Source organism: Cupressus sempervirens, chromosome 11 (genome assembly GCF_028749045.1).
Source record: "Cupressus sempervirens isolate cs-2001-9-10 chromosome 11, ASM2874904v1, whole genome shotgun sequence".
Lineage (NCBI taxonomy): Eukaryota > Viridiplantae > Streptophyta > Pinopsida > Cupressales > Cupressaceae > Cupressus > Cupressus sempervirens.
In genome coordinates this window covers 9,783,362-10,071,719 of record NC_143128.1, presented here as the reverse complement: position 1 = coordinate 10,071,719, position 288,358 = coordinate 9,783,362, and the positions used below count along the sequence as shown (strand labels likewise).

The 288,358-nt window shown below is 33.3% G+C and overlaps 4 protein-coding genes and 2 pseudogenes across 4 annotated transcripts; 3 read left to right on the top strand and 3 right to left on the bottom strand.

Moving 5' to 3' along the window:
• The first annotated feature begins 23,884 nt into the window (after nt 1-23,884).
• On the top strand, nt 23,885-27,416 carry LOC149527977 (uncharacterized). The gene is made up of 7 exons (XM_089807961.1): nt 23,885-24,005; nt 24,279-24,409; nt 25,967-26,149; nt 26,422-26,609; nt 26,692-26,851; nt 26,950-27,087; nt 27,223-27,416. Exons 1-7 carry the CDS (start codon nt 23,885-23,887, stop codon nt 27,358-27,360), a joined length of 1,059 nt encoding a protein of 352 aa, XP_089664087.1. The 3' UTR covers nt 27,361-27,416.
• Nucleotides 27,417-58,324: 30,908 nt separating this feature from the next.
• On the bottom strand, nt 58,325-191,515 carry LOC149527976 (mitochondrial carnitine/acylcarnitine carrier-like protein; annotated as a pseudogene).
• Nucleotides 191,516-194,416: 2,901 nt separating this feature from the next.
• Nucleotides 194,417-195,461, top strand: LOC149527975 (uncharacterized). Its single transcript, XM_089807960.1, has 4 exons — nt 194,417-194,617; nt 194,703-194,772; nt 194,860-194,928; nt 195,007-195,461. Exons 1-4 carry the CDS (start codon nt 194,417-194,419, stop codon nt 195,459-195,461), a joined length of 795 nt encoding a protein of 264 aa, XP_089664086.1.
• A 3,093-nt stretch (nt 195,462-198,554) lies between these two features.
• LOC149527974 (sugar transport protein 7 pseudogene) lies at nt 198,555-199,500 on the bottom strand (annotated as a pseudogene).
• A 240-nt stretch (nt 199,501-199,740) lies between these two features.
• On the bottom strand, nt 199,741-200,242 carry LOC149527973 (protein SMALL AUXIN UP-REGULATED RNA 51-like). The gene is made up of 2 exons (XM_089807959.1): nt 200,060-200,242; nt 199,741-200,004 (listed from the first exon to the last, which is right to left on the bottom strand). The coding sequence occupies exons 1-2, from the start codon at nt 200,240-200,242 to the stop codon at nt 199,741-199,743; spliced, it is 447 nt and encodes a 148-aa protein (XP_089664085.1).
• Nucleotides 200,243-240,875: 40,633 nt separating this feature from the next.
• On the top strand, nt 240,876-242,815 carry LOC149527972 (lachrymatory-factor synthase-like). Its single transcript, XM_089811233.1, has 2 exons — nt 240,876-240,989; nt 242,570-242,815. Exons 1-2 carry the CDS (start codon nt 240,876-240,878, stop codon nt 242,813-242,815), a joined length of 360 nt encoding a protein of 119 aa, XP_089667359.1.
• The last annotated feature ends 45,543 nt before the right edge of the window (nt 242,816-288,358 follow it).

The window sequence follows — 288,358 nt, the reverse complement described above, 5'->3', positions numbered from 1 at the left end:
AAAGTTTACTAAACAACATGCAACAAAAGAAATCAAGCCAAAATATAGGATTCGATATAAACTATATACATATAACAGTGTTGTAACAGTAACGAGTCTTAAAGATACTTAAGTACTTAACTTCAAAAAATGTAAAGGTCTTAAAGATATGTAAGTTTAAAGTAATATAAATCATATTAAGCTTTAGACTAATATAATTTTTATACCTCTACAAGAGGTGATCAAGAAACTAAAATAGGAAAGAAAACTAAGCTTTTTTAATATATTCCATTTTTTGGTAGGTTGGGCAAGCTCCCCATGCCAATCTATGACATCTCTAGACTCTTGTTCATGATCCTTCTCATTTCTATTGGAGTTCACATCCTTGATCTTTTTGTTGATATGAGATTGTTTTGAAGTGAAGAACTTGTAATAGAACAACCATTATTTTGTCATTGATGTCAAACCTGCTACTTGTTGATAAGACAACTTCCTAGTTGATTTGAGTATTATCATTTGTTTGATTGATGGAGAGGTTTTGATCAAATAAGGTAATAAGAGCGCCTAGAGGAAAGGCTGAGTTATGGTATGAAAAAGAAGTACAAAGATCAATTAAGATAGTGATGATATAGTGTATTGTTTATCTACTTAAGGCTACAAAGGTTGGATATATTGATTAAGTTTAGAAGAACAAATAAGAAGAATTGAGTTTTCCAAGCTTGACCGAGTTGATAGTAGGTGCCGAGAAAAGTTATTGAAAGTCGAGCAGAAAATTAGTTGGAGCCAAGTAAAGTGAAGATTCAGTAAATGCCGAGTAAACTTAGTGTAATCCAAGTAAAGTTTAGTTAATTTCGAGCACTAGTAAACTTTAGTGTTTTTCAAGTTATCTAGATGAAAATGAGTGGAAGAATAGTATGGAAGTTGAGTAATAGCATATTGATTCTCAGTGCTAGTATTCATGGTAAACTGTAGATTTGATGAATCTAAGATGACTATTTTGTTTTCTTGAATTGTGTGAAGTGTATGGAAGATAATTATGATGAATTGGTGGCATATAATTCAAGGTAAACCATTTTGAGATGAATTCAAAGAGGATTGAAGAAGAAGGTTCTAGAGGAACCAAATGAAAAAGTGGGTAGATTCATTGAATCCTACCTAATCCTACCTAACCCTAAAATGGACAATTGAGGTGAAATGACAAAAGATCTTAAATTTCTATTTATAGTGAGAGTTGGTCAGAAGGAAGGTTGTCATGTGTGAGAACCTAAGGAAGACAAGGAGACTAAGGTATTTGCTTCATTAAATGGTTGAACAGAAGAGACTGCTATTGGAAAGAAAAGCAAGAAGGCTTAAGAGTATGAATGCTTGAAGGGTAAAGAAGCTATTAGAGTTGAAGTGTGTGAAAGCCAAGCAGAATGGAGGACTAAAATAGAGATCTATAATCTACAAGTGAGTTTTAATTTGTTATCAAATCAATCCTTATTGTTACTTTCTAATCATTGTATCGGTGTAGGGAAAATCCTTTCGATTAAGGTTGACCTAACAGTCATTTGTAAATTCTTTAACTAGGTGAAATTCCAAGTGAATGATCTAAAGTCCTCTAACAAGGCTCACTCCTAATAGGGTGATTGAAATTCTTTAACCAGATCACATTTAACAGTGTGTATTGTAACCTTTAACAAGGTTGGCCTTTCACAGGGCATCATTGTTAGAGTAAATAATTAATTTACTAATTGTTTATTCTATTTACTTAAGCTTACTTAGGTTAATGCATTTCATTTATTAGTTGTAGTCTAGGAGTTTTTTATAAGTTGTTGACAATATGGGAGTTTGTTCTCTCCTAAGTCATACTTATCCTCTCACATTGTTCGAGAACTTTCCACCTAATGTGGACGTATGCTTAGTTGTCACACTTATCTCCTAGCATCTTCTAGCTTGTTCTAAGAGATTTCTTGAGGCTTTTATAAGTGGTCTCTCCCTCATTTTATTTTCACATCACATTCTTGCATATTGTAAATACATATTTTATTGTGTTTGCATACTTGTTGTCTCTCATGTCCATTTAGGGTTTTTCCCTAGCTCTTCGCTCTTCTCTCCTTGGCTTCCCTTTGACAAGTTTTCGCATGTAGGTGATCTTAGGCATCTTCGGAGTTGGATTTCATCAACTCCAACAATCACTTCAGAAGAGTGAGAATTAGTAGCATGTTACTAGTGGTTTTTCCAAAATTGGGTTTTCGCGTAAAATCCATGTGTCAAATGTGTTATTGAATCTATTATGTTTCATGTTTACATTTCTGCAAAGATGTTTTGACCTAGGATAGTAACCTATAAAGTTTAAGCATTGTATGATCTAATGGACACATGCATATAAGATTTTATTGATATGGTTTCACTAAGCTATGAAAAGTTTTATTTGTACATTTGGACCTTGGATAATTGATTCAACCCCCCCCCCCAGTTATTCTAAAAAATTCCAACAATTCTATAGTCTACTCTTACTAGTGACCACCCCCAAAACCATTATTTCTATTATTTGCCTCTCTGTACTACAAATAGATTCAACAAAAACCCCCAACTCTAGTTTAGTGATAGTATATTTGTACATTTCAATAGAAAAAGTACAAAGGTATGTCACCTTTAAGGTTGGCTTATTAGAATAGTTGAATTTGATCATTTCTATCTAAAAATTATTTTTTTTCAAGCATATGATCTAGGTAAATTCATTCTAGCTAAGTTATATATAGTCTCACACTTTGTTAGAAGTTGTAATCTTTCCTTGGTATATTTACAAACCAAGGTTAGACCTCCTTTCTTTTGTTATAATATATTAGGATATAAGCCAAGGTATCCTAATATATTTCTTTTTTGTCATTTTTCCACTACATCTTATTTTGTCATCTAGTGGAATATGTGAGGACAAATATTTATTGTAATTTGTAATTTAGATTATTCCTCCTTAAGAGGAATCTCACACTTGGCCTCACACACTTATGAATGGTGGCATTCGTAGACATGGGAGTTACATTCTAACTCCTCTCTCTCATCTCTATTTAAGAGATGACCCTCTTCTCTCTTTTCTAATGAGGTTTCTTCCTCTTCTTAATTATTGTATGAGAAATTGCTCTCTTGCTCTCTCTTTCTTTCCTCTTAGGATTTTCATGCCTCATTCATAATATCACAAGGGGTTTTATTTGCTTTCCCCTTTCCAAATATCATGTCTCATGGTGTTGGATCTTGAAGCTTTCTCTCTCCTATCTTATGGTAATATCTTTTCATGCATTAACTCACTTAGATTCTTTCTTGGTTTTGCTTATTTACATATTTCTTTTTCCATTTCTAACATGGTATCAGAGCTCTTTAATCTTTGTTTTTGAGTGTTTGCATGAAGGTACAATTTGAAGGAGACTCTTGAGAGAAGAAGTTTGTGTGGTTGTTTTCTCATTCTAATATCTTGTGTGTGTAGGTTTTATTTTTTTTAAACTAACCCTCTTTGGAAGGCTTGCCGCCAAAGGGTTTTCCTATCTTTTTCAAATTCATATCTTAGTCTACTCATATTTTAAAATATTTTAAATCCATTTCATTTTTTGAATTTAATTTTTTTTTAATATAATCTATACCTCACTTGAATTTCAAATATATCTATTGTAAAAAAAATTGATATTTCCTTAATATATGAGATTCTAATTTTTCTTGATATCTTTGTTTTCCATAGTGGAAACTTCCCTCTCGACTTGATTTGTAGAGATAGTTTTGCAAAAAAAAAAAAATTGTCTTCCGTTTTTTTTTCTTGTAAGCAAAGGATCAATTTACAACACAGTAACACTGAAATAATAGCACAACTTTTCAAGGCCATGCCTAAGAATCATGCCTAAGCTAAAGTGGAAAAAGGCTACATTAATTTTACACAATTTAGAGCACCACAACAGTTGGATAATGCATCCATGTCTTAGGTCAAATGTTCTCTTAGGTCATGGGCATCAAAAACACCAACCACTGGCAATGCTCTTGCCGACTTCATTGGGGCTATTTTCTTCCATGACCCATTGAAAGGACTGTAAGCTAAGACAACTTTATGAGTCTTAAACTTGGTTTTGTCCATTCCATTGGAGGCCGAACATCCACCAATAACATAGATGGAAGTGCCTGCACAAGCAACTGAAAACGTGAACCTACCGCTGCCATTAATCCTTTTTTTGGAATCTGTCAGCTACAGTAGCAATCGAAATCTTCTTCCTCTAGCTGACTGTGGACCCCTGTCCAGAGTGGCAGGTCATTGCCGTCCCATCTTGGGGCTATTCACATGATTGAGGGCTTGGCTAGATCGAGGTCAAGATCCGATGATTTCCAGTTCAAGTGTGGTAACATCATTCCTAACTCTTTTACTCTGATCGTCATTCCGTCCGGGGCTAAGAATCGGCTTCAGCATTAAACTCATGGTTGTCCTCAACGAAAAACACATGAATAGCTCGCTTCCGATGCAGTGCCTGTCCGACGCCGTTGAATCCCTAAAAACCCTAGTTTTTTTTTCGCAGGTCCAAGCAAAAGAAAACCAAAAGGAGATTAGATTCTTCCGAGCTTCATGACAGCACAATGAACAGGTGTCGATTGTGTGTTCCATAGCGGAAGTCTTTATTATTCAAGGAAAATATCTCTGCTTACCTATATTCCAGGAATACGAGATACACCTATAGGCTCCATTAATTGAATCAATTAAGGATTTTAATTAAATGGGTTGTTTACGAGTGAGTTGGAAATGAAACCAGTTGCACATGGATGGGTGGGTAATGTTTTGCAAGATTCTTTCTTTTTTTTAGCTCTTGACAGAGGCATCATTTATTTTTTATCATTGCCTTTTGTCAACCTATTTTTGACATTTTATCATTAATTTTCAGTTAGCTCAAACACAAGTGCAATATTTTATTTTAAATCTCTCTTACTCGGTTTTAAGTTTAAAAAAAAGGGAAAAATTTAAGGAGGATTTTTCTTTTTGAGAAGTTTTCTTAGAATTAAATATTAAAACTAATCAAAGTTTTATTTTTATTTTTAACATAAAAAGTTAAGATTTTTTAAATATTCTCATTTATAATAATCTAGGAGGATTCTTGTCTTTATTGGTGGGCCCATCCTTTCTATCTTCTCACTTGTGTTCACCTTGCATGGAGATTTTAATTGATATCTAATAATTTATGCTTATTGCTCTTCCAAATACTCCTTATTTATCTCAAATTATTTAAGTTTATGAGTATCTTACACTATTGCCTTCATTATTTAATTATTTGAGTTAATTGATCTATCTGCACATGGTTGCAGTTTTATGCTTCTATAGCATCATTCCATGCCCATGTTGGCACTTTATGGTTTTATACCATTAATTTATATGATTTTTTTTGTAAGTTGCATTAGGAGCCAATTTATCAAGGTTAACTATGGTGGATCCGACAGTTTTAAACTGACTCGTAGTTGCCTTATCTGGCCCATGGAGTATCCCTCCAACCTATAATTGGTGTGCACTTACTTCAATGGAGTTTCCCTCCATTTGTTCCATTTTGTTCCTCAATGCGAGGATGATATTTTATGGGGATTTCCCATTTCAATCTCTTTATCTCCTTGGTGTATGCTCATAGTTTTGATTTAGTCATGGTATTACTTCGTACACTTTGCTCATTTTTGAGTGTATAGGTGACGAGGCTGCCATACCTTGGAGTACTCCTATATTGGAGACTTTATTTGAGAAATTTCTTTTGACCGATGTTGATCTTTTTCCTTGTGGCAATGATGTTACTTGTCCATGATGGATTTCTTATTTGAAGGCAATATGTTGTTACTCCTCATAAACCCTTCCTTTGGTCCACTTCAGCTATAATTATTGGAAAAACTATAACTTGAATTATTTGGTGCTTGAGGCACATGTTCTACTTATTTATTTTTGTCTCTCTTATATTTCTTTGATAAATATACAATGAGATAATGTTCTACATTCTTTATTGCCTAGATCATGGGTCATGTAGGTGATAGAGTCATGAACCATTCACCTATAGTGGGATGACTCATTAATGGACTGTCTATATCCATGTGATTGATGCAATGTTGATGCAGGTTTCATTAGTTGGCCTTGTCTGTGGTCATTTGTGCATTAGTATGTTCCTTTCATGAGAGATTTATTGCATAAATATTGGTCATTTTGACCCATATTATGATCATTTTGAGCTTATGACTTATTTTAGATATCATGTTAACTCCATTGCACGTTGGTGAACACATTCATTTTTTCTCATCTCTCTTAGTTCCTCCTTGATTAAATTATTATAACTTCATTTTTTTTACTAACTTGTCCATTCAATGTAATTCTACTTGTGGATAGTTGTCTTGTTTTTTGTTCTCTATTTTTTTTCTGGTGATCCATCAAGGAACCTTCTCAATTTTTCACATATGAAGACGTGTCTATGCTTCCACTTGATCACAATCAAAGGACTCATGTACTTCTCTTGGATATGCAAATGTACCATATGGCTTGAAGACAATCAAATTACTTCATATTGAAGATTAAGTTGCAGATTTTTTTAAATTATGGGTTTAATACCCTTGATATAATCACCCCAAGTAAAGATTAAAGGGGGTGTTAGAAGTTGTAATCTTTCCTTGGTATATTTATAAACCAAGGTTAGAGCTCTTTTCTTTTGTTATAATATATTAGGATATAAGCCAAGGTATCCTAATATATTTCTTTTTTGTCCTTTTTTCACTACATCTTATTTTGTCATCTAGTGGAATATGTGAGGACAAATATTTATTGTAATTTGTAATTTAGATTATTCCTCCTTAAGAGGAATCTCACACTTGGCCTCACACACTTATGAATGGTGGCATTCATAGACATGGGAGTTAAATTCTAACTCCTCTCTCTCATCTCTATTTAAGAGATGACCCTCTACTCTCTTTTCTAATGAGGTTTCTTCCTCTTCTTAATTATTGTATGAGAAATTCCTCTCTTGCTCTCTCTTTCTTTCTTCTTAGGCTTTTCATGCCTCATTCATAATATAACAAGGGGTTTTCTTTGCTTTCCCCTTTCCAAATATCTTGTCTCATGGTGTTGGATCTTGAAGCTTTCTCTCTCCTATCTTATGGTAATATCTTTTCATGCATTAACTCACTTAGATTCTTTCCTGGTTTTGCTTATTTACATATTTCTTTTTCCATTTCTAACACACTTTTCCAATTGGAAATGTCTATTGAATACATGTTTTATACTAGTTTGTGTCCAAGTAGTAAAGAAGTAAATTTCTTTAAGAAAATTGACATTTCAATAAATCTTACTCTTTTTAATGATTTTTTTTAATAGCATATAAGCACCATTCTATAGAGTTCAAAGTTAAGAATATTCTCATATAAGGTTTATAGTATTTTACTTAGATATAGTATGTTGTAATTAAAAAATGCTACACGTACATATTTTAAAACTCGAGAAGATGTTGCTTTTGAGAAAGAAAAAAATAGTAAATCTTATCAAAAATAAATAAAAGAATATGACTTTCTATGAATAGAGGAGAGAGTCCTCTTCTAAATTGCATAATTTTTCTTTTGGTTTGAATATATTTGTTTTGAAAAATGTGGTGGGAGATGAAAACTATTGATTTTAGGTGAGTTGCAATTTGAATTATTATAAAAGAGAAATATATGTCAAAAGATATTGTTTATTTTTCATTGATCTAGCTATATATGTCATCTATAACATAATCTAGGATCAAAGGGAAAAAGGTTTTTCTCCATATAGTTTTGTGGTGGGAACTAGACCACTCATTTTCAACATTTTTCAGCATCTAAAAAATAACCCTTAAAAATTAGGATAATATATGAATTATTGTTCCAAATAATTATTAAAAATAATAATCCTAAACTTTACCCATTTGTACACATTTTATTAATTTGTTTGATTTTCAAATTCTAAATAATAATATTAGTTTAATGTCATTTAAGCTAAATAGTTATACTTTTTTTAGTCTTTTCCTTTATAAAATGGTGACATGGGTTTGTGTTAAATCCAAGGATTCCATTTTTATTTGGAGAGCATCAACTCTAGTTGAAAGATTACTTTCAAGCTCCATAACCCTATTGAGGAGGGAATCCCTTTCCATGTTTTTGTCCCACTCTTCTACATTATGACCTTTGTCATCTTCATTTTTTTCATTATCTTGAATAGGATCAGTTTGGTTCTTAATAATTGCCTCCTATTCAACTATTTACATGTCCTCATCTTTCCCATCATAGCTGACACTATCTTCCTCCTTATGGTATGATCCTTTGTGTCCTCATCGTCAGTCTCCTTTGCTACTTCAGCCTCTGCCTCAAGGAATTTTTATTCCTCCAAACCCATAGAGGTGTCCTTATCACCTTTCTATTGATTTTGTGCTTTTATCCTTTAGATTATTTGTATCTTCTTTCCATTGAAGTAGCCTCTTATTGTCCTATTTTTCCAAAAGTAATTTTTTCTTTACTCTCTTCATCCCCCATGTCATTTTTGTCAACATCAATGATGTCTTTATCAGTCCTCCTCTTTTAAGGGGTGGTGCCTTGGCTTATTTGGGAAAAATTCTTCCCTTTTGAAGGGATTTTGAGCAGAAGATCTTCTTCAAGGGGATTTTTAGGGTTACTAGATGGTAGAGACTAGTCAGCACTGGATTTTTTCCAGTCCTAGGGTTAGGTTTTTCTTTGCTAGGGCTCGCAATAGGGGACAATTTTATTTCCTTAATTCTTATAGATGAGCTGGTCCCAACTCACTTGTTCCCATGGATCAAGGTCCTACTAAAAGTTGGGTGATGAGAAAACACATGTTGGTCTAAAATAAAAATTAATCCCTAATGAAGAGGAGTGTTATCTCCATTTTCTATGCTACCCTTCAAGGAGGGAACCTGAAAGAAAAGAACATGTGTTTTCTCTTCATGGCATAGGAAGTTAAATAAACATAAGTGATAAGCATGGTAAGGGTCAAACCTATCTTTGCAAATAAAATATTTCATAATGTAAAGGAAGATAATAGCAAAAGGAGGAGGGAAAGAAAGTATGTCATACCCATTTGTCACATTTATGCATTTTGCCTTCTCATTATTGCCAAAGAATTTTGTCATATAGTTGTTGTACTTGCCCTAGTTTTTCCTTTTGACTTGATGATCTTCACATCTCAAACCATTGGCCTCCACAATTAGCTCTAGCATAACTGTAAACTCAAGGCTATCAATAGTCACCATGCCCTTATGCCAAGAGTTGGAAAACCTTGAAGAAAGTTCTTCATTGAAGCCCCCCATGGCCTCAGTGAAACTGGTTAGCTCCACATTCTAAAAATATTTCAATATCTATTGATTTTGTTTCAATTCCCTATTGTCCCTTTGTTCAACTTTTTACAATGGCCCTCCCATAATTTTAACTTTACCCAACTCCTAGAGCACTTCCTAAATAGCTTGATTATCTTCCACAATAATGGCATTTTGAGAAACTCCAGAACTTTGTATACTTTCCATAGATGGATTTATTTTTCTACATATAGAGAATGGAAAAATTTTGAGAATGGTGAAGTCTCTCAATTATTTTAGCCTAAAAAACTCATGATTGAAATAATGTTGTAATAAAGCCTTTTTTGTTAATTAAAGTTCCTCAATTTTAGTAGATCTAGTATGACTCTCACTAGCATTTTTGGCACATTTGGAAAGTAATGAATAACCGGAAATGTTTCATAATTCTTCATACTTTTTTCCTTCCTTATATCTATGAAATCCTCCTCATATCTTCTCATTAAAAGAAAAGCTAGAGAAAGCTTTAATGATGTCATTAAATTCGAAGTTTTGAATGTTGATATTGGCGACCAAAATAACTTTAGGTATTATAGTACAATTAAAATTGCTTCTCCTCTTTCTAGTAATAACTTTCTCAAATTTAGATCATTTATGTTCCCTATCAATATTTGAAACTTTAGTCATAGTGATGTCCTTTTGAATTTTAAAGTTACTTTGAGCCAAAAGAAATAATATTTTAGTGATATTTAGAATGAAGTAATAAGAACTCACTTCTTTGATTGGCACCTTAAACATTTCCATTTTTATCATTAATTATAATAATTTTGAGTTGTTTTTGGAAATTAACTATAGTAATCAGTCTTCTTTCTAGGCAACCCAAACCTTAGTTACCAAGAAAGTCTATAGTATTATTCCCTTCTCTTTGAGTACATTTGATCTTGACTTCAATAAATATAGATAACCTACATTTGTAGTCTTCCATCAGACTGAGAATTCTCCAAAGACTTTTAGCTCTATTAGAGAGGATATCAACTATGAATTTTGGGTCATCTTCCAAAATGAATTTTTTATTCCTTAGCTCCCAAAGGGACTTGATACCCTATCACATTGCCAACCCTTCAACATAGATATTAGAATTGATGCCAATATCTTTTGCAAAACCTTGAAACATTTCTCCTGTTGAGATCTAATTGAAAATATCATTGTTGAAAGAGATTATTGAAAGAAGGAGATTGTTGAAGAAGACTATGTGTTTCAATCATTGTTTTGTCATGATGTCAAACCTTCTTTTTTCTGGTAAGACAACTACTTATAAGATTCAAGTACTATTACTTAGTTGATTGATGAAGAGGATTTGATCAATAAGATGTAACAAAAGAACCTAGAGGAAAGGTTGAGCTATGATTATGTAATGAAGTACAAGGATCAGTTAAGATGGTGATGACATTATGTATTGATAATCTACTTAAGGTTACAAATGTTGGCTACACTAAGAAATTTTAGAAGAACAAGTTACACAAAGTTTTTCTACCAACATTGATTGCATGGATAGTAGGTGTCGAGCAAAGGTAGTGCAAGCCAAGTAGAAAGTTAGTTGGAGCCGAGTGAAAGAAAATTCTAGTGGATGTCGAGCATTAGTAAACTTTAGTTGATGTTGAATGATTTTATAAGTTGATGCCGAGTAACACAGTATGTGTCAAGCATCAACAGGTTGATAATGTTGAGTTACTGCATTATTGTAAAGATCAAAGATTCACTAAATCTAAGAAAACAAATTTGTTTTCTTGAATTTTGTGAACAAGGTGGAAGGTAAGGATGATGAGCTGGTGGCATAGAATTTGAGGTAAACCATTTTTAGGAAAATTCAAATTGGATTCTAGGAGAAGTTTCTAGAAGAGATATGAGATATCCTACTGAATCCATATGAACCCTAATTTGGACAATGGAGAATGAGCAAAAAAATCTGAATTTCTTATTTATAGGAATGTTTGGTCATGAAGCAAAGTTGTGATGTGTGAAAACCTAAGGAAGAGAAGGAGGTAAGGGTTTTTCTTCATCAATTAACATAAAAGAAGAGTCTTCAATGGCGTGTTAAGAAAGAAGGCTTAAGGAGATGAATGTGTGAAGGGTGAACAAGCTATCAGAATTGAGGACTAAATAGAGATCTGTAATCTACAAGAGAAGTTGTAAGTTCAAAGCTCTACTATTACTCTCTAGCAATTGTATCAGTCTAGGGTAAATCCTTTGGATTAAGGTTGACCTAATAGTCATTTATAAATTCTGTAACTAGGTGGCATTCGAAGTGAATAGCCTAATGTCCTCTAACAAGGCCCACTTCTAATAGGGTGATTGAAATCCTTTAAAAGGGTCACATTTAATAGTGTGTATTGTAACCTTTAATAGGGTATCACTTTAGAAGAGTGAAAAATAGTAGCATGTTACTAGTGGTTTTTCCCAAATTAGGTTTCCACATAAATCATTGTGTCAAGTGTGTTGATGAATCTGCTATTTTTTATGCTTTACATTTTTGCAAGTTGATTTGACAGTAACCTACAAGCTTTTAAGTGAATGCATAATCTTATGGATGCATGCATGAGTATAAATGCTTTATGGGTTCACTAAGTTGTGAAAAGTTTTATTTATACATCTAGACCTTGGATAACTGGTTCACCCCCCACCCCCAAGTTATTCTAAAGTATTCCAAAATTCTCCTATGTTATTCCTAACCAAACCTCCTATATTGGTTATGTCTAGGTTACCTTTTGAGAATCCATCCACATTACATTTCCACCAATTTAGGTATTGATTTCCTTCATATATTCAACCAAATTAGATTAGCGAGGTTCCGATTGATATGCCAATTTTGTTTAATTTTGGTTTCACAAAGGGAGGGGAAATTAGTGCATTTGGGGAAAGAAGCAGCATTGACACTATCTCTAACCAAACTCTTAAACCATGTGAAAAAATCAATAGAAAATTTACTCTCCTCCCTAAATTTTCTATTATTCCTTTCTTTCCACAGTTTCCAAGCAATCATAGTGAGGATTTAAAGCCAAATATTTGGCATAGTAGGATGTGAAAAAGGAGAGTAGGACGAAGTGAAAAACAAATCCCTAATGAATTTAGGCATAACCCATTTGGATTGAAGAGATTGAAACAAAACACTCTATAGGTCAAAGGAAAAGGAGAAGTTCAAAAAAGGTGGTCTATATTTTCTTCTTCATTTTCACATAAAATGGATCTATTGGGTAGGTATAACCCCCATTAGAGAGGTTGTCAAGGGTGAGAATTTTTTCATGGATCACAACCCACTAGAAGTTGTTGATTTTAGGGAGATATTAGGAATCTAGTTAAGATTCCACTTAGGGTCCCTTTCCTCATGTAAAATTTGGGAGTGGTAGGTCAAATTTTAATAGAGGAGCCATTACCAGAATATCTCAAAATGCATATATCTTCAAAGGTGGAAATGAAGAGCTGGGGACTCAAAAGTAGGATAGTCAATTCATCAACTTCCAATTTACTAACATTAGATACTATCCTCATTTCCTCATGTCACTCCCAAAGATTTATTAGTTCCATCCAACTAGTTCTTCCCTCTTCCTAGATCAAATAGTCTCCAACTTTCTCTCCTAAAGTTCTTTTTAAATAGTCTCGCATCGGGCTATTAATAAAGACATCCTTTAACTATCTATATTTTTCCACATCTCTGACCAAAAAATGGAATTGGTACCATTACCTATGATTTTTCTACTTCCCTTTCTTAGGATATTTTTAGTTTTGTTTGTATCTTTCTAGAGGAAGGAAAAAATAGTAACATTGTTTTTCTCCAAGATAGAACCAAGTAGGGGATTAGGGCATGTACATGGCCTACAATATTTTATCCCATTATTTGTTTCTCATTAGTAAACTAGCAATGTATCTTAGAAATGAGGGCTCTATTCATTTCCTTGAGTTATTATTATGACACCACCTTGAGATAGGGGTTTACAAACCATTTCCCATTTACCCAAAGACATTTTTCTTTTGTCCTCAGTACCAATACACAAAAAAAAAAAAATTGTATTTATTTCAAGGATTTAGAAACTTTGATTGGCAAAACTTCCATAGACATAAAGTAAGCGGGGATGCTTTGGAGGAAGACCTTAAGGAGTTGAAGTTTTCTCCCTTGATTGAGTAGTTTTCCTTTTCGAATAGAAAGTTTTTTTCTAGAATCTCTCAACAATATTGTTCCAAAAGGGTAAGGAAGGATTATTAGGACCAAAATGGAGACCAAGGTAGATGCCTAGAGTAGAGGATATGTGACAATTTAGGATACTCGATATCTCAGCTTGCAAAACAATATTGGTATTAAAAGAAATAGCTTGTAACTTTTTTTAAGATTAATTTTCTATCCTGAAACAGTAGCATAATCATTTAGAAGAGTCTTCCACCTTTTAGTTTCCCTCTTCTAGGCTACCCCAAACATGACAGTGTCATCCACAAATTGTTGGTAAGTAGAGGAGAGAAGGGTAGGAACATCTTTAATATATTTGAGAGCTTGTCCATCATTGAGTGTGGAAAGACTCCTACCAAAAACCTCAACCAAAAATAAAAAGGTAGGTAGATAAGGGGTCCCCTTGTCTTAAGCCTATACCCACAGAAAAGAACCCAATAGGAGCCTCATTGACCAAAACAACATGCTTTTTGGTTTTTGTTAGAAATATTAATCTTTCCTTGGATGTATTTAATTTTGGATATTTCAAGGATCCATACATGTATCTTGTCCTCTTGTACACATGTGGGGGACATGTCATTTACTTTTCCTCTAGTCCACATGTGAGGACAACTCATTATATAATTCATTTTATAAAGGAAATTAGTTTGTCCTCCTTAAGATGATCTTGACACTCTACACACACTTATTATGAATGTGGCATTCATATAAATTGGGGGGCAACTCCTTTCTTGTCTCCATAAAAGAGATGTTTTTCATTCTTCTTTACACATCACATTGATGTTATTGTAATGAGCCATTTTGCTCTCTCTCTCTCTCTCTCTCTCTCTCTCTCTCTCTCTCTCTCTCTCTCTCTCGGATTTTTCCTTCATTTGTAATAATCAAAATGGGTTTTCTTTGCTTTCCCCATTTAAATCCTCTATCTCCTTATTGCTCCACTTTAGTGTATGCTCTTGGAAGTTGTTTATTTCATGGTAACATTTCTTATCACTCAACTAACTTGGATTGATTTCATTTTCATTTCTCTCATTTTCTTTTCTTACATGGCATCAAAGCTTGGTTACTAATCCTTTTTTTGAGTTTTAGTGTTGAAGATTGTCATTCATTGGAGCTCGCCTTATTTGGAGACATTTTTTTTAGAGAATACATTTTTTGTGGCTTTAGCTCATTCTAACTCTTTGTGTGTGCAAATTTTATTGTTTTATCTATTACTTTATACCTAACCCCCTTTGGAAGGCTTTCTACTAGAGGTTTATCTTCTTTCATTTTTTTTCCCTATTTTTTTCGAAGGCTAGCCACAAAAACAAGAGGAACTTAGATCTATTATGGTAGGTGTTTTGTCATAAAATATCTTCTTGTTATTATACTAACAATTGCTATTGCAGGTTTCAAAATATTACTCTATTACTAACCTCTAACCTTACAGATTACCAGTTCATATCTATAAAATATCTTTATCAAATTTTCTTATCTACTTTCGAAAGAGTTAATATGCTTATACTATTTAGAGTATAATTCAAATCTTCAAAAGTCTAGCTTTGTGTGTTCGTTAAAAATAAGAATAGAGACTTGACCTTAAAGGTTTGTAATAGACTAATATCAACTCTTTGTAAGTATGTAACATATCTCTATTAAAAAAAAATTACTTTCTTGACCAAAATCAATTTTAATTCAAACTTTAAAATAATATATGTTGTATCCTTTATTTCTTCTTTGTGCCTTTGTTCGAGGATTTTGTTTTTGTTTGAGCTTTTCTTACTCTATTAGACCACTCTTTGTAATATCCTAATCCTAGAGCTTGAAAATAAATATAATTATTATCAATTGACTAAATGATTGAATATTACAATTATTAATTAAATAAATTATTATTATCAAGATATAAAATATCATTTATAAAAATTAAAAATAAAAATAAACAAGAATAATGCATAGCTATAAGTAGCCTATTTAATGATTATCAATCCGCCATTGATATATAAAATCTATTTATTATACATAATCATTTATAAGTTTGTAAATGAATTATATAGTAATCCAAAATTACTTGGACAAGGTTGGTCCATTCAACAAATAATGTCCTAGGGGTCACGACCCATTTACTTAGGTATACATATCCCTTCATCGGTGGGGGGAATAGATATAAATGGTCATACCCATGCATATGAAACACACCAAATATAGTCAAAGCATATTTACCTTCTCCTTGAAAATATAATCCATAGATTTGTCAATGTGTCCTGCATGGATTCCACGATGGAAGAAAAAGACTAGTTTATGTTATATGGACTAATCTGGCATAAATAAAAAGAATATTAATATCAACATGAATGGAAAACTATGGATAATTAAATCATACAAAAGATCACTATTGGTCAACACTATGCCATAAAGTCCACGCATATCTGAGCCCATGCATAACTATGCTAGCAATATATTATGTGAAACTATTCACATACTAGGTGGGCCAGTGGATTCCATGACATAACAAGCAAAGCCTTGATCAAACATAGTATAAACATTGGGCATCAACGATATGATAAGGAACATAACCCAAGGAATTCCTTCGATTTGACCCTAAACATACCCATGCTGACATACCTTATGAGTATGATGATGTAAGCCAATGAAGATATAAAGATCTTTATCATATACATTATAATTGAGTAGATACTAGATATATGAATATATCATTTTAGGGTTAATGTTCAATATCAATCTCATTAATGATTTTTAAGGTATTTCTTAACATCATTATAAATGACTATTAAATATATTCTTATATGATATTATAAGAATAACACTTTTATCTTTCAATCATAAATACAAAGAAATAAATATCATTTGATAAACTAATGCTTATTATGAACATTACAACTTGATATAACGAGATCAAGCATAATGGACCCGATCAAGAGCTATTACACTATTCTCCCATTCTCGGCTCTACTTCAACATATTTTTGTTTGATACCTCTATTTACTCTATCATTCTTGAGATCTTTTCTCTCTCCATCTCTTTGTGTTCCATTATCTTCTATTTGAAAGATGTTTATGGCATATATTTTGTTGTGCATTCTCTAGTTGTTGTGCATTCTCCTATCGTGTACTCCTCTTGTCATTGTGAATTCTCTTTCCTACACATCCCAATCTTCATATGTTAATTCATAAACTTTGTATGTTCTATCTTAGGTGTTCATATGTTAATTCATATCCACTTTTCTAGTTTTTCTTTGTAATGTCCATTATCTTCCTTAATAGTGGTCATTCTTCCATCATAATAATCTCTTGATTAATTTTTCCTTTCTTCTTGCACTAACTATAATTAGATTCCATTCTTTGCATTACTTTAATCACTCCATTATTTCGTCCAATCTAATTTTAGTTTTTCAAACCTCCTCCACTTTTATATTCTCCTTTTGACGTTATCCTGCTTGGTTCTCTTCTTTTCCTATTAACATTTATGAGATCATATTCTTTTTATATAACTTGACTTTCTTTAAGCCAAGGTCATTTATTTCATAATTAGCCAAGGTTTTTTAGAAACATAGATTCATTTTATAAAACTTTTAAATATTAATATTTATAAAGGCAAGTTTTTTTATTTTTCAACATTTTAAACTTATTTTAATTTGTTTTTCATAATTTGAAAATAAAGCCTTCTTTTTTACAAATTATAATAAAATCTTTAATTTTGTTTAATAATAATAATTCAATACAAATTTGACAGTCATTGTAAAAGGAAAAATGCTTATATGAGATCAAATATATTTAAATAGAATTAATTTTATAATTTCTTTATCAAATTTTGAATTTTTTTAAAGCTTTAATTGATTATAGAATTTTTTTACTTATATACATTTATGTAATGGGAGTTTTTCTATTCAATTATATTAATCTTTAATTGTTCTTTTAATTAAAGGGAGATTAGCTTGTTTCTTTGATCATGTCAATTTTAATTCTAGAAATTAAACTTAATAGTTCTAATTATCATTCATGGAAACCACATATTTCCTTTATTTTCCATTTTAAACACATGTTAGATGTTACAACCGATGCTTTTGTTGAGCCTGTTGCAACCACCACCCAAGGTTAAAAAGATGCTTGGAAAACTAAAAGCAAAGAAGTTTTAGGTTTGATTGGCATTTCAATTATTCCTGATTCATATGTTTTAATTGTAAATTGTTCTAAATCTCATGAAGCATGGACAATTTTGTAAACTACTTATGATAGTGTGGATGAATCCCACAAAATACAATTGCAGGATCAACTTGAAGATCTCATATATACGGACTTCAAATCTATGGATGAGTTTATTTTAAAATTTAATGCTCTTAACAGTCATTTGATTGATTTAAGTGTTCAATTAGCTAATATTCTAAAGCAAGAGCATCCTTGATTCCACTGCTATCCTCCATGTTTTCAGTTTTCTTATTTTTTGTCAAATTGAAATGTCTTGCATTGTTGAGTTCTCAATGGTTGTCAAGCATTTAGTGGATGCCAAGTTTCGTGGTTAATGTCAAGTTCTCAGTTGCTACCGAGTGTCTTTGGTTGTCAAGTGTTCTTTGGTTGCCGAGTCATCCTATGGATTTCGAGTTCATGTAGTTGCCGAGTTTGTTTGGATGTTTGCATGTCAAGTGTTAGTATTTTGTGTAATCTTTGTTTTTTGAGTTATTTTTGTATGGTTTCCTATTGAGGCCAACCTTTGCATTTAATTTATTGTTAGATATTTGCTATGAGCCAACTTGTGGCTTAGCCTAGGATTTAATATGAGATTTTACTTAGTTGTATTTGCAATAGGTCAACTTGTCGTCATGCATGTATTTAAGAGACTTTGGTTAGAGTCTTAAGGGGTAACTTAGAGAGAGAGAGAGAGAGAGAGAGAGAGAGAGAGAGAGAGAGAGAGAGAGAGAGAGAGAGAGAGAGAGAGGAAGAAGAAGAAGCAAAATGTGAAGTTTGATCATCAAAGATTGTAAATAAATTGATATGTGGTTGTAACCTAGATTGCCTGATAGATGGGCATGTAATTGATCTTTGGATGAATATATGAATGAAGGCTTTTATTTCTTCTGTCTCCCATGTTGTTTGTATTCATCATTATTTTCACTTTGTTGACTCTATGTAGGTGGTGTGAATAGTTGGATGAGCCTTTGGCCCTAGTTGTTCATCCCTCCATATGTTAGGTGGTATCAGAGCAGAGGCTTGTCCTTGTGGAGATTGGATTGTGTAGAATCCTAAGTGAATTTTTTTGTGGGGTAGAAGATCTGAGGATTTGACCTACAACTTGCAGAGGGTTACAATCTTGTAGGAACCTAATTTAAAAATGATTCAAGGTAGAGGAAATATTGATAATGTAATATTGGCCACATTGAGATAAATTGTAGCCAGATTAGATATTGTAGAGATCACTCAAAGGAGAGGAGCACATCTTGATGATGTAAATAATGATGAAGTAGTAGCACCAAACCCTAATCTAAAACCTGAAGAAGATCAAGATGAGGCAAGGTTGTTGAGAGAATTGTCTAGGGAAAATTCAAAGCATGTTGTAGAAGTTGTTCCCTATGATGGAAAATTGGATACCAATGTTGTGTTAGATTGGATCTATGAAAAGGGAAGCTCTTTGACTATGTAAACACTCCTGATAATAGGATAGTGAAGATTGTAGTTACAAGATTGAAAGGACATGCCTCACTGTGGTGGGAGCATTTGCAAACTGATAAAAAAAGGAGAGGAAAGGAAAAGATCAAGACTTGGACAAAGATGGTGAACAAGGCGAAGAAAAAATTCCTTTCTATTGATTACCAAGTTAGCTTGTTGAGAAAGATGCAAATTTTGAGACAAACAGACATAACTGTGAAGGAGTATACTGAGGAATTCTATAGATTGGACATCAGATCTGGACATGTGGATGATAATGTTGAGAAAATTGCAATGTAGATAAATGGATTGAGATCTCGGATTCAAGATGAGATAAGTTTTGTGAAATTGGAAAGTGTGGAGGAAGCATATCAATATGCTTTGAAAGTTGAGGAGATCTTGACAAAGCAGCATGAGCAAAGACAAAGAGGTAGAGGTGGTAAATTTTAGATAGGCTAAGTTAGATCTTATGGAGAAGGTGGCAGATCTAATAGTTTTGTACAAGATAAAGGAAATCTGAATGGCATAATGATGATAAAGGCAAGACTAAATGGAAAGGTGGTCATTCTTACCGAGAAGGTACTGGTTCTTACTGAGGAAGAGGTAATTCTTATTCTAGAGGTAGTTTTCATGGTAATTGTTTTAGATGTGGTAAAGAAGGGCATAGATCCTTTGAATGTAGATCCTCTGAAGTGGACAAGGTAATATAAATTTTGTGATTCAAGGAGGTAGCGAGGGTTCACCAAGTGCACCTGAGGCTAGAGAAAATATAATGGTGAGAAGAACCTTATGTAATAATGGAAGTGATGAGGAACTTGTCCTTAGGAGAAGTCTTTTCAAAACTAGATGTAAGTTGGTTGGAAAATGTTGTAAGGTAATCATTGACAGTGAAATTCCTAAAAAGTTGGCATCAGAAGAGCTGGTTACAAAGTTGCAGTTCCAGAGGCTGAAGCATCCTAAACCCTATCATGTGTCATGGATCAAGGATGAGCATAAGATATTGGTAAGTGAGCAATGTATTGTGAAGTTCAAGATTGGACATTATTTTGATGAAGTTTTGTGCGATATTATGCCTATGGATTATTGTCATATTTTGTTGGGTAGACCTTGGCAATATGATAGATATGCTATACATGATGGAAGATTAAATCAATATACCCTTTAGGTGAATGGGAAAAAGAAAATATTGTTGCCTTTGATTGAAAGTCCAAATGAGGTTAATTGTACTACTGTGAGAATTTGCATGGTTAATGGGAAACAATTTATAAATGAAATGAAGAAGAACCAAGTATGTTTTGCTATAATTCCTAGAAAGCCAAGTTGTGCCAGTAGCAACCAAGTGACAAAAAACAATGGTGGCCAAGTAGCAAAAACTGACAGAAGTCGAGTACCAGTAGAAATTGAAAATTTGCTAAATGAATACAAGGATATTGTTGTAGAAGATATACCTGATGGTTTATCTAAAATGAGAAGTATAAGTCATTGTATGGATCTGATTCCTAGAGCTAGTTTTTTGAACAAAGCACCATATAGATTGACACCTATAGAGAATGAAGAACTTAACAAAAAAGTGCATGAGTTTTTGTAGAAAGGTTTGATCAAAGAAAGCTTGAGTCTATGTGTTGTACCTATTGTATTAGCACCTAAGAAGAATGGAGAATGGAGAACGTGTACTGATTCTAGAGCTACTAACAAGATCACAGTGAAATATAGGTTTCCTATGTTGAGGATGGATGATATAATGGATTGTTTGAGTGGAGCAAAGTATTTTACCAAGATTGATTTGAAGAGTGGCTATATCATATCAGAAGTAGAGAAGGTGATGAGTGGAAGACTGCTTCCAAGACAAAAGATGGTTTGTATGAATGGTTGGTTATGTCTTTTGGTTTGACTAATACACCTAGTACTTTCATGAGATTAATGAATGAAGGCCTAAAAAGATTCTTTGGTAAGTTTGTGATTTTTTATTTCGGTGATATTCTGATATTTAGTAAGACTAAGGAAAAACATATTGAGCATGTTAGACAAGTATTGTAGAGATTGAAAGAGGAGAAGTTGATGATTAATCTAAAGAAGTGTTATTTTATGCAAGAAGAGATTGTATATTTAAGATTTGTGATTTTAGTTGATGGTTTGAAGATGGATCCTGAGAAGGTTAAAGAAATTTTGGAATGGCCTATACCTCAGAATGCGGGTGAGGTAAGATCGTTTCATGGTTTGGATAATTTTTACCGAAAGTTTATAAGGAATTTTAGTTCTATTTGTAATGATATGACTGAGACAATGAGAGGAAATAAAAAGGAATTCAAGTGGGTGCATGGAGCTGATAATTGGATGCAAGGAGATGGAGCTAGTGTGGAGGCTCCATCTGAGGATAATGCTCATCAAACTAGACGTCTCGCTGAAACAAGACATCTCTAGAATCAAGATCAAACATGTATGCCTTCACATACTCATAATAGCCAACAAAGATGAGTGGTTGGCTCTTCCTCTCCATGGCTTTCCATCGAGCATCTGGAATAAATGCCCTAGCCTCACTACAAAAAATACGAAATGTAGAAACAATGAGCTTGACATGAGTCTAAGCCTAATCAGAAGTCAAATATCTCAATGCCTTGTGAGGCATCCAATTTTCAATATAGTTGGCACAATTACTAGCCTTAGCCCAAAATGAAGAACTCATAGCTCGAGAGTGTATCATACAATTGGCCATCTCTCGTAATGTCCTATTCTTTCTTTCTGCAATCCCATTTTGCTAAGGGATATGGGGAACTCTGAACTGATGTTGTAAGCCATGCTCAGTTCAAAAATCTTTGAAAGACTAATTCACATATTCCCTGCCATTGTCAGTGCGTATACGCCTGACAAAAAATTGGACTGCTTCTCCATAAATGTCTTAAAGATTTGGAATGAATCAAAGACATCAGACATGTACTTCAAAAAGTACATCCATGTGTGTCTCAAGAAGTCATCTATGAAGCTAAGAACATATCGAGAAACTAAAAAGAATGGAGTGGGGAATGACATAAGATCATTATGTATCAACTCCAATGGTGCCTTAGCATGTGTGGATCTACCTGCTAGAAATGGATCTCTATGATGTTTTCCAAGTGCACAACCTTGACAAACACCATCACTACAAGAGATCTGAGGTAGCCTAATCACTAGCTCTTGTGTACTCATCTATTGTAGATATCTACAGTTGACATGCCCAAAACACTCATGCCAAAGCTTGCTCATAGTGTTTGCATGAGCAATAAGTGAAACACATGTAGAATTAGAGCTCTCAAAGCCATCAAATTGATATAAGTGAGATTGAAGATCAACACTCCCAGTAGCAATAGCGAAGTTAGGATCATGGAGGTCTTGAATAACCACATCATGTGGTGAGAACTTGACTGTCTTACCAAAGCCAGAATGATGAATCTAAAAGACAGAGAGGAGGTTCGTAGAAATGGCCGAAACCAAGAAAACATTTTTTAGTGAAGCACCCTCTAAAGAGATAGTTCTTGAATTTGAAACTAAAAGCTGTAAAGAGTCACCATCTGCATATTGTGTAGTAACACTTTGAGCAAGGGAGGTAACCAAATCAGGTGAGTGTGTCATATGGTGGGAAGCACCTGAATCAAGAATCTAAGTAGTTGTAGAAGACAATTCTTATACAGAAAGAGCATGTCCTTTCCCTGAAGGAGGAGGTGGTGGCTTCGGAGAAGCAATACTATGTTTTTGCATGGCCTTCTCTAAAGCCTCAAGACATTTCCAACACTTGGAAACTGGATGTCCTTCCTTGCCACAAAAACTACAAGGATCACCTAAATACTTCTTAGTCTTAGAGGAAGAACCACCTAACTTAGAAGATTTACCCTTCATAGTGGGTTTCCAAGCATCTAATTTAGGACTAGGCTTGGAGGAACTCTCACTGCCTGTTGAATCTATCTTGGGCTTTGGCTTCTGCTTTGGCTTCCCTGTAGATGTCTAAGCAACTAATGGTTGTGTCCTTGAACCTATGATAGTATCCAACTGTGTAAGCATTGACTGCTCTCTAGTTAATCGATCACAAAAAACCTCAAAAGTTGTCATGGTAAATCTAGGACCCAAAGCATCCATAGTGGAATGGAAGATAGAAAAGAAAATTTGAAAGTTTCATTGAAGCTTTGATAGAATCAAATAGATGCACTCCTTATCCATTTTTTCTTTTCCGCATCCCTATAACAAAGTTCTCTACTATTTGAACCTCATGAGAAAGTCCTCGATAGAGGGGAAAAACATATGGTACAAGTGAAGTAAGCTATGCCTCAATCTGAAGTTTTTTGAACTCGTTGATGGTACCAAACAAGTCCTTGAACTTGTCCCACATTTCTTGAGGAGTGGAACACTCATAAGATGAAATGTAAGCTATCTAAAACACTTAAAGGAATCAGACTCATGGCTTCATCCATCTTATTCATGTGCTATAAAGTTTGATATTGACTTTCAAATATTGGTTGTACTATATCTAAACAAGACAAGAAACCCTTTGAAAGGAGAAAACGTTGCATAGTAGATTTTCATGTGTGATAGCTATGTGGGTTTAGAAGTATTAGACAAGAAGAGGTCTCGACCAATGTTTTGAAGTTTTATGATATACTGATATTGTAACAGAAAATAATGGAAAAACACCCCCCATAATGCAAAAAACTGAATCCCAACTTGCAGAAGGAAAGTGTATACAAGAATAGAGAAAAAAGAACTCAGTTGAGTATCACTAGTACTTGGTAATAAATACTGGTGAAATGACAGAGCATTTGGGAAGTGCTTGGGAAGAGCTTTCAAATGCTTCTTTTGGATTGAAAAATGGAACAAAAATGAGCAAGTTACGTCCCCTGAAAGATAGAAGACATCATCTGACTTTGAGTGAAAAAATAGGAACTAAACTAGAAAAAACTCCAAAAAATACCTTCACCATCATGTTTGTCTCTAAATCAGCTTTTCAATGCTTCTTTTGGATCCAAAAAATGCCTCTGTATGCTCAAGTTAGAGAAAAAAACCAAAAGGGCTTTTGTAGCAAAGAAAAAAATTCAAACAACCTCAAAAATTGAAAAAGGGCTAAAAATTAAGGCTCCACACCCCCCCATATTACTGCAGACTAGGTGGGGGAGGTAGAGGTGGCCTTGTGGCGATGCACAGTTGGAGGAGATGCAGGGGGTGGCAGGCTAGGCCATGATGACAAGATCCTGCGAAGGCGTTGTGTAGTTACGGCGACTGCATGTGGTGAAGCCGATCGCCAGGTTATGATAACCTCAGCGGTGTTTGTCACTGTTTTTCAAATTTTGTTAAAAAATGCAAGTGGATAAAGGGAAATCTTAAGAAGGGAGTAAAGGTATTTTAATAAATGAAATTACATTAATGCTTTACTCTTAACATTAATATGATTTACAATAATGAGATTGTAATATCAACTATAATAGAAAAATCAACAATATATATCTACATATCAATCCTACTATTTGGCTAAGAAGAATAGAGAATTACCAAGGAGGGGCTTGTATAAATGCAATCTAATGGATCTTATCCCAATAGAGTTTAAGGGTTAGCATTCTGTAAATTTTTGTGTAATGGACATACAAACTTTGAAAATCCATGGAGGGTGTTTAGGCAACTTGGATAATGTCTAAATCCTAATAATTATAACATTTGATAGTTGAAATGACTATTATGAATTGATACCATTGAAATGACTATTATGAATATTACAGTTGATTTAAAGGTATCAATCATGACCGACCCGGAAAGGGGACATTATATAGTTTTGTTAATATTTTATTATATGTTAATTTTATGTATATTATATTATATATAAATTTGATATTTATAAATTATAACATTGATTTTCTTTTATAATTTCATCATCATATTTTATAAAATTTACAAATATTATTGTAAATTAAAATATGTATATTAGGCTTAATGTTTTATATGTTTTTGTATGACTGAACGCAAAACAAACCCAACCCCAAGAAAGCATTTTGTTTGAATGTGCAAACCCAACCCTTGAACCGAAACCTGAGCCCGAACCAGGGTGGGCAGCTTAGAATGAAAGTATTGTTCCATTCTAGTACATGTTGGTTTCTCATGTATACATTTGAAACTTTTAAGATTGATCCTTTTGGGGGGAATATGAGTATAATTGGTATGACAGAGAACTAAAGTGAATATTTACATGTCCATGTTTTCTGAAAGTATTGTTCCATTCTAGTACATGTTGGTTTCTCATGTATACATTTGAAACTTTTAAGATTGATCCTTTTGGGGGAATATGAGTATAATTGGTATGACAGAGAACTAAAGTGAATATTTACATGTCCATGTTTTCTTCTTTGTTTGATATTCTTAGATTCTCATAGCCTAACTTGATTTGCAAATAATATGCATTATCACATATGGTGGTTTGATAAATTGATCCACAGGAAATCAGAAATTTGCACCGATGTTGATACTGTCCAAGCTTGTAATATATGATTTTTGTATTAATGCACACAAAATAATCATTAAAATTTTCTGTTCTGGTATCTGCTATACAGCTTCTTTTGTAGCTTACAATTTGTAAAGGAAGAGCCTAATGATTTCATCCAGACACTGTATTAAATGTCCCCTTTCTGGCATAAAATTTTTCCTTTATAATTAATTTTATCAAACAGTCCCAAATGTTTTTCTTTTGTGACCACTCTCCCTCTCTCTATATATATATCAGTACAACTTTCTCTTTTTGTAACTTTCCAAATTGCTCCTGATGGAAAGCTAGCTACACGGCTATAATATCTGGTTGGTTTTGCTTTGTTTTATCGAGGTAATATTCTGATTGAAATTAAATACAGGAAACTGAAAAAGTGTGCAGAGACATTGAAGAGCTTGAGGAAGAAAGAGAACAAAAAAAACAAGCATTGGAGTCTGAGAAGCTTGAAGTTAATCGGGTGGAAGAAGAACTGAAGAAGAAAGATGGCGAGGTTCAACATTATAGGAAACAGCAAGATGAAGCAGAAAGATGTCATAAATTGAAGGTAATTTTCAGAATACAGATTCCCTTATTACATATTACCTTCTTTCAAGGAAGGTAAAGTTGATTATATACACATTAACAGGGACTCGAGAGCATTTAATCGAGAAATAGAAATCAAAGTCAAAGAAACCTCGGTTCTTCTTGGGTATACCTTATTCACGTGACTGTAATATTAAGTTATAATGTGTATATCTCATTGCGTAGATATTTTTCCAAAAAGAAAGAAAAATGTCAGATAGAAATTACATTTGGTTGATAACATTGTTAATGCAGATGGAGGAAAACAGAAGAAAGTTTGATAAGCTTATGAAAGAGAAATATCTTCGTTATCAACAGCGAGAGACAGAAATTAGAGCTAAGCTGTATGCAAATAAAATGCATTTTGAGAAGGAAACTGAAGAATATATGAAGACTGAAAATGAACTGGAAGAAGGAATTGAGAAAGAAAAGAACGAGCAAAAGTATGCATTTCCAAACTCCTGGAAAGAAAAACAATCATTTGTTGTTTTATATGATTTCATGAGACTTTTCCATTTTTTTCAGGCAAAAGCTAGCTGAGATTAGGCAAAAAATAATTTTGAGAGAACAGAGACTTGAAAAAGACTTGCAAGCTAAAATGGAAAAGAAGTATGCTCAGCTTGAGAAAAAATTACACGAAAAGAAAGTAGAGCTGCAAGCAAAGCACCATAAACAAGTCTTGGAGGTAAGTTTTGTAACTAATGCTGTCAGATCTAGGAATTTCGATAAAATTTAATTCTGTTAGTGACTAATTTCTATTTCCAATTTGTCATATGATGTCAGATCAAAGAAAAGGTTCAGAAGGAAAAACAACAATTTCTACAGAGAACGCTTGAAGAGAAAAATGAGCTCGAGAAAGAACTCGAAAATGCCAGACAGGAAACAAATAAATTGTCTAGCATATCAGCAGTGTTGCCGGAGGTAGAATTTGCACTGATCGAAATTTGAAACTTTTCTGGAATGTTGGGTTTCTTCTTAAAAGTTGCATTTAGTAGTATTATTTAGTGAAATTTGTCAAATTAAATAAATCATGTGGTTTGCTGTTGATTCTTTCAGGCTGAAGATTGTGCTATATGTCATACAAAGTTTGGTCCTAAAGTGTTGCGAGCATTATACGAGGACTGTGGCCACAAGGATGTGTGTTTGACGTGTGCTCAAAAACAGAAGATCAAAAAGAAGTGTCCTATTTGTTAAAGGCCGCAGGTGAAGAGTTATTTTGTAGTGCCTTACAAGATTTTTTGTTAGATGCTTTCAAATAAAACCTATATCATGCACTCAGCAAAAATTTCATTGCTGCTTCTCGGCATTACTAAAGCTTCTGTCTGGTGCGAATTTAAATAAAACACTGACTGGCTTTTCTCATATATGTCAATGGTCTGATTGCTTTCAAATCATACTTCTTCAATACCATGGAATTTGAAAATCTGTGCTGAATAATTTTCTAGGATTTTAAAGATGGCAACATAGAAGTAACTACTTTTGGCACCAATTGCAAAACAAAATTGAAAACAGAAGTTCATTGCATGCCCAGGTGTTGGGACGTGCATGGATTAAACCTTCTACAACATGATTCCATTGTCTTATGTCTCATGTGTATGTTATTTTATCTTTGTCTTTTTCCATTCAAGAGAATAGGTTTGTACTAGGAAGGTACATTTATGACTTCTTTAATTACCACGAGGCTAAAATTTTAGTTCCCTTCCCTTAGCTAACTTAACCTTTAATTTTGAATACCTTTCCTCATATCAGGAACAACCACATACAATGCGAGAATTCCAGTACATTTGAAATAATAATATTATCACCGTCTAAAGAATACCACGATAGATACTAAATATCTTTTTCAAATTGACAGAGCTGCCTTTAGCTATTGATAATGTTATCCATTAGAAGAAAATTAGCGGTGTGGTATTGACCATATTCTAGTCTTAGACGAGCATTGCATTATTGTAAGCAAAAGAGAACCCATACTTTTTGGTTTCTTCTTATTGAGTGTCATTTCAAACCAATTTGCAAAGAAGGTTATATAAGTGAAACCAACCACAATCAAAGTATAATTAGAAGTATATAAACTAGTAATGTCAATTATAATTCACGAGTTAACTCACTATACCTACAATTTAAATATATGATATAGTTTGAAAGTGGAATTTCATGGGTGTAATGTCATTTCATTATGGATGAGGAAGTCGGATTTGTTGTCTAGAAAATAGCTTTTGGGACTCTTAAGTGTTATATAATTATTACAAGTAAAATTCTTTATGATAATTATGTTGATATGTCTAATTCTACTTATTTATCTTTATAAGTAAAACAAAGTTTAAATGGCAATGCTAGATAGCAATTACTATCTTTAATTTTATTTCTAAAATTTGATACATATAAATATATTTCACATAGATTTTTAAAAATATGGGTGTAATACCCCTCAAAAAAATGAAATTTAATATTAAATCATGATAATTAGAATAAGCACCCAATCAATATATTTGTGAAATAAAAACAATATATATAACTAAATGAATTAAATAGGAAATTGAAATAAAAATAGTCATATAAATATTTAAATAAATGATTAAAACATATCTATTATTTCTAGTAGTATCTACGTACGCTATTAACTAATTAAAAAAAAACTATATACCATTTTATAAAAATGCAAAGTTATATTACTTTAATAATAAAATAATAAACATGACACTTAATTGGTTGGTCAAATCGACGTGTCTCTTATACATCACGTTAGTCCCTTATGTCATTTGGAGTTTGGGGTACAAATGGGGGGTGAATAACTAAAAAGAGAAGGTATCAGGTATTAAAAGATATAATAATGGGAGGATAAGGGGTACAAATGGGGGGTGAATATTTAAAAAGAGAAGGCATTGGGTATTAAAAGATACATTTATGGGAGGATAAGACAAGCTTAGAAATAAAATAAAGGACATAAGAATTCAAAATAATAAAGTAGATAAAGTGCAGCAATATATATGAGATAAAAAGATAGCTTGAGTGCAAAAACAGCCCATTAATATAAGAGGCTAAGAAAATAAAATACATACCATAAACTCAAGTAATTAAAAATAAGTCAAGATCATTAAATGGGTAAGCAAGAAAGAGGGTTATGTAATAAAGTAATAAGGACATTTCAAGTGAATATTAAATGGTAAATAAGGTAAAGAGAAATAATAGTTGATAAAACATAGTATATCATAAGTTGCCAACTTATTAGAACACACTTACAGTATTAATACATATTGTTTTGCATATGAAATAAGTATGTGTCAAAGATATATTATTCAAGTTTGATATATTTTCTTGTATAAAAAAGTATATTTTAAATCATTCATATGATCTTCTCCAAACTCCAAAATGAAATCATTCAATGAACTCATTTCAATTGGAGTTACATAAACATTGACTTGAAATTACCAAGCAATCTAATCGGGGACATTACAGTGGTATCAAAGCATAATCTTGCCATCTTATTGGGTAAACATGATCATAAGAATTTCAATCAATAAAAAATCAAATTATTGAATATGGGTGATAATTTAGCATGGAGACATGATTACATAAATGATGAATATGAGTTCATGAATAAAGTATTTTATTGTCAAGAAGGGAGAGGAGTAAATCCACATGAGTTAGGTAGATTCCAAAATAGGTAAGGACATGGGTTCCAATGCCTTGGGGAAATATTCCATGATGGGTGAGGAAATGGTTTCAAATGACTTGAGGAAAGAGTCTAAGATGGGTAAGAACATGATTCCAAAATCCTTGAGGAAAGAGTCCAAGATGGGTACGAACATGCAGTCCCAATACCTTGAGGAAGCCTATTCGTAGATGAGTATCTAGCACCCCACAACATTGAAATTTTCATACCCTAAAGAGGTCATATAAGAAAAACAAAAGGACTTGAGTCTATTTCAATTCAATGAACACTAATGATTACAAAGAGATCATTAAATGAATCATTATAACTAAAAAAAAAGATGTTGAAACTTGGAAGATTAGTCAAATAAATTATGTTTATAATCAATTAGGCAAATCACAAACCTTGACATTATGAATCAATAAATCAAGATACAATTCATTGTTATGATCATCTACTCATTGAACAAGAACTGATTAATTAACCAATCATCAATCTTTCTTTTACCATTCTAATTAACATACAACAAATCAAAGGTGACTCACTCATAACATCTAACTAATATTAAGATCAAATTTGAACTTAAATAAATCTATTGACAAATCAAAAATCATAATTGCTTGAGGACAAGCAATTTTGGGAGGGAGGACTCTAATAACCCTCTAAATAATGAAATTTAATATTAAATCATGATAATTAGAATAAGCACCCAATCAATATATTTGTGAAATAGAAACAATATCTATAACTAAATGCATTAAATAGGAAATTGAAATAAAAATATTCATAATAAATATTTAAATAAATGATTAAAATATATCTATTATATCTAGTAGCATATATGTATGCTATTAACTAATTTTGCAAAACTATATACCATTCTATAAGAATGTAAAATTATATTACTTTAATAATAAAATAATAAACATGACACCTAATCGGTCATACTTTTGAATTAGATGGAGAGTAATTAGGTCAGATTGACGTGGCTCTTATACATCACGTTAGTCTCTTCTATCATTCAGGGTATAAATGGGGGGTGAATATTTAAAAAGAGAAGGCACTGGGTATTAAAAGATACATTTATGGGAGGACAAGACAAGCTTAGAAATAAGATAAAGGACATAAGAACTCAAAATAATAAAGTAGATAAAGTGCAACAATATATATGAGATAAAAAGATGGATTGAGTGCAAAAATAACCCATTAATATAAGAGGCTAAGAACATAAAATACATAGCATATTCTAAAGGTAAGGAACTCAAAATAATTCAAAATAAGTCAAGACTATTAAATTGATAAATAAGAAAGAGGGTTATGTAATAAAGTAATAAGGACATATCAAGTGAATATTAAATCATAATTAAGGTAAAGAGAAATGATAGTGGATAAACAATAGTATATCATAAGTTGCCAACTTATTAGAAGACACCTATAGTTCTAATACTTTTTTTTTGGCATATGAAATAAGTATGCGTCAAAGATATATTATTGAAGTTTGATATATTTTCTTGTATAAAAATGTATATTTTAAATCATTCATATGATCTTCTCAAAACCCCAAAATGAGAATTTAAAGAAACTGAAGAGTAAGTTCCAAAAGGGACATTATAGTATCAAGGAACTCATTTCAATTGGAGTTACATAAACATTGTCCTAAAATTACCAAGCAATCTGACTGGGGACATTACAATGGGTATGATTTCCAATAAGATTAAGCTTTTCACTTTGGTGTATTGAGGACTTTATACTTTGTTGAGATTTGATGAATGGTTTTTTTGGTGCAATTCATCTCTAGAATGATCCAAAAAGACTTGTAAGTAGCTACATTTGCAAGGGATAGTTTGAAGTCCAAGGACGGTTAAGACAATAAAAAGCTTTCATGGCATGATTTACAAAGGTCAATTGTGATATCCAATGCAAGGCCCATTTCATTTATATGTGCATCTCTTTTAGCCTTTTTAGTCCCCTTTGTCTTTTTTTTTTGTCGCAATGTTTAAAAGCCTCACGATGTTTGCCTCTAAAGATTTTTGAATTTTTTACATGTTTGAATAAAAGAATTTCAAGATGCAATCTAGTGAAATGAATATTAACAATTGTGAAGACTCACGATCACTCTCCAAAGACATTGATAAGGTGATTGCAAGTGTGTTGTAACTACTATACGAAGTGAATATTGTTAAGATTGTTCAATATTTGCAATGTGTAACTACATAAAAAAAAGTGCAACATCTTGCAAAAATCATCCCATACAATTAAAACTAAAAGACTCGTAACACCTTGTTTATTTAAAGAAATCTCTAAAGAAGACATGTATATAGGAGATGGGGACGCATCACAAGTTTCAAGAACTAAAGTGGATGAAAGCATACATAGTTCAACAAGTTCTTTTGAGAATGTATTCCAATTCAGGTGCATGAGTGTATATGCCAATCAAAGGTATTATAATCTAATTGAAAGTGAAATATGAAAATGCAATTAATCAACACACTTGATCAATAATCCCAACAATAGTTTCTTAACTCCAAAAGTCTAAATTGAGAAACTCTATACTAGGTGTGGACTCAACAAATTTCTCCACTTGATTGCACAATTTGATGGATACAAAGAAGAGTGGTTAATGATGAATACAATACATAATTGAAGGTTGTATTTCAAATATTTAATGGATCCTTTCCCATAAATACTCATATATGTGTTTTTACCCACTAGGAGGTGTTGCAAGGGACAAGGCTCAAATGAATAGAACATGCCTTGGGATAAATCCATATGTTGTTATGATCCTAAACCAAGAAGCAATTTTTGTTATATGGAGATTAATTAGACTTGGGAGTTAATTTCCCCCCAGTTCATTTGATGAGGTTTCCTCCCATATTTTACTATGGAGGCATGCTCTAGGGGTCAAGGGGCAACATTCCTTGTGAGAACAACCTAGGCTGGGTCAAAGGGTAGTGCCCTTTGTAGGGTCTTGGGTTTAGTGACCCTAGGTGCATTCCTTGTCATGATATAGGGCGAGGTTTAGTGGTAGTTCCCTTGAAGCCAAAAATGAATTTACTATTTTAAAAGGTGCTAAGAGTTATATTTTTCTATTGGTTGGCTTATTCTAGCCCTAATTTTTTAAGTGGCAAAAAACTTGTATAAAATGGTGTAGGGTTAAGGATTTATTATGTATGATGAGATTATAGCTTCTTGCATCAGTATTGAGCTGTAAGAGATTATAGATTGTAATCACTAGATAATAAGAATATTGGACTCATTGTTTGGTAGGCATAGCCTAGTAATTGGGTGAACCATTTAAATCTCTATGTCTTGTGTTCTCTTTTATGCGATTTATTATTTTTTGATATTGGTTATGTTTTGCATGTAATTATCACTTCTGTCTCATTAATCCTAACAAGTGATATTAGATTAAGGTTGCTTTTAGTTATACTCAGCAAGAAGGACTCACGATTGAACGAGAGTCTCACAATTAAGTGGGAGTGATGATAGATGAGGGTAAGCTGAAGGTAGATAAGTTTAATGGGCATAACTTCCAATTATAGAAAATGCAAATGAAGGACTATCTTTATTAGAAGGATTTCTGACAACCATTGCAAGGAAAATAAGAGAAACCGATAGCTGTGACACATGAGCACTAGGATATTTTGGACAGAAAAACACTTGGATGTATTCATTTATGCCTGACACAATCGGTGGCATTTAATATTACTAAAGCAAAGATGACTGAAGACTTGATTCAAACCCTAACAAAGTTGTATGAAAAGCCTCTCATTTCAAATAAGGTATTTCTCATGAAGTCTTTATTTAATATGAAGATGACAGAAGATGGATATGTTACTGATCATTTAAATGAGTTTAATATGGTTACTAGTCAATTATCCTCTATAAATTTCAATTTTGATGAAGAAATTAGGGCTCTCTTGATTTTTTGTTCTTTTCCTAAAATTTGGAATGACTGTGAGTAATTATGTTTTTTGTGATAATACCCTAAAATTTGATGATGTTATTGGCATGATCTTGAGTGATGAAATTCATAGGAAAAACTTAAGTGGATCTACACCAGGAAGTGTCTTGAACACACAAAGAAAAGTTAGAATGAACAAGAGAGGGAATAATTCTAGAAATCATGGGAAATCAAGAGGAAAATCAAAGGGAAAAAGGTCTCAATCTAGGGGACTAAGAAAATGTTGGTGGTGTGGGAATCTAGGGCATGAGAAGAAAGATTGTTGGACTTGAAAGAGCAATGAAGCAGACAAACAAGAAGGGAACAAGGAGACAATATATGATGAGTAACAAATCTAAAGAGGATGTTTTGTTTCTTTTTGTAAAAGATGTTGAAGATTCATAGGTTTTAGATTCAGGGGCTTCATTTCATGCTACTCCACATAGAGATTATTTTCTTGATTATGTTAAGGGAATTTTGGGTTAGTTTATTTGGGAGATAATACACTCTGTTAGATTGTTGGAAAGGGGAAAATTAAGATTTAAGTCACGGATTGGGAATCATTGGCTACTACAAGAGGTAAGACATGTTCCAAGGTTCAGTTGGAATTTAATTTTAGTAGGGCAACTAGGTGACAAGGGTTGTACAATTACTTTTAATGAGAAAAATTGGAAGGTTTCAAAAGGTTCCTTAGTAGTATAAAAAATTGTGAAACTAGGCACCTTATATCTTTGTACAAATCATATTGTTCCTTCTACTTTAATTGTTTTAGAGAAAAATGAATGTTCAAGAATAATTGTTGTAGTTGAGAAGGGGAACAAATAATAGCTGCAATTGAGAAGGGAGAACAAAAAATAGCTATAGATTCTGAAACAATATTATGACACCATAGACTTGGGCACATGAGTGGGAAAGGTACAAAATGATTTCATTTACAGAAAGTTTTACTACGTCAAAAATGTGTCAATATGGATTTATCTAAAAGTTGTGTATATGGAAAACAAATGAAAGTTAGTTTTGTCAAGAGTGGGAAGGAAAAAAATAAGAAATTAGATCTTGTGCATAAAGATGTATGGGAACTAGCTTAGGTATCTTCCCTAGGTGGCTCTCATTGTTATCTTACATTTATTTATGATGCAACTAGAAACATATGGGTTTATTTCCTTAGACATAAATTTGATGTATTAATAAATTTTAAGAAATGGAAATGCTTGGTTGAAAATGAGATTGGTAAAAGATTAAAATATCTCACACTTGATAATGGTGGTGAGAATTGTAGCAATGAATTTAAAGATTATTGTTCCACTAGTGATATTCATAGGTAGAAAACTATTCCAAGGACTATACAAGAAAATGGAGTGGTTGAACTCATGAACATGACAACCATGGATCGTCCAAGAAGTATGAGGTTGCATGTTGGGCCACCCTTAAACATATAGGAAAAGGTTGTCAATGTCATTTTCTACTTGATTAATAGAGGACTCTCTACTCCTTTGGGCTATGGTATTCCAAAGGAAGCATGAACTAACAAGAAGGCAAGTTGTTCTCTTCTCAAAACCTTCGGTTGTGAAGCATTTGCACATATAGATTCTAAAAAATGAACCAAGTTGAAAGCTAAATCTAAGAAATGTATATTTCTTGGATATGACATTGATGAGTTTGGTTATAGGCCTTGGGATTTTGAAAATCATATAATTGTAAGAAACATGGATGTCATATTCAATGAGAAAGTGTTGTACAAAGATCTGTGGCAGCAACATTAGAAGAAAGAAAATGATAATGTACGACTGGATGATACTCTAAAAGATGATGGTCTAGTAGTTCCTTATGCTCCTCAACAACAACAAAAGATACCATATACATTAGTAAATTTTAGACATTCAATATGATCCACTTCCTTTGAATCAATATGATTAAAATCCTAGGAAGTTAATTGAAGCTAATCCTCTAGTTTCTCCCTCTGACATGAAAGCATGCATAATCTCAATCATGGAAGCTATCTTTCTTACCATCTAAGCTTAGAATATAAATCTCTTCTCACTCTACTCCCTCTCATTAGGAGAGCCCTATTGTCTTGAATATCCTTTTTAATCCTTGATGCTTCATCTCTTTCATAATTTTAATCAAGTTCCTTTATATGCACTAGAATTAATATTAACTTCAATGATTGCAAGTGTATAAAATGATGACCAAAATCTTATATTTAAAAGCTTGCAGTTGACAACGTCACCTCTTCAAAATTAATTTGGCATGAGTCTTAACACTCAATTTTGACTAGATGTATAAATTTGCAACTTCAAATCTCGACATCCATCTCTTATGAGTTGAATCACATGGAACGATCAAGAGAACCATATCAATATCTTTTAGCTAGCATGGCACCAACTGATAACTAATCATTTCTTCATCCCCTTGTAATGTTCCATATCCAACTAGCTTGAAATATTTGGACGATGTTCTCAAATTTCTACTAAAAGAGACTTCTTCCTCAAATTTTTTTGCAATATATGCTATTTTTCTTTGATTTTATGCAAGAAAATTATCAAAAATAGGCTTATATAACACTAGGAATTAGTGGTGATGGTCTAGCTATAGTGATTCCTTCTGAGGATCTAGCTACAACAAGTGGTGTAGCTACCAATATCTTGGTTTGCCCATTGGCTTTCATTTTCTTGGTAGTACCCTTGGCTTCATTATACTCCTATCTAGTCATCCTAGATTCCTTAGAGTATCTTATATTTTCTTCTCCACATTCTTTTCAACTTGCTTACTATGAAGTCCCATATGAACTTCTCTCATCTTTTTGCCCTCATAAGTTCCCCATCGAGGAGATTCTGTATTCTACTTAGATTCAAGGTTAATCTTTGCATAAATTTCTATGAGTTCTTTACTCATCTCATAACTTATGTGTTCTATAAGTTTCTCTCTAGGCTCTACATCCTCTATACAATTTGTATAGGTTTCTACCATAATTTTTTTTTTGTCTTTATACTTCTTTACTATAACAGGTGGAATTCTAAATCTTTGCTTCATTTTCTATTGAATTTTTCTCATCATTCTTCCAGTGTATTCATCTCTTATTCCTTTAGCTCCATGTCTATAGCACTGAGTGATTAGCTTCATGGTGCATTGATCAATATCCCAACCACTATTTTTCATTCTAGGAAACTGTCTAGTTGCTTGGAAAAACAAGTAGGTCCATAAAGATTCAAACCTAAAGAATCCTTTCTTAGATTTATTTAGTTTTTCTATGTTGTCCAACAACTGTAGTCTGACTATTTCACATATTTTCATGTTTTTCCTCTCAACAACCATCAAATATGCTGCACCTAAAAATCTTTCTAGCACAATGTTTATATTTGAAACATGCTTAAGCTTATAACCAATTATCTTGCTCAAAACTCTAACTCTAGTATCCTTGACTAGGCAAAGTCTCATATTTCTACCATCAAAAGTGGTCTTTGGATTAACTTCAACCAACTTCTTAACATTCTTTTCATTAAGAGGGTTATGAACCTCATTTCTTAGTTCTGTGACCTTGTGAACTAGGTCATTGTTAATCATGAAATGCATATCACCTACCCAAAACATTCCTTCATGAACTCTACTCAAAATAATCCTACTCCATTCATGGTTATTAAATTCCATGTAGAACATATACTTGATTAGATTCACCTCACTCATATGCATGAACTCAAGTTTCAATGATAAATCTCCATTACAAATTGTGTTTAAATATTTATGAATCTCTTCATCTCCAATACTCTTAAATTTATAGTTAATGTAGCTTATAACATCTTCTATACTAAAAAACACTTTCTAACTCACTGATTGATAAAATCCACTTGAAACTTGTTGGTTGCCCCTCTTGACAGCTTTTTGAACTCACTGATTGATAAAATCCACTTGAAACCTACTCGTTGGAAAGGTTCTCTCCATAGTCAGGCTAGTAAGGTTATTGTTTTGAAGTCTATCCTACAAAGTGTTCCACTTTATTCTTTTAGTGTTTTCAAAATTCAAGAAAGTTTTCTCTTGCTATTGAGAAAATTCAGAAGAACTTCTTATGGATTGGAACATAGATTAAAAAAAGACTCCCTCTAATTGCTTGGGGAATGTTTGTATGCCCCGGGGGAAGGGAGAGCTTGGCTTGCAAAGGATTTCTTCTATGAATGAATTCTTATTGGCTAAATTATTATGGAGATGGCACAAGGAAGAGGGGGAATGGAAGAATATTTGGGTTGATAAATATAAAGGGACCACTTTTATTTTCATCATTTCCTTAATAGTGACTTAGAACAAGGGGGTTCTCTGATATGGAAGAATGCTCAGAAATTCAAATATATTTTAAGGAAAGGGATTAAATGGAAGGTGGAAAATTGTAGAAAAAATCTTTTTTGGGAAGACATTTGGATCTTGGACCACCCTCTTTGTGATGATCCAAGGTGGAATAGTTATATGGAGCAATGCAAGAATTAGTTCGGTACTTTTGTGGGTGATTATTGGAAGGATGATATGCGGGTGGATCTTCATAGTGTGGACTATAACTTGGGTGAGCTTGGCAAGTGTTTGAATGCATTCTTTTTAAATCATGAAGAGGATGTTCTAATATGGAAAAGTGACCCCAGTGGTATGTACTCTATTGCCTCTACCTATGCTAATTCTTTCAATGATGATGATAAACCCTGATGGGCTAAGGCTTGGGTGAAAGGCATGTCACCCAAAGTTAATATCTTCTTTTGGATTCTTCTACAGAATAAAATTTTGACTCTTGATAATCTTAAGAAGAGAGTTTTCATAATTTTTAATCGATGTGTTCTTTGCAAGAATGATGGGGAATTAGTGGATCATATCATGTCGCATTGTCCCTTTACCAAGAAGCTTTGGGATAAAGTTTGTAGCTTACTGAAAGTGGATTGGATTTTCCATGCTACTATCCAGTTGTTCTTTACTAGTTGGATGGCTCCTTCTAAGAATGCTTTGATTGTCAAATTTTGGGACTTCATTCCTCCTTATCTGTGTTGGGGAATTTGGAAGGAGCACAACAATAGGATCTTAGGAGGTGTAGAATCCAATCCTAATCAAGTGTTCTATAAAATTAAAGTCCTTATGATTGAAAATATTAAAATTATTGGTTCTGGACAACAACCTTGTAATGAGTGGAAAGAATGGGTGCTTAATAGCTGGAACATAAGGAGTTTGGGAATGAATATTAAGGATCTTAATCCAAGGGATAATGCTAGATGGGACTATCCTCCGACGGATTAGTTTATGATAAACTTTGACAGGGCTACGAAAGGGAACCCAGGCAAAGCAAGATGTGGAGTTGTTATTAGAAATTCTAATGGTGACTATGTGGGATGTATGACTATTCCAATAGGGGATCAAACTAATCATGCTACAAAAGCCTCTTCTACTCTTCATGGTATTCTCTATGCTAGAAGTATCATTTGAGGAACATATGGATGGAAGGTGATTCCCTCAACATTATTAATTGTTTAAATAAAATTATTGAACCATCATGGACTATTGGCAATATTATGTTCAAGGCTATTAACATTATAAATTCTTTTCAAACATGCATTATAACTCATAATTTTAGAGAAGCCAATCATACTACTGATTGGGCTACAAATGTGGCTTGTTTCAATGATAATAAAATCATTTGGGATTTTTAGGAGTCCTTTCCTCCAGATGACTGCCAACTTATCGAGTATGATACATGGAGATCTAAGAAAAAATATTTTAATTATGATGATGTCAGTGGTTTGTAATTATGAGGTGAACTCTTTCAGAGTGTGGTGGGTTATGTTTTTTAGAAAGTAGAGCATTTCGCATGGATTTTGGGTAGTTTTTTCCATTTCTCTTTTCGTTTGTGGTGTGGCATTTAGTTGTAAAGCGATTTGGGGATTTTAGAGAATAAAAACTAGCCAATTTGGTGAAGTGAATATGGGAGGAAAAAGGAAAAGGGTAGAGCCAGCAAGCTATTTAGAGTGGAGGAACAAGATGGAGGTTTGGGATATTTTAAGGCAAGGCAATTTCATAGGGTACATGGAAAGGCTTAGAGATAACAATCTAGCTATTATGCACCAATTCATCAAATCTTTGAGAAGGATGGCTTTGTGATGGTGGGTAACCAACGAATGGATGTTACCAAAGAAGTAATTGTAGAGCCACAGGGTTGGACATGGACAAGATTAATTTTTATCCAGAGAGGAAGCTCTTGGATAGGGCCATCAATGATTTTGTGGAGACAGAGTAGGAGAAAAGTCGATTGGTAAAAATAGGTAATTTTTATTTCAACCCAGCCTCTGTTCCTCGACTATGGCAATTTGTGCTTTTTGTGATAATGGAATACCTAACTTTAGACATGAGATTCACTAAGTTTTATGGGTACAATTTCATGTTGGCAAATCACTTTTGGCATGATGTTAGGATCATTTTTCCATTTTATTTATTGCAATCTCTTAGTATTTCCACTCAGGCTATTCAAAAAGACCCAAATGGTGAGCATGTTTTCCATGAGGGTCTTATGGTCCTAATAATGAATGTGTTAAAGTCTAAGAAGATTGTGAAACTGATGGGTAGTTTGAAAGGGGTAGACTAGAATATGGATGGGAGTCTCCTAGATAAGGGTTATGATTCTGATACCCAAGATGAAGTTGAAGGGGGTTTGGGTAGTTTGAAAAAGGGCTCTAGTTGCAGTTCTAAAAAGAAGAAAACGATTGTTGTGTATGGTGATTTTGATCAGGAGAGTGACTTCATGGAGGAATTACTGAGAGATTACTATAATAAGAGGAGTGGAGGTAAAGGAAATGGTAGTAAGGGCTTCCAAGATGATCAAGTGTCACCTACTTTTGATGATGAGCCTCTGGCTCACTGGCTAGAAAGGAAAATAAAATATTTAAGGTGGTAGCAGGAAAGGTTACAGACTAGAAAGAATGGTGACTCAGATAATGAGGATGTTGGAGAACAGGGGCACCTTCTAGATTTGGATGGTAATATTGAAGGTGGGCTTGAGTCATCCAAGGGTCTTTATGGTAACCTTGGTTCAATTTTGAAGGATATTGACTTTGTTAAGCAACAAATGCAGTTGTTGGGCAAGGAAATGGAGCAAGTCACCAGAACTACCAGAGGTGAGCACACATTGGGCCAACATATCGACAAACTTTCAGAGGTTATTGGGAATGCAGAAGAAGTTAAAAACCTCATGCACAAGATACCACTCCTCGACACCAAAGAAAGGGTGATGGATAAAGAGACTAGTGGAATTCAGGGGAAGGTGTCAAAAATGGATACTAAACTGAGCAATTTGGAAAAATTGTTCAAATAGATGGCAGACAATGTGGGTAACCTGTTGAAGAAGAATGAAATTGACAAAGGCTAGGACTCCCCCTGGTGGCAAAGACTCAGGGACCAAGAAAATGAACCTAAGCTCATTCTAAGAAGAATGAGGATGTCAGTAAGAAGGATGAGGTGAAGTTCGGTGCTGATAATATGCATATTTTGGCAGATGAGGCTGTTGACCTGATAAAGACTTCTTAGGTAGTTGGTTGTTGTTCTTTTACTATTCTTTTGCTTTCTTTTCCAGCTCTATCTTGGGTGACCTCATGGTTTTTCTTTTTGGAGGTTTGTTTCATGTTGTCCTATGCTACTTTTCTCTGATGTTTACATCTCTTGTTTATCTCCAAACTTTTGTTATTTTGTAAAGGTTTTGGGTCCTTTAAAACCTATTTTTACTTAATCAAATCATCTTCTACATGTAACACATTGGACAAGATTTGTGAAAATGATCCCAAAGGATCATCAACTAAGGATACAAATGGATGCCTTTTGAATTTGTACCTTGACCTCTCACTAACATTTCATATTGTAGGAATCTCCATTATGCTAATATTGAATGCTTGAAAATTTGATTGAAAATTTGTAAAATACCTGGTTTTGCTATGTTTGGCTTCCTGGACTTCACACTTGCAAATACTCTTAATTTGCCTTTAATTCACTGCCAATTTTCTCTCAAAGGCTCTATAACTCCTTACATGATCAAATGGTACACTTCCTCAATTTCACATTCCTTAAATATCTTCAAAATTAACTTCACATTAAATGTGTATCTTCTTCATCCATAAAAATTGTTTATGATTACCAGTAAGATTGATTTCTTTCATAAAACTTCCTATGATTATGAAAATGTATGTGCACTTAACCATAGCCTCCTCACTATGTATTCTACATCTTGCTAATTTTATAAATTTTAATTCAAACTCTAACTTTAGTTCTAACAACTGATACTCTGTCTTTATGGGAAATACTTAATTCAAATAGGATGAATCACATACAATAGCCAACTTCAGTCTTACATCATGTGCATCAAAAAATTCTTCTTCCAATACTATATGTGAGCTTGATAACTCATTTTCTTTGACAAATACTTCCTTGAGTTCTTGTGCATGTTCTTTTATTTCATCCTTCTAACTGTTGTTACTACTATCATTTCTTTTGACATTCCCGTTGTTATTGCTTTTAAAGTTTTGATTTCTATTAAAGTTCCTCATGTCCACTCTACAAAATCTTTTATGTGTCCAAAGTTATTGCATAACTAACATATAGGTGTACTTCTTCTTTGATTGGGTTCATGCTGATTTCTTGGTGCTTTGCAATTCTTGGCTATATGTTCAAAGTTGTTACACTTATAACATATAATATGGTTCCTCATTCCATTAGGTCTTTCTCAATCATTAGATCTTATTTTTCTAGATCTTCTTTCACTAGATCTTCTTCTTTCATTACTACCTGCAGGGTTAGTACCTCTAAAAATTCTACTATTCCTATTCTCAGTATCAAATTTAGGTTTCCTATAGTCAACTTCTTTATGACCAATACCATGACAATTATAACAATATTTTTTAAAACATTCTTAAATGGCTTGTGCAATCTCTCTTCATGTGTCCAACTTCATTACATGTAAAACATCTTCCTTTGAATTTATATCTCACTTCTTTAGGTGGTTCAACTTGCTCTGTTTGCTTAGGCTCAACACATTCTTTAGATTGACTAGCTTATCTTCTTTAGGTACTTCTTCTTCATTATGATTATTCATAGAAGTTTTAGGGGTTTCACCAAATGGATCTTATTAATTTCTTGTTTTAGTTTTCTTAGCTGAAATATCAAGAAAATATCCAAGTCCTATCTTATCATTAGTAGGTCTCTATATTGACATTTACTCATCAAGTTTCTCACTACTAGTTTACAACTTCTCAAGTTGTTGCTTAGTTTGTGTCAATTCTCCTTTCACAATGATATTGTATTTTTCAAGTTCTGCATGCTGCAACTTAGTAGTTTCAAGTTTAGATGTGACTTTCTCAAGATTGGTTCTAAGGTCTACCATCTCAAATTTCAGATCATACTCTATCATGCTATCATCATCCTTTAGGCTCAACTTTAGATTTGTAATATCTAATTCATGCTTTAGAATTTTATTTTATTTCTTTAATCTCAAGATCTCATCATTATCTTTGATAGGTTGTGCTGACTCTTTCTTGGATCTAAGATGATCTATATTATCTTTCAACTATCTAATATATACCTTAGCATCTTCATATCTATCATTTAGAATATCAATCTTCTCAAGAGCTTCTTCAAGATTCTTCTATAACTCTTCCATATCCATAGAGATCTTACTCAAGCTGTTAGGCCTCCGCTAAGTAACTATGCTTTGATACTAATTGTTAGAAATAGGGAATATTGAGGGGGGGGGGGGGGGGGGGGGGGTGTGCGAATTAGTATTCTATTTTTTTTTTGCAACAACATGATATTGTTACTTAATTAAAACCATGCATAAGAAAGTAAACCAATAATGCTAAATAGTAAAGATAACCATACACAATGAGAACTTAGAACACCATATTTTGTTAACTAGGGAAATCTTGGCCAAGGGAAAACCCTGGTGGGGATGGTACCCACAAAATGATACACTAAACAAAAGTATCCAAATAAGGATATTGAACCTATTAGGAGTCTTTTATTAAGTATAGTGTCTTGGTCCTTTTTAGAAGAATAGACCCTATTAAAATCCTAAACCATTTTAGGAGTTGCTTCAACTTTTTTAGGAGTTGGTGATACAAATACAATGTATGCATGATGAGCCCACTTCCCAAACATGCAATATATAATTTATCTTATTTACAAAAATAGAGATACGTACAATATTTTCTCACTGCTATACTTCATAGTTCCTCCGATCATACATCAAAATTTTCATCATACAAGGCTCCATATAGGAAAAAAAATCTTCACATAAGTTTTGATATGATCTACAACCACACACAACTTTGCAAGTTATGATCTTTACTTATACATTTACGTTTTAGCAAAAATCTATCATGTTGGCTTTGATGCTTCCACATTCTTGGCTAATTATAAAATTGGCATCTACTAAATTAGGTTAACATCTATGATGTCATCCCAACATAGTTAAGTAATTATTTTGTGACCAAAATAATTCAAGCCATAATACTCAATCTTCTATTGTGATTTGTTCTGCCTTGCTAATATTGGTACTAGTACATCCTCTATAACTATTGTTGTACTATTTGTACACATCTACACACTAGCACATGTCATCATGACACTGTCAACTATCTATCCTCAACTGCGCATGTGTCAACTCTAACTCTGTCATCTATACTCACAAAATCTATCTCCGTGCTGATGCAAACTATCTAACACAGAGACAATTTTTTGTCTCTAATCTCACAATGAAATACCAAAATATATGTTACCATAATGAAAATACAAAATCATGTAAATACTCAATTGACTTAACCATATTGCCAACAATCCAAATAAGACTATAATCTTTCATATCATGTTCTAAGGGCTTGTTCCAGTCCATACAATAATTTGTTCAACTTGCATCCCATGCTCTTATTTTTATGTTCAACAAATCCTTCATGTTATTCAATATAGACTTCCTCTCCAAGTATTCTATTTAAAAATACACAGTTGACATCCATTTGATATACTTTGAACTTCTTGTACATAACACATGCCAATAGTGTACTTAATCCTTCCAATCTTGCCATAGGTGTAAAAGATTCACCATAGTCAATTCCTTCTTCTTATGCATAAGCCTCACAAACCAATATTTCCTTGTTCCTTACTACATTTTTATTTAGCTTGTTTCATAAAATTGACTTGGTTCTATCACATTTTATAAGTAGGTCTCGGTACTAGTGTCTAGGTATTATTCTTCTCAATTTTATCAGTCTCGTCATTCATAGCATTAACCCAACATTTATTATCCAATGAAAATTTTATTATTCTTGTTTCAAAATCAACTATTAAACATCTACCTTCTCTGAAATTTTATCTTGTTTTCATGCCTACACTTCTACCTCCAATTATCTATTTAGGTTAATGGTTGTTCCTCACATATTTGGCCAATACATGTTTAGTTCGTTGATTATCACCATTTCCTTCACTCCGTAAACATTCAACTTCTTATTTAGGTTGTACTGTCTAGTGCTTGGGTATAACAATCTGTGACTCAAGTGTCCTTATTTGGTTCTTGGTAACTATGCTGTAACTCGGGTAGAGTATCAGGTTCGTCTTCATAGACATATACAAAATTATTGTAGTCTTTAGATTTCTTGTTTCTTTCCACATCATTCCTCTATTAGTATCTCTAAGTTATTTTATCTATGCACTAGTCATATATAAGGCATAGTTAGTTGATCATCATTGTGAATGAGTTACTCTATATAGGACGAGTCATGTAAAGACTTGCAAATAATCATGTATATGCCAAGCTCTATAGGAGTCAAATGAGTGTTTGATCATTGAGTACTTCCATACAAGATGAGTTCAGTAAATGCTAAGCATATAGATGATGATATATATAGAAGGAGCCAAGTTAGTTAAGGTCGAACAACAATAGGGAGAATAGTTATGACTGAGTATCAAAGATAGTATGCATCAAGTAACACACAGATAACAAACTTTGAGGTAAGCCATTTCAAGCTGACATGTAAATAATATTTAATGATCATAGAGTTTTTTATAGAGGTTGTTATGCATTTTGGCATGGATCACCGATCCCTATGAAAGGAGCAAAACCAATCAGATAAAATTAAAAAAAGGGAAATGTATAGAAGACTCTATAGATGTCATTAAATATGAAAATCTAAACCCTATTTCAATATGATAGATGAGATGAAGGAAGTGAAGTATTAAAAAAAGGAGTTAGGTTTTGGAGGGTGCATGCAAAAGTTGTGAAGAAACAAATTTAGCAACCTAATGAAGTAGTGTAGGATAGAGTAAAGATATATTAGATAAGAGATCAGATCAAAGATTGGAATGAGGAGATCCATAATCAACAATTATAAGTGTAGACCAAAGGATTAGGTGCTAAATCAATTTTGATAGATTGAATCAGGGTAAATCTATTAACATAGTGTTTTTAATAGACCTTTTTAAATCTCTTAACAAAGTCCTTACTTTATTGTAAGTGCTAAATCCTTTAATCAAGGTAGACCTAACAATCTTGTAAATCTTTTAATAAGGCAGACCCCTCATAGGGTAGATCATAAGAAGTGATCAAATTTGTAGTCCTACTAGGCTAACTTTGTTATTGCAGTAGTGAATATTTGTGGGTGTTATCCCTACCCTAGTTTTATCTTCACCTTCGAGGGTTTTTGGGTTACCAAAATCTTTTGTGTTATGTGTTTATATTTCATGGATGTGATACATAGTTAGATTTATTTCAAAATTTGATATTTCAAGTTATGTTATGAATAAACTAGATATGAGATGGTTAATATGGTGAATGTAGTCAAAAAAATTTGAAGGATAAAAGTTTTATAGATCCTGATTCATGCCTCATCTCAGTATCTTAGCTTCCCAACAAGACTTAGAATAATTGGCATAAGATAATAGTTCTCTTGAAAGAAGTTTAACAATTTCAGAGTTTAGATATTGGAGATGGAGGCTTATAAATTTGGAAAGGTTGTTGAAAATCAAGTAATTGACATCCAACTCATACTGCAACAACTTGAAGTAGCAAGAGAGGAACTGAGGAAATCCCTAAGAAAGATAAATGATATGGCTATTCAAGATAATGACACACTTTATAAAGAAGTTGATACACACAGATTTATTGATGATGGATATTCTAGTGAAAGTGATGTAGGCATTGCAAATTTATTGTAGAAGAACAATATTATGAATGAAGAAGTCAAAGGATAAAAAAGAGAACATAAAATCTAGTCAGTAAGGCTATGTGAAGTAATAGAAAATAGAGAGTTGAAGAAGATAAATTGGTGGCTGAAGAAGAAAAATGACTATCAAACTTGAAGAAAGATCATTTGATTGATAAAATCCTACAAACACTCAGCTAGACATGATGAATCAATTGATGCTTGCAAATAAGGAACTAAATAGAAAAGACATGAAGATAGAAAATATGAGATCATAGAGTGACCTATTGAGGAATGAGTTAACACTACAACCTTTGGAGTCAAATTGAGATGACAATTTGCAATGACAGTGTAATTTGTGGTGATTTTTTTTTGCAATTGTCCATGATGTCATTGCAATACCAATGTTAGTGTCACAATTGTGATGCCTGCATGAGTATAATAAAAGAAATAAGATATTACATAAATCATTACCCATTTTTTTTTATTACGAAGAGCTGTGCATGAAAGAGGGTGGAGAGCTCCAAATGAGGGTGGAGAGCCCTAAACATTGTCATACTCTTTTGATCTCTATATTTTTTTGTCATGGCCTTTCTCTATGATTTCATTTTTGTGCCCTTGTGATCTCTTCATTTTATTACCATGCCCTTTCTTTGCGATTCCATTGCCATGCCCTTTCTCTGTGATTTTGTTTTTGTGATGTGCCCTTGTGATCTCCATGCCCTTTCTCTACAATTTTGTTTCCATGTCATACCCTTGCTTACAATTTTATTGCCATTCCATGCCCTTACTTTGTGATTTTCTTCAAGGTATATGCAAATGTTCTTTTCTTTTCCTTCTAAATAGGTATCTCTTTATTTCCTTCTAAACATATATATCTTAGAGACCTTTTTAGAGGTGCTTATTACATCTGGGAAGAAAAAAAAAATTGATCCAACTCCATACATATTCTAGAATCCAAATAATAAAACAATAAAACTCACTCAACCCATGCTAAGTTACTTACGTCAAGATCCTACACAAAAATAAAGCAGACTAGGAAAAATGGGCATGATTTGCAAGAAATTAAAAAATAAAATCATAGAATATATTTTTGGAAAGAAACTTTCCATAACCTAGTTAAATGGGTCTAGTTTCTGATTAGCTAGGTTGATTACAAATTCCTATAAAAGTGTCATTAGATTAGGTACAATAAAACAAACAATTAGCTATTCCCAGCTAGCAGGATCAAATACAATTTTCCAAGGTGATAAAATTGCATATGTAGATGCATCACTTGCATGCTAGACATAAAGCACAATCCCCAATTTATAATGAATGGTTGGATATAAAGGATCCATACAATCGCTGAACAATGGATGTCAAGGATGTAACCATGCATGTATTAGCACACTCTCCCTATGAGGATCCCAAGTATCTACTGATGTTGTTAATTTGGGCATCACTATATGATCCAGAATGTTATGAAGTACTAAAGAAAGTAGTAACTTATCCCATGTCAAAAAATGTAGCATAGGTTCAGGTCGCTTTGCTCCCAGGAATGTGTAGTAGCTATTCTCACTGCTAGAAGAATAACTTCAGTGAAGTGTGAGGAGTTGAAGAAGCAAGTTCTATTTCTATGTAAATACCATAATCATGAGGCTCATTATCTTGTAGAAGCCTCAACCATAATGAAATTACCTCTACACCATGCAAAGGATTTTGATGTAGTTCTTAACCTTGAAACATTGATATAAGAAATTGATACATGGGATCATCACACAGAGACTGTGCCAATACTTGAAACACTCTTATAAGAAAATGCAAATACAATACATGACAAATTGCACAACTTGTAGTCCTCCTGATATTTAAACTATAAATTCTCAAAGACACTTGCAAGTGATTCCAATTTCATAGTACCTACCACAACAGTGTCCTAGATTCTATCTAGTGGCTCACATAATACCCTTTATGTTGCCTAGCTATTGTTTATGTCATGCAGTCTCTTTCTAAAGCTGCTCCTTTTGCTTCTCTTTCTAAAGATGTTCCTTCTCCTTCCACTAGTACATTTTGGCAAATGTGTGACTATGTGACTAAATTTTTTAGTCATGTTACTAATTTTTTTAGTCGTGTAACTAAAACTAACCACATCTACTATTTCTTTGCAATTTACAACTATAGCTGACCAAATAAGTGACTAAATTAGTCACTAGGCTAAATCACAAGATTAAACAAGAAAAAGTCACTAAATAAACTATCAAATACATGACTAAATGCTTAATTACTAATAATTAGTCACCCAAACATGTATGTGGTTGAGATTTGACATTGCATTAAAAATAACATCAAAATTCTTCATGCATGCAATAAGACCTAAATTCTTAGTTGAGAAATAATGACCACAATATAATGCTCTTCTTGACACACTATGACCTTCAATAAAATTAAAAAATTAAAAAAGGAGATGATATTATAGCGTAAAGGAAACTTCTTGCAAAGCTTAAAAAAGTGTATTTTAATTTTTCCCCACAATATTTGTACCTAAATTTTCTACATTTTAAACCATTCTAACTTAATCACTCTTTGTTCTCATAAAAATCTTCTCACTCAAAATTCAGAGCTCAAGTTCATCTAATTTTAACCAAACCAAACAGATAAAAATGTGAATGCTTTAGATAAAGGCAAAAATGTGCTTGATGTAAGCACACTTTACACGTCTAATGCACTTGAAGGCCATGTTTGTGGAGAAAAGGCAATTCTAAAGATGATTAAAAATTATATATTAAGTATATATAATAATATTAATAAAATGCAACATATTATTTGATTAACACACACACACACACACACATATAATGGTAGTAGCAAACAACCCTCATAATCACAACACCTTGGTTGCAACATTATTATGAAAAAACTATAAGCTCTTATTACCATGATAGAAAAATGTGTTGGGATACCTGATATATTGATGCAAAAATATTCTATACAAAATGGTAAAAAAGAGCACAATCCAATATATTGATGTGACAATATTCAATACAATTTAATTCAAAAATTGCATCTTATTGTAATTTTAAATTGAAATATGTTTAATGAAAGAATTGAGAAGAAAAAACATCCTCATCTTTCCATCCCATTTCCAAAACCTTTAACAAGTATTGTAATCAATCACGATTCATTTTAACTTTTATTTCTTCTTCTAATATGATTTCTTTTTTATGAAAAATTACATTGAATATTTTACTATATAAAAAATAAATATTATTAAATACTTTATTATTTTATTTTATGAGTAGAAACGTGCGCAACATGCAATTTCACCATCTCAATATCCCAAAAAACACCTGCACAAAAAAGGTCTGAACCTTGAACTTCCTTTGAGATTTTAGAAGCTCTTTGTGTCGACGGAGGCTTTATTGGTAACGTTTTATGTTTTTTCACTATCCTTTCTATTTACGCCATATTCAAATTTTGTATGGTTCTTATTTTTATTTATGCAACACAGAGTAAAGTTGGGCAAGTATTTCATGGATCCAAAATCGAATCCATAAGGAGGGTCAACATTAACAGGCTATATGGAGCTCTCATACAAATATTATTGTAGTTCTTGTAAGTATTCAATGACCAATCACTCCTAGAATAGAGGTCATCACCACTTTGTCATTTTCATAACTCACAATCAAGGTATTATCTCCACTTATAAATTTTGACAATCAAGGTATTTATCTCCACAGATAAATTTTGATTTTCTGGATAACTGTGGACTAGCTCCACATTATTTTCTGATAAGAAAGGCATTTTCACTATCTCAAGGGCCTTTTTGCCGATGCTCATCTATCATAAGATCTTAGATAATATCAATAGGAAAACCCTAATTATTTATGTTTTTGATTGTCACGTGGTACAAGTCAAATCTCTGCAAAAATGGTTTTTTTTTTATAGATTTAATTTGAGCAAAAACCATGAAACATTATATGATAAATGTCTTATTTCCAACACCTTTCAAATCCTTCCCTTATTAGTCATCCTTTAGCAGGGTACTATGCCTTTGTTACCCATAAGAACCAGTCATAAATACATCGTTTAATATTGTTCAGTCTAGCAATTTTGGGCAAATTTAAGTCTTCTTAGAAACTGATTTAACGAGTATGGGCCAGCCTTCTCCGTGGCTTACCAATTGAAAAATATGGGCAGCTCTAGTGGGGCCACTCTTAGCACACACGGTATAGAAGTTCACGAGGAAAATGCCAAAACTAGTAATTGATACCTATTTGGGTAGAAAGTATATAATTCAGTGATCAACATATGAATAAATGCCTAAACAAGCGATCATCACACATATATGAGAAAATCTATAAAACAATGATCTATGTGTATATATTTCATTTATCCAGCTGGATAAAATGTCTAGTTAAAACCTTTAGACATCTAAGAAGATAATGGCAAATAGGTACTAATGATTTCACTATCTTCAACATGCTAAAACATTCTTATTCTTAGTTTTCAGATTGATATACCAAAGTAGATAGATAGTATAATAAAAGGATTTATAGTATTGTATGTTTTTTCTTCCTTTCTTCATGTGATAATTTTAATAGTTAGCACTGATGTATCATTGGAACAATGTTGTCATTTTACTTAGTTTTTATTTTTTCTATATGTATACATGCTAAAAATTTGATATGTTATTCATCATTTCATTCAATTTCCTTTCTGTAACTTAAATTCTCAATAGACTGACACCTATATGGAATTACCTTATCCATTAAGATGAGTAATCCCTGAAAGATGGATTCTATTTTTTATATAAGATATAAAAAAACTATATAATATGCTGATATGGAACACACTATATTACTAAAAAAAGGCCAGTTTCATTATAATGGAGTATTTTTTAGGTTGGATTTGTGATTGTTTTGTAATTTAATTATTAGGAAATCATGTTTAGAATTTAATCATTTATTTATAATGAGTGAGAGACAATCACGCATTATGGTTCATAAATCAATAGATTCAGAGCTATAAAGAGTGTGCTACTTTCTAATTCCCAGCCCATGAGTTGGATTCAGCCAATGGACGAGATTAATCAGAATGACTGAACTTATGTGCACTTCATCCTATGCCTTCATAAAGTGTCATCAACATAATCTTCAAGCTTCTCAAAACTTGGAAAAGATTTGATGAGTAGATTAAACTTCATACATAGTTTTAGGGATTCATTTTATAACAGCTTTTATTTAAACTCAGTTTCAATCTGTTTCATAATCATCATAAAGAAAAAGCTAGAAATTCTATGAAAATAAACTAGAAACTACAACTACTCCTACAAAACAAACTAAAAATATTTGAATTAATATGGTTGATGGAAACATGTCAGACAAGTGACTATCTTTGAACACAGAGTAAAATATACTCCATTAAGTTATCTCAAATCACCAGATTATCTATTATGTTAATGACATGCATCAACAAATGCTCTTATTCAACCACAAGATTATACTTCTTTTCCATTTTATTTAACAAAAATTACAATTGTTTACTCATAAGTCAAGAGTGGCCTTTGATCCTAACTTCTCATACATTCCCTATATTGATTTTTTTGGTTCTTGTAAAAAAATTAGGTGCTTAAAATATGATGATAAGTTCTTATAATCCAGTGGTAGCGAAGAGAACACAAATTGTGTTCCCCCAAATTGTGATATTGTCCAATTTGGATGATAAGTAAAATTATTATTTGAGTATCTTTTTCTTAATTACTATATTCATATTCCATAAGGTCTTATAAGACCACATTAATGTAATATATTTAATCAATTAGTTTCCAAAGGTTAGAAAATTCCAAAGTCATTAAAATGGTAAATATATGTAATAAACCATGTTAGAAGATCAAACACTCAAAGACAATTTTGGGGTAGTTCTGGCTGGAGTAGTACTGGGATGGGTGACCTCTGGGGAAGTCCTAGTGCTTCACCCCTATGAGCATCACCTAGATCCAATGAGTGCTAAGTGTTCCATTTATTCTCATGAGAGATGGATTCATGTTGAATCACTACTCATGAAACATGGGTTAATGAGTTTGACTCAAAAATCACACAGTTAAATCCTGACAGCAATATCACAATTTGACTTGCTGTGGTATTTATCTCCTACTTGTCAATTTTGGGGTAGTTAGGAAGTTTTTGATCAATTGCCATGATTGGAAAATGTTTGAATAAGTCTAAAATGATAAATTAAAAAAAGGGCATTGTGATGTACGAAGTTTTGAGTTAATGAAAAAGAAAGTTTTTTCTTTTTTGTATTTGCTCTCTTATTTTTTCTTTAAATATAACAGTCTGATTGCAGTCATTATTTCATGTCATAATCCTTACATTTCGATCTAATTTTCATTGGGATAGATGGAGGTCTGAACCCTCTAAAAGATGGCTTTTGTTTCACTTAATTTCGTTTAGTTTTGACTGAGATATGGGTATTTTGGTGAAAGCTGTCTAAACCATTGCAAGGGTAAACTGAAAGTCTGCAAAATGTAGTTTCTTATGCTCCACATGCTTTAAGGCTCCATATTCGGTTGGGTGATGTGGAATATGGTAAATATTAGTATCTTAATATGTTCAGGTCACCATGCAACAGCAGGTTCATTTTTTGGATAGAAATGAACAGTGATATATTGTCTTGGTTTTAGAATGGGCAATGGCACAACAAATCAAGAAAAAACTTTGTCTACACAAGTGAGAGGTAAGTAATAAAAGAGTGTTTTGAGGGATGAGAGAGGTATATTGGAGAGTTAAGGAATGAAACATTTGTAGAGATTGTGTTTCCAAGGCAAGGAATGAATTTGTTTTGTTGTTGTAGAGATATTTGTCACTGTTATGCGTTGAACAGTAAAGTCATAAAATTTTGATTTTTTTTTAGAGGAGTTGTTGAGGTTAGAGCGTGAACATAGGGGATTTTGTGGGAAGAGTCTAATACATTGATTGGGAAGTAGAATCTGAGTCAAATTCTCAATTAGAAACACATATAGTTTTGTTGTTGCAACATACAAATGTGCAATTTTTCAGATTTGACAGTAAAGAGAGATTTTAAAAGTTGTCCCAGAATTCAAATGTAAAGTTTGGAACTATGAATGATTTTTAAATGGATACTGTAATGAGAACCATACGATCATATGTAGTTCATGCACATGAAGTATAGGGTGAGTTTCTTAATGTTTGCAAGGATTCTATCCTATTTGTTTATGATCCAGTAAAATGGTGGTGTCTAGCCTCAATTGAATTATATTTTTCTGGAAGGAATTTCAGCATCCCAAATGAGAAGTTCGAGATTGTGAATTGCTCTATATCACATTGAATGTAGGAAGGTTAGGAGTCACAGCTCTAGATTTGAGTCTAAATCTCTGTACTTTTATTTAAATTTGAATACATAATCCTTGGAGTCACAGCATTACTTGAAGGTTTTAGCTGTTGATGTTGTGTAGGGAGTCGCAACTTTACTTGAGTCTTAGATAGATTTCAAAGACTCTTGGGATGAGAAATTTTGGAGTGCTTATTCTACACTCTCTTAGAATCATTTGAGTTACAAAAGCGAATATATCTTTCTGTTCATGTCCAGTGTGCTACTCAGAGGCAGGGCAGTTTGGCAATAACAAGAAATGGATTCATCAAGAGTTCTCAGGTTGTAGTCTAAATATGTTAAGGGTTCTTTTGTGTTCAACATAACTTGGATTGGCCTTGTAGATGGGTCAAGGAAATTAAAGTTATTCTAATTTTCAAACCCGTGATTGGATGATAAGGAAATAATAGACTTACTAGTTTTGAAATTGGGGGTATTTCCTGCAAAGAAAGACATGGGAGAGGTTTTCTTAGGTGAAATATTATGAGTCTTTGTTGTCTTCTGATTTTCTCCATTAAAAAAGAAGGTCAAGTGCATCTTTAACACAAACTTGTGTATTCAATCTAATATCTATCACACGCTTCCTGCTATAGATTTGAGGAGTTGTATAGGGAGCATGAGAGCCAAGAATAGATCTAACATCATCACAGTCAAAGAACAAGTTAGTTGGAGAACAGGACTCATCATCAAAGTTCAAATTTATCTAGTGGTATCTATGAATCTCTAAGACACATGATGCCTCTATCAGTTTGACTTCTTCATTTCCAGGACTCCCAAAAAATGTCATCCCACTCTTCGTCAATAACTTTGAGGAGACAAGCGCGCTGCTCTAGCAGTGTTTCATGAACTTGATAAATCTGTCAGAATTTAAACAAGCTCAGAAGGCTCCCAATGATTCACAATCTGACTTGCTACATCTGTAGAGCATTCCCAGCAACAACACTCTTATGGGAACAATCAAAACTTTATATCCTTCACCTTATTTGATAGTGATCTACTTTTTTTGGCATTTAACTAATGGAACAATGAACATGAAACTCTACTCTAAATCATCAAATACCTCTCAAGGATAGTGAAGAGAAAAATTGGAGTACGACTTAAAGGATTACCATTAAGCATAATGGTATGTGATGTTTACTTAAATACAATGCCATTTTGGGATTAAGGGGTTGGACTTTTAAATTATTTGAAGTTGAGAAACCAATGAAAAAATGTAATACTCTGTAATTTTCTGCTTTTTCTCAGTTTTGGTCATCTTGTGCTTGGAATAATGGATTAATTGTGACATGAAGTTGATTTTGTTTGAAGCATTTGTTAGTCTAATTTCCCATAAAACTTATTTCGTTTAAATCCATCAAGTTTCAAGGGAGTTTTAAAGAAAATTTGAAGAGAATAAATTACTAATTTTCTTAACTTTTACTGCAACTTTGTTGTCCTAAAGTAAACTGTTCCCTTGTTTTAATTCTTGGTGGCTCAAGGAATATATGCTTGGAAAGTAGAGTGATTCTACGTTTTTATACAATTGGTTTGGATCAACTTCATCAAGTAGGGAGGAAGTTATATATTTTTTCCTAAATAGGCCTGTTGCAATTTAGGGTAACCAGTGACCATAAAACATCAAATTCATTTTATTTTACATGGTGGGAAGGACAATAAATTGGTGATATTTATTCGTGTAATGTACTCTTTCATATACCAAAGCATTAGGTTGAAATACTATGATTTGAATGAGTTATTTTGTTTCCCTAATACTGCTGCAGTAGTGATTAGACTGGTAGAGACAGAGTAGTGATAATTTCATATATTTTGAAGGTTGAGATTGATATCTATTATATAGAGGCCATGAAAAATATCAAAGGATGATTAATAAATCCCTTCAACTTAGGAATAGTTAGTATTTATAATTGAATGTGAGGCCAACATTTATTGTGGATAGGGGATATAGAGTGATGATAGTCTAGTATAGATTGCAAGCTATCTTTTTTTCCCGTCAATGAAACAAATATCATTTTTAAGGCCAATATTTTTCATCCATTTTTATTGGAGATTGTGTGTGTGAATCCAATCTAAGTGTGGGTATTCCATTGTTTGATGTTGTTACAAAACAAAGTTCTCCATCTCTTTGATATGTTAACAAAAATCGTGAAAGTTGTCCCAAGTTTGTGTATTGGATCTTTATCATATTGATGGTCAATGTGATGAGGTTACAAAATTTTATGATTGTGTTGTCTTGAAAGGTTCTTAAATTTATTATGTTTAATGTTGTTGAATGGTTTGAAAGCCGAATGGATATTTCCTTAAAGCTCTTGTAAAAGAATCAATAGTGCGATTTTTGTGTTTGCCGTAGGCCTCTACATGATTTCTAGAGCCATCATGGCATGGGGGATAATTATCATGCTATACAAGGCATCTTTATTTAGTGACAAAACGATGAGTTTCACATGCTTGTACATGCAAATGCCTATTTCTTGAATCTATCATTCTAATTTTAGATGAATTCCATGGTGAATGAGGAGGATTTGAATGGACTTTAAATAGTCATAGAGTAAATGGAACATGATCCTCAAATTGGATAAAAGATTCTTTATAATATTGTGATGTATAAATTTACACAAAGGGATCACTTTGTACAAGATTTTTGTGAGACAACTTGAACATTGTTGCTATAGACAGCGAATCAAAAAAGATTCAAGTATTATGTCAGTGCTTAACATTTCAGTTAATTGTCCTTGTGGCTCTGTTAACATTTTACAAATGTTGATTTGTCATCTTTAGTTGTTGGTTCCGAGCTCTTTTTCCTTGCACATCTATTTATATTCATACTGGTTTGTGGGTTACTCTTATTGGGTTAAGCCTTGTTTGTATTAATTTTTTTTGCTTGCTTTTCTCAATTTATTGTAATTTACTTTGAGTCTAGGACAAGTTTTCTGAGTTCTTTTCTATTATATCTGATGCACATTCAAGTCTGTAAATCTATTCTTGGTCATTCATGGTTGTTAATATAGTTTCTTTCTTTCTTTATTCCTTTGCATTATAATACAGGTTGTTACAAAAGAAAAGTTAGGTTGTGATCCATTGGAAGTAAATCCTGAGGATATGGTCCACTTTACAATGGAAGATGCAGGTCAGTCATAATGATACACTTGAATATTCATACCAATTTCTAGGTTTACTCATGTTATTTTTCACTATATTAACTTTAGTTAGTCCATTTGGTAGTTTGACCACAGTTTTTGGCATAATTAGCAGAAGATTTATCATTTTGGAGCTAGTACTTGTAGATTTATCCAAATGCATTATGTACTAGAGTTTATGTCAAGTCAAATTTTCATAATACTTAGTTAGAAATGCAATCTAAACTTAGTTTTAGGGCAATAATAGAGTCAATTTGATAAATGTGTATTCAACACATTAAGCACACACAAAGAGCTGGTTTGAAAATGTTTTCAACACACGTGTATTTAGTAAGTGTTGGTTTGATTCAACCCACATGTTTATTAAACACAGAACCCACACATGTATTAAGCACAAATACAAAACTGCTCTTGAACCTATTTGATACTACCATACAATTCAAATTTGAAACAGACAACACAGTTACAACATACAATTATATTGTTGGCAAATGAGATGTGGACTAAAATCATGTAACTTTTGTATTTTCCTTTCAGTTGCATGTTAAGAATTACAAGATCAATGAGATATGAACTTGCTTGTAAATGACAAGATAACTGATATAAAAACAACAAAATTGTGAAGTCTATATATAGTCTCTAATACTGAGACAAACAAATTTTAGGCCTTGAGAAAGACAGATGAAATTTCATTAAATATGAATAAAAGACCATGAAAATAAATCATTTTCATTAAAAGAGATGATTAAAATTTGTGAAACTGTAGAATTGAAACCAGCTTTCAAAGGAAGAAAGTGCTCATTCCCCAAATAATTTTTTGTTGTTGAAATTGTTCAATACACCAGAATTCTGGGTAAATACTCTATCATCCCAAACTTGACCTTGTAACCTCATAGGCAAGGAAACATGTAGCATTGACAGGAACACTTCTAGCCATGGCAAGCCCAAAGCCATTGTACAAACCTTTGATTCCTTCAGAAGCATCAATTTTCTTAAATGCATCGATTGAACCAAAGTACTTTGGCTGGTGGTAATTATCAACCTGGATAACACTTTTCACAACATCAGTTGGATATACATCCATCCAGAAAGCATGACCAACAAGCCCACCTGATGTAAGGAGAGCACTTTGGCTCAATCCAAAAGTATCTCATCCTCCAACCAAATGCTGCTTTATTCCCTCATAGACACCAAAAATAACTGTATTTCTAGGCACTTCTCATTTTAAAGTAGGAGTTAGACCCTTAAATAGTCCTAAAATCCCTCCGACTTTAAAACATGTGTGGCTACCCTGATTGGTCCATTGTATTTGATGGAAGCTTCTACTACTGTGGATGCACCTATTTTATAGGAATTTGGAAGGCCTCAATATAAATATTATATGCTTATTTTTAAGGGAAAACAATTGATTTACCAATAATATATTATCGGGTGCATCAGCAGGGCTCAAATGATGTACAAATGAATTGCACTGAACTGTTAAGGTTTAATCCATGATTCCATGCAATATGAGGTTGATTCTAATGGATTTGAACTTTGAAAGAAATCTCAAGATTTCTATGCATCATGCTGGATGCTCAACAATGTAGATCTATTTCCCATTATATAAAGAAAACCTCAACAGTTCAGCTCAATGCTTAAAGCCTGCTGATGTACTTCATTATTTATTATCAAGAATGGTGAAGTTTACACTAATCACATCACAATACAACAACACCAGTCTCTATAATCCATGATTGCTAATTCTAAAAATGCAGCCAATTGAGCTAGAGTTAACCTCGAAGCTGGAAACTTAGAAGTGTATAAAGAAATTACTAAATTAATAAATTAGGAAAAAAAAAAAAAAAAACTTACCTGTCATTGTCCCAGCAGTGGTAACTACAACAGCTTCTTCAGTGGCAAGGGCACTTTGAGCTTGCAATCTATACTTCACTAGATCATTTGGGCATGCTAGCATTGACACAACAACGCCTGCCCCTCCTCCACAAATTATTTGTTGTTCCACAGAAAGGAGAACCGTAGGTGTTTTTCTAACTAAGGCTTCCATCTACCCTCTTGCAGTAAAGAGAACTGCATCCAGTGTTGCCACTATCACTAATGGAGCTCCCATTCCTTTGTATAGGCCTTGGGGGCCCTTTTCTGTAATTGTCTGTTGAACAACATCCATGGCCCCAACATAGCGTGGAGGTTGGCTTGGAGGAGGTACTGGCTGACTCTGCAAATTTAGCTATATATTGAATAACTTTAAAGCCAGTTACTTTATCTATATCAATAGTTACAATGCAACAGAATCTATAGGAATGAAATTTTTCCTTCTCACACAATCATAAGCCAACCTATATAACTCATACTCTTGAATGGAATAAAAATGGGGGCTTCTAACTTAACAAGTTCCCAATACATATAGAGACCCCAATCTTACCAAGAAAAACTTAAACATGCATTTTTTTCTCATGCAACATCTAATGTGTTGAAGTGCTAGATTGCACATGACCACAACCTTCCAAACTCTCTTTCAACAGGAGGTTTTTTTGAGCAATTCCAACTCTTAAAATAAATATACCTCAACTGTAAGGAATATTAATATACACCATGTGCTCAAATGAAACTTCCTAAACAATAAAATATATAGTTTAGTTATTAAAAACTGAGTGTACGTAAATAACCAGCCATATACCTTTCCATACAAAATAGAATCAATTATTGATATCATCAGGATACTAGACACATTCTCACTACCAAACAATAAAAGAATCTTTCTAAATAATCCAACTATGGATGACACAAAGTATTTTTGGGCTTTGCCATCATAAGTAATTAAATGAACAACTGTGCAAACATAGCTAATGCTGAGATTTTTTCAACGACAAGATAAATTAACCCATACTGTCCTAATTCATATTAGTTGAACAAATCTTGGAAAATTTAGATTTTATAGAAAAGAACAATTCTTGCTATTCTAATTACATTCCATACAAAACCATACCCATCCTACTAGAACATTATAACATCAACTCCATCCTTTCAGAGATGGTACAAAAATGCATTTTGAAATGAATATCAATAGATATTTTGGTCTCACACAAACTACAACTCCAAATAAAAGTTAAAAATATATATAAACAAGTTACTTTTTGAAATCAACATACTTGAGACGAATTTCAAGAGTATGACGCCATAATCAAATACCAAGTACAAAAAGTCAACTATGTTCTTAATAAATGAAACAAGATTCATGTTGGTGAAGAGTAAGTAGGAGAATTTCATGCTAGTTAGGTGCCAAAGGATCACTAAAAAAATGATTCCTGAAGTCAGTACCATTGCCAAAACAACTTGAAATATTGAAGATCACTCTTCCCTTGAGTTATCAAAGAGAGTGATAATGAACTGCTAAAAAATTGTCTTCCCTTCAGCTATAAATGACAATCATGATGAATGATTTCATTTACTACAATCATTTTTCTAACCCCCATGCAACTGGATCCATCTTTTCTAATGGTCAAGGTTCTTTTAATGGACTTCCAATTTTATCAACTATTCCTAGTTCCAAATCAGGTGCAAGATGATGGGGATATTATTCAAGATATGGATTGGACTTCCAATTTTATTAACTATTCCTAGTTCCCAATCAGGTGCATGATGATGGGGACATTATTCAAGATATGGATTGTGATAGAGTGATAAGATAAAAAATTTTCCTCTATTAATTGGTCTCAAAAATCTGTTACAGATGACAACATATCATAGAGAGTTGGAATACACAAGGAGGTGGGTAAAAAGGGAGGAACATAGGTTACAAAGGGACAGAGTCAAGTTCACCTATGACCTCATGGAAGACTTAGAATCACATTCAGATGAAGAACCAAATTGAGAAAAAGGCAAAGCTTCTCAACTTGAAGGATCAAAGAAAGAACAGGTGGTGAAAGAGAAAAATAAAGATGAAAATCTCAATGACTCTTGACATCAAAATGATGAAAATATTTGTCTATGCCTAATCTAGATGACCCAGTGAATTTTTTTCTTACTTTGTCTGTCTTTCAACTCCACTTCTTCATTAGCATAAAGAAGTCTCTGTGTCTCAAGCAATATCTCTTGATACTCAACAATGTTCAACCTTTGATTAACTCTGATTGTTCATATTCCCAAACTACTTTGTCTTGAATGCTCTTCTTCATCCTGCAGACTTCTTTGTTGGTCTTGGAACAACTTTCAAGCTTACATGCATCATTGCCCTATGGATTTCAAGAGCGTTCTAATGACCCCTTATTCTTACTATTCTCTTCCATTCAAAACATGGAGTGACAAACTCAACCTAACCTAAAGGGAGCAAAAGAAAATTGGAATGGTTCTTGTCTACAACAAGGCATGTGTGCAAGGCACAATGTTGTGTAACACAAAAAAGTTGTCGATGTCAAGCCATCATTTTGTCATCAGAGAAGAGAAGAATCATTAAAGAAAAAACTTCAAAGAAATTATTGTTCATTTCAAAAACCAAAACCAACAAATATTGAACAAAGAAGTTCAAAGCATTGCTGCAGTGCAGTGGTAACACAGCTTGGCAATTACGATGGAGAATGTAAATAAATAAATTTGGTTGTATGGACTTATTCAGCAATACATAGCTGTGGTCCACATTATTTGTAGCTAAAAAAAGCTATAATTGTAGGTGAATGATTACATAACATTTTGATCAAACGATACATCATTGAGTTGTATAGACAAACATGTCAAGTGACAGATGACAATAGCTAAGCTAAACAATGGAGAGAACATTTACTATGAAGAAGAATAGAAATTAGCAAATGAAAAAAATTGTGGCATTGGTGAGGAAAAATCTAAGTAGAGGGTTGTTGATAATATGTTGAATGTAAAAATTGAAGGATAAGATAATTGAAGACGAATCCTATTTCAATGGAGGATTGCTAGGATGCAAGCAGAGGTTAATAGAAAAACAGCTTGTCTTGATTTCAAATAAAGTCATGAATCATGAATTTGGTTTTTTTGATAGAAGAGACATATTTATAATAAAGGAAGCCTGTAAATAGAGAACTAAAACCCCGTGCAAGCCCCACAATCTATAAGGTGATAATCTATATTTACAGAAAACAAATAGAGCACATTACTAGAAAATCATCAAGATAATGTATAAAAATAGTAGGTTGTTCAAATCATATATAGAATGTTTTTAGTATCAAAATATACTATAGACTAAGACAACCGAACTTATTAAATAGTTGCAAATCAGAGCTAATGGAGACCAGTGGGCAAAGAGAAACATTTAAGGTAGAATAACAACCTTTCCCTATACAAGTTTTAGAGGCAAACAAATATCTAATCAACACTCTTGTAAACTAAAACACATTAGTCAACAAAAAAGTGCTTGAATTCTTCATCCAATGAAATGATTCAAAACCCACAAAATATGAAAGAAGATTACATTTGCCACATGCTAGAAATGCCCATTTTCATGTAGGAGTGGCTTTTACATGGGTGTCAATAACTTGCAAAGCTTGGCACATTTCTTTTGCAGCCAAGTCTCTTTTGGTGGCTGTGTATTTTTTTGCACTTGTGACCTAGGGTGTCAAAACCTTCTTAACCAAAAATCATATAAGTATAGACCATGCGTGCATGAAAAAATTAGATGCACAAAATTAGTCATGTTATGGTCACTCAATTTTTATTATTATGGGATCTCCCTACAGGGGAGATTGCTTAGTTCTCCCAATCTCATGTTCTATCTAGTTGGATTGCAAACAAGGAACCCCCAAGGATTCCAAGGGATTTTTATTGAAGAAACACATTTACATCATTACGTGATATTGACGAAGAGCTCTGCTTCAAAATTTTTTGTTCTTTTGTTATGAGTGATAAAACTCTAGTCTCTATCCAACAATAGATATGAAAAATTTTGGGGCTAATTCATGTGTGGTTTCCATCATACTTTTATGGTGCATATATTAAGTTTGATTCCCAAATTCAGTGGCATAAGGTAGTATAATAATGTATGTGACTGCCCCAAAGTAGGTAAATGGGCTTGGAGGTTATGTCAGTGTACAATACAAAGTTCTAACAAGAGTGCACTCTATGAAAATAATATAAAAGAATAAAAATGCTCGAAAGAAAATAAAGCAATACAATACAGCTAGCCATGTGAAGGGAACAAAATCTTCAAACTGCAAGGGCTAATGAAGATTGGAAGGATTGAATGAAACTTCAATCAAATATCTCTAGAAGGGCCTAAAAGGGAGGAACCATCAATGCCATCATCAATCACTTGAAAGGACAGATGCACAATCTGGGAAAGCTCATTGGGGAATGCCTAAGGCTAGGGTAGGCAGGCATGATTGTGCAATGAGGAAGCAAAGAGCTCCCTCTAGACTCTCTTCTAACACTTGATGCTAGTGTAAATCTTGTAGAAGTGAATGTCCATCCCAGAATCCATTTTGTAAGTGCTCATAAATCTAGTGAACCAATTTTATTAGCAGCATTGATATGATCAAAGCTAATTTTGTGTGAACCATTCCCTGTCCATGTAGGAAATGACTTCCCCTTTCTGTATGGTTTGGCAGCCAAAAACTAAAATTTTGAAAGGCAAAATATGGCTAAAATAAAAAAGCTAAAGCCAAAAAGTAGAAAGGAGGTGAGTTGATCTGTAGGATGGTCAAGATTACATTCAATGTAGAGGAAAGAGCTGCCAGCAGGAAATAAACAATTGACTTTAGGATTACTTGTCGGTTGAGGAGGTCCTCATAGGCCATGAGTTTCTTCTTGATAATAGAGATCATATTGGTCATTTGGAGAGCTAAATTAGCACAAACCAATTGGACTTTAATTTGTAGGGGAAGAAAGGTTAAAGAGAGGGGAGCCTTACAATAGAACTTCCAAATTTGGTTAGCAATAAAATGGTGAAAGTAATTGGTGATCTCATAGTGGGAAATGGAAAATCTGGGAATTACTTTTTAGGACCTAGGAAAATGGAAGATGGTAGGAAACATGGTCATGAGGAAGGGTTGTAGCAATGCAACATGTGAGTAAAACCAACAGAATTGCTGGTTGGACTTAACCTAAACATAGAATGGGGAAGAGGAGGGTGGTTATAGGAATTTAAGCCATTTCTTAATTGGAAGTTTTGCATGGAGAAGTTTCCATGTAGTGAGGGGTGATTTTGAATAAGTCTTGGACCACCCTATTAACAACTCATGTAGTGAGGGGAAATTCTAAATAAGCTTTTTTCCCTATTAACAGCTAGAGGATTTCCATTGAATTGGATCAACTAATACTAGCAGATTGATAAAGTAGCAAAGTTAAGCCCACTACAAAAAAAATAGCTCAAACCTAGACAAGTTAATTGAAACTAGTTGCCTAGCCTTCCACATGCTACTAAATGAAGCTGATGTGTTTGGGGGACCTCTACAAGAGGAGCCAATCAAGTGTGTCCCTCTTAGATCAAATAGGAGAAGACCAATATATTGTTATATCTTATTCACAAAGATTGATTACATTTAAGCACATGGAGCAAAGTTAAACAAATGGAACGAAAATGCTTCAAGAAACTGAAAAAGTAAATGAATTGGAAAAATTTTCACATGGACAAAAAAAGTCCTCGAAAAAACAATTTTTGATTTCAATCTCTTGAAATGAAGTAAGAGAATTGACGACCTAAATAATGTGGAGGAAAAAATTCCTTGGTAAAGAACTATGAGCTTTGAAATAAAATTTAATATTAACCCAAAATGTCAATGTGGCATAGTAGAAGCATGATGGGCTCATAACCCATAGGTCCTAGGATAAAAACTTGGCTTTGATACTTGATTGTTATTAGTAGAGGCTTCGTAATTCTATTATGCTTTTTAAGGTTTTCTTTATCCTATTTTGCTAGCATAACCCATTTTGATGCCCCAACTGTGTTTTTCCATGTGGTCCTAGTTATTTTCTTACAATTATTTGCTACACTTAAAGCAACTCCATTCTCAACAACATTTTAGGCAATAGCTAACATAATTAAGCTTATTCTTTTCTCCTATAGATAAAGAATATGCCTGCCAAGAGAAAACTATGGTAGTGGGTAAAAAGTGATGGTTAGGTTAATTAATTTACTAACTTGTATATTTCATCACTTTTTTCGGTGACCTTACTAATCTGATTCAAAAGATATAATGAAGTTTGATTGCCAAGTTTTCTGTAAAATCATGAGATGTGATTGTATTGCAGAAATAAACTGTATAGTTGGCATAAACATGAACAATGCCATTAGAAAAACATGTAAAGCATGCTTCATACCTTTGACTGTTACAACATAATGGTTCACTTTTGAATGTAAAGGTATTTTATCTAGAAACTCAATTTCTGATTTTTATTTAATTTAACTGAAGCGAAATAGGGGTTCAAGGGGGGAAAAAGTTGAATTGCAATCTCTTGAAAGTAAGTGCTGCAAAATGATTTTGGTACAAAAAAATTGACAAGAAAAGGGCTATAAAATTATGATCAATAGAAATTAGTTTGCAAATTTGAAGACAAATGCAAGATCTTAGAATAGCTGGCAGATTAGAATATAAAAACCAAAACATAGACTTGAATAATGTTGATGGCATACTTGCTAGATTTGGAATTTAGCACTATTAAAAAAAAGTTGTTTGAGAAAAGTTGGGGCATTCTGAGGATCAAACTTGAGACCTCTCTTACCCAAAGCAAGAATCATGCCACTAGACCAAATGCCCTCATGCTTTTGCCAAATTTTCAACATTAAAATTCATAGCTTCCTTAATTTATGACTCTTAGTACACACATTTCCACAACAATGTTTTTTCTGCAAACATAAGTGTATGCATGGATATGATTATGAATATTAGTAAATTTTACCTTTCATATATTTGTAATAAAGCCCATGCATGGGCTTCTATTCACAATGAAAACATTGCCAATGCAGCACCCAAATTGTTGTAGAAAATGCTTGGTTTTGTTGGAATATGGCGAGAAGAATTTTTCATGGTCTTGTAAAGAAGAGTGATAAACTTTGTGTGCTGAATTTTCTTATACAGTTAAAGATTTTTCTTTACTAAATGTTGTTCTGGATATCCTCATAACGTGTTGAATGTATTGGCCAATGTAGTATTGACTTATTAGGTATTGCAGCAAGTGATTGATTTTGTTGGAACATGGTAAGAAGCTTTTCTCATGGCCTTGTAATAGTCTTACCAATGAAAAGAGTTACAAATATTGTGTGCCATCACTTTTCCTTCTTCTTTTCCTCATAATTCATTGACTATATGTCTGATGACATATCTTGATTTTTCTTAACAAAAATATGTACCCTTTTATATCGTTAAAAGATGTTTAATTACTTACTACTTTCTTACTACCCCTTGCATGTTTGAAGTGGCATCTGTTGTGTTCCATATGGTTGCCTCGAATCCATCCATCAACAATTTTGATCTGCATTATGGTGTCACAATTCAAGGTTGGTTGTTGGAAAAATTACATTAATTATTGTCCACATTTTCAACCTGTGAAAGATGCACATGCTATTTTTCCCAACTTTTAAAGTATAGAAGCATCAGAAGAGATTAAATTTTTTGGTATTTAGGTACAAAGAATGTAGTAAGTGCATGCCTTCAATGCAAAGTCAAGAAGCTTATTTACACTAGCTCTCCAAGTGTTGTCTTTGATGGTAATCACAACATATATAATGGTGATGAATCTTTATGTTATCTAGAAAAGGTGATTTCCTTGCAAAATATTTATCTCTATTCTTTGTTCTTTTTTTGTTATCATTTTTTTAGGATTTTAATTTGATTCGTGATTGTGTGGGCACTAGTTAATGATTTTTAATTATTTACCTACTAGGTACAAGAAAGTGGAGAATGCATTTGTAGTTACCGGCAACCTACCTAATCTTCTTAATGCCAATATCATGTTTGACAATGGGCCAACACTATTGGATTTTGAGGTAATCCTATCTCTTAAACATGGTAGTCTCTTTGTATTAATTTAGCTCCCTAAATTTGCAACAATTTTGATTTTTTGTAGTGCAGATTTGAACAAATTTTTTCTTTAGAAAAAAATTGCATTGGTTTCTTTCATTCACTGCTTGCTTGAGTTAATATTAACAGCTCTGATCCAAGTTTTATTAAGAGTGGTGTGTGATCTTTGTCATATTCATCCATCCCCATTTCTTTGATAGACATCATAATTATTTAATCTCATGGTATGAGTACCATGATAGCTTTTTCATTCTCTAAATCCCCTTATTTTTTCCCTTATCAAATTGAGTATTACTACTCATAGAAGAAATAATTTATATGGTTAGATATGTGGAAGAATCACAAAATCCTTTATTTCGCATACCATGACAACAAGGGAGTAACTGGGTACTTCATTACTCTATTCCTCCCATCCCCCATTTCTATACTAGAATAAAGAAGCATCTGTAGTAAATATTGGGTTTTACTTCTCTTCACTAGTCTCAACAGATACTTCCCGAGTTGTTCCCTTCCCACTTCTAATTCTTGGAATGATGTTAGTTGTTGCTGCTCCAAATAGATGGAGAGGATTATAAATATTAACTATGATGGGTCATACAAAATATTCCAACTCCTTGTGATTTTTATGATTATTGATGCAAGAAGAGTGAGAAGAGATATGTCTTTTTCTTGAGTTCTTTTGATTTTTTACAGTAGCTTACACTAATTATATATAGAAACTAGATATAAATCACTAAAGAAACAATTGGGATAAAATCAACAAATAAGAACCAAGAGAGTGTAGAAAACAACACTATATATGATCATTTTTTTAAGGGTGCTAGCTCAATGGAAAAGCACCTACTTTACAAGCAGATGGATGATGGTTTGATTCGATCATGCCCTCTTATGACTAAATACACTATTAAATATGCTACTAAATATTTGAAAAATAAACTACTAGATATGCTACTAAATATGCCACTAAACATTTGACTAAATATGCTAAATATGTTACCAAATATACGAATAAATATACTACTAAATATGTGACTAAATCAGCTATCAAATATACAACTAAATATGTGACTAAATATACTAATAAGCATGTGACGAGCCACATGATTAAATATACTACTATATATACTACTAATTATACTACTAAATCAATGATCAAAATCAGTGATCAAATACATGACTAAAATTGCTTAGTAGTAAATTTAGTAGAGTTATAAATGACTGGATATTAACTACTATTAGTCATGTGACTAAGTTTAGTCACATATATAAAAAATTTAGAGGTTTGTTTAGTCACATATTGCTATTTTTGTACTAGTGTTCTATCTCGTGCCTTAAATTTTGATTATAAATTTTTTGAATATCTACCTCTACCATAATTAAAATCAACTTCACATTGTATTGTAACTTTGGAATAGGTGGTCATCGATAGCTTTCATTTCAGCATTCAAGTTTTCAAGATTGGTGAAAACCCTCACTTGTGGACCTCTCATGTCAAGCACTTTCTATACTATTTTAACACCATGTTCTTTCTTTTGAGCTAACAACTCTTTAGGTGCATTTTCTTATAAAACATTAATTTTGTTGAAAAATTGTAAACTCTTAGAAAGTGCATTGTTATTTTTATGTATATATTAATATATGTATGCATGTATATATGAATGTGTATATGTATGTATGTATGTATGTATATACATATATATACATATGTATATGTATATATATGTGTGAATATATACATATAGACACACATATATCTGTGTGTCTATGTATCTATATATATATATAGAGAGAGAGAGATCTTGTGGATTATGGATTTATGGATTATAAAAATAAAATAAAAAATGACATTAATCATTCCCCATTTGTTTTGATTGATTGTGGTGAGTTATGCACAAAAGAGGCTAGGGAGCTCCGAACAAGGGTGGAGAGCTTTGAATGTTGGTGGAGATCAGTAAAGATCTAGGGTTTTGATGTTGTTCCCTTGTGATCGCTGCATTTCATCATCATGTCATTCCCTTGTGATCTTCATGCCCTTGCTCTGTGATTTTCTTCAAGGGGAGAAGAGGTGTCTATGTAAATGTTTTTTTTTTCCTTCAAAACATGTATCTCTTGTTGATATATAATATATTTGATCACATTTAAGGATAATTGATTATGCTGATTGTATGCATATGTACATATAGTATGTATATCAATTCACTATGTGAAATTATTTACATGCATACATACACACTTGCATAGTACTTGTGAGAAATTAAATTAACATTCATGTCTTGAATTCACATAAGAAATTATCCTTTTATTAAATTGAGACTATTCATACCAAACTAAGTATGCAGAAATATGTACTTACAAATTATATTATCTTTTGATGATTGAGTAAAGATCTCATACATAATAACATCTAGACAATGATTGGATGCATTCACATTAAGTCATAATAGGATCGAGAAAATGATCCATTTATGTTTATACAAATCAATGACTTAATATAAATCATGTTTGGTTAACCGTTGACTAAACTAATTAGTATAAGGTTAATAATTGTCTATATCAATAGTTATGTCATGAGTGGTGGTGTAGAGCACCAAGGCACTATTGTGGATTTTGGTTGAATGTTTTGGTTTCTCAACTAATCAGGCTAGGACAAACAAGTCTTGGATGAAAAATCCATGGTTGTAATGAAAGGATACCTTCATGTATGCCTAAGTCACTTTGGGCAAGTTATAAGCCAAAGTTGCTAGTTGGGAAAGTTGGATCTTTTTAAGTTTTTGGTTAATATAGCCTAGGATTAGGTGTTTTTAGTTGTTTTTGAATTGAAAATTTGTGAAAATTGCAAAAGTTGGACTTTTTGTGTAAAATTGCTAATTTGCAACATTTTAAAAGTTGCTAAAGAATGAAACTTAGTTGAAAAGGAGTTGTAACTATTCAAACAATAGTGGATTTTGGTTTGGATTTTAGGAAGGATAAATACCTCATTTGTGAGGTCACAAAGGGTAGATTGTATGAATTGGGAGAAGTTGCAATAAGATTTTTTCAATTTTGAAGCAATTTTACTATTTTCTTGTACTTTTTCCATACTATATAGATTGGTAGCCATGATTAGATGATTTTTTGAAGAACATTTTTGTCTTACCTTTCCATTTCTTTTGGTTTCAACATTTTGTGTGGAGTTTTGTTCAAGTTATTTCATTTTTTGTACAAGAGGGTTTGTAGGACAACAATTTTGTGCAAGCTTCAAAGATGGGCTGATAGCTGTGACTCCCATAGTTGGTTTTTAATGGCCTCTTGGGGAATGATAATTAGATGTGTCCTTTTAGTGATTCAAGGGCTTCAAGACTAGAAAATGTGTTTTTCTATTTTTCCTAACCAACCCTAGGTCAAGTGCCTATGAGGATTTGACCTTGTGAGCATATTGTTTGGAGTATAAGAGGAGAAGGAGACATGTTGGAGGGATGAGTGTTTGCAAAGAAGTTAGTGGAAGGTGAATAGACATTCTTAAGTGTTGGGTATATTTCCATGACCCCACTTTCCCATAGTTGCTTAGTAAACCAATCCTAATTAGGCCAATTAGGACTGCATTTCTTAGTGAAGGAAAGGGAGTGTTGGAGTGGAATTGAGTCTTGGTACTTTGGGGTTGGATATAACTTTGAAACGGGTATCTTGAACCCTAATTTTTTAAGTTTTATTTGGGAGTTTTGGAAGTTAGACACCAAAAACCTCTTAAGGAAGCCTAATAGGGGTACTACGTGAATTTGGGTTTGATACATTATGGGAGTGTGGGGATCAAACTAGTGATGTATTTTTTATTATGTGGATGCCCTAGGTCTATTTGATTCCTTGGAACCATTAGAGCAAACCATTTTTTTGTTTTCATCATGCTAGTCTAGTTGTGGGGATTAGGTCTTGAAGGCATAATTTGGATGAATTTGATCATTAGATCATGCGTTCTTGAAGAATTTGGTAGTCTTGTTTTCTTCAACATTTGGAGGATTTGAACTAGTTATGACCTTGTGAGAAGGTTGGGGATTTGGTAACTTGTTGATTTGGTGTTAGAGTGGGAAAACCCATTTATACCTTTCTAGTTGTGTACTTTGCATCAAGTGGACACGAGACATGTCCTCTTGTGACATGCTTTTTGGCTCTGTGTCTTTTGAAATAATACTTGTACCCAACTGAACAACCAAGAGAGGTATCAAAATAAATACATGCCTTTCCCTTTGGTATTCAGTAACTTCAAATATAAAGAGTAGAGATTACTAGTAATTATGTTCTAAAAATAGCGAAGACATTCATAGTCAAATCTATAAGAAATCTAATCACCTTCAAAATCTCTTAATATTTTCCTCAGCAAGTGAATATAGAAACTTCTCTTTATGTATATGTATGTACACACACACACACACACACACACACACACACACACACACACACATAAAACAACAAAAATCACTCAGCCAAATAATAGAACAATAGAACTCACTCAACCAAATAATAAAACAATAAAAATCACTCAACTCATAGTAAGTGACTTATCTCAAAATTCTACACCCAAATAATGCAGACCAGGAAAAATGGGTAGAGTTCGCAAGAAATTTTACAAAAACATATCATATTAGAGATTTTTAGAAAGAAACAAGCCATAACCCAGTTAAAGGGGACTAGTTGTTGATTAGCTGGGTTGATTACAAATTCCTATAAAACTGTCATCACATTAGGTACAATAAAATGAACAATCAACTATTCCCAGCTAGTAGGATCAAATACAATTTTGCAAGGATGTATGTGTATATGTATGTATGTAAATATGTATGTATATATATGTACATATGTATGTATGCATGTATGTGTATATCTATGCATATAAATGTATGTATGTATGTATGTACACACATATATATATATATATATATATATGTACATACATACATATATATGTACATATATATATATATATATATATATATATATATGTACATATATATGTATGTATGTACATATATATATATATATATATATATGTATGTACATATATATATATATATATATATATATATATATATATATATATATATATATATATATATATATATATATATATATATATAGAGTTTGCAAGAAATTTTACAAAAACATATCATATTAGAGATTTTTAGAAAGAAACAAGCCATAACCCAGTTAAAGGGGACTAGTTGTTGATTAGCTGGGTTGATTACAAATTCCTATAAAACTGTCATCACATTAGGTACAATAAAATGAACAATCAACTATTCCCAGCTAGCAGGATCAAATACAATTTTGCAATGATGTATGTGTATATGTATGTATGTATATATGTATATATGTATGTATACATATGTACATATGTATGTATGTATGTATGTGTATATGGATGCATATAAATGTATGTATGTATGTATGTACATATATATATATGTGTGTGTGTGTGTGTGTGTGTGTGTGTGTGTGTGTGTGTGTGTGTGTGTGTGTGTGTGTGTCTATGTATGTATGTATGTATATATACAAAGAGATCTTATGGATTGTGGAGATTAGTGGAGATCTAGGATTTTGTTGTCATGCCCTTGTGATCTCTGTATATGTATGTATGTATATAAATACACACATATATATGTATATATGCATATATATACATACATACACACATATGTGTGTGTATGTGTATATACACATACATATACATAAAGAGAAGATTCTCAAATCACTTGCTGGGGGAAATATAAAGAGATACATGTTTAGAAGGAAAATAATTTTTTTTTACATAGGTACCTCTTCTCCCCTTGAATAAAATCATAGATCAAGGGCACAAAGATCACAAGGGGATGATACAACAAAAAGATCATAGAGCAAGGGCACAAAGATCACAAGGGAATGACAACAAAATGTAGAGATCATAAGGGCATGGAAATGAAATGCAGTGATCACAAGGGCACGACAATGAAATCCTAGATCTCCATTGACCTTCACAAAAGGCACTACAAAAAAATGCAAAGATCATAAGGGTACATAAAAAAAATGAAGTGATCACAAGGGTACAACAATGAAATTTCCACCAACATTCAAAGCTCAGAGCTCTCAACTAACTTTTAAAGCTCTCCACCCTCATTTAGAGCTATTCACCCTCTTTCACGTGCAACTCTCAAAAATCAATCAAAACAAATGGGAAATGATTTATGTCATTTTTTTTTAAAAACTCACGTGAGCATCACAATTGTGGCACAAATATCAGTATAACGACGATGTTGAGGACACCTAAAAAAAACATGAAAATCAACAAATTACCTTGTCGTTGCAAATTGCCATCACAATTTGACCCAAATGTTCTAGTGTTAACTTAAGTTTTTTTAAGAATTTCAATTTGAAGATAGAAAAACCTATGGTTGAGGTTCCTACTATTGAAAGACAATTATCTGATCTGGTGTTTAAGAGTAGAGGGAGAAGGAAGAAAATTTATAATCAGATAAAGGCTTGCAACAAGAACAATTCATTTGATCGTGGTAGTTGCAGTAGCAAGAGAAGAGATGAAATTTCTAATGATACAGTTGGTTGTATCAGTAAGTATCTATTGCTATTATTAATTTGGGCATCACTATGTGATCCAAAATGTTATGAAGTAATTTAGCCAGTAGTAACTCCTCCCATGTCTCTAGAAAATGTAACATAGGTTTAGAGTCGCTTGGCTCCTAGGAATTTATAGCATCTATTCTCACTACTAGAAGAATAACTTTAGTGAAGAGTTGAGTGTAAGGAGTTGAAGAAGTAAGTTCTAATTTTGTGTAAATGCCATAATCACGAGGCTCATTCCCTTATAGAAGCCTCTACCACAATGACATTACCTCTAAACCATGCAAAGGATGCATATGTATGTATGTATATATGTAGATATGTATGTGCATATATATTTATGTATATGTATGTATGCATATATATAGACTATGAAAAATGGGTAGAGTTAATCTCATTGTTGATGGGCATTATATTTCCCCTACATACATACATTACACACACACACACACACACACACACACACACACACACACACACACATTGCCCATTAAATTTGCATTATTTGTGTGCAATATTTTGAGGTAAGTCACTTAGCACAAGTTGAGTGAGTTTTATTGTTTTATTATTTGGGCTTTGGAATATTTATGTAGCTAGATCAATTTTTCTATTGTGCTAAGATGTAATAAGCACCTTAAAAAAGATCTCTCTATATATACATAAATAAATTTATATGTATGTATGTATATATGTATGTGTGTATACAAATATTTATACATATGCATATGTATATATGTATATACATACATACATACACACACATGTGTGTGTCTATGCATGTATGTGTGTATACATATATACACAAAGAGATCTTGTAGATTGTGGAGATTAGTGGAGATCTAGGATTTTGTTGTCATGCCCTTGTGATCATTGCATTTTGTTTGTGTGCCCTTGTGATCTCCATTTATGCATGTATGCATACACACATACACACACACATATACACATGTATATACATATATATACATATGTATATGTATATATATGTGTATGTCTAGATACATAGGTGTATGTCTATGTATGTATTTATATATAAATAGAGAGATCTTAACTAGGAAAAAAAAACCTCGCTCAACACATAGCATGACCATAAATGCATTAGCAAAACCTATTGGTAAGTAGATTATGGAATATGTATGCAACTGGATCAATTGTATTTGATCCTGCTAGCTGGGAACAGTTGATTGCTCATTTTATTGTTCCTAATTTGATTAAAATTCTATACGAATTTGTAATCAACTCAATTAATCAACAAATAGACCCATTTAACTAGGTTATGGATTGTTTCTTTCTAAAAATAATTGCTATGATATGCTTTTGTAAAATTTCTTGCAGACTCTGCCCATTTTTCCTAGTTTGCATTATTTGTGTGCAAGATTTTGAGGCAAGTCACTTAGCACCTTAAAAAATATCTCTTTGTATATATACATGTATGCATGTATATATGTATGCATGTCTGTATATGAGTATGTATGTATATATGTATATGTATCTCTTTGTATGTATGTATATATGAATGTGCCCTTGTGATCACTACATTTTGTTGCCCTGCCCTTGTGATCTTTGAATCTAATTGCCATGCCCTTGTGATCTCTATATTTGTATGTATGTATATACATATGTATATGTACACACATACATATATATGTATATGTATATATATGTGTATATATGCATACACACACATGTGTGTGTCTACTTATGTATGTATGTATATAAACAAAAAGATCTTGGCACAAAAGAAAAACAACAAAACTCACTTATTACACAACATGGCCATAGATGCAATGTCAATGCCTATTGGTAAGTAGATTCTTCTTTCTCTCACATTTTTCATGTGTTTATTTCACTTGAACTATTATTTCTTAGGGGGCTTTTGAAATATTGGATTCATTTTATGTAGGACATGATGAGGACATTCCTAGATGTACCCATGTTAAATGTACGAGAATCATTATAGAATTGTGATGAATTTCTCATGAGAAATGGAGATGGCCTTCCCCTAGGAGTAGTAGGAGGAAATGAGGACATTCCAAGTACTATAAGTATTGATCATTTCTTAAATATTTTAGATGTTAATAGAGAACTTAAATGTTGGAGGGCCAAATGAGCTTCCACCTTCACATGGTTGACTCTAATTAATAGAGAATATTAGTATATTCTTGAAACCTAGTGAATCTCATCATTAACCTATGATACCATGACAACTAATTTTTGAATCTTTTGATTTTAGGCAATGTAGAAGGATGCCATAGTTCAATATGATATCTCAATTCATATGCATATGACATCAGGTGGAGTTGAAAAAACTCAATAGGTTTGCATAGACCTATTAAATAAATATAAACATGGTGGGTTTTTTAGCTTTGCCTATTGTTCATGCACATAGAATGCAACTACATGTGCATTCTTGATTTAGAGTGGCATTCACAAGTTTATCAAATCAATTATATGATGTTAACAAGGAATTGATTAATAGAATGAATTAATTTTAGATGTTAACAAGGAATTTGGATGTTGGGAGGGGGGTGGGTGGGTGGCTGTTGGCAAATGAGCTTCCATCTTCATGTGGTTGGCACTGATTTGTAGAGAATATTAAATTATTCTCGAAAACAAGTGAAGCTAAACATTAACCTATGATGGCATGACAATTAACTATGTGAATCTCTTGGTTTTTGGCAACACAGAAGGACATCATAGTTCAATATACAATCTCAATTTGTATTCATATGACATTAGGTGGAATTGAAAGAACCCAACATGTTTACATTTTTGTTAGAGATTTGGATAGACCTATTAAATAAATGTAAACATGGTGGGTTTTTTTAGCTCCGCCTATTGTCCATGCATACAAAATGTAGTTGTACACATATTCTCAATTTAGAGTGGCATTCACAAGTTTATCAAATCAATGGTATGATGTTATTGGGGAATTTATTAATGGAATGAATGAATTTTAGATGTTAAAGAAGAATTTAGATGTTGGGGTTGGGGGGGGGTTGGGGCCAAATGAGCTTTCACCATTATGTGGTTGGCCCTGATTGTTAGAGAATATTAAATTATTCTCAAAACCAAGTGAAGCTCAATATTAACCTATGACTGTAGCCAACTAACTATGTGAATCTCTTGGTTTCACGCAATGCAGAAGGATGCCATAGTTCAATATGAAATCTCAATTTATATGCATATGACATTAGGTGGAGCTCAAAATATCCAACAGGTTTGCATTTCTGTTAGAGATTTGCATAGACCTATTAAATAAATGTAAATGGGGTGAGTTTTTTTTAGCTCTACCTATTTTCCATGCATATAGAACACAATTGTATGTGCATTCCCAATTGAGAGAGGCATTCACAAGTTTATCAAATCAATGGTATGATACTAATGGGAATTTATTAATGGAATGAATGAATTTTGTTAATGAACGAATGAATTTTAGATGTTAACAAGGAATTTTGATGTTGGGTGGGTGGGGCTAAATGAGCTTCCATCTTCACATGGTTGGATATAATTAGTGGAGAGTATTAAACTATATTGAAACCAAGTGAAGCTCAACATTAACCTATCATGACAACTAACTGTGTGAATCTCTTGGTTTCAGGCAATGTAGAAGGGTGCCATAGTTCAATATGCAATCTCAATTCATATGCATACAACATCAGGTGGAGCTGAAAAAACCCAACATGTTTGCATTTTTGTTAGAGGTTTGCATGGACCTATTAAATAAATGTAGACATGGTGGGTTTTCTCAACTCTACCTATTGTCCATGCATATAGAACACAACTACATGTGCATTCTCGATTCAAAGTGGCATTCAAAAGTTTATCAAATCAATGGTATGATGTTAATGGGGAATTTATTAGTGAATGAATTGATGTTAGATGTTAATAGGGAATTTAGATGTTAGGAGAGGGTGGGTTCAAATGAGCTTCCACCTTCACATGGTTGCCCCTGATTAGTAGAGAATATTAAACTATTCTTGAAACTAAGTGAAGCTTAAAATTAACCTATGATTACATGACAAATAACTGTGTGAATCTATTGTTATTCGTTGGACTCATATTCCTTCATGAATTAATCAAAGTAAACATAAGAAATATTTTAGAGCTCATTATAACTAGAGAAGCTAGGTGCCCTATCCATGATTATTAAAGCCACAAAAGAAGGCGTTGATTTCACCTGTTGAGTATAAATATTTCAAGACCAAAGACAAAACCATGCCATGACTAATAAATCCATACAAGAAGGCATTTACTTCACCTTGATAACTTGCTTTGGAGACCAAAGGTGGTATGGTGACTGTTCATTTGGAATGTCCCTCCCCATGTCCCTCAAGTAATCATGCATTCTTATCTAAACATCTTTGTCCTCTTTAAGAAAATAATTTTTTAATAGAGTTCCCCAACCAAGTGTTCCATAAAACTTAGCCTCCCATTCTTCATTGATTGCATGTCTTCTTTCTCCAATCAAGAAAAATGCTGCATCCAAGAACACATCCTTCTCTTGCTTCCCTAGAGCATCATAGCTGATTTTGAGCCTCTTTGTGATGTCCTCGTGGGGAATATGGGAATACTTGTTCAATGTTTTTTTTCCTTGTTTTAATAATTCAACATGCCATCATAATTATAATGGCTTATTCTAATGGATAACCATTGCTCCTACAACATTGCTGCCACATACTCATCACAATTGTGATAGACTGTTCCAACAGATAGCTGTCACTCCTACAATACCATTGTCACACAACCATCACAATTGGGATGACAAATTGAAAGCTTAAGGCATCGTATTTGTGATAGTTTACTATTGTAATTATGATGACATGAGGATGAACTCTTGCTCTTGCCTTCTTCTAAGTTATGGTAGCTTTATCTTTCACAACTATGATGGATGCTCTTGCTATCACAATTTGTGATAGCAAAATTCTATGCCTATTTGACAGGATCCAATTCATGGTACTATCACTTGGGCAATGGGTGGCCATCACAATTGTGATAGTTTGCCTTCACAATTTGGGCCCAACTGTAGTAGTGTAAAATTTGAGGAAGAACTTGTGTAAAGGATGGACACACCTAGTGAAGTAGTAAGATACTTTGCAGAACTAATGAGACCACCTAGGTCATCTAGAAACACCTTTGGATTAAAGCAACATTCATAGGCTAAAAATGAAGAATCATCCAGGAGTGGAGAGATAAGGAATGTAAAGTCAAAATGAAATCCTAAACCTAATTTTATTGGTAACTTTTTTTATTGAAAGAAGTAAGAGGTATTCCTAGTTTGAAAAAACTTGATATGGGTCTATGTAAAAATTTCCAAATTAGTAAAATGGGAAAGACTAGTTTCAAAAGAAAAAACTATCATTCTGAAGTAGTAGTAGAGCTTGTGCATACACACTTATGTGGACCTATTGGAATAAGGAATTATAGCGTAGAAAAGTTTTTCATTTTTTTTGTTGATGATTATTCTACAATGATGACTGTAATGTATCTAAAAGAAAAATTAGAAGCTTTTCAAAATTTCAAGTGGTACTTGGCAAGAGTAGTTCAAAAGAAATCGGAAAGAGATTGAAATGTTTGAGATTAGATAGAGGTAGTAAATTTATCTCCAATGAATTTAATAAATTCTTCATTGGAAAAGGAATTAAAAGACAAGTATTAGCCTCAGGTACACCTCAACAGAATGGTATAGCTGAAAGAAGGGATAGATCCATCATAGATTGTGCAAGAACATTGATGATAGAAAAGGCTATTGCAATCAAATACTAGAAGGAAGCTATCAACATTTTAGTTCATATCCTGAATAGAGTATAGATGAAGAAAGACTCAAATCAAACTCCCTATGAACTATAGTATGGCAACAAACCTAATGTAAGCTACTTGAAAGTATTTGGTGGAAATTGTTATATCTTGAAAGAATCTAGAAAAGTAAAATTTGATGTCAAAGGTGATAAAGGCATATTTTTAGGATATTTCTACAGAAGTAAAGCATACAAATTTTTGAATTTGTCTACTCATAAAATCATAGAAAGTGCACATGTGAGAATTGATGAGTTTGCATAAAAGAGTGAAGAAGAAAGAAACAAAGAGCCAGTGGATTACAAATTTTTTGTTTACTATGAACGTGATACCCTACTAAATCTATCTAAGAGAAAGGAGGCTTCACCTCTCATGTCCCAAAAATCTCCAATAGCTACCAAGTTTTAGATAGTGCAACCCGAGTCACCATCTAAAGGACCCATGTCACAATCAGAGGCTACCAAGATAAAGCAAACCAAGTCTAATAGACCTAAGTCATAAATAGTGGGACCCAAGCTTGATAATAAAGTTCATGATGAAATTAATAAAATTCATTGCAAATCCAAAGAACCCATGTTACCAAGATATGTTAGAAAGCGTCATGCACCTAATTAGATCATCAAAGAGAAATTAGATGGAAAAATCACAAGAAGAAAATTTAAAGGTACATGTTTACTTGCTGAATTTGAACCTAGAAATGTTAAGGATGCTTTGAATAATGAAAGTTGGATTGAAGCAATGAATGAAGAAATATAATAGATGGAGAAGAACAAAACTTAGAATCTTGTTCCTAGACCTAAGGATAAAAATGTAATTGGCACAAAGTGTGTGTTCATAAATGAGATGAATGAAGAGGAAAATGTTTTCAAAAATAAATCAAGGTTGGTATGTAAAGGCTATTCTCAAGAAGAAGGTATTGATTATGGTAAAACTTTTTCTCCTATTGCAAGATTAGAAGGTGTTAAAACTTTACTAGAATATGCAGACAATAGAGGATTTAAAGTGTATCAAATAGATGTAAAATCTACATTTTTGAATAGAATTCTTGATGAGGAAGTCTACATTGAACAACTAGAAGGTCTTGTAGATCCTAGCAAAAAGGACATGGTCTGCAAGTTACACAAGGAATTATATGGTCTCAAGCAAGCTCCCAGAGCTTGTATGAAAGACTTCATAACTAATTGATACAGATTGGTTTTCAAAGAACAATGATAAGAGTATCCTATATATCAAAGAAGGGCCAAACAAGAAGATTGTATTGGTAGAAATATTTGTTAATGATACTTTATTCATAAGGAATAATGACTTATGCAAGGAATTCTTAGAAGAAATGATAAAATAATTTGAAATTTCTTTATTTGGTGACATAAAATTCTTTGTTAGATTGCAGATTCAATAGAAGAAAGATGGTATCTACATTACTCAATCTAAGTATATCCAAGAAATTCTAAAAAAATTGGAATGGAGGATTCAAGACTAGTTGGAACTCCTATGTCCATTAAACATAAGCTTTCCAAAAATTATGATCCCAAAGAAGTAGATCAGACCACTTACATATCAATGATTGGAAAATTGTAGTATGTAGTACACACAAAGCTTGATATTGCACTAGTAGCTAGTATCGTGGCAAGATTCTCAGCCAATCCCAAAGAAAATCACATGATGACAGTTAAAAGAATTATGAGATATTTGAAAGATACTAAAGAATATAGTTTATGGTACGAAATAAGAGGAAATTTGACTTAAAAATATTTACAGATGCTGACTGGGTAGAAATTATTGATGATAGAAAAAACATTAGTGGTGGAGCATTCTTTCTTGGTAAAAGACTAGTATCTTGGACAAGCAAGAAAAAAATTATATTTCTCAATCCACAACAGAATATGTGTTAGAAAAAGTCAATTGTTCTAATATTTTTTGGTTCAAACAACTAATGACATGTATGAAGATAGAGATCAAGGATCCAGTAGTCATATACTATGATAACACCAGTGCAATCAATATATTAAAGAATCTAGTGATGCATACCAAAAAAGAGAACATTGCTATAAAATATCATTTCTTGAGAGAAATTACAAGATGAAAAAGTTAGATTAGAATATATAAATACAAAAGTAAAAATTATAGACATATTCACCAAACCATTATGTAAGGATGCATTTCTATATCTAAGACATAAGCTAGGGATCATTCTCCTATTTGAAGCTCAATAAATGAAGTTTATTAACACATCAACCAAAGCATGTCGAAGATCAATCAGTTAATATAAAATTGGCAAGGGCATATTGAAAATGAATCAATACTTAAGGTACATTGGCATTCACTGAGTATTGTATTTGGCATGTATTTTCAAAGAGGGAAAAGTTTACTATCATATCTCATAGAAATTTTTGTTGAAAAGAAAGAGAAGTTTTTTTGTCAATGAGGGAGAATACACTTGGTAGAAGTTCTAGTTGACAAAATCTTTCTAACAAAGGAAGAAACTAGAGATAGAGTTCACACTAATAGAGGGAGTTCTCATGGATGAGAATTATAATGAAACTAAGGATATGTTCCTTACTTTATTCTTACTTAAAAATTTAATTGTGTTATGACATTTTCCATCAATGCCAAAGAGGGAGATTTTTGAAACAATTGATTAATTGTGTATTGTCTTTTATGTTGCATAAATTGTCTTATCATTATTAGTTAGTGCATTCTGAGCTCACTCAAGCATTGAAGATAGTTTTTTTTTTGTGTCTACCGAGCATTCTAAAGTTTGCCAAATAAAGAAGGTAGTTTCTACCAAGTTCACTTGGGTGCCAAAGGAAAGTTTGTAGAAGATGAGTAATAATCGAGCTCACTTGATTAATGAAGGAAATTTTGGATAGAACCAGTGCTAATAGAGTTCACTCAATTACCAAAGGAACATTGTGAATATGTAGTTTTGACTGAGTTCACTTGGTTAACACATGAAAATCATTTTTGAGTTAGTGTCTACCAAGCAAGGTTGGCTAACACTTATTTTTGCATATTGAGTTTAATTGATTTATCTATTGGTTCTATTTGACTAAGGAGATGAATATTAATTATTCTAAAGTTGTATTCTAGCCAACTTAACAATATGAAAGATATAAGATTAGAAGTGTATGTGTGGAAGATTTGATGATGCTAAGTAGAAGTGAATTAGAAGGATAAGAAAAATATTCTTGTGGAGCTAAAAAGATATATTTGATCAAGAAGGATCAAGTATACAAGCCAAAACCAAGATTTGTAATCAAAAAATTAGTTGCATCTGAAATCAAGTCATCTCATTGTTACTCTCTAACCATTGTAGCAGTGATCTAAATTGCTTAACATAGTTAACATAACAACTATTTTCAAATCCTCTAAAAAGGTGGTAGTTCTATTGAATTGTGTAAAGACCTCTAACAAGGCCACTCCTAACAGGGTGATTAAATCCTCTAACACGGTCACACCTAACAGTGTGTTTTGTAACTTTTAATAGGGTTGACTCCTAGTAGGGCTCCCTTCAAAAGAGTGACAATAAGTAACTAGTTGCAATTGGTGATTTTCCCAAATTGGGTTTCCATGTTATATCTTGGTATCAAATGTGTTAATGTTATTTTTCTTTATGAGTTTGCAATAAAGTTAAAGTAATAGTAATCACTTATAACATCTTAATATTTTCATGATAAATGTTTGCCAAGCATTTTTTAGTATTTACTAAGTTACAAGATTTATTTGTTTACTGAGCATCAACAAAATTAAGTTTTTACAAAATTGTTTTGTACTAACATCTAAGGGATCTTGAATTTATTTTTGTAGTAACTGATTCACCCCTCCACTCTTAGCTACTCCTCTCATATTTCCAACAACAAGGTCATCAAGCATATGTGTGTAGATCAAAGGTCAGCGATACACCTACTACACCTAGAATTGAGGGATATTTTTATAATTTTCAAATGTATGGACATAGAGCACAAGAATGTAGATCATAGGAAAAATTTGTCTAGACACCCAAAAGACAAGAAAATGCACCTAAGAAAGGTAACTTGATTAAAACACATGGTATATTTCTCATTATTGTGGAGAATATGGTCACATTCCAGAAAATTGCATAAGAACACATTTTAGGTCATAGGGTCGAGAAGTGGTGACGAGTGATCCTATGTTTGGAGGTTAGAACCTTGAGCATGATGAATCAAGTTGTGGGTTAGTTAACGAGTGATTATAGAATAAAATGAACTTGGGTTTTGGTTAGGTTTTCACACATTAAGAAAGATAATTGTGGTAGTAATTCTAGAGTACTTAAGGAAGGGACACCCTATGTAACTTATACATCCCTAACCTATGTGGTTGATCCCAACATTACTTGGTTGTGCCTATCCTCATTGGGGTATTCATGAAAAATTTGTTCTCTATAGAAGGATGAATTGAAGCATGTGTGGTTTATTCTAACACCTTAGGAAGGTATGATGACACTCACCTAGATGAGGTCATAACCTCTTTACTCATACCTTCTCTTGGTGGTCCTTTGTGATCCTTAGATTTTACTCTTGTTCACTTTTTGTTGCTTTCTTTGGAATATGAACCCTAGTAGCTTAGGCCTTATTTGGATCATGATTTTGTCTCCTACCTCAAGGGGTGGTTCCTTAGGGTCCACATGGTTGGGTGGAAAAACTTGAATCTTTTTTGTGGCTTTACAATTGAGTTTTTTTATGAAGATGCTTGGATAATATTTTTGATGATATTTTCAAAGATATTCTTGATTGTTGTGTACTTGATGTAATATCAAATGATGTATATTGTAAAGGAAAATTATGGATGTATTTGAAGAAAATAAATGTATAAGGAATGGGTAAATAGAAATGAAAAATTAAATTGAGATCTATGATATGCAAGGGGTAGGGATGTTATCTCTCTTTATTGTAAATTCATTTATGGTATATTCATTGTGAAGATTCCTTAAAGAATGGGATAATGCTATGTTTCAATTATTTAATGAAACTCATGCTTTATTTGTATATATTATCTTTGCATAAATGTGTATCATGTTATGGTTAATTTATGTTAATAGTACATCTTAAAGATAGGTCATGTTTTAGATTAACCAAATAAGATGCTTAAAGGAAATTAATTTAATGATTATATCATTAGGGGACCTATTGGAATTTGATTTTTAAAAAAACTTACCCAACTTAGTAGATTTAGATTTTCCTATTAGGTTTCCTGGTAGGGCATTACATGGCTTCTTATTACCCTATATGGGGTCCAATTGTCAACTTTATTCTTCTCTATGAGAATTATATTCCTTACTCTTTTATAGGTACCAAAACTTGTTGATAATGACCTCACTTATATCTATGTATTTTATTCTTCTTCTCTAACCTCATATCTGAAAGTTGTCAACCAATCAATTCTTGGTTGAACTATACAAATGATGTGCTTATTTGTGTTTGCAAGAAAACACATGTGACTCTTATAACTTTCCACAAAAATTATGGAAATTCTTTCTCATTGATGCATGCCCTTCTTGAAGTCTTTCAGATAATTTCACAACATGGCATTGCCTTTTCCTTCCAATTTATTGTAGATCTCACCTATCTATATGGTTATAGGTTGGTATTTTCTCCACTTGTAGAGTGAGGACCCTGAGAACTATCCTCTAAGATAGAAAAATATATAAACTAGTATTGAGCCAAATCTTAGGGTTTGAATTTTATAGTCGTTCATAATTTTTCCAAAGTTTTCTATCATTTTCCTATGTAGTCATCTACATAAGTTAATTTATGTCTTGTTGTGAATGGATTGCAATACTTCATAAGCTACATTGCTAGGGATTTGATATTCTTGACCAGAGAGGCATAATTTGGACCCTATTACCATGGCTTCCCTTTTTTGATAGAAGCCACTTATTTTGCCAGCACAATATTCATGGATAAATGAATTCTATTCACATTTAATCTAATTACCTTATGTAATAAATTATTTGTGATCTTATAGGGCTTGTATAGCCACATGTATTGATCATGGATTCAACTTGAAGCAAATCTTACCCATTCTCCATGAAAGTAATCAAGTATGTCTACCGCTCTATTTAACCCTGATTTCTCTAGGTCTTTGTGATCATATTTTTACACTCCTAAGCATAATGAGATATATAACTTATTTATTACCTCATCACCCAATGTACCTCAACCTCTAGGTATGCACTTATATCATCTAAAAAAAAAATCATCATATAGAGATGAAAACCCTCTTTCATCTTCCATATCCTTTCATTTTAATTTTATGCCCTCATAATTTGGATAATCACTATTAGAATTTGATTGAAAAGATCACTATTAAAGAAGAGAGATTGTTTGCAAATAGGAATATTGTTGATAAAGAATGTTTTCAATCATTATTTTGTCACTAATGTCAAATCTGTTATTTCTTGGAGTGACAATTTCTTATAAGATCTAAGTACTATCACTCAGTTGATTGATGAAGAGAATTTAATCAATAAGATGTAACAAAAGAACCTAAAGGAAAGGTTGAGTTATGGTTTTGTAATAAAGTACAAAGATTAGTTAAGACAATGGTAGAATAATGTTTTGATAATATACTTGAAGATACAGAGGTTGGCTACACTTAGAAACTCTAGAAGAATAAGTTGTAACAAAGCTATCTACAAAGCTTGACTAAGTTCATTAGTGAGTGCCGAGCAAGCTAGTTCATGCCGAGAAAATTATTAGTAAGTGCCGAGAAAATGCATAATCTAGTGTGTGCACAGTGAAATAGATGGAGCTGACCAACTTCAAGTGCTAAGCAAGTAATAGGTGCCAAGCATCAATAAAAACTTAGTTGATGCTGTGTGAATCCACAGTAGGTGTCGAGCATCAGTAAAACATAGTAGGTGCCGAGTAACACAATAAGTGTTGAGCATCAGAATTTTAATAGTGTCGAGCTATCGCATTATTTGAAAAGTGAAAGATTTTCTAGATCGAAGCCGACAAAGTTTTTTACCTTGAATTTTTTGAACTAGATCAAGGATAAGGATGATGAGCTAGTGGCATAGAATTTTAGGTAAACCATTTCTAGGTGAATACAAGAGGATTCTTCATGATGTTTCTAGAAAAAATAAGATATGGGGTAGATTCATTGAATATTACCTAATCCCTTAGACCTAAAAGAAAGAGTGGGAAGATTCAAAAAGGAAAAGTATTCCAGACTTCTATTTAAGGAGTTATAGGTCAAGAAGCTAGAGTTGCTAAATTGCCAAGTTGTTGAAGTGGTTGATAGGATGTCAAGGTGAAGGCATCGAGAGAGAGGAAGAAAAAAGTACAAAGACTCTCCTTCAATAGGTGACCACAGAGGAGATTGCACTGGTATATCAAGCATGGAGACTCAAGGAGACAAAGCTTGAAAGGAGGACAAGTTGTTAGAGCTGCAAAGACTGAAATCTAGGCAAAATTTGAGAGCTAAACTAAGATCTAAAATCAGCAAGTTAAGTTGTGAGTTGTATCAGATTGAAAGCCCTTATTGTTACTCTATAAAAATTATTTTAGTTAGCATAAAATCCTATGGACTTAGGTTGGTTAATAGCTATTTGTAAATCCTTTAATAGGGTGGCATTCCAAGTGAATGTTCTAAAGTCCTCTAACTAGACCCACTTCTAACAGGGTGGTTAAATCCTTTAACCAGGTCATATTTAATAGTGTGTTGTAAAGACTTTAATAGGGTACGCATTTCATAGGGCATCACTTCAAAAGAGTGAGAATTGAGTAGCATGTTACTGGTAGGTTTTTCCCAAATCAGGTTTCCATGTAAATAATTGTGTTATGTGCTAATTCTTCATGTGTTATTCTTGCATGTTGATTTTATAATAACTTGCTAAGTGGGAAAGTTTAAGCTTGGATGCATGATTAGTTAAATGGGCTAACTATATTTAGTGAAAATGTTTTATTAGGAAATTTGAACCTTGAATAATTGATTCACCCCCCCTCTCAATTATTCTAAAGTATTTCTAACAATTGGTATTAGAGCCATCTAGCAATTTAGTTTGAAGGTACTAGAAGCAAGAAGATCAAGATGTCCAAGAGAGAAGTTCCCAAGCTTAACAAAGTTAACTTCATTGCATGTCAAATGTTAATGAAGCTACACCTTGGATCAAAAAGTGACCATTCAAAAACCTCAATTAAAGTGGAACATGTTGATCCAACTATTCCCATTGCAAAGGATATGAAGAAAAAGGAGCACAATCAAGCAATGTTGGAGATGGCCTCTTCCCTCAACTTTGCTAAATTTTATGACATCAAGGGATGTGACTCTGCATTCAAAATGTGGAAAGCCTTGACTGATATTTATGGAGGAGACCAAAATGTTCAAAGAGAAAAAAGAGAAAGCCTCAGAGGAAATTTTAATGACATGAAAATGAAGGAAGGTGAGAATGTTGCTCAACATGCCTCTAGAATGAAAGAAGTAGTAAGTGCAATAAGAAGTTTGGGTGGTCATTTAGATGATGAAATTGTTAATAGAAAATTCTTAAGAACCTTGCTCCCCATCTATGCTATTAGAGTTTTAGCCATACAAGAATTAAGATGTGTACCAAGGAACTAGCTAACTCTTGAAGGTATACTGGAAAGACTCATTGCATTTGAGTTGTCCAACTTTGATAACTACATACTGAGAATCTTGAAACTAAAGAAGAAGAAGAAAAAGGTAAACTATGTATCCAATGACAACAAAAAGATAAAGAAGATGTGGAACAATTGGAAGCATTGCTAGATAAAAGATTTCACAGAGGAAAAAGTAAATTCAAAGGTAAGTTTCCCATCATATGTTTTAATTTCAATGAAGTAGGACATATTACTACAAGACGCACACAAAAAAAGAACTACAAAGAAGGAAAAAAGAACAATAAAAAAGAAGAAGATGATAGCAGAGATTATAAAGACAAGGGAAAAAAGTGCTACATTGTTGAAGAAGATGACTCTGATGAAAATGATGATGACGTAGTCTATGTAGCCATGAAGGATGAGTCAGATGAAGATGAAGCAACAACACTGGTAACCTATTTGAATAAGAATAACAAATTGATCATAGATAGTGGATGCTCACATCACATAATAGGAGACAAAGGTAAGTTTGTTACCTTTACTTAGTATGATGGAAATAGTGTTAGATTTGGAAATGATGCTCCATGTCTAATCAATGGAAAATGTTCTATTAAACTTAGAGAGAAAATTTCATGTGATAATGCATGCTATGTTAAAGGATTGAATTACAATCTACTAAGTGTGTCATAGGTAGGCAATGTAGGATGCAAAGTAGAATTTGGAAACAAAACTATCAAAATCTATGATGTTAATGGAAATTTGATATGAAAAGGAGAACAGACTAGGAGTAATTTATTTCGCCTAGATATGGAAGATACAACCTATCTTATTGTAAAATTTGATGATGTGTGGCTATGGCATAAAAGGCTATGTCATGTCAACTTTGATAATCTAATTAGCATCAACAAAATGAAGAAAGTCAGAGGTTTGCCTAAACTAAAGAAGCCTAAAAATACAATGTGCAAACAATGTTGACTAGGGAAGATGACCAAGTCAAGTTTCAAAAGCAAAACATACACTTCCAAAGAACTACTAGAGTTAGTGCATACTGATTTATGTGGCTTAATAGAAGTGAAAAGCTACAAGGGAGGAAGATATATAATGTTTTTTATTGATGACTACTCTAGGATGATGACTATCACGTTATTAAAGTAAAAATTTGATGCATTTCAAATGTTTAAGTGGTATTTGGCCAGGGTTGAGAAGGAAATAGGAAAATTTTTAAAGTGCCTAAGATCAGAAAGAGGAGTAGAATTCACATCAAAATAATTTGAGATACTTTGTAATGACAAAGGAATCAAGAGACAAACATTAGCACCTATAACTCCACCACATAATGACATTATAGAAAGGAGGAATAGATCAGTGATAGACTGTGCTAGAACATTAATGATGTAGAAAAATGTTGCTCTAAAGAATTGGAGAGAAGTTGTTAGTACAACTATCTACACCCTGAATCGAGTACAAGTCAAGAAAGGTACAAATGCAACACCTTTTGAATTATAGTATGGTCACTCACCCAATGTAAAACATTTCAAAGTATTTGGTTGTAAATTCTATATTCTTAAAGATTCTAGAAATGACAAGTTTGATGCAAAGAGTGATGAAGGGATATTCCTTGGATACTCCACCAAAAGAAAAGCATATAAGTGTTTGAATACTAACACTAACAAGATTGTGAAGAGTGAAAATGTAAATTTTGATGAGCATTCAAATGTTCAAGTTCATGAAATAAAGAAACTAGAAGAGTACATATCCTTTGTATACTTTTATGAAGGAATGCCTAATGAAGAAGAAGTTGCCAATCAAGTTGGGAATCAATAACAAATTTAACATCAGTTGAGTCACAACCAGTGAATGCCGAGTTGCATTTAGAAGTCAAGTTGTAGAATGAAGATAATGCACATTCTAATTGTAAAATTAGTACACATGAAAGAGATGATGGAATGCTAGAAAGAGATGTGCATAGTGACTCTGAAGCTGAAAGACCAAACTTGGAATTGAGGAAAGAACCAAGGTTATCCAAGTATGTGAAAAGACAACATGCTACAAAACAAATCATTGGTGACAAAGAAGCCAGACCAATGACAAGGAATAGACTAAGAAATAATCATGTATGTTGAGCAAGATTGAACCCAAAACAATATAAGGTGCACTACAAGATGATAATTGGCATACATCTATGGAAGAAGAGATAGATTAGATTGAGAAGAAAAAAACTTGGACTTTAGTTCCTAGACCATCTAATAAGAATGTGATTGGTACCAAATGGGTATTTAGGAACAAGCTAGATGAGAATGGTGAGATCACAAGAAATAAGGCAAGACTAGTCTACAAAGGTTATGTACAAGAAGAAGGACTTGACTATGGGGAAACATTTGCCCCTATTGAAAGAATGGAATGAGTAAGAACAGTACTTGCATATGCTGCCTACAAAGGTTTAAAAGTCTACCAAATGCATGTAAAGTTTTCTTTTTTGAATGGTATACTGGAAGAGGAAGTCTACATAGAACAACCAAAGGGATTTTTTGATGACAACAACAAGGATATGGTTTTCAAACTTCATAAAAAACTCTATGGTTTGAAACAAGCACCTAGAGCATGGTATGAGAGATTGCACAAATATCTAGTGAAGATAGGATTTGAAAGAATAGATGACAATAACAACCTTTATATCAAGGCAAAAAAAGGTAAAGACATTTTGATATCTAAAATTTTTGTTGCTGATATAATATTTGGAGGAAAAGATGCCCTATGCAAAAATTTTGTTGACCAAATGAGACATGAGTTTGAGATGTCAATTTTTGGAGAAATCAAATTCTCTATTGGATTGCAAGTACATCAATTGAAACATGGCATATTTGTAACCCAATCAAAATATATCAAGTAGATACTCAAGAAATTTGGCTTAGAAGATTCAAAACCAGTTAGTACACCAATGGTAATAGGACATAAGTTATCCAAAAATGATGAGTCAGCTGAGGTAAATTAGACAATGTACAGATCAATGATTCAAAATTCATAGTATGTTGTGCATTGTAGACAACACATTGTGTTAGCTATTAGAATAGTGGAAATATTTTCTACAAACCCAAGAGAAAATCATCGTATGGTAGTAAAAAGAATATTGAGGTACCCAAAAGGAGCTAATGACTTTGGATCATACTACAAGAGGACTAAAAAGTTTGAATTGAAAGCATTCACTAATGCAGATTGGGGAGGTAATATTGATAATAGAAAAAGCACCAGTGGAGGAGAAATTTTCTTAGGTAAAATATTAGTCACTTGGACTAGCAAAAATTAAAGTTGTACCTCACAGTCCACAACAGAAGTTGAGTATTTTTCTAGTGCTATCAACTTGCTACTACTATTAACTACACCAATATTGTATGGATCAAACATTTGTTGAAAGGTATCAAAGAAGAGGTAACTGAACCTATGATACTCTATTGTGATAACACAAGTGCCATCAACATATCAAAGAATCCTAGGATGCATGCCAAAATAAAGCACATTGCAATTGAGTATCACTATGTAAGAGAGTTGGTGGAAGACAAGCAAGTGAGGATAGAATATGTCAGTTTAAAGGAACAAATTTCTGACATCTTCATAAAAGCATTACCTAAAGATGAATTTGATTATCTTAGAGGTAAGTTAGGGGTGATACCCCTATCCAAGGTTGTTTAAGAAACAACAAGATTGCCTTGCATCAAACAAGTTAATTGTTGAAATGTTATAAATTGATGCAGAGGATACTTACTTTAGGTTTTTGCTTGAAGTAATCAAAGTACTAAAATTTCAAACAAGTTAGAAGCAAGGTGACAAAGGGAGAAATTGGAGTTCCTACAAATGCTACACTTTCATGACAAGATGCTGAAATAATATGTCTTTGGCATTATTGTCAAAGAGGGAGAAATAGCAATAACTAATCAAATCTACACAATCAAATGGATAGAGGAAGAAGTAGCTAAACTGATCAAAAGAAAGAGATAATATCAGAATAGTTGAAACTGAACAATGCATGCAAAGGGAGAAATAATTTAAGAGGAAGAAATAGCAGTTAAGAGGAAGAGAAGAACTAATAAAAAAGGTAAGCTACATAAAAGAGGGAGACATACAAAACTTGATCAGATATATAAAGAAAGGATCAATTTAGAATAATAGTAGAAAGGAAGGAGAAAGGAAACAATAACTAAGAGGGAGAAGCAGAAGCAAATAAATTAGGATAGCAAATCAAAGAGGAAGTAGAACAAAAAGAGAAGATTATGTATCAGTAAAGAGGGAGATGTGAAAGCTAATGAAAATAGAAATGGTAAAAAAAAAAAAATTTGGCATTTGATTTACTGATTTAACCTAGTTAGCATTTTGATAACTTGGTTGATCAATTTGGTTTTCCATTAATGCCAAAGAGGGACATTGTTGGAATTTGATTGAAAAGATCACTATCAAAGAAGAGAGGTTTTTTGCAAAGAGGAAGATTGTTTATAAAGAATGTTTTCAATCATTATTTTGTCACTAATGTCAAACCTATTATTTGCTAGAATGATAATTGCTTATAAGATCCAAGTACTATCACTTAGTTGATTGATGAAGAGGATTTAATCAATGAGATGTAACAAAAGCACCTAAGGGAAAGGTTGAGTTATGGTTTTGTAATAAAGTACAAAGATCAGTTAAGACAATGGTAAAATAATGTATTGATAATATACTTGAAGATACAGAGGTTGGCTACACTTAGAAACTTTGGAAGAATAAGTTGTAACAAAGTTATATGTAAAGCTTGACTAAGTTCATTAGTTTATGCCAAGAAAATTATTAGTAAGTGCTAAGCAAATGCATAATCTAGTGTGTGTTGAGTGAAATAGAAGGAGTCGACCAACTTCAAGTGTCGAGCAAGTAATAGATGCTAAGCATCAGTAAAAACTTAGTTGATGCCAAGTGAATCCATAGTAGGTGTCGAGCATCAATAAAAAATAGTAGGTGTCGAGTAACATAGTATGTGCCAAGCATCATAATTTCAATAGTGCCAAGCTACTACATTATTTGAAAAGTCAAATATTTTCCATATCCTAGTTGATAAAGTTTGTTACCTTGAATTTTGTGAACCAGATGGAGGATAAGGATGATGAGTTGGTGGCATAGAATTTTAGGTAAACCATTTTTGGGTGAATATAGGAGGATTCTTCATGATGTTTCTAGAAGAAACCGGATATGGGGTAGATTCATTGAATCTTACCTAATCCATTCAACCTAAAAGAAAGAGAAGGAAGATTCGAGTGAGAAAAGTATTCCAAACTTCTATTTAAGGAGTTACAAGTAAATAAACTAGAGTTTCTAAATTGCCAAGTTGTTGAAGTGGTTGGTAGGATGTCAAGGTGAAGGCATCAAGAGAGAGGAAGAATAGAGTACAGAGACTCTACTTTGATAGGTGACCATAGAGGAGATTGCACTAGTATATCAAGCATGGAGACTCAAGGAGACAAATCTTGAGAGGAGGACAAGCTATTAGAGCTGCAAAGACTGAAAGCTAGGCAAAATTTGAGAGCTAAACTAAGATCTAAAATTAACAAGTTAAGTTGTGAGTTGTATCAGATCGAAAACCCTTATTATTACTCTCTAACAATTGTTTTAGTTAGGGTAAAATCCTATGGGCTTAGGTTGGTTTAACAACCATTTGTAAATCCTTTAATAGGGTGGCATTCAAAGTGAATATTCTAAAGTCCTCTAACCAGGTGCATTTCTAATAGGGTGGTTAAATCCTTTAACTAGGTCACATTTAACAGTGTGTTTTAAAGCCTTTAATAGGGCAAGCCTTTCATAGGGCATCACTTCAAAAGAGTGACAATTGAGTAGCATGTTACTAATGGTTTTTCCCAAATTGGGTTTCCACATAAATTTTTGTGTCATGTCTTGATTCTTCATGTGTTATTCTTTCATGTTGATTTTATAGTAACTTGCTAAGTAGGAAAGTTTAAGCTTGGATGAATGATTAGTTAAATGGGCTCACTATATTTATTGAAAAAGTTTTATTAGGACATTTGGACCTTGAATAATTGATTCACCCCCACTCTCACTTATTCTAAAGCATTTCTAACAATCACTTTGTCTTTTTATGATCAAATTAAACTTATTCGTCTCTTCAACCATTATGCCCTTACATATTTTTGGATATATTACTACACTAGATTGGGTGAATTCCTTCTTGCAATTTTTTGTTACCTTTCTTGCTATTTCTTCACAAATTCATTCGAAGCTCTTAAGGTTTCACAATTGAAAGCACCAATTATTTCAATCTTGAAAAGTGATAAATGAATTGTAATACACCTATTTATGTCATGTAACTATAATGTTAGGGTTACAATAGTTAGCAAATATCTCTCCTATCATAGAACACAAGTCATTAAAACTTTTGATTTGCTTTGCAACAATCACTTTTCAACATTTATTCCATGATCAATAGATTATGCTTGTTGCATTAACATCATTGCTTCTTGTTTTATGACTTACCAACTTAGACTAGTGCACTAGTTTATGATTCACTTAATTACTACCTAACCATTATAAGCATTATCAAGATTAGTTATTTTGTGAGGTGTCACTAATGACCAATGAGATTTTAACCTCATTTTTGTTATGTGGAACCTAATTAGACTTGGAGGTTAATTTTCCCTACTTCATTTGGTATGGTTCCCACATATTTTTCTATAGGGGTTTGGCAACAGCACCCATTGTGGGGTCCTAAGGTATAGAGTTTGAGGCACACTCCCTATAAATTTGAGAATAAAAGAATTCATCAAATGGAAAAATGTTTATACATGGAAACCTTCGATGAGAGGATGAAAGCCAAGGTGGGGATAGTATACCCACTAGCTCTTATAATGCATGTAAAGGGTTTTTGAGTTAAGAGCTAAAAATATTTCTCCTATTAATACATCCTATTAGGAATTTTCATAACTTTTTAGAGTTACAAAAGCCTATGAAAGCTATCTGGTTTGAATATTTATAAATATCCTTTTGAGAAACACAATGTTAGAGGGTTTAAAAAATCTCACTAATGAAGATTTCTATGATAAGATCTACAAATAGATGTAATGACTAGAAAGAAATCTAAATGTGTGACCTAAACATAGCACTATCTTACCTTATAGATCTCCACTATGTATCCTTGAAGATGCTATGACCTCATTGTTTACTTTGTGAGAACTTTAGTCTCACTTTTGACCTTGGTTGTTTAGAATATCCTATTTCTATAAAACTCCTCTTTGTAATTTATTTCCTTGCAATCTTTCACTTTGAATAACTCTTCACTATTACTCTTAAAGTAATCACTTTGTATCAATAACTATGTTAGTAAAGAAATCTCTTCGTTCTCCCATATTTCAAAATTAAAACTAAGCACTTTTATGTATTCAATAGTGTCAAGACATAGTTACCCACAAATTATCCTACTCAATTCTGAATTCCATGTCAAATCAATTCACATAATACCCATGACCCCTAATCCTAGGGTCTAGTCTGGTATCCCTACTAGTATATTTATGAGCCTATGTGTATTCTTTGTCCTATCCTTCTTCCATTGTTTTGACCTTACCTCCTGGAATTTCTATGCATCTGATCAAATTCATGGCAACTCACCTTGAAAATGATTAGTGATCAACTATACTCACACTTGTATGCTAGTTCTGGCTTAACATGTATGTATATATTAGTTTAAGCTTCTACTAGTGACAATGTTACCTTGTAACTATCCTTCCCTCGAATGATTTCCAATCAATGATAACATAGTTTTACAACCTTCATGCCAATGAGACCCGTGGGCTCAACAAAGTTGACATTTTCAGATCATTGGGAAAGTATATGACATATTTCAAGTAGCACATTGGAGGAGTCAAATTTTTTAAAAATATCTTGGACATATGATAGGGAGATCTTGTTAAAGGACAAAATGGTTATGATAAAATGTAGTATGACATTGAGGTAAATGAATTTCTTAAGGTGTATTCTTGGGAAGCTTAAGTTTTGAATGAATGGCTAAGACTAAGATGCAACACATTATATCTCTATTAGAACTATTCTTAAGGAGGTATGTGATGAAAAAGTGAGATAGACTAGGAGTGTGATGGTCAAAATTAGGATATTGACTAGAGAAGAGTAGATAATAGTTGAAAAAGTTCATAGAGAAGATTGGATCTAAGAAGAAAGTAATTTATATCTAAATTAGTGATCTTTTTTATTCCTAATTGTTGCAGCAGGATAATCCCTAAATTGGTTGAAGTCTAACAAGTTTTTGTTATAAATCCTTAACCAAGTAAGCTCTTAAAAGATTATTTGAAATCCTCTCACAAGGTAGATCTTTGTAAATCTATTTGAACTTATAACAAGGTAAAAATCACTTCTAATAGGGTGGACCCTCCAAAAGATTTATTTTTGTTTTTAATATAAGAGGTGTAACTAATAGAGGAGGGGTGAATTAGTTACCATAAAATAAATCCTAGATCCCTTAGATGTCAATACAAATAAAAAGATAAAATCCAATTAAATTATATTCTACTACTACTTGGCAAACACACATGCACTCAGTTAATACTAGAAAATAAAGCAACTCAGTAAACACTGAGAATCAAATGTAACTTAGCAATAACAAAAATACTAATCTCAATGTGATTAACCTTAAATTTAACTTAGTTGCATACACATAAAAGAAATAACATGAACAAATGTGACACCAAGATTTAATGTGAAAACCCAATTTGGGAAAAACTACCAATTGCAACTAGTTATTATTTTCACTCTTTTGAAGTGAGCCCTATTAGTAGCCAACCTTATTAAAAGTTACAAGACACACTGTTAGATGTGACCCGATTAGAGGATTTAATCACTCTATTAGGATTGGCCTTGTTAGAGGTCTTCTAGATACTTCAATCTAGAAATGCTACCTTGTTAGAGGATTTACAAATTGATGTTAAGCCAACTATATATATATATATATATATATATATATATATATATATAATTGCTACAATGGTTATGACCTGATTTCTAATGCAATTGAATTACTAATTACAAATCTCAATTCTAGCTATAATACTTGATCCTTTTTGATCAAATTTATATTTGCAACTCTATAAGGATATTCTTCTTATCCTTCAAATTCACTTCCTCTAGGCTTCTTTAAATCTTCTATTTTCTTCCACACTCTCAATCCTCAACTTGAACTTATATTTATATCTTACATATGTTCAAGTTAGCTTGAATACAACTTAGAATACTTAATATTCATCTCCTTAGTTGGCTAGAACTAACAAACAAATCAATTGAACTCAATATGCCATAACAAGAAAATTCTTTGTTAGCCAACCCAACTTGGTAGACACTAACATAGAAAACAATTTTCACATGTTAACCAAGTGAACTCGATTAATATTGGATATTCAAAAAGTTTTGTTAATAATTGAGTGAGCTTGGTTAACACTAGTTCCATCCAACATTTCTTCATTAACTGAGTAAGTTTAGTTAACACTCACTATCTTCAAACTTTCCTTTGTCTTTTGAGAGAACTCGGTAGACATTGACTTGTGAACTTGGAATACACAGGAATTCTCAGTAGACATAGGAAAATGTCTTTAATGCCTATGTGAGTTTGACATACAATGACTAGAAATGATATGGCATTTTGTATAACATCAAAGACAATACATAATTAATCAATTATTTTTAACAATCTCCCACTTCGGCATTGATGGAAACACAACATGTCATAATAGAATGAAATTTTAGAGAAGGAATAAAGTAAGGAAAATATCCTTAGTTTCATTTTGATTCCAATCCATGAGAACTCTCTTTATCAATTTGAACTCCCTCTACCTTCAGTTTCTCCCTTTGTCAACAAAATTATGTCTTCAACATCTTCTTCTGATAGCAAACTCTCACTTTATGATGTTAGACCAAGTTCATCTCCCTTCTCAAACATCTTTATATAAAATTTCTATGAAGTGTGTACTCTCCTTCTTTATAAAATTTTCTATTGTATAGAAAAACTCTCCCTCTTTGACATCTCATTCTAGAGAAAATATTTAGAGAATATCAGTTTACCTTATGTAATGATTCATATGCAATGTGACTTTTTCAATATTGCATCAACTAACTAATCTTCAACATGCTCTAGTTGATGCATTGCTAAACTTCATTTAGTGAGCTTCAGATAGGGGAATGACCCCTAACTTACCTTTTAGATATAAAAATGCATCCTTAGGTAATAGCTTAGTGAATATGTCTATAATATGTTCTTTAGTATTCACATATTCCAATCTTACCTCTTTATCTTGTACCAATTCTCTCAAAAAGTGATATTTTATAGCAATGTTCTTGGCTTTAAAATGCATTACTGGATTTTTGATATGTTGATTGCATTGGTATTATCATAGAAAATAACCACTAGATCCTTGATTTCTATCTTCATACCTACCAACAGTTGTTTGAACCAAACAATATTGGAATAATTAACTACTACTTCCACATTTTCTTCCTCTATTGTGGATTGAGAAATACAATTCTATTTTCTTCTTGTCCAAGATACTAGTCTTTTACCAAGAAAGAATTACCCACCATTGGTGCACTTTCTATCATCAATGCTTCTTGCCTAATCAACATCAGCAAAGGCTTCTAACTCTAATTTTCCTCTAGAACTATATATCTTAGTCAATAAAAGTGGTAGAATAACAATAGGAAACAACTTTTGAACATTATGGTGAGTAGGAGCAGGAGCAGTGTAGGTGTGGTGGGTGGGAAGAATGGATTCAAAATTTTTGGGGGAATGAGATAGAATCATCTAGTTTAGAAGTGAAATCAGAGTCAGTAGGGGGAAACTCTAAAAAGGGGAATGATCCCAATGAAAATAGGACTACAAAGGATTCAGGGGGGTCCTAGGTTGGATGCTACTTTGCCAAAAAAAATGGGCTAGTCTATTCGACATCAAACTGATAGGCAAGTCCTCCTTTTCATTGGTAAAGAATATTTTTGTGAAGGATCAAGGTACATTTACACTTGATACTCCAAATCAAATCATTGATAGAAATATTTCTACGATGAAATTGACCTTGGTAGGAAGGTTCTTGGGTGCTAGGCCCAACATTGAGGTCATTTTGGCCTTTGTTCAAAGGAAATGGGTGTTAAAAGGCCAGGTGTACATTGCAGTGAAGGCGAAAGGCTACCTTTCTTTTGTTTTTTCCTATGAAGAAGATAAATGAGAGATCCTTTGCAATAGTCCCTAGGTCAAACATACATTGATTTTATAGAAATGGGCTCCAAACTTGTATTCTCTTAATGAATCTAGGATTCAAGTGCCTATTTTGGATTAGATTGACAAGGTTACCAATGGGGTTTTGGGTGGAAGACATGTTCCAAGGTATTGCTAATACCTTGGGTGAGCTCCTATCTATGGATTCAATCATATTGTTGAGAAGAAGAATGACATATGCTAGAATTTTTGTGGGAGTTCTTCAAGGTACAGATATGCCAGAGGCTATTTCTCTTAAATCTAAACTTGGCATATGGAAGCAAAAAATTGAGTATGAGACAATTCCCTTTGCTTGTTTTCACTAAAAAAATCTAGCCATTGTGCCAAAAAATGCCCATCTTTGAATAGAGCTCCCAAAAAGGTGAAAAAAATGTGGGTTCACAAAGGATTGAATGATCAAAACGGAGCTAAAAAAAGAAGTTGCAAGGAAAGAAACACCCAAGAGGTTAGTGGTTTAGTGAAGGGACCTTTGCTGGTTGATGAATCCGAACAAGTGGAAGTTTCTTAGGCAAAGGTGAATTCTGAATGGGAAAATGAGGTAAAGTCTTTACTAGATAACAAAAGTGAGCCTAAAAATTTGAATCATGGAGGAGGGATCAGTTGTAATAAAGATGATGAAGAAGAAAGTGGGGAGATCTAGATGGATAAAAGTGTTGAAGATGTTTTTGAATCATTTAATAAACCTAATTATATCATCATGAGTAGGGAAACTCAATGTCTAAATGAACCTCTTACAACCATAGAGAGTAATGAAAAAAGGGGGGATGTTGAGGAAATCCCTCAACCTCTACAGGGGGCAGAGGAGGAATCTAGTGCAAACTAGACATAAGTTGGGGCTAAAAGAATCAATAAAACATAAAATAAAAATGAGGTTGTATCTTCTAAAAAGAAGAAAGAGAATGCTCTATTAAAAACTAGAAGTAATGAGAAAGGAGATATTCCTAGCACACCTTTAGGAAAAGGTAGTAAAAAGGGAAATTTTAAGAACAACAAGGATAGGGACTACTATCTACCTACAACACCATCGGATAAAGGTATTAAGGCTAGAGATGTTGGGCTATCTCCTTCATCAACAGGTACACCATCTAATATGCAGGGAAAATTTTTTGAGACTAATAAAAGTATAGGAGATGGTACTTAGACGAATATCTTAGATTCAAAAGAATTTCATAAGAAATGAGGTTCATTTCATGGAATATCAGAGGATTAAATAATCTTCACAAGCAAGATATTATGAAAAATATGATTAGGGATAACAAACCAAATATTGTACTCATTCAAGAAAAAAAAATGTTAAAGGATAAAGTGGAAGATCTCTTGGTTTTTCGGGAAGGTAAAATTATTGGGAATGATTCTGATGGGGCCTTAGGTGCTATGGTAGTATACTGGAATGACAAATGTATTAAGAGGGAAATTATCTCTTAGAATAGAAATATGATGAACATTAAATTTACCAATTCTAAGGATGGCTTTGTATGGGTGCTTACTAATGTTTATGCTCCCAATACTAAATGGGGTAGAAAAGCACTCTAGGAAGATATCTCCAATTAGAGAAAAAAAATTGCAGAGGAAAATTGGATTGTTATGCGGGATTGTAATACTCCTTTGAAAGAAAATGAAAATATGGGAGGAAGTCAAACAAACTTGGATAATAGATTGAATTTAATGGATTTTATTGATAATCATCTATTGCATGATATGGATTTGTATGGGATTGATTATACTTGGACCAATAGAAGAACTAAAAAGGACCTCATTTAGGTAAGGTTGGAAAGAGCCCTTATTAGTAGTGATTGGTTTTTAAAATCTAAATGCTCTCTTTTTGCTTAGGTTTGTATCGGCTCATATCACTACCCCATTTTTCTTGTGACTGATCTATTGACATTTAAGAAGAATTATCCCTTTAGGTTTGAAAAAATATGGACTCTCCATTTTGTACTGGAAAATCTTGTTAAGGAATGGTGGAGCATTTGTGTGGAGGGTACCGCCATGTTCAAATTTGTGAGTAAGTTGAAAAATGTTAAAAAGGATATCAAAATATGGAATAAGGACACTTTTGGGAACATTTTTGAGAATAAAAAGAAGATTGTAGAGGAGCTTAAAAAGATTCAAGATAGTATTCAGGTTGATGGATATGGATTTGTTTGTAGGGAAGAAGAGATAATGAAATTGATTGAGATACATGATATTATCATTAAGGAGGAGATGTTATGGAGGCAACAATCTAGGAAAAAAATTTTGAAGGAAGAGGCTCAAAATACTAAGTACTTTCACACGACTACTTTGAAGCATAGGATGATTAATATAATTTCTTAACTCAATACTAATGGAGGTACTACAGAGGATAAGGAGATTATGAAAAGGGAAGTCATGGATTTTTTCAACAATTTATTGCAAGGTGATCCCAATTTGGACAAGGAGAAGCATAATATGTTCCTAGAATGTACACCAAACTATATATCTAAGGATTAGAATAAATTCCTCACTTCTATTCCATCTAATGAAGAAATTACCAAGGTTGTTTTCTCCTTTGATGGAGACAAGGCACTAGGGCCATATGGGTTTCCTTTCCTATTCTTCCATAAGTATTGGTATATCATTTGTGAAGATGTTTGTAATGGGGTTAAGGAGTACTTTGGTTCTAGGAAAATTCTCAAAGGATTGAATTCTACCTTCCTTGCTTTGATTCCAATAAAGTTGGGTGCTAATAGCATGGACCAATTTTGACCAATTAGTCTTTGTAATTCTTTTTATAAAGTTATATCTAAAGTGCTAATTCTTAGAATTTTGTCTCTTCTTCCAAATTGTATATCCAGGCAGTAGAATGGTTTTGTTCCTAGTAGGAAGATCTTGGATTCTATTATCTTGATGCATGAAAATATTCACTCTCTTACTTTTTCCAAGAAAGAGGGGTTTCTCCTTAAGGTTGATCTATCCAAAGCTTATGATAGGGTAGATTGGGATTTTTTCCAAAGAGGGCTATAAGCCTTTGGTTTTAATAAAAGATTTAGGGACTAGTCATTATGCTAGTTTCTTTTGCTACTTTCTCGATGCTGGTGAATGGTTCACCAACTCCATTTTTATAGGCTTCTAATGGTTTGAGGTAGGGGGATCCACTTCACCTATCCTCTTCATTCTTATGGCTAAATGCTTGGGAAGATTTGTGAAAAAAATGGTTATTGTGGGGGATCTTGTTGGTCTCAAACCCACATCTAAAGAGTTGGTTTGTTCTCATCAACAATTTGTGGATGACTCAATAATGATGGGAGAAGCTTTAGTTAGAAATGCTAGAAACATAAAGAATGCTTTAGAGGATTATGGGCAAGCTTTTGGTCAAACTATAAATTGGAACAAAAGTGTGATATATTTCATTAATGTTAATGATAATAGATAGAATAAAACTAAAAGAATTATTGGTTGTGAGATTGACACCTTACTGGGTTCTTATCTGAGTTTACCCCTTTGTATGGACCCATTTGAGATCTTTGGAGTTCGTTGATTGATAAATTCATTTGAAGTTAGCAGGATGGAAAGGTTCCCTCCTTGGTCAGGGTAGTAAGGTTATTGTCCTCAAATCCATATTACAGAATGTTTCATTGTATGCCTTGAGTGTTTTAAATATCTCTAGAAAGTTTTCTCTAGCAATTAAAAAAATTTAGAAGATTTTCTTATGAAGGGGCAATGAAAAAAACAAAAGACTAGCCCTAATTACTTGGGAGAGTTTGTATTCCTTTTAATAAAGGTGGCCTTAGTCTTAGAAGAGTTACCACAATGAATGATTCTTTTTCTTGCTAAGTTGTTGTGGAGATGGAATAAAGATGAAGGTGAATGGTGTGATATCTAGAAAGATAAATAAAATAGGGAGAATCAATATCTTAAACACTTTCTTAACAATGAGACTTTTCAAGGGGGCTCAATGATCTAGAAACATGGTCAAAAAATGAAACAAATTATTAAGGGGGGAGGGGGGGGGGGGAGGGGGGGGGAGGGGTGGGGGTAGATGGAAGGTTGGAAATGGGAGGACTATTCTTTTTTGGGATGATATTTAGTTTCTTGATCACCCCCTCAGTGATGATCAAAGATGGATTTGTCTTATGGAATAGTGTAAGAATCTCTGCAGGATTTTTGTTGAAGACTATTGGGAGGAGAATAGTTGAGTGGACCTCAAGAGAGTGGATAGAAACCTGAATGATCTCAACAAGATTCTAAATGCTATCTTTTTAATCCATGAGGAAGATGCTCTAATATGGAAATATAATCCAAATGGTTTATTTTTTGTATCCTTACTATATGATAATGCTTTTGGAGAGAATCTTGAGCCCTATTTGGCTAAAGCTTGATTTAAAGGTATGACTCCCAAAGTTAACATATTTTTTTGGATTCTTCTATAGGATAAAATTTTGACAATGGATAACTTATTGAAGAGAGGGTTCAACATAGTTAATTGATGTTATCTCTATAAGAATGATGTTGAAACAATTAACTGTATGACTATTCACCATTCTTATTCTAGAAGGCTATGGGATAACGTCTGTGGTCTACTAAATATTACTTGGATTTTCCCTACTACAATTCAAGATTTTTTCAATGGTTGGAAAGCTCCCTCTACTAACACCTTGGTTATGAAAGTGTGGGATTTTATTCTCCCATTCCTTTGCTGGGGCATATGGAAGGAACATAATTATAGGTTGTTTAGGGGTTTAGATTCTAATCTAGATTAGGTATTCTATAAGATTATGAATTTGGTGATTGAGAATATCAGATCTTGTGGAAAAGGACACCAACCTCAAAATGATTGGGAAGTGATGAGCTATTATGAGATAGATATTTTATTATCAATCAATGCCACATGGATTGTGGGTATTTTTTCCCATTAATTTCCTTGGTTGTGATATTGACTATGATTTTATGTTGTAGAGGGTTTTTATGAGAAGAGAGAAACTTTGTATTAGAGACAAGATGATGGGAGGATGGAAAAAAAGAATTGAACCAACAAGTTTCAAAGAGTGGAGGAAGAAGAAGGAAATCTAGGACATTCTGGAGGAAGAGAATTTTACTAGTTTGATAGAAAAATTAAAAGGAATTAACTCTGCTATAACCCGATATTTCATAAAGACATGGAAAGATTGGAGTGTTTTGGTGGGGAATCAAAGAATGGAGCTCTAAAGACATCATAGCTAAAGCTACGGGGTTGAATATGGAGGTTATCAATTTCTACTAGGACAGGAAGCTCTCAAATTGGGTGGTTGATGAGTTTGTAGATTCAACTAAGGAATGTAACAAACTGGTGAAAATATGTAATTCTTCCTTTAGCCTTGGTTCAATTTTGTACCCTTGGAGATTTTTGATATTTGTGATTATTGAGTATCTTACTTTAGATCGACACTTCACTAAGATTTATGGTCACCATTTCATGTTGGTTAATCATTTTAGGCATAGGGTTAGGATAAAATTTCCTTTTTACCTCAGACAATCTTTGGGTAATTCTATTCTTGCCTTTCAAAATGATCTTGAGGGAGATCATGCATGCCATGAGGGGTTAATGGTTTTAATAATGAACCTACTAAAGTCAAAAAAGGTGGATAGGCCTAGGTAGGGTAAGAAATCACTTGATTATGAGACTGAGGGTAGTGATTCTAAGGAGGACTTTGATATGGATACTGGGGATGAGGTGGATGAGGTTGATTTAAAGAACAAGAAAGGGGATGTGGGAATCTATTCCAAGAAGAAAAGGAAGGGAAAGGAGAGTGAATTAGATCAAGATAGTAATTATGAGGAGGAGTAGGAGAAGGGTTTTCAAAAGAGAGGAACCTTGGGAAAGGTCTTGGGAAAAAGGGGAAAGGTTACAAAAAGGGATTCTATCCCCTTTGACGATGAACCCTTAATTAAAATGATGGAATGAAAAATAAAAAATGTGGTTGCTCAAGATGCAAGGGATGACAATGATCTCAAGGAGGTTGGCCTAGATAGAAACAAATAAGGGAGTAGGATGACTACTTTGATAAAAGGGAAGAGGATGAATAGGGGTTCCTAAAGGGCATCATGGGTAACCCATGATCAAATATGAAGGATATTGGCACACTTAAACAAAAAATATATGATATATCATGGGACTTTGATCAACTTAGCAAGATGGCAAGGGGGGAATGTACGCTGGGTCAATACATTGATAGGCTATCTGAGGTTATTGACAATGTAGAAGAGGTAAAAAACTTGATGAAGTGTATGCAAACTATTGAAACCAAAAATAGGAACTTTGATCAATTAAGCAAAGAGATGCAAAAAAGGATGGATGATCTGGTTGCTAGAGTGAGTAACATGGAAAATCTAGTCAAGAAACTAATAGATCAAAATTACATTATTTTGAATACTATGGCTGATAATTTCAATACCCTATTGAACAAGATGGAACAGAGTAAAGGCCAAGACTCCCCTCTAAGGACTAGGGCCCAAACAAATATACATGGGCTAACTCCAAGAAGATTAAAGGAGTGGAAGCCAAAAAGATGGATGATATGAAAGCTTCTACAAAAAATATGAATATCCTAGTAGATCAAGCTATGAACTTGTTGAAGATGTTGTAGCTGTCTAGATACTATCCTTTTTCTTTTTTTTTGCTATCTTTTTATGCATATTTTTACTTTGGCTTTCTTTTTCTATGGCTTTTTCTATGTTCTTGGAGGCCTTCTATTATCTAATTTTTTATGTTTTTATTTCTCTAATACTTTGTTAAAGGTTTTAGGTTTAAAATCCATTTTTACATAATCAAGACTCTAAGTTGCCTCCTTTCTTGTACCATAAGCCATAATCTTTAATGCCCTCTAGATACCTCATGATTCTCTTGATTTCCATCATATGTTTTTCTTTAAGATTTTATGAGAATCTTGCCACCATACCAACTACAAGAGCAATGCTAATCCTAGTATGTACAACATACTATAATTTACCAATCATTGATCTATATGTTGTTTGGTCTACTTTTGAATCATCATTTTTGGAAAGCTAGAGTGAGTAACATAGAAAATCTAGTCAAGAAACTAATAGATCAAAATTACATTATTTTGAAGACTATGGCTGATAATTTCAATAACCTATTGAACAAGATGGAACACAGTAAAGGCCAAGACTCCCCTATGAGGACTAGGGCCCAAACAAATATACATGGGCTAACTCCAAGAAGATTAAAGGAGTGGAAGCCAAAAAGATGGATGATATGAAAGCTTCTACAAAAAATATGAATATCCTAGTAGATCAAGCTACAAACTTGTTGAAGATGTTGTAGCTGTCTAGATACTATCCTTTTTCTTTTTTTTTGCTATCTTTTTATGCATACTTTTACTTTGGCTTTCTTTTTCTATGGCTTTTTCTATGTTCTTGGAGGCCTTCTATTATCTAATCTTTTATGTTTGTATTTCTCTAATACTTTGTTAAAGGTTTTAGGTTTAAAACCTATTTTTACATAATCAAGACTCTAAGTTGCCTCCTTTCTTGTACCATAAGCCATAATCTTCAATGCCCTCTAGATACCTCATGATTCTCTTGATTTCCATCATATGATTTTCTTTAAGATTTTATGAGAATCTTGCCACCATACCAACTACAAGAGCAATGCTAATCCTAGTATGTACAACATACTATAATTTACCAATCATTGATCTATATGTTGTCTGGTCTACTTTTGAATCATCATTTTTGGAAAGCTTATGTCTAGCAGACATAGGTGTTCCAACTGGCTTTGAATCTTCCAGTCCAAATTTCTTTAGTATCTTCTTGATATATTTAGACTGAGTAATGTAGATGCCATCTTTCTTCTATTAAATCTACAATCCAACAATTTTTCAAATCTCTCCAAACATGGACATCTCAAATTTTTTACTCATCTCTTCTAAAAATTCTTTGCACAAGTCATTATTTCTAGTAAACAATATTTCGTCCACAATGATTTTTTCTAACACAATCTTCTTGTTTGGTCTTTGATATAAAAGCTACAATTATCATTTTTTCTTTGAAAACCAATCTTTATCAAGTATTTATGAAGTCTTTCATACCATGCTCTAGTAGCTTGCTTGAGACCATATAATTCTTTATGCAATTTACAGACCATATCCCTTTTTCTGGGATCCACAAAACCTTCGAGTTGTTCTATGTAAACTTCCTCTTCAAGAATTCCATTCAAGAATGCAAATTTCACATCCATTTGATAAAATTTGAAACCTTTATGTGCTACATATGCTAGTAAAGTCCTAACACCTTCTAATCTTGCAATAGGAGAAAAAGTTTCACCATAGTCAATACCTTCTTCTTGAGAATAACCTTTGCATACTAACCTTTCTTTGTTTTTGGAAACTTCTCCATCTTCATTCAAATTATTTCTAAAAACCCACTTTGTGCCAATTGCATTTTTTTCCTTGGGTTTAGGAACAAGATTCCAAGTCTTATTCCTATCTTTCTTCTCTATTTCTTCATTCATAGCTTCAATCCAACTTTAATTATCCAAAGCATATTTTACTGATCTAAGTTCAAATTCAGCAAGCAAATATGTACCTTTTAATTTGTTTCTTGTCATTGTTCCATCTGACTTGTCCCCAGTGATCTGATCAAGTGCATGGTTCCTTTTGATATAACTTTCTAACATAGGTACTTTGGATCTAGAATTTATTTCACTATCCTCATTATGATCTATTGTATCAAGCTTGGGTTTATCAGACTTGGTTTCCTCTGGCAATATCTTGGTAGCTTTTGACTGTTACTCAAGTCCTTTAGACTATGACTCAAGTTGCAACTTAGTAACTTTTGGAGATTTTGGGGACTCAAGAGGTGAAGTTTGATGACTTCCAATTATATTTAGTAATGCATTAGATTCATAATACACAAATCTTCTATAATCCTCGAGTTCTTTGCTACTTTTTTCTTCACTCTCTTCTACAAACTCATCAATTCTTACATGTGCACTTTTTACGATCTTATGAGTTGACAAATTTAAACATTTATATACTTTTCTTTTATAGGAGCATCCTAGGAATATGCCTTCATCACCTTTGACATCAAATTTACCTTTCCTATATTCCTTCAAGATATAACATTTTCTACCAAATACTTTCAAGTAACTTAATGTTAGGTTTGTAGCCATACCATAGTTCATAAGGAGTTTGATTTAGTATTTCTTTAGCTATACTCTGTTCAAGGTATGGATGATAGTAACAATTGCTTCCTTCTAGTATTTGATTGCAACATTCTTTTCTATCTTCAAGGTTCTTGTACAATCAATGATAGATTTGTTGGATACAATTGATTAATTGTGTGTTGTTTTTTATGTTACACAAATGTCATATTAGTTGATAGTCAGTGCATGTCGAGGTCACTTGGTTAGTGAAGACAATTTTCCTAGTCTACCAAGCATTCCTAAGTTTACTCTATAAAGAAGGCAATATCTACTAAGCTCATTTGGGCATCAATGGAAGTTATGCAAAATAGAGTGTTAACCAAGCTCACTTGGTTAATAAAGGGAAAGTTGAATATATTTAGTATTAACCAAGTTAACTTGGTTACCAAAGGGATTTTGTAAGTTCAAAGTATTAACCAAACTTTTGTTGGTTAACACAGTAAATTGCTTTAGAATCAATTTCTACCGAGCTAGATTGGCTACTAAAGGACTTTCTTATTTTGGCATGTAAAGCTTAATTATTTTACCTATTGATTCTAGCCAACTATGGTAATGAATATTGGTTATTCTAATTTGTATTTGAGCCAATTTGATAATCTAGAAGGTATAAGTAAAAGGTTAAGCTATGATTCCAAAGTGATGTATGAAAGTTGAATGAGTTGAAAGAGATAAAGAGAAAGGAAACGAACTTAAAAGATAAGCAAGTATCCTTGTGGAGCAGAAAAGTGTTATTCAATCAGGAAGGCTCAAGTATAAAGCTAGAATAGAGATCTATAATCAGTAATTCAATTGCATCACAATTAGGTCATTTCATTGTTACTCTCTAACCATCGTAGCGGTGATCTAAAATCTCTTAAGAAAGTTGGCTTAACAACCATTTGTAAATCCTCTAACAAGGTGGAAATTCTATTGAATTGTTTCAATACCTCTTGCAAGGCCACTCCTAATAGAGTGATTAAAATATTTAATAGGGTCACACCTAACAATTTGTTTTGTAACCTTTAATAGGGTTGACTACTAACAGGGCTCACATCAAAAAAGTAAAAAATAGTAACTAGTTGCATTGGTGGTTTTTTCCAAATTGGGTTTTCAAGCTAAATCCTGGTGTCTTATGTGTTCATGTTATTTATTTCATGCTTGCAAGTAAATTATTGATAATATCTTAAGATATGCTGGGCAATACACACTCTATATTTACTGAGTATCAACAATAATCAATTTTATTAGTCTGAGTTTTATTTGACATCTAAGGGATTTAGGATTTATTTTAGTAGTAACTGATTCACCCCTACCCTCTTGGTTACTCCTCTTATATTTTCAACAATTGGTATCAGAGCTTTTGGTGCTTGTAGAGAAGGTTTCAAGGACCTAAGCTAATCATCATGATGTCTTACAAAAGAGAGATTTCAAAGCTAAACAAAGAAAACTTTGCAGCATGGAAAAGACTTATGACACTTCATCTAGCTACCATTAGTGATTGAGGTTGCAAATATCTTGATAAAGAATATAAAACTCCCATTGGAACATTGTCAGTTGAAGATATTACTAAGAAGAAGAAGCATAACATCATGATGATTGATTTTACATCTCCTCTTAGTCATGCTAAATTTGATGAGGTCAAAGATTATAATTCTTCTTTTGATATGTGGAACAAACTAAAAGAAATCTATGGAGGAAATGACAATGCAAGAAGAGACAAAGTAGAAAACCTTAGAGGACAATTGTTAATGAAATTAGAGCATTTGGAGGAGAAATCAAAGAAGAAACTATTGTAAGTAAAATACTCAAAAAATTTCTTTCCATCTATGAAATCAAAGTGTCTACCATTCAAGAAAATAGATGTGATCCAAATAACAAGATAGGCTTGGATGCTCTAGTAGGAAGATTGACAACTTTTGAACTAGACAACCTTGAGAACTATGTTCCTACTTCCAAGAATATTGAATCTACATTTGAAGCTAAACTCTCGCTCAAGGAAAAGGGCAAGAAGATAAAAGATAATCAATCAGGAAGTGAGGAAGAAACTGAAGAAAGTTTTGATAGTGATCTTGAAATTGTTGAAGCTCTACTTGCAAAGAAATATTCTAGGAGTAGAGGAAAGTACAAAGGTATGTCTCTCTTGTGAAAAAATTGGTCATATTGCTGCTAGGTGTCCAAACAAAGAAGGAAAGGAAGAGAAGAAAAATCACAAGTACAAAAGCAAGAAAGAATTTAAAGTTCATTAATCCTACAAAGACAAAGGTAAGAAAACTTGTTTTCTGGCTAAAGATTCTAATAACAGTGAAGATGAAAAAATGTATATTGTTGTAAAAGATGAATCTGACGATGAAGAAGATAATATGGCACTTGTCTATCATGTTAGCAAAAATGACACATGGATCATAGATAGTGGATTTTCTCACCATATGACTGGATATAAAACTAAGTTTGAACATTTTGAACACTATGGTGGAGGTAGTGTAAGGTTTGGTAATAATGAACCTTATTTCAGAAAAGGAAAATGCCATATCTCATTAACCAATGAACTTGTATGTGACAATGCCGGGACTAAAACATAATTTACTGAGTGTGGCACAATTGAACAACATTGGATTCAAGGTAGGGTTCATGAATGGTAAGGAAAGATTACTGGATAACCATGGAAATCTGATTGGATCAGGAAGGCAAACAAAAGGTAACCTATTTTATCTTGATCTTGGTGATTGTTCATGTTTTATTGCTCAAGTAGAAGAAAAATGGCTATGGCACAAAAGACTATGTCATGTAAACTATGATAACATGGTCAAAATAAGAAAACTCAGAAGAGTAAGAGCTATTCCTAGTTTGAAGAAACTTGATGTTGGATTATACAAAATTTGAAATTGGTAAAATGGGAATGACTAGTTTATAAAGCAAAAACTATTACTCAGAAGATGTGTTGGAAATTGTATACTGATTTGTGTGGACCCATTGGAATAGAAACTTATAGTGGAGAAAATTTTTTCATTCTTTTTGTTGATTATTGTAGAATGATGACTCTTATGTATCTAAAAGAAAAAGTAGAAGCTTTTGAGAAATTCAAATGGTATCCAGCTAGACTAGAAAATGAAACTAGAAAAAGATTGAAATGCTTAAGATCAGATAGAGGTGGTGAATTCATCTCAAATGAATTCAACAACTTCTACATTGAAAGAGGAATCAAAAGACATGTATCAGCCCCTAGTACTTCTGAGAAAAATGGAATAGCTAAAAGAAGAAATAGATCCATCATGGATTGTGCAAGAATACTAATAATTGAGGAGAATGTTGCTATCAAATACCGAAAGGAAGCTATCAGCATTGCAATTCATACTTTGAATTGAGTTCAATTGAAGAAGGACTCAAACAAAACTCCCTATGAACTATGGTATGGCTACAAACCCAATGTAAATTACTTGAAAGTATTTGGCAGCAAATGTTATATCTTGAAAGAATCTAGAAAAGGAAAATTTGTGATAAAAGTGATGAAGGTATATTTCTAGGATATTCCTATAGAAGTGAAATATACAAATGTTTGAATTTGTCCACTCACAAAATCATAGAAAGTGCACATTTGAGAATTGATGAGTTTGTAGAAAAGAGTGAAGAAGAAAGTAGAAAGAAGCTAGAAGATTATAGAGGATTTGTCTACTATGAACCTGATACATTGCCAAACACATTTGATAAAAAAAGACTTCATCACCCGAGCTCTCCAAGTCTCCATCAGTTACCAAATTGCAGGAAGTGCAGACTGAGTCATAGGGACTCGAGTCACATTCAAAGGCTATTGAGTTAGTGCATACCAAGTCTAAAGAACCCAAGCCATAGATAGAAGGACCTGAGCCTAAAGTTGAGATTCAAAATGAAGATATCATAATTCATTCAAAAGTCAAAGGACATGCATTAGCTAAATATGTCAGAAGGCATCATGCAACTGATGAGATCATCAAAGACAAATCAGATGGAACAATGACAAGAAGAAAATTTAAAAGTACATGTTTACTTGCTGAATTTGAACCTAGAAGTGTTAAAAATACACTAGAAAATGAAAGTTGGATTGAGGCTATAAATGAAGAAATAGAAAAAATAGAAAATAATAAAACTCAAACTCTTGTACCTAGGCCCAAATATAAAAATGTGATTGGTACAAAATGGGTATTCAGAAATAAGTTGAATGAAGATGGAAAAGTGTCAAGAAATAAAGTAAGATTGATATGTAAAGGCTATTATCAAGAAGAAGGTATTGATTATGGTGAAACTTTTGCCCCTATTACAAGACTAGAAGGTGTTAGGACTTTATTGGCATATGCAGCTCACAGAGGATTCAAAGTATATCAGATGGATGTTAAATCTACATTCTTGAATGGAATTCTTGATGAGAAAGTATACATTGAATAGATAGAAGGTTTTGTTGATCCTAACAAAAGGGACATGGTTTGAAAATTACACAAAGCCTTATATGGTCTAAAACAAGCTCCTAGAGCCTAGTATGAAAGATTACATAACTATTTGCTACAAATTGGATTTCAAAGAAAAAATCATAAAAGTAGTATGTACATCAAGGAAGGACTAGATAAGAAGATTATTTTGGAAAAAATATTTGTGGATGATACTCTATTCATAAAGAAATGATGACTTATGCAAAACATTTTCAGAGAAAATGAATAAAAAATTTGAGATGTCCAAATTTGGTGAAATGAGATTCTTTGTTGGATTGTAGATATAGTAGAACAAGAATGGTATCTATATCACTCAATCTAACTACATCAAAGAGATACTCAAGAAACTTGGAATGGATGATTCAAAACCAGTTGGAACCCCCATATGTACTAAACTTAAGCTTACCAAAGATGATGACTCCAAAGTTGTAGATTAGACCTTATACAGATCAATGATTGGGAAATTATAGTATGTAGTACATACAAGGCTTGATATTGCCTTAGTAGTTGGGATAGTGGCAAGATTCTTAGCAAAACCCAAAGATAACTAGCTAATGGCAATAAAAAGAATCTTGAGATATCTAAAAGGTACTGTAGACTATGGCTTATGTTAGAAACTCAGAGGCAACCTTGACCTAAAAGTATTTACTGATGCTGATTGGGCAGGAAATCTTGATGATAGAAAAAACACTAGTGATGAAGCATTATTTCTTGGTAAAAAAGATGGTATCTTGGACAAGCAAGAAGTAAAACTACACATCTCAATCTACAACAAAAGTAGAATATGTGGCTATAGCAGTAAATTTCTCTAACATTGTTTGGTTCAAACAGTTGTTGGAGGGCATGAAGGTTGAAATCAAATAGCCAATAGTAATGTATTGTGATAACACCAGTGCAAGAAACATATCAAAGAAGCCAGTGATGTATTCCAAAACAAAGCACATTGCTATTAAATATCACTTTGTAAGAGAATTAGTACAAGAAAAAGAAATCAGATTGGAATATGTGCATACAAAATAAAAAATTGCCAATATATTCACCAAGCCATTACCTAAGGATGCATTTTTTTATGTAATAGGTAAGCTAGGGATCATTCCCCTATCTGAAGCTCTCTAAATAAAGTTTAGTGATGCATCAACAAGAACAAAGTTGAAGATCAATAAGTTGATATAGTATTAACAAGGACATACTGCAGATGAATTTGTACTCAAGGTACATTGATACTAATTAGAATTTTCTTAGCCATGTGTTGTCAAAGAGGGAGAAGTTTACTGTCATATTTTTTGAAATTTTGTAGAGGGAGAAGTTAAGTAGTTCCTTTACAAAGGGAGAAACTTTCTAACAGAGGGAGTTTTATTCTCAAAATTACATTGTGCTATGACATGTTATGGTTCCATCAATGCCAAAGAGGGAGATTGTTGGATACAATTGATTAATTGTGGGTTATCTTTGATGTTGCATAAATGTTATATCAGTTAATAGTCAATGCATGCCGAGCTCACTTGGTTAGTGAAGACAATTTTCCTAGTCTACTAATAATTTCTAAGTTTACTTTTTATAGAAGGCAGTATCTACTGAGCACACTTGGGTGTTGAAAGATGTTATGCAGAAAAGAGTGTTAATTGAGCTCACTTAGTTAACGAAGGGAAAGTTGAATAGAGATAGTATTAATTGCGTTAACTTGGTTACCAAAGGGATTTTTTAAGTTGTTAGTGTTAACCGAGCTTCTATTGGTTAACACAAGAAATTGCTTCAGAATCAGTTTCTACCAAGCTAGGTCAACTGCTAAAGGACTTTCTTATTTTGGCATGTAAAGCTTAATTATTTTACCTATTGATTCTAGCTAACTATGGTAATGAATATTGGTTATTCTATTTTTTATTTGAGCCAACTTGACAATCTGGAAGATATAAGTAAAAGGTCAAGTTGTGATTTCAAAGTGATGTATGCAAGCTGAATGAGTTGAAAGAGATAAAGAGAAAGGAAGAAAACTTGAAGGATTATTAGGTATCCTTGTCGAGAAGAAAAGTGTTATTCAATTAGGAAGGATCAAGTATAAAGCCAGAATAGAGATCTATAATTAGCAATTTAGTTGCATCAAAATCATGTCATTTCATTGTTACTCTCTAACCATTGTAGCAGTGATCTAAAATCTCTTAATAGAGTTGGTTTAATAGCAATTTTTAAATCCTCTAACAAGGTTGTAATTACATTGAATTATTTTAAGACCTCTTACAAGGCCACTCCTAACAGGGTGATCAAATCCTTTAATAGGGTGGCACCTAATAGTGTATTTTCTAACCTTTAATAGGGTTGGCTCCTAACAAGGCTCACTTCAAAAGAGTGAAAAATAATAACCAGTTACATTTGGTGGTTTTTCCCAAATTAGGTTTCCACATTTAAATCTTGGTTTTTTATGTGTTCATGTTATTTCTTTGATGCTTGCAAGTAAATTATTGATAATATCTTAAGATTTGCTAAGCAATACACACTTTGCATTTACCGAGTATTAGTTGTAATTAGTTTTATCAGTCTAAAATTTATTTGACATCTAAGGGATCTATTTCTTTTACTTTAGTAGTAACTAATTCACTCCTCCCCTCTTAGTTACTCCTCCTATATTTCCAACACTATCTATTCCTTCTTCCAGCTATACCATACTACTATGGTGTACTAGGGGTTGATACTTATCTCTTAATTCCTCTTTCAATGAAAAATTCATTGAATTCATTAGAAATGAATTCACCACCTCAATTTGATCTCAAACACTTTAACTTCTTTCTAGTTTCTTTCTCGACTCTTGCAAGATACCACTTAAATTTTTGAAATGCTTCATACTTTTTTCTTAGATACATTACAATCATCATTCTAGAGTAATCATAAAAAAAAAAGAATAAAAACCTTATTTCCACTATAACTCTCTATTCCAATAGGTTCACAAAAGTCTGTATGAACTAGCTCTAATACTTCTTTAGAATGATAGTCCTTACTTCTGAAACTTGTCTTTCCCGTCTTACCAAGTTGACAATTTTTCCATAGGATAAATTTTTCTCAAACTAGGAATACCCCTTACTTTTTTCTCATTTCTTATCTTGACCAAAGTATCAGAATTTACATGACACAACCTTTTATGCTATAGCAACTTTATTCTACTTAAGCAATAAAACATGAAATTTCATTGAGATCTAGTTAGAATAGACCTTTAGTTTGTTTGCTAGACCCAACCAAATTTCCTTTTCCATCCAACAGTTTGGCCTTCCCATTCATGAATTCTACCTTGAATAAAATGTTATTAAACTATGCTACACTCAGTATATTATGCTTTATTCCTTCAACCAATAAACATTATCACATCTAAGTTCATTGGTTAATGAGATGCAACCTTTTCCTTTGATGAAACAAGGTTCATTATTTCCAAATCTAAAACTTCCACCATCATAGTGTTCCATATGTTCAAAATTTGATTTGTCACTGGTCATATGATGAGAGTAACCATTATCAATAATCCACGTATCATTCTTACTAACATGAGGAATATGTGCCATTTTATCTCACTCATCATCTGATTCATCTTTTACAGCTATATATACCATTTCATCATATTCACTACTATCTGAATCTTTAGTCATAAAAAAGGATTTCTGACCTTTTTCCTTGTAGTTCTTGTAGCTCTTGAATTCCTTCTTTGCTTTGAACTTACTACTTTTCTTTTCATCTTTTCCTTCTTTGTTATTACATCTTGTAGTGATGTGACCAACTTCTTCATGTGAAAAATAGATTAGAGGAATCTTACCTTTGCACTTTCCTCTACCTTTGGAATATTTCCTTGTAAGTAGGGCTTCAACAACTTCAAGATCACTGTCTAAAATTTCTTCCTCTTCTTCACTTTCCTATTGTTTTCCTTTTGATTTTCCACCCTTTTTCTTGAGTGAAAGGTTGACTTCAAATGTAGATTCAATACCTTTGGAACTAGGGACATAGTTGTCATAGTTATCGCACTCAAAATCTATCAATCTTCACACTAGAGCATCCAAATTTATCTTATTATTTGGATTTCATCTCATCCCTTAAATAGAAGTCACTCTAATTTCATAGATAGGAAGAAGGGTTTTAAGTACCTTTCTTACAACTATTTTGTCATCAATGTCTTCTCCAGGTGCTTTTATTGCACTCACACTTGCTTTAATTCACTCAACATATTTATAATGTTTTCAACATTTCTCATATTCATTTGATCAAATTAGCCTCTAAGACTTTATGCTTTGTCTCTCCTTACATTGTCATCACCTCTATATATGTCTTTCAGTTTCATCAACATTTCATGAGTAGTAGTGCAACTTTTGACCTCAACAAATTAAACATAATTTAGAGTAGATGCAATGCCAATTATCATGATGTTATGATTTTTATTTTCAAAATTATCTGTAACTACCAATGTTCCATTAGGAGCCTTGTATTGATTATAAAGATATTTACAACCGAAATCACTAATAGTTTCCAAGTGTAACCTCGTAAGTTTTTGCCATGCTGCAAAGTTGTCTCTGTTCAACTTAGGAATCTCTCTTCTATAAGACATCCTAATCTTTAGCTTAGGTCAACTAGTAGAGGGGGTGGGGGAGGGCGGGGGGGGGGGGGGGGGGGTGTGAATTAGTTACCATAAAAAAAATCCCAAATCCCTTGGATGTTAATACAAGGAAAAACATAAACTCTGATTAAATTGTATTTGGTTATTACAACAAACACACAGGCACTCAGTTAACACTAGTAAATACTGCAACTTTACAAATATTGATAATCAACTATAACTTAGCAATAACTGAATATACTGATCTCAATGTGGTTAACCTTAAATTTAACTTACTTTCATAAACATAAAATAAATATAATGAACACAAGTGACACTAAGATTTAACGTGGAAACCCAATTTGAGAAAAACCACCAATTGCAACTAGTTACTATTTTCACTCTTCTGAAGTGAGCCCTATTAGGAGACAACACTCTTAAAGGTTAAAAAACACACTATTAGGTGTGACATTATTAGAGGATTTAATCATCTTGGTAGGAGTGACCTTGTTATAGGTCTTTATACACTACAATATAGAAATACTACGTTGTTTGAGGATTTACAAATAGTTGTTATGCCAACTTTGTTTAGCAATTTGGATCACTACTACAATGGTTAGTGAGTAACAATGAGATGACCTAATTTCTAATGCAACTGAATTATTGATTAAAAATATCAATTTTGGCTTTAATACTTGATCCTTTTTTATTGAATGTACAAGGATATTCTTCTTATCCTTCAAATTCTCTTCCTCTAGGCTTCCTCAAAACTTCTATTTTCTTCCACACATTCAATTGTCAACTTGACCTTATATTTATGTCTTATAGATTATCAATTTCTCTTGAATATAACTTAGAATACTTAATATTCATCTCCATAGTCGACTAGAACCAACAAACAAATCAATTGAACTCAATATGCCAAAACAAGAAAATCTTTCATTAGCCGACCTTGCTCAATAGACACTAACATAGAAAATGATTTTCCTATGTTAACCAAGTGAACTTAGTTAACATTGAATACTCACAAAGTTCCTTTGGTAGCTGAGTAAGCTTTGTCAACACCGGTTTCATAAAACATTTCCTTCATTAACTGAGTGAGCTTGGTTAACTCTGAACTTCTACGAATTCTCTTTGGTAACTAAGTGAGCTTGGTTAGAACTTGTTATCTTCCAACTTTCCTTTGTCTCTCAAGTGAACTTGGTAGACACTAACTTCTGAGCTTGGCATACTTAGGAATTCTTAGAAGACATAGGGAACTACCTTTTATGCCTAAGTGAGTTTGACATACACTAACTAGAAATGATATGACATTTTGTGTAACATCAAAGATTAACACAATTAATCAATTACTTTCAATAATTTTAGCTCCTAACATGGAAACTCACTTCAAAACTAGTGAGGTTGTGGATATCACCCCCACCATGGTTTTCACCCTCTAACAAGGGTTTTCATAATACCAAAACACTTGTGTTATGTGTGATGATTTTAAGGTTATTATATATTGTTCTATTTTATTTTATATTGTTAATATTTTAGCTCAATAGAGCAATGTTTGAATTTATAAATCACCTATTTGTATTGATTCACCCCCTCTTAGTATTTAATAATCCTTAAAATTTGTATAAGAGTTCTAAATCTCTTGATAATAAGCCCAATATATTCCTTTACCAAGCTATATAGGATGAATTACAACTTCCCCAACCATATTTCATCAGTTGGAATCCATTAACAAGGTTAAAACATTCAAATACTTGTTTTCCCTCCTAATTCAAGATATGACCATTAAGATCCAAAATTTTAATTTAAAACCTTATTTATTTATTGCTTCCCAACACTTAGGACTTATTCTAAGACCTCCCTAGGACCTATTTTATTCCTCTAACCAATCTAGATCCCTTGTTGTCACTATTGGCCACCCTTACCCCATTTTTGTGCTTAAATTCTTTATCAAGACCTTTAGGACCCTAGAATCAAAACTTCTTTTCCAGTATTGAAACCATCAAATCATTGAAAGTAACCTACTAACTACCATTCCCTAGGAGGCCATGAAAATCCAACCATAGAGATTTTAGTTAGGGGCCTATTTATGGAATATGCAAAAAATTATTGTCCTCCAAACCTTGCTGCACTAAATCTTGAACAACTTGAGCTAAACAAAATTTAGAAGGATGAAACCAAAAGAAAAAGAAAGCTAAGTCAAATTTAATTCTAAAAAAATCATTAGATTAGATGTGCTAATCCATACAATATGACCAACATACAGAAAACAGTAAAAATGGCTTCAAACCTAAAAATCCTTTATTGCATTTTATTTCAATCCATGCAATATGCCCCTTTAGGCCTTGAAAATGAGGTATTTATCCATAATATGAATCCTCCAATGGTTATAGCTCGTATTTGAATAGTTATAACTCTTTTCCAACCAAGACCCATTTTTCAACAACTTTTACAACTTTTCAATTTTGCTATTTTGCACAAAAAGTGAAACTTTTGTAAAGTTCACTAGATTTCACTTCTAGGACTTGGAAAAGGCTCCAAATTATTCAAAAACAACTAAAAACACCTAATCCTAGGCTATCTTGATCAAAAACTCAAAAAGACCTAATTTTTCCTAATTAGTAACTTTTGTTCATATCTTGCACAAAGTGGCCTTATAAGCATACATATCTTGCTCACATCTCTCTCATTATTTGTCATGGGATAAAATTGTCTAATTTGTTAGCTTTGAGTGGCTCGGTAAACCCTAGTACCATGATCATCCCATATTTTTGATGACTCAAACATTCTCAAGCCCACTTAACAGAATTGGCCCTAAGAGTCACTAAATGCCATAGGGCAGCAATCTTTGACAGGGCATATCTCGGAGCTTGTGTGAGGTATGGATGAAATTCTAAGTGCTATAGGATTGTGATGTTGACACCTAAAATAACATATATCTCTTTTTTTAGATTGGATTACTTTTTTTATTTTGTGGCCCCATCTCAGATGATGCTGAAACTTGTGGTGTTTGTGAATACAAAGTCACAAACTAGTGAATCTCTCTAACCATTCATCATCGGATCAACTTTTTGCTCCATTAGCTCTAAATAGTAGGGTAAATCCTATTCCCAATATCTCCCTATCTTTTTGACCCTTCAAATGTTCTTGGGCATGCCAAATAGAATTGACCTTGAGAGTCACTAAATGCCATAGGGCAGTGATCTTTGATGGGGCATATCTTGGAGCTCATGCAAGTTATGGATACAATTATGGGTGCTACAAGATTGTCTTGTTGACACCTACAATAACTTCTCTCTCTTTTTGGAGTTTGGATTCCATTTTGATTTTTTTGTCCCATCTCAGATGATGTTGAAACTTGTAGTGTTGGCCAATACAAAGTCACCAGCTCATGAATCTCTCTAACCATTCGTTGTGAGATTGAATTGTCTACTTCATTAGCTCTAAGTGGTTAGGTAAAACCTAGTCCCAAGCTTATTCCTTTTTGTTGACACTTGAACATTATTAGACTTGCTAAACAAAATTGACCCTAAGAGTCACTAAATGTCATAGAGCAACGATCTTTGATAGGGCATATCTCAAAGCTCATACAAGGTATGGATGAAATTCTAGCTACTATGGGATCTTTTTGTCAACACCTACAATAACCTCTTTCTCTTTTTGGACATTGGATTTTTTTTTGATTTTGTGGCCCCATCTTGGGTGGTGCTGAAACTTGTAGTGTTGGCTAGAAGAAAGTCACCAACTGGTGAATCTCTCTAACCATTCATCATCGGATTGAATTGTCTACTCTGTTAGCTTTGAGTGGCTAGGTAAACCCTAGTCCTAAGGTCATCCCATCTTGTTGACTACTCAAATGTTCTTGGGAATGCTAAATTAAATTGACTCTTAAGAGTTACTAAATGCCATAGGGCAATGATATTTGATGGGGCATATCTCAAAGCTCGTGTGAGATATGGATGCAATTTTGAGTACTATAGGATTGTGTTATTGACACCTAAAATAACCTATCTTTAGTTTTGGAGATTGGATTATGTTTTGATTTTGTGGCCCCATCTTAGGCAACATTGAAACTTGCAGTGTTGGCCAACACAAAGTCACCAACTAGTAAATCTCTCTAACCATTCATTGTGGGATTGAACTATATGCTCTGTTAGCTCTAAGTGGCTTGGTAAACTCTAGTCCCAAGCTCATCTTGTCCTATTGTTTGCTTGAACATTATTGGGCACGCAGAATAGAATTGACCCTTAGAGTCACTAAATGCCATAGGGTTGTGATCTTTGATGGGGCATATCTCAAAGCTCGTGTGAGGTATGGAGAAAATTTTGGGTGCTACAAGATCATGTTGTTGACACCTACAAATAAACTCGCTCCCTTTTTGGAGATTGGATTTCATTTTTGTTTTGCGGCCCCATCTTGGGTAATGTTGAAACTTATAGTGTTTTTTAGTAAAAAGTCGCCAACTTGAGGATCTCTCTAATTGTTTTTCATGGGATCGAATGGTCTACTCCATTAACTCTGAGTGGCTAGTTAAACCCTAGTCCAAATTTTGTTCTATCCCATTGACCACTTGAACATTATCAGGCACACCAAATAGAATTGACCCTAAGAGTCACTAAATGCCATAGAGAAGTGATCTTTGATTTTGTAGCACCATCTCAAGTGATATTGAAACTTGTAGTGTTGGCCACTAAAAAGTTACCAACTACTGAATCTCTCTAACCATTCATCATGGGATCAAATTGTCTTCTTTGTTAGATCCAAGTGGCTAGGTAAACCCTAGTACCAAGCTTTTCTCATCCCATCAACTATGCAAATATTCTCAGTCACGTCGAATGGAATTGACCGTAAGAGTCATTAAATATTATGTGTCAATACTTGGAAGAATGAAAAAGATACAAGAAGTTGAACACTTAAAGGAAAGTTTAATGAAGTAAAAAGTATTGTACAAACATGAAATAACTTAATCCAAGTTAAAAATTCAACATTCAATCCATTATATCAAACTTTCTTTGCAAAATCCAAAAACTATTAAAGGATATGTGACAAAACATTTGTATTCAAATTAAAGAATGAACTCTTTGTCTTCTTCTAGGTCTTATAGGACATCCCAAGCCATGCATTCATTTAAACTAACCATCTTTCCTTACTTCCACAACATAACTAAAAAGTTGCACAAAACGTTGTGGAGCAACTTTTAAAAGTTGCTAACAAAATTGCAATTTTTGCATTTTTGACTTCTGGAACTCTTAAACCTTTTTTAATGGAACCAAAAAAGTTCAATAAAGGTGTTTAGAAATAATGTGGCCCCTGGGTAACCAATATGCCTCTTTTTTTCCCCTAGACCCATTTGAGCAACTTCTTGACACCTTAGCAACTTTTGGCATTTCAGATCCTAATCAACCAATATTACATTTTATGAGTTCCAAACACTTGAACAAGATTCAAAATCACTATTTAGGACCTAGTTGGGTCATATCCCACTTAGTAATGACTTGTATGAAATTTGACCCACTTTGACCACCTAGTGTCCCCCATAGTGTTTATTAGCTTGCACATACTTAAATGAGCTTAGTCAAATCAACTTGATCTAACCACACCAACACACCACCCTAACTTGGCTAGAGTCACAACAAGCATCAAAGAAACAACAACCCAAAGAAAAGCCAAAAAAAGGGTTGTTAGGTTCCCTACACCAAGATAATGACACATAAAATATATCCAAGAAAAAATGAAACAACTATAGCTATAGGAATCATAACAAGAGCATTTATAATCTATTTCCATGAATGAAGCTCTTGAAGAGATGGATAAGAAAGCAATAACGATATCAAATTCCATGAATAAATTAAAAACCTTATTTCAAGTCTTCTCATGTTCTAAAGATAAAGCATATATAAAATCCTAAAATGTTTATCATGACACTAAGATTCAAGCTTAGACATTTACATAATGCAGCCAACTCAAGAGTCAAACTTCAATGTTAATTATATAACACTAATAAGAATTCATGTTTCATTGTTCTCATCCCAACAAAAAATCCAAATAAGTTACACATAACCAAAAGTACTCATAACTTGTACAATTTAAATAAAAATTAATATCATAGCCTTATTTCGATGTCAAAAGATACTATCAAAGCTTATTGCAATGATTCCTACCCTTATTTTGGATGCAAATTATATTAAAATGAAATACATGAAATACTTAAAATGTAAACAAGAAAAGTAAGATATATATTATGATAACCAATAATGTCATACATGAACAAACTGATGCATCAAAGTTGTAAGTCTAATAATATCATACATCAAATATATATCAACACACTTAAACCATTTACTTAGTTATGCCAAACTAGTAATACATGTCAAGCACAACATGTAAATATTAGACCATGCCGACTTACAATGAGTGTCGAGCCACTCAAGTGTCAAGTAACTAAAGTGCTAAGCAAATAGACCATGTTGAGTGCTTCAAGAGCCAAGTAAATAGTGGATGTTGAGTAGTGTAGGTGTTGAGTCAAAGTATAAAGAATAGTGAATGTCGAGCATTAGAGACTTCATATGCTGAGTGAAATAGTTTGTACATATTTGTTTGTAATGGCACAAACAACTATGTAAACCATCTTTGAGCTGACTTAAGATTATATTTTGATATTTTGGAGATAAGGATGAATCTCTATTTGGATTCCATATGCAATTACATGCAGCAAATTAGAAAATGGGAAAGTTTAAGTGGCAATATGGATGAATCTTTGGCATAGATTCATATCTAACCCTAAGTCTTCTAGTCTTCTTAAGAAGGACAAAACCCTAAATGATCAATGAGTGTGTAAGGGATTGAAGGAGAGTATAGAGAAATTTGCATGCACAAATAGAGCATTCATGGAGACTTAGAAGTTGTAAAGAAGGAATGAAATGTAGAATCAATTATAGAAGAATAGAGGATAGAGAGAAGGATACAACATTGAGACATCTAATCAATAAGGATCAAGAAGATAAGTGTTTAGAGGTGATCTATTATTAGGCAAGCAAGTGCCAATCATAGGATCTATGCTGAGACATTTTAAGAGGTGATTTTAGTGAAAATTTCTTAACAGACTAGTCATAGCAAGCTGTATGAAATCCTTTAATAGGGAGCTTACTTAGTTGTAAGTTGAAGTCCTCTAACAAGGCACACTTCTAATAGGGTGTTGAAATCCTCTAACAAGGTGAGACCTAATAGTATTTGTAAGCCTTTAACAAGGCAGACCTTTCATAGGGTAGATCGTGATTCATGATCAAAAAATTGCAACCTTAATTGGATACACTTTACAACTACAGTAGTGAAGATTTGTGGGTGTCATCCCCATCTCAGTTTTACCTTCTCACTTGGAGGGTTTTTGGGTAATCATATCTAGTGTTATGTGTGTAATTTCTTACATGTTACATGATTTAGATGTATGTTCTTGACATGTTATTTCAATTTATCTATTGAATGCATGAGATGGATCTCAGAAGTTTACCTTTTCTATTGTAACTCCAATAATTGGTATCAAAGTTTTGATCTCTAAAAGAGAAGATTTGTAGCTTTGAGGAAAGATCCTAAAATGGAAGATTACAAGTTGAGAAAGACTACTAAGAACCAAAGATTGAAATACATCTTATACTACATCAACTAAATGAAGCAAGAGAAGCTTTAAAGAGTTCCTTGAAGAGAAGGAAAGAAATTGCTATTGCGGAGAATGACACACAATACAAAGAGATAGACACTACTAAGCTATTTGTAGATGGAGACTCAAATGAATTTTATGAAATAGTTGCAAATATAATGTAAAAGAACAAAATCCAAGCTAAGGAAATTAGAAATCTCAAATTAGAACAAGAATCACAAGCCATACTTGTATGTGAAGTGGTTGAACAAAAGAAGAAAGCCATGGAAGACAAAGACATGATTGAAGAAGAAAAAAGAGTTTTGGTTAATAGACTAGAAGAGAAGTCAATAGAGATAACCAAGATTTCAACATGCAATTGGATACTCTAAGTCAAATGATGAATGCCACATATGAACTAAATGTCAAAGATATTGAGATAAGTACATTGAAGTTGCAAAATGAACAACTACAGAATGACCTAAATAGAGAAAGGGAATTTTCTAAAAGTTTCAACAAACCAAATTAAACCATCAAATACTTGGAGCAATTCCTGAGATCCCCTAGATCTAACAATGATACATCTAGACTAGAATACACAAGCACTGAAATAGGAGAGTCATCTAAAAGTGCTAAAGAAAGGAATAATAAAGGCAAGAACTCCAAACCTATTTGTCATAATTGTGGTAAGAAAGGACACACTGCTAATGTGTGTAGGAGAAAGACTAAAAATCAAAATGCTAAGCCTAAGAACATGATTCATTGTCATAAGTGCAACAAGCAAGGTCATTAGGCACATGAATTCAAAACCAAGACCATGAACACACAAAGATTTGAAAGTTATTGCTACAACTATCAAAAGTATGGACATAGAGATTTTGAATGCAGATCCAAATCCATGTGGTCATCAAATAGAAAAACAAAGGCAAAGAACAATGAAAACTCTTATAATTGGGATTATAATAAAAGATATAGCTATCATTATTGTCAAGAATATGGACATGTTCTTAAGAATTCTATTAGGAAACACTTCAGTGGTAACTACAAAATGTGGTTGAGTCAAACCACATGTTTTAGTTGTTTGGAGACTGGTCACATCAGTAAGCATTGTTCAACTAGGTCAAAGGCACCGAGTTGTGAATTTGATAAAGGAAAAGGCAAGGTAGATGTTGAAAAAATTAGAGATGAGATGAATAAGACATGGAAAAAAAAATATGATTGAAGCACACCAAATTGAGAAGGGATCACTTCACCCAATGGGCTAGGTGATCACACCTCATCAAACTAGGCAATCAAGAGGTATGGGACTGATATTCAAGTGTTATATCATACATCAAGTCCAAAGTAGATAGTACTGAAAAGTCTAAATTAAAAATGCAAGATGTTTTTGAAAATTCAAGTTAAATCTTTATGTTTTTCATGTTGTTGCCGAGCATGAAAAGTTTCCTATTTATGCCAAGTGGAATGTAGGTTGATGTTGCACTAGCAATCTGGAAAGTTGATGTCAAGTTCATAGTAGATACCAAGTGATGGAAATATCAATGGATGCTGTGTGATCTTAAAATTGGTTGATGTCGAGCTTATAGTTGTGTAAGCACTCAACATTAAATACAAGATTTCGAAGGGTATATGATTGATTTTTTCTCATTATTCATCATTTTGAATTCAAGCAAGAGCAAGCGAAGCAAAAGGTGATTCAAAAACCCATTCAAAGAATTTGTAGAGATTTTAACAATGATCTCACACTAGTCTATCAGATTTTAGAAGGTATTTATCACAAGCCAAGCTACACAGTTTGAATTTTCATAAACCCTAGTATGACAAATTCAAAAAATGTTGAAAGGAAGGAAGTTTTAAATGTTCAGCTTGTCAGTAATGAAGTTAGGCAACCTATGCTTATATTCAAAGCCATTCTTGACATTGCCTACAAAAAAGATCCTTCTGGCACATTATCAATGATCTTGCCAAATGTAATTATGGTGCAAGATGTGAGGAGATGTTATAATTTCACAATTGGTAGCATTGGAGACATGGCATTTAGGGATGCATATAATATATTGTGTGATAATGGTGTCTTGAAAGAAGAATTCAAGATTGTTGAGAGAAAGGGTTTAACACTAGCCCTAAATTCTCCTAATGTGTTTAAAATAGAGTGGATACAAATTGTGTTGAGCCAAATTCATGATGGTTCGTTATGGCTAGAGGGAGGACCTATCAAAATCTCCAAGAGAATAATTCATAGGGTAACTAGCTACCCAACCCTAGATCAAACAAAGAAACTTAGAAGTGATTCCAAAGTATGACTATGATGCTATGACATTGGAGAAAATAGGCATATTACAGCAAGCCTTAGAAAGGAAAATGCATAAAGAAATGCTCAGGAGAGAACACAAGAAGAAGCAAGCACTCTAAGATATTAAGTACATCTTTCTAGATGCATTTAGTCTGCCAACTCTTGAAGAGACCAAGCTACTAATAGAACAATTGATAGATATAGTGGAAAAGGTCAGTAATGAGGACCTTGATACAAATGCAAAACTTTTAGAATGGTCATAAAATAAGTTTCAAGGTAAGGTGAATGAGAAAATATCTAGTGAGATAGCACTAGCTCAAGTTGCATTGGCAACTAAAGTTGAAGCGATGAAGAAGGTACTTGAGAATATCTTCTCATTGTACACAAAACTATGTGATCCTACACTTTTCACTCAAGAGACCAGAAGTCACATTTTGAGTTTGGAACACAAAGTTACTACATTAGGTGCAAGCCTACCAACAAATCTAACTCAGAGTGAGAAGCATTTTAGAAAACTACTTCAGAAACAAAGAAAATTAGTTGTATTGATAGCACATGAGGTTAGCATAAGAGCCAAATTGACATGCATACATGCATCCTCACCACACCTATGGAAATACTGCATAAGGAGCTAGGCTATGATGATACTTTACTAAATAAAGACCCAAATATTACTAATTTAGATGGTCTAGTACATCTTCTTGTTGAGCTTGCAATCCAAGTCAAGTCATTGGATGTTGCATGTGACAACTGGGATGTAGCCCTCGAGATCATAATGGATGTCCATAATCTTTATTGGACAAACACACTATACATGTACAACCCATTGGACATAATTGTCAAAAGGGGGAGAATAAAAGACACGAGGACATAAGAAAAGTGAATATGGGGTTGATAAAGAAAGGGGGAGAAATACATTTTGAGGAGGAAAGAGAAAAATATTGAAATATTAGCTAAGGGAGAGCATGAAGAGTATTAGTGCATTGAAGTCAAAGTGTATCAGTAGAGACACATTTACCCAAAGAGGAGCACAAATTTTGGATATAGAACAAACATATTAACTGAGGGGGAGTTATCAAATTTTGAGGTATATAAGTTATTGCAAAATTTTGAAATTTTGAAGTTTTATATATAAGTTGAGTCATGGATATGTTATGCTCAAGAGATTAAGGTTGATTATGTATATTCAAGTGTTTTTGACATTCGTGTCAAAGGGGGAGATTGTTGGTCTCAGATTGGTTTTGACAATTGAGTTTCAACACACTTAAACCATTTACTTAGTTCATGTCAAACTAGTAATACATGTTGAGCACAACATGTAAATATTAGACCATGTCGACTTACAATGAGTGTCAAGCCACTCATGTGTCAAGTCACTCATGTGCCAAGTAGATAGACCATGCCAAGTGATTTAGGAGCCGAGTAAATAGTGGATGTCAAGTAGTGTAGCTGTCAAGTCAGAGTATAAAGAACAATTCATGTTGAGCATCAGAGACTTCATATGCTGAGTGAAATAGTTTGGACATATTTGTTTTTAATGACACAAACAACTATGTAAACCATTTTTGAGCCAACTTAAAATTAGATTTTGATATTTTGGAGATAAGGAAAAATCTCTATTTGGATTCCCTATGCAATTACATGCAGCCAATCAGAAAATGGGAAGTTTTATGTAGTAATATGGATGAATCTCAGCCGTAGATTCATACCTAACCATAAGTCTCCTAGTCTTCTTAACAAGAATGAAACCCTAAATGATCAATGAGTTTGTAATGGATTAAAGGAGAGTATAGAGAAGTTTGCATGCACAAATAGAGCATTCATGAAGACTTAGAAGTTGTGAAGAAGGAATGAAATGTAGAATCAGTTAGAAAAGAACAGAGGATAGAGAGAAGGATACAACATTAAGAAATCTGATGGATAAGAATCAAGAAGATAAGTGTTTAGAGGTGATCTATTATCAAGAAAGAAAGTGCCAACATAGGATCTATGGTGAGTCATTTTAGCAAGTAATTTCAATGAAAATCTCTTAACAAATTAATCCTTAGTAGGCTATATGAAATCCTTTGATAGGGTACTTACTTAGTTTTAAGTTGAAGTCCTCTAACAAGGCACACTTCTAATAGGGTGTTGAAATCCTCTAGCAAGGTGAGACCCAACAATCTTTGTAAGCCTTTAACAAGGTAGACCTTTCACAGGTTAGATTACAATTCATGATCAAAATATTGTAACCTTAATTGGATACACTTTACAATTGCAACAGTAAAGGTTTGTGTGTGTCATCCCCACCCCAATTTTACCTTCTCAGTTGGAGGGTTTCTAGGTAATCATATATGGTGTTATGTGTGTGATTTCTTACATGTTTACATGATTTAGATGTATGTTCTTTACATGTTATTTTAGTTTATCTATTGAATGCATGAGATGGATGTGTGGTGAAAGTTTTATGGGTTCAAGTTTTAACTATTGATTCAACACCCCCACCTCTCCCCCCCTACCCTCAAAAGTTTACCTTTCCTATTCTAATTCCAACACTTCAATGTTAATTATATAACACTAATAAAAATTCAAGTTTCACTACCCTCATCCCAACAAAAACTCCAAATAAGTTACTCATAAACAAAGTACTCATAACTTGTACAATTTAAATACAAATTAATATCATAGCCTTATTTACATGTCAAAAGATACTATCAAAGCTTATTATAATGATTCCTACCCTTATTTTGGATGCAAATTATATTAAAACAAAATACATGAAATACTTAATATGTAAACAAGAAAAATGTCATGTCGCCTAATTTGAGTACTATAAGTAAATTATTATGAATAAATAAATATATTATTTCTTAATGTTATAATATATTACAAGAAATATTGATATATTATTAAGGGTATAATATATTATTAAAAAATAAATAATAATATATTCTGGATATAATAATAAAACGTTATTAATGTAATAAGGTAATATTAAATCATTATTAATAAATTAAATAATAATAATACTTTATAGAGTCAATATTAGACTAAATAAATAAATTATAATTATAATTATAATTATTATATTGATGAAGTTAAATAAATAATAATAATAACTTACAAAATTTAATTAGTTAAACAAATATTACCACTTATTTATTATAACATGAAGTATATTTTAATTAAAGATAATGATAATATAATTATAATCAAAAATATCTTTTCCAAAGTATAACAAATATTAAATATAAGCATTTAAAATATTAAATGTAAGAATATATTCTTAAAAAAAAGGATTAAAATATAATATATATTCATGGTTGTAAAGAGAATTGATACTTAGTATTAGTGACTATCGACTAATGTGTAAACCCTATTTCAAAAAGACTTTGGCATTGATAAATGGACGCCTGCGCATGAAGGATTATGCCTTTTATTTATGGCTAAAGCATAATACAATTGCATAAATCAATAAATATAATTTATAATTATGATTATAGATATTAGATATATATTATATTGATTATCTTATATCAAATAGATATAATATTATATCAATTGATAAAAACATTAAAATATAATTAAATGATATAATATGAATATATATAAGATGATAACCAATAACAATTAATCATGGAAGGAATTGATTATACAAATAAACAGTGTTTTACATATTGAACTAATTAGTTTATTGAAGAGATGATCATCTATGAGTTGGAAAAGATATGTCCCTTAGACATTCAAGAGATGCAACCTCTTTGATATGGCAAGATATATAATGGATATCAAATTCGATCTTTCAATCATCAATCATTTTTCTTATTCCCCTTCTACATCTTTAATGGTTTAATAATTTGAGCAATTGCCATTGGCATCAACTGACTGGATATATATCAAGACAAAACAGAAACATCACATATTGTCAAACTAATACAAATAGAAAGGAAATCAGAAAATGTCCCAAAAGGGGACATTACAAATAGTATCAGAGCACCGATTCTGCCATCTTGTGATATCATTATTAAAATTCTAAGAATGAATGATGAAATTTGAAGCACTTGTAGCCTTGATGCATATGGAAAGGAACTAATGGCCTATGAAAGAAATGGACAAACCCTAAGCAATTTACCAGATAACATTCTGACTATTATTTTCAGCAAATTTTCTTTAACATCTACGTGGAAAGCTCATCAGTTGTGACTGCAAGGCACTGGTTATTAAATTACTTGGCATCCGTTAGTCACTTTGCATTGTATCTCATTGATTCATAGCTTTGTATCATTTCAACATGATGTTTTTGTTACTCTCAAGGTATTGGAGAATCTTGTTGGTGCTAGTAACGATTGTCTCTTAACTAACTAGGAAAGCCTCTTCCGTTAAGGAGACAATTCAATGATTTTGGTGTTGAAGAAATAATAAGATACACTAATGGCGCATTCATTTCTATAGAGTGAAATTCATTGTATATGTTTGGTGTGTATTACCTGAGAACTAAATTGTTGTTGTATATGCACTCTGTATATGATCAACACAGTTATCCTTGTTCAATGTAAAAAAAGAGAGAATTGTATCATTGGAGAAACAAATGATATTTACTGAAGGAATTCAATGAATTATCTAAAATAGTCAACATTCCCTAGCATAAGAGAACAACAATAATATATGTTCCCATTAGAAAATGAATTCAAATTCGATTAACAAGATAAAATTAATAAAGGGAAAAATCTCAGTAATGTAGCTCTCGGAGATGATGGATAGATTGAAGACTCCTACCATACATGCCCATCATGGTGGATGATAATCTAATCCATTATGGAATGCATAGTATAGAGTCATGAGAATTAGTAAAAATGTTTTGAACAAAAAGACCATGAGTAGCACATGTCATTATAGTCTAGAAAGACACAAAGGAAAAATGTTGCTAGATTTGTCTTTGTAAGGATGAACAATATTTCAGTCATCTTGATATTTACTATGAGGATTGATCAGCCTTATTGAAGAGAGATATATAATCTCAAGGGAACAATATAATAAAAAAAGAGTAGAATAGTAAATTTAGACTTGTAGTTTGGAGTCTATAAAATGAGACACTTTGAAGAATATCTCGACATTGTTTCGTCTGTTATTTAGTGAATATCAAGAGGAGGGTTATCTTGGTATTCCTCTTAGTATTCACATCAATATTTGACTTTGCAAAAACATAATTCAATTTTCAACATAACTCTATTAGCACTCAATATCAAATAGAAAGATGAACAGGGAATCAAGACAAAATATGATGTGTAGTTATAAGAAGGAAATTGTGTATCGATCATACAGAGAAAATCACCACCATTCCACATTCATATGTTCAATCAAATTTAGACATGAATATATTATAAATTTCAATTTGTTTGAGATGAACATAAGAGTGAGATATAATCATATCCAGTATAATATGGATGATAGTCAGCACAACTAATACTGAATGGATAAAATAAATAATTCTAGAAAATGATATCTTGAGAACTACAATTTGATGAATTTGTCCAAGATCATCATCGATGACACTGATTATTGACCCTCATAAAACATTAGATATTAAAGGAAAATAGAGAACAACGCTAGAAGGGAGACACCATCATTCATTCAAATTTAATATTTCAAAGCACCTTCTTTAAGCTTTGAATAAAGTCATAACATTTTGAATTCATTTAAACTCACCTTTTCTTTAAGGTTTCCCTTGGAAAATTTGCAAGAGCCAAATGAGAGATCAATCTAGTGAAGTTTCAAACTATCACAATAAGGCACAAAATCTCCATATATAATTCTCTACTAATTCACGTGTCTGCCCATGTTCATGGGGGACTGAAAGAGTTTGAGAATGAAAATACTTTAAAGTCATACCCAAGATGCTTTCCTGTAGTGATATGTGGGTGTGAAGCAAACGCTTTGTCATTTGTTGTGAAGCACTCTTTTGCGAGATCTAAAGATGCATGATGGGGCCATATGTTTCTAAAAGAGAGGATATAATTCTGTGAGGGGGCTATTTGCTTCTACTTAGAAGAGAAAGATGGCCAATTCTGGCCACACGGGAAGCTGCGGTGGTTGTGCCTTTGTCTTAACTCTATGCCTGATAATGTTCACACTTAACAAAATGGCAAGGATGGTAATGGAAGTTGCTTCCCATGCCATAGATGATAGCTAATTAATTTTGATTAGGATAACCACGAAAGAGTTTTGCATGACCAAAACTCCATCATAAGCCTGCCCAAGTTCTTTTAATATAAAATAAATGAGTATAACAATGTTCAGCAGTAGAAAATAAAATATAAATTGCAGAGGGTCATGTGAGGAACATGTTTATAATGCAGGGATCACACATTATACATGTTAAAAAAGGATTCAACTTATACAAACCAAGTGATTCATGCTAATACTAGAACTACTGGAGGAATCATCACTTATCAACACCAATCTGAGTAGATGAATTATTTTACTTTTAACATTTTTGGCAACATGTCATATATCAAGAAACCAAACTATCATCTGCATGGGAAAAATAGAGCAGCAAAAGTGAAAACTACAATAAATGGAGTGCCTGAAGGTTCACCTAAGTGAAATGAAGTTGGAACACATGCTATGGAGAATCATTCATATTAATTTTCAAAGGCATTTGAATCAAATAACAAGGACCTCTTCATAGAAGGTAAGTAAGTATGTTATATTATTATCATGCTTATAATGATCTATTAACATATTTTATATTACAAATGGTGAACATTCAAATACCTATGATCCATGGCTATATTGGAGAGTTATGTAGAATGTTAATTAGTTATCATAATGAAATAAATGAATAGACAATTGTTTCCAATTACAATATTAATGTTGAAAGAAATGAAGGATTAAATAAAAGTTTGTTGATGTGAAAATGAGTATATATTATCCTTTGAGTATTATCTATTCATTATAGTCCCTCTCCTATTCCTTACTTTCTATTAGAATTATGTACCTTGATCTTTCCTTCAAGAATGTTCTTGCAAGAAAAGAGGGAGATTAAGATTCAGAAAGAGAATACTAAGGGTGTTAACCTTCAGTGAACCTGATCATATTGTAAGAGGGAGTAAACCATGTTGAGATGGTTTCTCTAAAAAGTTGTCACAGTCAAAGAAGACTATGATCATGTGACTCTATATGGGCCTATCCCCTATGTAAGTGATTACTTCCAAATGATTATCATGTGATGATCTTTCAATAACTTATCTATTATGATAGATTATACTTTTCATGATAGATGTGAATATATAAATATGAAAATTAGATAAGTATCAAATTAATGGATACATGTATATATGTTAAGATAAATTCCTAAGGAATCATGATGACATTAGGAACATAGGGCTCTATTTCTCATCCATGTTAAGAACTCTTAAGATAGGGAGTTGGTGGAGGGAGAGGCAGAGTAAATTCAAGAAGCTGATGGATATCCTCTAGGGAGCTGCTTGTAGCTTGTTTCACGCACCCTCTGCATTGTCAATCTACCATCTCAAGATGATCATAATAAGGAGAGAGAAAGATTCCTATGCCAAATAATTATGTTCATTTGATTAATATTCTCATCCACATTATGATCTCTTAAGATAGGGAGTTAGTGGAGGGAGAGGCAAAGTAAATTTGAGCACCTAATGCATATCCTCTAGGGAACTGCTTGTAGCTTGTTTCACGTGCCCTCTGCACCATCAATCTACCATATCAAGATGATCGTAATAAGGAGAAAGAAAGTTGTTTGTGTACTAAAGAAGAAATCTTCCAAATGAACTAAGTAAATTAAATTTAACACTCAGCTTCTCATCCACATTATGATATCCTAAGGTAGGGAGTTGGTGGAGGGAGAGGCGGGGTAAATTCAGGCACATGACGGATATCCTCCAAGGAAGCACTTGTAGCCTATTTCACGCGCCTTTGCATCGCCAATCTACCATCTTATGATAATTGTAATGAAGAGAGAGAAAGATTCCTTTCAAATGATTATGTAAATGAAAAAAAAGGGGGATCATCACAAGGCTCATCTTTCTTGGAGCTATTATATACTAATAATTATTTGTGTTTGCAGGATCCATGATCAAACTGAGTATTGGGCAAGTATATTTTTCATTACTTTTACTCTACTTCATTGTGAAAATCAACAAGGAGTGTATGATGTGTCTGCATCGTGTATGCTTTGTGCCTTCATGCATCATGTGTCTGCATCGTGTATACTTCATGTCTCCATGCATTAATGTGTCTTCTTCATGTATGCTTTGTGTCTGCAAGCACTCAGATATTTACTTCATGCATTATGACATTAACTACATGCATACCTTATGCATTCTTTTATTCTAGTGTATAAATTTCATATTGAATTCACAATAAAGGTCTAGTGTAAACAATCATTTCTTGAGGACAAGCAATTTGAGGAAGTGCAGACTGTCATGTCCCCTAATTTGAGTAATATAAGTAAATTATTATGAATAAATAAATATATTATTTCTTAATGTTATAATATATTAAAATAAATATTGATATATTATTAAGGGTATAATATATTATTAAAGAATAAATAATAACATATTATGGATATAATAATAAAATGTTATTAAGGTAATAAGGTAATATTAAATCATTATTAATAAATTAAATAATAATAATACCTTATAGAGTCAATATAAGACTAAATAAATAAATTATAATAATTATATTGATGAAGTTAAATAAATAATAATAATAACTAATAAAACTTAATAAGTTAAACCAATATTACCATTTATTTATTATAACATGAAGTATATTTTAATTAAAGATAATGATAATATAATTATAATCAAAAGTATCTTTTCCAAAGTATAACAAATATTAAATATAAGCATTTAAAATATTAAATGTAAGAATATATTGTAAAAAAAAGGGGATTAAAATATAGTATATATTCATGGTTGTAAAGAGAATTGATACTTAGTATTAGTGACTATCAACTAATGTGTAAACCCTATTTCAAAAAGACTTTGGCATTGATAAATGGATGCCTGTGCATGAAGGATTATGCCTTTTATTTATGGCTAAAGCATAATACAATTGCATAAATCAATAAATATAATTTATAATTATGATAACAGATATTAAATATATATGTCATTGATTATCTTATATCAAATAGATATAATATTATATCAATTGATAAAAATATTAAAAATAATTAAATGATATAATATGAATATATATAAGATGATAACCAATAACAATTAATCATGGAAGGCATTGATTATACAAATAAACAGCATTTTACATATTGAACTAATTAGTTTATTGAAGAGATGAGCATCTATGATTCGGAAGAGATATGTCCCTTAGACATAAAAGAGATGCAACCTCTTTGATATAGCAAGATGTATAATGGATATAAAATTCAATCTTTCAATCATCAATCATTTTTCTTATTCCCATTCTACATCTTTAATGGTTTAATAATTTTTGCAATTTCCATTGGCATCAACTGGCTAGATATATATCAAGACAAAGCAGAAACATCATATATTGTCAAACTAATACAAATAGAAAGGAAATTAGAAAATGTCCCAAAAGGGGACATTACAAAAAACAAGATATATATTATGATAACCAATAATTTCATACATGAAAAAACTGATGCATCAAAGTTATAAGTCTAATGATGTCATGCATCAAATATAAAATATCATATATACAGCAAATGTATGTTGAATATGTCCACTAAGATAAAATCCAAGATATGTGTCCACTAATGCCTAGACATATATACATCCCTATATCTTCTCCTTCCCATGAGGGGAAAGAAACAAATCCCTAGACGTCTTTGATTTTTGTGTGGAGGGAGATGATGGGGATGATGGGGTCTTTCTCACATGCTCACCCATCCTCTTGTTTAGGCTTCTTTCTAACTGGAGTAGATAAAAACAAAGTATATATGAATAAATAATTATTATATATTGAAATCAAATATATGTACACACAAAATTAATTACTTTCTTACCACCATCAAATAGTCACTCTATACATCCACCTCAAAGGCTCGTAGACAATCAGTCAGAGTAACAAGGCCCTACAATAATTGAATCAATATAATCAATTGATCATAATTAAAAATAAAATTTGAAATTTCAATACTAACTATTATAAATAACAACTAAAACTATGAAAAATCTTTCCTACCTTGGTCAATGGCTCGGAACTATCCATCACGATAGAAGATCCATGATCAATAGACTAGTGAAGATGAGGAGTCTCAAATGTCAACAACTGAAAATCATATAATATAATTCACATGCTTTTTATATAATATAATATAATCAAATGAATTAAATTAACATTAAACAAATGTACCTCTAAAAATCTTGTATCATGTCTAGGCTCAGAGTCCCTTGTGAATGTCAATGGTCCAGTAGAGAACTAATCCACATGGATAAATAAAATTTAATCCTTTATATGATTACTTAATAAATATATGTATTAATTTAAATGATTAAATTGATACATACATGTCGACACATTGATGGGACATAAATTGGGGTTAGGCAATCTATACAAGGGCCATCAACACTCTTACCCTAAATTTTAAACAATGTCAAGACATGCTAATTAATTAGTCATTCACTGTACATATAAAATGTGATCAAATTAGTTTATTATAATTGTAATTTATCTGTGTCAATGTCAAATGTGTCATTTAGGAATTCATCGGTGAGTAGCCCATCATCCATATTGTCTCCAACATGACTTCCAAATGTGCAATACGATCCACATGATGTGGACATGTGATTGTGATGCAAAGAATGCTCTTCATCATCTAATGGAATGGCGCAGTGAATGAGGGTCTATGTCAAAACATTGATAATCCCTAGAGTATTTATCTCTACATGTTCCTTTACAACTGAAGGAATAATGACATGCTCACCCTATGGATTGACAACAGGTGCCCTAACTGCACTAGGGTCATGATGTGTCCCCATCCTCTCAAATAATGACCCCCCACCACCTCTACCCTAAGAATATAACATGTCAAAATAATTGAGGATCTCCCAGAGGAAAAATTCACAATACAATTTCTTTAAGAAATATATTGTAACCTCATGATTATTGCAGTTAGGGGCATCATATACCATCCACCATCTATCCCAAAATTTATTTCTAATATCATCACGTATGCACCAGTGGATGGGGAACATTTTAGTTGTATGTTTAATAGTATCTTATTCTCCTGACTTTTTAAACAATGCACATATGTTGCCTTTCATTATGTCCTTTTTTCTTACATCTTTATAGTCCATAATCTGTTTTCATAATATCTTATTTGTTCTTCTTTCCTTGCATGCCAAATATGTAATTGACCACTAATAGATGCTACATGGCTCATAAAGGACTCAAGGGAATATGTCAATTGTGCTCTCATACGATTAGTGTTCCTACAAGCTTTCAAACTACCAATGATTGATTCTAATCCATTTTTTCCTCTTTCTATTTCATTCATTATATTTTCTTGGGTGCCAGGAGGAGATCTTTCAATCAATGGAGGCTATGGAATTTTTTGCTCTTCCTCATGAGGGTTTTCATTTTGATCTTGTGGAGGGTTTTTAGTTTGATCTTGGGCTCCACAAGCCCATAGAATGTGTGTGCTATAGAACATGTGCACTATTGTAAATTTTAAAAAAACAAGATGCGTGTCATCTTTTTGGAACCACAACTTGGTGTATTCGCCCAAGGTCAAATTTGTGAAGGCCAAACTAAAATGTCATACAAACATTTGGTGATAGAAGATTCAATTCAAGCGAAATAGAATATAGGGAAGGAGAAAATCATAAGATGGGATAAGAGGATAGCTAAATTGAAGTAATAATTCATTTAAATTAATTATGATCTTGATGTGTTGAAGAAGATGCAAGGGTTGAAGGACAAAGGAGTTATGTCGATTCCTAATCAGAATGGGCCATGCAAAAGATGATAAGGAGAAAATTTCACATTACTTTACTAGGTTGAGGCCAAGAATTTAAGAGGAATTGGGTATGATCTAAATGAATAGTATTGAAGAGGCATATCAATTTTCCCTAAGACTAGAGATAAAATTGAATAAGAAGGTTGAGAACAAGAAAAGTAGAAAAGTTCATGGTGGAATATCTCATGTATGGTCTTATGGAGGCCAAAATGAAGATCAAAAGAGGAAATATGAGGCTAGAAATAATAATCAAAAGTAGAAGGGAAATAATTTCAATTATTTCCATGATCAGAATAATGGAGATTCTTAAATAGAGGAAGAGGAAGAGGCCAAGGATTCAAAAGAGGAGATTTTTGTGGAACACATTTTACCACGAAAAAGAAGGGGATAGGGCATTTGAATGTCCCCAAGGCCAAGGAATGATAGATAGTAGAACTATAGATTAGGCCATAATTCTGTATGTTGATGATGATGCCAAATCATCACATTCTAAAGATGCTAAAAGAGGAGAAGCCCTAGTTAACAAAAGAGTCTCATTGATTGGTGAGAATAAACCAACTCAAAGGAGGGGCTTGTTTTGCACCTAGTGCAAGTGTGAAGATTAGTTTTGTGATGTGCATATCAATGGTGGAAGCATTGAAAATTTGGTGTCACAAGATATAATCACATAGTTAAAAATTATAGGAAGAAATATGTGTGTCCATACTAGATTGTCTAGGTGGAGGATGACCAGAAGGTCATGGTTAGTGAATAGTTTCTAGTGAGGTTCGAGATTGGGGCCAACCATAATGAGGTACTATTTGATATCATACATGTAGAAGTATGTCATATGTTACTAGGTAGGCCATGATAGTTTGAAAGGTGTGTTGTGCATGATGGTCATGTGAATAACTATTCCTTGACAAAGGATGAAGTGTGAGCTAAAGCAATTGAAGGACCAAGAAGAAAAAGTATGTAGAACTACTAGAATAAGTTTTGTCAATCAAAGAAAGTTACTAGAGGCTATGAAACATGAGCATATTCTTTTTCTATAATTTCAAAAGAGGATAATAAAGAAGTAGAAGATGTATATGCAGAACTTATAGATTCATTGAATCAATTTTAAGATATTGTATTTGATTATGTGTCTAATGGATTACAACCTATAAGGAAGATCAATCATCAAATAGAATTTATTTTAAGATATATTTTTAAAGATAAGGTGGCACATAGAATAACACCAGAATAAAGTGAAGAATTGAACATACAAGTACACGAGTTACTACATAAAGGGTTTATTCAAGAGAGTATAAGTCAATATGTTGTACTAGCACTATTACCACCAAAGAATAATGGAGGATAGAGGATGGAGGATGTGTATAAATTATAGGGCTATAAATAATATTACAATCAAGTAAATATTTCTCTTGCCTCATATGGATGTTAGTATGGATTACTTGATTTGAGCTTTGTATTTCAGAAAGATAGATATAAGGAGTAGATATCATCAGATTCTAATTAGAGAAGGAGATGAATGGAAATATAAAATCAAGACAAGGGAAGGGTTGTATGAGTGATTAGTCATGTCTTTTGGGCTAACCAATGCACCAAGAAATTTCATGCAATTCATGAATGAGATACTAAAGGAATTTTTGGGTAAGTTTGTCATTGTTTACCTAGATTATATTTTTAATTAAATTAGTAAGACATTGGAGGATCATATCATGCATATTTGTAGGGTGTTTAAGAATTTTAGGGAAGAAAGATTATTGTTTAATTTGATGAAGTTTTTTTTTGTGAAGAATGAATTAATATACCTACGATTTTTACTTTCAGTTGAAGGTCTAAAAGTGGACTGCACCGAGAAAGTGAAAGCTATCATTGAATGGAATACTCCAAGGAGTGATAAAGAGGTACATAAGATATTCTAATGGAGTAAATAGATTTTATAGAAAATTATCAAAAGTTTTAGCATTATTTGTGAATCCTTGTATTGGCTTAACTTTCTTGAACCTCAGGACTGACCAGTCGATAGATTCGTAGACTTAGGTATCAAAAGTGTTGTCATTGATGCCAAGAAACAAGAAGGAACTAAGAACAGTAGAGAGAAATGACCTAAAAGGTACATTAATGTGCAACTCCAATTTACAAGGGTGATCAGAGAGGAGAAGAAGTCCATGCCCAACAGAGATGATGTTAGAGATGATCCACTTAGATGAAGTATGCTAAGTGAAATCTATATGAGCAAAAGGATAACACAAAAAAAGGAAAGAAAAATCAAATGGTAATCATGTACATGATGTTTTGGCCAAGTAAACAAGGAAAGCATGGAGCAAGATACTTATGACTACCACATCGTGAAGAGAGTAGGAGTGCACTCATTATTGCACTTAATGGTGATAGGTTCACATATCAAGGAACACTCAAAAGAATTCAAATTTTTAATTGTTTCCAAAAGGAGAAGGTCATCAATGATATATGACTTGTGTAACTCCAATACAAACATGTTACATTTAACAAGAGTGACACACTATTGAAACTAAAAGTCAAGTTAGAAGTAGGGGTGACAATTCAAATCTTGAATTTGTGGACTAGGCCTTTGAAATGAAACAAGAAAGGAATTATAAAAGGAGACAAAGTCAAAAGAGAAAATATTATATTCTTGAGTGACTAGCTACAGATCTAATAGAGTTGAGATAAGTGTAGTATCAAGGTGTGAAGGGGAGTGATAGAGAGAAGTCACTTCCAAAGAGTCAATGAGTGTGTTGAGGAGAAGACAATAAGCCTGTACAAAAAAAAATAGTTGTGTGGAAGATAAAGGAGAGCCATGAACAAAAGATGTCAAAGTCTGAAGTTGTAGAGCCAAGAAAAGTCAAAGCATAATTTGGGATAGGTCAGAAGAATTGAAGAAGGATCTATTTCAAGCTAAATATAGTACAATTGAATTGTTAGATCATTCCTTGTTATTTAATAATATTTATAACAATAAATCTCATTGAGGGTGTATCCTAATAGGTTTTTTGTATCAAATCCCCTAATAGGGTGACACTTTAACTTTTTTTCCAAAGTCATCTAACCAAGATGTTACTAACAAGGAAAGACTCTAATAGGTCTTATCAAAGTCCCTTAATCAAGTAGCACCTAATAGTGTCTTTGTAATCTTTTAACAAATATATGCTCTCAACCAAGTACACTTTAGGATAGTGCAAGTCATTGAAAATAATTATTCAATTGTATATTGTCTTTGATGTTACAAAAAATGTCATATCTTTTCCAGTCAGTGTCTGCCAAGCTCACTCGGGCAATTAAGATAATTTTTTTACCTATCGAGCATTCTAGATTTTACCAAGTTCAAAAGATAATTTATACCAAGTTCACTTGGGAACCAAAGAGAAGTTCACAAAAGTTTAGTGTTAACCAAGCTCACTCAGTTAACAAAGGAAAGTTGGCATGGAACTAGTGTTAATTGAGTTCACTCAATTACCAAAAAAAGTTTATGAAGTTGCAGTGTTAACATAGGAAAATCATTTTAGAGTTAGTGTCTATCAATTTGGGTCAAATAACAAAGGATTTTCTTGTTTTGTCATATTAAGTATAATGAATTTTTTTGTTGGTTTTAGCCAATTGAAGAGATGAAATTTAATGTTTTGAGTTGTATTTAAGCTAACTTGACATTTTATATGATATAAGTATAAGGTCAAGTTGAGGATTTAATGTGAGAATGTTTGGAAGATAAGAAGATGCTTAAAGGAAATGAATTGGAAGGATAAAGTAGAATATCCTTATTAAGTTGCAAAGATAAATGTCATCAGGAAGGATCAAGTATTCAAGATAGAATTGTGATCTAAATCAGCCAAATTAGTTGCATCAGCAATCAACTCAAGTCATTATTACTCTCTAACCATTTTAGTAGTGAATCAAATCTCTTAACAGAGTTAGCCCAACAAATATTGTGTAAATGCTCTAACAAGGTGGCATTTCTAGATTGAAGTGTCTAAAGACCTCTAACAAGGCCACTCCTAAAAATGTGTTTTATAACCTTTAATAGGGTTGGCTACTTACAAGGCTCACTACAAAAGAGTGAAAAATAATATCTAGTTGCAATTGGTGGTATTCCCAAATTAGGTTTCCATGCTAAATCATCTTGTCTCTTGTGTTCATGCTATTTATGTAATGTGTATGCAACTAAATTAAGGTTAATCACACAACTAATATCTTAAGATCTGCATATTTAGTATTTACTGAGTAACAGTTGATATTAAAGTACTTGTCGAGTGATAGTAAGTTATTGGTGTTAACTGAGTGCTTCTATGTTAACTGAGTAAAAAAAAAAATTCAGTTGTAGTAGAGTTTTGGTTTAACATCTAAGGGATCTAAGATTTATTTTAGTAGTAATTGATTCACCCCTCCCCTCTTAGTTTCTCCTCTTATATTTCCAACACAAGATTTGTGATGATCAACTCATACATCATGGTACCTAGTTGGGTTTCCATAAGATAAATACTATGTTATGTGTATCTATTTTTTTGTTCTTTTTTTATGCTTAATATTGACCTATTAAGTTATAGCTAGCACACACTCATAGTCAAGTGTGAAGTGCGATAAGCGTGAAAAATAACACCTAGTGAGTATACCAATTCACCACCCCCCTCATTATACTAACCTATGATTAGGACTAAAAATTGGTATGAAATCATAGATCCTCTAAAGTAAAGGATTTTAACCACTCAAGGAAAATATCAAGATGTTCAAAAGAGATGCACCATTTTGTTTAAAGAAATATACAACTCATGATGTAGAAAGATGCATCTGCACCTGAAAACTCTTGGTGATTCTTATCAAACCCATGTAGAGGTAAAATATTGTAAACATATTGGTCAACTCAATATGGAACAATTAAAGGAGAAAGAAATGCACAAAACCAAAATGGATGCTCTAGCAAGCACCTTGTCCCACTCTAAGTACAAAGATAGTGAAGAATTATAAATAATATATGAGATGTGGGAGAAACTCAAAATATTCTATGGTGGTGATATGCATGCCATGAAGGCTAAATTTGAGATCCTATGAAAAGTGAGTGGAGGACATTATGCTAGCCATCAAAGAATTTAGACATATACTATACAAAGATGATTATGTGATCAAGATATTAAGAACCCTACAACCCAAATATGTAATAACGGTGTCATCCATTCAATAGATGAGAAAAATAAACACAATGGAGGTATCTCTTGATGCCTTGGTAGGAAAGATAATTGCATTTGAGCTTAGCAACTTTGATAATAGTCAAAATCCCAAGGTTGAAACTGTGTTCAAAGCCTTAGTTGCACCACCTATAACACAAAAAGAAAGGGAGAAGGCAAGTACATCCAAATACAAAAAATAACTAGAGAGCTTGTATGCTAAAGAATTTGAACAAAAAAGATTGTAGGCTCTATTTGCAAAAAGAATGGTCAGAGGAAAAGGGAAGAAAAAAGGTAAACTTCCATTCAAATTCTTTAACTATAAGAATATAGGACATTATTTTTCCAAATTCCTAAAACCTAATAGGAAGGAGCCCAACAACTGGAGTCAGAACAACAATTGAAAAGGAACTAACAAAAATTGGCCAAACTCAAAAGGAAAGGAGAAGGAGTGATGCTAAATCATTAAAGAAGGTACGATTGATGAAGAGTCAACTAGTGATGATGATGAGGATGAAGATGAAGTATCCTTTGTCACCATAATTTGAGAAAGGGTGGAGAGAGCCCTAATAACTACTACCAGTATCCACAAGAACTAGATAATAGATAGTGGTTCCTCATACCACATGCTTGCTACTAGGAGCAAGTTCCATGAAGTTGAGAGGCCTATGATGGAGGAATGGTGAATTTTGACAACAACTGATGATGCATAGTGATAGCTAAGAATATTGTAGCTTTGAATGATCCTCTACTTGTGAAGATGTATATCTAGTGGAAGGATTGAAATAAAACGTATTGAGTGTAGCTCAACTAATGTATAAAGTGTTGGAATTATTTAGAATAACTAAGAGGGGGGTTGAATTAGTTATACAAGGTCTAGATGTATAATTGAAAATTTTCTCAGCTTAGTGAACCAATAAAACATTCATACTCATTCATACATCCAAATGAATATGCAATCATTCAAAACTTGTAGGTCATTGTCAAATCAATTTGTAGAAATGTAAAGCATTAAACATAACAGATTCATCAACACACATAACACAATGATTAATGTGGAAACCCAATTTGGGAAAAACCACTAGTAACATGCTACTCCTTTTCATTCTTTTGAAGTGATGCCTTGTAAAAGGCCAATGCTATTAAAGGTTACCATACAGACTGTTAAATGTGACACTATTAAAGGATTTCAATCACCCTGTTAGAAGTGAGCTTTGTTAGAGGATTTTAGGCCCTTCACTTAAATTGCCACCCTATTAAAGGATTTACAAATGACTATTAGGTCAACCTTAATCCAAAGGATTTACCCTAGACTAATACAATTGTTATTGAGTAATAGTAGAGCTTGATTTGATACAACTTACAACTTCTCTTGTGGATTACAGATCTTAGTTCAATCCTCCATTCTACTTGGCCTTCATACTTTACAACTCTGATAGCTTGTTCAGCCTTCAAGTATATATCTCCTTAAGCCTTCTTGTTTAACATGACATTGCAGACTCTTATTTTAGGTCACTTGATGAAGCAAAAACCTTTGACTCCTTGTCTCCCTTAGGTTCTCACACATCAAAACCTTGCTTCATGACCAACCATTCCTATAAATAGGAAATTAAGATTTTTTTTGCTCATTCTCCATCATCCAAATTAGGGTTAGATGGGTTAGGCAGGATACAATGTATCTACCCCATATTCCATATCTATTCTAGAAAATTCCTCTAGAATCCATTTTGAATTTGACTTAAAATGTTTTACCTAATATTCTATGTGACCAGCTCATCATCCTTATCTTTGACTTGGTTCACAAATTTCAAGAAAACAATCTTGTCTACTCAGATTCATTGAAACCATGATCTTTAAAATAATGCAATAGCTTGGCATTATCAACCTTTTGATGCTTGACACACATTGAGTTACTCGGCATCCTTTACAAAATTACTCGGCATCAACTAAAGTTTACTCATGCTCAACATCAACTAAACTTTACTTGGCATCCACTATCTTTCTCAACATCCTCTAGAATTTCCATTTGCATGGCTCTAACTGATTTTTTGCTTAGCTTGCACTAACTTTTCTTGGCACCTACTATCCACTCAGTCAAGCTTAGGAGAGATACTTTGTATCATATGTTCTTCTAGTCTTTCTTAGTGTAGCCAACATTTTTAACCTTAAGTAGATAATCAATGCATCATGTTACCAATTTTTTAATTGATCCTTGTACTTCATTACATAATTATAACTCAACCTTTCCTCTAGGTGTTGTTGTTACATCCATTGCTGAAATCCTCTTCATCAATCAACTAAGTGATAGTACCTGAATCTTATAAGCAATTATCTTACCAACAACCAACAAGTTTAACAATTTTGACATTAGTGACCAAATAGTGTTTGAAACACATAACTTATTTCAACAATCTCCTTCTTAATAATTAATCTTTTCAATTAGATTTCAACAATCTTCCTCCTTGGCATTGATGGCAAACCAAACTGATCAACCAAAACAATTAGATGATGAATATCTTGTTCAATCAAACTAACTAGGTTAAATTAGTAAGACAATACCAAAAAGAAAACTTGTATGAATATTGCTCCCTCTATCAGAAACTTCTATCTTCTAATTAGGTTACAAAAACTCTTACTTATAACTCCCTCTGAGTTTCTTCTTGTATCTCCCTCTTACTAGGTAGATTAGGATTTCTCCCTCTTTCTTGTATGATTCTCTATCTTCAACATCAACAATTATTTGATCTCCAACTATGATCAGTAGATCTTCTTGATCTTTCTCCTTTCTGATCATTTTGATTCACTTTCTCCCTCTTTGACAACAATTCCAAAGACATATAGCAAAAACTTGTTCATATTTAATATATGTAGATATAGGCTTTTGTAGTTTCTTCAGTTTCTCCTTCTATCACCTTTCTTGTGACTAATTAGAGGTTTCGGGTCTTTGAATACTTTAGGAAACTCCTAAAGTAAGATCCTCTACATCAACTTGTAACATTTAACAATTAGCTTGTTTGATGTAGGGCACTCGTCTTGTTACTTAGATAGCCTTTGATAGGGATATCACCCCTAACTTACCTCTTAGATACTCATAAGCATCCTTAGGTAATTTTTTTGTGAAGATATCAACAATTTTCTCCTTTGTATTAACATATTCCATCTTCACCTTCCATCTTCACCTCTTTATCTTGAACTAGCTCTCTTACATAATGATACTTGATTGCAATGTGCTTTGTCTTTGTATGCATAACTAGATTCTTTGATATATTGATAACACTTATATTATCACAATAAAGTATCACTAGTTGTATGATTTCTTCCTTCATTCCTTTGAGTAGTTATTTGATCCACTGATTGTCTATATAGTTGATAGCAACACCAACATATTCAACTTCAGCAATAGATTGGGAAGTACAACTCTATTTCTTACTAGTACATGTAACTAGTCTTTTACCTAAGAAAAATGCTTTTCTACTAGTGCTCTTTCTATCATCAATGTTTCAAACCTAGTTAGCATCAGTGTAGGCCCTTAATTCAAACTTTTCATTCTTCTTGTAGTATAGACCAAACTCTTATGTTCCTTTCAGATATCTCATTATTCTCTTCGTAGCCATAAAATTATTCTCACTGGGATTAGCAAAGAATTTTGCAACTATCCCTACTGATAATGCAATGTTAAGTTTTCTATGTACTACATATTGCAATTTTCCAATCATAGACATGTATAATGTTTGATTTACCTCAACTGAACCATCATTATTTGTCACCATAGGTGTACTTATTGGTTTGGAATCATCTAGTCCAAAAGTCTTCAATATCTCTCTAACATACCTTGACTGAGTGATGTATATACCATACTTCATCTGATATAATTGCAAACCCACAAAAAAAATGATCTCTCCAAACATAGACATCTCAAATTCTTGCTTCATTTGATTTGCAAAATCCTTACATAAAGCATCTTGACCTCCAAATATGATATCATCAACAAATATTTTAGATAACAAAATTCCTTTTCCTTTCTCTATTTTGATGTCCAGATTGTTCTTATCATCAATCCTTTCATATCCAATCTTCACAAGATAATTATGAAGTCTCTCATACCATGCTCTTAGTGCTTGTTTCAAACCATATAGAGCTTTGTGTAGTCTACATACCATGCTTTTATTGTTAAAATTAAAAAATCCTTCTCATTGTTCTATGTAAATTTCTTCCTCTAATATGCTATTCAAAAATGCAAATTTAACATCCATATGATAAACCTTGAAACCTTTGTATGCAAAATAAGTAAGAAAAGTTCTTACTCCTTCCATTCTTGCAACAGGGGCAAATGTCTCTCCATATTCAATTCCTTCTTCCTAAGCATATCCCTTGCAAACTAATATTTATTTGTTCTCTGTGACTTCACCATTCTAATCTAGCTTGTTTCTAAATATCCACTTGGTCTCAATCACATTTTTGTCTTCTAGTCTAGGAACTAGACTCAATGTTTTATTCTTCCAAAAATTTTCAATCTCTTCTTCCATGGTCTTATACCAGTCATCATCTTCTAATTAATTCTTACTAATTTGAGCTCTTTCATGCTTAACAAATATGTATCACTTATCAATCTATTTCTTGTCATTGGCCTAGTATATTTATCTCCAATGATCTGAGTAGCAGGATGATGTCTTTTGACATATTTAGACAGTCTTTGCTTAATTCTTGTTTCTTCATTTTTTCTTATAGCTTTTGAATCACTATGCGTATCTCTATTAGGTATCTCAACATCTCTTTCATGTGTGTTAATCTCAGAATCAGAATGTGCATTTACTTGATTATGTAGCTTAGAATTTTAATGTGGCTCAGTTCCTAAATGTAACATGACATTCATAGGATGTGACTCAGCAGTTGTATATGAGCAATGTTAGTATGCTAATAGAAACCAAATTTGAATAAAGCTTCTACAAAATAAACAAAATTCATAAACTTCAAGATAGACTAAGATGAACTCTTAATTGAGAATATGATCCATTAATTGACTCTCTCAATGAGAAGATCTCTTGTTGAGTGGCTTTGTCTAAATAGATAGGATGTATGCTCAAGCTTATACTTCAAAAAGGCCTTCAAATGGAGTTGGAATTTGTGTGTGAGTGTATGGTTTTGATGTAAAATGGCTTCTTAAAATGGCATTACGACTTTACTTCATGGATTGTGTTATTTTGCAAAGGGGAAGGATCCAATTTATAGGCAAGAGGCTAGAGGGATTAATGGCTAAGATGCAAGGATGGAAAAAAGCTCATGGAGGGCTCAGATTGCATGAGAGGAGAGCACATGGATTGTGCTTCCTTAGATCCAATCAAGGAGTGACACATATTATAGGGTGAGAGGATGGAGGAAAGGAGAAGGAAGAGTCAACAAAGGAGGCTCAAGGGATAAAATATTCATAAAGACCTCATAATGGCTTGTAAGAGCAATAAAAGGGCTTTGGAAGAGTCATTTATGGCCTAGTGGGCTTCATAAAGTTTTATGGTTGGGATATTTTGAGGGAGATGAGAGGAATTTCGAATTGGGCTTGATTAGGAAGGTTTTAAGCTTGCTTAGGATTGTGCAAATGATTAGAGGATGGATTAGGATGGTTTAGGATTAGCTTAGGGATAGGCAAGTGGATGGCATTTAATAAGGGTGGGTGGAGGAGGAGATATTTGTTAACTTTGGCTTGGGTTAGTAAGTCTTAACCCATTTTTAGGGAATGTGACATGGTTAGGAGGGGATTAGGATTAGGTTTAAAGACATCTTCTAGAAGAGTCTAGACTTTGGATGAGGATAAAGACTTTCTAGAATAGTCTAGAACTTCCTAGGATGAGGATGAAGACTTTCTAGAAGAGTCTAGAACTTCTTAGGATGAGGATAAATTAGATTTTTAGGAAATAAATAAAGTTTTATTTATTTCAAGGGTTTGGGTTGGAGAGATATTTATTAAAACTTGTTTAATAAACATGAGGATTAATATTTAATCTTAATTAAATATTTTGAGTTGAGATTAGAGGTAGGAAATGATGAGATTAGCCTTTAATAAAAATTAAAGAAGGATTAGAAGATTTTGGAAGAGGTTAGTGGTCTTAAGGAAATTGGCCAAGTTTTGGGCGAAAAATAAATTTTTTATTTATTTTGAATTTTTTGGTCAATTTATTAATTAAATAATTAATAAATAAGGAAATAATGTTTAAATAAGATTTAAACATTTTTGGGAGGGATTCCTTAATTAAATATTTTTAATTAAGATAAAGGGATTTAATGGCATAAAAATTAATTAATTAATTAATTAATTAATGATGATGTCATCAGGAACTTTTTTTCAAAAAATAAAAATATTTTATTTTCTAAAATATTTTTAGGTGTCTACATTTTGTCCCTCTTTGATGTGATGCCGCTAGTGGCATGGCATCAAAGATAAGAAAATAAGATGCCCATGGCTAGAGCAGAAGAGGAGAGAATGGACTATGAGATGCCCCCTCAAGAAGGTGGCGGGGAGAGAAAGCGAGGCTCGACAACTTCTTGAAATGTACAAGAATCCGAGATGAGCAAGAAGACTCAAATTGTCTTAAGAGAAGAGGTTTAGTTAGCTCAAACTCTCACTATGAGAGAATGATAAAGGAGAATCAGATGCACAAGAGGAAGCAAGCTTAAGACTTTAGGGAAGGTGGAGGATGAAGGAGAAAAGTGCCATAAAAAGGAATCTAGGATGGGGAGATGGATGAGGGGATTAAAAAGCTGATGCAGTAGGATTTCAAAGAGTCAGATTGGCAGCATATGGGTTTTGGAGATCCCTAGGACTAGGATTGTGGATCTCGAAAGATGAGGCTTGGTGGATTGATTTGGATTGGTGGATCCCTAAGACTAGGATTATGGATCCCTAAAGCTAAAAGTGAGGAGTGAGTCAAAGAGATACTGATGCATAAGCTGGGGTAGGAGAGATGGATGCTGGATATGGATGGGGGATAATGGAGATGAAGGGAATCCATTGAAGCTTTTTGAGAAGGGGGATACTTCAAAGAGAAGTACCACCATGTAGTTGAGCACTAGATTTTCTATAGGACTGTTGGTTAATTTCCAAGGTTACCAAGAACATCAAGGTCGTGTCACCAGCCATCCAGAGGACTAATAGACTGACTCAAAACAAACACACAAGGATTGCCCCAGCATCACACATGAAACCTGGAGGAAATAGTGTGGAATTGACACTATGTAACCCACAAGAAAAAAAGAAACAAACAAAAGACTTGATCAAAACCGTATGCTCAGAGTGCCCCATTTGTAGCATACCATGATATGGAAGATTGTGGAACCTTGAGGAGAGAACAAAAAGATTGCTTGGAAAAGATACTTCAAGACCCAAAAGGGAAGATTCCAAATCAAAAGAAAGTGAAAATCCAAAAGAGAACTGTTTGCCAATGAGATGGGTAGGATGAGGTACTAACAGACCAAGATTAGACATGAGAAAAGCTATATCCTACAAGGATCTATCGGAGAGCACCTAAGCTGATGGATCTGGGTGAGTGATGCATTTGGCAAGCTAAACTAAGAAAGATAACACTTTGGTGACAGCAGATCTAGCTAAAGGATGCATTGGGATAGCTAACCAAGGGTTGTGTGATGTGTGCAAGATGCTGATCAAGGAGGAACTGACAAAAAAATTGGATAGATACAATGGTACTAAGCTAAAGAGGATGTACAAGCTGATGGACCAAGATATTTACAAGCTGAAGCTAACCAAGATAGTTACAAGTAGGAAAAAGCTCAGGATGATAGGATAGTGGGATGGTTCGATGTTGTGCAAGATGCGAAAGCTAAGGGTGGGGTGATAGCAAAAGATATGGATTTGGCAGGATGCATCCAATGATGATGAGAGATTTTGTGACCAAGGATAGCTAGAGGAGCAGGATGAGATGGCTGGATAGGATGGTAGATAGCTAGGATTATGATGGATATAAAGAGATGACATTGGGTTTGCATGAGGATAGCCTAGAGCTAGATACCAATGACAAGGGAGGATGGACAAGACAAGATCTCCAAGGAATATAGTGCCCCCAATCAGAAGATAACATGCGAAAGGAGGTCTTATGATGGATGTGATAGGATTGAAGCTAGGATGGAAAAAGCTGAAGGGGCTAGGGAGATGGATGATAGCTGGGATGGTTGGCTGAAGCTGCAAGAGATAAGTGGATGGTGTGAGATGGAAGATGGAGGGTGGAGGATAGGTGGATAGATTGGAAGATGGAGTTGGATGTCAAGAGATGACCAAAAGCATGAGGGTGATAGGCTAAGATGGGGATGGCGGGATTACGCATGATGCTTGTTTGCCAAGTTTTCATCATGGTACTTGTCCAAGGCGCTTGAATTGCCAAGTTTTTACCAGTGGATGCTTCATTTTTCTTTATTATTATTTTTTGACTTTTTGACTTTGGACTTAGCTGGAATGATTTTGGATTTCTTCAGCTATTTTGGCTTTTTTAAGGATTTTTCACTGGCTGTTGGAATGTTCAATTTTGTTGCTAGCTATTGGTACACTGGATGTGGGATTTATGCAATATATTAGATTAGATGGGATTGATGGTAGGAGATGGAGGGATGAAAAGGTTGGAAAGGAGCATGAGATGGGGATGCTTGCAAGAGCAACATTGGCACATGTTGGGATGGGTGTGAAAAGAGCATATGGGGGATAGATGGTAGATGCGGGCATGATGGAGGATTTGTGGAAGCGTGCTTGGGGATATAGGCACCCAAAATGGAGTTAGGAGATGGGGGACATGAGTCATTGGATGGGGGATTAGCAATGGTGGATGCTATTATGCATTGGGTTTCAACTTTTTTCTTTGGGATCCACATGGTTTTGGATTTTCTTTTCATAGGATTTTGCATTAGTTTGTATTCTTTGATTGGATTTTGCCTTTTTGGAGTATGTCTTTTAGAATAGACATATGATTGCCTAGGATGTGGATTTTTAGCTTTATGCATTTTGAAGTTGGCATTTACATTGTTGTGGTAAGATTTGGGAAGATGGTTAGGAGAAGCTTTGTGAGATGGAGAGGATATGGGAGATCATGTAGGGGGATGATGATGGATGATGTGCCTCGATATGTGCCTTTGCTGATCTTGCATAGGAATGGAGGGAATAGGATTTGAATGATGGCTGATAGGAGGATGGAGGATAGTAGATTTTGGGACATAGGGACCCAAAATGGATTTAGCGGATGAAGGGGGGATATGGTAGGTTGTTTTAGGTTGCAAAGATGATGGAGTGGGGATGACATAATATTTCTTGAAAGAGTGATGGGAGGCTGGCATGGGGGGTTTGGAGATAGGCTTGGTTTGGGGGTGTGGTGTACCAACACCTTTAGATGATGAGCCTTTGGATACATATCCAAGACCATGAAATCCTAGATTTTTTTGTGCAATAATAGGCTTTCTGATTCCTTTCTCTTGTGGTCCTAAACCTTGACCTTGATAATGCCATCGATTGAGCATTTGAACTAGCTGAGGATACTTTTTGCTTGCATAAAATGGTGGAAGTTCTTTATTAGATGTACTGCAATAGGGAGATACTATTCTCAATTCTTCTACTGAGAGGAGGCCACTATGGATGAATGTAAGTGAACCAAGAGGGTATATTATAGATGGTGAAATAGCTTGGATAGGTGGTAAGATGGAAGCATGGAGTGGAGGAGATGGTAGGATAGGATCTTGATTTAGCTGATAGGATGAAAAGATATCCTGTAGTAGAGGAGGTATGGCTTGAGGTTTTGGAGATGGAGGGGATAATGACTGCACTATGGATGGAAGACATGGTATGATGATATCTTCATTTATCCTTTGGAGGATGTCAACATGCTTTTGGGCAGGATCTTGATAGGATTGGTTTGGAGTGGATGGTGCGATAGGAGGTGAAGGGATGGACTCTTCAAAGGTAGTGGATGGATAGATGGGAGATTCAGTAGTGGAGATGGGTGAGGAGAAGATGGATGCATAAGGGTCATTATGGGAGATTTGGGAAATGCTTGGAGGTGATGTGGATAGGATTTGGAGGGATTTGACAAGTGTTGGGATTTTGATGCTTGTGGGAAGTGGAAGGATTTTAAGAAATTTGATGGATGATATGGGGATGATAGCAATGGGAGATGGAGGTGATATTATAGATGGGGAAGCTTCATCATTGACTACTTCACATGGTTGGATTAGATGACATAGCTCATCGACTGCAGGAGGCAGCTTTTCTTGTATTTCCTCTAGGAGATTCCTTGGAGACTCGTGTGTCGGAGGTGGAGGTGGATTGATAGGAATAGCTAGTGTGATGGGGGTGGAAGATTGGAAGCTTGGTTGATTGGGTGATAGAGGAGAAGCTGGGATATCAGATGGCATGACTAGATAGTTTGGAATAACTCTTGGATTTTGGAGGATGGTTGGTGGAATGTTTCTAAGGCTCTCAAGATACCCTTCATAGTCAACAAGATTTTCATCATCATTAGAATAGGAGGTGGCAGGAGCAAGGACAATACGACCAAACACATCATGATAGGATTGGTACTTCATGCTTTGAGGATGAGTTTGATGGGGATGAGGTCTTGCATATGGATGAACACGAAAGCTCATGGTCAGATTTGGATTAAGCTCAGATTTTGGATTGGTTGATGAAAGATTTCCTAGGAAGAGTCAAAGTTGTATGACAGACCTAAGGAGGATTGGCTGGAGATTTTTGGCTTTCCTATGGATGGAAGACTTTCAAGGGTATGATATCAAAAAGTGAAAGTTTTGCTTTCCTATGTGCAGGATTGGTGGAGATTGTGTCAACTTAAGGATAGACTAATGATCCTATAGGCATGACATGAGATTGACCACTTGTGGATCCCAACCTTTAGCCCAAGGTGATGAGGGATAACAAGTGACAAAGCTAGATTACCCTAGAGAAAGCTCTGTCAAAGGGATAACCTTGGTGAGGCTCGTGGATTGGTTAGATTGACTAGATAGCAAATTCTAGTAGAATGACCACAACTCTCTAAAGGCTTGGGTGTGATTTTGGATTGGGTTGCTAGCTGGCTGGGGGGGATGATTTGGAGAGACTTTGAATTTTGGATTGTTCTAAAGAAAGGAACTAGATAGATCCGGTTACAGCGGGGGAGCTTGGATGATTTTTTGATGAGGCAGTACGCTAAGTATGCCTTGAGCTGGGAGATCTTTTCTTTTTCGGGATTTTGACCAAAGTTGGAAAATATTAATTCAAAAGCTATGAACAAAAAAGTAGACAAAATTTTGGAGCAAGCACGTCAAATACACCAACATCCTAGGAAGCTTTCTACAAGGATAAAATTTGTTATAGCTAGGGAGTCCTTGATATACACAAGGTACGTGAGGCCCAAATCCATAGATGAAACCAAAAAGATGTCACACAGCCGAGAGGAGTGGTAACCCACTTCTCCTCTTTCACTTCTCAAGGGTATAAAGTTCCTTGAGGCTTAGCCCGAGTGACAAAATCTTGATTCCAAGAGAGGTGTCTTTGGATTCACCTCTCGATTTTTATACTCCACCGGAATGCTAGAGTTGAGGTCGTCCCAAGGGGTGATGAAATCCCCAAGTAGGCCTCCTAAAAAGTGTAAAACAAGACCACATACATGATCTTGGGCTTTAAAAGACACACATTTATTCCAATTGATGATTTAGATTTTGTAAGCTATGATTGAAGACACTTGTGATTATGGCATACAATGTTTATTCCAATTTGACAACATCATCAGCATAATGAAAGTCGAGAGATCGTCAACATAAGAAATGTGAGCGTCATTGAAAATGTGTCCAAACCATGCAATGTTCATTGATTCTTAGGCATTCAAGATTGAGTGTGAGTTTGTTTTAAATCTAAAACAAAGATGTATGAAACTCAATTGCCAAGCATGCGCCCGAAGGCCCTCCACATCAAGATTTGTCCAATTTTTATGCCCAAATGAAGTGTGAGCGAGATTAATGTGCACTCAAGGAATTTTCTAACTTAGAAAAACCACTAAAGACCCAAGTGAGTGGAGTTTGATCTTTGTGGAGCACTTAACACCCTCTTAGGTAGACCCATCCCCATAGATGGCGCTGAGATTGCAACCAATGGTTAAATTGATGGGTGATTAAAGAGGGTGAGTCCAACTACAAACTTACTCAAAGAATCTTTATTAATTTTTATAACTTAGAAGATTTCAAAAATGTGGATTCTTTTTATGCCCCAAAAGATGATTATTTGATCTATGGCATTCATGATTGGATTTTTTGTTTTAATCATGCATTCATAAATAAATAAAAACTTGATTTTAATCCATGGCACTCAAAAGTGATTTTAGAAACATGCATTCAAAGACAAGTGATTAAACATTCAAGTTTTTTCCTTTGAGCATTCAAGATTGAGATTTTGTGTGTTTTTTTAAGAACTTTGAAGTGCTTTGTTTTAACCTTAGACCATTCAAGATTGTTTTGGACTTAAAATTAAAAATAACTCTTTGGACTCTGGTTTTCATTCAAGATTTTGTGTTCTAGTTTGCATATTTTAAGCCCAAAAATGATATTCCTAGATTGTTTTGATGCATGAAAAACCTAAGAAACATTCAAGATTTTGCAACAAGACATTTGTTTGGAACAAATAACAAAGATTTTAGGACAATTTTTGGCAACCATTTAGGACTCTTAGTTTTCATGAAATTTTTAAAAGAACTTTAAAATATTTGCAAATGAGGTTCATTTTATCCTTGATTGATGCTTTGAGTTTGATTTAGCTTTTAGTGTGCACTTAGTGTTGATTTTGAACCTTTTGAAATGGAAACTTGAAGTTCTTTTTAAATTCCCAAAAATGAAGTGTTCCTAACTTTGCATGAATGCATCTAAAACCTTGATGTTGCAAGGATGCAAATGATTGGATTGGTTTAGTTTCACTTGTTAAATTTTTTTTTCTTTTTTGCAAATTTTTAATTTTTTAATGGATTTAAGTATGATTTGGGGGTTCATTTTGAGCACTAAAAAGAAGTGTGTATGATTTTGCTTCCTTAAAAAAAAATGGCCAAGATCTGCCACAAGAAGAAGAAGAAGAAGTAGATGGAATAAGAAGAATATAGACAAGAAGAGGAAGAAGAATTCCAAGTCCTTTGTCAACCTATAAGCTTGAAAAATTTGCAAACACTATGAGATAGACTATGAGTTCTTTTGTCTTCTTCATGCTCATGTGGACCTACAAAACCAATTTATACAATCCTACCAATCACAAAAACAAGAAAAATTAGCCAAAATTAGCAAATGACATACAAAATTTGACTAAAAAAGCTAATGAAGATGACCCATGCGGGGTCCCACCGAGCATGCTAAAATGTATATGAGCAATGTTAGTATACTAATAGAAAAAAAATTTAAATAAAGCTTCTACAAACTATTTACAAAATTCATAAACTTCAAGATATACTAAGATGAACTCTCAATTGAGAACATGAACCATTAATGGACTCTCTCAATGAGAAGATCTCTTGTTGAGTGGCTTTGTCTAAATAGATAGGATGTATGCTCAAGCTTATACTTCAAAAAGGGCTTCAAATGGAGTTGGAATTTGGGTGTGAGTGTATGGTTTTGATGTAAAATGGCTTCTTAAAATGGCATTATGACTTTACTTCATGGATTGTGTTATTTTGCAAAGGGGAAGGATCCAATTTATAGGCAAGAGGCTGGAGGGATTGAGGGCTAAGATGCAAGGATGAGAAAAAGCTCATGGAGAGCTCAGATTGCATGAGAGGAGAGCACATGTATTATGCTTCCTTATAGCCAATCAAGGAGTGACACATGTCACAGGGTGAGAGGATGGAGGAAAGGGGAAGGATGAGTCAACAAAGGAGGCTCAAGGGATAAAATCTTCATAAAGACCCTCATAATGGCTTGTAAGAGAAATAAAACGGCTTTGGAAGAGTCATTTATGGCCTAGTGGGCTTCATAAAGTTTTATGGTTGGGATATTTTGAGGGAGATGAGAGGAATTTTTACTTGGGCTTGATTAGGAAGGTTTTAAGCTTACTTAGGATTGTGCAAATGATTAGAGCATGGATTAGGATGGTTTAGGATTAGCTTAGGGATAGGCAAGTGGATGACATTTAATGAGGGTGGGTGAAGGAGGAGATATTTGTTAACTTTGGCTTGGGTTAGTAAGTCTTAACCCATTTTTAGGGAATGTGACAAGGTTAGGAGGGGATTAGGATTAGGTTTAAAGACATCTTCTAGAAGAGTCTAGACTTTGGATGAGGATAAAGACTTTCTAGAATAGTCTAGAACTTCCTAGGATGAGGATGAAGACTTTCTAGAAGAGTCTAGAACTTCTTAGGATGAGGATCAATTAGATTTTTAGGAAATAAATAAAGTTTTATTTATTTCAAGGGTTTGGGTTGAGGAGATATTTATTAAAACTTTTTTAATAAACATGAGAATTAATATTTAATCTTAATTAAATATTTTGAGTTGGGATTAGGGGTAGGAAATGATGGGATTAGCCATTAATCAAAATTAAAGAAGGATTAGAAGATTTTGGAAGAGGTTAGTGGTCTTAAGGAAATTGGCCAAGTTTTGGGCAAAAAATAAATTTTTTATTTATTTTGGGTTTTTTGGTCAATTTATTAATTAAATAATTAATAAATAAGGAAATCATGTTGAAATAAGATTTAAATATTTTTGGGAGGGATTCCTTAATTAAATATTTTTAATTAATATAAAGGGATTTAATGGCATAAAAATAAATAAATTAATTAATTAATAAATGATGATGTCATCAAGAACTTTTTTTTAGAAAATAGAAATATTTTATTTTTAAAGGATTTTTAGGTGTCTACAGCAGTCACTGAAACTTGTTTTTGGTTTCCAACTTGATTTGCAACATCTTCTTTAGTAGGCATACCTTCATAAAAGTATACAAATTATTTGTATTCTTCTTGTTCTTTCATAGGTTCAACCTCATATACTTTATTAGTGTTAACATTCAAACATTTATAATCTTTACTTCTTGTGGAGTAACCAAAGGAATATACCTTCTTCACTTCTTGTATCAAGCTTTCCATTCCTAACATCTTTATGAATGTAACATTTGCTTCCAAATACCTTAAAATATTTCACATTGGGTGAGTGTCCATACCATAGTTTGAAAGGTGTAGAATGAGTACCTTTCTTGACTTGTGCATGATTCAAAGTCTAGATAATTGTACTTATAACTTCTCTACAATATTTCAAAGCAACATTCTTCTCCATCATGAGTGTTCTAGCACAATTCATTATAGACCTATTTCTCCTTTCAGCTATTCCATTTTGTGGAGGGGTTCTAGGTGCAGATGTCTGTCTTTTGATTCCTCTATCATTATAAAAAAATTTAAACTCATTTGATGTCAATTCTCTTCCTCTATCTGATCTCAAACATTTCAAACTCTTACTTGTTTCTTTCTCAACTTTTTCCAAGTACCACTTAAACATTTGAAAAGCATTAGATTTCTATTTTAGAAACATGATAGTCATAATTCTAGAATAATCATCAAAAAATAGAATAATGTACTTATCTCATTTGTAGCTTTGCACATCAATTGGTCCACACAAGTTAGTATGAACAATCTCAAGTATATCTTTAGAGGTATAAGCTTTACTCTTCAAGCTTGAATTTGTCATTTTGCCTAGCTGACATTGTTTGCATATTGTGTCGTTAGGTTTCTTTAACTTAGGAAAACCTCTAACTTTCTTCATGTTACTAATACTAACTAAGTTATCAAAATTAACATGACATAAGCTCTTGTGCCATAGCCATACATCATCAAATCTTACAAAAAGACAAGTAGTGTCCTCTGTATCTAGATAGAATAGATTACTTCTAGTTTGATCACCTTTTCCAATTAGCTTTCCATCAGCATCATATATCTTAGCAATCTCATTTTCAAATTCAGCTTTACATCCCAAATTATTTAGTTGAGACACACTTAACAAGTTATAAATTAATCCTTCAACATAGTAAGCATTGTCACATGAAATGTTGTATGTGAGTTTGATAGAACCTTTTCCTTTTATCAAACATGGTGCATCATTAGCAAATCTTACATTATTTCCTTCATAACAATTTAAGGTAATCAACTTACTTTTGTCTCTAGTCATGTGATGTGAGCATCCACAATCAATGATCCATCTATCATTATTGTTCACACAAGTCACAAGTGTAGTTGCCTCATCTTCATCAAATTTGTCCTTCATTGCAACATACACCACTTTATCATCATTTTCATCAGAATCATCCCTATCTTCTCCAGTAATATAGCATGACTTCTTTCCTTTATCTTTGTAATCTTTGCTATCATCTTCTCTTCTATTTTTGTACTTTTCACCACCTTTGAAGTTCTTCTTTTGTATACGTCTATTAGAAATATGACCAAATTCATTACAATTGAAATAAATGATGGGTAACTTACCTTTGAACTTGCCTTTATCTCTAAGGAATCTTATTTCTAGTAGTGCTTCCAATTGTTCAACATATTACTCATCTATATCACTATCACTAGGCACATACTTTATCTTTCATTTCTTCTTCTTCTACTTGGCTCTTCAGAATCCTTGAATAGTAGCTTAGCTTTGAAAGAAAATTCAAGACCTTCAGGTTTGTAATTGCCAAATTTAGATAGCTCAAAAGTAGTGATTCTACCTACTAGACCTTCAAGGGTTAGATCAGTTCTTCGAATACATCTTAGTTCTTGAATTATAGAAACTCTAATAGCATAAATAGGCAATAATGTCCTCAAGATATTACTTAACACAGTGTCATCATCTATTTGACCAGTAGCACCTTTTATTGCACTAACAACTTCTTTTATCCTAGCAACATAATGAGAAATATTTTCACCTTCTTCCATTCTCATGTCATCAAACTTACCTCTGAGGCTCTCAGATTTGGCTCCTTGTAGATTCTCCTCCATAGATAGTGGTTAGGGCATCCCACATTTTCTTAACAATGTTACAGCCTTTGATAACATCAAATTTGGTATAGCTTAGGGTAGACACAATCTCGAACATCACCTGATTGTGTTCTTTCTTTTTCTTCATATCCTTAGCAACTAGGGTCCTTCTAGATCAACATGTTCCACTTCAATGGAAGTTTGTGCATGATCTATGATTCCTCCAAGTTGTAGTTTTATCAAACTTTTCCATGTAGGAAAGTTATCTCTGTTGAGCTTGGTTACATCTCTTTTCGACATCTTGATCTTTGTGCTTCTAGTACCTTCAAACTAGTCCTCTTAAGGAGATGGCTTTGATATCAATTATTGGAATTCTTTAGAATAACTAAGAGGGGGTTGAATCAGTTATCCAATGGCTAGATGTATAATTGAAACTTTTCTCAACTTAGTGAACCCATAAAACATTCATACTCATGCATACATCAAAATGAATATGCAATCATACAAAACTTGTAGGTTACTATCAAATCAATTTGTAGAAATGTAAAGAAAGAAACATAATAGATTCATCAACACACATAACACAATGATTTATGTGAAAATTCAATTTGGGAAAAATAACTAGTAACATGCTACTTCTTTTCACTCTTCTGAAGTGATGCCCTATGAAAGACCAACCCTATTAAAGGTTACAATACACACTATTAAATGTGACCTTGCTAAAGGATTTCAATCATCTTGTTAGAAGTGAGCCTTGTTAGAGGACTTTAGGAAATTCAATTAGAATGCCACCCTATTAAAGGATTTACAAATGACTGTTAGGTCAACCTTAATCCAATGGATTTATCCTAGACTAATACAATTATTAGAGAGTAATAGTAGAGCTTGATCTAATACAAATTACAACTTCTCTTGCAGATTATAGATCTCAATTCAGACCTCCATTATCTTTGGCCTTCATACTTTGTAGCTCTGATAGCTTTTTCACCCTTAAACCATATATCTCCTTAAGCCTTCTTGCTTAGCATGCCATTCTAGACTCTTATTTTAGGTCACTTGATGAAGTAAAATTCTTTTACTCCTTGTCTCCCTTAGGTTCTCACACATGACAACCTTGCTTCATGACCAACCATTCCTATAAATAGGAAATTAAAATATTTTGTTACTCATTCTCCATCATCTAAATTAGAGTTAGATGGGTTAGGTAGGATACAATGTATCTACCCCATATTCCATATCTATTCTAGAAACTTCCTCTAGAATCCACTTTGAATTTGACTCAAAATAGTTTGCCTAGAATTCTGTGCCACCAGCTCATCATTCTTATCTTCCACCTAGTTCACAAAATCTAAGAAAATAATTTTTTTGGCTAAGATTCATTGAATCCACAATCTTTAAAATAATGTAGCAACTCAACATTATCAATCTTCTGATGCTCAACACACACTAAGTTACTCGGTATCCTCTACAGAATTACTCAACATCAACTAAAGTTTACTAGTGCTCAAGATCAAGTAAACTTTACTTGGCATCAATTTTCATGTTCAACATCCACTAGAATTTTTATTTGTTCAGCTCTAACTAATTTTTTGCTTAGCTTGCACTGACTTTGCTTGGCACCTACTATCCAGTTAGACAAGCTTAGTAGATAAACTTTGTACCATATGTTCTTCTAGTCTTTCTTAGTGTAGCCAACATTTTTAACCTTAAGTAAATAATCAATGCATTATGTTACTACTATCTTAAACTAATCCTTGTACTTCATTACATAAGCATAACTCAACCTTTCCTCTAGGTGTTTTTGTTACATCCATTGATCAAATCCTCTTCATCAATCAACTAAGTAATAGTACTTGAATCTTATAAGAAATTGTCTTACAAAAAAATAGTAGGTTTAGTAGGTTTGATATCAATGACAAAACAATGATTGAAACGCATAACTTATTTCAACAATCTCCTTCTTAACAATTTATCTTTTCAATCAGATTTCAACATAAAGGTTATAAGTTTGAGTTTAACAAATGATCTTACAAAATATTTGACAGCATGGGAAAGCTCTTAACTATAAAAGAATAATGTAGAGGTAATCTCGTTTAAGTGAATATTTATAAATGTTGAAGTTGATGAAAAATCAACCCCATAGCTCCCAAGAATTGCCTACATACAAATACCTATCACAAAAAGAGAGATACAAAAGCTATGGAGGCTAGAATTCCTAAGTCCATAGATGAGACATTCTTGATGAGAAAATAGAGAAATTTCTATTCTCAAGAGCAAATGAATAAATTACAAAGAGATCAATCCTTATCAAAGGAGATCAAAATCTTAATAGGTAAAACCTAAGTTGCATGATAATAATTACTAAAAGAATTAAATATTATATTACCAAACTTTAGCTTAATAAGTGACTTAATAATTAAATCAATATGATTTAATTAATAAAAAAAAACTTTATTACTCTAAAGCCCCCTTAAAATAAACTTACAGAGTAGCTAAAAACCTAGAAACTACTACAACAAAAAGGCCTAATGAAGTACTCGAGCACAACCAAATCTCTAAAAAGAGGATAAATATAGAAAACCACATGGGAAAAACTCTAATCCAAAAAGAGATAGAAATAATGTTGAAAATAACTAGTGAAGGACTTAAGAAGCTTCCAAACTAGGGAATGTCCTAGAAGATAGGAATAAAAGATGATCATGAAGAACACCACTGAAGCATGAAATTGCAAACACTACCAAACTACTAATCTGAAGAACTTCCTATTAGGATTAAATAACAAACAGAAACAATAATTACATGCAAATATAAACAATATCAAAAATTATTGAATCACACAGAAAAGAACACAAGACACTAAGATTTAATATGGCTCACCCAAACCCTGGGCTATGTCCACCAAACAACAAGCCCAATATTATTATGATCTAGTGATTGCAACCTGATTACAATCTGTAATCCCTTACATCTCAATACCACTACAAGAAGTAATCTTTGCATCACTCAATAATGAAACAATCCATAACCCTAAGCCCTTTTATACAAGTATAGTAATTCCCTAATTAGTCACCACAAACTAACACTTCTACTATATAGAACATGACTAGATAGAGAAGACTAAGTCTAAAGAGTTGATCAATCAAAGATGGAAGGTATTTTCATGGCCTCCAAAAGTAGGAATGAAAGAATATTTATATGGTAAATGATACATCTTAGTTGACAAAGGAAGATGGCTAATATGGCCAACATGAAACACCCCAAGGCACTTTATAATATGGTGTGAGCCCAATAAAACATAAAGATGCACAAGATCACAAAATGCACTAGAGTGACACTTTATCTCAATGTGTTTGCAAAAATACTACAAAAGGATGTCAATAAAGATCAAAAGAGACATAAGGTTGATATAAGAGATAATACAACCCATGACAAATCATCTAAACCAACAAAATCAATCCCCAAACTTGAAACAAACAAGATATCCACCATAATGAGAAAAAACATAAAAATTGAAAGGGATGTGCCTGGAGTAGAATCTGGAAAATAGAAAGTCTCACGATATATCTCCTAGTGTAAAATAGAATGTCTAGATTTTACTGCATAAACTAGTAACCAAACAAAATCAAATGTCCAAATAAATTGCACCATTACGATGGGCTCAAAATCAACTTTTCGATGATATCTCATTTGCAAAAACAAGAGTTTGGATGAGGAAGTTATGGTCGAAAAGCTATAGATAGGTCAAAACAGAGCTGGAAGGGAAAAATAAAAAATCATCGCCTCAGGACCTATGCAAAAAGACTCTAAGAAGGGTGCTTGCTAGTACTAGCAATTACCTTGAGAAGCATGCTAGTTTGTACTAGAAACTATCTCGGCAAGCATAACATTTCTGAACCAAAATTACTTTGGGAAGCATGTCAGTTTCATATGAAATTGCATCGAGAAGTGTGTCACTTCTACACCAGAAACCATCTTCATTTATGTGCTGAAAAAATTTGATTTGTGTACCACAAAACCTCAATTTCTATGCCAAAAAATCTGAATGTTTGTGCCAGAAAACTTTAATTTTTGTGCCAAAAATCTTAAATAAACTTTATTCTGATTAAAAATAAAAAAGTATGCACATGGAATTATACAAATTAAAATAATAAAAGAAAAGGTTTTTGCATATTCATAAAACTGAAGCCCTAAGAGGAGAAAATTATTTATTAAGAAATTAGAGCTCATTTCTCCACACATAGGTTTGGAGGAGCAATTTTTGGAAAGGGTTTCAAAAGACAGGAATTTTTGCATTCTTCAAGCCTTTGTCGGGTTTAGCATCAAATTGAGGTAGGAATTTTGTTATGTTTATCATAGTACAAACTTTCAATTTACCTTTTTCTTCTTTATGCTTTTTTATGGATTTTGTTTTTGAAATTGTAGTTTCAATTGAAAGCCCTATTTTGAAAAATTGATTTTAGAAAAAAAAATTGAGATAGGGTTCGAAAACAAAAACCATAAATTAATTGAATGAATTTGATTGTTTGCAATTGCTTTTCCTATCATATCTATGAATGAGGAAATTATTTTATTAAACATTACATACAATTGATTACCACAGTAATTAAAAATTGTTGTGGTAATTATTTTAGGAAATTCTATATTATAAAAAGTTAAAAATATATATTTTTTGGGGGGCTTTTGGGGAATCAGGCCGTGACCCTCGACCTCCCCACTCTTCTCTTCTTCCCTATCAATAGCATGGATCACATTGCACATAGCAATAGTTCACATTATTGTAGCATCTGTAAGAGCAGCTAGTAGTAGCTCATATTGCTTTGGCAATTATGAGCATTGATTAGCGGCCTCACACACTACCATGAGCAATGCAACCTATCAGGTTTTTTTTTAAAATATATTTTAATTAGTAAAAAAAATTAAATAATTTTTATTTAATAAATTTTATTAATAAGTATTAATAAATAGGCAAGAGCTTGCAACACAATGAGAAATTGTGAGCCTCTTATCGAAGACATCTTGGGTTTGAATCTACTTACACTTAATAAGCAATAATAATAATTAATCACAACACATAATAATTAATCTTGGCTTCAGCCTCTTACCTATAAAAAAAAAAGTATTAATAAATATTTATATTATTTAATAAATTTTATTTTACAATTCAATATTATTATATTGATAATTTTAAAAAAGTTGTATTTTAAAATTATTTAAGAAAAAAATAGTGAGATTATATAATGGTTTAATAGTATTAAATTTTGTTTTAATTTTTGAAAAATGAAATTTATTATGTATTAAGGTAATTATTATTAGGTTGTCAAAATTGGAGTATTTTGTTGACATTCCAGTCATGTTTGTTATTAGTGTCATACACTTATTCAGATTGTAAGTTCATACCAAGCATATTGTATGGTTAATAGTGTTAACCAAGCATTACAGTTGCTACTGAGTTCTACAGTTGCTACCGAGTTCTTTGGATAGACTTTAATTTGCCCCAAACAGTTACTACAAAGTTGATGATCAGCAATGTAAATCAAGCATCTCAGTGTCTGCCGAGTTTACCAGTGTAAACTGAGTCTCACAGTGCTTACTAAGTTTGCAGTTGATGTGATGTGAGTCCAGTGTTAACCGAGCTACTCAATGTTAACCAAGTGACTCAATTTATATTGAGCTCATAGAGAATCTAGTGTTGATTGAGCTATGCAGTGAGAATCAAATGATTTAGTTTATATGCCAAGTTTCATAGTATTCACTGAGTCACCAGTGCAAACTGAGTTGAAGACTACTTGTAACTGATCAGTATGGACCAAGCTTCTATGTCCACCAAGTGCATGACGATGTTGAGCATTGATAGTGGATGTCAAGTACCACAACCTCACCGAGTTAATCTTTAAAACTTGAATTACTACACTTTGGCTCACTTTGTAATATTTATGTAAACTTGTATTGTGGCCAACTTTGTCATTTTGTAATTGGATTGGTATATATGTAATGAATTGTATCACATCCAACGTAATGGTATGGAAAAAATATATTAAGCAGAAGAATGAATTACAAAGACTACAACAGTATAAGGAATAGCAAAGATTTATAAATCACAGCAAGGTGATTTGTACACTCAGAGAAATCTCATTCAGTAAACCAAGTTGTAGATGAAAGATCAGCTATTGCTTCATCCTAATAGGTGGATCAGTCAAATATTTTAACAAGGTAGACCTAATATTCTTGTATAAATCTCTTTACCGAGTGCATATTTCATTATATGCTTGTAAATCCATTTGCAAGGTGGACCTAGCAATCCCTATTGCTCCTAACAGGGTTGATCATCAAAAGTGATCATTGTAAGCCCTAACAAACCAACTTTATACTACAATACTAAAGCTTGTGGGTATCATCCCCACCCCAGTTTTACTTTCTATTTGGAAGGTTTTTGGGTCATCAAAATTGTGTGTAATGAATGCTTTAATGTTTTCAGTTTCTCATGCATGCAAATAGATCAGGATATACATAAAGAATTAATTTCTAAAAAAAGGATAAAGTTTTATGGGTTACTGATTCACCCCTCCCCTCTTAGTAACTTAACCTTTCATAATATTTCCAACAATTGGTATCAAATCTTTGTGGTTCTCAAAGAAAAGTTTAACACCTTGAGCAAAGATTAGAGGCAATGGAGATATTCAAACTTAACAAAACTATTGACAATGAGAAGCTAGATTTGGAATTGGCTATTCGAAAACTCAAGAAATCAAAAGAGCAACTCTCTCGATCCCTAAAAAGAAGAAAAGATCTTGCAATCTAGATGAATGATCCACTCTACATTGAAGAAAGAATTGAAGACATCCATTCAAGTAATTTAGATGAATTCGATGAAGCAATCAAAGAACTATTAAAAATGAATAGTACTCTTCAGGAAGAAGTAAGAAAACTAAGAAGAGAGAAAGAAATTTAGTCAGTAAGATTGTGTGAAGTAATAGAAGAGAAAAAAAAGATAAGAGAAGAGATAGAAGGAAAGAACAATGAAATTCAAAACCTATCCCTTCAGCAAGAAAACTTCAATGATCAACTCACCAATGCAAATGAAGAAATCATGAATCTAAGATCAAAGAATGAAAGATTGCAAAATGATCTAAACATTGAAAGGAAAATCAATGAAAGGATGATGAAATCTCAAGTAGACATGAATCAATTACATGATCAAACCCATTATAGACAAAAAGGGAAAGCAAGAATTGGATATACAAAAGAAGGTGAATCATCCAAGCAAGAAGCTCAAAAGAATAATAAACCTACTTGTAGTCACTATGGTAAGACATAAAACAAATATTGGAGCAATGGGAAAGAAAAATTAAATGGAAATGCTAGAATTGTAATCAGCATGGTCATAAAGCTAATGAATGCAAAGAAAACCCAAGATTTGAAGGAAAATGTCAAAAATGTAAGAAGCATGGACATTGTTCAACCTATCTCTTGACCTTGCCGAGTTATTGTTGAACCAGCTCAACAAAAACATTGAGAGCATCAAGACTTTAAAGAACAATTCATGTAAGTTCGGTTCACTCTTGACCTGTTTATTTGTCTATGTTCAAAAATTATTTCCACCAAAAGGTACTATTGTTTGGAGAAAAGATGTGCCAGTCCATTATTAGATAAATGAATACATTACTGAAATTGGAGAGAATTATACAAGTATCATGGACAACTATTTTGATGCATTTAATGAGAAAATGAATAACAAATTTGGAATCCCTAGGAAATTAGTTGAAGACTATAAAAATGATGTTTTGTTTCATGGTAGATAGTGACAAGGTGTATATTTCGACAGTAAGGCCAAGAATTGCATGGGTAAAACATTTAGGATACAAGGTTAATATTGATGAAACCAAAGACATAATTGAAGTACAAATAAATGAGCTAGTGGATCCTAAGGCTGCTTACTTTGGCACCTATGATGAGGAAAAAGCTAGGATAGAACTAGAGATCAAGCTTTCTCATGTAGTTAATAAGGGCAAGAAGAGAATTGCCAAACTAAAAACTAGTTTTACTCTTTTGTTAATTGGAGGAAAAGGTGAGGATGAAGTAGAGGATGAGGAAAAGTTAGAAGAAGAGGAGCCACTAAAGAAAAAGGGAAAGGTAATCATTACCAAGCCAGCTAAAACTATTGTATTCACAAGAAGGGCATCACGAAAGAAAGGATTCAAGGAAGGAGGGGATATAATTTTCAGGAAGCCTCCACCAACCTTTGAAGAAAGAATGAAAGAGTTGGAATTAGGTGCTGGCATCATAAATTTCAAGGCACTAAAATATGAAACTACGGCTAAACAAGAGAAAAATAAAATTGAAGACATGGTCATATCCAAGATGGGTAAGTGGAAATACTCACCTAACCAACTTGCACTTAAGATTCCCAATGTTTTGATGGATAAAATAAAGCCTAGATGAGAATTTCATATGAAGACAACAAGAGATATATGTGAGAAAATCCTAAGATAACTCATGTTGAGTTTATCTGACAAGGAAATCAAGGAATCTCTGAAGAAAAATGAGGAAAAGCTCACATTGAGATTCAATATTTATCTTGTATTATTGAATGATATTGAGCATATTGTCAAAAATGATACAAACACATGGAAGAAGGTTTATCTTCTTCACAAGCCAAGTGATTTTGTAGTAAGTGTAAGTGATAAGGATGATGATTATGATCAAGAGGAGAGAGATGAAGAAATTAATAATGAAGAAGTGACTCATTTTGATAATATAGATGATTAAGAGGAACAAGAGTAGGAGGCCACCAAGGAAGATACACAAGATGTTGAGGAGACCAACCCAGTAAAGATTGTTGTAGAAATCATAGCCTCACTTCCTCATTCTCCTAGAAAAACATTGATGACATCAAGCTTGGAGATAGCCTTAACAAGATTGATTATGACAAGCACTAAAAGCACAAGCACTCAATCAATCTTTGCACCAGTCCAACTTAGCACATCATTGACTGAAGTGCCAAGTACTTCATCTACCAAGATGCAAGTTCTACCCTTTGCATTAATTTAGGCTACTTCAAGTATTCCTACTACCAATATTTAAATGAGTATAGTATCCATTTTTGCAGCAAGTCCTACTATTTCCATGATTGTTTCCATTCCTTGTATACAAGAAATAAGTACCAAGATAGTTGAGACCAAGCCTCAACCGAGCATGAAATTTTTGGGTAAAGGAAAAGAAAAGGAGGAGGATGTAGATCTTGATGGGGAGATTGCCATTCCTAAATAGGACATCTCAAATCTAAATCCAAATTAGATACAAATATTTGGTGAAGTTCTTCAAAAGAAAGCCAAGCAAAAAAGGCTTAAAGAGGAGAGAAACAAAGAGTTTAAGATCATTGAAGATGCCAAGAAAATTCTAGCAGAGGCTTTAGGCATAGAAGTTGATATTTCTCAACCAATTTTGTATTAGTTGGTAGAACCAGTCCAGAAATACAATGAAGATTTGGATGGATATGATAAATTATTACAGAGAGCTAAAAAAATATGAGAATAAATTTTTAGAACTTATTGCTCAACAAATTGTCATTCATCAAGTAGAGTTATCTACTATTTTAGGCTCTCTAGAAACCTCTTGCATTAATGTATCTCTAATTTTTGGTAAATTATGTGATACATCAATTTTCTCAAAAGGAATAAGAGATAAATTGTTGAAAATTGATGAGGATCTTAAGGCAAGTGCACAAAAATTATAGCTTGAACTGAGTTCAAGCTTTGCCCACTTCAATAGCATCAGATTTCTGATAGATAAGTAAGCAGAATTGCTCAAAGAAGAGGCAAGAATCATATCAACATTGATAGATATTAAAAATATGATTCTCCCTAACATGGATTTACTACAAAAGCACATTGCACATTCAAAAATTCTCATCCATGATAATAATTTCTCCATTGGAGACCACATGATTGAATTGTTAGCAGAATTGCAAATTGCATTGCACACATCCAAGGTCTTGCAAGAGAATTGGGACAAGACTTTGGCACTTATCCTAAAGCTAGACTTAGATTTCTTGTCACATTTTGGCATTACTACGTAATTACATATAGCATAAATCTTTGGCATTAATTTCAAAAAGGGGGAGAAGCTATAAGAAGATATAAAGGGGTATGTGCAGGATCACGGTGTGCCAAAAAGTGGCAATCTGAAAAATCTATAGTTTTGAAATATCTCAAACCATTTCAAAATATATTCCAACATTTTTCCCACCCACCCAAATACTAAATGAAAAAAATTAATATCTTTATAAGGTCTACTATATCTTTTGATACCAATCCTATATGGTCAACTTTAAAAACATCCCAAAGATGTGCTTTTGGCCTAGTTTTATGTGATTTTTACTTCAAACATGTAGCTGGCGACTTTTTTTCACCAAAATTTGATGAAATGAAAAGGGTTTCTTAAGAATTTTCTTATATTTCCACAAATGTAAGGTTTTGCAAATTATGAGTTTAGTTAGTAATTATTACTTATTTTCTAATGGAGTTACATATAAAGTGTTGACTGACACACTAGTTGAAAAACAACAATAACTTTCAAATGGTACAATATTTTTAAAATCCAAAATATGTATCAGATTCTATGTTTCTTCTACTATAAAGAAAAAAAATGAAAAATTAAATTTTGCAGAGTTTTGAATTAGTTAAGGTGGTCAGACACGAGAGTTGTTTTATTCCAAAAATAGTAAAGTCAAAAATTAATTAATTATTATTTATTTAGAATAAAAATACCCAAAAATATGTGTCACATCTAGGCATGAGTCTGCTACTTATATCTAGAATATTATTAAAAAATATTCTTATTTTATTTTGATTAAAGCGGTCAGACATATGTCTACTTCTTATTTTTGTTCTAAAATTTTTGTAATATTGCATTAAAATTCAAAATTTTGACCAATCAATTTTTATTTTTTTGAGATAAGTCCTAGTAGTTTAGAAACTAGATTCAATTTTCTAGAGATCCTTTTCTCTCAACCTTTTCATATAAAGTTAACAACAAGTAGAAAATTGCACATCAAGTTGACATAACCCTGATTTTCTAATTTTTTATTGCCACTTAAGAGTATAGTTTGGTTGACCATGATCTTGCACATACCAAAAGAAGAGAAGATTTGAGAAGATATAAGGAGAAAGGGGAAGAAAATTTAAATAAAAATTGCAGATTGTAGAGAAAATGTATATTTTATGCATAGTATACTATAAACTATGTTTGAGGTAGCATTACTATATATAGAAATGTATCTTTTACAAAACCAATTTTTAAAAATGTCAAAAATTGTATACTCTACTGAGTTAGAGACATAAGGTAATGGATAAAGACACTCTTGAATTCAATTTTGACTAATAAGTGTTTTTGTCACTAATGCCAAAGGGGGAGATTGTTGACATTCTATTCATATTTTTTATTAGTGACATACACTTATTCAGATTATAAGTTCATACCGAGCATATTGTACAGTTAACAGTGTTAACCAATCATTACAGTTGCTACCAAGTTCTATAATTGCTACTAAGTGCTCTAGATAGACTTCAGTTTGCATTGAATAGTTATTACAAAGTTGATGATCAACAATGTAAACCAAGCATCTCATTGTATGTTGAGTTTACAGGTGTAAATTGAGTCTCGTAGTGCTTACCGAGTTTATAGTTGATGTGATGTGAGTTCATTGTTAACTGAGTTACTCAGTATTAACCAAGTGACTTAGTTTATACTAAGATCTCAAAAAATCTAGTGTTAACCAAGCTATGTAGTGAGAATCAAATGATTTAGTTTATATGTCGAGTTTCATAGTATTCACCAAGTCACTAGTGCAGACCAAGTTTAAGACTACTTCAAAGTGATCAGTATGGATCGAGCTTCTACATCTACTAAGTGCATGATGATGTTGAGAATTGATAGTGGATGTCGAGTATCAAAACCTCATCGAGTCAGCCTTCAAAACTCAAGTTACTACACTTTGGCTGACTTTGTAATATTTGTGTAAACTTGTATTGTGGCTGACTTTATAATTTTGTAATTGGATTGGTATATATGTAATGAATTGTATCACATCCAATGTAATGGTATGGAAAAAATATATTAAGCTAAAGAGTGAATTGCAAATGCTACAATAGTATAAGGAGCAGAAAAGATTTATCAATCATAGCAAGGTGATTTATATAGTTAGAGGAAACCCATTCAGCAAACCAAGTTGCAGATCAGATTTCAGCTATTGCTTCATCCTAAAAGGTGGATTAGTTAAATCCTTCAACAAGGTAGACCTAATAGTCTTGTATAAATCTCTTTACTAAGTGCATACTTCATTGTATGTTTGTAAATCCTTTTGCAAGGTGGACCTAGTAGTCCTTATTGCTCCTAATAGGGCAGATCATTAGAAGTGATCATTGTAAGCCTTAACAGGCCAACTTTATACTACAATACTAAAGCTTTTGGGTATTATCCCCACCCTAGTTTTGCTTTCTATTTGGAAGGCTTCTGGGTCACCAAAATTGTTTCTTATGAATGATTTAATGTTTTTAGTTTCGCATGCATGAAAATAGATTAGGATATAAATGAAGGATTAATTGCTAAAAAAAGGATAAAGTTTTATCAGTTACTGATTCACCCATCCCCTCTCAGTAACTTATGCTTTCATAATATTTCCAACACATTTGAGATATTAAGTAAATGGATTATTTCATTGTAGAGCTAAATGCAAGAATTTTTCCACCTTGATTGTCATTTGACTATTATAAACATATAATTATTAGGAAAACATAAAATATTATGATATAAACACAAAGCTTTTGTTTAGAACAATTCCACCTAGAAACCTTATTCACCTAGTTTTATTTGAAAGGTGAAAACTAGAAACCTTGTCTCAAATCGAAACTTTAGAGAATTACTATAGAAAACTGGAATGATTATCTATACTTCTTAAGTAATTGATGAGATGTTATGTTTCATGTTGGGGTTTTGGATAAACCTATTTTGAGGAGTTAGGTATGTTTACTAGAGGCTTGGGTGGTATTTTTTTATGATGTGTGAAATGTCGTGATTTATTTGATTTAACCTTTAAGGTATTGATTAATATTTATTGGGATTTCCAATTACTTGTATAGGATTGATGTGGTCATTGTGACTTTATGAGATTCTCTATTATGAGCTTAGAATAGATTATCTTTAGGTATGTTGAGAAGTGGCTTAAAATGGAGGTTGAAGCCCTAAAGAGGCTTCCTAGGTAAACCATTGTAAGTTGTATTAATAAGTGATAACATTTCATTAGATGGGTTAAAATGAATTAACAAGAGTTAGGATATTGCCTAACCTTTGCCTCAAGTGCTAGTATAGGCTAGGATGGGAGTAGAGAGGATGCTCAAATATGACCTTTCCTCATTAGTATGCCTTATCTGTAAGAAAGGGTATTTATGCTACATAGAGTCACTAGGGGGTTAGAGTCTAGAGAGGATGTCAGGGTAACCTTATAGTTGGGTTATGTGATGACACTTTCCCTCTTACGTAATAGCTTTTCTATGTGTCTTTGTTGCCTCTGGGATTAGATGTTATTGGTGTACTTGGTATCTTTGAGATAGATTTTTATCAAGATTCCTTGACCTGGATTCTTGTTATGACCTTTGGATTGATCCATTTGGGACTTGAAATTATCTCCTTAGCATAGTAAGAGTGGACCATTAAGGTTACATGAGGTCAAGTGGTAGTGCTTCTTATACCATTGAGATTCCAACAATTGGATGTACTTGTGTAGTTGTTCCATTCTTTTGATCTTGTGATTTTGTTTTATGGTCATATGTTGATTTACTATACTTTGATTATTAAAGATCTTATGAGATATTGTACTTATCTTGATGTATACTCTTTTAGCATTTAATACCTTGTGACTTGTACAAAGGATGATTATGCATGTTGGATTATGCTATGTGGCATCTTATGTACTTGTATATTATTTCATTTGATTTCATACTTGTGGTTATCCTATGATGTGGACTTGGTTATGTGTCAGATTTAATCATAATAAAACTTATGTATGTGATTCAATGTTATGGAACCCTTAAGAGATGTAACTATTAATGTATTTCTTATGTATGTATGTGAGTTATTACTTCTATTATTTTATCACTTGTTGTGTTAATCTTTCAAAAAAACATTGCTTGGAAAAATCAGAGACATAATAGGTTAATTTATTTTGGGTTCCCTGGCAAGGCATTACATCTAGTATTAGTGCCCAAGTTTCTACACTAGGAGCTCTGGGTATATTCAAATGCCACTAGACAACAACTAGTTAACTTAAATGAAACTTGAACAACTATATGTATCCATTATAACTTGAACACCTTGAACTTTAGACTCAAATACTTAAACCTAGAAAAAGAAAAAAAATGTATTAACTCTTGATTTGATTTTCAAAACATGTTTCTTATGTTTATGCTTTATAGTAGTATTCTCTTGTTGATTTTGTTGGCATTTTGTTGTTTTTAATTGGATGTTATAGGAGGATGGTGGCTAGAACTAGATCAGCTATGAGAGGTCATAGCTCAGGCTGAGGCTAAGGCAGTGGCCAAGGCAGAGATATTAGCTTGCATGGGATAAGTCATGAGAGTCATGCTCAGGAAGAGAATAGGGAGGATAACAATGGAGAACATCTAGCTGATTTAGAAGAGGTAAATTTGAGGCAAATGATGAGGATTATCCTAGAGTGCCTACTTTCTCTAATGATGTTGATTAGGAGGAATCCCATCATGCTTAAAATGAGTAGATATATAGATCTAGGAGTCCTCAGGGAGGCCCCCATGGTGATGGACAAAGTTTAGCTAAGGTCATGTAATTGAGGGACGTATAGCAATCCAAGATCAAACTTTTCACTAGGGTAGGTACTGGTTATATTGTAGAGCAGTGGTTGATTGTCTTGGATAGATGTTTTATGATGCAAGAATTTGACTCCAATGTCAAAGAAAGATATTTCATCACACATTTGGAAGTCTTTACAAACTCTTGGTAAAATATTGAGAAAAAGAAGCTAGGTGTGGACATGAATACTATTACCTAGGAGTTGTTCCTTGAAAACATTTGTGATCACTTCTTACAAGAATAGTGGAAAGAACATAGATATAATGTGTTTCATAATCTAAGACAATATACCATGACCATGGTGGGGTATGAATGAAATTCTATGAGCTCATGCCCTATGAAGGAATTAGTGACAGTTCACCACTGATGGTACAACACTTCATTTAGAGTCTAAATAACCATTTCATTGGGGGTGTAGAGGTATTCTAGCCTAAGACTCTTAAAATACAATACATTAGGCTATTATTGTGGAATATAATGTTACTTTGGGACATGGTGGTTTTGTGGGGGCATCTACTTCATCAGGGTCCAAGGGAACACAAAACTAGGGAATAGATAGTTAAAGGAGGCCTCCTTACTTCAAAGGAAACTAGGGTTAGCAACATGAACAACAATAGAAGGATCTTATTCTCCACCACAAAGTGATGATGGTGGTTCCAATTCTTGAAACTTCCAAAACTTTTAGTGCAATAGACACAGTTAGTATAGGTAGCCTTCACAGAGTAACCACTTCTTTGCCAGCAGAGACACTCATCAGTAGTCTAGTGTATTTCCAATGGATAGGGCTTCAAGTAGAGGTATGTTGGTTAATAGCTTTTCCTCCTATTAGATTTTATAACCTAACTCTTTGATACCCAATGTTGTCAAGAGACAAAAGGATGTTTACCAACAAATGGGTCATTGTAGGTATTTTATCATTGCCCTCTAAATTAAAAGGTACAACTCCCTTATGACTTGATATGATATGCAATGAATATATCTTTATTAGATTAGAAGTTTTGACAATATAAGATCTTAACCTAAGAGCAGTAAATGATAACCAAACTGTTTGTAGGCACAAATAATTCAAGAAAAATTAATTTGGACAACCTATCACACCTAATGTAATGACTATAGTAGATTATCTTGATATTTCTAACTCTTCTATTCTAGATGCAAATTAACCATCTAAATGTGAAATAGGAAAGTAAGAAGAAATGCACCTAAGAGAAAATGAAATTGTTTTGACTACTAGACTTGAATGAAATGGAATTTAGCAAGTTATTAATAGATTCATTTACACTTATCCTTCATTTCTCAATAAAACTATCTAGCATATTATGAAGCTAACAAGAGAGGAAGCAAAACCATATATGAAGAAAGTGAATAGAATCACTATACTACAAATATCAAAGTGAAATGGAATTTATCTGATTATCATAGGTTTACATATAATTGTCCTTCAACTCTTAATGCCAATTCACCATCAAGTTTGCTAACCTTTGTATTATCAAAAGAAATTACATTTATAGTTTCCTATCATCCCTCAATTTTGGTAGAGAAATAGTCATTCATTAGAAAGAAAATAAGAATAAAACATGAAAATATCTTCTCCACGGCATGGCAGGAACACGTGGCATCTTCTCCATTAATGATTTTGACTCCATGACACTTTTGAAAACACACGATGACTATTCATCTTCAAGAAACCTCAGGAATCCTATAGAAATATTTGTTTTCTTCATATTCTATTATTTGGCACCAAGTCCATGCAATTCATATTCCAACAGTCACTGTAGTTTTGAATTCTTAGTGCCAATTTGATAAACAACGATCATGATTAAGACATAATAAATTGTCTCATCATTACCTTGTCACTCTTTTGATCTCTTAATTCAATGTGATGATGTGATGAAAGGATCTCATTATCTCACTATGTTGAATTAATATTATACTTAATCCTCTGCTACAATGCAAAAAATTAGATCCTTAATTGTTATGGTTAACTCTTTATCATCTTATCGAAAGAGTGAAATGTCCCTTCCTTCGATATCTTTATTCATTTAACCATAAAATTCATTATCACAACATTGACCTTGAGTTAGCTCCATTCCATTATGATGATGCAATCAAAGGTTTTCATAGCTTCACCAAATTAACTCAGGATTACCTCTAACCACCTGCGACCTTGTGAACAAAGGCTTTTGTAGCTTTACAAAATTAACTTTGGCTTATCTTTAATCACTCAAAAAATTGTGATAAACGTTGATTCCTAAAGATCCTATGGTTGAGACTTGAAGATCTTAACTCTTTTTTCCTCTCTATAATGCAAGTCCCTCTGTGTATACATGTTAGATTTTCATATTCCCGCATCAGCTATCCATCATGCATCTTTGAAAAGTGGATAAGTGAGCATTGTCAATCTTTCAAAATCTGATGGCTAAATGTATCTCTCCTCTTCATGTTGTATCTTCAAAACTTAAACTTCGAATGATTAGTGTGGACCTATGATCATGTGTCCAGTAGTTACCTTTGGCATCTCGCAATTTCACAATTGTTATCTTTAATCTATTGTTTAAGCTTGGAATCAAGCAATTCACTTATTTTGCACCTTCAAAGCTATTCATATTGATCTAGAACTTAATGTTGCAATCATGGGATGATTATCTAGCACTAACCTTCGGGATTCTTTCATAGGTTCATAACTCATAATCTTTGCTTATGACTTAACCATGCGACAGTGTGAAAGCTTATTTCCTTAACTGTCAAAAATGTTTTGCCTCTTTGCAAATTTTAAGGTATTGAATGTCTTCTAGCCTACAATATTGTGATGCCTAAGATACTAACCTTCTCTTTGTTTTGATATCCTCACAACACTAAATGTAACTGGCATTTCAGATTTGCGATAATGTCATTAACATTTCCTTCATTGCTTCAGAACTTTAAGACTCTTAGCTACATGATTACTGGAAATGATGTGGTGACTATTTGGATTAACTATTATTGTTCCTTATAACTTGACAACATTATATTTAAATATCTTTAACCATGTGTGACTGTGCAACTATCATTGATCTCAAGGATCAGACGGCTGAGATTTATGAAACCTTAACTATGTTGTTTACTCTATAGCATGGGCCCACATGTTCCACATGTCATATTCTCATTTTCCCATATTTTCTAAACTTCATGCATCTTTGGAAAGTAGGGAAATATCAACTGTAGATCAACTAAAATCTAACAATCACCATTAAAATTACAAATCCTTGTTATTATACCTGCGATCTCATGATCTGATGATTTGGTGATCTTACAATGTCATGGTAGCATCTTAACCTTTCAAGATTAACTTCCTAATCATACAACACCTCCTATAGCTTATGATCTTACAAAAATCCAATTTCATGATATCATCATTGAATCTCATCCTTTCAATTGAAGAATCTCAATCTCTCGACTGTCATAGCTTCTCAACTTCACCTTTCACTACTTACAATCTGATAATGACTCATAACATCATAACCATATTTCTTTCATCTTTTGAACTTATGATGAGGGCATCATTGGTGTATCATCATAACTCTTTGACCTTTCACAATCTTATGATACTTCGAAGCACCACTTGAAATGAAATTAATAAGACCTAGCTGATACGTAATGATTTGACTTTCAACTAGCCAATGGAATGCATTCTTTCATCAATTTGACTTTTCAAAAACCCACATAGCTTGTTATAATTGCATCTGAAACATCCATTTACCGAATTGATGATGTGCATTCACTAATATTTGATTTGAAGAGTTCTGACTATTTTCAACAACACAAATTGCTTCTCTACATTTTGATCTTGATCATTTGCAATGTCTTCCATGAAGATTGCAATATAGCATGAATCCTCATCTTCAACATGATTAAGAACAAAGAAAGATGAATTGGTAAAATATCCAAACCTTCTTCTCATCAAGAAATGCATAAAAAACCCTCCAAAACCTAATCACCTAGCCATGGCTTGGTGCATTGCTCATATGATTTCCCAAATTAGATTAGCTCAAAGGAATGATTAGAAGAAAGGCCAATCTATGGGAAATCTAGACTTAGCTCAAGACACTGACACTTGATTTGGCTAAAACCCTAAAGAAAAAAGATATCAACTAAAACTTGGGCAACAAAGTACAAGGTGTTTCTCATATGGATAGTTTGGGAATATTGCAGCCAACTACCCACAACATACATCTTAGTATTCAAGACTGAGGCCAATAGCATCTAATCCTATAGTTGGTGATGCTGGGAGATCACATAGAGTTTTTGTAATGATAGATCACCACTAGGAGGATCACTAGGATACCATAGTTGAGGCTATAGGAGCGATCATAGGTACACCCCTTTCTATTATTTGATTTAGGTGCTATAGATTCCTTCATATCACCTTATATAGTTGTAAAGTTTAAGCTTGACGCAGTTAATCAGGGCATAGGTTGACATGTGGAACTAGCTTTAGGACCTAAGATACTGACAAACTCTCTGGTGCAGCAATGTGAATTAGACCTAGGAGGACTCATTACTTTAGTAGACATTCAAGTTATTCCCCATGGTTTGTATGATGTAGTTTTGGCATTGGACTGGCTTGGCTCATATAGAACTAGCATCAACAACAAGAAGAAGACTATTCAATGTAACAATGACCAAGGTAAGGAATCTAAGATTGTAGGCATTCAGAGACCCATATCCCTCTGAATGATATCTATTATGCAACTAAAGTGGAGCATCCATAAGGGTTGTTAGGTGTTTGCCATTACTATAAGTGAGCTCAAGGAGGAAGACCCTAGATCACCCTATCCTATAAGAGTAGGTTGATATTTTTCCTAATGAGATTTTGGGTATGCCACCTAAGAAGGATATTGATTTTTGCATCAATTGCATCTTGGGAGCAAAGGCCATATTTGGAGCTCCTTATCAGATGACCACTTAGGAGTTGAGTGAATTTTGCCTATAGCTAGAAGACCTTTTGTCTAAAGGTTGTATTATATTGAGTGTTTTTGCATGGGGAGCACTAGTGCTCTTCATGAAGAAGGATGGATTGTTATGCTATTGCATTGACTATAGACAGTTGAACAAGGTAATAATTAAGAATAGGTATCCTTTACTAAGGATTGATGACTTTTTTGACTAGATCAAGGGATCTAAAGTGTTCTCTAAGATAGATCTAAAGTCAAGGTACCATCAGCTATGAATTTAGGATGCTAATATACATAAGACAACCTTTTGCAATTGTTATGGACACTATGAGTTTACAGTGGTTCCATTTGGTTTGAAAAATACTCCATCAATATTTGTGTGCTTGATGAATGGAGTATTTTGTTCTTACCTAGACCATTTTGTACTTGTGTTCTGGGATGATATATTGATATATTCCAAAAATTAGGAACACTTACAATTAGTCCTTGAGAGCCTTAGAGATAATTAGCTATGTGCCAATTAGGTGAAGTGTGACCTCTTTTAGTATGAGGTATAGTACTTAGGAAATGTCATTTTAGGAGATGGTATCTCAGTGGACTATGTGAAGATCCAAGTGATGGTAGATTGGCCTTCACCTACTACTATATCTAATATTCGTAGTTTTATGGGTTTGGCTAGATATTACCACAGATTTTTTCAAAACTTCTTTAGAGTTGTATACCCCATTACTTATCTCCAAAAAAAGGGGAAGAAGTTTATTTGAATAGAGAAATGTGAGGAAGAATTCCAGAAGCTTAAGGGGCTTTTGACTAGTGTAATAATTCTAGCAATACCTAATCCAACGTGTGATTTATGGTGTGTATTGATGCTTCCCTAGAAGGGATTGGAGCATTCCTAATGTAGGATAGCCATGTGATTGCCTATGAGTCTTGCAAGCTCAAGGATCATGAGCTAAACTATCCTACGCATGATCTTGAGCTAGTTATAGTTGTTCATTTTCTAATGAGACGAAGACACTTCTTGTTGGGGCATCATTTTGAGCTTCATAGGGATCATCACAATTTACCATATACATTCACGCAACCTAATCTAAATGCTAGGTAGAGGCATTGGATGGATTTTCTATGCAAGTATGACTTCAAGGTGAAGTATGTTTAGGAGAAGGAGAATGTGGTAGCTAATGCTTTGAGTTGTAAGAGATATGAGACATTAGCTTTGACTCTTATTGTGGATTTGAGGAATCGTATACTTCAAGCACTTCCTATAAATAATTGGTATGAAGAGGTGAGTCTTGAGATAGATTCAGGTATATCTTTGGAGGGAAAACTTGTAGGCTATGTCCTAGAGTTAGATGGTCTTTTTCATTGTACAGGGAGGATTTATGTACCACTATTAGAGAAGCTTCGTACATTGATCCTATATAAGGCCCATTGTCCACCTTACTCAGCACATCTAGGTGTCAAGAAAATGCATGCAAATTTATGATGATTATACTTTTGTACAATGATGAAGCATGATATCATTGATTTTTTGGCTAGGTGTCTTGAGTGCTACAGGGTTAAGGAAGATCACCAACATCTTATAGGACTTTTACAACCTAATCTCATTCGTTCATGGAAGTCGGATATTATTTCTATGGACTTCATTATGGGATTACCTATGAGTACTCGCCAACATGATGCTATCATGGTCAACATACACTAGTTGACTAAAGTGGCACACTTCTCACCAATGAGGTCATCCTACATAGTAGCTTTAGTACCCAATGTCTATATGCATAATATTATGAGATAGTATGGTATTCCTTGGAAGATCATTTTGGATAGGAATCTTGCATTCACATCTACATTTTGAGCATCCTTGTAGCATGATCTTGGAGCATAGTTGAACTTTAGCTCAACATATCACCTAGAGATAGATGGTTAGATTGAGAGAGTGAATCAGGTTTTGGAGGATATGTTGGGGATTTATTTTATGAATCGGTAGACTCTTTAGGAAGCTTGTCTATATCTAGTGGAGTTTGTATATAATAATGGTTACCATAATTCTATTAGGATGACACCTTTTTAGGCCTTGCATGTCTGTCCTTGTCATACATTTTTGATTTGGAACAATTTAGAGGATCACATCATATTGGTTCCTGAGATGCTGCAAGATATAGAGTAACAGGTAGTGTGCATGCTTGAGCATGTGTCTATAACATAAGATAGACAAAAGAAGTATGTTGATGCTCACAAGACATATAAGTAGTTTGTAGTAGGAGATAATTTTTTCTAAAGATTGCATCCACAGAAGAGTCCAATCTATTATGGAAAGGGATTGAAGCTAGCACATTGGTTTGTCAGGTTCTTTAAGATTCTTGAGAGGATAGGTCTAGTTTCCTATTTTCTTGCATTGCCTCCTAGATTAGCTTGTGTACATGAAATTTTCCATGTTTCTATTCTTAGATAGTATATTCTTAATGTGATACATGTTCTTGATTGGAATGCATTACAGGTGGAGGATGGGTAGTTGGCTTTGGAGCTAGTGTGCATTCTTCAGCAACAAGATTTGACCCTTAGGTGCTGAACCATAGAGAAAGTAAGGGTCCAATGGGACCCTACTAATGAGTCATCGGCTACATGGGAGGATGCATTTGGATTACAAGATTTATATCCCTACTTTTTTGTAAGCTTCTAGGAGTAATCCTAAGTCTAGGGGGGTGGATGTAGTGCCTACCCCTAGTTTACTTTTCATGTTATATTGTTGAATTCTTTTAGGCCATCTTTTATGGTTATGTGTTATGATTTAGTGGTACTTGGTTACCTTATTTGAATGATTTTATTTCATACTTAGTTATTTATTTGATGAGCTACTTGATACTTGTTTATTTTGTGTGTTCATGTTTATTCTTTCAATGGTGATGCTTTCTATGTTCATATAATGATTTTAGTTGTTTCATGATGATAGTTAGATGGATTATTTATATACATTTTTTATGGTTACTTACCCCATACTTGGATGTGTATGGTGTACATGTATATTTTACTTCATGATTCATGTTTCTAATGTGGTTGAGGGAGGGAGTCAAAGTCACCTAGTAGTCAAGATCTCACCATGTACCACTCCCTACCCTTGTCTATTTAGTTTAGATATATATGCATATGTACAGGTTTGACTTTTATGCACATTATATGTATCGAGCATTGACTTTCATGAATTGTCAAGAAGAGCATGCCCTATCGTAGTATCTCAATGGTAAAGCAAGGAGATAGTTCTCAAGTCCAAATCCTACTCCTGAGCCAATTATCCTAGAATATATGAAAAGTATCTAAATTATGTACCCTTTCAAATTCTTCAAGTGACGTGAATTCAAGATTTTGACCCTTGAGTTTGAATTCGTACTTTGTCTTTTAGATGGGTTTTCTTATTAAGTTTATGGGTCTGTTGTGATTTTAACTTATAATTAAATCAAATAATCATTTTTTAAATTGTATTTATTTAATTGATAAATTAATTTAATAGAGAAAATAAATTTAAATATTTAATTAGAAGTACAAATTTGACATAATTATATTTATTTAATTTGGAAGTTTCATTTTAATAATGAACTCTAAATATTATTATTAGTTAAATTAATAATTATACTTTCTAAATACGTCTTATTATTTAATAAAATCAAAGTGAAAATTATTTTAAATAAACTTTATTCTAATTAAAAAGAAAAAAGTATGCACATGGAATTAAATAAATTAAAACAATAAAAGAAAAGGCTTTTCCATGTTTGTTAAACTGAAACCCTAAGAGGAGAAAAATCTTTATTAGGAAATTAGAGCTCATTTCTCCATATAGACGTTTTGAGGAGCAATTTTTGGAAAGGGTTTTGGGAGACAAAAGATTTTGCATTCTTCGAGTGTTTGTCAGGTTTAGCATCAAATTGAGGTAGGGATTTTGTTATAATTATCATAGTAAAACCTTTCAATTTAAATCTATCTTCTTTGTACCTATTAATGGATCTTGTTTTATAAATTGTAGTTTCAATTGAAAACCCTCTTTAGAAGATTCAATTTTAGAAAAAAAAAAATAGAGATAGGGTTTGAAAATGAAAACTAGAAATTAATTGAATGAATTTGATTGTTTACAATTACTTTTCCTATCAGAACTATGAATGAGGGGGGAAAAATATACAATTAATTACCACAATAATTAAAAATTACAATGGTAATTATTTTGGGATATTGTATATTATGAACTTAAAAATTTTTTTAAAATTGGGGCTTTTGGGGAATCGGCCATGACCCCCAACCCTTCCCTCCCTTCTCTTCTTCCTTGTTGATAGTGTGGCTCACAGTACACACAATAGACATGAGTCCTACCAAGCAACAACTCACATTGTTTTAGCAGCTTCACGCATTGTCATCAGCACATAGCCAATTGGGATTAAAATAAAATTGGTTTGTTTAATAATTTTTAATAATTAGTAAAAAAAAATTAAATAATATTTATTTATTACATTTTATTAATATGTATTAATAAATATTTATATTATTAAGGCAAGAGCCTACAACACAACGGTAACTTGTGAGCCTCTCATGTGGGAGGTCTTAGGTTCAAATTCCCTTAAGATACAAAAATAAATAATTACAACAAATAACAATAATTAATCTAGGCTTCGGCTGTTTATCAATCTTTTAAAAAAAATTAAATTTAAAAAATTTAAAAATAAAAAAAATGAAATATTTAATAAATTTCATTTTATAGTTCAATATTATTATATTGATAACTTAAAAAAAGTTGTATTTTAAAATTGTTTAAGAAAAGTTTAATGAGATTCTATTATGGTTTAATAGTATTAAATTATGTTTTAATCTTTTTTAAATGAAATTTATTATGTATTACGGTAATTATTATTAGGTTGTTAAAATTGGAGCATTTGAAATATTAAGTAAATTAGTTATTTGCGGGTGGAGTTAAATGCAAGAATTTTTCCATCTTGATTGTCATTTGATTGTTATAAACATATACTTATTTGGAAAACATAAAAGATTATGATATAAATACGAAGCTTTTGTTTAGATTGATTCCACTTGGAAACCTTATTCACGTAGTTTGATTTGAAAAGTGAAAATTGGAAACCTTGTCTCAAATCAATACTTTAGAGAATTACTATAGAAAATTGGAATGATTATCTATACTTGTTTTACGTAATTGATGAGATGTTATGTTTCATGTTGAGGATTGCAGTAAACCTAGTTTGACCTGTTAGGTATGTTTACTAGAGGTTTGGGAGGTATGTTTTATGATGTGTGAAATATTGTGATTTATATGATTTAACCTTTGAGGTATTGATCTGCGTTTATTGTGATTTCTAGTTGCTTGTATAGGATTGATGTAGTCATTGAGACTTTATGAGATTCTCTATTATGAGCTTAGGGTAGGTTATCTTTATGTATGTTGGAAAGTGGCTTGCAATGGAGGCCAGTGCCCTAAAGAGTTTGCATGGCTAACCTATTGTAAGTTGTATTAATAAGTGATAACATTTCATTAAAGTTAAAATGAATTAACGAGAATTAGTATATTGTCTCGTCTATGCCTCGAGTGCTAGTATAGGCTAGGATGGGAGTAGAGATGATGCTCAGTTTCTACCTTACCTTCTTAGTATACCTTGTCTGCAAGAAAGGATACTAATGCCACATAGAGTCAGTAGGGGGCTAAAGTCTAGAGAGGCTGCCAAGCTAACCTTGGAGTTAGCTAATGCAATGACACTTGCCCACTTACATAGTAGGTTTCCTATGTGTCTTTGTTACCTATGGGATTAGATATTATTGGTGTACTTGGTACCTTTGAGATAGATTTATATCAAGATTCGTTGACCTAGATTCTTGTTATGACCTTTGGACTTTTATCCATTTGGGACTTGAGATTATCTCCTAACCATGGTGGGAGCAGGCCATTTATGTTTCACAAGGTCGGGTGGTAGTTCTTCTTATACTATTGAGATTTCAACAGTTGGATGTCATTGCTAGATGTACTTGTGCAATTGTTCCATTCTTTTGAACTTGTGATTTTTCTCTATGGTCATATGTTGATTTACTATACTTTAATTATTGGAGATCTTATGAGATGTTGTACCTTATCATGATCTATATTGTTTTAGCATTTCATACCCTGTGACTTGTATAGAGGATGATTATGCCATGTGGCATCTTATGTACTTGTATATTATTTCATTTGATTTTGTACTTATAGTTATCCTATGATGTGGACTTGGTTCTCTATCATATTTAATCTTAATAAAACTTATGTATGTGATTCAACATTATGGAACCCTTAAGAGAGGTAACTATTAATGTATTGCTTATGTATGTATGAGAGTTATTGCTTCAACTAGGTTATCTTTTTTTTTAATTATTTCAAAATTATTTTTTGAGAAACTTAGAGACATAATAGGTTAATTTATTTTGGGTTCCCTAGTGAGGCATTACATGCTCAAGTTATGTCTCCTAGAGTAAAAAAAGGAACTTCTAGATTTGATACCAAAAAACTACATTAGAAAAGAAAAATAAAAAAATTAAATATCCAAAAATTGATAGAGCTCAAAAAGATTTTTTCAAAGATATAAGATTTGTTGAAAAATTCCTTTGTATGCCCTAGATACAACCAAGAAACTGAAGGGTTCTCTGAAAGGGCCTAGGAGGCTCTTGAAGGACTATTGATCTCTCACTGAAATCAGCAATGTAATAGCTTAATTTGATGGCCATATGACCATCACCACAAAAAATAAATCTCATAGAAAAATGCCAAGACACTAGGAAACAAAAAGAAATCACCAAAAAGTACCACAAATGCAAAAAAATTCTCAATAGTCCCTTGGTGATGCATAGGCAATGAAACATTGGCAAGGGATGCTTCAATTAGAGCATGGATGATGGAGCACAACATTGGTTGAGGATGGCCATCATTGCACTTGTAGGGGTTACTTCAGGTGGAGTATGAATGGTGAAGCATGATTGTTGGGCGAAGGTCGTAAGACTAGATGGTGGTATACATGCAAAGGAAAGGTGGTGAGTCAAATGGTGCCTTACTAGATGTGGTTGATAATAGTACCTTCATATAGCATTGATCTGTGTCAACATGTATAGGGGCCCACAGGCCTATGTCAGCAGTTACCCTTAAGAAATAGTCCCCATTTATAAAAAAGCTGCATGCACTTTTTAATGAAGCGTTTTTAATTTAAATTTTGGTTTTGTGTGTTGAAGGTTGTACAACCATTTAGGCTAAAAAATTGTCTTTGAGGTGAACTCTGAACAATTTGGACAAATTTTATATGGAAAGAGGGGTTTTTAGGTGCTACAAACCCAATGATGAGGTCCGTTTGGACTCAAAGTGAATAGGGACAAAAAATAAGGTAACCCCCTATTTCACAAAAAAAGTTCAATAAAAAAAACTTGATTCACCTAATCAAACCTCTATTACTCAAAATTATTCAAAAACCAAAACTAATTATAGAAAATCAATGCTTTGAAACCATATAAAAGTTGTCAATCGAAATCCATGAAGTCATGATCACTTGCTTGCAAAGATAACCTATCACAGGAGAAAATGGAGTAACAAAGCAAAGATTTGGGTTCTGAATATATGAAAGATAATATTATGAGATCAAACAAATTCAATAAAATAGACAATGAACAATTCTTATAAAGAAGATTGAGTAACCTAAAATAAGATACTCTATAAAAGAAAATATTTAATTATTCATTTAATTATTAACTGACATTGATACATAAAGTGATATCTTAAGAGTGAAGTAAAAATAACTTAATAATTAAGTTATTTTACTAAAAAATAATTTTAAGTTATTTTATTCTAACAAATAATGTCCACAATGAAAAGGTTTAAAGCTAATACTATATTTTAAAAAACTATTAAAAATAATACATTTTATTGTAAATTTTTCTTCCTTGTTTATTTTTTATTATTATATTATTATTATTAATTTCCTAATAAGAAAAGTTTGAAACCCCAACCAAATTGGCATTGACCAATAAATATTAGTGAAAAGCAAATATTAAAATTTACATTAGTATAAATTACAATTGATTCTCTAAAATTTGTAAAATAAATAATTACACTAGTGTGATTTGTTTAACGATAGTGGGTAATATGAAGGTTGTAGAGCCGATAGAAATGGTCATGCCTAATTGCACATAAAATGCATTCACATTATTACATATGTGATCCATCAAATGTTGTCACTGATGTCTTTATCTGACATGTACACAATTGTTGTAATAAATATATATATGCAATTTTTTTGTTATTTTCCGAGTTGGGAAGATCAATTATACCCAAAGGAAATTTTTTTTGACCAATAAGAAAATAATTATTCTACAAAATATAATTTTAAAAATCTAACTACCCATTTGAGAAAATCAGTTATACCCAAAGGAAATTTGTTTTGACAAATAAGAAAGTAATTATTCCACAAAATATAATTTTAAAAATATAACTATCCATTTAAGAATCTTTTTAATTTAGGAATTAATTGTAAGAAACTAATGAAAATATTAGTTTCCTACCTATAAAAATTGACTAATAAAATCACTTTCTAATGATAACTCAATTTATATAATTTAGTTAAATTTGTTTACATCTTTAAAATCTAATATTAAAATGTTGTAGTCTATTATTATCATGACATGATGTGATATTAAAAAATTATATAATTTTACTTTAAATTGATTTATTAAAATATTATTTTGTATATGATCACATCGCTCATCTCAATCTCCAAATAATCTCAATCCTTATCTTGCATACCATACCAAATTGTTATTTAATGCAAGAAAGTTTGCATACAAGAGAAAAAATAAATAAAGATTTTACCCTTGTCTTTTTAGTATTTAAAAAAAAAATACATGCCATGCCTTCATCGTGATGTGAAAAATAACAATTATAGATGTCGATGAAAAGGAAAGCAAAATTTAAAAATAGGTAGGACCCAATAGTTGAGCGGGGTCCAATAGTTGATCACCCTATCGTGAACATAGAGTCCAATCTTCCAACACTTTTTTACTATATATTGTAATTAATTAATCTATTTGTAAATATAAAAAATCCAAACGTTGATAATAAAAAATACCAATATTTGAACACATGAAAACTTATAAATGTTATAGAAAAAATAAATATATGAATTCAATAATGAGTGAAATAAATAATTTTTTGTTTCAAATAAAATATCATAGTTATTTCATATATGTGTCACTCAAAAGATAATATGCCCAATTAAATAATCATTGATATCTTAGGGCCCATTTGGATCGTGGATTTGAGGTGGAATTAGAATTCCGTATTCTAAAAACTTTTCAATCCACCATTTGGGCGTGCAAAACACGAATTAGAATTTGATAAAAATGGGATTTTGTATCCTCATTTATACTCCATTTCGTGGATTTCGTCTTCCATCAAAATACTTGGAATTGGCCATAAACCCGTTTTAATTCCAATTTTTATTAAAATGGGCATACGATATTTGTTGAAAGCGATAATTTTTCGCATCCGCTAGGAGCTATTTCATTTCCCACTCGAATGTATCCGTTGCCATTGCTTGCTCGACCAGGTATGTGTTTACGTTTTGTGCTTTCTAGGTCGCGAGGGTTCTACTTCTCCATTTCTCCTTACGATTCGTCATTTTCTTCAGGTTGCAGAGGTTTATAGCAGAGGCGAGGAGGCGAGTTAGTTTGGTTGCAATCTTCATCAGTGGGTAGGACTTTCTCAACGGGTTCCATACCATTTCTTTGCAAACTTGAACCTTCTTTTCTGGAAACGGCGAGAAATCTGGGTGAGCTGCCATGAATTTATCCTCCTTCCATAGTTGATTTGAATTTCAAATGTCTTTAATTGAGCATTACTATAATGATAATGTTTTCCAACAGCTAGAACTAGGACTAGTTGCAAAGTACGTTAGATGGGCTTTCTTATATATGATTTAAATATCCTAAATCTTGTTGTGGGCGGAACTATAAAACACACAAAAACTTTCAACCCACGTGTACAATGAGGGGTATGAGACAGCACCATGGAAATGATTCCAATATAAGTGTTTGGCCAGAACAATGTGGTTGGGATTTGTTCTTAAAAAATTCCCCATGTTCATCCCCAAAGAAGAGTGAAGAGGGTATTTGTTTCTGCGTCATTGGTGCTATCTGGTATTTACTAGATTTTGAGGGAAAAGAAGAGTGAAGAGGGTATTTGTTTCTAAGGGAAAAGCCTTGTCAAATTGTTTTGTAAGGCAAAAAGTGGTAGTGGAATATGACAAAAATTGTATAAAACTGAATTTGTTTTTGGCCTTTGCTATCAGAACTGTTGTAGGTCTGGTGCATTGTGGGGAACTGACATTTTGGGGTCATTTTAGTGAAGGAAATTTTTAAACAAATACATTGGGTCTTTTGAAGAGTAAAGGCCAAACATGAGTATTGCAAGGTTTATTAAGTGCATGACTATAGGGGATGGTGTTGTGGGGAAGACTTGCATGCTTAAGTTTCTGCATAAAACTGTTTGTGTTTTTTCTTCTCTAGATAGTAAGCTTGTAAGCTTGGGATGTGCAGATGATAAGTTTTTGAATAAATCTGTTTGTGTTTTCATTTGATGTATTGAAACATTTGCAGTGATTCATCACATAGGATGTCAAACATGAAAAAGTTGTTAAACAAACCTTCAAAATAGAGAAACCAATCTAAGTTATTGCAATGAAAAACCTATGTAATGTAAAAGACTTTAAGCTAAAAGTTGCATTTGTATTGTTTCACTTCAAAGTTTTATGCTCCAACCTTTGAAGATGTGTAAGGTAGAGAGATATGTCTTTGCATTCCCCTCCTACCATCAATAGAATAGAGATATCTCTTGATCCTCTCCTCCTGAGAGAGTTTTCCAAGGCATCAGCCTCTTTAATGAAGACATAAGGGGATGCTGAGATATCCCTAGGACCCTCACCAAACTCTGTCATATTTTAGAATGTCCTGGAAACCTGCAGCTGTCCCTCAGATCTGACACTTTCAAAAAGCAATTTTAAATATTTTTGGTATGCTTTATGCTAGTTCTTATGCTTTATGCTATTTTTGGAAGCTATGCTTTATGCTAGTTCTTTGCTATCCATGACTGCCATTAAAACTTAATTCACAGAACAGCTAAGGGAGTGAGAATCCTCCATAAAACAAGTAACTTTATAGTCAGGAGTGACTGTTTAGTTTCACCTCATTTTTCTTAGGATTAATTTCTTGTTTCTTGTAATCTTTAGACTTTCTTTTAGCTAGGCGATGCTCCATTGTTTCCCATTTCTGATTATACATGGTTGAAGCTCAAATGAGATTAAAAATTAAAATAGATAGACTAATCTTGTGACCACAGCCTCAAACCAATGGAAGATAGAGCTCTTCCATCTAAACAAAAACTACAGTGACGACATGACCTTTTCATTGTCTACAAATTTCAATAATGTCATTTAAAGTTATAATGAAGTGGTGTACTATTCTCACTGCATTTATGCACAAACTACATTAAAACCTAGTTGCTGAAACCTTGAAAAACTGTTCACAAAGTTTGTTATTTGATGACTGAAGACTCATGCACCAGGATGGCTATTATAAATGATATCATATTATAGTAGTTTTGATATGATGTTTATATTAAAGAAATCACAAAGTCAGGGATTGTTCCTTAATTATAAAAAGAAGAATAACCAAGTCACAGATTAAAAAATAAAAATTACAACAACAGTAAGAAACATAAATGGTGCACTGATAGAAACTATCAGCACATATCCCCTTTCTTGATATAAAAAATCTATCTTTATAATAAGAAACATTTAAACAATATCAATAAGAAACATAAACAACCCAGTGAAAGAAGAGTATCAGCTATATCCCCTTCTTTAATATAAAAAACCCATTGTAAAAGCTAATTCAAAACAAAGTTAACATAATCCCATCAAACATGACCCTTATCAACTACAACCATACAGTAAAATATGATTTCTCTATAATTGACCTCCAGTTATTAGATTTATGCTTATTGTTTCTTTTTTTTCCCTGTCAACCACAACTATATAGTAAAACATCCTTTTCAGCATTCCAAGTTGCTCAGATCAGAATGTATCAATGCATGTATGAATCCTTTTTCCTACGAATCAACATTTTCTTTTTCTATAATAGCTCCATCTGGAGCCAATTGCCTAAGCCTATAGTGAGCTACCCTCCATTCCATCTCACAACACAAATTTACAATATTCTCTGTTCCATCTTTTTCACTTTTACTGGTTTATTTTTTCTCTTTTCAAATAAGAGCTGGTTTAATTATATTCATCATTGAATTCTAATGTTCACTCTCACAAAGTTGTTGATTGTATGATTTTTTGTATTTTTACAAATTCTATGGATCTAATGAACGTGTCTCTACATTGGTTTTAGGTTGCTGATGGATCTAATGAAAAATAAACATGTTCTAGGACACATTGCTAAGAAGAGAAGAGTTGTTTGTGCTCTTGTTGTTGGTCTTGCAGCCTTTGTTGCATCTATAGCAGCGATCGCACAAGAAGGCAGAAGAGCAAGATGTAAGCGCAAAAGAGACGAGATTCCCTTTTATAAGCGTATTATCTATTCGAATGAGTAAACAAGCCTTCTTTCATCTAGCTGATATTCTTAGGGAAAAAGGAACCATCAAAAATACATTGAACTTAACACTAGAAGAACAGTTGGTGATGTTTCTCCATACTCTTGGCCATAATCTGAGGAATCGTAAGATTGCTCATAACTTTGGTCACTCGGGAGAGACAATAAGCCGATATTTCCATAGGGTTTTGATGGCAATCTTGGCACTCCATAGCAATTATTTCTTACCACCTAGTCCAAACACTCCTCCAAAAATTAGTGGGAAGGACCGTTTTGATCCGTACTTCAAGGTACATATCCTACTGGCACACTTTTGTTTCCTTGACTATAAATTCTATAAGTCTGTCCCTTTGATTATAAGTTTTCTTACTGTAGGATTGTGTGGGAGCAATTGATGGAACTCATATTCCAGTCATAGTCAATGTTGACACTCAAGCTCCATATCGTGATAGAAAAGGAAACTTGTCTCAAAATGTTATGGGTGTGTGTTCATTTGATTATAAGTTTCAATATGTCCTTGCTGGATGGGAAGGATCAGCTGCAAATAGTCGTGTCCTAGCTTCAGCCCTATCAAGATCCGATCAGTTGGTAGTTCCCCTTGGTATGTCATGTATTTTTATATGCCACTACATATGAAATTTTTTAAAATGTTATATTAATCAATTTTTATTTTATGTAGGAAAATATTATTTGGTTGATGTTGGATATCCCAATGTACCTGGATTTCTTGCACCTTATCGCTGCATGCGTTACCATCTAAAAGAGTTCTCGAGGGAAAACCCAATAAATATCCCACAAGAGTTGTTTAACCACTGCCACTCATCGCTTAGGAATGCAATTGAACGCACATTTGACATTTTGAAGCAGCGCTTTCCTATCCTAAGACATGCGACATCATATCAAATCATGACCCAAATTAAGATTGTTTTGGCATGTTGCATACTACACAACTTCATTACCATAGAGGATGGTGTTCCTTCTGAAGTTGGCATTGAAGAGGAAGATGATCATGAGGGGATAGATGTACCAATACTTGAGACATATGGGATGACTCAGCGTGATAAAGATGATTGGGGGAAGTTTAGAGATGATATAGCCAAAAGGATGTGGGATGATTATAGAGCTCGATCTTAATATGGCATGTTTGTAGTTAATGCCACATGGAAAGCTCAAATATATTGTACTTAATGCTGTATGGAAAGCTCTAGTTTTTTTGAATGCTACGTAATGTTATTTTCATCTACTATAGTACTCTAAATTCTTCACGAAAAAAATTATGATTGTTTCTCCCTTTACCATCTTGACTTGATGCAATTGTTTCTTTAATGCAAGTGAACTTCTTCTGTGTTTGATCATACACATTACTTCCATCTTTTTGTACATATCCCTGCTTGAATACATCTTGGAGGTGATAGAAACAAGATGCTCTTACACAAACTGAATTTGAATCTCTCTTATTATGATATTGTTATTTATTACTTATTGATGATGCTATGAAATTATATTGATGAAGTTGTGTAGATTATGAGAAAGATAATGCACTATTTGCTGCTATGTCCTCCATTCATTTGTTTGCTGCTTCTTGCCTTTTCCACTATTTTTCTTGCTTATATCCTAAATGTCTGCATTCAAAATCATCTTTATAAGGAGACACAATGAGAAACACATTTCCAATTTTTTAGGCATGGTGCAAGGGAGCCCATTTTAATGATCACATCACATTTGGCATCCCTATGATTGAAGATAAAATTATGGTTGACAAATATTAAAGGCAAGGAATAACATTTGCTAGAACTTAATAGATGGGCCAACACATAAGACTTTAGATATCAAGTAACTGAAATATAATCACTCTGAGTCTGCCTCTGAAGACACATTGTTTCAATCAAAGGTCATGGCAAGTATCAGCTAGTCGAGCATGAGTATGTATTCTCCCTATGTCCTATACTTCAAGTCTGTACTTGATAAAGACTTCTATGTTTGGGGATATGACTGAACCTGTGCATGTACAGGTATCATCTAGGTGCAAATACCACTTGGATGATTTGCTACTGTCTAGCTATTAGCTAAATTTGTTCTAGATCATTGAGTAGTCATTCATAGCTGGCTGTTGTTCTTTCAACTATCAAAGCTAGACAAAGTTGTACTGGCTGATGTAGAAAAACATGAATGCTGATTGTTTGAATACCTGATGGATTTAGCTGTATAAGGTTAGAAGTTCAAATTTAGTCTATTTTAGTTTTGCTAGTGTGTTCTAACATGCAAAGTAAAGCTATGGAAACAATCCTTAACTTATATAATATATAAACTTAAATATAGGAAGATAACATGAAATTAAAACTCAGATCAGATTATGATCCTCATCTAAAACCTAAAGCTCAGCAAAAGTATACAGAATCAGATTTTAGTAGAACCATTTCTCAATACTTGCAAGGACATCCACCAAATTCTCATCACTTCCTTGCCTATAAAAACATCACCATTGTTGCTTTGATCAAATTAATAAGGGAAGCGGATTTTCAAATTTAATTTACACAAAATATATTTAACAACAAGAGTCTCCAATATATTTCTTAATTCAGAGAGAGATAATTTCAATAATATGAATCTTGATCTATGATCAATCTGTTAACGTCAATTTGCCTTTATATGTAGATTGATCCCTTGTTGAATGAATATAAATAACAATCTGCCTATTATCGCTGATACTCGTATCTATAGATATACCAATCACTGTTGATCTGAATAATGATGATAGTTTTTAGTTTATTCTCTGTGATATAAGCATTATCTTCCATGATATTAATCTAGTGTGATTAACGACATTAACGGTTTGGCCTAGAAGGCGATGAGTGTTTATAAAAAAATTGCTTACATCTTATTATATGATTTGTTACATGAATCTTTCTAATGCAAGAAAATAGTTTGTAGATACATCTATCAACCACAAGATATAGAAGGAATCTCATGGGACATAATCCATCTATTTTCATTAAATTGTTCTTGATTTACTATTTCCTAATTTTAGGTTGATGTCATTGAGAGTTCGAATTCAAATATCTATATAAATTTATTATATTCATTGTTGTGTACTCGATTCTCAACCAGCAACCAATTCACTAACCAAAGTGCACATTGATATTTTTTTCATTTTTAAAAAATTTTCTTATCAAAACAATTTGCACCTCTATAATAACTAGTTTTAATACATTTGAAGTATGATAGAATACGTTCTGATACAAATATTTAGTTCTTTAGAGGAACCAATATAACTTGAGATTTCACAATAAAACTTAATATTCTAACCATTTTGTCTCAACTTCTTTTACTCAAGATTACATAAAAAGAAAAGACACACAAGATTTTGATATTCTGCAGGCAACATGTTGGCAGGCCAATAATAGTGCTGATGTTGTTTCATATGTTCTTGCAGATCTTGCTTATAGGTTTCAGTTCAAATGCTCTATCAATGACAAACACTTTTCTGTATATAAGCTATGATAGGGACCTTGAAATATATCAACAAAATGATCTCTGAGTTGAAGTTTGAAGCTCAAAATTATCCATTGCACTGCTATTAGAGACTTTAGCTTCAAATAGATTCTAACGCAAATATGTGTTCTTCCTTTTTGACAGCACCCAAATTAGCATGCTCAACAACACCCTTCTTAGTACATTCAGTCCTAATTTTTATGATCTTTGATCCTCCTATAATAACTTTCTTATTAGTAAGTTTTTTCTAAAATTTCTGCTCCATGATCCTTCCTCTCATATTCAATTAATTTTAATCTCCCTCCCACTTTCTCCTTCTCTCCCTCTCTCTTCCTTTCCCTATCCCTTTCTCTCTCATCGTGAATAGTGTCTTCCTTTCTCAAACAAAGAATGTCAACAACCTAAAGGAGCTCTTTTTAACTCTCATTTAGATAAATCACACAAGTAAGGGGAAGGTTACATCTTCAGATAAATCGTATGGGACATGCTGACCTGAAAAGGGATTTACATCTTTAGTCTTGCAGATGGGAAGGTAGGCATACATCATTACCAATTGGACTTATTGAGCTCTAAAAAGAGGTTACATCTTTGGACAAAAAAAAATAAGGTGGGTAGAGATTATGCCCTAGAGGACTTCCAAGCAAGCTGACAAAAATAACTTAACATCTTTGCACTATTGAATTAAATTGAACAAGGAGACAATTATGTGGGGATTGATCATATTCCATTGAGCATCTAGTGAGCAGTGTGGCAGGAAGAAATCTCCCAAATTAAGTTGTGAATCCACTCTAGGGGATCTTCAATTTTCTCATTAGCTTCTTCAGTTTCAATAGGTGGCACAATTTTCTTCCAAAACCAGTGTTTTCTCCACTGAATAACCATTTCTTCAATGGGAACACCTTTGGTTTTTGGCAAGAAGAGATATACAAAGACAGTCATAATGAAGATCCAACCTGCAAAGAATAGGAAGATCCCAAATCTGAAAACACATAAGAGGGGTAGAGAGGCTTGAGTCATTGCAAACATTAGAAGAAGGTTAACATACACAGTTATCGCCTGTCCAGTAGACCGTGTCTCTAATGGAAAAATTTCACTTGGCACAGTCCATCCAAGAGGGCCCCAGGACCACCCAAATGCAGCAACAAATATACAAATGATTATTACCAACAGCTCCAACAAGTTATTTGAAAGCTCTTTGTCTTCTTTGTACTTCAAGCCCAATATTATGCCCAATGTTGCCTGTGAACAGATAGAACAATAAAATTACTAGTGAGTGTGCAATACTGCTATTAGTGATACTACTATAGGTTTCAGTCTCCATTCTAATTATAACAAACAAATTCTTGGCTAGAGCTATTCTTGGTCTACCCAGAAATCTTTTTTCCTAAAAAGGATGCTATCATCAGATTAAAAATTAAAGATTCATCCCCATACCTAGCATATTATCATCAGAAATCCTCTCCAAATTAGCAAGGCTCGGTGGCCCCATCTGTCTATAGTGACCATAGAAAAAAGCTCGGCAAACATGGGAAAAATTCCAGTCAATACAGTAGAATAGAGAGAAGAATTTTCCCCTAGTCCCAAACTCTGGAATAGCATAGGAGCATAGAACAATAATGGCTTGATACCAGCCAAAATGTGAAACGCTGGCATGCAAATTGCCAGTACGAGTTGTGGACGATTTGTTCTTTAGAGGAACCAATATAACTTGAGATTTCACAATAAAACTTAATATTCTAATCATTTTGTCTCAACTTCTTTTTGTCAAGATTACATAAAAAGAAAAGACACACAAGATTTTGATATTTTGCAGGCAACATGTTGGCAAGCCAATAATAGTGCTGATGTTGTTTCATATGTTCTTGCAGATCTTGCTTAACACTTTTCTGTATATAAGCTATGATAGGGACCTTGAAATATATCAACAAAATGATCTCTGAGTTGAAGTTTGAGGTTCAAAATTATCCATTGCACTGCTGTTAGAGACTTTAGCTTCAAATCCACAGTCTGTTTCATGGCGATAAAAGTTGTTCAACGGCTCCAAACTCATATTCTTTGTGGCCTCATCATCCTTCTCCAACATCCACATTAGATGCTCAAAAACAATAGTATCACATGGAAGATTGAGAGCCCCCTTTTTGTTGAAGCCAAACTCCTCCTCTGCCTTCTCAAGAAATTCTAAACACTGGAAAATTCAATTATCTCATGGGAATAATGAACCTCTTCAGCTCATTTCCCACATAGACAGCCAAGTAGCCCTCTGGAACATAAGTAGGAGAACCTTTTCTACTGCTCCATTGAGAGCCCCCATTAATGGATGTGGATGTTTCCTTGTGGGTATTGGCCAACTTGTGCCATTTCTTCACAAGTTGCTGCAACTTCACAATCTGCCAAATTTTGTTTGCCTTGCTTGATCCACTCATTTTACAAGATGTATAGATAGTCAGATTTAAGGTCAGTGGAAACTTAGGATAGATCTCCAGAGTCTAAAATTTCTCTACCCAATACCCACTGAGCTTGATTCTACATATATTCTATGCATATATCCAATGTAATGAAAATTATCCTAAAGAAACAATGGAAAGAAATCAGTAGAAGCGTATACATTTTTCTCACTTTGGCTACATCATCCCATCTGCCAGATGAAGCATATACATTTGCCAGCAGTGAATAGGCTCCTGCATGTTTTGGTTCCAACATGAAAATGCTTTCTGCTGCACGCTTTGCTAAATCCACATTTCCATGGACTTTGCAGGAACCAAGCAACACATTCCAGCTACCAATTTTGTGGGTGTGTAGTGAGTGAGCAGCATCTCTGTATTGATCTTTGTTACTTGTTGAAAAAGGCTCGTATTCACTAGAAAAGGTTAATTTTTTGAAACTTACAATTATTATTACTACTTAGCTTCTTATCATAGTGAAGGTGTTAGCATGAAATAACACCAAGTATGTATGGCAGGCTCATAACACAATAGGATTCCTAGTACTGGGTTTGTTCTTAATTGTATCTACATCACTGTTGTTTTGCAATTGTATATATGTTTTTTGGATGATAGATTTTTTATTTAAATAGAGTCTTGAGCATGGACAATGATTTTCAAGTCATTGATACACCTTCTTCAAAAAAGGTGTTTTGGAAACCATGCATGGAGAGGAAGTTCTTAGACTTGTTGCATGAACAAGTCACCTTGCGTAGAAAAGGTGAGGGAGGATTCAAAAAAGAAGCATGGATAGCCATTGAACGGAAGTTCAATGCAGAGATGAGCATGAATTTGTCTAGGGACAATTTCAAGAATAAGCTAAAAACTTGGAAAACAGGATATAGGATTATGAAAGAGCTAAAAAGTACTAGTGGATTTGCATGGAATGAGTCCACACAATCGATGGATGCCGATGACAATGTGTGGGAAGAGCTGCTTAAGGTAATATGGCCTTTTAAATGTATCATTTTCTTTTAAAAACTTATTAAGATATCAAGATAGTCATGAGTAATCCAATTTTTTGACAACATGCAGAGGAAAGAATTTAAAAATGCAAAAGTTTTTAAGAGGCAGTCATTTCAATATTACAATGACTTAGCCATGATTGTGGGAAATGACATGGCTAATGGTGCCACAGCGACAACAGCACAAGACACAGAAGAAGGGCACCATATGGATGAGTGTATTGGTCTTGATGATGATTATGAGGACATTCGTACACCTAATCAGGTTGCTGCTGATTTGGATAATGAAGATATGAATATTCCTGTGTCGAATCAGTGTAGTGCAGCAAGTGGGAAACATGTTCGTGAAGCATCATCAAGCAAGAGACCAAAGAGGAAGAAGGCGAGTATGGCTAGTTCCATGGATGGGATGTCTCATTCAATCGATAAGCTAAATGAGACCCTACTCAAGCCTTAATTTATTGAATTGGCTGAAGAGCGTAAGCTAAAAGATCTACAAGATGTCTATGCTACACTAAAAGCCACCAATGAACTTAGTATTAGTAATTTGATTGCAGCATTTGACACCTTTGTGGCTGATCCTGATAAAGCCAAAGGGTTTTTAATAATGAACGAAGAGGAGAGAGCTGAATACGTTAGAATAAAGTTTTTACGGATTTAATACCTTTATTGTTGTTCATATACTATTGAGGTTGGTTTTATAACTGTTAAAAGTTACTAAATTTTGTGGGTTCCCATCCCGTTTGATGGATATGACCAAGGATTTTTAGAATTTTATCATCTGTTTATTGAAAACTTTGGATCTAAATAGTCTTATTCACTTGATATTACATTATTAAGTTTCTAATTTGTTATCTTTATATGTGAATGCAATTACTCAGATGTAGATTAGTCATAAATATATCATGAATTATATGATGACTGGTCTGAAGTTATTTATCACTATTTATGATTGTTTATAGCACCCACCATTCTTAGCACCGAGACATGTGATTCAAGGCCTTTATTGTATTGTGATCCATGTCCCCACATGTGCATGTGGCATTAAGTTTTCAGCCCATCAGATTTATTTCACAAATTTGATCTTCAAGTCATGTGGAAGAGTGGTACTCACTTGTTTCAATTTAATCTAATGCATTTTATCTAGAAATCATTTGGAAGAAGGGTGTTGTGTTTAAATTTTCTGTGTATTGAGCTTCCATGAAATATGTCATAGTTGGAGGCTAGATCAATTTGATCTCAAGCTATTGTGCATCTATGTTCTTTGTTTTCTAAAATTTCAATTTGTTCCTTCAAATTCTAAAATCTATAGGCAAAATATAACCAGTAGTCGGTTCAACACAACCATAGATCAAATTCATCTTAAAATCACGTGGAAGGGTGGTGTTCTACTTGAGTTTCAGTCTATTGGACTTCATGAAGTTTTCCGTAGTTGAATCAAGTAAAGCTAAAACAAGTTAAGGTCATCTTAGCCACTTGATAAACATTTTATCTTACTATTTATTACATAACATTTATGCATTAGTACGTAATAACAACATAAATCCTCCTTGCAACTGATTTCTTGAATGTTTATATGCTTGTTTGGCCTCTACACCAATTAAGACATGGTGCATTGTTTTTTGATACAGGATTCATGGATTCGAAAGTTGTGCCCATTTATAATGGCCCATGTGGTGCTGGGGCGTGCATATTAAAAGTGTTGCGCACGAGCAAAAATCCTGGGCGCGAATTTTGGTGCTGTCCTGAGAGTAAAAAGGTTATTAATTATGACATGTTATGTATTGTATGTTTCAAACTAATGACATATAATATCTTTAGTATGAACTAATGACATGTAATATCTTTAATATTTTGTATTGCAGGGGAGCGTAGGTTGTGGACATTTCAAGTGGTTTGACTCTACCACTACTCATAATGAAAAAAACCATTGGAAAATGTGTAAGACACGAGAGGTGGCCAGGGTTAACATTGGTTCAATGACAAAAGATGAAATGTACGATGAAATGTGTAAAATGTTTAAGGCACGAGAGGCTGAAATAATCTTTTTACGCTACCTTCTATGTGTAATTATTGGCCTCTTATTCGGCCTTGTATTTTGGGCCCTTTTTCGACAATGAGCTTAATACAGATCGAACTTTATTACATGTTTTGTGTTGTCTTTTAACCTCTTACTCGGCCTTGTATATTGGAACCTTATGCGAGAACGATTAAATAAAGATAGAACTTTATTATATGTTTTATGACTTAAGTTAAAAGAAAATTTGTAAATTTAATTTAGTTCCTAATTTAAATTTTGAAATTATTAGACTTTCTTTTCCAAAATTAACAATCTCAAGATAATTATATGAAAATTTGAAATATGAGAAATTATAAATAAAATGTATTTTGTGTTGTGTCAAAAATATCTGAAAAATACAAATAATATAAAGATGTTCAACAATTCTTATATATTCTAACTCATTTTAAATATTCTTTTGTTTAAATATTGTACAATATTTTTTATATTTGTTTCTTACTACTTAAATTGTTCTAGTTAAATTAAAAGATATTTTTTATTTCACAAATGTTATATTATATTTATTTCTATTTTTTTAACCTTACATTTTATATATTTGTATTATTAGAAGCGTACTTGCATTTTCTATTTTATATTAAATTTTACAATACAAAATTTAGATAAAATTTGAGATTTGGTTGGTTTCAAGTTCTACAATTTTCTTCAATGCAAATTACATTATTAACACCTCGCAATATGTGTTGTGCAATGACAAGTACCACCTCTTCTGAGACATGAATTGTTAACACCTTGCAATATGTGTTGTGCAATGACAACTTATAAATTAATGTAGTTTTATTTTGGTAGATTAAGTATTTTCCACAATTTTAATGACAATAAATATAATGACTTTAAAATCATATAATGTGTATGGTATATTTTAATCATGCTAAAATGGTGTATTAAAAATATATTTCATTCATCTTTAAAAAAAAAAACTTGTTCATGTCGGTATTCCAATTCCAATTCCTAAATGTGAAACCAAATGGAAGAAATGCGTATTCTCATATTGAATTCTTGGTGAACCAAACGGGCCCAAATCGAATTCCCAAAATTGAAACTTGAATTTCAAGTTCTAGAATCCCAAATCAAGGATTTCGGATGCTAATTCTGAAATCATATTCCAGCAACCAAACGGACCCTTAGTGTACAAATACTACTCTTATGTGTTAAACTATTTTGGTAGCAATGTATATGCATAGAGTAAATTATATCAATAAAATGTCTCATCACAAACATAAAAGGTGAATACTAATAAATGCCTTGTATTTTCCTATGAAATATTCTATATTGTCAAAAACTTTTACTATTCAACTTATGGTCCCTTTGTGTCGGTTATAGGTTGTATTTTATATAATAATATGTTATTTTTATAAAAACAAATGATTACTTTTGTTCAAGTATTTTTCCTTTTGTGTTATATATATAAGTTTTTTACCTGGATATTTTTGTGGGAGAGTTAGTTAAATTAATTCTAGCGAGAGAGAGAGAGAGAGAGAGAGAGAGAGAGAGAGAGAGAGAGAGAGAGAGAGAAATTCCCACCTATACTAAAAATCTTCTCTCTCTGTGTACTACCTCTCTCCATGTACTACATACTCAAACTATTTGCCCTAATCTTAACCCAAAATTTACAACCCAAACTCTAAAACAACCACCAGTTGGAGATAAAATTCATAGATATACTCTAAAAGATTGGATTTATCTAGAGAGGAAGCCATCCTTACAAATTATATAGATACCATTTGGCATTCACAGGTCAGTCATGGTGAGTTTGAAGGTGGCATAACTTTCATTCAATATCATGTGTATTTTCACCAATGCTTGGAATTTCATAGTGGTTTGATAGAAAAGTGAAAGCATTCAAATTGTTTATCAAAATGTCTTCTAAGATTGAATAAGCACGGAAGCATAGACAAGTGTGCCAAGACACATCGATGTAAACAAATGATAATGGTTGTCTGTAATGAATCATGTGTATTAAACATTCAATTTCACCAAAACAACAATCTCTTGATTCAGCGCATAGCACATTCAATGGTCTTAGGAAATTAATTCTCATGACTTGGACAATCTATGTGGGAAGGATATTTTAATGCTAATATGATGAAAGCAAATGTGTGCATCATGTTAAACTACTCAAGATATACAAGGCTTGTGACCCATTTGGAAAAATTATTTAACATAATCTCCAACCTGCAACATTCAGAAAGGTGGTAAATATGACCATAAAAAAAGTGTGTGACCTATTCAAAAATTATCCCTCATTTATCCAACCATGATAGCTAATGGAAGCATAGAAAAAGCACGTGAATTGTTTGACATAATGGAAAATGCAAGTAAAACAATGAGAAAACCCAATGTAACAATGTTCCTCTCCACACAAGACAAGACATGTACATTGTTTGATTGAAGACTAGCTTCATGCAACCTACGGCCTTGATGGAAGATTAACACACTGTTGGAAAGAAGTAATGACATGTCATGAAATTCCCACATCTACCCCCAACCTTACTATGTACATATGAAAGTTTCAAACTCTTCAAGGAGGAAGTTTGAAGTCTCAAGTGGCACAAGCATGCAAATTGTTTGATCGAATGCCTCTATGCATTATGCAAATTGCCACCTTCACAAAGTTTACCAAAATGGATGCAAGGAATCAAATAGTTGAAGAAGTTTACAATTCAAATAAGTCATGAAAATTTTTAAAATATCTTTGGTATCTAGATCTCCTTGCTGATAGGTAGGCAAAATTCAAAGACATAAATAATGTTGTTCAAATTCCTCAGATGTCAATGTGAAAATGTGATGTTTTGAGTGTTGTCACCCTATGAAATGTGGAATGTAGAAGATGCACAACATGTTTTTGAAAGAATTCCTAGTGGAGAGGCCATTGCATTGGATAATATGATTGCAAGCATCTTAACTATTTGACAGAAATCCTCAATATATATTAAAACTTTGAAAAGTATGAAGGAAAATTTTGACATGATACTTCAGGTGAATTTGTGTGTTTTGAAGCTAACAGTTAGAAAATACAAAATCAAAGGAACATCTATCAAGGAATTCGGTAAGAAACACTATGAGGTATAGATTTCAAGGTAAAGAGCCTCATGTGATATTAACAAGCATGCTTTTCAAGATATTGGATACAAAGATAGGACATATGGAAATTGCAGACTTTTGGAAGATGATGAGTAGAGAAGGTAGATCATCTCTAGCACAATGAACATTGGAAAGTGGTCTAGCCCATGTAGGAGGACATCCACTTGCATTTTAGTGTGCAGAACTATTTTTGGAGTGTGTCAAGGCATATTATCAGAATTCTAGGGATGTCAAGACCTTGAGAGGTAATATCATGGCAAGGCTAGATCCGATGTCTATTTCCATCACATTCAGATTGCTAGTAAGAGAATAATTCACACAAATCTCTAAAGAAGGTGCTCAAGGATTCTTCCAAAAGAATAAGAAAACATGTTTGAATGTTATTGCTAGGAGTTGGCTGGATCAACCTAGAAGAGGATAGTCACAGTTACCAAGAGTGTTGCATAGAAATATCTTTAATGAAAACATTTCCAATATGATCATTCTCCTTAATAAGGCAGTGGGAAATTAGATTGCTAAAGACTTTCATGATTGGATGTTTTTGTACATTAATACCATCACCACTAGAAAACAATCTATAGATTGGGGAGAAATGATTAGTGATGCCCTTCATCACTAGTTAACCGAATTCAATGCAAGCCAAGGGTTTTACATGTCCTCATACCTAATGTACATGATTGCTAGTATGAAGCCATGGACTAGTATTAATCCTTATGGGGAGTATAACTTAACCACATGAATTTATGATTATTACCCCCAACTGCAATCAAAACAAAGCAATGCTCATGTCTGTAGGGTGAATGATGCTTTCTCTATGCTCATAGCCAGAGAGCTATAGGGAGATATAAGACTCTAAATTTCTCCTAAAGTAGCCAGTCCCATCAGTACTTATGGTAGCTTTTTCATATAGTACCCTCGATTCACTTACATCTGCATTGGAGGTTTTCAAGATTGTCCTCTTTTTTTGCCTCACTTCATAGATGATAGGTTGTTGCTTTTAGAAGTTTGTAGGAAAATTGGTCAAGTGAAACAAAAGTGCAGGAACAAAGGATCAATTCCTTTTCCAATTAGTATTGGGCACTATAGTTGTCTTTCTTCTTTAGATGCTAAAAATATTGAGAGATTCATGGTGAACATGACTATATACTCTTTTCATAGTTGTTTCCCATTTGATGGATGTGGGTATGTTGAAAACAACTTGGTACTAGGACCTGGCTATCTCAATTTCCCTATAATTGAAGACTATTGGGTGAACCATGAAAATGACTTCGAAGTGAGAAGAAGGGACTAGATTAGATTCACAGTACAATAAATCATTGGTTACAAAATGGGATGGGATGTGACAGGCATACCAGAGGATGGTTCAGACTTAATTGATCCTTTCTTTTGAGTGGATATAGTTGTTAGAATTATCATATATTAATTGGTCTCTGTCGAAATTGAAAGACCTCAAGGAAATAACCTTCTTTATGATTCAACAAATAGAGAATTGGTTAAAGAATAAAGCCAAAGAAGCCATGACAACTAGATCAACAAGAAGAGATAGTACAAAGAAAACTGATAATTCCCAAGAAAGTACATTAGTTTCAGTCATTCCATCTTCTATCCCTACTTCTTCTAGTTCTTTACATAGCACAGAAGCTGGAGATGATGGTGAAGATATGGATTAAGGAGTTTATCTAGTTTCAACATGTGAACTCAATGCAGTCACTAGGAAGAGGAGATCAAAACCTTAGGAGAGGACTTTAAAACCAATTAAAAAGATGATAGATGAAGCTCCTGAGATGAATGCTTTATCATCATCATTTGTAGATGAGATGATTCAATCCATAGCATCCCCTTCATGTTCATTGTCTCTTCCAAGTACGAAAGAAACTCAAGAGATGCCAGTTGTAGAGAATGTGCATAACTTGGATTTATCATCTACTATCCTACAACTTCCTTTAGTAATTGACTCATCTACCTTTACCTCAACATCTTGGTTTCTACAAAGTTTGGACAGATAGAAGAAAAGGATGTTCCATTTGGAAGCACTAAATCTAGATGTCATAGTTGATTTAGTGCATAAAGGTACGAAGGTAAAGAAGACTAGAATAGATTCTAGATTGGCAATAAATCCTACCTCAGGAAATTTATTTGTTGAAATTGCAAAACCACTCACAGAGAAGGACATAAATGACGAAAATGAAGCTGATTTTAGAATAACTAAAGTGGATCTAGGTTGGACCGCTCATGAAGGAAGAGAGCATAATTTTCAAGTGTTAGCTGCTGTCCTAATGGAATAGTCAAGGAGAAATAAACAAGCTAAGAGTCAACTTAAGTGTCAAGTTTGAGCCCTTTCTTCATGCATTCAGTTGATGGTCAGTGATTCCTTTCTAGACCCTAGTTGATCTATAGAAATAATGGGAGATCCCAAGAAGATGTTTGATGAAGAAACCATTCAAGACATAGGAGAATGCCAAACTTACGGTAAAATGGTGAAAGTATGGATAAAATGCATGAAAGAATGAGCATCAAGCTTATTTCAGGAAGTTAAGGTTATATATGCTAAAGAAGATCATATACAACGAAATATTCAAAAAGAGGTAACAAATCTCAAAGAACAACTAACATTCTAGAGAGAAATTGATGCTAATTTAGTAGAGGTTAAAGGAATAAATAGTGATATAGTCAAATCATTGAATTTAGTCACTAGTGGAGAAGAACCAAAAATTGACATATGGCTAGAAAACATCAGATGGAAAAATAATAGCATGAATCAACAATTGGATGAAGGAGAAAAGTTCTTAAACTCTTGCAAGCTACGAAAAAAGAAGACCTTGGGGAGTATACCAACGATTGTAGAAGGTATCCCTATTAGTGAACACACTTAAGATCCAGACATATCTTCCATTTTGAAATGCATAGAGGTAAAGATTGGTAGTAAACAAATTTCAAATGCTAACATTATGACAAGATTGAGCAGTCTCTCAGTGGCATTGGACTCCTATATTCAAAACTTACCAGGCTATGTCCTAGAGTTGGATGAAGTTAGAAAGAGTGTTAGAATTAATAATCTTTGCTTGGTTGTATTTATTTATTTATTGGGATAAACCAAGGTATCCCTTATGTATTATTTATTTTTCCTCTAGTCCACATGTAAAGGACATGTCATTCTTATCCTATTGTCCACTTGTGAGGACAACTCTTTTTTGTATTTCCTTTAATAAGAAAAATAGATATTCCTCCTTAAGAGGAACTTGACACTTTGCACACACCTTTTATGAATGTGGCATTCATAGAAATGGGAGTTACACATGCAAAGAAATGCAACTCCTTTCTCATCTCTTTAAAAGGGGTGCTTCTCTCTCTCATTTTCATCTAGTCTCCATTATTCACATCAAGTTTTTGATGCTATTGTAAATGAGCTATTTTGCTGTATTTCTTCTCTCTCTCTCTCTTTCTCATTCTTAGGCTTTTGCCTCATTCATAATACTCACAAGGGGTTTTCTTTGCTTTCCCCTTATCAAATCCTTGTCTCTTGTGTTGCTTATCTTTGGTATTGCTCCATTGATCTTATATCATTTGTATGGTAATTGATCTTATATCATTTGTATGGTAAAACTCTTCTTGCTCTCTTGGATTAAATCTATTATTTCATGCTATTTCATTTTATTATATTTTATCATTTCAATCACTTTTTCTAACATAATATCAGAGCTTTCTAATCCTTGTTTTGAGCTTTTGTGAAGGTTACCATATTGAAGAACTTTGTTGAGAGGAGAAGTGAAGAAAAAAATTCATATCTTTTTTTTTTGCAGGTTTTTTATTCAATCTTGAACTTTTTTTTCTAACCCTCTTTGGAAGGTTTACCGCCAAAGAGTTTTTCATTTTTTTATTTTTTCTAACCTCCTTTAGAAGGCTTGCCACCAAAGGATTCTTTATTTTTTATTTTTTATTTATTATATCTAACCCTATTTCTGTTGCAGGCTTTTTAAGTTTTTGAAATTCAAGTTTTTTTTTCTATTTTTGTTTTAGAAAAGAAAATACAACAATTCGTATTTTTCTTATATCTCATAATCTATGATCTAGGTTTGGTTGAAATTTTAATAGCATTTAGAAAACATAAAAATAAAAAAATCCTTTAAATTTCATTTGTATCAGAATAGTATTGCAAAAGTTATTGTACTATATGTGTAGTATTATTTGTTTTTCAAGTTTTAAGATAGCAGTTTGTATTTTAATGATATCTCTTAATTCGTAATCTGGATTTGGCTGAAATTTGAACAACATTTCAAAGACATAAAAATGAAAAAACTATTTAAATTTTATTGAAAATAAAGTTAAATTAAAAAAATTATTTCTCTCTGTGTGTAACACATTTTTCCAGTTTTTTAAATCTTTATTTTTCCAGTTTTTTCAATCTGACCAGTGGTTTTGTAGGGAACATTTTAGTTTTTAATTTTGACTCTCTAAATTTTTAAATAATTATTTAACATTCTTGTGGATAATAAGTCTCATTTTTTAATTTTAAATCTATTATTTAAATTTTAAACGTAATTTTTAAATCATGTCGACTTTAATTCCAGAAATCAAGTTAAATAACTCAAACTATCATGCTTGGAAAACTCATCTTTCGTTTATATTTTCTTTTAAACATATTTTAGATGTTGCTACTGACCCTTCTATAGTTTCTGGTGCCTCAGCTACACAAGATGAACAAAATGTATGGAATACTAAAAATGAAGAAGCCCTTGGCCTCATTGGTATATCTCTTAACCCAGATTTATATGTTCTAATTTCTCATTGCACTAATGCCCATGAAGCTTGGGGTATTTTAAAGAAAATGTATGACAAGCCATCTGAATCACACAAGATTTAATTGCAAGACAATTTGGAAGACTTAAGGTATATTGATTTCAAATCTATGGATGAATTTTTACTTAAATTTGATTATATTAAAAGTCAACTAATTGGATTAGGTGTTACTCTCACTGATATTAGATTAATTACTATTATTTTAAAGAAATGTCTTCCTAGACAATTTCAACAATTTATTACTAATGTTCATTCTCAACTTGCTATTCCTACTTTGTCTACTCAATTAACTTATAGTATTTTTTAAAATTTGTTACGTCAAGAGGAAGCTAAGTTGTTACAATTTGGTACTCTTAGATCTAATGAACATGTTTTTGTGTCTAAAAGTCAAAATCAGAATTTCAAATTTTTTAATAATGATTCTCCCAATACTTATAATAATAATAATCACAATAATTATCCAAACACTCATCGTAATAATACTCATCAATCTAATAAAAAACTCCACTGTACTTATTGTGGGAAACATGGTCATGTAACTAATAATTGTTTTTTTAAAAAAAAAATAAGCAACCTATCAATAAAAATAATCAAAACTCTCATCCATCTCGTCATATTTTTACTGTTAGTTACAATGTTCCTAAAAATTTAGAATGGATTATTAATACTGGTGCATCTCAACATGTTACTTTTCATAAAGAAGTGTTTGATTATTTAAAACCCGATCCTTCTAATATTCCAATTCAATTAGCTGATAATCATAGTTGCAAAGTTGAAGGATTTGGTAATGTTAGTATTCCAAATGGAAAATTACATGATGTCCTTTATGTTCCTGGGTTGAAATACAATCTTCTTTCTGTTATAAAATTATGTCAAAATTATAAAGTTAAATTTTATTGGGACATGTGCTCTGTTATTGATCCTAACACTAATGAAGTTGTTGCTAATGCTAAGTTAGGCCATGATAACTTATTTAAATTTTTTGGGTTCACCTTTTCTAGACACTCTTTGCACAAAGATATTACTTTTAATATGGAGCATGAAAGGCTTGCTCATTTGAAAAGTAAGCATATTTCATCTAATACGGTTGAAAATTTACCTCCTATTGCTTCATCTAAGATGGCATGTACAAAGTGCATGAGTGAAAACATGCAAAATACCAAAGTTTATCAAGCTTATAATCCTATTACTAACAAAGTGCACATAGCACGAAATGTTTGTCTTGCAGGAAATAGTGTGCATGATTCTTCTAATGCTCAAAATGAACAAGTTCATGGAAGAAAAATTGTGTTAGTGGAGGACCAATCTCCTTCTCTAAATCCTACTCCTCATATATCTACTTTTATTCCTCTTATTCTTTCTTACAATGGTAATGGTAATGATGCATTTATAGATCATGGTAATAATGCTAATATTGATAATGGTAATAATGCTAATGTTGAAACAAATGATGCATTCATACATCATAACTCTTCCTCTAGTGATAAATTTGTTAACAGAAAAAATAAAGGGTTTCAAAAAGTACTTAGTAAAAGAGATCAATTTTTATAATGGGTGGACTTCAACCTAGGAGGATTAATTACTGCAAATATTGTTTGATGTTAATAATTCTCTTTCATCATCTTTGGCATTTCTCTTTAGTATGTTGCCTAGAAATTATGTTCTATATATGATCTTAATTCTATTTGCATGTCTCATACCATGATAGTTTAGGTATATTTATTCATGTGTATATATGGGGGCCCACATATATATCCTGATCAATATACAAATTTTTGTGTCTCTTGCGACTTATCAAATATGAGTGCATTCTTTATTTCACATAAGTAAATTTATTTTATTTATTTTTCTTATTCGTTGGGATTATGAGTTATTATACACTATTGCCTTCAACATTTTTTTTTCTTCTATTGATTGGCACATTAGTGCAGTTTATGCTTTTTTAGCATCATTATATTGCCATATTGGCACTTTATGGTTAATACCATTTATTATTGGAGTTTTCCTCCAATTTTAGTTAATTTGACCCATCTTGAAGGCATTTTACTCTTATTTGAAGGCAGTCAATTGTTAATAATCATACTCCTCCCCTTTGATATCTTTGAAAACATGCCATATAATGTTATGTATACTTCTTCGCTTAAATCATGAGTCATGCAGGTTATGGATTGATCACTCATTAACTTGCAGTAAAATGACTTATTAGTGGACTGTCTATATCCATGTGATTGAAGCATTGTTGATGTTGGATTCATTAGCTAGCCTTTTCTATGGTCTTTTCTTGAAAGTTTTGATAACATATTTGTTCTTTGTAGGATATGATTTATCTTGATTTTTTTGCGGTACCAAGTTACACTTATATTTACTCTATGAAAATTTACTTATACATAAAAAGTTTCTAACTTGAATATAAGATGAAATTATCCTTGTGGATAGTTGCTTTTGTTTCTATGTTTCAGGTAATCCATCAAGACACATACAAGATATCATTATTTGCTGTACGGATCCTATGCCACATGAATCCACTTGAAGATGTAACACACTTGAAGAATTATCCACTTCTCTTGGCTCTCCAATGATGTACCCATGATAATTAGAGACCTCTTGCACAATGAAGATATTTCAAAAAATCAAATTACAATTTGATTTTGACAACATCTCTCCAAGTAAAGATTAAAGGGGGGTGTTAGAATTAATAATCTTTCCTTGGTTGTCTTTATTTATTCATTGGGATAAACCAAAGTATCCCTTATGTATTATTTATTTGTCCTCTAGTCCACATGTAAAGGACATGTCATTCTTATCCTATTGTCCACTTGTGAGGACAACTCTTTTTTGTATTTCCTTTAATAAGAAAAATAGATATTCCTCCTTAAGAGGAACTTGACACTATGCACACACCTTTTATGAATGTGGCATTCATAGAAATGGGAGTTACACATGCAAAGACATGCAACTCCTTTCTCATCTCTTTAAAAGAGGTGCTTGTCTCTCTCATTTTCATCTAGTCTCCATTATTCACATCAAGTTTTTGATGCTATTGTAAATGAGCTATTTTGCTGTATTTCTTCTCTCTCTCTCTCTTTCTCATTCTTAGGCTTTTGCCTCATTCATAATACTCACAAGGGGTTTTCTTTGCTTTCCCCTTATCAAATCCTTGTCTCTTGTGTTGCTTATCTTTGGTATTGCTCTATTGATCTTATATCATTTGTATGGCAAAACTCTTCTTGCTCTCTTGGATTAAATCTATTATTTCATGCTATTTCATTTTATTATATTTTATCATTTCAATCACTTTTTCTAACAAAGAGACACGATCTATGCAAGCTAAAAATGTAAAGTTTAATCATCATAAAAAATGAGACTTTGGCATAGGTCATCAAATCATTTATAGCATACAAGGAAAAGCTGACTCAGCTACTCGCAACACCTACAAATCAAAGAGAAATCTCAGGAAATATCAGTGATTAGAGTTGAAAGTTAGAAGTTGATATGTCTAAAGTTGTCTCAAATTTTTGCTGATATATTTTGTAAAGAGGTCAACTTTAGAATCAATTTTTGTTTTGTTCAATGTCTTAACTTTTTCCAACTATAGTTAAGCATTGAAAGTTAGAGTTGGTTATGAACCATCTTAGATTAGTCCAAACTCTAACCTTTTGAATAGTTACAAAACCAAAAGGTTAGTTATTCTAGAATAGATATAAATTCATGAATATCAATGTAATAAGGGACTTTTTGGACGTGGAGACAGGGAACACCTATGTTTTGACAACAAGGTAGTTGTTGGAAAGTGTGTATAATTGTTGTTCTTGTAATCATTCATTTCTAATGTTCTTGATGCTAAGAAATAAAATAAAGTGCATTTCTCATTCTCTTTTCTATTGAATCTGAATTGTTGGAGCGTTAATTCATTAGTATGAGTATTTTCATGGTGGTGTAAATATTCATAAATCATTGAATTAGCATTTTTTTGATGATAGCTCTCAAGCATAGTTCTTTTTTGGTTTCATTAGCAATCTACATCAATTTTATGGAAACATTGAATTCATGTGGTGGATTCTTCATCAATAGTTTCCTTTCTATTTTCTAAGTTGTAATCATCTTTATTTAAAAATCAAAATTTTATCTTACAAGGAAGCTACCCCTCTAAACGTAGAGGAAGGTTAGATATCAAGGGCCTATCCAAGTGTTGGAGAAATCGATTTTCCACACACTTCATTGGGCTAAATCACATATTTTCTAAGTGACAAATCTATTTACCAACAGATTTTTGGTGACTCTGCTAGGGATCAAAACAAGAAAGATTTACAGTTTCATGTGATGAAGCAGGATGGTGCTACCACATGAGAACATTTTTTGAGTTCTCCAACCAAATCTTGGCTTCCAAGACACCCAAGAAGATATTATTTCTGACTTGAACACTCTAGCCTAGAGGTGTAGATGAAGTGCTCAATAATATCATCAAGTAAATCAAGTTCTAGAAGAAGAAGAAGAATTTTGGGAAATCTTGTGAAGAGCTCCTATTAGTCAAAAAGTTGTTGTCATTGAAAGAATAGTTGTTACCCCAAGAAGGAATAGGTAGAATCTTGGTCACATCCAAAGGCAAGTAAATAATAACCAATAAGTTGGCTAAAAAACCATACACCCGAGTGGATAGGAACAAGGGTTTGATAGATGAAGATTTTGAAGCCCTTATAAAGTTAGATTTCAATCTAGTTACTCCTAAGAAGAAGAGGAAGAGTAAATCTATTAGTAGGCCATCTCCACCACCAAAGGCTATTGTTCCTCCTACAGCCTTTCAACCTCTGATCCTACTAGGTACCCTTATACTCATAGCTATCAATTTGAAAACCTTTGAACATCATTCTCCTAGCCATGGCACAACAAGCACTGCAACCACTAGTCCCATGGGGAGCTGCTATTGGTCCTTTATCTTTGGGAATCAACTACATGACATGCCCATTAGATCCCAAAAAATTTGTCCTAATTTTTTAAAAGACAAAAAAGTCACTATTGATAAACACATTAGTGCCTTTTTATGGAAAGTGGGGTTCTTGCAATTCAACATGAAGATGTTTCTATTTGTCTCTTTGTTGAAACACTCATAGAAGTCACAACTAAATGGTTTGGTCAATTGCCAGCTAGATCAGTTCATGGAAAACCTTTATTCAAGCTTTTGAGAGGAGATTTAAAACTGTTGAAGATGAATATTTGCTTCTCTCTCAGTTAACTCAAATGAAGAAAGAAATACATGAGCCAATGTGATAATTCATTGCTCATTTTAATTAGACGGTGACCCAAATTCTTGTCAACAAAAGACCCACTAAAGAAAATCAAATGACCTTCTTTATCAATGCTCAACCTTTTGATATAAGCTTTCAAATATGAAGGACAAGAGCTACTAATCTAGTAGCCATGTGAACATTATCCATTGAGGTGGAGGATGACTTGCTTAGTTTTGGAAAATGGAGTCATAATCTACAAAAAGGGAAAGGTCAAAAAACTCTTGTTACTACGACTAACCCTTTATATCAAAAATTGGGTAATGATGTGTTACAAATCAAGAAGAAATTGCCCCATAATCCTCCACCTTTATATCAAGATATTCCAAATAGGAATTATATATCATATTAGCAAAACAAATAATCTAAATGGCTACCCTAGCCAACACAAAGATTAGCCATCCGGCATCCTGCATCATCTAGTAATCAAGCTGCTATGTGTGATTTCCACCTGATAATAGATCATGATAGTGAAAGTTGCCTTGAGATGGCTAGATTCATGCAAATGCATTTGATGGTGGAGAAAATAGAAGAATACATGGCCCCTGAAGATATAACAGAACCTACCATTGGGACCTCTTCCATAAAATTTCTAGAATATGAATCTGATGGTGAGAAAGCTGAAGATATTAACAATCATTCTTGCAATGTGTCTATACCAAATTGGAGATGAAGAGTAGAAGAGAAGTGGAGTAAAGAAGCAAAGGATAAAATCTCTGATGAGACTTCTTAGTGAATTCTATCTTGTTAGCATACTCTAGAAGAGCCTTCACAAGAAAAGGAAATAGATAAAGTCAAATCCTCTCCCATTGTTGAAGACTCTTTTGATTTTATTGATCATTATAAGAAGACCAAAGTACAGATTTCTTAGTTGGACTACTTGAAAGCCAATACACATTAGTTAGATAGATTGATTCAATACATTGGTTAAGGAAAAGGTTCACCTAAAATTACTATCAACCACTAGTTAGGAATTTCTCTAGAAGAGGAAAATTTGGAAGGGCTCATGACTGAGAAAGAATCATTTGTTAAAGCTTCTCTATTAGATAAACCTGATCCATTCTATGTTTCCCTCTATATAGTTGGATGTAAGTTAAGAAATTGTATTATTGATTCTAGTGCATTTGATAATGTTATGCCTTCAAAGGTGGTCCATGCCCTAGATCTCTCTCTAAATAAACCATCTGGAAGAGTGTATTCTATGGAAGCAAAAGAAGTTTTGCTGATTGGCTAGTTAAAAGATGCTCAAGTAGCTCTTGCAACACATCTAGAAAACAAGTTGAAATTGAATATCTTGGTCTTAGATATCCTAGCCAGTTATGGGATGCTATTGAGTAGAACTTTTTGTAAAGATCTCGATGGTGAAATCAAGATGGACATGTCTCATGCCCTCATCTCGATTAGAGATAAAAAGGTTCAACTCAATCCCAAACATAAAGCTAAATATATAGTCTTGAAATTAGATGATCCAAGGGCCAAAATATTGTATGTTGATACTAGACATGGAACATATATGATGACATCTACTAAAGAGGATGTAATTGAGCCTCTTATTCCTAACATAACCAATGAATTATGTTCAATGGAGTTTGATGGAGGTTCTTCTTGAGGTTTAGGTGTTGGGATAGTTTTGATGTCACCAAAAGGAGAGAAGTTTCCAAAAGCCTATAAATTGGTTTTTAAAACCACTAATAATACTACAGAATATAAAGCTCTTCTACTTGGCCTCAAATATGCAAGAGAAAAAGGGATCAAGAAGCTCAAGGTATCAAGAGATGTAAAACTAGTTGTCAACTAGGTGCAAAGGCAATATCAAAAGAAGAATACAAGATTGAAAGCCTATAAAAATAGAGTGTGGGATGAGATTGAGCATTTTGAGGCTTTTTATTTATCTTCTATTCCTCATGAATAGAATAATAAAGAAAATTGTCTCACAGTCTCTAACTCTCTCCTCATTCTAGACCCTGAGTTTAACAGAGATATTTACAAGGTAGAGATGATTCATAGGCCTAGTGTGTTAGATAATGATTGGTATTGACAAGTCTTTGATGATGATGGGAAAATAATTGCATTTCTTGAGGAATGACCTCCATTTTCAAATCTAAAATTTAAAGGATTACATAATGTTGAGATGAAGAACCCTAACGAGATAAAAGGAGATAATCCTGAAATTATTCAACTACAAGATGATTTTATTCCAAGAGGATTAGTCACCCTTGAAAGTCTTTTTGATAAAGAGGATAAAAGGAAAGAGAAAGTTGAAGATACTAAATCTTTTGATTCCTTGGGTCATGAGAAGGTAAACATTGGTTCTGAAGAAATTCTGAAGATGGTTCTAATAGGGAAAGATTTATCACTAGAAGAGAAAGGGGAACTCATCGATTTTTTGATGCTTTATAAGGATTTTTTTGCTCGAAGTTATGCAGATTTGAAGAAATTCATGAATGGAAAATTTAAACATCAGGTTCCTTTGAAACTTAGTTCAACTCCCTTTTGACAAAAACAAAGGCAATTCAATCTGAAGGTCACAGATGCTATATTAAATGACATTGATAAAATGCTTAAAGCAAGGATTATCTACCCTACCCACCATTCAAAAATATCATTCCAGTCAGGAAGAAGAATGGTGAGATAAGAATATGTGCTGACTTCTAAAATTTGAATTAGGCATCACTTAAGGATAACTGCGAGTTTCCTATCATGGATCATATTTTGTAGTTGGTATCTGGTTCTAAGCTCATTTCAATGTTAGATGGTTTATCCGAGTATAATCAAATTATTGTTGTGTAAGAAGATCAACATAAAATAGCTTTTACTACTCCATGGGGTATGCTTGCTTACAATTGTATGCCTTTTGGTCTGATAAATGCTAGAGCCACCTTTCAATAAGCAATGGAACATTCATTTATAGATCTCAAGAACAAGATCATCATCATATACCTCGATGATATCACAATGTTTTCTAAACATAGAAGAGATGATGTGCATCATCTAGAATTTTTCTTGCATCGATGTTGAATTCATGGCATCTTATTGAATCCTAAGAAGTCTATATTTGGAGTGACAAAAGGAAAACTACTTGGATGCATTTTTTCCAAAGAAGGTATTTGGAGAGACCTTGAGAGGGTGAAAGTTATCCAACAATTATCACTTCCCACAAGTAAACTAGGGGTCAGGTCTTTCTTTGGACAAATAAACTTCATAAGGAGGTGTTAGTTGTGTGTAGAGTCGCCTAATTCTTTTCCTAAGGAACTCTTTCAACCTCCCTCTACCTATATTTGTTTGAACTCTTCTCCCCATCACTTTACCTTCTCTGCCCCTTGAAGTTGTTGTCACAAGCTTTCGTGGTTGTGATCTCCTTTCTTTGAACCACTTTGAACCTTAATTCAAAGTAGTTCAAAGTAGTTCAACCTAAGATTTTCATACTAATTCTTCTTCCTTTGGCAGGCAATTCTCTTTATGCGGTGGCCTTCATTGAAGCACTTTGAACCACTTTGAGTCTCAGTTCAAAGTAGTTCAAAGTAGTTCTTGATTAGAATGGATGGCGATAATTTGTTTCTAAAATATGGTGCGCCACCTTTCCACAATCAATTAAGGCTTGTGTTAGATATCAAAAATCAAAAGATTTTGTTCTTTTTCCAAGGAGGAAGTCATCATCATTAGAAGTGGGAGAAAAGATCTTCGACTTGAAGGATGATCAGATATTGTACGAAACCAATCATTGTTGATTTATGTGAAAAGGGAAATCATTAAATGAAAAGCTCATGCTACAATGTTTCGAACATGCCAAGGTTGATATGAGGTGATATGTCATCATGTCCATTAATGATCCAGTACTTCCACATGCAAATCTTTCCTTTAATAAAATCGTTCAGTAGCTCAGTAAAGTACTTTGTAATAGAGAAGGAGCTATTAAGCAAGGTAGAGGAAGTCATTTGGTTTTCAGCAAAAAGCAGGTGGGAATTTAGACATCTTTGTTTTGTTCTGCAAATCTGTTGTTTTCCAAAGGATTGTCTAGCAGAGGTTTTGCTTGTTTTTTTGAAAATGAAGTCAATCTTGCACTTTTTTGGTAATGCTTCTAGCCTAGAATGTAAGAGACCAGTGATCTATGATACCAATTTAGAAGGGGTAAATGTGGAAAAGCTGCAAACAAATTTTCTTGAGAATACCAAAGATGTTAAGGGGTGCATGGAAGTGTTAACAAGTAGGTTGATTGAAGCCGCTGCCTTTCCTCCTGCTTTCGTAAGCCCTAAACTTTTGCAACTTTGCATTGACCATTACGATGTTAGGAGTAGAAGCATAATAGATGCGAATGGAAACACAATACTTTCTATCTCAAGGGAAACCATTTCATCTATTTTACGATTAACAGCAAATACCTTCGCCGCATTTTCACCCACTCAAGCTTTGGCTGAATACCAGGAAACCCCTAACATTTTTCAAAACACCCTTGCCAGAAAATAGACCGAAGTTAACTATGGAGGTGGGTCTAGGCTACCCAAAGTCATTATGAAAGATCACATGAAACCCCATATACATGACCTAGTTGTATTAATGCACAGGGTGAAGGGTTCAGCTGATGTGTATTTGTTTGAAGAATGGATGTATATATATATTGAAATTATCTTGAAAGGTGAGCAGTGGATGGATTGGGCAGAGATCATTACCAATGCCTTGAGGAATTAACTCAAAAGGGCCAAAGAATCTTGTGAGGATTTCTATATGGCTTCATCTTTGACTTACTGTATTGTTTGTACATGTGATCTCACTATCCTTCGACATGGGGTATGGAACGAAGAAATAACCATTTTTCAGTATTTTCCTTTGTTGCAGAAAGACCAAGTTTTAGAAGATTTTCATAAGGTGCATGATGTAGTGTATGGAAGCATTTATTTGACTCTAAAGTGTGTTCAAGTGCCACAACTTTCTTCTGAAGCACAGAAGCTAGATCAACAATATGGGAGTCATTTCATCCAATTTCCCAGGTTCACATATTTAAGAGTTGGAGGCTTTGAGGATGAACCTCTAAAATTACCCCAATATGCTCTTTGATTGTTTCATTTTGGCCGAATTATGCAAATAGCTTTTCCCGGTCATTAAAGACAATCTTCCTCAGGAGAATTGGGAAATAGCTTTCCCTATCGCACTGGACTCCTTAGTCTATGCTAATATGAATAATGCTTCCATCATTGGAAATAATTTGTTGGGATTCAATCTTGGTTTCTACCATAGCAAGAGAAACTTTGATAGTAGGGGATATGCGGCTCCAACCCTTGGCCTTGAAGTAAATCTTTTGGACATGCCTCATTTAGAAGATCTATGGAGAGACTGTGGAAATGAAGAAGAGGTCTTGAAGAAAGACCATTCTAGATTAACTATACAACAAATCAATTCGTTCAGATTGAAGTTCAAAACACAAGGAATTATTGAAGATAATTCATACTTAATTGAACCTGGTTGGGAAGAATCAAATGAGGAAAAGTTTCTAGTAGTAGACTGGAGCAAAGAGGAGGAAGATGATGTTAATTTGAGAGCTAGATCCATATTGAACTATACAGATGACTGGCTACAGAGGAAAAAAGAAGGAAATATCAATGAGTCTACTCTTAGGGCGATTTCTTCCCCAGGACCACTTCAATCTAACATTCCATTTTCTCATATTGCAGGAGACGCACCGATTCCAGAAAAGAAGCTGAGATCCTCTCCTCATTTGCAAGCTACGGCTCCTAGGACGAGATCCTAATCCAAATTCAATGTCTCAAAGCAGCCTAGTGTTCAGAAATAGAAGATGACATCTCAGGGGCAAAGTTCAGATGATAAATTTGTTTCCCCTGACGAAGTAGATGGTGAAGTCCAATTCATTGAAGCCCCAAGAATAGATCAGCCTAAATTCTTAACTCCAACTCAGGACACTCAGGTAACGTCAACCACTTCTTCTGTCCCTTCATGATTGTCAAATTCAATCAACAAGAAACAGAGTCTACAGCTGGTACCCACACCAGTAAAGGACATAGTCACTAGATATGCAGCCAGAGGTTCTAAGACAAAGAAAATAAAAATGGATGCTTGTCTCACAAAAAACCTAGTGATAGGGAAAATCACAGTAGAGGTGGCCACTTATAAACAAAAGAAAGAATCTGGGGAGATCGAGGATGAAGGGTTCCAAGTTACTTCTTTTGAATTAGGTTCTATAAATAGGAACTACTGGAAATAATTTCTTTAAGTTCTTTGCTGAGCACATGCTCACACAATCAGAGAGAGATTCCAAGGAAAAGAAAGAGCTAAAAGCAATGGTGGTGACGATGGCCGCATATATCAATTCTTTGATCAACCTAGGTGATTCTCCTATAATTCAGGTTCCACAAGCTTTTGACCCCAACGCTGTTGAGAGCCAACAATTGATGAAACAGATGCAGAAAGGAAGACTATTAACTGATGCTATGAATAACTGGGTGAATAACATAATAAATCAAGGAAATAAATTCATTTCCGAAGTTGTGAACATCTACTCCAAAGGTGAGATGCTTCTAGGGGAGATTCAAACCTTGATCCCAATATGGGAAATAGAATTAGCACGCTGTCAAGCTATGGTTCTACAGGTCTCAAAGGTTGAAGATTTTGGGGTCCCCAAATTCTTGAGTGAAAATCCTATGAAAGTCGTGGACCCCTTCATACTTTTCATTCTGAAGAACAATATGTGTTAGAAAGAGTCCATTTATAAAGAGACCATCAAAGAAATACAAAGCATCGAAAGTAAAATCACCAGAATGCACAAGGAGCTAGTAAAGGACATAAATATTGTCAATCCTACGGGCATCTTACAATTAAAGGAAGGGAATATGGACACTGAAACGTTAATCAAGAGTTTCACTAGGGTAGTAGAACAGATCAGGGATGAAGAATCGCCGAAGGCCAATTATTTCACCTCCTTGGCAAGCATTGAATCTATGTTGCATCTTAATGAGAGCTTGATGCCACATTAGAACCAAAAGATAAAAGAGTATAAGTGGTAGAAATATCCATGCAGAGCCCGGGTGATGAGCTTGAAGAACCCATACTCCCATGATACGCAGGAGTTTGTATCCACGTTTCGCAGTTGGAAGCTGGTGCGTCAAACCGTTGGAGGAGAGGAGAAAACTGACGTAGATACTGGGAGTTGAACAGTCGCTGGTTGGGGCTTTCTTTTTTATAACTATTTTTTTAGTTTTATAACTATTTCTTGTACCAATCTGATAGGGCTGGGTTTTAATGGAGGCCCTTCAAGTTTGAAAAACTATAAATGCTAGAGCATTGAACTGTGTTTTTTTTCGGCGGGGGAAGCAAATAGGAGATAGAAAATATAGATTAGATAGCAATATTTTAACATAGATTTGATTTTAATAACAGTATTTTGGGAATCAGTATATGAATGTTTTGGCTTTCAAGGACTTGGTGCATTAAAGTTTGAATATACATATATGGAGAATTTTGAATTATGCTTTGAGACTTTGTGTTTAGAGTGTTGAATTATTATTACTTTGTGAATGTGATTCGACGTTTCGAAAATCCCAAACTACTGTTGTTTGATTGTAAGTTCTTTAAAAGTTCTTTTTCATTCATTGTCAATGATACATGTTAAAATTTAAGCGGAGGTTCATTCTTTGAAGTGAATTTTCTTCTCTACATTAGTTCAGTTTGTTCATCTTTGAGCATTTCCTTTTTTTTATATATATAATTACCTCACTACCTAGGAGTAGTTGAGAGATCTTTATGCACTTTAGGAAAAGTGTGAAAATGATTTCAAATTCATTTCAAATCTAATAAGGGAGCTTTACCTTTAGAAATTTAGAGAGGAAGTGTAAAGTAGGATAAGAATGCTTCCTCAACTGTAGTGAATGATTTTGTTCTTTGTGATATTTGGGGTATAGAGTCAATTTGGTAAACCAATTAAAAGGACAAAATCTATTCACTAACAGGAGGTTTGTACCAAACTCTTTGAAATTATGAAGTCAATTGTGGATATGATGAAAGGGAATATAAGTTTTAAATGGACAAAAGAAGGTACTTGGTTCCTTTTGAACAAATCAAGGCTATGATTGCTAATGTCGCTACCCTTTCTTATCCAAATTTTTCTTAAAAAAATCATTTGTATTGTTATGCATCTTAAAAAACCTTGTCTACTACACTCACTCAACCTAACAAAGATAATGTTGAGGCTCCGATAGCATTCATGAGTCCCTCTTAAGAAACATGAATTGAAATATTCTTTGATTGAAACGAATGCATATGCTCTAGTCAGAGCAATGAAAAAATTTAGGTTTTACATCCTAAACTCATACTCCAAGGTATTTGTTCCTAATTCTATGATGAAGACTATTCTGACACAGCAAGAGATTAGTGTGAACAAAAGAGCTTCCTAGATAGCTAAAGTACAAGAATATGATCTCAATATCAAGCCTCCAAATATTGTCAGAGGAAAGGGTTTGTGTAAAGCTATCATAGAAGGATCTTCTAGAAATGAAGAAGATACAAAGAAAGAAATAACATTAGTTTTATTTATCGCTAATGTTGATAATTGGTTTTCTAATACTGCTTATTTTCTGACATATGGAGAATGCCCAACACATCTATCACCCAAAGAAAAAAGTACCCTAAAATTGAAGTCTACAAAGTACATTATCTAGGGTGACATATTGTACAAGAAGGAAATAGATGGTACCTTCTTTAGATGTGTGGATTCTAAGCAAAGAAAGGAGTTTCTTCAATTATTTCATAAAAAAGCATGTGGAGGTCATTACTCAGCATTAGTAACAGCCTATAAGATTCTAAAAATTTATTTTTACTAGCTTGGAATGTTTAAAGATGTAGAAGAATGGGTCAAGAAATGTGAAACTTGTCAATATGTTAAACAGAGATTTCAATTAGTGGCACTCCCATTGAAACTAGTAGTAATCAAAGAACCCTTTGAACAATGGGGTCTATAATTTATTGGTCCTATTCATTCTCCATCCACTGCCAGACATACTCACATTTTGATGGCGACTATTTATTTCACCAAAAGGGTGGAAGTCATTTCAATCAAGAAAACAACTTAAGATGTTGACAATGCCACAAACTTCTCCTCCTGAGAAATGTCTATCTTTTTCTATCAATATGGAATCATTCTCTCTCATTCCTCAAATTTCGCACAAGGAAATAATCAAGCATAATTAAGCAATAGAAATATTATATCCATTGCATGGAAATTGATAGAGGTCAATCAAAGATCTTGGCACAAACACTTGTATGATGCATCATGGACAGATTGTACAACTAAGAAGAGGGCAACAGGGTTGTCTCCCTTTGAGATTCTATATGGGACTAGAGTAGTTTTCCCTCTTCCCTTAGAGTTATCTACTTTGAAGTTGCAAAATGCTATTGAAAATCATGAATTCAAGGATGCTCTCAAAAAGAGGATATTATATTTGAGTAAACTAGAAGAGGAAAGAGAAGCAGTTGTAGACAGGATACGAGAACATCAGTCTTGAGTTAAAAAGTTGTTTGATAAGAAAACTAAACAAAGGGTGTTCTAGGAAGGTGATCTTGTCTTACTTTGGGACAAGCGCAGAGAGCCAAAAGGTTTACATAGAAATTTTGACTCCTTATGGAGAGGCCCATTCGAAATTAAAGAAGTATGTGGACAAAAATCCTTCATCTTATCATATCTAAGTGGTACTCAATTACCCTTGCCTTAAAATGGGCAACATTTGAAGCATTATCATCAATAAGGTATGTAGTCTGCTACTTTGTCATATCTTAGTTAGGAGTTCTTGTCATGCTTTCCTTTCTCTTCTATTTGGTTGTGTTCCCAATTTTGGTGTGCTCACTCCCATTTCATATATTTATCTCCTTTTTGGGTGACTCTATAGCCCTTGTGATAAAGCACTACTCTTTCTTACCTCTAGGTTCATTTAGTGTCATGTAGAGTCCTTGTCCCCAAATAGAGCTAGCTATTATCTAAATATTTTAGTGGGAGATTTAGTTAAATTAATTTTGGAGAGAGAGAGAGAGAGAGAGAGAGAGAGAGAGAGAGAGAGAGAGAGAGAGAGAGAGAGAGAGAGAGAGATAAATTCCCACCTATACTAAAAATTGTAAGGAAATTTGGCAAGAAAGAATATAACCATTTCAACATAACCCATAATAGACCTAAAGTAAATATGTAATTGAAATCTACATGCAAGAGAATAGACAACATACCCACAAAATTTGACACAAGATATACCCTGGGAAACCCTCATTGAGGGAAAAAAACTAGCCTCCAAAAGCATCCATCACCATGTATTATTCAACAAAAATGGAAGCCTTCATGGCCATAGCCACCATTGAGAAATCCATGTGAACAAGCATGATCCACACATCCCATGTCATGCTTCCAACCTTCACAAATGCTCCCTTGGCTAACCTATCAAGCCTTCTCCCACTTGACTCTTGCCTTTCTTATACTCATACCAACAACTACCCTTGTGGCTGCTTATATAGTATCAAGTCCCAAAAAATCACTAAGAGATATTACATAAACCATGTGCTACCTAACTGTCATGTCCCCTTTTCAAATAATTAAAAAATAATAATATTTGCTAAGGCAGGCAGGCCCAAGAAAGTGAAGTTTAGGAAAAATGGGGTTAATATTTGGAAACCGTTGGACTAATAAATGAAAATTATTATTAAAATATGTTTCATTAACCTCTCTTGGATGTGAGTTACGGTTATGCCCTCTTTTAAGGGGTTTGGAGGCATTTTGAGGGGATTCTGGAACTTGATTTTTGCTCATTCTTTGTTATTCTTCAGAGGCTGCCAAACCTGTGGAGAAGGAGACCCAAGAATGGGAGTTTGCAGGTTTTTATGAAGGCTAAGGATGTTATTTTGAATCCATTCCATGTGCATGCTCATACAGAGTTTGCTTTTGTGCTGAACAATGCAGATTTGTGGGTTTTCGAGTGCTTTTTTGTATGAGTTTGGTGTTTTCATTTAAGTATTTCATATCAGTTTGGGTTGCTGCTGTATTTCATACTTTAAGTTGTTAAAATAGAGCTAAATATATGTATTGGGATGTGATTAAACTTTTGAGATAGATTATTAGTGTTTTTGTGGTGTTTTCGGGCATTTTTGTGTTAATTTCGAGAGCCCGATGAGCATAGTTTTTGTCCTACATTTGAGAACTGTTGTGTAAAGGTTATATAGATCTTGAAATTTCATTTTGTAGGATTTTATGGTGCTGAAATTTCTTTAAAAATGTCCATTTTCAGATTTATTAATAATTTGTGAAGTTGTGAAGCTTTTTGCACTATTTTCAGCATACCCGATTTGGGGTTTCTTGAGAAATTTGGTGGATCTTTGTGATATTAGTTGTTTGATCTTAAAGATTTGATTAGAGGTTGGAAATATCATATAAAATTAGAAAATGGAAATTTCAGTGGTATCAAAGCCATGATCTTGCCAGCTTGAGGGTTTGTAGAAGTTTGCATGTCAGTTTTGAGAACTACCCAAATCTTGCATGTCATAATTTATGGTTGCATGTTGCTTCTAATCAGTTGCATGTAAAAATTTATGGTTGAATGCTACTTCTAATCATTTTCATGTTAGTTCTTGGTGAATTTGGTGGTTGTAGAAGTTTTCATGTCAGTTTTGACAACTACCCAGATCTTGCATGTCAGTTTTGACAACTACCCAAATCTTGCATGTCAGTTTTGACAACTACCCAGATCTTGCATGTCATAATTTATGATTGCATGTTGCTTCTAATCATCTGCATGTCAAAATTTATGGTTGCATGCTACTTCTAATCATTTTCATGTTAGTTCTTGGTGAATTTGGTGGTTGCATGTTGCTTCTAATCAGTTGCATGTCAAAATCTATGGTTGCATGCTACTTCTAATCATTTGCATGTTAGTTATTGGTGTTTGAAGAAGTTATATACTATTGGGGTTACACTCTACTTTATCTAGAATGGACAGGTATAGTACAAAGTCTCAGAGGACACGATCTTGGACAATTGATATCCAGAGTCAAAACAGTAGAAAGGATGGTTATTTAGACATTCGAGATAAACTTATGAAAATAAGCAATGACATGTCTGAACAGTTGGTTGAACACCACCGTATAATGAATGACATGTTGTCTGACCCTGCTAAGGTAGATAAGTTGATTGGATTTCTATTTGGCATATTTTCTCACAGGATAGATGATACAATTCCCAAGAACTTGCATGAGGAGTTTGAGAAACTAGCTTATAGCCAGACAAAGGTCTCAGATTCTACTCTGCCACAGGAGGTAGTGGGTTTAGATGATGATTATGAGGATGTTGTTGTGCATGATGGTGAGATACTTGGTAGAGATGAGTAGACATTGAGCATTCATGACTTTACTGAGAAAGAGTACCACGCACAGTTAGATGCTTCATCACATGAGGTTGAGGCAAGTAGTACTTCACATGATTTATCCTGCCAGCTGAAGGTGAGTGAATACAGTATTTTGACTTCATTATCTCATCATGATAGGTATGTGGAGTTAGTTTGTATTGGTCATATTACTCAAGTGAGGATTTTGCTTGAGTTACCAGCTGATTCTAGTTTACAGATATGGACTCAAGATTGTTATATTGGCATTTGGGATTCAGTTGACAGGAGATCTTTAAAACTTTTTGGTAGCAGTGTTTGTTTGGGTGCTATCATGGATTTGATTAGTAGATTGCATGGTGTTGTCTTTTCTTGTGCTAGTAGCTTGTTCGATGTTGGTATTAGTTTTTATACACCGATGTTGGGCTTTGTTCATATATCCAGTCGACCATACTTGCTAAAATGTGTTGATGATATTTCATATTTGGCAGTGTGTATAGATGAGTCCAGGATCATATTGGCATTGATGACATCCAGGAGGATGTAGTGGAAAGTTTTGAAGACTTAGTTTCCTTGGGTATAGAGGAATTGGACAGCAATGCTAATGTTTTTGATACTCTGTATGTTAATATGAGCTTTAGATTTGATTCACAGGATATGGATGGTAATACTCTAGAGACTAGTAACTTTGAGGATACTCCTTTAGACAGTGCATCAGAGGAGGTTTGTAGGAGACAGTCAAGCCAGTGCCATCATGTTTCTAATCAGTCGAGAGTTAGTGACCGAGACATTGCTATCACTTGCCAGCATTTCGATGCTGCTCGTCAGTTGTTAGCAGTTTATGGATGGGGTTCTCTTACTAGTGATGATCAGGGAGGCAGTTATCTTTCCTTGACAGAGTTCCACTCTTTATGGGAGGCTATTCAAATTTTGAGATAGAATTATATGCAGTTGGTAGCCGACAGAGATTATCTTATGGAGTGGGGCAGTACAACATATGATGCATTGTTGGCCAAGGAAGATGAGGTGAGTGAGCTTATTGAGCATATTGAGGTGACTTCTGAGATTCTTGAGAGTACACATTTGGCTTTCAAGGAGTCACAATTTCATTTGGCTAAGGTGACCATGAAGTTAGAGCAACTACAATCTTTACCTGATTCTATACAGTCACAAGCTATGGTGTTTGGTGATCCGAGGATGTCCATGGCCGAGATTGTCAGAGATAGTGGAGATGGGGATGCATCCATCCTTGATACTAACATTGGCATATTAGGTTCATTCCCACTAGAGTCAGGTTCAGTTGAGTTGGGTGTTGTAGTATATTGTTGTATGCCTGACATGGTGGTGGCCTCTAGTACTGATGGCATGAAGACTAGAGATGTATCAAAGATCATGTGTGATGTTGGTGAGTCAGTAGTTGGCATGGTTCCTACTAGTAATACTACTCCCTTGGTGATATCTTCAGAGGTAGTAGTCAGTTCCAACATGGTTAATGATCAATTGCAGTTAGTTTCATCTAGATTACAGTCTGAGCCACTGACTGAGATTGGTGAATTCTATCGGCATTACATTGTGAGGTACGCTCATCAATTTACCTTTGATGACCATGTTGATTAGATGATGATACAGAGATGTACTTTGGTTCCTAGTGCTTATCATCAGTTATGGGATAGTTTGATGCCTCAAGATAAGAGTTGTGATGGGCATGACATGGTGATAGGTTCTGCAATTGACAGCTTGATAATATGTGACTTAGAGCACGAGTTTGGGAGTGATGATTTAGTGGGTGTTGTTATTGATTCTACTCCTTTGGCTATGACATCTCCTGACTTAGCTAGTGATCAGTCACAGTGGGTTGTATTACTTGATCATGGTGAGTTGTTGACTGAGGTTGGTTTTTTTAATCAACATTATATTGTAGGGTATGTACATCAGTTAGCATTTGATCCTTGTTTTGAGGATTTGATGGCAGGCAAATTTGGTTTGGATTCCATTTCTTACTCTTTATCTTGTAATGTCTTTTCACCATCAACAGTGCATGGGAGTTATGGTTATGAGATAGTGGCCGATGATTTGCAGAGTTGTGTTGACTGCAAGAGTTGTACAGTGTGTGGATTCTCCATACTTGGTACAATTTCATTCAAGAGCATTCACCATTGTTGCAGAGTTGGATTGTACATTCCGTATAGGCCAGTGGGATGTGTTGATGGTATTTACTGTGTTGGTAGTTTGATTTATCAACTTTACTTGGGTTCTGATGTTCTAAGAGTTTGTGTCTCATGGGTTTTTGATTGTGGTAGTGGTGATTTTGGAGTTTGGTTGAGCTATAATTGTCAGTTTGATTATGGATTCCTCTTGGTCATATTGCAGAGGATATTGCAGGAGCATGTGTTAATTGGTAGTAGTATAGTTCATGACTACATTTGCGATCCAGGTGGATTGATTGGTTTATTGTTCAGCCATTGCTTGAAGACAAGCAATGTTTGGGAGGGGAGGATTTTTCATGTCCCGTTTTCAAATAATTAAAAAATAATAATCTTTGCTAAGGCAGGCAGACCCAAGAAAGTGAAGTTTCAGAAAAAGGGGGTTAATCTTTGGAAATCGTTGGACTAATAAATGAAAATTATTATTAAAATATGTTTCATTAACCTCTCTTGGACGTGAGTTATGGTTATGCCCTCTTTTAAGGGGTTCGGAGGCATTTTGGGGGGATTCCAGAACTTGATTTTTGCTCATTCTTTGTTATTCTTCAGAGGCTGCCAAACTTGTGGAGAAGGAGACCCAAGAACGGGAGTTTGCAGGTTTCTAGGGAGACCCAAGAATGAGAGTTTTTAGGTTTCTAGGAAGGCTAAGGATGGGATTTTGAAGCCATTCCATGTGCATGCTCATACAGAGTTTGCCTTTGTGCTGAACAGTGTAGATTTGTGGGTTTTCAAGTGTTTTTTTGTATGAGTTTGGTGTTTTTAGTTGAGTATTTCATATCAGTTTGGGTTTCTGTTGTATTTCAGCCCTTAAGGTGTTAAAATAGAGCTAAATATATGTATTGGGACATGATTAAACTTCTAAGATAGATTATTAGTGTTTTTGTGGTGTTTCCGGGCATTTTTGTGTTAATTTCGGGAGCTCGATGAGCATAGTTTTTGTCCTACATTTGAGAACTATTGTGTAAAGGTTATACAGATATGGAAATTTAATTTTGTAGGCTTTTATGCTACTAAAATTTCTGTAAAAATGTCCATTTTCAGATTTATTAATAATTTGTGAAGTTGTGAAGCTTTTGGCACTATTTTCAGCATACCCGATTTGGGGTTTCTTGAGAAATTTGGTGGGTCTTTGTGATATTAGTTGTTTGATCTTAAATATTTGATTAGAGGTTGGAAATATCATATAAAATCAGAAAAGGGACATTTCACTAACCCACTAACCCCACATTTAATATTGGGCATTTAATTCTTTTCCCCAATATTAAATAATTACATGAAATATTTTCACAATGTTACAATACAACTCATCAAGAATATTCTATGGGAATCTTTACATGTTGCACGTCCATCTAGGCACAAAATTACATAATAAAATAAAATAATAAAATATAACAATATTATGCAATGTGTGCAACACCCATTATCTCAACAATCTCCCACTTGTTGTATACATTGCATAGGGTCAATTCGTAGCCACACAAATGAACAAGGGAACAATCCCTCCTAGCACATCCACCATCATGGATCAAACTACACCAAGTGCTCCATCTTGGTACCCACAACAAAATCAAAGTATCCAACATCTCAAACATGAATGATATCACCTCCTATTATGCCACTGCCACTGGACATAGATAGAAGCCATCGAAAGAGAAACTCACCCAGCCTATCGCATTAGAAGATCATAAAATCTTGTACCAACTGAAATTCCAAGCACAAAAAAAAAAAAAATTGATCCAAATGTAATCACATGTATCTATAGTTGTCAAAATATATCCATAGTTGAAATAGCACAACATTACATAATAAAATAAAATAATAAAATATAATAATATTATGTAATGTGTGCAATACCCATTATCTCAACAAAAATCTTCTCTCCCCATACTTTTCTCTCTCCAGGTACTAAAACTTCTAGACATAAGTTCAAATTTGGCTACCTCTCTCTACGTACTAAAAGTTTTCTCTCACCACCTACTAAAATCATCTCTCACTACTTACTCAAACTCTTTGTCCTAATCTTAACCCAAACTTTCCAACCCAAACACCAACTTTAAAACAACCACCAGCTAGAAATAAAGTTCATAGATATAATCTAAAAGATTGGTTTTATCTGAAGAGGAAGCCATCCTTACAAAGTATATAGATACCATTCGGCATTCACGGGTCAATCATGGTGAGTTTGAAGGTGTCATGACTTTCATTCAATATCATGTGTATTTCCATCAATGCTTGGAATTTCATAGCAGTTTGTCAAAAATGTGAAAGCATTCAAAATGTTTGCTAGAGTATCTTCTGAGATTGCATAAGCATGGAAGCATAGACAAGTGTGTCAAGAGACATCGGTCTAAAAAAAATGATAATGGTTGTCTACAAAGAATCATGTCTATTAAACATTCAATTCCATCTAGAGAACAATGTCTTGATTCAACCCATAGCACATTCAATGGTCATAGGTAATTAATTCTCATGACTTGGACAATCCATGTGGGAAGGATATTTTAATGCTAATATGATGAAGAAAATAGCATGCATCATGTCCAACTGCTCAAGATAGACAAGGAATGTGACCTATTTGGAAAAATTATTTAACATAATCTCCAACCCATGGCATTCAGAAAGGTGGTAAATATGACCACAGACAAAGTGCATGACCTATTTAGCAACTATCCCTCATTTCTCCAGCCACGACAGCTAATGGAAGCATAGAAAAAGCATGTGAATTTTTTTATGTAATGGTAGATGCAAGTAATACAATGAGAAACCCCAATGTAATAATGTTCCTCTCTACAAAAGACAAGAAATGTGTGCTATTTGATTGAAGACTAGATTCATGCAACCCGTGGCCTTGATGGGAGATTAACACACTATTGGAAAGAAGGAATGACATCTCATGAAATGCCCGCATCTACCCCCAACCTCAATGTGCACACATGAAAGTTTCAATGTCTTTAAGGAGGCAATTTGAAGTCTCGAGTGGCACAAGCATGCAAACTATTTAATCGAATGCCTCTATGCATTATGCAAATCACCACCTTCACAAAGTTTACCAAAATGGACACATGGAATGGAATAGTTGTACAAGTTTATAGTTCGAATAACAAATGAAAAATCCTAAAATATCTTTGATATCAAGATCTCCTTACTGATAGGTAGGAAAAATTCAAAGACATAAACAACGTTCTTCAAATTCCTTGCATGCCAATGCGAAAATGTGATGTTTTGAGTATTGTCACTGTGCGAAATGTTGAATGTAGAAGATGCACAACATGTGTTTGAAAGAATGCCTCATGGAGACATCATTTCATTGGATAATATGACTGCAAGCATGCTAACTATTTGATAGAAATCCTTAACCAATATATTGAAGACTGTTAATGAAATATCAAGTTGAAATAAATCAACACAAGGAAGATTCATTGGTCAAAGCCCTCCATATATATAAAAACTTTGAAAAGTATGAAGGAAAATTTTGACATGATACTTCACATGAATTTGTGTGTTTTGAATATAATAGTCAGAAAATATGAAGTTGGAGGAACATCTATCAAGGAATTTGGTAAGCAATACTATGAAGTAAAAATTCCAAGGCAAAGAGCCTCCAGTGATATTAACAAGCATGCTTCCTGAGATATCAGATAAAAAGATAGGACATATGGAAATTGTGGACTTTTGGAAGATGATGAGCAGAGAAGGTAGATCACCTCTAGCACAACGAACATTGGACAGTGGTCTAGGCCGTGCATGAGGACATCCAATTGCAATTCAGTGTGCAGAACTATTTTGGAGTGTGTCAAGGGATATGTTCAAAATTCAAGGGACATCAAGACCTCAAGAGGTAATATCATGGCAAGGCTAGATCTAGTGTCTATTTTCATCACATTTAGATTGCTAGTAAGAGAAGAATTCACAAAAATCTCTAAAGAAAATGCTCAAGGATACTTCCATCAAAATAAGAAAACATGTTTGAATGTTATTACTAGGAGTTGGCTTGATCAACCTAGAAGTCAATAGTCATAGTTACCAAGAGTGTTGCATAGAAATATCCTTATTCAAGACATTTCCCATATGATCATTCTCCTCAATAGGGTAGTGTGAAATCAGACTAATGAAGACATTCAGGATTGGATGTTTTTGTACATTAATACCATTACCACTAGAAAACAGTTTATAGATAGGGGAGAAATGATTAGTGATGCCCTTCATCGCAAGTTAGCCAAATTCAATGTGAGTCAGGGGTTTTACATGTCCTCATACCTAATGGACATGATTTCTAGTATGAAGTCATGGCCTGGTCTTAATCCTTATGGGGAGTATAATTCAACCACAAATTTATAATTATTACCCCTAGTTGCAATTAAAACAAAGTAATGCTCACTTTTGTGGGGGTGAACGATGACTTTTTTTATGCTCATAGCCATAGAGCTATAGGGACATATATGACTCTAAATTTCTCCTAAAGTAGCTAGTCTCATGAGTACTTATGGTAGAATTTTCATATAGTACCCCCGATTCATTTACATCTGCATTGGAGGTTTTCAAGATTATCCTCCTATGTTGCCTCACTTCATAGATGGTATGTTGGTGCTTTTAGGAGTTTGCAGCAAATTGGTCAAGTGAAGAAAAGTGTAGGAGCAAAGGATCAATTCCTTTCCCGATCGGTATTGGACACTATAGTTGTTTTTCTTCTTCAAATGCTCAAAATATCAAGAGATCCATGGTGAACATAACTTTATACTCTTTCCATAGTCATTTCCCATTGATGGAAATGAGTATGTTAAAAACACCTTGGCACTAGGACTTAGCTATCTCCATTTCCCTACAATGGAAGACTATAGGGCAAACTATGAAAATGACTTCGAAGTGAGAAGAAGGGACTGGATGAGATTCAAGATGCAACAAATCATTGATTACAAAATGGGATGGGATGTGACAGGCATAAAAGAGGATGGTTTAGACTTAATTGATCCTTTCTTCTTTGAGCGGATATAGCTGTTAGAATTTTCATATATTAATTGGTATCTGTTGGAATTGAAAGACCTCAAGGAAAGAACCTTCTTTATAATTCAACAAACTAAGAATTGGTTAAAGAATAAAGTGAAAGAAGCCATAGCAACTAGATCAATAAGAAGAGGCAATATAAAGAAAAATGATAATTCCCAAGAAGATACGTCAATTTTAGCCATTCCAACTTCTATCTCTACTTCTTCTATTTCTTTACATAGCACACAAGGTGGAGATGATGGTGAAGATCCGGATAAAGAATTTGATCTAATTTTTGCATGTGAACTCAATGCAGTCACCATGAAGAGGAGATCTAAACCCAAGGAGAAGACTTTAAAACCAATTCAAAAGATGATAGATGAAGCTCTTGAGATGAATGCTTTACCATCTTCTTTCATAGATAAGATGATTCAATCCATACCATCCCCTTCATGCTCATTATCTCTTGAAAGTACATAAGCAACTCAAGAGGTGTCGATTGTAGAGAATGTGCATAACTTGGATTTATCATCTATTGTCCTACAAGTTCCTTTAGTAATCGACTAATCTGCCCATACCTCAACATCTTGGTTATAACCAAGTTTGGAGAGAAAGAAGAAAAGGATGGTCCAATTAGAAGCACTGAAACTAGATGCCATAACTGATTTAGTGCATAAAGGTATGAATGTAAAGAAGACTAGAACAGATTCTAGATTGGCAGTAAATCCTACCTCAGGAAACCTATTTGTTTAAATTGTACAATTACTTAAAGAGAAGCACATAAATGAGGCAAACAAATCTGATTTTAGCATAACTAAATTGGATCTAGGTCAGATCACTCACAAAGGAAGAGAGCATAATATTCAAGTGTTAGTTTGTGTCCTGATGGAACAAACAAGGAGAGACAAACAAGCTAAGAATCAACTCAAGTGTCAAGTTCGAGCCTTTTCTTCATGCATTCGATCGATGGTTGGTGATTCTTTCTAGACCCTAGTTCATCTATAAAAATAACAGCAGATCCCAAGAAGATGTTTGATGGAGAAACCATTTAAGACATAGGAGAATGCTAAACTTAAGGTAAAATGGTGAAAGTTTGGATAAAATGCATGAAAGAACGAGCATCAAGCTTATTTTAGGAAGTTAAGGTTACATATGCTAAAGTAGATCATATACAATGAAACATTCAAAAAGAGTTAATAACTCTCAAAGAGGAACAAACATTCTATAGAGAAATTGATGCTAATTTAGTAAAGATTAAAGTAATGGATAGTGATATAGTAAAATCATTGAATTTAGTCACCTATGCAGAAGAAGAGAAAATTGACATATGGCTAGAAAACATCAAATGGAAAAATGTTAGCATGAATCAACAATTGGATGGAGGAGAATAGTTCTTAAACTCTTGCAAGCTACTGAAAAAGAAGGCCCTAGGGAATATATTGACGATTGTAGAAGGTACCCCCGTTAGCGAACACGCTCAAGATCTAGACATATCTTCCATTTTGGAATGCATAGAGGTAAAGATTGGCACCAAACTTGGTAGTAAACAAAGTTCAGATGCTAAGATTATGATGAGATTGAGTAGTCTCTTAATGACATTGGACTCCTATATTTAGAACTTACTAGGTTACATCCTAGAGTTGGATGAAGTTAGAAAGAGACACAATCTATGCAAGCTGAAAATGCAAAGTTTAATTATCATCAAAAAAAAGACTTTGGCACAAGTCATCAAATCATTTAGGGCATACAAGGAAAACTTGACTCGGCTACTCATAGCACCTATAGATCAAAGAGAAAGCTCTGGAAACATCAATGATCATAGTTGAAAGTTAGAAGTAGATATGTCTAAAGTTGTCTCAAATTTTTGTTTATATATTTTGTAAAGAGGTCAACTTTAGAATCAATTTTGGTTTTGGTCATTAACTTTTTCCAACTATAGTTAAGCATTGAAAGTTAGAGTTGGTTATGAACCATCTTCAAATTAGTCCAAACTCTAACTTTATGAGTAGTTATGAACCTGAAAGTTTAGTTATTCTAGAATAGCTATAAATCCATGAATCTCAATGTAATAAGGGACCTTTTGGACTTGGAGACATGGAACACTTATGTTTTGACAACAAGGCAATTTTTGGAAGATGTGTACAATTGTTGTTCTTGTAATTAGTCATTTCTTATTTTCTTGGTGCTAAGAAATAAAAGAAAGTACATTTTATGTTCTCTTTTCTATTGAATCTGAATTGTTGAAGTGTTAATTCATCAATATGAATAATTTCATGGTATGGTGTAAATATTCACAAATCATTAAATTAGCATTGTGTTGATGGTAGTTCTCAATTATAGTTCTTGTTTGGTTTCATTAGTAGTCTACATCAATTTTATTGAAACGTTGAAGTCATGTGGTGCATTCATCATCAATAGTTTTCTTTCTATTTTCTAAGTTGTAATCATCTTTATTAAAAAATCAAAATTTTATCTTATCAGGGAGCTGCCCCTCTAAACATAGAGGAAGGCTAGATATCAAGGGCCTATCCAACTGTTGGAGAAATTGATTTGTCACACACTTCATTAGGCTAAATCATGTATTTTCTAAGTGACAAATCTATTTACCAACAAAGTTATATATATAAAATATTTATGATTAATAATAACTATTTGGTCCATTTAAGTTACATATATGTTAAATTTCATATAGTTATACAATATTCTATTAACAACAAATGATAATTTTAAATTCAATTATTAGATATTTTTAGATTAAGCTTTGGTTGAATGTTTAAAAAGTTATTTTTTGGACACATCTCACTAGGTGCACTATTTTAACGAGTTGTATGATGAGTCACAACTTCAAATCTTAGTTATAGATAGTTCAATGTCCATTTTACATTTCTAAAAAAAATGGAGGCCTTATGATATCCCATATAGCGGCTACATGTTGACAAAGTTAGCCCTCGTGACTATTGGTTCCTCTCCCCTAAGATTTGTTGAAAATGCCTTTGTATGCCCAACATATGGCCAAGAAACTAAAGGGTTCTCTAAAAGGGCCTAGAAGGAGCTTGAAGGATTGTCGATGTGTCACTGATAGCAACAATCTGTGAGCTTAAACTAATGGCCATATGACCATCACCGCAAAAAAGAAATCAAATAGAAAAATGTCAAGACACTAGAAAATAGAAAAAACATCACCAAAAAGTAACACAAATGCCAAAATAATGCTCAACAATGCCTTGGTATCACACAAGTGACAAAACACTGGCAAGGGTCACTTCAGGTGGAGCATGGTTGATGGAATATGGTAGTGGCTGAGGATGGCCAGCAATGTGCCTGTAGGGGTTGCTTTAGGTGGAGTACAAGCGGTGAAGCATGATTGTTGGGCGAAGGTCCTGAGGCTACGCGGTGGTATATAGGAAAAGGAAGGGTGGCAAGTGAAATGGTGCCTTGCTAGAGGTGGTTGAAAATGGTCTCTTCATGTAGGATTGATCTACGTCAACATGTATAGGGGCCCATAGGCCTATGTCAGCAATTACATTTAAAAAATAGTCCCCACTTTCTAAAAAAGTTTCCTCATTAATTTTTTTTAAAAAAATGCATCCACTTTTTAATGAAGTGTTTTTTAAATTTTTTTATAAACAAATTAAAAATCATCATCTTGTTTTTGTGCCCAATATTACACAGCATTTTAGGCAAAAAAAATTGCCTTAGAGGTCAATTGTGGCCAATTTGGACAAATTTAATATGGAAAGAAGGGTTTTTAGTTGCTACAAACCCAATGCTGAGGTCAATTTGGACTCGAAGAAAAAAAAAAGGTAAACCCATATTTTACAAAAAAATCAATAAAAAAAACTTGATTCTCCTGATCAAACCTTCGTTAGTCAAAATTCTTCAAAAACCAAAATTAGTTGTAGCAAATCAATGCTCTGACACTATGTAAAAGTTGTCAATCTAACTACATGAAGTAAAGATCAATTACTTGCAAAGATAACCTATTAGGGGAGATAAATGGAGTAACAAAGCAAAGAAGATTTGGGCTCTAAAAATATGAAAGATTATATTATGAAATCAAACAAGTCAAATAAAATATACAATGAGAAATTCTTATAATAATTGTTAATTGATATAATTATTAAATGGTATTGATGCATAAAGTGATATCTTAAGGGTGAATTAAAAGTAACTTAATGATGGGAGGAAAAATTTCCTCTTATGGCCAAACCATGGCACATGGATTTTGATATGCTTACTGAATCCTTTAACGAGTTTCCTATCTGGGTCCAATTACTGAATCTCCCGATGCATCTCTGGTTGGATTCAGTTTATGAAGCTATTGGGGATGCCATTGGTGATTTTTTATGTGGACCTAGACACTTCAGATATCCTTCATTTGACATATACTAGATTTCTTGTAGAGATGGATATTTCTAAAGGCTTTCCTAAGATGGTTTGTTTGGATTCTTTGAGGGGCTCTTGGACCCAAACATTGGATTATGAAGGTATCCCTTTTTGCTATAGAAAATGTCATAAGATTGGTCCCATTGTTGCTTGTTGTACTGTGGTGATGACTAAATCTAGGCAACCACCTTCCTGATGGTCAGGGGCCTCTTCTGAACACTATATGGTGGTTAAATCCAGTGATGCTCCTCTAGATTTAGCAGTTATATCTACAGATGTATCTTCAGTTGATGATCTTTTGGTGCTGGTGTTAGATGAGGTTCATGTCCCTTCTCCTGCCCCAGTACTGGACATTCCTCCTGGTCCTATTGAGGGCCAAGACCCTTTACCCTCTCTAGCCCCTGCCCCTATCCTTCCTCCTGATTCTGTGAGGGGCTAGTTGGCAATGGGCTCTTCTAGGAAGATTGTTGGTTTTTCAGATTCCCCCGGGCTTCATTGTTCAGTTTCTACTGGGGATTGGATTGCTAATGCAACTAAGGTGAAAGATGGTTGGACTGTGGTAAAAGGAAAGAACACTAGACCATCAGCTCCTCCTTTAGAAATGAACCTCCAATCATGCAAGGGTGGCTCTAAATCAAAGGGCAAATCGTGATATAGCTAGCTCTGCCCCCTTGTTGGATCTTTACTTTTGGTTGGTGATAGGCTTTTTGTCACCTTGGTTACCTTTTGTTCGGGGGGTGATCAGTTCTGCCTTTGCTTGCAGTATCATTGTATCTGAACTTATTGAAAATCTTAAGACTTGTACAGGGTTTTAGGCTCCCTTCAAAACCTGTTTATCTTATCAAAAACTTAATGATTAAGTCAATATAACTTAATAATTAGATTGTTTTATTCTAGCAAATAATGTCTGTTTACAACTAATACTCTTTAAAAAAAAATAGAAATAATACACTTTATTTAAATTTTTTCTACTTATTTATTTTTTATTATAAGATTGTTTTTATTAATTTTCTAATAAGACAAGTTTAAAACCCCAACAAAATTGGCATTGACAATAAATATTAGTGAAAAACAAGTATTAAGAATTACAGTAGTATAAATTACAATTGATTTTCTAAACTTTGTAAAATAAATAATTACAATGTGAATTATGTCACCACCACGAGTGTGAGTTGTTTAATGTGTTACATATGATACTATAACGTTGTCACTATGTGTTTGTCTAACACAATGGTTGTAATAAATACAATTAATATATACTTATTTATGCAATTTTTTAGTATTTTTCGAGTTGGAAAAATCAGTTAAACACAAAGGAAATTTGTTTTGATCAATGAGAAAATAATTATTCTACAAAAAATAATTTAAAAAATATAACTACCCATTTAAGAATCTTTTTAATGTACAAAATTAATTGTAAGAAGCTAATGAAAATATTAGTTCACTACATATAAAAGTTGGCTAATAAAATCACTTTCTAATGATAACTCAATTTATATTATTTAATTAAATTTGTTTACATCTTAGAAGTATAATATTAAAATGTCGTAGTTTGTTAGAAATATAATGTTAAAATGTTGTAGTCTGTTAGCGTCATGACATGATGACATGATGTGACATTATAAAATTATGTATTATTTATTTTTTATTATTGTTAGATGGAATTATTATTATGTGTTAATTTTGAGATTTCTACTCACAATTTACCAATACATTGTAGACTCTTGCCTAAATTATCTCAATTCTTATCTTGCAGACCGAATTGTTATTTTAATCCACGAAAGTGAAAAAAAAAAACGAGATTTAAAAAAAAATAGATGCCATGATTCGAAGTGAAAAAATACAATTATAGATGCTGATGAAAAGCAAAGCATAATTTTAAAATAGGTATTCCCTCTTATTATTATCATGGCCGTCCTCACCAAGAATCGTTTGTTTTGGGTTAACTTTCGCTTTTCTACGATTGTTTTTTCAATTTATATATCCTCTTCGGCTCTCACCATTTCAACCCCTGTGCTATCTGCCCGAAAAGAAATGGAAGACTCAAAGTTGCAGGGCTTCCTTAATATTCCTATCATAGCTTCCGCACGACACTTGTGGGATTTTCTAAACGACTTCTGTGGCCTGCAAAAATGGCAGCCCAGCTTGCTCGTATGCGAAAGAGTGGAGGGAACACCGGCTGAAGGTCCTGGCTGTGTTCGCTATGTTTCTTTTCCCTCTTCAGGAGGTCAAGTTTCTTGGGCCAAAGAAAAACTCACATCCCTGGACTGCACTAATCGTTGTTATAGTTATAGCATTGTTGACACCAACGTGGAGGGATTTAATGGATATGAAGCCACTCTTCAAGTGATAGAGGGACAAGTGTTTGATGAAATGGTCTTTTGAGCTCGATCCAGTTGATGGCATCTCCCAACAGGAGTTTGTGGGTAACTTCAGCTCTGTCTTGACTGCCGCCATTAAAGGTCTTCAAGATGCTGTTTCAAAATGCCCCTAGAATTGTTCAACATATTGGGATGATTTCATGTTTCCTTGTCTATAGTTTCCATGAAGTTTGGTGAATTCCATTAAAGTTCTTCAAGATGCTGTTTCAAGATGCCCCTAGATGTGTTCAACATATTGAGATGATTTCTGTAGTTTTCATGAATTTCAAGTTTCTTTGTTCAAGTTTTAAGACGCTCGAGTGTATTGGGTGTCGATGAAATGTTCGAATTATGACAGATTATGATAGTTTATCTACTTAATTAGGGTGTGTTGTCATTAGTTTGTGTTGGATCTCTGTTTTGATTGCCATCATGGGCTCTTAGTTGAATATTTTGTGAAAAATTAAACTATTGCAGTCACTGATTATTAATCTCCTATCACAAATGATTATTAAACTGCTGAAAATAAATTTTCAGCTAATATCGAAAAACAACACAACTGCAACTTCACTTAAAATACGGAAAGAAATGCGCAACAGAATCAACACAATATTTTCGGACAAATTGTCCCTGAAAAAACCCCTAAGGGAAAACCAGTTCTACAGATGAGAAATTATATTAAACTTCAGCAAATCAAGAGATACAAAATTCCTTGCCTCACACTGGCAGAACTCCGACAACCTCCTAATTTCTCCCGCTGATATTTCTCACTGCTATCCCTGCGCTAACACTGCAAGACTGTTTGCTAACACTGCAAACTGCTTCACAAAAGCTTCTCTCTTTGTGCCCTTGCTAACACTGCAAGACTGTTTGCTAACACTGCAAACTGCTTCACAAAAGCTTCTTCCTGTGCCCTTGCTAACACTGCAAGACTGTTTGCTAACACTGCAAACTGCTTCTTCAAAGCTTCTCCTTGCTAACACTGCAAGACTGTTTGCTAACACTGCAAACTGCTTCTCCAAAAGCTTCCTTGCTAACACTGCAAGACTATTTGCTAACACTGAAAACTGCTTCTCCAAAAGCTTCCTGCCTTTGCCCTTGCTAACACTGCAAGACTGTTTGCTAACACTGCAAACTGCTTCACAAAAGCTTCTTCACATCCAAAGCTTCCTGCAAGACTGTTTGCTAACACTGCAAACTATTTCTCCAAAGCTTCCTTGCTAGCACTGCAAGACTGTTTGCTAACACTGCAAACTGCTTCTCCAAAAGCTTCCTTGCTAACCCTGCAAAGCTTTCTGGCTTACTACTATGCCCTTGCTAACACTGCAAATAGCTTCACCAAAGCTTCATTACTGTGCCCTTGCTAACACTGCAAACTGCTTCACCAAAGCTTTTCATTATGCCCTTGCTAACACTGCAAGACTGTTTGCTAACACTGCAAACTACTTCACCAAAGCTTCTCATTGTGCCCTTGCTAACACTGCAAGATTGTTTGCTAACACTGCAAATTGCTTCACCAAAGCTTCATTCACTGTGCCCTTGCTAACACTGCAAGACTGTTTGCTAACACTGCAAACTGCTTCACCAAAGCTTCATTCACTGTGCCCTTGCTAACACTGCAAGACTGTTTGCTAACACTGCAAACAGCTTCACCAAAGCATCACTGCCTTTTTCTCCAAATGCCCCCTAGACCCCTTTTTATACTACTCTCGTTGGTAAACCAACGATCGAGATTAAAACAAACCAACGGCTGAGATTAAGACAACTCAACAGCCAATAATAGAATTGGTTGCAAGGTGTCCAAAAGGGAATCTCTAAAATTAGTAAATAATAACCATTTACTAATTTTTGGCAAGTGGACAAACAGCTGTCCAAACCACCCATAAATACAACTGCTATTCATAGATAAGGACGAACAGCTGTCCAAGCTACCCATAAATAGTGCTGCTATTTTCGGGTCAGAAATAACAGCTGTCCAACTAACAATAATTAACACTCCCTCTTAGCGAGGAAGCTGTTCTGCATGAGACCCATCTTATCTCTGAAGAAGATAAATTTGGCCTTTCCCAAAGCCTTCGTCAGAATGTCTGCTACCTGCTCATCTGTAGGTATGTATTGTAGTCGAACAACTTTCTTCAATCTGCACACGTGGGTCTCTTTGCTGTGTGCTACAAAGCCTTCTGGTTGTTCTATGTATACCTCCTCCTTCAACTCACCATTGAGGAATGCTGTCTTGACATCCATTTGATGGATCTGCCATCCCATATGTGCTGCAAGTGAGATTACAGCTCGTATAGAAGTATACCTGGAAACTGGAGCAAATGTCTCCTCATAGTCTATTCCCTCCTTCTGAGAGAACCCCTTTGCCACAAACCTAGCCTTGTATTTCTCGATGCTACCATCTGCACCGTGCTTTATCTTATAAATCCAGCGTGATCCAAGTACAGCCCTATCTGTTGGTCTAGGTACTACCTCCCACACATCATTCTGCATTATTGAAGAATATTCCTCAACCATAGCATCTCGCCATACCTGATGTTCTGCAGCTTCCTGATAGCTAGAAGGCTCACTATCTACCAACTGACTAACATAGTCATTGAACTTGGCTGGTTGTCTTCGCTGTCTAGTACTCTTCCTAGGAGCTCCCACAAACTCCTGAGTATCCCTTTGTGCACAATCTCTGATGAAGTGATATCTGATATCTATATGTTTAGACCTATCATGAAACACTAGATTTTCAAACAACTTGATGCAACTCTGATTGTCACAATGTATCACAGTAGTCTCAACCTTCTGACCAAACAAGGCTACTAACAACTTCTGAAGCCATATAGCTTCACATGTCGCCATGCTAGCTGCTATGTATTCTGCTTCTGCTGAACTTAGAGCCATAGACTTCTGCTTCCTGCTGAACCAAGATACAACTCTTGATCCCAAGCTGAAACAACACCCTGAAGTGCTCCTTTTGTCTGTTGTACTTCCTACCCAATCTGCGTCAGTATAGCCTATCAACCTGATACCTTCACCTCGAACATATCTAATCCCATACTCGACTGTACCACACAAGTAACGTAGCACATGCTTAGCCGCTATCCAATGCATTCTCTTTGGTTCAACCATGAACTGACTAAGAGAGTTTACTGCAAATGCTATATCTGGTCTAGTGTTGACCAAATACATAAGCGAACCAATCAACTGTCTATATAAAGTGGGATCTACATCTTTCTCCTTAGATGTATCGTCATGCTCTATGCTCACCTCCGGAACACCTGTCACGGTCTCACGAAGCAATCTAAGTGCTCCATGATGAATATGGCCCATCCTCCTATGCCATAGCTCTCCAAGATCTCTAGGATTATTGTTGCTCATAAGTGCCTTAGGAGTATCAAACTGCAATCTATAAAGGCGACCACTCCTAACTCCAATAGTTATGGGTGATTTCCAATCCTTGTGCTTAATCAACACATGTGTCCCTCTAAAGAGTACATTATACCCCCTATCCTGAAGAACAGATATAGAAATCAAATTCATACCTAAGCCCGGCACATATAACACATCATGAAGAGGAATTATCTTTCCATTCTCCCTCTGAAACTGAACAGTCCCTTTCCCAACAGGGTTGAGTTTGGACAAATTTCCCATAAAAATTTGGATGTTGGTGTCCTCCTCCTTGTAACTGGAGAAGTACTCTCTAACTCCTGTCATATGAAATGACACGCCACTATCTATATACCAAACACACTGTGAGGTTGAGCTAACCATACAAGCTATGAGTGCAAACTCATCTTCCATTCTGCTGGAGAGTTCTTCTGCACTTGCTGAAGCTGCCACCTGCTTCTTACCCTTTTTCCTCTCTGGGCAATCACTGACATAGTGGCCAAACTCGTGACATCCAAAGCACTTAACCTTAGAAAGGTCCTTCTTCTTCTTTTCACTTTGTGAATTTGATCCTTTGCTAGATCCCTTCTTTGCTTTCCCTTTACCCGCTAGGGCAACGTTCTCTTGTTCCACCTCATTTTTCTGACTCTTGTTGGCCCCATTGACAAGACTTAGTCTAAACTCCTCCTGAGTGAAATCAGTCCATAGTCGATCCCAACTCGGTAAAGTATCTCGTCCACTGACAACTTGAAGAAAGACACTTCATTGTTTAGTAAACCCATTTAGGGCTATTCTCACTAGCTCATCATCACTAGGGCTATCTCCAACAGCTGCTAACTTATCCTTGACAAGTCTGAGCCTGGTGAGGTAACTTGTGACGTCTTCTCCCTGATTCATCTGGGTATTCTTTAGCTTCTCTCTGAGAATCAACTTCTTGTTAGTGGTAGCATTCTGGTACAGATTTAGAATGGCGTCCCACATCTTCTTTGCTGTATCTAGCTCCGAGATATGTGGAACAATATGATCCTTGACACCATCAAGGATAATCCTCCTTGCTTTGGCATCGTCCTTCCTATATGCTGCAAGCTGTGTTGCATCCATTGGTACAGGTACACCACTGGTAGCATAATCCTTGATACCATTCTCTTCCAACAATAAAGAAATTCTGGCCTTCCAGACACCAAAATTTGAGGTACCATCCAATCTATCCTGATCTCTCAAACCAGCTGAAGCCATCTCAAGGGTTTAAAGCAATAATAAATCTAAAGAGATCAAAATTTCTTTCCTAGGGCAAAACTCTTCTACCCTTAACAATGCTCTGATACCATGTGAAAAATTAAACTATTGCAGTCACTGATTATTAATCTCCTATCACAAATGATTATTAAACTGCTGAAAATAAATTTCCAGCTAATATCGAAAAACAACACAACTGCAACTTCACTTAAAATACGGAAAGAAATGCGCAACAGAATCAACACAATATTTTCGGACAAATTGTCCCTGGAAAAACCCCTAAGGGAAAACCAGTTCTACAGATGAGAAATTATATTAAACTTCAGCAAATCAAGAGATACAAAATTCTTTGCCTCACACTGGCAGAACTCCGACAACCTCCTAATTTCTCCCGCTGATATTTCTCACTGCTATCCCTGCGCTAACACTGCGCCCTTGCTAACACTGCAAGACTGTTTGCTAACACTGCAAACTGCTTCACAAAAGCTTCTCTCTTTGTGCCCTTGCTAACACTGCAAGACTGTTTGCTAACACTGCAAACTGCTTCACAAAAGCTTCTTCCTGTGCCCTTGCTAACACTGCAAGACTGTTTGCTAACACTACAAACTGCTTCTTCAAAGCTTCTCCTTGCTAACACTGCAAGACTGTTTGCTAACACTGCAAACTGCTTCTCCAAAAGCTTCCTTGCTAACACTGCAAGACTATTTGCTAACACTGCAAACTGCTTCTCCAAAAGCTTCCTGCCTTTGCCCTTGCTAACACTGCAAGACTGTTTGCTAACACTGCAAACTGCTTCACAAAAGCTTCTTCACATCCAAAGCTTCCTGCAAGACTGTTTGCTAACATTGCAAACTGCTTCTCCAAAGCTTCCTTGCTAGCACTGCAAGACTGTTTGCTAACACTGCAAACTGCTTCTCCAAAAGCTTCCTTGCTAACCCTGCAAACCTTCCTGCCTTACTACTGTGCCCTTGCTAACACTGCAAACGGCTTCACCAAAGCTTCATCACTGTGCCCTTGCTAACACTGCAAACTGCTTCACCAAAGCTTTTCATTATGTCCTTGCTAACACTGCAAGACTGTTTGCTAACACTGCAAACTGCTTCACCAAAGCTTCTCATTGTGCCCTTGCTAACACTGCAAGATTGTTTGCTAACACTGCAAATTGCTTCACCAAAGCTTCATTCACTGTGCCCTTGCTAACACTGCAAGACTATTTGCTAACACTGCAAACTGCTTCACCAAAGCTTCATTCACTGTGCCCTTGCTAACACTGCAAGACTGTTTGCTAACATTGCAAACAGCTTCACCAAAGCATCACTGCCTTTTTCTCCAAATGCCCCCTAGACCCCTTTTTATACTACTCTCGTTGGTAAACCAACGACCGAGATTAAAACAAACCAACGGCTGAGATTAAGACAACTCAACAGCCAATAATAGAATTGGTTGCAAGGTGTCCAAAAGGGAATCTCTAAAATTAGTAAATAATAACCATTTACTAATTTTTGGCAAGTGGACAAACAGCTGTCCAAACCACCCATAAATACAACTGCTATTCATAGATAAGGACGAACAGTTGTCCAAGCTACCCATAAATAGTGCTGCTATTTTCGGATCAGAAATAACAGCTGTCCAACTAACAATAATTAACATATTTGTCAACAAATTGAAACTAAGTTATGTGTATTATTTGTTTCAGGACTTGATTGTGTTTGATTTTTTCATCAATGTTTTGAATTACATTCTGTGATCCATCACACAGATGAAGAGAGCAAACTATGTTATGTTGCAGTTTTCATGGGCCAAGATAACTTCCATGTTTGTTTCTTTATAGTTTTCGTTGTGAATGGCTTTAGGAAACACAACTGCCATGGATGTCTATCAAACTGTAGAATTTGGGATCAGAATTTGTTATTATCGAATCAATCAGTTTGGTTTAAAATCTCTGTAGCTGAATCTTGGTGATTTCAATAAGTATCTTTTCGATATGTATGTGATCATTCTGCAATATTGATAGGGTTTTGCAATATCATTGAGATCATATTTGATTACATATATTCACTAAAATCACATTTGATGGTGCGATCTTAAATTTTTGAATTAAACATATACTTGTCAAACAAATTGCCATAAAAATATATATATTTGTTTCCTATAAGTTTGAGAGGCATGAATTGAGGATGCATAACTACTGGGCCTTCCCCAAATTAGACAATTTTAATGCACCCTCAAATGCCAAGCCTGATTGAGTATTTGTTTAATCCACAAGTTCAAAAAAAACAAATGCAGTAATAAACCAAACGAAAAATTCATTTGCCGCCATAGTCATCACTATTATTAGTGGAAGTCATCCATGGATGACAGGCAGCAACAAATATCCAAAAAATATACCAAATCTGGAACCACAAAAATATTCACAAATTGTGCATCAATTAGTTTTATGTACAATGATTTCTGAAAACAGGTTCTCTAGTCCAATTCCTAAACCATATTCACCAAGCTAATGAACTTTTAGTAGCCTTGATAGCTAATGAAAATGACTCGGTGGAATGATACAAGAGGATTTGGGTTCTATTCCCTGCCTTAAGTCTTTACACCTAAGCAATAATAAGCTGGTTGCCAATATTCCCCGACAAATTTTTATTAATGCCCAATTGCGAAGTCTAGACCTTTCTTATAATTATTGTATCAAATAATAGATGAGAACATCATTCATGGTGATGTTCCACAGAAGCTAGGTAGCTGCAAATATTTTACTTTGCTAAATATTGCAACAAATAGCATAAATGGGTAGATATCTAAATATTTTACTTTGCTAAATATTGCAACAAATAGCATAAATGGGTAGATATCTATTGAATTGGGATCTCTTGAAATACTGTAACGAGCACATCCACAACAAAATTATTTAAATGAGAAAATTCCAAGGAAAATATCAAATTTCCAAAACTTAGCTTCTCTAGATGTTAGTTCAAACCGGCTCTCACAAATGATTACTCGCATATTAGTTTTAAAGATGCAAAGCTTTCAATGACTACATCTCTAAAACAATAGCATTTTGGGATCCATTAACAGTAGCATTGGACATTTAATGTTCTTGCTAGACATGAATTTAGCTCATACTAATCTTAGTGGAGAAATATCCAAAGAAATTCAATTGTAATCCAACCTCCGCATTGTCTTGAATTTTTTTCATATTAAATACCCCTACAATACTTTGTGATTCGACCATATTAGAGTCTCTGGATCATTCACATAACAAATTCTCTAGAAAAAATCCTGGTTTGCCAGGACAGATATAAAGTCTGGCAAATTTTTATATTTTTTATAATCAGCAGCTCACAGACACCCTGTCACATTTCACCAAGGCCACTGTCTCCCTGTCACATTTCACCAAGGCCACTGTCTTTGTACCTTTTGGGGAAGGACCATTTGCACAAGTATTTCTTTTTAAGCTAAATCTCCCCTATTTTTGTTTGAGCTTTCCATCACTCTTTCCTTGGCTATCTTCTTTAATATCTTCACTCATCTCCATGATTTCTAAGCCACAACATTTCAATAACTACAATTACTGAAGAATTCCTAGCCATATTCACATGAATGACTTTAGAGTTTGTGAAGAGGGTAGCTATGGGGATCAAAGAATGTAGAGGTTTTGAACCTTTGATCAACCACCTGAACAACAAGAATATAATCAAATCCCAATCGTCTTTTAAGATGACTTGGAATATATCCAATTGCATAGAAAGCTCATTGTAACAGATGATCAAAGCCCAATCGTCTCACTTGTGTTGAAAAACATTACCCACGAGAAAGTTTTATACTACCCAATTGAATTTCCATGTAATCTGTTTATCAGAAATACCCAATTTGGTGGTATGGCCCTATCCAATTGGGAAACAACACACTAATAACCATGCAAAGCAGTAAGAAACTATCTGTCTATGCTCTTCCAGGCTGAAAACCTTAAACAAAGTGACACACAATCGAAACATCTCTAAGAGTCTCCCGATAGATTATGGGACTATTCAAGGATGCTTTATGAGAACATCATTTAAGGATAACCTTTCTTTAATTAGGGGAAAACTCTCTTGAAACTAAAACCCTAATCTAGACCCCACAAACTGTAGGCACAAACTTTAGCTTTATTAGATTTGCACAAGATCAGGTTTGGGTTTTAAGCATGAAGACATGCCAAATAAAGAAAAAATATGTCTTTTTGTTCTTGGATATGAGCACAAGGCTACCACATCTACACAAGATGGTTGAATTGATACAAATGATCTAATATATACTAACTAAACACATACACTCTATCTAAAACTAGACTCCATAAAGAGTAGGCATATGCAAGAATTGGAATTGCAAGTTAAAATGAGATCTAGATAATTGAAAAAAAAGAAATTGGATATAGTGTTTAGAATAACCACATAAGTGAAAAATCTATGATACTCACCAAGATACATTCAATTTACCAAATCAGCTTACACAAAGCAACTTGAATATCAATTTTAGCAATAAGCAAGGATAAAATAACTATTGGCTAAAGTCTAAATGCATAAAATAGTTATTTAGAAAGCTTTGCATACTCAAGCAATGCAATACATCAAACATTAATACAAAATAAACTGCTAAAGTTCTAAATTGAAAATAGAATACTCGCCCACAATGAAAAGATCTAAAGACAAAATTGCACAAAAATAACACATCTAAAATAAGGAAATCGTCAAATATATTTTAGCTAAACAATTATAGTTCCAAAATAGATCATAGTCCTAAAAGGTTATATAAACGTGGCTACTTATAAACTTCAATTAGTACATAGAAGATAACAAAAGGCAACTTGAAGATCAATTTTAATAGTAAGCAAGCATAAAATCACTATTGGTTAAAATTGAGTTGCATATAACAAGTGTTTAGAAGGTTATGTACACTCAAGCAATGCAAAATATCAAAGACTAATATGGAAAAAAAACCACTAAATTAATTGAAAGTAAGATCTAAAAATAGAATTGCCCAAAAATAAAAAATCTTAAACAAGGAAATCTTGAAATAGGTTTCTTCAGCTAACATTTGTGGTCTCTATATAATCCTTCTAAAATTTTATCTCAAACTAACCACAAAGAGCCTTCAATCACTACATCTTGCACAACAAAATCATCTTGTGAACTCTATGATTCTAGCTCTTCAAAATGATTCTTGCAGCTAGGCACCTAAATTTGAAAGCTTGATATTTGGCATATTACCATTTAAAAATCCAAAAACTAGGTCAAGCAAAAAGTTAAAGCTTATTGTAAGGAAACTTGCAACAAAATATATAACCATTTCCACATAACCCATAATAGATTTGAAATAAATATGCAATTAAAATCCACATGCAAGAAAATAGACAACATAGCCACAAAATGTGACAAGATATACCCTGGGAAACCCTCATTAAGTGAAAAAAACCCAACCTCCAAAAGCATCCATTACCATGTATTATTCAGCAAAAACAACATTGCAATACAACCATAGACACCTTCAAAGCCAAAGCCACAACTAAGCAATCCATGTGAACAAGCATGAATCCACACATCCCATGTCATGCTTTTAACCTTCACAAATGCTCCCTTGGCTAACCTATCAAGCCTTGTCCCACTCAACTCTTGCCTTTTTTGTCTTCTCTCTTCTTACATCAATAACTACCCTTGTGGCTGCTTATATAGTAGCAAGTCCCACAAAACCACCAAGTTGTATTACATAAACCATGTGCTACCTAACCCTTTGACCCCACATTTAATATTAAAAATTTAATTCTTTTCCCCAATATTAAATAACTGCATGAAATATTATCACAATGTTACGATATGACTCATCAAGTATATCCCATGGGAATCTTTACATGTTGCACGTCCATCTAGATGCAACATTAAATAATAAAATAAAATAATACAATATAACAATATTATGCAATGCATGCAACACTCATTATCTCAATAATCTCCCACTTATTGTATACATTGCATAGGGTCAATTTAAAGCTACATAAATAAATAAGGAAACAATTTCTATCATGGATCAAAGTACACCAAGTGCTCTATCTTGGTATTTGTTGGGCATTCATTTTGCACAAGTTCAACAACAGGAATCCATAGTGTAATTCCTCTCTTGAAAAGAAAATTTTTTCAAAGATCTACTCCAAGGTTTAGTATTTGTCTTGTGATGTACCAAAATCTACTCAGTAGAAGATAAATGTGAATGTTCATGAGGAGGCCTTTGCTAGTTCCAAAAACTCTTTTACCTTGGAATCAAGTAAAATCTGTTCACTGTCTCAAAATATCACACCAAAAGAACAATATTTTTGTATTTTCTATTTTTCAATGAATGCAACTCTAACAATGCAACTACTATGAGGTCCTATTGTAACAAGGGGTTAGCAAAGAAAATCACGAAACTGAAAGCAAATAACATGAAATCAAATAACTTGAAATTGAAATTCCTAAACGGAAATAAGCTATAGAACACAACATGTTGTGAGTTAAACCTTTGAAGAAATTGGTAGGAAACCAATGAAAATAGGAGTAGCGCTTCCTAGAAGCCACTGATGCAATCGTCGGTGAGAATCTTTAACAAATCGAATGATGTTTCACTCTTTATCAAATCACAAGGCCTTGGAAAGTGTGCCCATGCGAGACAAAAGCTATGTAGGCACAATCAGATGATCTCTTCTCAAGCTCGTTACGTCAATGAAATTCATGTATCTGTAGCAAACACCAGAACTAAAAGATTGCACGACCAGAAACAATGCAATAAACTTTTGGCTCAACCACAATCTCATGAATAAAATTCACAAAACAATGACACATCTAGGAAAGAATAACTACACTCTGAATGCTAGCACCAAAAGCATAATTTTATTGCATAATAATAGTGGCCCTTGTTACATTTTACAATGGGGTATTTATAAGAAATCATCTCCTCAATTTGTGTTGAGAGTGAGAGATATCTTAATGCAATAAAATTCTATTAAAACATTAAAACAAGCTAAATATATATAAGTTGGTAGTCTAACTAATGCCTAGAGGGAATCCATCCATATTTTATTCATTAATTAGATGCATGAGCCCATTACATGTCAAAAAAAATGAAAGCATGAGGGAGAAAGTAGGAGGAAGCCATCAGTCAAAGTAGAAGTGCATGGAGACACCAAAAATAGAAGCTGGCCCTTCACTTGATGTGTGTTGGAGTTAACTTGCCATTAAAATGTGTTTCCAATGCATGGAAAGTGCTATTTTTGGCACTAGAAATCAACTATCGGTGCACCTCTGAATTGCAGAGCTGTGGACTTGCAGACCTGTAGAGCTGTAGACCTCAACTAGGTCAAAATCTCAAAATTTTACTAAGTGTCAAAATTGAAATTCTGGCATCTTGATTTTGCTCATCTTTATCCTAAAGATATGTTTGGATGTTTGCCCTTGAATTTCTCTATAATCTCAGTAATCTTAGCGGCATCGAGAAGATCCAAAGCCTCATACTTATCTTTAATCTTCTGTCTATAATTGTCCACCTCAATTCAAGTTTCTGCAAAATCTCTAAGTTTGGTGTCCAACTCTAACAATGCTTCTTCTATCTAGAAGGCTTGTTTGATGTCTTCATCACTGGATGCTTCCTCTAAAGTCTTTCTAAAATTCTTCACAGCTACCTCAACTGGTAAAATCTTCTCTCATTCTTCATCTTCAAAAATGTCCAAGAATGCATCACTGTACAACTTTTCTGCTTCCAAAATTTGCTCTTGAGCTTGGTCCTTGAGCATATGTATCTCATCATGCAATGTTTCCATCACTTTATTTCCCTCTGAAATCTTTTCTATCCAATCATCTATCATGTCTAACTCTTCTCTAGTAAATACATCAATCAGAATGTGGTACCTTTTTCCTTTTATGGCCTGTAGAGTTTGTAAATCCTTGCTCCAAACCCGTACCTCATCCACAATACTGAAGTCCTATCTCAAAATTGCCATGATCTTATCAACATTCTCTTGTGTAGCATGTTATAACTTCAGACTTCCTGTAATTATAGTGACACCCCTATCCTCAAGATTGTCTCACCAATCCTGACAAGCTCTCAAAAATGGACTGAGTCGTACACCTTCCCCTTCTTTAAGAATGGTAGTCAAAGTCTCCTCAAGGCATTCAGAATCAAGAGGACCAATAACCTTAGCTAAATATCCTTTCAAGATCTCAAATTGCCTTCGAAGTGTTCTGATTTCAATCTCATCCTCTTCCATATGGTTAAGAACCTCCTTAACTCCCATAGTCATCATCTGTCGAGAAGTATCCCATGTAGGCTTTGCTAACATGATATTCTTCACTTCATAGTCCTGAAGGCTGACAACTTCTTCATTTGTACCTTTTGGAGGGTGAGCCACCTTTGCAAATAAGTCCTAGTTTCGAGTAGTAGTAATGAATGCAAATGGTGTTGCATCATGTAATGGAGAGACAGGCTTGTTCAAAATCTCTGCAATGCCATAAATATCATCCTCTGAAGCAAGGAATTGATGCTGAGCAGTTCTCATTATTTCCTTCCAGAACCATCTCAGGATATGTCTTTCTATAACCGTGACTCTAGATGATGAAAGGATGTCTTCAACTACCTCCTTCCCTTTGTCGCTCTTTCTCAGAGTCTCCTATTGTGAGGGTTCTTTTTCTGTAGTCTCAATTTTGTAGATCCTGTAGTTTGATCTTCAACTTCCAAGGGAGGCTGTTGTATACATTCTACTACCCGTGCCTCTTTTGATGACTCATCAATAACCCTTGGTTCTGGTTCTCCTTGTAATAACAATTCCTTCTGAACATGTTCTTCTAAACTCAGAGGTGGAGTTGTCACTGAAACCTTATCTACGATCATAACCTTAGGTGAAGATGGGGGAGTTGGATGAGGACCTTGTGTCTTAGGTGGCATCTGTGTCCAATCTTGCTGTTGAAATTCACCTGTAGGAGTATCTCTAATCTTATCTCCAACCAATTTTGTACCCACTGGCATGAAATCAAAATCTGGAATGGAGAGAATATCATCACCTAGCTCCCTTTTCTCATTCACCCATCATTGTACTTCATCTTCTGAAGAAGAGAGTTCTACCATTTCAGCTTGGGTGGGTGGTGGGGTATTTGTGACATTCTTCTTTCTTTCCAATTTCATGGCTTTTTCTAGTCAAATTTTCCTTTGTAGAGGCACTTGTTGTTCCTCCTCATCTAACTTTGTTTCATCCTCATTTGGTTCTTCCTTGGGAATGGTTTTAGGAATAGATGGATTAGGCACTAATCTTTTACGAGCTCTTTGCCTCTTGTTCATTCTAACCTTGACCCTCTTTTGTTTCTGTGGAACCATAGGAGAAGCAGGCTCTTCATGCATTAGATGAATGGACATCTTTGGAATCTCTCCTTCTTATTGTTGGCTTGACAAAATAGGAGCCAATGGAAAATCAACCTGGATATGAGAAATTCCAGGGTCTCGGGGGTCCTGGGGAGTAGATTCGTGTTGCTGCGAAGGGGCCTGTTCTTCAACATGCTCTATCTAGATCCTCTGAGGAGAGGTTGTCTTCCTCTTTTCTTTCTTCTTCTCTAAAAGATGGTAGTATCCCATTGGACAATCAAGCTAGTAGACTGTTTTTGGCCTGATAGGAGACTGGAGTGCAAAGATAGGAATTGTGACTTTCTTCCCCTTTACCCTTTATGGGTGAGCATGTGCATGGAATATCATTGTATCTGAAATTGGATCAAGTGGAAAGGTTTTCTTGATCCAATTCTTTGCCATTCTAATGACATGTCTCACTCGATGATTAATATCATCTCCTTCCTCTCTATCAATTTCTACATTTAGGATGGGCCTTTCACCAACTTTATTTGTATTGAATAAGGGATCCAGTAGCTCCTGTAAATTCTATAGCCTTATCTCATTCGGGACGGTCAAATGGAGAGCCTTCTCTACTAAATACAAAGTCATTCTACAATAGTCCCTGATATGAACATCATAGTCATTTGTGGCATTCATCCATTGATCTTCAATGGTGTCCTCGTGGTAGAACTCTTTTCCTGCCAGATTTTTCACTTTACCAACATCGTCGAAGAATGGTCGGGGAGAGTTATATTCTTTGAGAGGATAATTCTCCCATTCCCACTTGAAAGTTGAGATATCCTGCTTTCTCTTTACCTGGTATGCTCCTATTACAAAAGGCCAATCCCAACAAGGCCTTTGTTGTTTCTTGATCCTCTCATAAGCTGACTCAATCTACTGAGAAATTTTCATTAGAACCAACTTGTCACTTGGGTAGCTTGGGAGCTTCTTTGGATGGATGGATGCACCACCAACCTGAATGTATGTGAATGTCTGAAACTGGATGAAATATGCACCGAGAGCTATGATCTATGCCTTGGCCTCATCAAAAAATCTCTTCTCATAATTCCCTTCGATGAATTGAATGATGGCAAAGATGAAGGCATCATTCACAATCTTGTACTCCTTGCTTTGTGGTGAGAGCTTATTCTTAAATAGCTAAGGATAAACTATATATGGCCATGCATTAGGATCCTGCATACTACCCTTCTTGTACAACCCAAGATAGTCGGTGTCTCTCACTGCAAGTAGATATACCACATAAGAAGTCATATAGAACTTCTTTTTGTCATTTACTATCCACAACTAGTCACACAAGTTCTCAGTAAGTGTGGTGGCCCAATCCAGTGGCATCTTTGCATGTTTGATGGTCTTAATGAAGTTAACCATGAATGGAGCAAGATGACCCACTACAGGAAATCCCATAACTCTGCTCAGGAGAATGATTGAATATCCATTTTTATCCATCATGTATCCTCGAGTCATATCTACTTTATTTATTGTCTTCCCCTGAGATGGCTTCTCAATGAAGTATGAGGAATATATGATGTCGATGGCCTCCTGGTAATGATCCTTATGCCACCTCTCAATTGCTTCATATGAAAGCCTGATAAACTGATTAGCTCTAGGTAGGTGAAAAACCCTCTTGAAATTATTAGGTCATAGATCTAAGACCACTTCCCCAGTGACACTCCTTACCACCCTTTCGTCAGGAACAAAATGCTGAGATAGGGTCATAATCAATTCAGCTAACTGAACGGTCCTAGGATGTGATGCTGCATTTACCAATCTAGAATGGATTAAGACGGATCTCAAAGAATATCTTTTAGTTGGGTTGTTACAAACCCTCAAAAACTCTCCCAAGTCTGTGTGTCCAAGTTCTGTGTCTTTGATTTCAGAGTATTCGTCGTGCAACCATGACTTTGGGGTTATGCCTTGGAACTTGTACACAACTGGTTTTGCTATTGATCTAGATGTGGATGCCATCTAATTATATTACCTGCACATCACAAAAGAGAAAAAGAATGATTAATTATTGGATATATATAAAATGTAATTAAAAAAAAGTCCTTCTAGAAAACTTATTTAATTAATTTATATATATATATATTTTTAATTTTTTTTTTTTGAGATTTTTGACTTTACTAAAAAAAATTAAATTAAATTAAAATAAAAAAATGTGGGGTTTAAAGCATGGTGGCGTCTCAAAGGGTGTCGTGGCACGGTAGCCACACGCGAGTGCTCAAGAGGGTTTGGCGGCGATCGCACATGCATGTCTTGAAGGGTGTGTGTTCGAGAAGGGCACGACGGTGGCTGCCACACATGGCCAAGAAGGCATGTGTAGTGCGCACTGTACGCTTCCTCTTGTGGTCGCATGTGCTTAGCTACGTGGAGGTAAAAGGGGGGGGGGGGGGGGGGGGGACAAGGGTTCCATACCTTTCCCTCTAACTCTTCAAAACAAAATGAAGTAGCAAGAAGGAGAAGGGGGTTTTATAACCTCTCTTCCTTCTTTTCCTTTGCACGCACGCACACGAGATTTTATTTTTTATTTTTATTTCTATTTTATTTTATTATTTTTATTTTTATTTTTTTATTATTATTATTATTTTATTTTTTATTTATTTTTAAATTTTTTTATTTTTTTATTTTTTTTTATTTTTTTATTTTTTGACCTTTTGACTTTAAAATTCTAACTTATTTAGCCGAGTTTTCTTCTCCTGACTCTCGAACTATGAGTCTGAAAGTCAAAAAAAAGTAGGGGGTCCCCATTCCTAGTAAGGAATGGGGCATGTGTTGTGGATACCACAACAGTACCCATAACAAAATCAAAGTATCCAACTTCTCAAACATGAATGATCTCACCTCCTATTATGCCACTACCACTGAACATACATAGAAGTCATCCAAAGAGAAATCCACCCAACCTGTCACATTAGAAGATCATAAAATCATGTACCAATTGTAATGCCAAGCACAAAAACCTAATCCAAAGGTAATCATATATATTTTGAGTTGTCAAAATATCCATAGCTAAAATAGCACTCACAGCAAGTGCCAAACCCATCCAACTATCCATACCTCCAAAGGTATACCAAGTGAATCTTGCAAAATCAACATATTCAATCTGTAACCTAAAATCATAAGCCTCAAGAGCACTACCTACCACATATATACCAAGAAAGTTCCACTACGAAAGATACTGCCAAATCTATAACTAATCCACCCACATCTCAAATAAGTGAATCCATGTAGTCTCAGGGACATCCACAACACATAAACCAATAACCTGCAAGAACAACTCTTATTCTCTTAACTCCAACACTCTCATAAGTTCTCCACAACCAACAGAGGAAAGAGATAAATGAATAACTATGTCATCTCTCACATGGCATACATGAGCACAAACCAGTGATCACAATTTCTAACAAATCTCAAATCCAATGTAGGAAAAAACATTACATCCAAGAAGATAACCAAGACTAAAGAGAAACCATGCAAATCATAACCCATATCATGTCCTTCTACACATACCTCTAGATGTAAACTATGAAAGTATAATCTCCTCTGTAAAACCCCAACCAAGAAGCCTCAACAACACCCAAACTATACCATATAACTAATTATGGATGTAAGCCTCTCACAAGAAGATCAAAACCATAAACCATTCCTAATCCAAGGAATATGCCCTATATAAAACCATCTCCTAAACTCAACTAGCATAACAACATATGAAAATGGAGATAATCAATGTTAAACCATCTCTCAAATGAACCCTCAAGAACTAACTCATGTACCATAGCTTAAGATCCATATCCATGAAAGACAAGCATAAATATAATGCACCTGAGAGAAACAATGGGCTATACCTCTCAAGTAGAAAATTTTTGAGTAGACCAAGAGTAGGGGATGAGAATGCTCATCAAGATATCCAAGTCTCCAACCAAGACTCATGTAAGAATGATCTCCTCTCAAGTCCATATCAAGTGAATGCCCCTTGGACTTTTTGCTAAGACCATCAACTGTCCCAACAAATATTTCTTTAATCCAAGAGAAATTAGCATCACCACCATCTCTAAGTATCCATGAGAACCTATAACCAATCAATCCATACCAACTCCATATGCAACATAGCAATATCATGAAGTATCTAGCTTATGATCAATGTACCCAATACCAAGAGACTAAACCAAGATCAATGTTAAAGTTCCAACCATGGCCTTGGGAACATAAATATGGCAACATGATTTTACCATCTCAAAAGAGAAAACATGCTCCATATGAACATATTATAATATGTCAAAGCTCTAAATGTATATCAAAAGTATACCATAACATAAAAATGAAATCATCATAACAACAAGGAAAACATGTCAAATGAAAGCATAAACTGTACCTTTACCAAGAACCTCATTAGTCCTCAAGATGCAACCATCTCCACACACCATGAAGAAAAAACCATCATCTAACCATGAGAATCAACCAAACCATCAAAGAAATTAAAGTGCACATCATGAGCTCCTCAAAAGAAAACCAAATAACCATGATCCTCAACCAAAAAGATGTACCAGCATAACCAAATCAGGAATCCAAACCATTGAGCATCAAGGATGCACCTATATATCTAATTATATCATGCCAAAAGCTATGGCACTATGATCACATCCATGAATTGAGCATCTGACCCTCAATATGTCCAACCTATCAGCATAAAATAGTAAACCAAAATTATTCACCATGACTATACCTGGTAATAATATCTCATCTCTTCTACATGAAGAAAAAATTACCAAATCATGTGACTTAGGGCATAGAAAACCCAAATCAAAGTCACCAATCTAAATATGCATCAATAATGAAAGATCAATAGGCAAAGATAACCCATATCCAAGCCATAAATGCAACTTGTAAGTATAGACCGCTTACAACATTGCATAACTTATAGATACAACAAGTCATCATACATATCTAAACCAAACATTGATAACCATATCATCATAAGACCAATATGAAATATTAACCAAGTATATAATGGCATCAAATCCAAATCTCCAACCCTACAATGTCATAAACTCACAATGTTACCATAGTCAATATATACCATAAACTATTCAGTTTAATATATCACCAAATAAACCATGTCAAACCTGCACCAAATTTGAACCAATGTGTAAAGCTCTCTAAGAGCTTTTCGTTGACTACTCGAAGTCCAAAATTTGACTATGTATGCCCAAGTTATGCCCTAATTTGTGCTCAAAATAAAAACATCTAACTTTTAGGCTCTTAAAACTTAACAAAATGTCAAAATCACAAAACCATACCTACACCAAGTTGTAGTACTTTGAATTAGCTTTCCAACACCTATAAGAAGTTTGAAGTCCAATATCCTAAGAGAAAGTTATGGTTGTTTTATTAAGATAGTTTTTTTAACCATTTTCACTACAATTTTTTTTGTGACAAAAATTCCAACAAGATTAAATTTGATGGCCATCATAAGTTGAAACTGAAAACCTCTTTTATTCCTCTGAACATGGAAAAATTAGGGCATATTATATATCAAAATTTATGGAAATGTCGACTTGGATCCAATGATGGGGTGTTTTTTTACCCAAGAGATCATTTCTGCAAGCTCCCCCCTAAAATCCTCACTTGGATGAAATATCTAAAAAACCGTTTTGTCCACCAATTTCACATGCCCAAAATCTACTAACATCTCATCATAATAACAAATCAAAAATTCTCAAATCTGCAATAAACAACTCATATATCTTGCCCTTTCTTTCATCCTCTCATGCATTCCCATGGATTCAATTTAGGGTTACAATAATAAAACCATAGCTCTGATACCACTTGTCATGAAACTTGCAACAAAATATATAATTATTTCCACATAACCCATAATAGATTTGAAATAAATATGCAATTAAAATTCACATGCAAGAGAATAGACAACATACCTATAAAATGTGACACAAGATATACCTTGGGAAACCCTCATTGAGGGGAAAAACCCAACCTCTAAAAGCAATCATCACTATATATTATTTAGCAAAAATATCAATGCATTACAACTATAGAAGTCTTCAAAGCCATAGCCACAACTAAGTAATCTATGAGAACAAGCATGAATCCACACATCCCATGCCATGCTTCTAAGCTTCACAAATTCTCCCTTGGCTAACCTATCAAGCCTTGTCTCGCTTGACTCTTAACTTTTTGTCTTTTTGTCTTCTCACATCAACAACTACCTTTGTGGCTACTTATATAGTAGCAAGTCCCATAAAACCTCCAAGTGGTATTACATAAACCATGTGCTACCTAACCCATTGACCCCACATTTAATATTGAAAATTCAATTCTTTTCTCCAATTTTTAAATAATTACATGAAATATTATAACAATGTTATAATACAACTCATCGAGTATGTCCCATGGAAATCTTTACATGTTGCACATCCATCTAATTCAACATTACATAATAAAATAAAATAATACAATATAAAAATATTATGCAATGTGTGCAACATTCATTATCTCAACACTTATATGGATATTCTTAATGAAATTATCTACAATCCCTTTCATATCTCAAGGACCTAGATAATTGTTTTTATTTAATAAAATTATTATTTTTTCTACTTAAATAAATAGTAGCCTTGATTTTATGGTGTTTTCAATCTCTACTATTTTTTAAAATTTCATACCAATATGTGACTTTCGATCTTTAAACCAAAAATGCACCTTTTGACCTCCTTTACAACTTCTGTCATTTTTGGCAATTTGGACAAATAAAAGATTTTGGTACTTTTAGATTTTGCCCAAATTGTACGCACCAAATTGTATTCATTTGAATCATGCCTACCACTTTTCACAATTTGAGCAAAATGTTCACAAGCACTTTATTTCAGTCATCTTCACCACTTCTCATGCTTGTAAAAAATTTAATCTCCTCTTGCATCTGAGCTCCAAGTATCTTTTGTTGAATATGCAATGATATTATTTAAAACATAAAAAATATTAGTGTTGAATTATATGGAATAAAAGGACTACATAATGACTCATTAGAAGAAATGGCTTATGTCTAACTTAAGAAATGACTCTACAAAAACAATTCTACAAGTATAATAGGAATATCTATTTTAAAAGTCATCCACTGTAAGAATTAGTTCTGCATAACTATGCAAAGAAAAGACTATTTTTTTTAACGTTCTATGAAAGCCAATGTTTGATTTATTTATCATGGATCAGCCTACCCGTAATATTAATAAATTATTATAAAGCTACCTTCTTTAGATTCTGGATGCTTCCATGGCTGAAACTTTGCAAACAATTACAGCAAGAAGTAATTCTCATTCAACTTCAACATCCATATGCCTTCGCTTAAAAGTGCTCAACCACTTCTCACAAGAAAGAGAATATTTAATCATCAAAACTTTAGTTCTCATTAAAATTTTATGGATTTCATCTGAGTTACTAGTTTGATTATGGTTATGAGAACTCATTATGTGAATGTGTGGAAATGCTTTTGGGTGCTTTGGTTGCATTCAGTTATATGTGCACAAGTGTGTGTGTGTGTGTGTGTGTGTGTGTGTGTGTGTGTATAAATCATTTGATAGTACAATACTTCAACATTGAACAATGTCAAATGGGGTAAGTGAACCAAGTTGTGGTGCGAAAAGGGGGGTATAAGTGGACACCTTTTCCTTGAAATCAATAATTTCTAAACTTTAACAAGAATTTGAAGATAGTTATGCTCAAAATTTTAAGATATGACAAAAACAAAAGTTGTAGTCCTTTGAATCTAGTTTCTAAACTACTAATTTTTTTCTAAAATAGTTAAGTTTTAGTTCCTTAAAAAGGGGGCCACAAAAAGTGGTACTGTTTATTCCAAAAAAACATAACATGGTACAAAGTATGGCCCCCCTAAATTTTTTACTTTTTTTTTGAAATTCTTTAATCGCTCTAGTCAAAAGTTACTTAACACTATGTAGTTTATCCTAGATTTTTTGGGTAATTTTATAATTTGTATTTCTTTTTAATGAATTTTTTAACTAGATAGATCCCAAAAATGTGAAATATTTGTGTGCTCCCCCTAGAAATAATTGAAAACTAATCTAAAATCAAATTTTATTTTTTTTAAAGTGTGTATAATGGAGTCTAGTTTCTAAAAAAATAAGTTGTTGCAAAATTCGATGAACGAGCTAAAATCTATAGCCCAATTAGTACATGGTGGTTTTTGACAAAAAATGAACATACATTCAAAAGAAATTATACATGAAAAGCTTGAAATAGGTCAAATTAAAAATAAATTATATGGTTATATAGCTAACACAGAGACCTATAATTTCATGTAACCTAATCTTATCGATGCCTAACCACGAGGAATCTTGAAGGAGAGAACACAAGAAAAATCAATCATTTTTTGTATGTTTGTTGGAAAACACGTCTCAGACCTGTTTATAAACTCCAAACCTTTGGGTTGGATCTCCAAGGAAAAACCAAACCTTAGGCTTGATTTTATGCAAAGCTTTCAATAGCGTGTATGCCCTATAGTATGCACGTGCTATTCAAAGTATTTAAATTTTGGTCTCAACCTAAATAATGCATAGAAGATGCAAAGAAAGAGTAAGAGAGAGCAGCTTAACAACACCTACGACTTTCTCCCCAGAACTCTATTCTATCAATGCCACAGAGAGTCACAAATAAAGAAAAGAACTAGGTGGAGGGTGTGTCAAGGCATGAGATATTTTGTATCAATTTAGGAACCACTCTTCTACTATTGGTTACAAATCCACACCATCTTAATTATTCACCTCTTGTCCATTTCAAATGGAATACAAAAAAATTACTTGCAAATCATGACAAATGGTACAAGTGGCAATGGGTTTAATTCAATGTTACCTGGGAATGCATTTCCGATATGTTTTTCAGCCGTCCCCATCTTGGATAAGTTTTAGGGATAGTGTATGCCTAGGGGACACTGACTTTAATTTTTGGAAGATATTTGACTTTGACTCTCGAAGTAACAAAGTAAGAGAAATTTGAAAAAATGAATTCTGCTAATTCTTATATTTTAAGGCTCTATTATGTAAAAGTGCATGCTTTGTCTATTCTTTATGAATTTCTAAATTTTTTTACATATTTTAATTTGATGTCCTTATTATTATATAGTTGTCCCCAAAATTACACAAAAAAGATGTCATCCCAAAAACTTGTCCCCTACTGTACCCATCTCGGAAACTTGGGGTAGCACTGGTTTTAATTTACCATTTGTGAGCTTTTCTATAGATGGTTTGTTCAACACATATACCGTTGTAGAATGCCTCTCAGCATAATAAAATATTAGCTATAGATAGATAGATAGATAGGGAGAGAGAGAGAGAGAGAGAGAGAGAGAGAGAGAGAGAGAGAGAGAGAGAGAGAGAGAGAGAGAGAGAGAGAGGTAGAGAGAGAGAGAGAGAGAGAGAGATACAGCTATAGAGACCTTTCCTTTAACATATTATAGAAACTTGAAGTCTTCCTATAATCAGTATTAATATTAATGTCTCAGAATGCCTCTAATATTATCTTCAAATTAATACATTTAAAATAGAGATTAACTGTACATCGAAGGAGTTCTTGCCAAATTCTCTTAGAAATTACAATCAGCTATATTACAAATGTGAGAACTAGAATACAACCACAAAGAATGTTGAAAATTACATGTCAGTGGAAAATGAATGAACCCAGACAATACTACAGTTTTTCACAGAGCTTTGCCTTTAGGCTTTCTTGCAAAATCGACAACTGTCCCTCCCTAACTAATACATATTCATCTAGTTTGTTTACTTTGAGCTTAAGTGTTCCAACTTCAGTGATGAGTTTAATGATTTGCAAGGTAAGTAAGTTTTACATCTTGCTGAAATCCATCCCTTTCTTCTGAAACTTTAGGTATATCTTCTCTTAACAACATCAGTTCTTTGTGACATTCTTCTAAGTTAGTCTGTAAACATTTTATGGTATTTTCCTTCCCTCCAAGCTGTAGAAAAAATATATCATAGCATTAGTGCTCGTAATATGAACTAAATATAATGCTCTTCCAAAGTAAGTTAATCTTCCATTTAACAAATTTTTTGACATCCTAAATATAAACAATTGAAAGCATGGCAACACATACCAGAAGCTCCAAATCTTTCTCTTTCTGGTTTGAGAAAGTGAGCCTAGCTTGTAGTCTTTTAATGTCACTCCTCAAAACCTCTTGACTCCTTTCAAAAGTTGCAACTTTCTCCTCAGTTTGTTCTACACCAGCCACATTGGAACATAATTTCTCCCATAGAAGCTTGACCAGTAAAGTTTTGGCTTTAAGTTCTTTTTTTAGTTGTTTGAAAACCTCCTCACTCTAAAATAGAAATGAAGAATAATGGTTGATCACAAAACCATGTTAATGAACACTCCCTAAAATAGATAAATAAATAACATTAATTACCTCTCTGTGCTGTTGTTCCTATTGATATGCCTCTGGATTTTTTGCATGTTGCTTGAGAGATTCATCATAGGATATATGAGATTTTTCTTTCAAGATTTCTTCTTGCATCCACACACTATTCTTCCAAGATTGAACCTTTCCTTTTAAAACTTGAGCCATTGCGCCCAATTCCTGGACATGATCCCACTCTTGTTCAATTACTGACATAATCTTTGAATGTTCCTCTTCATTTATTTCGCATGGAATGAAATCAGAGAATTTCCTTTTAACGTGATATAATAGTTTGAAAGAAAGGCAAAAATTTTCATCCAGTAGTGGGAATGCTTGAACTTTCAGCTGATCAAGGCAGTCCCAAAGTTCTTGATCAAGTTTGACTAACCCAATGCTAGTACCTTTCTCTTTGCTTCGCACCTTCTCTAGAAGGTTGCTTTTCTCATGCCTTAGATCATCAATTTCCCACTTGCAATTCTTTAAATCCTTGCATAAGGCTTGTTCCACACAAACTAATCTAAGTTGCTCCTTTTGTAGCTTAGCAATGTATGCATCTTTGTCTTGTGCAAAATCATGTATGTTATTGTCCAATCCTCTCCACAATCCACCAATAGTTCTTTCCTAATGTCTACACAGTCACTGCAGTCGAAGAACTGATTTCTTCAACTCAAATTTTTCCCTTTCCTTTTCCCTATAGCTCCTCTGCATTAAATCTAGGTCATCTTCTGCTTGTTTTGCTTTCTTGATAGATTTTGATAGGGATTCCCTTAACTGTATAATTTCATTCTCTGTATCTCCTAATTGCATCCTCAAATCATTCATACATTGCGCATATCCACTCACCTAAGTTTCTACAAGAGTTTTCTGGTTAATTAGAGATGAAACTTCTTTTTGCAATTGTACATTTTGCTTAGCCAAATCTTGGACCCTCTTTCTCATCCTCCTCTTGTCTGACCTAATTTTTCCCAACATAGAAGCCCATTCATTTGACCACCTATCTATGTCCTTTTCTAATGTCTACTACAGATCATTCTTCTCACTCTCCAGTATCTTTGTTCGACATTCCATCTCTTCTTCGATCAACCTTAGAGATTCAGTTGCTAAAGATGTTACTCTCTCGTCGCTGGAAAAGATGGAAGTGGTTAATGAATGACTTCGTCTGTGATGGCATACTGAATGTGGAGATGATAGCTTCGAATCCCCTCCCCCAGAGATAGTTTCCTTTGGAATATCAGAAGAATTATCTGCCATCATCTGCTTCTCAAGTGAATTCTCCTTCGGGAAATTGCTTCCCTTCTCCAAACAGGGTGGTCCATCCTTATCAACCCTCTGGTAGGGTAAATTATTACTGATATTGTTGTACGAAGAGACCCATTTGAATGGAAATAACCTCCACATCGCTGCAATACTAGCAGTCACCTGTAAAAAATAATCTATGTCATGTTCAATCCGAAAGTACATTGAATTATAAAAATCATAGTCGAACACATTCACATCAAAAATGAATGGTTACAACCTCAGCCGTTAGATTTGAAAGATGGCATTATAGTACCAGACAGCACAAGAGGACCCTAATGATGGTGAATTTCGGGTGGAGCTTCACACTCTTGCTCACATCGCTGCTCCACATGGACGACAGGGGCGGCTTGGATCCTGGTCAAACCAATAAATGTATAAACATTGAGAAACTTAAGAATACAATGCTGAAAGAGTATGGCGATGCAGGTCAAGAAAAATTTGGGGTTTCAAACATCTTGGCAACAGTTAAAGAGGGTACTAGGTTGAGAAGCATGACAATGAAGCAAGAATTTGAATAATGAGAAGTAAAAGGCACAAAGTAAAAATTAGAGTGAGGAGATATGTACCAGAACATTTGGATAAAATGGAAGCGTTGATATTCTGCTTCTCCTGCAAGTCCCCCGAATGCAAGACTTGCATGCATAAAAGCAAAACTATGCAAACCATGTGTCTTAGGGTAATCACATTCATTCTGTTTATGTAATTGCAACCCTTGCCTTGAACCTGTGAGAGGATGAACGGTTAGTTTCAGGAGAAGGATAGAAATTTTTTTTGTATGTATATGGAAATATCATTGCATACTGATGATCTATGTATCCTGTAATTTTATGAAGCTGTTGCAGTTGTCGTTGAATGCGAATTAGGATACTTGTCCTCTTTAATTTCATTCAATTGTCTCAATGAGCAATGAATCGCGCATTTAAATTCTCGAAGGGGCTAAGAAATATTAATGTAGGGACTTAATTTTGCGTAGATATCAAAGCATGGATGTGTTGGAGGAGCATTTATACCTTGTTTATCCCTCAATCTTTTTACTATAAAAAATTATGTAGTATCTACGATGATAAAAGTTGGAACCTTGTATCCTCAAACCCTAACCTCGTGCAATGGTTTTTGACCCTCTTGCTATGTTATAGAGATTCTAAGCTCATGGAAACGTTGGCTAAAGTAATTAATTAGTTTCAACATCTCTTCGGTGCATCTCATAGAACAATTCCAAAGCCTCTAGAGATTTTCCTTTGGTATAAACACCAATCATAGTAGTTCAGGCGACTAATGTTCTCTTGGGAATTTCCTCAAACACTTTGCGTGCATCTTCTAAACCCTCCCCACTTGGCATACATAAAATATTTAGAGCTTAGAGACAAATCCAAGCTATAACTATCTTCTATGATGTGATTATGAAAATTTTCTCGTCTTTCTATGTCTTGTAGTATTCCTATAGCCTAACTCAATTGACCATTATTGAAAAACTTTACTTCAGGTATGCTCAATCAACTTGGCGTTTCAACCTTTCTTGTAGAACATTTTTGTTTGTTTAATCAGCTTGACATCTCCAACGTAATATCTAGTCATCATCCGGAACGATGTAAAAAAGTTGTGAATTATAATGTAGGGCTGGGATTGAGTTGGAATTGGTATTGAGAATTGAAATATGAGTTTTCAATTTTCATTTTGGTTCGAAAAGGTCAATTAAAATTGAAATTGGTATTAAATAGAATTTTTTTGTTTTCATTTTTCCATTTAATAAAATTCAATTCTGAATTAACAAATCTGATAGCTATAAATTAATTTTGGACATAAAGACGTGTAAAAAGAAAGGGTATATTAGTTATATGCATAGTAAATATAACTGAAAAATATATTTGAGATAACACTTTGAAAAATAGTAATAATTTATAAATTCTGATATTAATTTAATTCAAATCTGTCTTTGATTATAATATTGATTTAAAAAGAGGCAGACTTAGGGTTTGGAACTATAAGCATCGAACAATTTTTAACACATGATTAAACAATAGAATTTTTAATATATGGTAAAGTAAGTTGTAGATTTTCTAACAAAACAATTGTCCTTTTTGGGGAAGCTAACTCTATAATAGAAAAACAATTAGAAATAGAAAGGTTTGATAAACTAAAGTCAATGTGAATAGTCTCTTTAATTTTTAATAGCTACAAACAATAATTATTATTATCATATACTAAATTACATATATTTGTAATGCTTAAATATTAAAATTTATTCCAATCAAATATATTACAAAGTTAAAATTTTGATTTTTTTAAAATTAAATATTTTAATATAATAAATTATTTTTAAAAAAATTATGTTAAAAAAATGTTATTAACTTTGATTAAAAAAATTTAAAACTAAATATAATTTCATAATCTCAATAGTTTTATATTTTATAAATTAACAAATAATTATTTTTACAATTTGAAAATTTTAAGTTAATTTTTTTACCAATCCATGTTACTTTTTCTATAATCTCTTTTGATGTACGACTAATTTTCTTATACATTCTCTATTGTTAATTAGTTCATTTGTTTAAAAATACATTTAATATAAACACTTTCATATATAGATACTACTAAATAATTGAACATATGCACAATAATACATTTTAAAAATAAAAAATATATAAGTAAATGTTTTAAATTCTCTTACATCTTGCACCAAAAAACTCTATATAAAAAGCTTATGATCTCTTAATATTTATCAAGATCTAATATTTTTAACATATTTTTACATTTAATATATTTTTGGCAGATACATTGCAGCCTTGTTTATGTAGGAAATAGAAGTTGTTCGATGCTTAGTATGTTGTTTTGATATGGATAGCATTTTTGTTCATCTATAGTATTTGTATTTAGTCTCTTTGTTAACCATTTTCCTTTGTCTCTAGCATGTGTATCTTGTTGTTGTAATTTAAGGCTATTTACTTTGTACATTGCATCGATATTTGGTTATAATTTATTAGTTAGGATTGTTGGTTTAGGTGAGTATAATAATCATACTATTAAGGAGAAGTCTGGAGTTCTTAATGAGAGTGTTACACAAGGTAAATCAAATGTCTTGAATTATTTTCTCTTTTATTGTTTTGGCAAAGCATTAATAGAGATTTTTACAAGAAGAATTTTATCTAGACTTGTGTGGATAAGTTGGATTAACTCCACCTAAAGCTTCATCATCAAGTTCATGCAAAAGTTATCAAAGATGTTGCTAGGAAATTATTCTTTCTTAGTATTTCAATTAAATTTTTGGATGCAATAAAAGAACATAAAGAAGATCAAATATTTATGGATGAAGAGAAATTGCCACAGATAAAACAAGAATGGTCTAAAGTGAATGATTATATAATTGTCATGTTGATTTTACAACCATACCATAATTTGCAAAGAAAGATATTTTTTCTAAGAAATAATATTATGGGGATGGAGGTAAAATAGTTGAATCTATGATCATGCTTAAGAGATATATAAAAAGTAGATGCATGGACTCATTACTATCAGAATCTAGATAATGATTGTTCATAAGTTAGTAGGCATGAATGAGTAATAATCAATTCTATAAAGGAAAGAAGAATGAGGGACAATATAAAAATATTCCATATAGAAGGATAGCAATAATAGAGCAATGTGATGAAATAAAGTATAATAATCTAACAAAATTTGAAATGTCAAACCCTAGTGCAGTTTTGACTAGTTTACCAACATGTAGAGGAAAATAAAACATTTCTAGACTTGGTTCAAACTAATTCAATACATAGGGTGGATCTCATATGTCTTATAATCTAGAACAAATAATGAGAATTTAAATTACAAGTAACAATATTCTATTTTGATTATGTAGGGTGAGTTTCTAGATTATAAATTTAAAAAATTACAAATTTATCCTAGACTACAAAATTATTAGACTTTTATTGTTAGTAAACAAGAAAGGATGTTATATCTAAGTGAATAAATCTCAAGAAATGTATGGGTATGTGCAAGATCATGGTGTACCAAACTATGGCCTTAAGTGGCAGTGAAAAACTAGGAAATTAGGGTTATGTCAAATTGACACATAATTTTAAAGTGGTTTTGGACTTTATATCAAAAAGTTGTAAGAAAATAATCTGTAGGAAATTGAATCTAGTTTCTAAACTACAAGGCCTTATCTAGAGAAAAAATTATTTGATTGGTCAAAAGTTTGGATTTTAATGAAGTACTACAAAAATTTCAAGGCAAAAATAAAAAGTAGGTGTATGTTTGACCACCTTAACCATAATCAAATGATAATATTTTTAAAAATAATTTTAGATATAAAAAGTAGACTCATGCCTAGATGTGACACACATTTTTGGAAATTTTTATTCCAAATAAATAATTAATTATGAATTTTCTACTATACTATTTTCAGAATTAAAAAACTCCTGTGTCTGACTACCTTAACTAATTCAACAAAATCGAAATTAAGTTTTTTTTTTTTTTTTTTTTTTTCCCTTATACTAGTCAAAGCATAGAATGTGATGCATCTTTTGGATTTCACAAATCTTACATGGTTTGAAAGTTATAGCTATTTTTCAACCAGTATGTCAATTAGCACTTTGTAGCTAACTCCATTAGAAAATAAGTAATAATTACTTACTAAACTCATAATTTGACAAACCTTACATTTATTAAAAGCTAAGAACATTCTTAAGAAACCCTTTTCATTACATCAAATTTTGGTTTAAAAAAAGTCGTCAGCTATATGCTTGAAGTAAAAAACACATAAAAACATGCTAGAAACACATTTTCCAGATGTTTTAAAGATGACCATATAAGGTTGGTATCGAAAGATATAGTAGGAATTATAAAGGTATTAATTATTTTCATTTAGTATAAGGATGGGTGGGAAAAAAATTGGAATAGATTTTGAAATTCTTTGAGGCATTTTAGAACTATATATTTTTCAAATCGCCACTTTTTGGCACACCATGATCCTGCACATACCCGTATGTCAATATATGTATAAGATACAATAGTAAGTATATAAGAATGCATATAAAGGGTAAAAAAATAACATGCAACTTTAAATAAATTTAGAAAATAGTAAGTATATAAGGATGTTTATAAATGGTAGATAAATAAGATACGACCTTAGATAAATTTAGAAATTAAAATATTGGTGAGAATTGTTTATGCTTATGAATACATAAAAGAAAGCTAAAACTTAATAGATAATGTGTATGAAAATAAATGTCATTTTAATTATTTTTAAACATAAGATTCTATAAATAAAGTTCAATGAACTCTCTTTATATTTTTAACAAGCATGGAGAAATAAATGATTAAAAAATTGAGCATTACCCAAATGGCCTTTCCAACATTGTTAGGGTCCATAATGATGCCACTTAGTAATTTTTCTAATAATTTTTTTTTAAAGATGAAGAAGCCATAGAAATCTAGGTTGTTCCAATGTGATGGATAATACTCCTCAAAGAAGTTGTTACTTTTTTTGCAATTTTTGAAAATGGTGGAGAGCCTATTTTCATCTATAGTTTTCTATTGAGTATTTGAACACTATTTGTACAAAACTTGACTCCCATTGTTTCTAGAATCTTTTTCAGTGTTTTACGCTCTTGTTGCAATTCAACAGAATGCAATCACTTTAATTTCCTAGACAACTTCTCTTGAAATCTCAATTTGGGTGGAACCTATTGTTTAATTATCTTAAGTGTGGCAATGATAGTATCATCCTCTTGTGCTTTAACATGAGTTCATCTCATAAAAAATAGTATTGGGAATTGAATCAAGTAACATGGGCAATGAATTTGAAGGTATCTCATCCAAGACCATTAGTTGAGCAATGATTATGGAAATTCTTATCTTAGCAACATGTAAAATTCCAAAATTGGGTTATATTCTAAATCGGGAGGCCTAAAATTGATGACACCACTATTCTTATTGTGGAGATATTTTTTCCTATTAAGGCTAGTGTGAATGACATTCAAAAATTTTGGTAGATCTAAAAAAAAATTGATTCTAAATTAGGGCATTGAATAGTGATTCTTGTTAGAATAAATAATGTTTATTTCATATCTTGGTAATTGAGCATTTAATATGTAGTTCATAAACATTATGAACTATCTAGATTGCTCCCTATCTTCACCATAGCTTATTAAGACTTTTTGGAGGTCTAAAATATGCTTATAAATACCCAACCTCTTGGGTCATGTATGTAACGGATTTTTTGTAGAGTTCTTGTTAATATAAGTTCTAAATTTATAGTTCACATTTGTTTTGCTTTGCATCTCTCTATTTTTGTTGTTGTTCTTGCTTTGTTTTTTTTTTTCTTTTAAATTCAAAGTTGATCATGGTATCTGAGCATGTTCATTTTTTGTGTTGTGCATATATGGTATTTTTGGTATGAGTGTTTATACTTGTAGGTGCAGAAATCTAGGAGTGAGTAGCACCAACACTTCTTTTGGAAAAAAGAGAATATTATAGGAAGAGAAAGAGTTTTTTTTTAACAGATTGGTGAGAGGTTTTTTATTTCAATTTGGGTATTCAAGTTTTTTGAAATATTGTTCATTCTCATCAAAAAAGGAGTGAATTTTATAATGGAATCACTTAGTGTTACTTTTCCCATAGTTAAATTAAATGGGAACAAATACTATGATTGGGTATCTCATATTGAAATCACTCTAACTCTTCAAAATTGTTATGATATTGTGACTGGTAGTGAACAAAGGCCTACAAATCTAGGAAAGGATCAAGATAATTGGGATAGAAGAGACAAGAAGACATAAACACTAATCAAGCTTACACTTTCGGAGGAGGCCTTTCTAGAAATTCATAATGAGAGAAGTGGAGTAAAAGTATCAAAATCTTTGAAGGATCTATATCAAAATTTAGGTGATGTATGAATTTTATCTCTCACTACCGAGCTATATAATATGAAATTATCAAGCTTAGAAGAGATAGTCCCACATTTAAGTAAATTAAAGGAAAAGAAGAATGAGCTCGCTTCTCTTGGAAAAGATATAGATGATAGAGATTTTGTACAAATTATATTACAAAGTCTTTTTGAAATATATCAATCTTTTATAAGGGGTTTAGATACTATCAGTAAATTAAAAAGTATTAAATCTGAACAATTGTGTGCTAAGTTAGTTCAAGAATAGAAAAAATAAGTTAAAGAAAAAGAATGATTTGATGGTGAATCTCAAGCATTTGTAATGAAACGAAAACAATATTATAAGAAGTCACAAGATAATCAATCTAAAGAAATAAATTGGAATTATGAAAATAAAAGTGTTTCTTCTATAGATCATAATAGAAGCAAATGGAAATGTAATTATTGTGACAAGATGGGTCATAAGGGAAATGAATGTTTCAAGAATAAAAGAGATATAGAAAAGAAGGTAAATAATTCTCCAAAATATAGTGATTTTAAAAGAAATTTTGTGTTGCACTCAAAGAAAATAATACTTTCATAGATGATTGGGTTATTGATTCTAGTGCTACACAACACATGTCTCACAATCAGCAACAATTTGAATCACTAAGTGAAAAAACTATAGAGAAAACATATTTGGGAGATAATATTTCTTAGAAGTTAAAGGGATTGGTAATGTTAAGGTTGATAATGGTTTGTTCAAAAATGTGAAGTTAGTCCCTGAATTAAAAATAAATCTACTTTTAGTATCTCAAATTGCAAGTCAAGGATATAAAATAGAATTCTACAATGATAAGTACTTTATCAAAGATGTCAATGATAATTATAAAGTTACTGCAATAGAAAAAATGGAGAATGGATTATATAAGTTTCAAGAATTTACTTCTAAATGTAGAGATAAACATATGAGTATTATTGCCCAATATGATGATATGAGAAGGTTATGGCACAAGCACTTGGGCCATGTCAATTTTTAAAGCCTTAAGCTTATTTATAGATTACAAACTATGCATGGGCTTCCAAAGATATCATAAAATCAAAATGAATGTAAAGGATGTGCAATGGAAAAATAACATGTGGAAAGTTTCCCACAAGGTAAATCATGGAGAGAAAAAATTCTTCTACATTTAGTCCATAGTGATGTAATGGGTCCTTTTAAAACACCTTCAATTGGAGGATCAAGGTATTCTCTCACTTTTATAGATGATTATAGTAGAAGAATTTGGGTGTATTTTTTTACAAAAGAAGGATTAATAATTTCAAAAAGTTAAGGAGTTTAAAGCTTTGACTAAAAAATAAAGTGGAAAGTGTTTAGGGATAATAAGAACTGATAGAGGGACTAAATACATGAATAAGACCTTTTTAAATTTTTGTAACGAACATGGTATAAAGAAGGAATCAACTATCTCTTCTTTACCTCAACAAAATGAGGTTGTTGAAAGAAACAATAGAACTATAATTGAAATGCCTAGGTTTATGCTTAGCTCTTGAAATCTAGAAGCTTGAATTTGGGCTAAAATAGTTCATACTACCATATATATCTTGAATAGAATATCTACTAAGGCGGTTTTGAATATAACACCAGAAGAGGCATGCAGTTGAAGAAAGCCTACAATAACTCATTTTATAATTTTTGGTTGCAATGCATATGCTCACATTCCTAATGAAAGAAGGAGAAAACTTAAAAGGAAGAGTGTGAAGTGCATAATGGTTGGATATAGTGAGGAATCAAAATGATACAAGTTATACAATCCTAAAACCAATGAAATCTATATTAAAAGAAATGTATGGTTTGATGAAGATGTTAAGAATGATAAATCTCCAAAATTATCTTTCTTTCCAATTTTTATTGATGAAGAAAAGTCTACTTCTACCAATGGTCAAAGTCAAGGTGTCCAAACTACTGGAAGATAAGTGACTCAATCAAGTGAATGTGATAATGAAAATCTAAGAAAATTTAGAAGCATCCAAGAAATTTATCAAGAAAGTCTTAGAAATATATTTTCTAACCATGCTCTTATAACTAAAGTGATGTAGGATGGTACTCCAAGCACATATGAAGAAGCAAAAGGAAAAGATGAATGGAAAGTAGCGATGCAAGAAGAATACAACTCTTTGATGAAAAAATGATATATGGGAATTAAAAACACTTGAAGAAGGGGAAAATGTGGTTGGTTGAAAGTGGACCTATAGAACCAAGTTCACATCGGATGGAGCTATTGAAAATTACAAAGAAATGTTCGTGGCTAAAGGTGTCTCACAAAAAGAAGCTATAAACTATACTAAAACCCTTTCTCCAGTAGCTAAGATGACTTCCATTCTATAATAGTTTCTTTAGCTACAAATTTTGGTTGGAAATTTTTTCAAATGGATGTAAAAGGTGCACTCTTACATGGTGACTTACAAGAAGAAATTTACATGCAACAACCACCATGATTTTTAAATATGGTGAAGAAAATTTGGTGTGTAGATTAAGAAAATCACTCTATGGTCTCAAGTAAGTACTAAGGGCATGGTACTTAAAAATAAATAAGTACTTTGTATAGGAAGGATTTTAAAGAAGTAAAGTTGATCTAGATATGTAGTAAAAAGTAGTGATGCAAAAATTGTTATCATTGTATTGTATGTTGATGACTTAATTATTACAAGAGATCAGACACATAGTATTCATATCACTAAGGATCAACTCAAACAAGTTTTTGAAATCACTAATTTAGGCTTAATGCACTATTTTTTGGGTATATAAGTATGGAAAGAAGAAGGAAGGATCATGCTTTCTCAAACTAAATATGTTCTTGGTGTATTAAAGAAATTTTATGTGAGTAATTGTAAACCATTTAATACACCATGCGAAGTAGGATTGAAGTTGATTACTAACTCTACTCAAAAGAAGGTGGATGGAAAATTGTATAAGAAACTTGTTGGAAATCTTTTGTGTCTTACTATAACTAGACAAGATATTGCATATGCGGTTGGTATTGTATCCGGGTACATGGAAGATCCACACATTGAACATTGGAAAGAAACAAAAAGAATATTAAGATACATTAAGGGTACTCACCAACTTGGCATTGAATACAAATATAGAGGAGAACCTACTCTAGTTGAATATATAGATTCTGATTATGTAGGTGACATTGATGATAGAAATTCAACTTCTGGGTACATCTTCCATCTTGGATCAGGACCAATTTCATGGAGTAGCAAGAAGTAATCAATAGTGTGACTATCATCGACATAAGCTGAATATATTGGCTCATCAAAGACATCTCAAGAAGCATTTTGCTTAGGCAATTACTTGAAGAATTACATCATCAACAAGACTCTCCAAATATAATATTTTGTGCCAATCAAAGCACTATCAAGCTAGCAAAAAATCTAGTATATCATGCAAGGTCCAAGCATATAGAAGTGCATCATCATTTTATTTGAGATCTAATTGAAAGTCAAGAGGTGAAGCTTCACTTTTGTGGAATAGAAGATCAAGTCACTTATATATTTACAAAAGCATTGTCTATTGCCCAGTTCACCAAACTTAGAGATCTATTACAACTCAAGGATGTTTATATCCCCTCAAAATAAACATTATGGGGGAGCGTTAGAATAAATAATGTTTATTTCATCTCTTGGTAGTTGAGCTTTTATTATGTAGTCCATAAATATACTAAATTATATAGATTACTCCCTATCTTCACCGTAGCTTATTAGAACTTTCTAGAGGTCTACAATATTCTTATAAATACCCAAGCTCTTGGCTTGTTAATGTAAAAAATAATTTATAGAGTTCTCTATTGATATAAGTTCTAAATTTGTAGTGTTCATATTTGTTTTTCCCTGCATCTCTCAATTTTTTTTGTTGTTCTGCTTTGGTTTTTCTTTTCTTTTAAATTCAAAGTTCATCAATTCTTGTGCAAAAAAAATATAAAGGGGGGGCACTATAGGTGTGCAAAGAAGTCATGTAGAGAGAAATCTATAACAACATTTATCTGGATGGGTGCATATAATTAAGGGTGACAATGGGCATTGACCACTAATAAACACTAAACCTAGGTTAAAATTAAAATATAGGATTAGTTAAGTTGGGCATGTTTGTGAACTATCAAATGTTTTGGTTTTCATAACATTCACAACAAGCTTGTGCTACCATGGAGCATTCAATCTACTAATTTCTTCTTTTAATTGAAAGTGCAAGGTCTTGAACTTTCATTTTATGTTATTGAATTCAATGAAATTGCCATCATCATGAGCTTTTGCCAATGCATACCATTAGTTTGATAGATTCCAAGTTATCTAATGTTTTTTTCATAGTTTTTTTATTTTAGTTCTTGGTTAGGATAGATTATTGTTTCGATGAATTTATTGGCATTGTTTTGTAAAACACCATATTTTCCTTTAATTTTGAGAAGATTGGTTATTCTTCCATGCAAATTCTAGATCCATTTTTTAAATTTGAATGCTAGTGCATTTTTTTTTTCTATTATTTTATCAAATATGAAAGACAAATTCATAAATCTAGTAGTGACTTGTTGGAATTCTTTAGAATAACTATTGCGGGGGGGGGGGGGGGGGGGGGGGGGAGTGAATCAGTTATCCAGGGTCTAGATGTACAAATAAAAATTTTGATAGCTCAATGAACCCATATTCATAAAACATATTCATACATGCATCCGTTAGATCATACAATCACTTATACTTTGTGGGTTACTATAAAATCAACTTTCCAGAAATGTAAGCATAAAACATAACAATTTCAATAACACAATTGACACAATGATTTTTACATGGAAACCCAATTTGGGAAAAACCATTAGTAACATGCTACTCATTCTCACTCTTTTGAAGTGATTCCCTATGAAAGGCCAACCCTATTAAATGTTACAATACACACTTTTAAACCTGACTTGGGTAAAGGATTTCAATCACCTTATTAAGAGTGAGCTTTGTTAGAGGATGTTAGACCATTCACTTGGAGTGTCACCCAGTTAAAAGATTTACAAATGGCTGTTAGGTCAACCTTAATTCAAAGGATTTACCCTAGAATGGTACAATGATTACAAAATAATAGTAAGGCTTGATCCAATAACAAATTACAACTCACTTGCAAATTAAAGATCTTTGTTTTAGTCCTTCATTCTGCTTGTCTTTCACACACATCATCTTTGATAGCTTATTCACCTTCAAGAATTTATACTCTTAAGCCTTCTTTCTTTGTTTTCCAATAGAAATCTCTTATGTTTAGTCTCTGAATGAAGCAATACCCTAGACCTCTTGTCTAACTTAGATTCTTGAGTATTGACCAAACTTGCTTCTAACCAGCCATCTCTATAAATATAAAATTAAGATCTTTTGTCATTCATCCTCTATCGTTAGGTAGGATTCAATGAATCTACCCATCTTTTTATTTTAGTCCCTTCTAGAAACTTCTCCTTCAATCCTCTTTTAATTTGTCTAAAAATAGTTTACCATTAATTTTGTGCTACCAACTCATCATAGTTATCTTCTACACACTTCACAAAATTCAAGAAAATAAAATAGTTGGCTCAAATTCATCAAATGTATGATTTAACATGAATATTAATAGTCAGCATCAATATGTTGTCACTTGACTTCCATACTATTCTTTCAATCGTCTTCAACTAGATCACTCAGTAAACACTAAAGTTTACTAGTGCTCGGCATCAACTAAAGTTTACTCGTCTTACACTATATCACTTGGCATACACTGAACTTTGACTTTTCTTAGCTCCAACTAATTTTCTTCTTGGCTTGCACTAACTTTTCTTAGCACCTACTATCCACTTAGTCAAGCTTGGTAGACTTAATTCTTCTTACTTGTTCTTCTAGACTTAGTTACTGTATCCAACCTTTGAAACCTTAAGTAGATAATCAATGCACTATAACATCATTGTCTTAACTGCTCTTTGTACTTCCTTTTCATACCATAACTCAATCTTTTCTCTAGGTGATTTTGTTATCTCATATGATCAAATCCTCCTCATCAATCAAAAAAATGATAGTACTCAAATCAACTAAGCATTTGTCTTACCAGCAAGTAGCGAGTTTGACATCAGTGACAAAACAATGATTGAAACACATTCTCATACTTGAATCAATCTATTTTCAATAATATTCCTCTTTAGAATTAATGGAAAACCAATGCCAATAATAATGCCAAAAAGAAAATATTTTAATGCATTGAAATCTCTCCCTCTATTAGCAACTTCCATCTTCTATATAGGTTACAAAATTCTATTCTGATCAACAAACAATCAACTCATCCTTAAGAATCCCTCTTGATCAATCCTCTTTCTAATATTCAAGTATTTTTCTCTACGTATTCTATTCTTATATCTCCCTCAGCACTATCTACCTCTTACTAGGTAGATGAATGTCTTTTAATCATCTCTCTCTATAATTAAATCATCACACTATCTCCCCCTAAGTAGATATTCCTTCTTTCTTCCTTGTTCTCACTATGTTTGGTATTATGTGCTTCCTCTTCTATATTTCTCCCTGTTTGACAACAATGTCAAAGACTTGTCATCTTAATATGCAGATATGAACATTTTTTAGTTTCTCCCTCTCTCACCTAGCTTGTGACTGATCTGTAACATTAACTCTTTGATTACTTTATAAAGCCCCTAAAGTAAGATCCACTACATCAATGTGTAACATATGTCAATTATCTCAGTTGATGTAGGGCACTTCTCACGCTTCTTAAATAGCCTTGGATAGGGTGTCACCCCTAGTTTACCACTTAGATACTCATGAGCATCCTTAGGTAATGTTTTTGTGAAGATATCAACTATTTTCTCTTTTGTATTCACATATTCCATCTTCACCTCTTTTTCTTGAACTAACTCTCTCAAGTAATGATACTTGATTGCAATGTGTTTAGTCTTTGTATGCATCAAAGGATTCTTTGATACATTCATATCACTTGTATTATCACAATAAAGTATCATAGGTTCAGTGATTTTCTCCTTCATACCTTTGAGTAGTTATTTGATCCATACAATGTTTGTACAATTAACTACAATAACAACATATTCAACTTTAGTAGTAGATTGGGCTATGTAGTTTTGTTTCTTACTAGTCCAAGTAACTAGCCTTTTTCTTAAGAAAAATGCTCCTCCACTAGTGCTCTTTCTATCATCAATATTTCTAGCCCAATCAACATCAGTGTAGGATCTCCACTCAAACTTCTCATTTTTTTATATAGTATAGACCATAGTCTTATGTACCTCTCAAATATCTCATTAGTCTCTTAACAACCGTCAAATGGTTCTACCTAGGATTAGTACATAACCTTGTACCTATCCCAATAGATAACACATATTGCAATTTCCTAATCATAGACCTTTACATTGTTTGATTCACCTTAGGTAAATAATCATTATTTAATAATTTGTGTCATGTCACCATAGGTGTGCTTACTAGCTTCGAATCTTCCAATCCACAAGTTATTAGTATCTACTTTACATATTTTGATTGAGTGATGTATATACCATATTTCATCTAATGTACTTGCAAATCCACAAAGAACTTGATTACTCCAAACATAGACATCTCAAATTCCTTTTTCATTTCATTTGCAAAAGCTTTACATAAAGTATCTTGACATCCAAATATGATATCATCAACAAAAATTTAAGATAGTAAATAGCTTTTCCTTTTTTTGCATTCAAGAATAGATTGAAGTTATCATTAGTCCTCTCAAATTCAATTTTCACAAGATAATTGTGGAGTCTTTCATACCATGCTCTTGGTGCTTGCTTCAAACCATATAAAGCTTTGTGTAGTCTACATACCATGTTTTTATTCTTAGCATCAAAAAATCCTTCTAGCTATTCTATATAGACCTCTTCTTCCAATATGCCATTAAGAAATTTAGATTTAACATCCATTTGATAAACTTTGAAACCTTTGTATGCAGAGAAAGAAAGTAGAGTTCTTACTCCTTCCAATCTTGCAACAAAAGTGAATTTTTCTCCATAGACTATCCTTTCTCTTTGTGCATACCCCTCATAAACTAATCTTTCCTTATTCCTTGTGACTTCACCGTTTCATCTAACTTGTTTATATACACCCACTTGGTGCCAATCACATTTTTATCTTCTGGTCTAGGAACTAAAGTCCATGTCTTGTTCTTTTCAATCTATTCAATCTCTTCTTTCATGGCTTTACTCCAATCCACATCTTCTAAGGAATCTTTCACTATTTTAGGTTCATACATGCTAAGAAAACATATATCACTGCTTAGCTTGTTCCTTGTCATTGGTCTTGCATATTTATCTCCAACAATTTGTGCAACAGATTGATGTCTTTTTGACATACTTTGACAATCTTGGTTCTACTCTATTTTCCTCATTTGGTCCATCAACTTCTGAGTCACTATGTACTTCTCTATCAAGTAATTCAGCATCTCTTTCATGTACACTAATCTTAGAATTATAATGTGCCTCAACTTCATTCTACAAATCAGCACTTGATTGTAGCTCAGTTTCTAAATGCAACTCGACATTCATTATATGTGACTTGACAGTCAGTGAAACTTGATGTTGATTTGCAACTTGATTTACAAATTCTTCATCAGCCGGCATAACTTCATAGAAGTATACAAATGATTTGTATTCCTCTAGTTCCTTCATAGGTTCAACCTCATGTACTTCTGTAGATTCATCAAATTTCACATTTGCACTTTTCACAACTTTGTTAGTGTTACTATTTAAACACTTATAAGCTTTACTTCTTGTGGAATAGCCAAGGAATAAACCTTCTTCACTTTTTGCACCTAATTTATGTTGAGAATTGTGTCTCAACCTTGCAAGCTTTTTTTAGAAAACTCTAGAAAATTTAGAAAATTCTAGAATTCGTTTGTGGTAGTTTTTCACATGTTTACAAGTTTGAAAAAGGTGTATGATCTGTTAAAAAAAAATTTAGTCCTTAGAACAATGTAGAAGGGCTATTTTTAGATGTAAACAACTCATTATATGACTTTTATAGGGGTCTAAACTTGAGGACAAAATTATGGACGAAAATGGTATTCTTGGAGTTACAATTTACAAGTAGGTAACATGTGGCATGGTTGTTTTGCCCGTGGTATTGGCCCATAGTTTTGTAAAACTACAAATGGTTTCCAAGTGGAAAATAACTATAAAACAAGGGCTTGGAGAGTTGTTTGAATCATCGAGTTCAGTTTGCAAGATTGGTTCCAGAAGAAGTCTCTTTGAGTTTGAGTCCAAGTTTGAGTTATGGTGATATGCTCTTGTAAGAACTTGCATTACAAGTGTATTGTAATCTTCCATATTTGAGAATACATTGTGCAGGTTTTGGAGGGTGGGTTTTTTCTCACAGAAAGGTTCCCCATGGTAATCTTTGTGTTATGCATTCATTTTTATTGTTATTATGTTATTATGCATTTCTTGAGATCTCTAAAATAGTTAGTTGAACTTGCATAATCATCCCCTTAAAGATTAGTGTAGGAAACAAATCTATTCACCTTAGCTTCCTTACTAGTGGTATCAGAGCTTAGCTAGTTTTGGTTCTATTTGTTGGGTACAAGGCTTTTTGAGCTAATCAAGGTTTGAGTGGGAGCTTGTGCAGAGATTTTTATTTCTATGTTATAGTATTGCAAAGATGGAAAGCACATCAGGGAGGATTGATGTAGAAAAAATTTTTGGCGCAAACTTTGAAATGTGGAAGTTGAAGATGGAAGATCTATTGATTGATCAAGATCTATGGGATGTAGTTGATGAAAAGAAGCTAAGGCCCATAGATCCAACTTCAACCATAGAGTACAATGTGAGAAACAAAAAAGCTAAAAGTCTCATCAAATTGTGTCTCGCAGACTCTATATTGATTAATGTCCATGAAGAACCTACCACAAAGAATATTTAGAAGAAGTTGAGTGAGATCTTTTAAGAAAAATCACTTGTGAAAAATGTTTTCTTGAGGAAGAAGTTGTATTCCTTGATAATGAAAGAAGGTGGATAGATTTTTGAGCATCTTGAAAGTTTTAATATGTTGGTGACTCAGTTGACCTTAGTTTGGGGTGTGGATGGACGAAGAAGAAAGGTGCCAAATATTGCTATGTTTGTTACCAGACTCATGGGACAACCTTGACATGGCCATAAGGAGCACTTCAGTCATCTTGAAGATGGAGGACATTGTTGCCTCTCTACTGTCTATAGAGATGAGAAGGAAGGCCTCTCTGACTGCCAAATAGGCTTTGAGTATTGGAGGAAGACCAAAGGAAAGAGGCAAGAACCAGAAAAAGGATGGCCATTCCTAGTCCAAGAATAAGGGGAGATCAAATAATCCTGGTAAGTCCAAGGTGATCTATTGGAATTGTGGCAAACTTGGACACTTCCAAAAGGACTATAAAGAGGAGAAGAAGAAAAAGAAGAAGAAGCAAGATTCTAATTCTAAGTCCAAGATGGAAGATGGAGATGTTTTCATTACAGCTTTGGCCACTCATGCATGTGACAATGCATGGTTGATAGACATAGGTGCATAATTTCACATGACTCCTAATAGAAATTGGTTTATTAAGTATGAAAATTTTGATAGTGGTAAGGTTTATTTGGGTGATAACTCAATTCTTCATATTGTTAGTTATGGAAGTATTCATGTGAAATTTGTTGATGGTAGAATAAGAAGATTTGATGGTGTCTTGCATATCTTGAGACTAGTGAGGAATTTGGTATTTTTTAGTAAACTAATAGACATGGGTGTGCATGTACAGTTTTTTGAAGTAGGTGTGAAAATGGTGAGAGGTGCTATGGTTATAGCAAGAGGAAACAGATTGGGTACATTGTACCAGCTTGATGCATGCACAGTTGAGTGCAATAATACTTCTGATAAAACTATGAAGAGGAATACTTTGTTGGAGAAGAAGAGGGTTTCTCTTTCAATAGATGGTCATGGTTTTTGGGTATCCAAGGGTGCTCTATCTACTCAATCAAAGTTACCTATAGAGAAGACTATGTTATGGCACTAGAGACTTAGCCACATAGGTGAGAAAGGTCTGTGAACCTTAAAAAGTAAAAACCTTGTTGATGGGTTGATTGACTACAATCTTGAGTTTTATTTTTGTGAGCAATGTATCTATGGTAAACAAAACTGCATTCAATTTTACTCAAGTTCTCAAAAGTCCTCATATATTTTGGATCTAATCCATTCAAATGTATTTGGTCTAGTTGATGTTCCTTCTATTGGTAGATTAGTCTATTATGTTTCTTTCATTGACGTTTTCAGTAAAAGAACATGGGTTTATTTTCTTAGAAGTAAAGATGAAGTTTATAGTTGTTTTAAAGAATTTAAAGCAATGGTTAAGTCACAGACTAGAAAGAAGATAAAGCATTTGAGAAATGATAATGGCAGTGAATATTGCTCCAATTTTTTTGACACATTTTGTAAAGATTGTGGTATTAAAAGAGAGAAGACAACTCTGTATTCTCCACAAAAAAATGGAGTTGCAAAAAGAATGAACATGACCTTGATGGAGAAGGCTAGGAGTATGTTGAGTGGAGTTGGAACGGAATAGAAGTTTAGGACCAAAGTTATAGCCACTACTTACTAATTGATAAATAGGTCTCCTACATCAATTCTTGTTGATAAGACACCAATGGAAGCATGGTCAGGCCATAAGCCTTCACTTTGACATCTTAGAGTTTTTGGTTGTGAGGCATATGCTCATGTGCCAAAGGAGAAGTAGAAAAAGTTGACAAGAAAGTTATCAAATGTATCTTCATCAGATATAGTTATGGTGTGAAAGGATACAAGGTTTGGGATCCTGTTGCACAAAAGGTATTTTACTCCAAAAGTGTTATTTTTAGAGAAACTGAGCCTTCTTCTAATATAGTGTAGCTACAATAGATAAAATAAAATAAAGATATGATTCAACTTCTTGCTACACCTAAGAAAGTTGAATCAAGGCCATTAGAAAGACAAGTTATTGAAGAGAGCTCTACGAGTTCTAAATCATCAGAGGAAGAGGGAGAACCTAATCATGAACTTGAACCTAAACCTAAACCAAATCTTGTCCAAAGGTCTAGTAGATAGAAGAAAGCACTGGAAAGGTATGGATATTCTCCTAATGATTGGAGGTGTATATTTGCTTTGAATGCTAATATTAATGAACTAAAATCTATAGAAGAGGCTCTTGGTATGAATGATCTAGAGTCTAGAAAGATAGCGATGAAAGAAGAGATGGAAGCTCTTAAGAGGAATAACACGTGGGACCTTGTACCATTTCCTAAAGGATGTAAGCTTGTTGGTTGTAAATGGGTGTTCAAAAGGAAGATGGGTTCAGATGGAAGCATTGAGAAGTATAGAGCACGTTTGTTTGCAAAAGGTTACTCCCAAGTTGCAGGAATTAATTATGGAAAATTTTTTTCTCTTGTAGAAAAAATGAAACCGATTCATTTTTTACTTTCTATTGCAACAACTTATGATCTAGAAGTTGAACAGATGGATGTGAAGACAACTTTTATTCATGGAGATTTGGAGGAAGAAATTTCTATAACATAGCTAGAGCACTTTGTGGTGAAAAGTAAAAGTCATTTGGTCTGCAAATTGAAGAAATCCCTGTATGGGTTAAAACAAAGTCCTAGGATGTGGTACTAGAAGTTTGATACATATGTATTGAGTTTGGAATTTGTGTGATCCAAATCTCATTACTATATATACTACAAGTTCGATGGTGATTATTTCCTAGTTGTTGCCTTATATGTTGATGAGACGTTGTTGTTGGCAAAGGAAAAGGTTTGATTGTAGAATTAAAATCTCAGCTCTCAGAAAAGTTTGAAATGAAAGATTTTGGTGCAACAAGGTAAATTCTAGGAATGGAGATTATAAGAGATAGACAAGACAAAAAGCTTTGGCTAGGCCAGAGTAAGTAT

Bases quoted from the DNA above. Each gene is read 5' to 3' on its own strand.
- LOC149527977 (XM_089807961.1), top strand. From the start codon at position 23,885: ATGACAGAGCATTTGGGAAGTGCTTGGGAAGAGCTTTCAAATGCTTCT. The intron at 24,006-24,278 runs GTGAAAAAATAG...GGCGATGCACAG, and splicing joins AAGACATCATCTGACTTTGA to TTGGAGGAGATGCAGGGGGT. The intron at 26,610-26,691 runs GTATGCATTTCC...CATTTTTTTCAG, and splicing joins AAAGAAAAGAACGAGCAAAA to GCAAAAGCTAGCTGAGATTA.
- LOC149527975 (XM_089807960.1), top strand. From the start codon at position 194,417: ATGTTTCTCCATACTCTTGGCCATAATCTGAGGAATCGTAAGATTGCT. The intron at 194,618-194,702 runs GTACATATCCTA...TTCTTACTGTAG, and splicing joins GTTTTGATCCGTACTTCAAG to GATTGTGTGGGAGCAATTGA. The intron at 194,773-194,859 runs GTGATAGAAAAG...CTGGATGGGAAG, and splicing joins TGACACTCAAGCTCCATATC to GATCAGCTGCAAATAGTCGT.
- LOC149527973 (XM_089807959.1), bottom strand. From the start codon at position 200,242: ATGAGTGGATCAAGCAAGGCAAACAAAATTTGGCAGATTGTGAAGTTG. The intron at 200,005-200,059 runs GTGGGAAATGAG...TGAATTTTCCAG, and splicing joins AGGGCTACTTGGCTGTCTAT to TGTTTAGAATTTCTTGAGAA.
- LOC149527972 (XM_089811233.1), top strand. From the start codon at position 240,876: ATGGGCTCTTCTAGGAAGATTGTTGGTTTTTCAGATTCCCCCGGGCTT. The intron at 240,990-242,569 runs GTAAAAGGAAAG...CAAAAATGGCAG, and splicing joins TGAAAGATGGTTGGACTGTG to CCCAGCTTGCTCGTATGCGA.